General features: G+C 46.8%; 10 protein-coding genes and 1 non-coding gene across 16 annotated transcripts; 3 read left to right on the top strand and 8 right to left on the bottom strand.

Moving 5' to 3' along the window:
- Nucleotides 1-2,430: 2,430 nt before the first annotated feature.
- On the bottom strand, nt 2,431-6,628 carry LOC135387726 (uncharacterized). Its single transcript, XM_064616824.1, has 2 exons — nt 6,560-6,628; nt 2,431-6,126 (listed from the first exon to the last, which is right to left on the bottom strand). Exons 1-2 carry the CDS (start codon nt 6,626-6,628, stop codon nt 2,431-2,433), a joined length of 3,765 nt encoding a protein of 1,254 aa, XP_064472894.1.
- Nucleotides 6,629-33,037: 26,409 nt separating this feature from the next.
- On the bottom strand, nt 33,038-56,191 carry LOC135389879 (zinc finger protein 431-like). Of its 3 annotated transcripts, none has more exons than XM_064619914.1 (10): nt 56,125-56,191; nt 54,170-54,400; nt 51,875-52,030; nt 46,665-47,177; nt 42,959-43,081; nt 41,716-42,231; nt 39,918-40,037; nt 39,235-39,753; nt 35,857-35,976; nt 33,038-34,287 (listed from the first exon to the last, which is right to left on the bottom strand). In XM_064619914.1, the coding sequence occupies exons 2-10, from the start codon at nt 54,194-54,196 to the stop codon at nt 33,973-33,975; spliced, it is 2,409 nt and encodes an 802-aa protein (XP_064475984.1). In that variant the 5' UTR covers nt 54,197-54,400; nt 56,125-56,191; the 3' UTR covers nt 33,038-33,972. The 3 variants fall into 3 exon arrangements, with proteins under 3 accessions (XP_064475984.1, XP_064475985.1, XP_064475983.1); XM_064619915.1 differs by having other exon boundaries at nt 51,875-51,944; XM_064619913.1 differs by lacking the exons at nt 51,875-52,030; nt 54,170-54,400; nt 56,125-56,191 and adding an exon at nt 47,385-47,889.
- Nucleotides 56,192-59,106: 2,915 nt separating this feature from the next.
- On the top strand, nt 59,107-81,963 carry LOC135389878 (zinc finger protein 11-like). Of its 2 annotated transcripts, none has more exons than XM_064619912.1 (10): nt 59,107-59,225; nt 65,926-66,081; nt 68,285-68,794; nt 71,569-71,688; nt 71,825-72,340; nt 76,217-76,336; nt 76,501-77,019; nt 78,169-78,288; nt 79,265-79,783; nt 81,683-81,963. In XM_064619912.1, exons 1-10 carry the CDS (start codon nt 59,199-59,201, stop codon nt 81,692-81,694), a joined length of 2,619 nt encoding a protein of 872 aa, XP_064475982.1. In that variant the 5' UTR covers nt 59,107-59,198; the 3' UTR covers nt 81,695-81,963. The 2 variants fall into 2 exon arrangements, with proteins under 2 accessions (XP_064475982.1, XP_064475981.1); XM_064619911.1 differs by lacking the exon at nt 81,683-81,963 and adding an exon at nt 79,974-80,528.
- A 9,498-nt stretch (nt 81,964-91,461) lies between these two features.
- Nucleotides 91,462-120,419, bottom strand: LOC135388030 (zinc finger protein 14-like). The gene is made up of 11 exons (XM_064617309.1): nt 120,275-120,419; nt 117,939-118,110; nt 112,382-112,534; nt 106,568-107,077; nt 104,271-104,390; nt 103,618-104,133; nt 100,549-100,668; nt 99,879-100,400; nt 97,048-97,167; nt 93,037-93,555; nt 91,462-92,089 (listed from the first exon to the last, which is right to left on the bottom strand). Exons 2-11 carry the CDS (start codon nt 118,089-118,091, stop codon nt 92,078-92,080), a joined length of 2,745 nt encoding a protein of 914 aa, XP_064473379.1. The 5' UTR covers nt 118,092-118,110; nt 120,275-120,419; the 3' UTR covers nt 91,462-92,077.
- A 1,033-nt stretch (nt 120,420-121,452) lies between these two features.
- Trnaa-ggc (transfer RNA alanine (anticodon GGC)) lies at nt 121,453-121,525 on the top strand. Its single transcript has one exon. It is a non-coding gene; the product is annotated as a tRNA-Ala (tRNA).
- Nucleotides 121,526-121,700: 175 nt separating this feature from the next.
- Nucleotides 121,701-131,634, top strand: LOC135388031 (zinc finger protein ZFP2-like). Its single transcript, XM_064617310.1, has 7 exons — nt 121,701-121,751; nt 124,112-124,278; nt 124,343-124,412; nt 124,769-124,921; nt 126,272-126,781; nt 129,164-129,283; nt 129,568-131,634. Exons 2-7 carry the CDS (start codon nt 124,133-124,135, stop codon nt 130,471-130,473), a joined length of 1,905 nt encoding a protein of 634 aa, XP_064473380.1. The 5' UTR covers nt 121,701-121,751; nt 124,112-124,132; the 3' UTR covers nt 130,474-131,634.
- Nucleotides 131,635-134,525: 2,891 nt separating this feature from the next.
- Nucleotides 134,526-162,004, bottom strand: LOC135388029 (zinc finger protein 14-like). 2 transcript variants are annotated; one of them, XM_064617307.1, is made up of 10 exons: nt 161,931-162,004; nt 154,820-154,999; nt 152,279-152,434; nt 147,148-147,657; nt 144,914-145,033; nt 144,261-144,776; nt 143,062-143,181; nt 142,360-142,881; nt 138,208-138,327; nt 134,526-135,674 (listed from the first exon to the last, which is right to left on the bottom strand). In XM_064617307.1, the coding sequence occupies exons 2-10, from the start codon at nt 154,988-154,990 to the stop codon at nt 135,135-135,137; spliced, it is 2,775 nt and encodes a 924-aa protein (XP_064473377.1). In that variant the 5' UTR covers nt 154,991-154,999; nt 161,931-162,004; the 3' UTR covers nt 134,526-135,134. The 2 variants fall into 2 exon arrangements, with proteins under 2 accessions (XP_064473377.1, XP_064473378.1); XM_064617308.1 differs by lacking the exon at nt 143,062-143,181.
- A 2,893-nt stretch (nt 162,005-164,897) lies between these two features.
- LOC135388027 (zinc finger protein 431-like) lies at nt 164,898-183,736 on the bottom strand. Its single transcript, XM_064617304.1, has 8 exons — nt 183,672-183,736; nt 178,970-179,149; nt 176,728-176,883; nt 174,183-174,692; nt 170,898-171,017; nt 170,243-170,758; nt 166,069-166,188; nt 164,898-165,888 (listed from the first exon to the last, which is right to left on the bottom strand). Exons 2-8 carry the CDS (start codon nt 179,138-179,140, stop codon nt 165,382-165,384), a joined length of 2,100 nt encoding a protein of 699 aa, XP_064473374.1. The 5' UTR covers nt 179,141-179,149; nt 183,672-183,736; the 3' UTR covers nt 164,898-165,381.
- Nucleotides 183,737-187,254: 3,518 nt separating this feature from the next.
- LOC135389877 (zinc finger protein 14-like) lies at nt 187,255-203,377 on the bottom strand. 2 transcript variants are annotated; one of them, XM_064619908.1, is made up of 8 exons: nt 203,344-203,377; nt 199,871-200,050; nt 197,573-197,728; nt 194,989-195,498; nt 192,545-192,664; nt 191,893-192,408; nt 187,995-188,114; nt 187,255-187,814 (listed from the first exon to the last, which is right to left on the bottom strand). In XM_064619908.1, the coding sequence occupies exons 2-8, from the start codon at nt 200,039-200,041 to the stop codon at nt 187,308-187,310; spliced, it is 2,100 nt and encodes a 699-aa protein (XP_064475978.1). In that variant the 5' UTR covers nt 200,042-200,050; nt 203,344-203,377; the 3' UTR covers nt 187,255-187,307. The 2 variants fall into 2 exon arrangements, with proteins under 2 accessions (XP_064475978.1, XP_064475980.1); XM_064619910.1 differs by lacking the exon at nt 203,344-203,377 and adding an exon at nt 202,773-202,838.
- Nucleotides 203,378-206,124: 2,747 nt separating this feature from the next.
- On the bottom strand, nt 206,125-217,416 carry LOC135388028 (zinc finger protein 564-like). The gene is made up of 8 exons (XM_064617305.1): nt 217,364-217,416; nt 216,686-216,865; nt 214,520-214,675; nt 212,318-212,827; nt 209,794-209,913; nt 209,142-209,657; nt 207,270-207,389; nt 206,125-207,089 (listed from the first exon to the last, which is right to left on the bottom strand). The coding sequence occupies exons 2-8, from the start codon at nt 216,710-216,712 to the stop codon at nt 206,583-206,585; spliced, it is 1,956 nt and encodes a 651-aa protein (XP_064473375.1). The 5' UTR covers nt 216,713-216,865; nt 217,364-217,416; the 3' UTR covers nt 206,125-206,582.
- Nucleotides 217,417-223,883: 6,467 nt separating this feature from the next.
- Nucleotides 223,884-242,053, bottom strand: LOC135389876 (zinc finger protein 14-like). The gene is made up of 11 exons (XM_064619907.1): nt 241,927-242,053; nt 238,055-238,286; nt 237,509-237,688; nt 237,037-237,192; nt 232,583-233,092; nt 231,806-231,925; nt 231,154-231,669; nt 229,737-229,847; nt 229,035-229,553; nt 226,488-226,595; nt 223,884-225,059 (listed from the first exon to the last, which is right to left on the bottom strand). The coding sequence occupies exons 2-11, from the start codon at nt 238,268-238,270 to the stop codon at nt 224,520-224,522; spliced, it is 2,976 nt and encodes a 991-aa protein (XP_064475977.1). The 5' UTR covers nt 238,271-238,286; nt 241,927-242,053; the 3' UTR covers nt 223,884-224,519.
- Between the last annotated feature and the right edge of the window lie 3,531 nt (nt 242,054-245,584).

Below are 245,584 nucleotides of genomic sequence, written 5' to 3'. Positions count from 1 at the left end.
GCGTGACTATCCAGTCCGGATCAGAACGTTTATTCTATCAATCCTCGCGTAGCATGCGGTGGCGCGTGACCACCTGTCGTTCGTCACATTGTCGTCGTCATGTAATACAACATATAATATGCACACAACACGACTCAGGAGGAATACCTTGTTCCGAGTATGGTACTCAGGTGGCAAGACCGGTTCAGGTTCCACGTCAGCCCGACTGGTGCACCTGCTCTCTTACGGGTTTTGTGCTTGGCATAACTCATGACGTCATAACTTCTGCGCAGTCAGAAGAGGTCGGCGCCTGTCTTCTTCTTTGGGGGTCTGTATGCGTGAGGGCTCTTTTCTTTTGCAGTCTGTAAGCCAGTTCCCTCATGGGGAGATTAGGAATAGATCTCTACACGAGAAACGTCATCATGACGTTGGTAGACAGACTGAAACCGAAACATATAGGAAAAGGAGGACTGGGCCACACGATGTTTCCCAACCAGCTAGGAAACACCTGGGAGGCGGGAGAGGAGGACAAGCGCCCCCGGATACGCTCCGACGAAGGAGAAAAAGGTGGATCGGAAAGTCAATTTGGTTTCATGCACTCCTACTGAGCACTCAATTGGACATTATCGGTCTAATAGACCTCTACCCAAGAAACGTCATCATGACGTTGGTAGAGAGACTGAAACCGAAACAAATCGGAAGGGGAGGGCGGGTTCCACGAATGCGAACTTGTGCGCTGCGTCCCATTGAAATTAAAGCAAGACCGAAGGTCGCGTCCCTTTCAGGGACCATCGTAATCCCCCCAATACCGTGGCTTTCGGGCACGACGTAGTTCAACTTTACCAAATTGGTGGCGCTGTCTAACACTATGACGTCATTTGTTTGCAAACAGGGAGAGATCTATTGGTCGTCCTGATAGGGAACTCCAGTTCCACTTGGTCTTTCGGTCTCCAACTGGTCATCCCAATTCACAAACAATTAGCATCTTTTGGCCACATTGGCGACTGATTCTGATGTAGAGTTGTAAAGTGTGTGACGTGCGGCTCAGTATTTTCAATACAAGTAGTCAGAGCATGTGTACCTATAGCTAGTATGGGGCCAATTAGTAAGCCTGAGAAGAAGAAGCAGTCGAACTAGAAGGACGTATTGTCTCTCTGCTCTCTGATTTTCCTTCGTTTTTCACTGACCGAAGGCAAGCTCCTCTCCCAAACTACAGGAGAGAACCCATGACAGGAGGCGGACGGGGTCGCAGGACCCCAGGGGTCCGCGATGCCGAGGAAGCACCTGACCCTGGGCGATCAGACCAGACTAGCGCTGGCGACAGGAGCCGCTCCCCGGTAGGGAGACGCTCCAATGGGGAACTTACGCCAGCATCAGGGACATCACAAACGGAACTCCTGAACGCCTTCGATGATGAGGAGGTGACGCCCCCACTGGCAGACGGAGACGTGCCCACGTCCATGGATGTTCCGCACGACCCTCCTTCCCCCCCTAGCTCACCATTCCAAATAGTCACATACAAGAAAAGCCGCCCAAGTGGAATCCCAGTTGTCTTCAAATGTGTGGGGGAGTTGGATTCTTTCTGGAATGTCAACCCCAACTCAATAGCCCATGATGTACTCACCACGACGCAAGAGAAGGTTCTCCACCACCGAATCAACAAACATGGCACCCTCATAGTTCACGTCTTGTCGGAGCACTCAGCGCAAGGCCTTCTGAGCCTTAGGTCCGTCGCAGGGATCTCAGTCAAAGCCTCTATCCCACAGTCCTACCTGCGCACTACCGGAAGAATCACTGGCGTCCCTCGACGTTACAGCGAGGAACAGCTACTCGAATACTTCTGTTCCAGCGGTGTCACTGAGGTAAAACGGGAACTTGCCTACTCTCGAGAGAATGACGGGTCCGCACACACCATCGTCAAGAGTAGCGTACTCCTGACCTTCAAACCTGGCCAGGCGCTACCAGCGGAGATTCCCCTCGGCTTCACGTACTTCCCCGTGTCGGAATACGTAGACCCGCCAACGCAGTGTTTCAACTGCCAGAAGTTTGGCCACTGTTCCGAATTAGCGAAACGAAGTAACAGGGACCACGACTGCTCGCCTTCTTGCCCAACGAAAAACAACAAGTGATTTTATTCCCGTGATCACGCGCCCTACTCAGTTCCTCCTCCTCCTTTCGCAACATCCTCCCGCGCCGCCGATGGCTCTATATCCGCTTCCAGGCGATGCAGTAACTGGACGGGGCGCCGAATTTGCGATCCGTTCGCCATTGTCAGCTCGCAGGCACGGACTACTCCGTCGCGACCCAATATCAGCCGATGGACACGCCCGAGCTTCCAGACCATTCGTGGCGCTCCTGTGTCGTGTATAACGACAACGTCTCCAATCTTGAGCCTTGTGTCTGGTTCCCGCTTGCCAAGGTTAGCGGACCGGAGCTGTTACGCCACCTTGATCAGAACTGCATGCGTATCTGTTCTTGAGTCCTGAAATACCGGCGCAGTTCCGCAGCGTTCTGCGGCGTGGTAGCTGCGGTGTAGCTTGGAAGTGCTGTTGATCTTTTCCCAACGAGAAAGTGCGACGGCGTGAGAGGGTCCAGGTCGTATACGTCCGAAGAAATGTACGTCAGTGGTCGACAATTAATGATACTTTCTATGTCACACAGCGCAGTAACCAGACCTTCGAAGTCCAGTCGACGTCTTCCTAGGCATCGCTTAAGAGCTTCTTTGACCGAGCGTATTATCCGCTCCCACCACCCGCCCCACCAGGGTGCCCTTTCGACGATGAACTTCCAACGAATTCGATGATTGGCGGCGAAGTTCTGCACACCAGGTGACGAGAGGACTGCGAGAAGACGGGACAGCTGGTGGAAGGTCCTAGCGTTGTCGGACATGATGACAGAGGGTAGACCACGTCGTGCGATGAATCTGCGGAATGCTGTTAAAAACCGCTCGGTGGACATCTGATGTACAAGTTCAAGGTGAACGGCGCGTGTGACACCACATGTGAAGACAACAATGTAGGCCTTTTGTTCGCGAAGTGCGGCATGCGAGACGTAGAGAGGCCCGGCGAAATCAATTCCCACAACATCAAACGGATGAGTCTGCGTGATTCTTTCTCTAGGCAGCGGGGCCACTGGTGCGGTTTCGGGTGACAGCCGTCTGTACTTGCATGGAAGACAAGTGTGCAGCGTGCGGCGAACTGTTTGACGACCCTTGAGGATCCAGTACCTTTGACGTAATTCACTGAGGGTGTCTTGAACTCCCGCATGATGCAAACGTTCGTGCGTGTCCAGGATTATCAGAGCACTGTATCGGTGCTTCGACGGGAGGAGAATCGGGTGACGAATATCGATGGAGTCGTCCATTTGCTGGAGCCGGCCTCCTACGCGAAGCACGGCAGTCTCATCGAGGAAAGGCTGCAAGGTCAGTAGGGTGGAGGTGCGCGATACTGGCGCGGATCTTTGAAGTGCTGCCACCTCCTCAGGAAACGCTTGTGATTGCGTGTTGCGTATCCAGACGAGTTCGGCTGACGACAATTCATCTGCAGAAAGTGGACCTGTCGTCCTTGACTGCGGGTAGCGCAGATTGTGGATGTACCTGAGCACATGAGCCGTAAGCCTTAGAATATGCTTCAGTGAACTGTAATCGGCCAACCGCAGCGGGAGGTCCAATCTTGTCGAGACTGCCACACAGCAAACTTCTTCCGTCGGAGAGACCTCTGCATCAACCACGGGAGCAGCCGCTGAGTCGAACTCTTGCGATAGCCACCGCGGACCTGACCACCACAGCTGGCTGTCGAGCAGAGCCTTCGCGGATACGCCTCTGGTTAGCAGATCCGCGGGATTGTGTTTGCCTTCGCAATGGAACCATTGTTGCGGGTTTGTCAGCCGTCGTATCTCGGTTGTGCGGGCTGCGACGAACGGCGGCCACTTGTCAGTGTCATTCTTGACCCAGTGCAAAGCTATTGTAGAGTCCGTCCAAAAGGTGGCCTGGAGCGCTGCGATGGGCAGGGAACTGATGATGCGACAGAAAATGCGCGCAGCGAGTAGGCACCCGAGAAGCTCTAGTCGCGGTAATGTTAGAGGCTTTAGTGGAGCAACGCGACCCTTGGCGATGAGCAAGGAAACCATGATGCGGCCGTCGATTGTTCGACTGCGAACATACACTACGACACCGTACGCCCGTGGGCTTGCGTCTGCAAATACTTGAAGATCGAGCAAGCTGTGCTGGGATCCGAGTACCCATCTTGACTGCCGTACCTCCGAGAGAGTTGCCAGATCGTTCACCCATGCGTGCCATGCGTCCAGCAGTGGTGGCTGTAGAGGGGAGTCCCAAGGCCATTTTTCCTTCCATAAAGTCTGGAACAGTAGGCGCGCTGTAATGGCGAATGGAAAGAGGAAACCCCAAGGATCATACAGTCGAGAAAAAACCTGCAGTACTCCCCGTTTCGTGGAAGGGGCGTCTTTAGCGAAGGCCTGGACGGACCGCGTGGGGACCCAGATCTCGTCGAATTGTCTGTCCCACGGCACACCGAGTACACGAAGAACAGAGCCCAGTTCAGAGACGTTGTCGTATGCGATTCCATCATTCAGATATTTCTCTTGAAGGACTGGGGAGTTTGACGCCCATTTCCGAATGTCCATCCCCGCCTCTTGCAAGATGGCTCTGGTCTCCTTGTAGAAAGTCTGGGCTTCTGCGACATCCCTGCACCCGACTACCAAGTCATCCACGTAAAAGCTGGTGGAAAGTCGTGCAGCAGTGGCTGGGTAACGATGGCTGACAGATCTGAAATGGTGCTGCAAGGTGGCCGCGAGGAGGAACGGGCTGGAGGCAGCCCCAAAGGGCACTCGTGTCATTCTCCACTCCTGCAACGGCGGGTACGGGTTGGAGGCAGATGGAAGGTCGGAAACCCAAAGGAAACGAAGGGCGTCGCGATCTTCCGGCCGAATTAATATTTGGAGATATGCCTTCCGGATATCGGCAGTGAGGGCTACCGGGTGGTACCGAAAGGTGAGTAGGAGATGCAAGAGGTCACTGTTCATGTTCGGCCCCTTCGACAACACGTTGTTCAACGACGGTTGGCCAGTGATGTGGGATGACGCATCAAAAACAATTCGGATCTTGGTTGTGGCGGCCTCGCTACGTACTACGGCATGGTGAGGCAGATAGTAGAGATTACGGTCGGGATCAGGGCCGGTAACTTGTTCCGCATGGCCTTCTACGAAATATTCTCTTATTGTTTTGTCGTATTGCCGCAGAACCTCTGATGCGCTGCTAAATCGTCTGAGCTGGGCTCGGAGCCTATGCACTGCCGTGGCTTTGTTGTTGGCATCCGGTGGAAGCCCAGGCTCCTGAATCATCAAGGGAACCTCATACCGCTCTTTCGACCTTGCTATGCCCGCCTCGAAGACCTGGAGGTCCGTGCTGCACACGTGGCTGGCTGCGGGCTCGGTACTTGTGATTCCGAGCGTGTCAAGGTTCCACAAGTCTTCGGCACTACAGTCAGACTCTGGATCTCCGCAAGTGAGAAGTAGGGCACATGTCGATTGGGGGAGCCGGGTATGCACGGTCGTTGAGCCCTGTATAACCCAACCAAACACCGTTTCAACGGCAGTGAGATCCTCCGTCATCCTCAGAATTCGTCCCGTTACAAGACGCCAGTAGTTGTCTGCTTCGACCAGGATGTCAACACTTCGGGAAACGCCTGATGTTGACGCAGGTTGCAAGTCACGCTCAAGTAGCATGCGTGTTAAATGCGGATCCAGCGAAGGGCTCAGGGACTTGCATATCTCGGGAATCGTTAGAGCTTCTAACTCGAAGGTGGCGTCACGGCCTGTAATATTTACAGTGACCTTACTGCATCTGTGGCGGGCAGATTGCGTTGATCCAAACGCGTAGATGGCCAAGTCCTCAACGTCGATTGTCGCACATTGTAGGCTCATAGCGAGGTCCTCTCTGATAAAGGTCCGTTGGCTTCCGTTATGAAGCAGGATCTGGACTCTTGCCTTGCCTCCGGGGCCCGAGGCATCCGCCGCAGCAGTTTGAAGCAGTATGACGGTACTGTCCATAGAAGCTGGTGTTGCTTGCACCGGAGACGGCGCTGCGGCCGTTGCCGGATGGGGTTCGGCGGCTAGAGACGCTGCCACGGGCTGTATATCACAGAGTATTGTGAGATGGTGACCACTGCACTTCCTGCAAACTAAACTGGCTGAGGTTCGACAGTGGCGTGCATGATGGTAGCGTTTTGCACATCGATAACAGCGCCGCGTGGAGCTCAGCAGCCGCTTTTTCTCTTCTGGTGTTGTGACTCTAAAGGTCCCTGGTTCGTTCCCGGGTTTCGGCACCAAATGTTCCGAATTAGCGAAACGAAGTAACAGGGACCACGACTGCTCGCCTTCTTGCCCACCGAAAAACAACAAGTGATTTTATTCCTCCTTCTCCTTTCGCAACAGCCACTATGCTCGTGACTGCCGCAGCTCGAAAAGATGCAAAGTGTGTTCTGGCCCACATGATCATAAGCAATGTACCTCACGATGTGAGCCCACATGCGCAAACTGTGGCGGCCACCACGCTGCAACGTACCGTGCCTGTACGGTTGCAAGGGCAGCAACAGCTGCACACCGACGGCGCATGCTCAGTGGAAAATCGCATGCCCCTCCACCCCGTCGCTCCACTAATCTCCACACTGCTCACTTTCCGCGCCTATCTGGCTGTTCCGCGACACCCGCACACGCTGATCACGGCCCTTCCAAGTCTTTTGCTTCTGCCGTCAAGCAAGTGCCACATATCGCGCGCATCGCGGCCCAGGCCAGTGGACAGCGGACACCAGACCCTAAAATTCCGAAGCCCCGTCTGTTGGAGGGACAAAGCAATACATCTCACACTGTAGTCGCAATGCTCTTCGCCGCCTTACGCGCCATCGTCCAGCAGCTCCCAACGGCGGCAGACTTACCTGCAGTTCAAGCTATACTTGCACTGGAACCTCTCCTCCGTACTGGCTCTTTCCTTACGCCCGATAATGAATAATGGTCGGCCTCGCGCCTCAATGGTTCATTATCAATCAACCACGATCTTCCAGTGGAATTCACGCAGCCTGCAATCGAAGTTGTTTGACTTCCGTCAGTTTGTGTGGCGCCACAAATTCCCTGTGTTATGCATCTCAGAAAGCGGCATTAAGGATGACTTTCGTCTCTCGAATTACGTGACCTTTGTTTCGGAGCCCCGTGGACAGACCAGCCGTGCTGCGCTCCTTGTCCGTGCCGACCTCCCGGCGATCCAGCGCGACCTGCGAACAGTTGGGATCGGCGACTACGTCTGCTGCTCTGTTCGTGTGGGCTCACTTGACGTCACTATAGTCTCACTATATATCCCACCATCGGTCAGATACAACGTGGATGAGCTGGGCTCCATTATAGCTGGCCTCCCCTCGCCTTTCGTGCTCTGCGGGGACTTTAATGCCCACAACGAAGTCTGGGGCAGCATGCGTACTGACACCAGAGGCCAACAACTAGCAGACCTCTTCGCGGACAAGAATCTCTGCGTTTTAAACGATGGCTCTCCAACTTTCGTCTACCCGACTTACCGCTCTTCTTGTCTTGACCTCACCGTCGCGTCAGCGTCCATCGCTCATCGGCTCCTCTGGAGTGTTGATGCGGACACCCTTGGCAGCGACCACCTACCTGTCCTGGTCGGCATCCCGCATGGCCGCCGATCTTCCAGCTCGCACTCCGTCAAGCGGACCGACTGGCCACGATTTGCGCGAGTGCTCGAATCTTCCCTTGCATATGACGGGCTAAGCAATGCGCAAGACCTCTGTCGCGCTGTGGCCACCGCAACCCAGGAAGCAACCACAGTGCACCGCGTCCCGCTTCAGTTTTCCGCTACAGACGCGGAATACGAGCGGCTCCGTGCACTCCGGCGACGCGCAGAACGGCGAGCACGGCGCACCCTCCTACTCCATGACCGGCAGGCTGCGAGACGGATTCAGAAGGCTGTTCAGCGACGCCTCCAGAAACTCACACGGGACCGTTGGCGTAACTTTGCATCGTCCCTATCGCCCCGCACACCTCTGTCTCGTATTTGGGGTGTGCTTAAAGGCCTTTCGACACCTGTAGCGCAACGCCACCCGTTCCGCTCCTTGTCTCTGGCCACATCACGCACCGAAATTGACGTTGCAGAGGACTTTTGTGCCCGCCTCACCGCCCTGCCTGCTTCAACTCAAACTGCTACTACTCCGATGCCATCTACCAGCAACACAGTCCTGGACTTACCTTTTACACTAGAGGAGTTAGACTCTGCCCTATGTGCCTCGCCCCAACATACCTCCCCAGGTGCAGACCAGATCTCATACAAGGCGCTCCAGCACCTTCCGCATATGGGGAAGCAGCACCTCTTACGATTCTTCAATGACAGTTGGCAGCAGGGGCGAATACCCGAGGAATGGAAATGGTTGTCCCCTTGCTCAAACCCGGCCAGTCGCCCCATCACCTCGACTCCTTCCACCCGATAGCCCTTACAAGCTGCGTGGGTAAAACTCTGGAACGAATGATTTTCACCCGTCTCATCTGGCACCTTGAGAGTGCCCGTTTCTTCCCGGAAACAATGATGGGCTTTCGCTCAGGCCGTTCGTCACTCGATAGTGTCATTGCTCTGGTCAGTGAGACGCAGCAGGCTCGCGCAGACGGCTTCCTGACCGCTGCTGTTTTCCTGGATATCAAGAAAGCCTATGACAGTGTCCAACACAATGCAATCCTTACGGCTCTCCAGGACGCTAACGTAGGGGTATGCCCCCTATCATGGATCCGGGACTTCCTCACAGGCCGCTGCCTCTTTGTCCGCACTGCTGACGGAGATACCACCTTGTATCCCGTTCACCGAGGCGTCCCGCAGGGAAGCGTACTCAGCCCCCTCCTGTTCAACATCATTATGGCCTCCCTCCCTGCACAGCTGCCCAGCCACACCCACATCACAATCTATGCAGATGACATTTGTATTTGGACCTCTGCTCTTCGTCGTGATGTGATTCAACGCCGTATACAACGCTCCTTGAACACAATCTCCAACTATCTTGCCGACCGCGGCCTAGCCATCTCACCCGCCAAAACTGTCGCCATGGCCTTTTCGCGGAGATCGTTCCACAAATACCCACTCTTCATCGACGGTTCGCCCTTAACCTTTGTGAAAACCTGCCGTTATCTGGGCTTCACAATCGACCAAGGCCTCACATGGTCATCTCACGTGAAGGCGCTTGCCACGAAAGCCTCCAGCCAGGTCAATGTCCTCAAACGTATCGCATGTGCGTCCTGGGGCCCGTGTTGCCAGGACCTCCACCGAGTTCATACGGCTCTTGTTTTGGGCACACTGCGATACAGCCTCCCGATCCTTCATGACCTCAGCTGCACACGAGAGCAGGAGCTCCTGAACCTCCAAGCCCGCAGTCTCCGTGTTTGCCTTGGTGTCCCTCGAACAACGGAGACATATTCCGTACTCGCCGAAGCTCATGAGCACCCTATACCCATTCTGCGGGACTCAGCCACCCTTCGCGTCTACGCCCGCTGCCTGACGCAACCCTCTCATCCTCTTCGCCGCATTGCTGTGAGCTGCCCTGCATCCGCTTTTGCCAAAGCAGTTGCCCGCTTACGAGACTGTCTCCCGTCCTCGACACCTGCCACTACCTTTGCGCCAGCAATGTGGACCTTAAAACGGCCTCCCATTCACGCCACTATACCAGACTTTCCCCGAAAACAGGCAATCAGCCCTGTGGTAGCCCAACAACTCGCTTTGGCCCATCTCACCTCTACCCATCCCCATTGCCGACAAATCTTCACCGATGCTTCCGTAATGTCTGACGCAGCGGGCGTGGCCTTTTACGTTGCCGATACAGACCATGAACAGGTCTACAAACTGCCCTACCCCATGTTGTCCACCGAGGCTGAACTGTTCGCCATTCTTACTGCCCTAGAATATATAACTGACTTGCCACCTGGGAAATGGGTCGTCCTCACAGACAGCAAGGCGTCTCTCCTCCGCTTGATGTCGGCCCGCTCCAACCTCATACAGGGTATACCCAGCTTGATCATTCAGAGGTATAACGGACTCCGTGCCAATGGTCATGCTTTGTCCCTTCAGTGGGTGCCCGGTCATGTGGGCCTGACCGGTAACACACGCGCAGACGCGGCTGCTAGACGAGCCGCCGCAGCTGTTACCCCTGCCACTGCACGTCCACCACTTACACTTTCGGCTTGCCATTTAGCTATTCGCCGCCGGTGTGCAACCCGTGCCCAAGCATTTAGATCACAAGCCGTCGCCTACAACAGTCACGTGCAGTCCATCGACCCCTCGGTTAGCTTTTTCATTGCGTGTCGCTGCAGTCGTCAGGACGAATCATTGCTGCACCGCCTCCGTCTCAACGTTGCCCGCACCCCATTGCTCCTGTACAAAATGGGCCAATCCAGCTCCCCCTTGTGTTCCAGCTGTGGCGAGGTGGGCGACATTGCTCATTGTCTTCTGCACTGCCAGCAGCACATCCCGCAACGGCAAGCCCTCCATCGCCGTCTAATACAGCTGGGCTACAACACACTGTCCATGGCCACCCTCCTCGGTCCCGTCCCTCGGCCTACTCAGTGGGCCATCACCACAGCCCTGCTCCGCTTCTTAAATGACTCTGGCCTTGCGTCTGCCCTCTGACTGGACGTTCTTCGAACTTTCCTTCGTGCCTGTGCTGCACTGCACTGCGTGCCAGTTTTTCTGTCATCTTTTCCTTTCTTTTATTTCTTTTGTTTCACAGTTCCTTTTTCTTTTCTCTCTCGGAATAGCAAGCTGGCAATAGCCTGGCTGACATTTCCGTTTTCCTTTTCACTATTAAACATATCCCCCCCCCACCCCGAGCTTGCCAGTTATTTGTAATGGAGGACCAAGCAGTTCTAAATGGTTTTATTTCAATGTGTGACAAAACGCAACTGGAATTCCAATTGGTTTGAATGGGAAAATGTCCAATTGGACCAATTCCTTTTTTTCTTTTTTTCCTAGAAGACATCTGCTACGAAGAACGGTGCTGTCGCTCTCCCGTCAGTCACTTCTGGCGGCAACAATTTCTGCAGTTCTGAGACTTCCTAGCATGCCTCTCTGCATAAAGTGGGTGCAAAATCCGTCGTTTTGGTCTGCCACCAGTTATATCCGTTTCAATCCAAATCAATCTGGTTTCTCCAAAACGGTGGCACCAATTAAATAAGGTTGAGGTATAAGTACAGGATGGCCTGCAATAACGGTTAACTGTATTCCGACCTGTGCTTGGCCAGACATCTAAAAAATGTGGGTGGAGCCTCAAGTATACATGCAGGTCCTATTAATGGCCAGTCTTCCTTTTAACACATGGCACTGGGTTTTGTGATAGGAACTGTGCACGTGAGTTTGCTTTGAACAAGAATTCTGTGCCAATGAACTGCAATGCGGCGACATAACAGATGCATTCCAAGGATGACACGCTTCTTGAGCCTATTCAAACTTCCCGGTAGCCTAATCTGCTCGTGGCAAACACGAAGACAAAACTACTTTATGTTGTGATGGTGAATGGAGAGTTTCATCGCCAGGAGCGATACTACGCCCTGTCGGTGGTGATGACGTGAACAGTATAGAATAGGGGCGCCAAAGCAAGACAGTATGAATGAAAACGACAGTTGCTGAAAAGACGAGGGCTGTGGTTGTTGGACCCCGTGATTCCCGGTCATAGATGCCTCCAGTGCACTCTGATAGCAACCTTCTCGGAATTTTACAGATCGAAATAGCAACCGCCTTACCTTGATGACAATAATAGAAGTGTTTCACGCGTGAGGTACTACCCTACTCTACATTATTGATGACAGTAGTTTGGAGGACGTATAATTGATCTGCACAGTGAAGGTAGCTTCTGAAGCTGTTTCGATGTCAACGCATTGAACATCCACCGTAGTCGCGTGATCTTGCTCACTATAGGATCCCGTACTGTTCAGAAGTGTAAATTAGTACTGCATTAAGGGCACAGCGTTGATGGGCTGGCCGATTGATCATGAACCCCGCAATTTATTTGTGGATCATTTGCATATGCATGTGACACAAAAAAGTCCTTGCTTCGTCTGACGTGTAGTAAAAGTACTCAGCGCACTGCACAAAGAAACAGTTACATAGTAATATACACAATACGAAGCATCTTGCCGCTGTGAAGCAGCACATACTCTCCTACCAGGCAAACAAAATTGTAGTGTACCAACACACATAAAGAGGTTGCAATTTTTGTAAATATCACGGGCAGTTGAGTGAGTTTGATTATCTGAGAAAAAAAAACCGGAAGATATTGAATTCGTAACTGACGAATTCTGCTACTTCCACAAAGGAAATGAAATGAATGAAAGGAGAAAGAAAACTGAAAAGATGAAAATGTAAAAATAGAAAGACATCACCCCTCCCAGTCACCGAACTGTACGTGCATATGCGTAGCTACATTCCCTAGAAGTGAGCTGAAGTGCAAGAAACTAACAGCAACGGGGAACTCGACGACACATGCCTAGAATGCGGTCCTAAAATACAGATTCCATCTCACTGCTCACTATGAAGTTGGCAAGCGCTGACAACGCCGCATCTCTCTTCCCGGGTTCCCATACACCCAGCACCTTGACCATATCGAAGGTTCTATTGTCCAAGCGGTCTAGAGCAAACTTCAATGTAGCCCTTTGGGATGCATATCTTGTGCAGTGCATAACGGTGTGTTCCGTGTCTTCCACAGATGCACACACTGGACCGTTTGCCCTGCCGACTTTATCGGGGAACTGTTGACCATACGGAACGTTAAGGCGAAACCGATGCAAAAGTGTTTGTATAAGTCGCGGTATGCTGGACGGAACACGGAATTTCAGCTCCGGGTCAATCTGATGAAGCAAGGATGACCACCTGTCGACTTGTAACTATTGTCTTCTGCAAATGCCTTCTGTCAGCAATTTTAACATGTGCTTCACATCTGACGTGGAGTATGTCACCGTGTGTTCCGTTGACGACATCCACCATCCGCTATATCCGCCATATCCGCTGCAGCTTGATTACCCCGTATGCCATCATGTCCAGGAATCCACTGAAGCAGTATGTCGTGGCCAGTATCTACTGCTTTCTTGTATGCTGTGAGAATGTCCCGTACTAGTGGCCTGGCCCGTGGCTGGCCTAGTCGATAGAGCTCTATTATCACGGGCAGTCTTTGCCTCTCTATAGGTAATTCCTCGGCACCTGCTTCGGAAATACCTCCAGCACAGAACTCAAAAGGTAAATGTTTCTCTCCTTGTGCTCCTCCCGAAATGCCTTCAATTAGTGGAGTCATCGTTTCTTTGACCTACCGTGTACAAGAAGCATTTGTTGGAAAGTCAGGAGAAACCATGGTACGACAGCATAATCCCCTGTTGTGTGGCACAGATCAACAGATCATCACCTCGTGAGGCTACCCTTGCCACCTTTTCAATCACCGTTCGTTCTGTACATATTGGAATGACAGCATCTGTATACTTCTACCATTAACGCTGGCCAGTGGAGGTAACGCCGTTAGAATTGAGTTTCAAATTTGTTTGTCCTGCAGTTGCATGGTCAAGTTTCTAATCAAGCGTTCCTCCACAGAGCTCACACTTAAAGGGTCGTTCCTCGCTGCGAGTCTTCGTGTGGTCCTCAATCTGGTGCTTGTATAACCACAATACGAAGCATCTTGCCCCTGTGAAGCAGCACATACTCTCCTACCTAGCAAACAAAATTGTAGTCTACCAACACACATAAATAGGTTGCAATTTTTGTAAATATCACGGGCAGTCTTTGCCTCTCTATAGGTCATTCCTTGGCACCTGCTTCGGAAATACCACCAGCACAGAACTCAAAAGGTAAATGTTTCTCTCCTTGTGCTCCTCCCGAAACGCCTTCAATTAGTGGAGTCATCGTTTCTTTGAGCTACCGTGTACAAGAAGCATTTGTTGGAAAGTCAGGAGAAATCATGGTACGACAGCATAATCCCCTGTTGTGTGGCACAGATCAACAGATCATCACCTCGTGAGGCTGCCCTTGCCACCTTTTCAGTCCCCGTTCATTCTGTACATATCGGAATGACAGCATCTGTATACTTCTCCCGTTAACGCTAGCCAGTGGAGGTAACGCCGTTAGAATGGAGTTTCACTTTTGTTTGTTTTGCATGGTCAAGTTTCTAATCAAGAGTTCCTCTACAGAGCTGACACTTGAAGGGTCGTTCCTCGCTGCGAGTCTTCGTGTGGTCCTGAATCTGGTGCTTGCATTTGAATGCACTCCCGCACACTGCACACTTGCCAGCTTCCCATGTACGTGTTACCTTCGTGTGCTGGTGAATATCTGAAACAACGCAAGATGCTGTTTGGTACACTCGACGATTCCTGACGCAGAGGTGCATTCTCTCCGTAGAAATATCAAGTTTCTCATCAGCTGTGAATGTATTTCGTGCAGCAGGATATTTGTAGGTTCGTGAATGTGCCGGTGATGTGGTGCCGCAGGTTCTCGGTGCATGTCCCCTTTCCACACACCTGGCAGTTTCTGTGTTTGTAGTCCAACTCCTGCTAAAGGTGACGGACACGATGTGACTTCCTACATAGCATTTGAATGAGGAGAAATAAATCGGGGACTGTATGTCACAAAAAAAAAGAAAGAAAAGAAAAGAAGTACATTAGTTGTGAGGTCGACGTCTCTTGCGCCCAGTATGATCAGGAGCACGTTCCTCACCCTCATGTATGCGTCTGACATGGTCTTTCCGCTGCGCGGCCGTGATGAAGCGACTGTTGCACTGTCGGCACGAGTATGGTTTCTCGCCCGTATGTCGATAATAGTGATCCAACATCGAGTCCTTGAAAAGAACTTTGAAGCAAATTTCGCACCGTTCTCTTGGGGGAATGTCAGCATGTTCTCCAACGTGCTCATGATAAGCTCTGCTGTCGGTAGTCTTGACGTCACACTGACTACATTTATAAGTACGAGCGAGCGAGGTGTGGGCCCTCCTGAAGTGAGTAAGAAAGTCTGTGCTTGTCTTGTAGGTGCCTGGACAGTTTGGACAACTGAAGTTACGAACATTCGTGTGGCCGGCATAATGGCGGCGAAGAACGGCCACGTTTTCTTGGACTTTACCACAGATGAGACACTGGATAGTCCCGTCGACCAATCGTCGAACCATCTCAAATCCTTGGGTACCTGTGGGAATAAAAAGGCCTACTATTAGTTGTGGACGATCTGGCATGTTGACAACAATCAGGCTGCTCCTGCGCAAGACAATACAGAAAGTTTGTTCGCACACTGCGCAGAAACGGCGTAAAATATCGTCAAAACAGAGGTACCTGCGTGTTCTCCTTGCTTTACCCTTGTCAATGACACATTTTGTGGAATTCCAGGACTATCCGCTGATTTGTATTGAGCCCGAATTCTCAAATATTTTAGTGTGCGACACTCTATCGAGATGGCAGCACATGGTCGACACGCACCAAACTTTAATTTATTAAAAATCAACGGCTTAATCTTGTCCTCTAAAAAATACGTCATTGGCTAGAGAAAAGCTAAGAGAACACGCCAGTACGAATCTTAAGATGATAGTTTAAGTGTCTTGTGCGAACGAAAATCGCCCATAGATTTCTGAAGTCATTCCCCCTTAATCATATTTCAAGCACCAATCAAATGTATATGCTATGTCCAAGTCGTCTGCAGTCCAAGACGTCTATAGCCCTCCAACGCCCTGTCATAGAAGCACTCCTAGACGTAGGACTTGGTCTTCACTGCAAGGAGACTCGTTATTTTGTTTAATCACATTTGCATCAGCAATGGGGTAGAGTATATTGCCCCTCGCGATGAAACTCCATCCCCAATCATCATCACTAAGATAAAATGATTGACTTCGTTTAACTGTAAAATGCGCCAAACCCAGTTGTACTCGCTGTAGGGCGCCGCGCGTTATCGGCATTTATTATATATATAATTGGGGGTTTACGTCGCGAGACAACTGAGATCATGAGCGACGCCACAGCGGTCGGCCTGTGGATTGCTTTTGCCCACCTGAGGGTTCTTTAACGTGCGATGAAAGCTCATCACACGGCACCCCGTATTTAACGTCCCTCGCGGAAGACGGCGTGTCTAAGCAACTTGTACCCTGCCACCAAGTTGCTGGCGTCCTCGGCCGGGTTCGAACCCGCGATCTCGGGATCAGAAGGCGAACACGCTACCGACTGAGCCACCGAGGCCGGTATCGGCATTTATTTCTGGGGAGATTCGGCGGGCGTGTTCCGCATTTATATGTTTTGCCGAATTCGGGTAGTCTCGGCATTTTAAAACGTTTGCACCAAAGCACATGTTGAAAAGCGGCAGCCAAATGAATCATGCAAAGTGGGCGGTTCAGTATAAGCACATCGAGAACGGAGTTTCCTTTTAATTTTCCTTTTACCCCGTCGGAAGAGGTGAGCATTGCTTCCAGCACCATGTGTTGGAGATTGCCCCCAGATGGTCCAAATTATCCGCAGTCCTACATTGCGGGCCACGCCATTGTCGGTGGACTCACCTTACTGGAGGAGTAAGTGTACTGGAGTAGCCAGTCCATACTTGCTTGGGATTAACCATCTCCGTTTTTGTTTTCTTTTATCCACCCACTCACCAATTCCTTCTTGTTGTAGAACGTTCCTCATGTACTCAAACCCGCTTGACTCACTCATCAGAGTGTTACAGGCACAGATTTCTTTTTCCTGAACTAAAGGCCTGTAGTCCTCCTAGCCGGTACTCCGCGCATTCCACCCAGGAACGAGGTGAAAGAAAAACAAAACTGCCATTTCACGGACAATCGGTGGGTGCTGACATTTTCGGCACTGCGCTACACGCAAGAATTTAATTTTGAGTTTTTTTTTCTTTTTTTTTTGCAATAGGCCGAAAACGAAGCAGCCCAATGTCATGTTGGTTGGTTGGTTTTAAGGAAAAAATAAAATTAAGTTCTTGGCCTCACTAATGTGAGGCCCGCAACTCCACATCACTTGCACCTTTGTTAGTTGGTTTGGTCTCCAGTTACCTTGAGGACAAACTCCTCAAATGATGATGCCAATGAAGGGAGCAGGAGGATGGCGATGATGATTAGTGGTGGTGGTGGTGATGATTCCAACGGAAAGCAAGTACACACACACTGAGATGTCACAGAACGCGCAAACACACAACAAGCAAACAGTATACGTCGAACAGCAAAACCCCCAAAACCCACATATTGGCTCAAAACTTGTTGTCTGCATCAATGTCGCGGAAAAATTTCACTATGGCGGAGAATAATGTTTTTTGTATGTACGTACAGGATCGTGTATCCTCATGTGCTTTCGCAGTAAATGCCACACGAGGAATGTCTTGCCGCAGACGATACATTGATTATTCGAGCCGGGAAGAACGGTGCTTGGAACAGCATCTCTAGCTACCTGTAAAGTAAGTACGAAATATTTTCAATGTATATCGCCGGCCATGAAATACTGTACGCGATCCATCCGAGAAATCAACTGAAGACCAGCAAACAGGCACTTTATGTTCGCAGCATGGACTAACAGCTTAATAGTTGCTTGTTAACCCAGTAACCGCTGGTGACTGCACTTAGTGTTGTCCGAGTGCAATACAGTTCTCCCGCTCCACTTGACTGAGCAATTGCGCGGTGACCACTCTTCCACAATTACATTCTGTGGAGACTACAGGGGGCGCCAGTAGAAGGCAGCGAGGGCGGGCGGGGAGATGGGAAGGAATTCCCATAATACATAGAGTTAATTAACAGTTAATTAATTTTCGTGCCATAACTGTCTTTTAAGTACGAAAATCAGCATTTCCGAGGGGTCCCGAAAGACGGCTAGGGACGAGAGCATACTGTATACAGCTTCATTCCATCAGGAGGGTGTCTCGAGGAATGCATTGGTTTACGAAATCATGAAACCATGATTCAATTGAACCATGAACCAATTCATGAAACCCGTGAGCTCCACGAGCGGAGGATGAGTGCAATACCTATTGCTCATTGCACTGACAGGGGGAAGAGCAGACTTGTACACGTTACTAAAAAAAAGTAATTGATTACCGTTACCGTTACCTTGTACTAAAAAGTAATTTTTTACCGTTACAAATTACTTGCCGGAAAAAGTAATGAAGTAACGCCTTGAAAAGTAACGCGTTACTTTGCCAATTACTTTCGATATCTGAGAACGTGTCTTCCCATTTCGCCTATTCCCATTTCGCCTAATGCTTTTTAGCGAATTATCTCGCCGTCCCTTAGCAGGTTCACCGACTTTGAACTACAGCTTTGTATTTCACGGTCGTAGCAGTGGCTTGAGCCAAAGTTTATCATTGCTTGTGATTTATATTTAGGAGTCCAAGAACACTACAAGGAATTGGTGTTGATGGACAACGTTAAGTAGTTATAGGTGTAGTTAAACTACATTGGAGTAGTTAAAGAAGTAGTTTTAACTACTCCCCTGAAAAGTAGTTGAACTACTAGTTAAACTACTCCATCACGATGTAGTTAGTAGTTATAGTTAAACTACTGTGGAAGTAGTTAGCGGCAGTGAGGGATCCTAGACGAATCCAGGATGAAGACGGAATTACGATAGATGACGACAGTGGTTCACCCCTCACTGCTATTCCAGTCTTAGAATGTCCTACCAACAAGCCCAAGTCCTTACCCTTCATGTTTGCAATCACGCGCATTGCTTTAGCTCTGTAATAGCAAAGTAATTCATAAATGTGCACAAGCATAGAAGCAATGTAGGACTCACGTGGCGCCTATTTTTCCGTTTTTCTTTTTCTCACACACACTCATTGCGGTGTATGAGTGTTTATCGAGGGGGGGGGGGATATGTTTATTGAAAAGTGAAAGGGAGGGAAGGCTAGTCAAGCGTAGGCCGACTTGCTATGACAAATCGGGAAAAAATCACAAACACAAAAGGGGGCCTTAGAGACTGGTCGAGAGGCTGGAGACATGAAGACAGTGAAAGCGAATAAACATAATGTGTATCAGTGCTGCTTTTACGAAATGCTGTGAGAGTAATATAAGGCTCAGCGCTAAGTAAACTATGGTCCAGTCACAGACTTGAACCGTGACTTCGCGAATGCACGAGGCGCGCGTATAATCCCTGTGGTCGTGTCGTGAAAATTTGGAGCCAAAATTATTGGAGCCTTGAAATGATTTTTTAATACACCTACTACAAGGGATGGAAACTCCCTGGGTAGCTAAACGTTAGAAAGGTCTCTCAGTTTCCTCGTTTCTTGAAAATCAGTACCACACAAATGCCGATTAAAATTTTGTGTTCGTGTTCAGTACCTCCAAACAACAATGAAAAACGTGCTGTGGCCACGGCTACAAAGGGCGAAAATGACTGACAGCATCTAGGATTGTCATAATTTACCTTATCGAAGCCATTGCTTCCACCAACGGAAGACGGAAACTGACTTTTTTTGTATAAATATCAGCTGTCGGACGGTGCTGTCGTTTCTAAAAGGTTCGAAAAATAAAATTGAACCGGAAAATACAACGCTTACTATAATTCACTGTTTTACACAGAGGGAAAAGATGAAGATAAATTACGAAACTGTCAGGGTGGGCTCATGGTAAAATAGAACGGGGTGAGCAAATGTCCGGTCTCAGCTCCGGACTGATGAGCAAACGTCCGGTGAGGAATTGTCCGCTTTCCATCATGCACACCCTCAGTTGCAAATGTAAAGGGTCCTTGTTTCGGGCGACGTAAGGTTGTTGTCAGACGAGCGCATGGATTTCATACAGATGCCACTATCGGGGTGGGACGTGTAAGTAACGCCCACTTACAGACAGTCCCGTTTCGCCTAATGAGATTGCACGGCAGTCCCATTCCGCCTAACGCCTGTCACCCCTCCGACCTTTTTAATCCGATAATCCGGATTAGGCGAAATGGGAATAGGCGAAGTGGGATGTAACCGAGCCGACGAGGGGCGGGGCTCTAATTAACACGTGACACGTTTCACGTGACGCGCTATGTAAAGGCATAACCTCTTGCTCGCGTAACCGACGATGTCTGTCTAACGAACGTGTTCACGTGCTCACAGGCTTCACCGAGTTATACACGGCTCATGATCTAAAGAAGCGCGAGGCACTCGTGAACTCGAGCACGTGGTGTACGGCACGCTCTTTTCGCTAACGTGACAAGGGCGTAATCTCTCGGTCCAGTAACGATCGAAGGAGATGCCATAGCCGACGCGGAAGTGCAGCGAGCTGTTAGACTGTCGGCTCCTGCGGGCCTTCGTGCGACTTTTATACCCGCGCTTTGGAAGTCGATGTCGCCAAACGGGCGTCCAGGGCGTCGTAGGCCACAGCCCGTATAGTGGCATACGATGGTGCAACTGAGAGCGACTCCCCGGGAGGCGTACCTCTGGAATACGACGTGAATACGTTGCGAGCTCTCACATTCTGGAATAGCGGCGGCCGCGGCCTCCTTCGTCACGTGTGCCCGACCCATGAGAGCAGACAGCCTCCCAGACCAGAACTCGTCCAAATCGTAATAGGCGCTGGCAGCGGTCGGGAAACTAGAACTAGCCGGACACAGAGGGCATAGCCCATCTACGAAAATTGTACCAAAAGAGCACTCAACTTCACAATTTTATGTTGATGGGAAAGTCAACGCTTAGCCATGCCAGATGTTAATTGGCACTGGGGTCACAGTGAGTCTCATCAGCTCGTCGTACCTACCCACGTTGCCTAAGAAGAGCCGCGTTTGAAGGCTTCCCTGCGGACAGTGGCGGGAAACACAGTACCTGTTGATGGTGTTGTAAGGCTAACCCTGCCAATTGGAGGTGAATATTTCCGAACATTTTCTCGAGAATATCTCACAACCCGCATGTAACCACTGGTGTAACTACGATGAAAGGGGGAGCATGCCATTTTGTACACAGTCGTGGAGTAATACACGTTCGTTTCTGATGAAATTCCGTTTCTGCAAATCTCCAAATTAAGATGTTTCACATTTTAACGGGTGGGTAGACCCACTTGTTAGGCAAGCGATCTCATTGGATCGTAACTGGACCGAGAGGTTACGCCCCTGTCACTTTAACAAAAAGAGCGCGTCATACACCACGTGCTCGAGCTCCAGAGTGCCTCGCGCTTCGTTAGATCTAGGCCAACATATAATATATTATATTTGTTGGCCTAGGTTAGATCATGACCCATGTATAGGCGATGAAGCCTGTGAGCACGTGAACACATTCGTTACGCGAGCAAGAGATTACGCCTTTGTCCCGTTACCGAAAAAAAGCGAGTCACGCGTCACGTGAAACGTGTCACGTGTTCGTGTCAACGGAAGCTCCGCCCCTCGTTGGCTCGCGAGCGATGGAAGTGATTAAGCCCCCAGGAAGCAGCTACGGTGGCAGAGACCCTCGTTATAGAGAGTTTCGGCAGACCGTTGATAACGTGACTTGCATCGAACCGTATCCACCGGAACCAATCAGTGGATAAGATTCTAAGTCACGCACCATGCGATTGGTTCCGATAGGCACGACAACTTTATCAACGGTATACTAAAACTCACTAATGAGTGGGTTTCGCGCTTTGGGGCGCCGCTGCTTCTGCACTCGTACCAAGGCCACAACTTTGAATCCAACCTCTTCCAGGATATGTGCAGATGCCTCGGCATTTCCAAAACACGGACTACTCCGCTCCACCCTCAGTCTGACGGAATGGTGGAAAGGTTCAACAGCACTATATTGCAGCATGAGAGTCTATCTGTGTCCGAGAATCAGAGGAACTGGGATACTCTGGTTCCCCTCTTCCTTCTGTCGTACAGGACAGCGCTCCACGAGGCTACAGGGGAAACACCAGCAATGATGACGACCGGACGCAACCTCCGCCTTCCAAGCGAGCTGGGTCTTGGTCCAACACCGGATGCTGACCCTGCTGCAGGCAACGTCTCGAGCTACCTACGGACATTGCGCACACGCCTCGAGACTGTGCACACGTTTGCAAGAGACCACCTGCGGAACGCATTCACAAGTACGAAGACTCGCTACGATCGGGCGGCGTCCGGAGGGAGGTTCGAGGAAGGCCAATCGGTGTGGCTCTACAATTCTGTTCGGAAGCGAGACCTGCTACCCAAGTTGCAGTGGACTTGGCAGGGACCGTACGTCGTCGCTGGGCGCCTCAATGACGTGGTCTACCGGATCAGGATGACAGGCCGTGCGCGTCCCCTTGTTCACGTCGACCGTCTGGACCGTACCCTGGATTCTCAACCGGCGACGCAACAGTGCCAGAGGGGAGGAGAGGGTGTACATAAAAGACGGGCGTGAACATTCGCGGGGGCATTCTCCGAACGGACTGGTGGCGAGCAGAACGCATCCTTAAAAGGCTTCGATCTTTTAACAATATGAATCGACCCTACACTGCACAGTGTAGGGTCCATTGCGCGATTCGATGCACGAGCGGGCCCTGTGTTTGGGGGTTCCATACTCGTTTCCCAAGCAGCACAACATCTTGGTCCAATATTAGACCAATATTGGCAATATAGGCCCAAGACTGGACCAGTATTGCTGATATTGGTCCATTATTGGCTCAAGATGTCGTGCTGCTTGGGTTCGCCCTGGGCGCAAGGAACTCAAGTCGCATTGGTCCAATATTGGACTAACACTGGCAATGCCGCCCAATATTGCTTCAAAATGGGTCGAATGTTGGGCCAGTATTGCCAATATTGGTCTAATATTGGGCCAAGATATTGCGCTGCTTGGGAACGCTACGCTACGCCGCTGATTCAGGGATCGATATTTCACGGTCTGCGGTCTTTTATGGATTTTTAAAATGTATCTCTGCTGCTCTCACAGCTTTTAATTATAGGATTATAGGATGAAAAATAAACACACCGTGTGTCTACAACATACTGGCAAGACTCACCTGTACTCGACGTCTCTTGGGTCTGGTATGGTCAGACTGACGTTTTTCGCCCCCATGTACTTTGCGGACATGACGCTTTAGCCCTGAGGCGTTGACAAAGCCGGAGTCGCACTGTCGGCACGGATAAGGCTTCTCGCCTGTATGTTGGTAATAGTGAAGTAAAAGTACATTCTTTGCGAAGAACTTGAAGCACGCTTCACAACGTTCTTTAGGGGGAATCCCGGCATGTTTCAATTTGTGGCTACGTAAAACCCTGTGGTAGGCAGTCCCGAAGTTGCACTGACTGCATTTATATGTCGGAACGTGAGCCCTCTTGAAGTGTTCAACGACCCGTCGGCTTGTCTTGTAGGCACTTGGACACTTTGGACAACTGAAGATCTTAACATTCACGTGGCAGGAGTAGTGGTAGCGAAGACGGAGCATGCTGCTTTGGAGCTTGCCGCAGATACGGCACCGGATATATCCGTTCGCCAAGCGACAGCGGCTGAACCACGTTTTATCATCAGGAACCTGCGGAGGTAAGATATAAAGTCCATTGAGTAAATGCATCACCAGCAATGAGTACATATACCCTGTGCCCATACTGCCAGTATACCCCAGAAGAAGAACAGTCTCTGTTCGAAATATCGGCGGCTTCTGTCCTGAGGCAACTCCCTTCCTACATCTCTACCGGTTCGCTGGATTTCTACCCATCTATGCCAGTATACCCAGTACCCTGTGCACATGTGCCCATGTATACTGCCAGTATAGGTAATAATTTTGCGAGGATCTATTTTTCGCGAAATTCGCGAACGCCCTTCTTTCGCGAAATATTCGAAACATTGACAGAAAAATATGTAAGAAATATATGTAAAAAAAAAAAACGAAATATGTAAGCAATTTGACCCAGCACGCTGAGGCAACTTATGTACACGGGGGTTCCTCACGCTATTACAGTGCATTGCAACTGGAGACAGTATAGCCTGGATTATCCAGCAAGCCTCCCAAGCAGCACAATGTACTGAAAGTCGAGTGCAGTAGGGGTGGACGGTGCGTGTCTTATCAATGTTTTTTTAGTTTCACGGGTCTGTTCAGGGCCTTCTACCTATCCGTCCACTCCTATTGCACTCGGCTTTCAGTACATTGTGCTGCTTGGAGTGTATGAACTCTGCCACGCGGACAGGCCTTTGTAAGAGTTGTCGCATCACTATCGAGTGCCATTTTGGGTGCCATTCAGGCGCCCTCGTCGTAGATGGCAAATCAATCAGAGGCGCGCAACTGTGATTGATCCTCTTTTCGGAGCTCCTTTGCCAGACTCACTTTAAATACACAGCTCTGGCTCCGAGCAGAACCGTGTATTACAGGTTGGCCATTCCAGTCGAAACCAGCCAGAGGTGTAGCTCGGCCCTCTTAGACGTCGCTGAAACAAATTGTATGCATTCCCTTTTGGGTGTGTATGGAGGATATACATTTTTTTCTCAAGATTTTGGTTTCTTGAGCATATGGGAGCGCCTCGAACTTGGCCCAAACGTGAAAAAGTCTTGTCCGTCCTGCGCACCCTTCTGACACATACAGACGTTTTCTTGTACTAGAGTGGACGGGTCCATCTAGCTTCCCAAAGAGCATATGGAACGAGAATAAATTCGGTGATGTCCTAAGAGCTCAAGAACGGAGCGCGTTTTGGGCCAAGTTTACGATGTATACATTTTCTCAGGAGTCCGATATTATTTATGCTCATAAACTACTGTTTGGGGATTCGCTTCACATAAAAAAATTGAAGCTGACCTGTGTTCATTGCTTAACTAAGCAATCGATAATATGGAGCATTTGTAAAAAATGACACTTTTCAGATAATATTTCCACATACCTAAGATCGCCTAGGGATTGAAACAAAATCGCGCCATTTGTAGAACAAGTCGTCTCCTGTATAACATGTTGAAAATCTACCGGGGTATTTTTCCTTAAACGAGAAATAAGACTTTTTTTTTTCTCCCACCATACTCTGCTGCAGTTCATTCGGTACTTGAGGTCTTCTAGGAAGCAAAAAAAGAAAAAGTGTCTTCGTGGAAAACACCCTCTCTCATAACATTTTGAAAGTCTACATGTAGGTTTACAGGTAGGTTATATAAACACACAAAGGTGTGTTTATGAACCTTCTTGGTCGCGAAATTTTCATTTTACCATGTCTGCTTTTGTTTCCATTTTGCGTGGGAATCAGGTGTCATTGTGGCCCCCGTGGTAAAAAGCAAACCAATAAAAGGCGCGCTATACTGTGGTAGGCAGGTCGAGCTCCTTTTCAGGACTCCTTCGTAAGATCAGACTCCCTTATTATAATACACGGTCCTCGCTCTGAGGGACGTCTGAGGGAACGCGGCGCCACAGCGCGGCCGCAATAGATTCGTGGAAGTAGGGCCTTTCGGTTCTTTAAAATAATGAATAAATAGAGATTAAATATACGAACCTTTACAGCGTCCGTGGCAAAGACAAACCCCGGTGCAACTCGCCTGTCGGCAAATACAACTGCATTTCCACTTGGGAAGCTTTCCTGGTCGTGTGATGCCAAGTGCCTCCGGAGTTCAGTCCAGGATTTGACGACAGCACCGCAAACAATGCAACTGTTTCCAAAACCAGAGAGTAATCCACTATCTGACTCGTTATCAGTAGCCATTGCACTGGATTCCACAGGAGGTGTCGCAGATGTCTGCAGGCGATAAACTTTGGTAACTATCGTTGTTATATGGTTTGGTATAGTAGCGTTACGAGGCAACCACGAGTGAGGTATTTAATTATTCAGGGTCACGTTCTGGAATCGCATAAAATGACAAAAAAGTAAAACATACCAGCTTGTCACAAAAGGAAACAAAACGTACTTATAACGTTTAAACTGCTAAACTCGTAAGACAAAAACAGACAACCTGTCTTGTATGCATTCGTTGTGCTTTTGTATCTTGCAGTTGAGGACTCCTGTGGCTGTCGCAGACCACCGCTGCAAACTATAGCTTTCTTTTATCAGCACGAATGTGCCAGGATTCTATAGAAATTTCCCTACTCCCAACTCATGTAAAGCCAATGTTTCTGCATCTTCCAAGTTAAGTGTATGGCCCGTTACGCGTTCAACTAGGGAAGATGCGGAAACTTTGGTACGTAAACATGACGGGGGAAGGGATTCACATTTTTATAATCCTGGCATATTCATGTTTATAACAATGCTAGTTTGATAGTTGCTAGTTATAATAAGTTATGCTAGTTATAACAATGCTAGGGATCCTCTAGAGGGAGTTGTAAAAGCACAAGGAAACGCATCAAAGACGGATTTTTTTCCCCTGATCCAAGCAGAACGCTCGCAGAGGCAAATACTACAACGTTACAACTAAAGCTTTGTTGCCTGTTCTACGAAGCCAGTGTTTCGTCTTTCCCCGTTATGAGACTACCCTCCTAGCTTTTAGTCTAACTTTAACAGCATAACGTATATCGCCTACGACCTATTAGATTATAACGACCATGTTATAATCGGCAACCCCTATGAGTCGAGCCCGTCCGCTAGGGGCGCAACTCATCGCCCCGCGAGATCTACATCGTGATTAGACAATAGAAATTTGAATTTTGAACGCGCAGAAGTGGACGTACGACTATCGTAGCAGACGACAGCAACAGCTCCTATGAAAAAGCGTAGAATGGTGATGATAATCAGCTTTAGAACGAAACATCTTCCGTGGGATATCCATCGCTTGTACAAAACTAGTAAGGTAAGCTGCAATACCAAGTATTGCAGAAGTTGAGCAATCAATAACCGTGCCGATAAGTAGCGTCACCGCTAGCTTTCAAATGCGGCGCTGGGAAGGGGTGCCTATATGACATGGTCGTTATAATCTAGTAGGTCGTGATATCGCCATCCAGCTATATTGGGAAGCAACCTACCTCGTGACAAGCAACGCTGTGCTCCATCAGCTGATCGTTCCTTTCGAAATCCGAATTGCAGCAGGGGCACCTGTGACCGCCTGAAAAGTTCTGCAGCACATCAACTGTCGCGTCCGCAGTTCCACTTTCGACAGCGGAAGTGATAGTCTAGAAGGCCATGGTCTCAGTCATAGCTTCCACCTGATGACAGGAAGTAGAGATGGAAACTCCCACGAACTGGAGTATACAGGGTGCCCCAGAAAACGTGTCATTGAATTATAATAAAAACGCTAACCACCTAGAGTCATGCGGTCAATGGCATTTGTTCTTACTGGATGTGAATGTGGTGTAACGTAAATTTAATTATGTAAATTTTTGGGAACTTAAGTCGGGAATTTGCCAAGTAAAGGTGCTCTGTGTCACCTTATTGGTCGCCAGCTATCGTTCTCGGCAGCTCTCGCCGGCGTCGTGAAAGAAATCGGCATGGCATTTTTTTTTTGGCTCGACGTCTCTCTTCTCCCAACGCCGGAAATGCGCGTCTATTTCCGGCGCCAGCTCGCAACGTCGCGCCGGGCGTCGCCAAGTGAGAACCGACCCTAACATATGAAACGTCATTTTGACGTTAACTGTCACGTGGTCAGTTGTTTTTCGACGAGAAATATGTAAGGCAGCGTTCTACGTTCCCAAACAAGCGATTTTCAGGCGCGAGAGCGTGGAAATGCCACGCTTCTGGCTCACGCTCTTCGCTCGACTGTTCCCAAACCTGCGAGCCACCCAGCGCGCGAGCGTGAAAAATCGGCGAAGCCAGCGAAAATTCACCATCTCGCTGATATCTGCGGCATCCAGATATTTTCGCTCTCGCTTCGAAGATGGCGGACTTTATAAACAAAAGAAGCCGAAAACATACCCGCATTCTGGCACATGGATTGTAATAAAGCTAGTAATTGCGATAATTTTGACCGCGCTATATGAAAATTACAGTTTTGCATGCTTTCGGCTATTTCACGCAAACAATTGTGCGCAAATAAATTCACTCGAGAGTCCGCTAGGGGACCCAATGTCGCAGCAAATAAACTGGCGATAAAAGGCTAGGAAATTAGAATAAACTTATGAAAAACGTAAGCAGTGCCGTTGTGAAGACTCGCGTGGTGTGCCAGAGCCAGTGCAAAAGACGCAAAGGGTATTAAAAACTGTCATTGCAGAACACAAAATCAGTGCACAAATTTGTGCGCTTGGTACATGAACTGAAGAAAGAATGTTTCATAATCACAGTTGTACCTGTCTCTTATTGTGTACGGGGATGCCACGATATTGCACCGTTAAGAATCCACCGTTTAAAATCCCAGATGTTCAAAACCCCAGATTTCTAAATTAAATGTTTAATATGAAGAATGGCGGAATGACAGTGTTGAATAATACATATTACTGACAAGCCTCGCAGTACTGCATGATTTTCACGTCAGTTGAAGTCCGTGTCGTGAATAAAAAACAGGTTTTTGGCGAGACAAGATGGCGACATCGTTCACTGTTACGAAGGTATATAATTTTTTTGTGTTCAGTTTGAGGTTTTGCTGACACGTCTGCATGTTGTAAGCATGAAAACATGGAAACGTGATTGAACAACCCAATTATCAGCTCAATTAACGTTCTTATTCCACAATTCATCTACGTTTGTTTCGCGCCTAAATGTTGATTTATATTCGCTGACAGAAGCCCCATCTAAGCAAACGTCTGCAGTACTGCTACTTGGGTGCTGTTATTTCTATAATTTTGCTCTCCTTGTCCCCAAAGGTTCTACAGTTTTTCTTGTGAGGCCATATAGCTCAGCTACAACAATGCAACCGTTAATCGCTTGAGCATTGGTTGCGTGCGCGTGACGTTTCTTCGCGCCTTCTTCGCTTGGCGACCAATGATAGCTTGCAAACAAAGTAATGCACGCATTACTCCACCGAGAATATCTCGCACTTCTACAGTGCACAGGGCTTCACTGTTTTTGAACGTGATTGCCCAAGGTGCTAAAATTGCAACGCACAACGGCCTTGGTAAATGAAATAAGTGAAACGAAAAGCAAAGCAAATGAGGCACCGTGGAAGGAAAGCAGAAGTTAACAAATGAATAAAAAAAAACAAAAGGTAAGGCATACCAACCGGTGCATACCTGAAAATGGTGTCACTTCCCCGAGGTTGAGGCAACACAAGAAGACAGGAAGACACTACGAAACGGACTGGACGGAACAGGACCAATTAAAAGCGTCAACGTGCAGTCGAGACTTGGAGAACAAGAATGGAGAGATCTCCATCGCGCACGATGTCACGAATGTCATTCCCAGCGAATTCAGTTCGTACTAAATGACATTCATTCAACGTCGCACAGTCAAACGTGAAAGCAAATGGCACGAGTGGCATTCGCAAACTGTTAGCGGAGCCCCACGTGACTCGGCTGCATCACGTGACCGTGAGTGGGCTGTCGCCGGTCGCTGCCACACGCCGGCGGCTGTACCAGCTGTACGGCCGTCTGTGATCACCAGCCAGCATGCGAGCCAGGCTGTAGTAGCAATTAGGAGAAAGTAGCACCAATTGAAGATCTTGAAAAATTCGGCTGAACACTCGAAGAAACAAGGCGACGAGACAGTCAGTTCGAGAGCAAAAATGCCACTAACTTGATTTACAGAGAAAACGGGAAAGTGTGAGAGGAGAAAAGACAGCTCAGCTTGGCGGCAGAGGACGAGTGTCGCCGTAGCTCACAGTGGGATCTCTGGAAAGGGAGCGTCTACTCAACATGCATGGTATTTTGGCCACCTGCAGCTGTTCTCTCAAGAAGGCTAGTTTGAAACGGGGTTTTGCTCCAGCTACTCGCAGGTTTCATTCAATGTAGAGCGACGTCTATGAACGTTGATGTGGAGGTAACCTCACTGTTTCGCCTTGCGCAAAATAATGTTTGCCAACAGATATTCTAACGGGATTGCCACATATGACAACGGGTACACGTAATAATTAAAATGGTCTGACCAAGCAACGAACATGATAGTTCCCAAGACTTCTCAGGCTTCTTTAAAAATTGACGCGAGACCCACGCCACCCAGCTAACGGACGCTTGCATCTTGGTATAGTACCACGGTAACGTTTCGGGGCTCCTTGACACGGGGGGGGGGGGGATATTGCCACGAATCACCTTCGAGAAACTTCCAGGGCAGGCATGAAACAGTACATCTCATCCCAGCGCATGCTGAAGAGGAAGCAAGAAGCTTCCAGACACATCGCATGCTCTTTGCAAACGCACGTGCTGTTTCTAGACTTTTCGCCGTGACGCTTAAATGCTTGTGCGCTCCAAGCTGGAGCATTCATGCTTTGGACCCAGTTGTGTTCAGAGAGCTATCACTCTTGTGTCTTTGCTACCAAGTAGTTTAATGTGGCTAAGACCGTCCGCCACTACGCAAGGACGTGCCAGGAATGCCAACGACGAAAAACGCCGCCGGTACGACCTTCTGGGTACCTTCAGCCGATCGCACCGCCGTCGGCGCCGTTCGAGCGGATTGGGATGGATCTACTCGGGCCCTTCCCACGTTCGTCTTCCGGAAATCGTTGGATAATCGTCGCCACCGACTACCTGACAATCTATGCCGAGACTAAGGCACTTCCACAGGGCACAGCAACAGAAGTGGCGAAGTTCTTCATCGAGAACATCGTACTACGGCACGGAGCTCCGACGACCTTAATCACCGATAGGGGAACGACATTTACAAGCAGGCTAACACAAGAAATCCTTCGACTCAGCCACACCGGAGGACAACGGCGTACCATCCGCAGACGAACGGGCTCACCGAACGCCTAAACAAAACCCTTGCCGACATGATTTCGATGTACGTCGACATCGAGCACAAGACATGGGACGAAATACTGCCTTACGTCATGTTCGCCTATAACACGGCTCTCCAGGAAACAACGGGAATCACACCGTTTCGCCTTGCCCACGGCCATGACGCATCGACTATGCTGGACGCGATGCTGCCCACGAACCCAGTGATGGGGAAAAGACGCTCTGGACTTCACACAGCGAGCAGAAGAAGCCCGCCAGCTGGCCAGACTACACATTGGTCAACATCAACGCGTCGACGAAAGAAGATACAATTTGCGTCGACGAGACGTACGCTTCAGTCCAGGCGACTTGGTATGGGTTTGGACGCCGATTCGACGACGAGGCCTGAGCGAGAAGCTACTGAAGCGGTACTTCGGTCCCTACAAAGTACTTCGACGCATTGGAGACCTGGATTACGAAATGGTACCCGAGGGCAGCGCTCCCTCTCGACGACCCCCGAGGACTGAAATAGTTCACGTCGTTCGACTCAAGCCGTACTACAGCAGGTAGCGCTGAAGACTGGCTGGAAGGAGACAACATGACAAAAAAAGAAAAAGAAGAAGAAGATGAAACGGCATCGAGACGATGTCACGTCTACGGACGGGGCAATGCCACGAATCATCTTCGAAAGTTTCAGGGCAGGCACGAAACGGTACATCTCATCCCGGCGCATGCTGAAGAAGAAGCAAGAAGCTACCAGACACATCGCCTGCTCTCTGCAAACGCACGTGCTGTTTCTACACTTTTCGGCGCGACGCTTAAATGCTTGTGCGCTCCAAGCTGGAGCATCCATACTTTGAACTCAGTTGTGTTCAGAGAGCTATCACTGTTGTGTTTTTGCTACCAAGTCGCTTAATAAACCGTTTGCTGTTTATTCGGCGACTCGCCGGCCCATTTCGCTTCGTGACAATATGTTTAATGCTGACAGAGAGAGAGAGAGAAAAAAAAAGAACGGAAAGGTTAGTTGTGATGTAGACTGGAGGAAGGTGACAAACATGAAATTAGCTTCTAATATTTCTCTGCATCAAAACTGCTTCTGATATTTTAGGTGTTACTAATATGTTGATGCACTTGTTTGCCTGTGTATTGGAGACAAACAAAAATTTACACACATGTTACGTTGGCAATGAACGAGCTTGATGTACGTCGTAATCATAAATGAGGAGGTGTCAACAACATTATAGGTTTACCTGCATGACTATTGGCTGGATGCGGACCGCCTGGAACAACCACAACGTATCTTCCAAATTTTTTCCTGGAAGGAGTCCTTTTCCCAATTTCTTCCTTCATGTGGCGCTGCTGTGGCGCGGTTGTTTTAGAGTTAGAGATAGATAAGTGAACCTTCGATAATATGACCCCCGATAATCTGACATACGCGCTTTATGACCATACTCCTGGGAACCAATGCAGTGAAACCTCTGCAAATCCCCCCCGTTAATATGACAATTCCATATTATGACCAAAATTTTCGGGAACGACCATGGTCATATTAACGAGGGTTCACTGTATATCACACATATGCTTTCTTTTGGGGGTTCAATCTCCCCCAGCCCCCTAGAAATGTATTGCTATGTCTTCGCAGGGGGGGGGTAGTTATTTATTTACATGCGAAAAGTTAAGGGACACGTCGACGTTTCGGAAGACGCTCCGCCTTCGTCAGAACTAAGTGGGGAGTGCTGACGAAGGCGGAGCTTCCGCCGCATGTAAATAAATAACCTTCACCATTTTTCTTACTTCCTATACCTGCGTTGTCTGTCTCTCGTGTTTTTTTTCTAGTACCTATATATATATATATATATATATATATATATAGTATATAATTTTTTTTCTTCGAGGAAATCGGGGATGGGCGAGCACCGCGACTGGGACACTCGGGCTGGAATGACCCAGATTTCTGAATTAGGCTTTGAATGGCGTAATGACAGCGTTGAATGTTAATGACAAAACTTCGCACATGCGTAATTTTGACGTCGGTAGAGGTGGGAGAGCAGGAATAAATACGCGCCTTCATGGCAGCCACATCACGTTAGCAGGAATGGTTGGCATCAGGTCAGCTTAGCTTAGCTTAGCTTAGCATTGTTGTTTTGACAATTCACTGCACGTCTTCTTTCTTTTTCTCGGCGGGGGATAGAATGAAAAAAAAAGAAAGAAATCTCAGTCATGGGCGTGTGGGAATGTGCACATGTGGATTCTTAACTGTGGGATATCCATCGATGACGTGCGTGCGTCATCAGCGTAAAAAGCCCATCCGGACGTGATCAGCCCACCCCCGTCAGGCCATTGTTTTGGTACAGGCGGTACCATTCTGCAATTCGGCTACATACGTAGCCGAATATTTAAAGGTGCAGTAAGCAGAAGACAATTTGGCTTGTTACTACTTGCAAGCCCAGCACAACAAGTCATACATGAGACACGGAAAGCTGTAACATACTTTTAATTTGCTAGTGGATCGAGGTCGACGTCCGGAGCAAAATAATCTCCAGTGTCAAGCAGTCCTATTCCCAACTAGGTATCCACCTATAAACCCCACTGTGTCGCTGCTGATGATACTCTACGTGGCCAACACAATGTTGGCCGCAATGTTAACTTTATAGAGAAAAAACACGAAGAAAAACAACGAGCGAAATTGGGACAAACATTGCGACGCGAGAGCACTGAGTGTTCAAGCAACGGTGTATCGAAATTGAGTTTAGAGCTCTATATTCCATTATAGTAGTTATTTTACAAGTACAGCTAGCATCAGAGTTAACTTGAACGTCGTTCCGGGCTGCGGATCTTGGTTCTGCTTAGAAGAAATAACAGCGGGCGGAGTTTGGGTCACCCCGTTGCAGTTAGAGGGATGATCCTCGTCATGAAGGCGTTGTTTTCAGCTACGAGGCTGCCGGGGTGGCTGCCTTCCCGCTTTCGCAAGCCGTTCAAGTTAACTTTGATGGGAGCTGTGCCAGCTCGGAACTTTCGTCTCGCCCCTAGTTTCCAACGCTACGCAAATACCATAAAGAGCTGTATATGAGAACATTGTGACCGAAATTACACGAACAGGGGGTGAACAGGGGTACGTTTTTTTGTGTGTGCGTGTAACAAAAAATAATGAATAATTCGGGGGAAAAAAAAGGTACATTAGTTGTGATGTCTCACCTGGGCTCGGCACACCTTGCGCCCAGTATGATCAGGAGACCGTTTCTCTCCCTCATGTACACGTTTGACATGGTCCATGAGCCGTGAGGCGTTGATGTAGCGACAGTTACATTCTAGGCATGTATATGGTTTCTCGCCCGTATGTAGATAATAGTGACCCAACACAGAGTCCATGAAAAAAAAAAAAAAAAGAAACTTTGAAGCAAACTTCGCACCGTTATCTTCGGGGAATGCCATCATGTTCTTCCGCGTGCTTATAATACGCTCTGCTATAGATACTCGTGAAGTCGCACCGACTACATTTGTAGATATGGGCGAGCGGGGTGTGGGCCCTCCTGAAGTGCGTAATGAACTCTCTGCTCGTCTTGTAGGCACGTGGACAATTTGGGCAACTGAAGGCGAGAGCATTCGTGTGGCGGGGGTAGTGGAGGCGAAGAGCGGACATGTTTTTTTTTGCTTTACCGCAGATGAGACACTGGATGGTCCCGTCTGGCAAACGGCAATCCTCGAACCATCTCGAATCCTGGGGTACCTGCGGGGGATAAGAAGGCCTACTATTACTAGTTGCGGTCAGTCTGGCATATGTCCAAAACAATCGGGCTATACTTGTGTTCCCATGAAACAATTTTTTGTTTTGTTCGCGTAGCAACTGTGGCTATGAGCAGCGTACAGATGTGAACAGATGGGGAGAGGAGAGCAGGAAGGAGTGGGGAGGACAGGGGGGAGGGTATCTTGGGCCGAATTAAGAGGAACTGTGCCGACATTTGTCTAGAAAGACTTCGGAAAAGCAAGGGAAAACCTCAGACGACACAGCGCCGGTGGTAGGATTCGAACACACCACCTCCCAGTCTTCAGGACGACCTATAGGCTACCACCAAACGAGCGGTACGGCTTAATAAACCTCTGCCCGAGAAACGTCATCATGACGTTGGTAGACAGACTGAAACCGAAACAGATCGGAACGGGAGAGCTGGGCTCCACGAATGGGCATTTGTTCGCTGCCTCCTATTGAAAGAAAACCAGGACCGAATGTCGCGTCCTTTTCAGAGACCATCGTAATCCCCTCATGACCGGGGCTTTCGGGCGCGACCTTGTTCGCCACTAGCTTTGAACGTAGTTCATCTCTACCAAATTGGTGGCGCTGTCGAACAACTATGATCGTCATTTGTTTACAAACAGGTAGAGGTCTATTCCCTCGGCCATGCTGCTGGTGACTGTAAATGCTCTGCCGGTATTCCCTGCAGTCCACTGCCACCATCGAGCCGACGAGAGCCCTGTCCTATATATAGAAGCACTCCTAAACTTTTTGGACGTCCAAGGAGTTGGCCTTCACTGCAAGGACTCTCATTATGTTGTTCACGTCACATTACCACCACAGCAAGCTGCCCCTGAGCTTCATTGCCCCTGGTAATGAAGCTCAATCTCCAATCGCCAACATTTAGATAAAATTGTCTTCGTTTTAACTCTAAAATGCGCCAAACTCAGTTATGATCCCGATATAGGGCTCTGCGTTCGCGGCAGTCATTTCTTCGGAGAATCGGTGACATTTTCTTTTTCCGCATTTATGTGTTTTGAAAAATTCGACATCTTCGCAGCATATTTTAAAATGTTTGCACCAAAATAGATGCGGGTGGAAAATCGGCAGCTACAATGACTCGTGTTCAGGGAGGACACTCAGCACTGAGACACATAGAACCGTGTTTCTTTTTTTTCTTCTTCTTCTTCTTCTTTTCCTTATGCCCTCGACGAGGATGGTAGCCGGACATGGGGGAGGTAACCATGGCTTCCAGCATCGTGTGCCGGAGACTTCCGGCGCACGTTCAAGAGATCTCCAGGTGGTTGAAATCATCCGCAGTCCTACCTTGCGTGTAAATATGATCCCACTCTACTCCCAATACTATTATTACGATTGCTTTTCTTTGTTGGAGCGTCCGACACGCACTCCAACCCGCTTAACCAAACGAACGAAAAAGTGTTACACGCGAGCGTTTTCCCCTAAACTAGAGGTTAGTGGACCGACAGGTCTGAGTTATTCGCAACATGCCAGAAACGCGGAACCGTCTAGTATATAGAGTGAAATATTTGATGTATATGTACGTACCGGGTCGTGTATCATCATGTGTTTCCGCAGTGAATGCCACAGGAGGAACTTCTTACCACAGGCGACACATCGATTATCCAAGCCCGGAAGGCCTGTGCTCGGAATGTCCTCGCTAACTATCTGTAAAGTAAGGACGAACCTTTTTTTAATGTAAATCTCCCGCTATGAAGCGCTCAATGACATTCTTCGTCGTAACTCACATCCCAATTATTATTATTATTATTATTATTTCATTATCACGTCACGATCACCATCCGAGAAGTCGAACGAAAGGCAACAGACAGCCGGTTTGTGTTGCCGCCGCGGCACCCAAACCCAACAACTACTGATGATTATACTCCGCCGACATGTATGGTTAGCTCATTTCGTCTTAGGTCCAGTGTTGTCCGAATGCAATATAGTTTTGCCACCGCACTTGACCGAGCAATTGCGCAACTGGTGAAAACTGTTCGACAGTTATACGTACGTACGTATCTTTCAGCGCTTGGCGTTTTTCAAAAACCGCAAGTGCAATCGTGAGGAAAGAAGACGGAAGACTGAGACTATGGGGTGAAGATTGTGAGACTCTTGATTTGAAAAAGAAAAAAAAAAAGAGAGAGAGAGAAGGGGGAGGTGTGGATGGCTCTTCCAGAACGCTTCTTCGGGACTGGCTAAAGGAGAAGGAGGAAGAGCGTGGGCGGGGGAAAAAGACGAAAGGGAAAAATGCCTAAACTTTGGCAAGGAGCAGCGAGAAACATCACCCCAAAACTGTGCGCCAGAGGCAATAGTGTAGGAGAGTTCACGTGCGAAAATGTCTACAAAAACAACAAAGAGCGTCACGGAATGAGAGAGAGAGAGAGAGAGAGAGAAAGAGATCCGTCGAGACGGGGAATTGCACAGGGGCGCGTATGGCAAGGATGAGTTGATTTCCGGGCCAGCACCCAAGAGCGCTTTCGCTGGAGTAGAACCGATTACCCAGGCGGGCCAGCGATGACACACGGTTACGATGCCGTGCACAGCACCTCGGCCAATATTGGAGTATATGAGCCAAAACTTGAACGACACCTCAGAGATCTCAGTTTGGGGGATGAAAGCTTATAGTGGACGCTGTATGGCACGTTGAGCGGAGCCTGTTGATGAGCGACGTGATGGGTCTAGGAAGCGGTGATGGCATATAAAGACAGAGATCTAATGACGTACAAGGGACCTTTCTTCAGTGTTCACTGCATGTAGTAAATACTGGAGAAGAAGTGTCTGAAAAGAGGGGCAGGGATCCGTAGCAGTCACACTGAAGCTGGTGTGATTACGGAATCACTCCAGATTTATCAGTAAGGTGCCGGGTTCTCAGCGATTTCGCGCCGGAATCCTTCGTTGGAGCGGAATTTCACGGATCCCTTCGTTTTAGGGGTGTGTGGATATTTGAGTTCTCGAATTCGAATTAAGTATCAATCACTTCAAGTATTTCTTTTCGGCAATCGAATACCCAATATCCGAATTTCGGAATATCCGTGTATTCGCCGAATACAAACACCACCCCCCGAAAGTGGCTTCACCTGATGCTTCCCTGCGTGAGGTGAAGCCTGGTTTTCGAAACTGTCCAGTTTGCAGGACCAGCACAGACACTGTAGTATGTTAGCCCAAGTTTATTGTGCATACTTCGCCTGAGGAATGGGCAGCGTCCTTACGGTGTGCAGTTTAGTGGTGGCGGTGGGGGACTTAGATTTGATGTCTGGGAGTTTGCCTTTAAAGACTCTTAAATAATGCCTACAGTCGAGAAACAACAAGTGTGCCCTGTAGCTTCCACAGGGCATCTGCTTAATCTTCTTCTATAATCTCTCTATCAAGTTGCTATAAACTCTGTAGATTCTGAAAGACCTTCCACCTGGTATAAAATGATTGCAGATGACAGACCTTTGCCTTTGTCAGAGGAGAACACGAGATATATCATGAATAATGCTGAGCCACAACAGTGCTTTCAATCTGCCATTTAATAAAATATTTTTGTTTCCACATTATCCAAGAAAATGAAGAGTTTCCCACTTCAAGCATCCGTTAACTGGGTGCCGAAAAAAGTCGCGGCACTTACAGCTCGGTGCTGCAGAATTTTGAATTTGCCGCAGCAGGAGAACCAGCAGGGGCCTTAGGTATCCCATACGAATGCCGCATGTTCCAACTCAGGAAGGCCTAGTGATTTTCTATCGCTGTAGGACCAAACTACGGGCTCACGGTCCATACATGTTTTAAGGGTATTAAGGGCTACTCACAGCCTGTAAAAAAAGAAAAAGAGGAAAGAAAAACAGTTTTTTTAAACAATTTCAACAAACCATTATGTGCAATTTAAATTCGGGGAATCGGATTTTGAAATCGGAAATCAACATATCCGGGGGACCCGAAAGAGAGCTGTGGAGCTTTATTTGAGGACGGTTTCTCAAACAGCGCTTCGGTGGGAGGAATCCTCGAAATGCGTGCATGAAACCCGTGGGCTCCTCAGCGCATGGAGCGTTTTCCCGGCGTTTTCAGGAAGCGCGCGCGCGCTCGGCGTGCGTGTGACATCGGAAAAACCATTTCAACGCGCGCGGAGGGTATACGCCGGAAACTGTCGACTATGGACATTCGCGAACGTCTGGGCGCGTTTTCCGAGGAGTGGACAGAACGGTGACCGCCGTGCGGGTGACAAGATTGCGTCATGAGTAGCTCGCATACATTTTTGGGAAGCAATCCACCGCACTAAATTTACTTATCCGTTTATACGTTTCAATTATATCTGAAATTAATGGACGCAGAAACCGTAGAGAAGAAAAACGTTGGGACATTCTAACAAACATTTATGATCGGCGAATATAGCAAACGACTGGCGCCCGTCACTCGCTCTGTGCGCGTCCCAGGCGTTCCGGGTGGTCACCTACCTCGCTTGCGTTTCTTCGCCGCGTATGCAAGGCAACGGCGTGCGCGCGCGACGTTTAGACGCCGGGAAAACGTCCCATGCGTTTCGGGATTTCGAGTGGAGAAGCGGAGCTTTCCTCCACTTCTTGTTGTCGAGTCGATGGCTTGCTGTTCATGAATGCGGCCGTAACGCTACTTAAGGTCCACAAAAAAAAAAAAAAAAAAGGAAAGGAAAGGAGACGTCTTTCTCCACCCAACAGCATGTTATCTTCTCTAGCGTTGCATCACAAGTCATTGTCACTGTGCTCCTACGTGTTCAGCGCACCATTATGCGCAATCTCAATGACTGATACCTACTGCTCGATGCGATAACAGGGGGAATAGAACATGAGCGGGAGAGAGAAGGCCGTACAAAGAAAGAGAGGAAGGAAGGAAATAATGACCGCGTTCTCAACATGCACATACAAAAGTTCAGAGCCCACAGCTCCTGGCAACAGTATTATCGATAAGCCTCACCTGTGGTGCATGCCTCTTGCGTTTTCCATGGCGAGTAGCAGGTGTCCTTCTCTTATGCACATGTGTGACATGGTTTTTGAGGTGTGAGGCCAAGACGAAGCGGGAACTGCACTGTTGGCATGCGTGCGGTTTTTCGTCCGTATGCTGGTAATAGTGACGTAAAAGTGACAGTTTTGAGAAGAATCTGAAGCATACTTCACACCGTTCTCTTTGGAGGATTCGGGAATGTTTTAACTGGTGCTTACGGATACAGCCGCCGTATATGGTCTGAAAGTCGCACCGATTACATTTATAAACTCGGTCCGGCGTGGTGTGAACGCTCCTGAAGTGGGTGAGGAAAGCGGAGCTTGTCTTCAGGGCACGTGGACACTTTGGACACTTGAAGACGCGAGCATCCGTGTGACTCGCATAGTGCACGCGAAGACCGGCCATGCTTGGTTGGATTTTACCGCAGACGAGGCACTGGATGGTCCCGTCCGGCAAGCGGCAGTCGTTCAACAATCTCGAGTCATGGGGAACCTGCAGATATATGAAAGACCAGTAAGCTGCCGCGTTTAAATCCATCAACAACTAAACCAGTCGATTTATTTATGAGACATTATTAATCATATGTTATCATATTTATTCTAAATGGACCAACTCTATAATATTACTCCTTGGAATGTACTGAGAGTAGCACGTACAGGATTGTGTGTTTTCATGTGCGCCCACAGCAAATTCCACAGCGGAAACTTTTCGTCACAGACGATGCATTGATTATTCAATCCAGGTAGACCGTCGTCTGGAAAAGCCTCTCTATGTACCTGTAAAACAAGGACTTGTCATTTCCAATGTACTCTATGCACTGAAATACTCTACACTGTGAAAACAGAACTTCACCACATAACACGCTCCTAACCAACCATCATGCCGAATGATATCATTCTGTGTCATGATTTGTTCAAAACAGGGGGGAGGCGCCTATCTGGGACAAGATAATCTGTCCCAAATAGGCGCCTCCTCTCATTTTCAACAAATCATTGCACGGAATGATATCATTCGGAATGATGGTTGGCTAGGAGCGTGCTATGTGGTGAAGTTCTGTTTTAACAGTGTATGTGAAAATTTTCCAAGGACAAAGGGGCAATTCTTCAATACCAAAATGAGGAAGGGGCGCGCCCTGTAATGCAGTCAATAATACTCAAATACTCAAACAATAATTGTGGGGTGTAGGAGATCAACGCTGCTAACAAACCAGTGGACAATACACAAAAAGCAGTAAATTCAGATACAGAACATGTAACAATACGGGGGTTTTGTGGAAGGGTAAGCTCCTTTCTGGATACATCGTGGACATTGAATACGTCTTAAGTACACCAGCCGTGAATTCGACATGTTGGAATCATAATGAATACCCCTAAGTTGGCCCTGGGAGGTCATGCTGCTTGCTACAGCCTCACTTGCAACGTGGTGTACTACTCGACGCAAGTTGTTCTGCAATAAAACAGCCTGCTGAACTGTTCTCACCAAGACAAGGAAAAACACGAGCTACAGACACGAATATTTGTTTGAACTCGACATAATCAGCTCGCACAACATCGCGAGCTCAACGCACTTCGCAAAGAGAAGTATCTGTTGCTGTCTCTTCCATGTTGCCCGAACACACTTTCGGAGCTTCAATGTCGGGAGTGTCGAGCACAAATAACTATTGGCACATCGTTTCTGAAGCCTCTTGAAAACGAAACAATAACTTTATTTTATGATTGGTGCGAGTCGGTGGTGACGGTGATGATAGAACCGTATTCCTCCAACCACAAGCCGGGATTGTATTTTGGGAATGTATTTTAACTGGCATTCTTTTCGGTTTATTTATTGTTTGTGTAGTAACTTTTGAAGCAGGTACATGCGAACGCTAACGAGGCCTATGTAATAAGTTCACGCGAATCTTTGCGACAGTGTGATGGTGAAGCGGCGGGACCACGGCCGCACAAGCGGGATTGTCCCATCTACATCGGGACGTCTCATCACGTCGCTCATGCTCAGAGACTCGGGGAGAATAAGAGAACAACCCACCATATAGCAAACATGCAAGCACCCCTCGGTAGCCTTTATTGGGACGCTTCATGTGTCATTGTGACAACCGGGAAGATAGGCGAAGTTACCCCACGTGTGAACACTGAAAGATTACAAGAACCTTCCACCGCAAAGAAACACAGGGAGGTACGGGTCGTATACAAGAGATTGAGAGGGCCCTCCATGCTTCTGTGCTCAGAAATAAAATACGTACCACACAAACATAATATAGTCGTGGATGCGCACGGACAAAATGCAGAATTCATGCAAAAATACTCCAAAAGCCGGGCCGGAGACGACATAACTAGACAAAAAAAAAAGTAGAGAACCTTGTTATTTTGTTATATGTTAAGTCGGAGTTCTCTACTTTTTTTGTCTAGCAGAATTCATAGGACGTGTACAACGTATAGTTACTATGGCAAGTGTCACCTGTGCTCGACGTCTCTTGTGTCCCATATGATGAGAAGCACTTTTCTCGTGCCCATGCACGCGACGGATATGGCGCCTTAGCCCTGCGGTGGTGGCAAAGCCGGAGCTGCATTGTGTGCACGCATACGGTTTCTCACCCGTATGCTGGTAATAATGAACCAAAATTTTTTCCTTCGAGAAGAATTTGAAGCAAGCCTCACATCGTTCTTTGTTTGTACCGCCATGCATTGATTCATGTTTGCGAATAGCTGTCGCGTAGATGGTCTTGAAGTCGCAATGACTACATTTATAAGTCTGGGCGAGCATAGTGTGGGTCATCTTGAAGTGCTCGATGAAACGCTGGCTTGTCTTCTCAGTACGTGGACACTTTGGACAAGTGAAGATGCGAGCATTTGTGTGAGTGGCGTAATGGCCGCGAAGATGGGCCATGTTTGTTTGAAATTTGCCGCAGACAAGGCACTGGATGGTCCCGTCCGCCAAGCGGCAGTCGTCCAGCAACCTCGAATCCAGGGGAGCCTGCAGAGGTAAGATGGTATATTAAGTCCACAGGGGTGACATCCAACGTATTGCTCCGTAGATGAAAGCGTGCTGGGCGAAAGCAATGCATCCTGGACAGGTCCTGGTCGCATTATGGTGAGCTAGTCGCACGTCACGGCGAATGTCAAGGCACACGTGACCTTAAAGATGGCGGCGCACATGATCGGCGGCCAAACCGTTTGTAAACAATGCGGTTGTTGTTTCAGCGCGACGTTTTGGATGTCTTTCGATCACGGTAATTATTTTTATCCGATTATCTTGCAGTTTTACACATGAGGCCTCGTACTGTTGACGACCTACAAAGAGTTGATGACGACTGCGCGTTATGACTCACTGAGCCGATGCGATATACTTCAACTAAGGAGAACTGGTCTATAGCAATATGTTGCGGAAGAAGCAGGGCGTAGTTTACGCTGGCAAAATACGTTTACCTCTTTAAGACGACGAAAATATGTCGCTAAGCGGCAAAACGCCATGTAAACAAAGTCACATGACCCCAAAATGATGTTTTCAATGGCGTGCGACCAGAAGAAGATGACAGTTTTGCCAAAAGCAACCGCTTGACGGTAGATACAACAATGGCGGGTTTTCTGACACCCGTGTGATTAAGTCGCTGTATGGAAGACCAGCGACAATTAGGCCGAACGGAGTCTATTCGGTTTTACGCTCTAGTTATTCTTTGAAATGTATTGACAGCAGCACGTACCGGATCGTGTGTTGCCATGTGTGCCCGCAGTAAATTCCACATGGGGAATGTTTCGCCACAGACGACGCATCGATTATTCAATCCTGGTAGGCCGTCGTCACCAAGGGCCTCTCTGTCGTGTGCCTGTAAAGTAAGGATACAGCATTTCTATTGTAGATAGTCTGAAAGGGGTACCCTTGGAAGCATGACTTGGAAACGCTCAAGTGTGTTCCTGCACTAACTGAGGTAGATATTTGCGGAAATTTTTGTGCACTGTGAGGGGGCGCTCAATAGTTATTGACCCGAAAATGAAGAACGCGGCCTGCGCACGTAAATTATACACCGCTAATTAGACAGATGTATGCGTCGTTCGTAAAGCTTCTCATAGAAAGGTACATGCCCATAGAGGAGTATAGAAAACCCCGGTTCATTACACATGCTTGTAATGGTTCGAGAGCACAATCACTAAAACGATTTGTAGTACATTTGCTCGACTTTGTAAAGTATGCGCCTCTAACGTACCTAAGTTACTGTAATGTAGTTATAATTGCAGTTGTAACTATAGATGCGTTTCAAAAACCAAATTACGATTTTTAATTCCTTGTGAGTGCAAAATGCATTCAGGTGTTTAGTTGTATACTTTACATCATTTTTTATTAAAAGGCTACGAGGGCAGCCCAGGTGTCGTTCCTGTCATTGAGTTATACGGCAAGGTGCTCATCCGCTCGAATAAATTATACAACAACAACAGGCCTAGTTACCTAAACTTCAGTAATAAACTCTTTCGCTAGGGGATTTCGGGAAAAAGCGATATATTGCAAATTTACAAACTATCATCATTGAAAGTAATTCCGCGTCTGACAAATCCTGAAGCATGCACGTGCATTAAAATAACCATCACCAAATTTTGACATGCATATGAACCGAAACCAGAAATGCGGCGATTGGGAACGCAAGCATTGCACGACGGTCATTTCACGTCAGAGGGTCACGTGATTTGGAGCGATGCAGACGACTGGAGTAGGCCGCGATCTCCGCCTGCCGGCCCAGTGTAGATGGTTCGCCGAAGCAAATGAGCCGAAACCGAAAGAGAGCGATCTTGAGGCACGCTCTCTTTCTGTTTCGGCTCATTTGCATATCGGAACTCAGGGATTTATATTTCACGGCACACGATCTTTTCTGGGTTTTAAAAAGAGAGGATGGCTATGAACGAGGATTGTCTTCTGTTCTCCTATATCGCTTTCGCCCAAAGCTCTCAAACGAGTTAAGCTATAGGTTTTAGGTAACTAGTCATCTTGTAGTTACATAACATTCTCCAGAAGATGTCTGTGGTCTGCCTAGCCTTTTTTCAAAATGGCCTATGCGCATGCGTAGGACCTTGAGGCGCAGGAGAGGATTATCTCAGTATTCACTAAATGGCACATTCTATGGGGACGACAGTAGCACGGACCAGTTGTGGTCCTTCGTGCTATCCACGTCGACTTGTTTTGACGCGCACCGAGCATGGTTCGTTGTTAGTGACTCTAGTCAAGGTGAGCTCAAGACCGTCAACTAGTGCTTGCAAACGAAAGAAACATTTCATCCGCGCACGACAGGTGGCATCGTACGCTAAAGTACGCATTGCGCAGGCGCGTGTGTAGCGTGGCGCGGAAACAAGATGGCGCGTGCTCGCTCTTGGAACTCAGTGTCGATACTCTGAAGCGTAGCTTATTTAGTGACTCTAGTTCATCGGAGAGCCGCTAGGATATGACGCGTATATGAAAAAGGTCCATTGTACAAAAGGACATCTGTGCTGCTCTCATAGCTCTTTCTTTTTTTTTTTTAAGAAGCAAAAGTTCTGGAAAGGATAATATAAAGACCTTATATGGCGTGTGTACAGCTTGGGACAAAAGTTTAGGGAACGCCATGATGTCGCATTTCCCCATCAGAGTGACATCTCAGCAGCAAGAGCGGACATTAACGATGAAAGATGAAAGTCACTGAAAAGGTTAGCCAGCTGTAGGAGTCGAACCCACATCTTCTGGATTGTCGGTCCAGGGCTCTACCAATTGAGCTAAGCTAACACGCCTTCTCAGCGACTTCCAGGGTGCGTCATCTGAAGGGACAGCCTCAGAACATCAGTTTCTCACATGTTCAAGAGCGGACACAGAGACTGAAAGATGGATAGAATCATAGATTGAAAAGCTACCCGTCAAAAGAACTCGTTACAAGTTAAGTTACCGTGCGCCAAATGTAACGAACTTAATAACGAAGTTCTTCAGCCTGAAATGTAACTCGCAGTTACTGAGTTACTTAAAAAAAGAACGAGTTACTTCCAAGTTACTTCGGACACAAAATATCATTACGCAGGTGCTGCGCGCGTGAGCAGTTGAGTTACACCTTGATTTGCCTGCGGAGGAGTGCGACACGCTTAGATCGTTTTCGTTTATGTCCAACAATAGACCTCTCCGCGTTTGTAAACAAATGACGTCATAGTATTCGACAGCGCCAAAATTTTGTAGAATTGAACTACGCTCGAAGCTAGAGGTGAATAAGGTCACGCCCGAAAGCCAATGTCTTGAGGGGATTACAATATGGTCCTTTAAAGGGACGCGACCCTCGATGCTACTTTTCTTTCAATGGAAGGCAGCGATCAAGTGTCCCTTCGTGCAACTCAGCCCTCTTCCTCCGATTTGTTTCGGTTTCAGTCTGCCTACCAATGTCATGATGACGTTTCTCTGGTAGAGGTCTATTGAAACGCTTTGCATCTTTACTCCCTGTGGGCGCACAATGATTCAGCTTCCTTTCAATGGCAGCGGTTCTTACTTCCTGAATAAAATACTGTCATTGATTGAATGTCACGTTTTATGGCAAAAAATGCCCTGGAGGAACCGGAGAGAAAGCAAGAAAAAATGTGGACGTGAGTGAAAAGCGAGTTAAAAGTAACTTGGAATTTAACTTATGTTACTTTGGCAAAGTTACCTCAACCAGGAACGAGTTCCTCCGAAAGTTACCACGGCGCAAAAGTACCGAGTTAAATTACAAGTAAAAAAAAAAAAAAAGGAACTTGGTTACAGTAACGAGTTACCTCGAACTCTGGATAGAATAGCGGGTCTACCCTTTCTTATTTCATTTCTTCCTGGTACACTCTGAAAACTAAATGAACTTCACAGCATTGCACGCTCCTAGCCGATCATAATCTCGAATGATATCGTTATCTGCCCTGATTTGTTGAGAACGGGAGGCGCACGCCTTTTTTGTGACACTTTTGTTCATAATTGTCGCAGAAAAGGCGTACGCCTCGCGTTTTCAACAAATCAGGACATATAACGATATCATTCGAGATTACGGAAGGGAGTTGCCTCAGGACAGAAGCCGCCGATATTTCGAACAGAGACTGTTCTTCTTCTGGGAAGAACACTCTTAGAAATGAACTTCACCGCATAGCACGCTCCTAGCCAACCATCATGTCGAATGATATCCTTATGTGCCCTGATTTGCTGAAAACGGGAGGCGTACGCCATTTTTGTGACAATTATGAACCGCATAAGTGTCACAGAAAAGGCGTACGCCTACCGTTTTGAACAAATCAGGGCAGATAACGATATCATTCGAGATTACGGTTGGCTAGGAGCGTGCAATGCGGTGAAGTTCATTTTTAAGAGTGTATGACGAAATGCGCCAGTGCCGCATATTCCGTGTCCTTTCGTCCCAAGCTGTACAACACCATTATACTGGCAAGTCCTACCTGTGCTCGACGTCTCTTGTGTCCCGTATGGTCAGACGCACGTTTTTCGCTCCCGTGTACCTCATGGACATGACGCTTTAGATTTGAGGCTGTCACAAAGCCGGAGTCGCACTGTCGGCACGGATAGGGTTTTTCGCCCGTATGTTGATAATAGTGACGTACAATTGCGTACTTTCTGAAGAGCTTGAAGCAAGCCTCACAGCGTTCTTTAGGGGTAATTCCGGCATGCTTTAATTCGTGGCTACGTAAAACTTTGTAGTAGGCAGTCACGAAGTTGCACTGACTGCATTTATATGTCGGAACGTGAACACTCCTGAAGTGGTTAACGACTTGTCGGCTTGTCTTGTAGGTGCCTGGACACTTTGGACAACTGAAGATCTGACCATTCACGTGGCTGGAGTAGTGGTAGCGAAGACGGAGCATGCTGCTTTGGAGCTTGCCGCAGATACGGCACCGGATAGAGCCGTTCGCCTTGTTGCGACAGCTGCTGAACCACTTCGTATCGTGGGGAGCCTGCGGGTATAAGGCAAGGTCGTTCAGTAAGTGCATGACCCACAATGAGAATTACATACATGTGCTCATGTAACGCTTTTTTTAGTTTAAATTTGGGCAATTCCACGCTAAATGATCTAGAGGGGCCGCACGTACCCACCCCCCTCCCCATCTTTTTGGCGAATAGCCCCCACGTTGTATACTTTAAGCATTAAAAAAATCACTGACGCGAGTTTCTGGGCTGGTGGCGGTAGCGTGGCTGTGCGCGGCATTGTATTTGTAGAGGAGGTGGTGTTCCTCTACATGAGTCCTGACCGGCGATGATGGAATGTCCCAGCGGGCAGATGGTCGTGGCCTCACGCTAGGACGGTGCCGGTAGAACTGCCGTGCCAGAGCCGTAGCGCGTGGCAGCAGAGGCACGTCTTCGTCATCACACACGGGCCGCCACATATTGTTGGCTCTGGATCTAACTGGTATGTAATAAAGTATCTGAATTTCCTATGTCTGTTTGGAGTGTCGTTCCTCGGAGGCAGAACGAGGGGTCTTCCCCTGGGTGGGTTTCGCCTGCCTGGTGATGGCAGTAGGATTCCCACAAATTGGCGCCCAACGTGGGGCTCGACTCCTGATCGCCGGAGAGCACAGTGATTGTGCAGTATTTTCTCCGGAAGGCGAAATAAGGGGAAGCGCCTCGGGTTAGGGGAGCCTCTCGTTCGCTTGAGGAGAGACACCGTTCCCAATTTTGTTTTGGTTTAGCTATTGCATTCTGTGCGTACGTCACTTGGCGGCCTGCCCGCGCTTTTCTTACTTTGTACTTTAGAGCCAGCACTCTACAACCTGCCCGCACTGTGCCACTTTTCCGTTTTGTAGTCGCAGCCCGACCATTGGCCCAGCGGGCCTACGGTTCAGAGAAGCGCATTCCTGTTACGAGGTATCTGCAGTGCCAGACCGGATAGGAATCTTCGTTAGCGGTAGAACCCCTGCCTTGTTAACAGCCCTCCAACCCAGTGCCCTGGGAAGGGTAGGTGAAATTTTTCAGAGTCTCGCGTTACAGCAAGTCTGTTAACACGTGAGTAGCGTGTGCCTTTTTGACGATTCGTCTCTAAGACCACCGCTTTGTGCACGAGCCTCGACGAGGTACGGTAAATATTGGCAGCTTATCAGCCCGCCAAATTCCAATCTGTAATCACCTGATTGAGAAAGGTTTCCCCACCCCTGGAGCGTTTATAATCACGCGCCCGGCGCCAACAGCAAGAAGAAATTACTCTTCCTGACTGTCAGAGTAGTTTCCTATCGGTGCTAAACAAGTTTTGGGACAGACAGCTGCATATCGCAGTCTGAATCTGGTCCCCTTGATTGATATCGGAGTCGTGCACTCTTTTATCAAGCGTACTGTTCAGGGGCCTAGCGGCTTGACCCGCTTTCGCCTAGGTTACGGATTAGGACACACTTCCGAGCCTGTTTCACGTGCGGGCTGCTATTCATGCGCCCTAACGTAATATCCACCATTTCGGTCGCATGCATCCGGCGCTCTCAATTTGGTTAGGTCCATTACTAGCTACCCTTACCTCCTCCGTTTCACGGCGGGACACGGTAGTTGGTTTCTCTTAAAGGGTTGTATGCAGACCCTTTAGGCAGGGAGTCCCCTCCTAACCATATCGCACGACCTCTTCAGTTTTATTTTTCGCAGTACTGACATGGCTCCAGGACGAGGGAGGCCGGTGCCAGCCCGGCGCAGACCAAGAGAGGACCCAGATCCCTGGCGAAATCGACAAAGCAACGCAAGTCCAATCGAGTGGCCCGGGTTCACACGCTGCAGATCAGTAGCAAACTGGACGGTCGTGGCTGATGGTTACCCGGTATCATGGGTTTCCCGCTCCAAATGGTCCTCCCAACAACGTCCACATAGAGGAGATCGAGGACCCCCAGCTCGTCTTGCCCCCTTTCCGTGGTCTTACGATCGAGGAGCGCCACCCAGGTGACCCTCTTCTTCCTCTCAACGAAGACGAGCGTCGCATGTTGTGCCCAAAGTGTTCCGTTCCGGAGATTCATCGACAAACCCACCGTCGCGGGTCCTTGCATCGCTCCAAGGTCGAGGCGGAACGTACATCCAGAAATGCGGCCAACGACGTGGAGGCAGCTGTCGCGGTCATTGCAAGGCACCGACCCGAACTGCTGCGGGGCAGGGATCTGCCCCAACCGGAAGAGGACAACCTTATTGACATCCAAGATATTTGAACAGCGATGCTCCTCATCAAAGACTGTGAGAAGACCAAGAAGACTGTTTCACGGGGTTGAAACGGAAGGTGTGCTTCGCTGAACTGGCCCCTGTTACGATGCGAACTGTAAATTGTTTTTGTTTTCATACAAACTGTGTATGTGGTTGAAGTTTCTTTGGATACCGTGTCCAGTCTTAGCGGGTGGGGAGTGTGGGAGCGGTAGCCAGAAACGTGTCCGCGTTATCTTGGATTCACCTGCTGCTGCTGCTGTCATTGATAATAAGCATTGCTCTCCGGGGTGAGGAGTATCAACTTGGGGCGTTGCTGTCGGGCTTAAAAGAAACAGCAGCGCTCGCAATGGGCAGACACGTCTGTGGGACGGTCGACGGGACTCGGCTGGAAGACGCGGTTGAGAGACACGGCGTTTCTGGGCTGGTGGCGGTAGCGTGGCTGTGCGCGGTATTGTATTGTTGGCTCTGGATCTAACTGGTATGTAATAAAGTATCTGGATTTCCTATGTCTGTTTGGAGTGTCGTTCCTCGGAGGCAGAACGAGGGGTCTTCCCCTGGGTGGGTTTCGCCTGCCTGGTGATGGCAGTAGGATTCCCACAATACTAACTGAACTAAGGAGAAATGAGCTACCTTGTTACGGAAGAAGCACAACATAGTTTACGCTGGCAAGATACGTGTAACGACGCAAAAACGACGTGTAAACAAGATCACATGACCTGAAAATGACGTTTTCTATGACGTGCGACCAGGACAAGGTGGCAGTTTTGCCAAAAGCATCTGCTTGAGGGTATTTACAACAATGGCGGGTTTGTGTCACCCCTGTGCGTCTGAACTTGTCAAGCACCAGAGCTGCACTGACAGTGGCAGCAGCGTCGCGCGTTCTCCACGCGCTTTCTCCTTCCCTACGTCGCACTTCACTCACCGCGCATGCGCGCCGCGGCGTGGCTACAGACAGATGATGCCGCGATTCTTGCGTACTCAGGACTCTAGTGCTCACGCATTAAAAGCAGAGGAGTGTGCAAAGGATGAGATGTAGTGAGTGCTAACGTAAGTCTCCAGATTACCGCACGTGCAATAAGCCGGGCGAGTACCATTACATGGGGCTTGCTCAGCATTGCCTGTAATGGAGCAAATGAGTCCCTCCCCGCTATCAACCTAACAATTATAACAGACCATTAACTCCCCCACGATATCCTGAACAATGTAGCGTAGCGCCATCGTCAAAGCGCTTGTAGCTGCTACGAAGGAATGTGACATACTTCGCAAAATTCACACTGTCGAGCATGCTCCACTCATGCTCAATGTGACGAATGAGCTGAGAATGAGCGAGCAAACGGAGAGCTGAGCAGCGAGTGAGTGAGCATGACTGAGACAACAAAGAGCTGAACTGGAGATGAGTGAGTATCAGTGAGCAAGTCTCACAAGTGCCGGCCTGTGGTTGTAGGAGACGACTGACGAAGATGGAGGACAGACGGGGACATTCTGAAGCGGAATGCTGTCGTCTGTCATCGATATATGCGCCTATGTTTTCTTACTGCGTTGCTCAATTAATGGTTGCCTTCTACCCATACTAACCACCTTATCTTCAAAGCCTCTGAATTGTTATTATATTGTATACAATTTTATCGTGCACTCCCAGCCGACAGCTGTTTCGTCCTACTTGTGACTCGCCAGCCCGGCGCAGGGATGTGACACGATCTTGGGTCGGCGCTAACAGTGCGTCCCGGCGAGACGTCAATGTTCCACTGTGACGGTGCCACCTGTGAAGGCCGCAGTGCAAGCCAGCAAGCACATATACAAAGGAAAAATAGCCGAAGCTCTGAGGCTGCACCTTGAGCATATGTTTAAAATTTGTATCGTGTGATCGTGCTCTCCCAGCCAATGACAGCTGTTTCGCTCTACTTGGAGCTCGTCAGCCCGGCGCAGGGAAGTGACACGATCTTGGGTCGGCGCTAACACTGTGTCTTGAGATGACTGGGATGGGTTGATTGAATACAAAATTGTATAGCACAATGCCGTTTTTCTTATTTCGTTGTGATCACAGCGTTCATTAGGCCTAACACCATCGGCAAAACGTATTAGTTTCGGTTATACATCGGTAGCGGAACACAAGTTGAAACTGATTTTCGAGAAATTTGTACAAGGATGTTTGTGCCCAGCGTAAAATAAAAGTTATTCCGTCTTTCTTTCTTTTTTTAACGAAGAAATGTCATGAAATTTCCGCTTCACCGTGTTTGTTTTCGTCGCCGCTGCGGTGGCAGGGAGACGTCATGGAGGCCTCCACGCTATAAGGCTAACCAATGAGAGGCTCGCAACTGTGACCGACAGGTCGACCCTCTTTTTTAGGCTCCTCCCAATTTGCAGCCTCCCTTATAATACACGACTCTGGCTCGGAGGGAACGAAAGCGCCCCGGCTCGTCAACAATAGATTGAGTGAATTAAAGCGGGTAGTTAAACAAAAAAATAGTGCATTCGCACTTGAGGAGCTTACCGGGTCGTGTGATGTCATGTGCCTCCGGAGTCGAGTCCAGGATTTGAAGACAACACCGCAAACAACGCAACTGTTTCCAAAACAAGATAGTAACCCATTATCTGATTCGTTGTCAGTAGTACTTACACCGGGTACCACAGGAGGTGTCCCAGGTGTCTGCAAGTGATAATTCTTGTTAAGGATACTAACGTCACGAGGCAACCATGATGATAACCAAAGTTATTGAGGGTCATGTTCTACAATTGCATTAAAAAAAAGGAGTAAAATACTTGCTTTTCACAACACGCAACAAAAGCTTAATTTTTAACGCTTCGGCGCCTTGCGGGCGTCCTCATCAGAATCGGAAAAACAAAGACCAGAAGCTAGACTTGTATGCCTTCGCGTTGTACTTCTGCAGCTTCCAGTAGAGGATCACTGTGATTATCGTGTCCGCACTATCGCGTTTCAGTGCGTCCATCAGCGTTGCGTTCATCTGCGAGCGGATGCATAAAGGTGAGTGCGGTGGGGATTTACAAGCGCCAGCTTCTTCGCGGGTACACATTTTTGTGCCATCGCGGGGTGCGGGTAGACCCGCACTGCATCCGCGGATTACGCGGGTATACTCGCAATACCCGCAGGTGCCAAACCAACCCGTCGGATTTTGGTGTATTCCCGTTTCATTGCGAACATTTCACACAAAATACATTCCAAGACGTTCCATAACCAATTCATCATCTGCAAATAAAGTTGTTGTTGTTGTTGTTTGCCACATACGGTTGTCTATCTTTTGACACCGCGGCTGGTACTCTCGCATCAGTAAGCTGGCAACCATGTCGGCAGTCGCCACAGCGTACGCTTGGGAAAGGTGGCTCGCTTACGGACATTGTCCCCCGCATCAATAATGCATTTCGTTCCACACTCTTAAAAATGAACTTCACCGCATAGCACGTTCCTAGCCAACCATCGTCTCGAATGATATCGTTATCTGCCCTGATTTGTTGAAAACGGGGGGCGTACGCCTTTTCTGTGACAATTATGAACAGCATAAGTGTCACAAAAAGGCGTACGCCTCTCGTTTTCAACAAATCAGGGCAGATAACGATATCATTCGAGATGATGGTTGGCTAGGATCGTGCTATGCGGTGAAGTTCATTTTTAAGAGTGCATGACGATCATGTGGCATTTAACTCAAACATGCGTACGCATTGGGCTGCGGGTATATCGGCGGGTATGCGGATACTTGTTGGGATGTGCGGGTGTGGATGCAGGTTGAGCCCATGCCATTGCTGCGGATGCGGGTCGTACACCCGCGGGAGCGGTGCGTTTACGGTTAGGAATTTTCATAGCCGCACTCATCTCTACGGATGCAAGCCTATTTGAAAGCGACGGACGCATTAGTTCGCAGAGCTCTCTCTTTGGATAGAGCGACGCAAGAAATGATGGTCGTTGTCTGGGTAATCGTGCGCTTTTATCCTCCTTTACACTTCATGTAGTCTGCTATATAAGATGGTTCTCGTAAAGCAAAAGTGCGGTCGTGAGTCGGAAACCTATGCGACCGTCACACAGAAACTCTTTCGGACGGACGTACAGCTTGGGACAAAAGTTTAAGGAACACCGGGTTGCCGCATTTCTCCAATGGAGCGACAACATAGCAGCAAAAAGGAGTGGACATACATACTGAGAGGTGGATAGAATAGCCCGCCACCCGTTTCCTATTCGATAGCTTCGTGATAGCTAGCAGGGAAGCGCTCCGATGAAGAAATACGCAGGTGCCGTGTTCCGTAAACTTTTGTCCCAAGCTGTACTGAAACACAATAGTGCGGACCAAGCTTTACGAGCAAGCGTTCTTAGCACCATGAATGTGCCAGGATTCTACAGACCTTTTTCAGAAACTGCTTCGTTAGGCTCTCCCAAGGCGGTGCCGTTAGCGCGCCGCCATATTGAACGCCTTCGACTTGCGCCCCCGCTTTTGCAGGACATTTCTAGAGACATTTTGGGGGACATTTCTAGAATACTTGCATATTAATACTGATAGCAATGTTTGCTGCAACAGTGGCTTGCAACGCTCAATGGGTCCTTTATACCGGAGTTTCAAGAGTACACCGACGGCATCAAAGCCTGATTTTTTCGTTTCTTTTTCCTGGTCTGATGAGGACGCTCGCATATGCATGCCTAAACGTTGCAACTAAATCATTGTTGCCTGTTTTGTGAAGGTTTCGTGTTTCCCCGTTATGACACCCCTTCTGACTGTTAGGTCATCTTCAATCGCATTACTCGTAGTATATGGCAGCTTAGCTATATTGAGAAGCAACCTACCTCGTTACAGGGAACGCTGTGCTCCATAACTTGATCGTCACTTTCGCGATCCAAATCGCAGCAGAGGCATCTGTGACCGCCTGCAAGGTCTTGCAGCACTTCGACTGCTGCGTCTGTAGTTTCTGCTTCGACGTCTGAAGTAGTAGTCGAGACGTGTATGTTTTGAGTCAGTTTATATCATGACAGGATGGACGAAGGATGGAAATGATCGGGCTCTTTACTCTGGGACATCTGGAAGATAAGAAGAGAACACCCACTCGCCTTCGGAAACGGGTTATAACCTTAGCTACGGAACCCAAAGTATACACCTTTAGTATTTTTTACCGTGATTTTCCAAGGTGCAGAATAGAAACACACAACTGTTTTGGTGTAAATGAAGCCAAAGAAAAGCAAATTCCAAACATCTCCATTTTTTTTCTTTTAAAAATCAATCAATCAAAAGCAAATTACGCATGGTGGAGGGAAAGTGGAAGATCAGGAAGAAAGAAAAAAATGTCACTCAAGTTAGCTGGTGCATGCCTGAAAGTGGCTTCATTTACCTGAGGTTGAGGCAACACAAGAACACACGCAGACACTACGAAGTGAACAGTAGAGGATAAATTAAAAATATCGGTATGCAATGCATAGTTTTTATGATGATGATGATGCAATTTTAATGGCGAATAAGCAACTCATGCAACTCATAGTTCTGAGTGGAGAGATCTCCGTTGCATACGATGAATAAATTAAGCTGTATTGCTTGTTTTGAGTTTGTGCTATACACTATTCAATATATTCTGTTCGGAAGAAACATGAATTTGATTCGGAATTCCAACATTGAATTCCATATTTGATTCAGAAATGGAATAGAATATAGGATTATCCGCTTCGGTGTTAAAAAAATACGAATATTCACACTGTCGCAGTAAAAAGTCAACGTCCGAATTCAACCAGTCTACGCGTACCAAAAGTGGACGTTCCTCAGGGGCCATTCTTTTCTAGGGGACATTTCTACCTGGACCCGACATAATAAACAGCCACGTGAGTCCTACAGTGCGTCTATGCTCGTGCACATGTCTAAATGTTTTTACTATTAAGGAGCTTGAACTATGCACGTGGTTGAAAACATGCCGCATAAATTTGATGTTCCCCACCATACATTCCCCCAGCCACAACGAAGAATGTTTTCCTGCGACAAACATTTTTCTATAAACACTGTGCCGCTAAACACGACACAGAATTTGCGAAAACAACGGGCACGTAAAAACTTGACAGTTTGTTCGACCTGAGCTTTCGGACGGTTGGCAAATGCCCTGGGTCCACACCACCCACCTCGGACATACAGGGAAGGTATGCGCGCATTTGCCGCGAGGGGCGCTGGACTACAATATTCAGTGGCGCTCTTAGCGAAGCGCAGCTCGCCAATAGGTGTCTCAAACTCTCTGGTATCTCGTTCGGAGCGCAAATTTATGTGCCACCGCTGGGCACAATTGAATGAGGATCGTGCACATAACGTCACCCACAGCCTTTGAGTGGCTTTGAGCCACGTGACATTAGAAAACATGGGGATGCGTTACAGGCGTCACACTGTTGGCTGATTAAGGTAGCAGCGTGTGTTTTTATAATAGTGCAACAACTTATGTCATGTCTTCCTACTGTTCCCTCTGATAATGCGCCAATGTGCGTTTTCCGTAGCCACGTGACGTCACTGCACAAGCCTCGCCTCACTGAACATCGCAATTCGCCAAACGTTGCCAAGATACGGGGACCCAGTTCTACGTGTACAGCTGCACATTTGTCAACAACAACAACAACAATGAATGAGACTGTCGGGCGAACATGGGAAATAGATGTGTTATCCCGTTAACGAGTCATCGAAACCGATTTGTCTAAGCTAGAGCTTCTACACTTCACAGGCTTTGAACATGTGGTGGATTTGTTAAGAATTAATCAATTAATTAATTAATAGCACTCACCCATCAGATTCCCGCGCACATGGAGCACAGCCCGACGACTGACAGTCCGTGCACCGACACGAGAAACAGATAGCACCGAGATGGGACGCTCTCAAAACCGGTTCCATTACACTTGTTTCGACCCTACTGATTCCCATTCTGCTGGTTCTGTTGCAAGGACGTTCTTCAGCCTTGAAAGCAAGGAACAAGAAAAAAAAAAAGAAAAGAAAAAAGACTGAAGAGGGAACATTGCTGTTTATATCTTAATCACGAAAATGTAGTGGAAGTGGCGAAATACAGTCTACGTCATATAGGTCAGGTGACTGGAGCCGACTAATTTGCAATTCAACAATTCAGGACAAACAATTCAGCTCGGCTGCCAGCGCTGATCGCGTATATAGACCGGGATAGGTACGATATACCAGCGGCGGACGAGTGATGCGGTAAATTTTGTAGCAGTGTGGTTGCACGCTGTGAACTTTTAGGAGAAACAATTGCGGTTCAATTAAGCTGCCGGTTTCACCGATCCGAGATCAACGGTCCTTTCACTTTAACTTAACGCTTGACTCTGCTTCACTACAGGGAATTATTGTCGCTGAGACATACATTACGTCACCACACAACTAACGTCTGTGAAAAAAGAAAAAGAATCGAGTGTTCACCTCAAGTTTTAGCAGCCCTTGATCTCTGCTTCTAATGAAGGGGTGGTCGCTTCTGTATGCTGTTGACCCAACGCTTTCATTTGACATGCCAAGCGGTTTCCCTCGCCTCTTTACGTCTCTAGTGCGTCGTTTACGACTTAGCGTCGCATTCACCCCTGCACTCCGGTATAGGCTGGGCCACAGCACCATGGCGCTGTGTACAACTTGTGGTTTACCGGCAACAATCCGACACATTCTCGAAGACTGCAGCCAGTACGTACGCGAGCGACGGGCCTTTAGATCTCAACTTGAAATGCTGGATCAGAGGCCATTCAACATATGCAAAGTTCTCGGCCCATGGAGTAACCCTGGACACCAGTGCCGTGCACTTCGCGCTCTTCTTTCCTTTCTGAGGGCCACCGGCCTCCTTCACGAACTGTAGGGATTTCCTTCCCTCGTCATCCTTTCATGTGAACCTTTTTGGAATGGGGTAGGGTCCTGCACTCAACGCAGGGAAACATCCAACATCATCATCATCCATTCATCTATGTTGTTGTTGTTGTTGTTGTTCTAATGAGGGGGATGTCGGTATCTATTTTTCCCTGCTTCGTGAAGACCTGTACACGGTTCCTCTTTCTTTACTACGCGGTTCTTCGAATCCCGTCTGCCTCAGCGGCGCTGTAAAACAGCCTGCCGAAAAAGAAAAAAAAAAGAGAAGAAGAAGAAGAACAGCCAAAAACGCCGCTCCGCACTCAAGTACCCCGCCTACACGGGGAGCGTTTCTGGGTCTGAGATGAACGGACCACGACGGGATGCCGGTCTCCCACAGACCGAAGAGAACACACATTTTTATGACAAGAGCTCTGACGTTTGCGCCATCGGCGAACTCATCCGGGACATACACATAAGTACATATAAACGCAGACTGTAGATTGAAGGACCTTCTTCCAGGTTGAATGGCGTCCCTACATGAGAGAGAAGCAGAGAGTTCGGCCTGCTGCTACTCGTCTGGTCTGTAGTGTCCTTAGTAGTATCCAGGTCCTGGTACCCCTGTTGTAAAATATCATAGAGCTGTGTATGTGAAAAGCAATGAGCATCTTCACCAGCTCACTTGCTACTTAGCCATTTTTTCATTGAGCTCTATCTGATGCCATGAGGAGTAATGTAGTGTCATGAGGAGTATGTGAAAGAATGCCTGGGGGTATGTGCATTGTCATGAGCAGTATGAGAAAAAGTATGAAGTACAATGAGCTCTATGATATATTTTATGAGGAGTAGGTGAACGCAAACCTGGAGCTATGTGCATAGTCATGAGCAGTATGAGCACAGCATAAAAGTTTAATTGTAATTCCAAAACAGAAAACACTATACTTATAACACGGCAAGGGGGCTTTCTTATCATAATGTCATAAGTTCAAACTGTAATTTCCACGTACTAAATATACTGGACGATGCAAGTGGCTAATGTCAATACTTAAAGTTGTAATTTCTGGTCCCTAAAATTCTCACGCAGACCACTATTGTAGGGATGACATCTAAAATTTCAACATGAATTCCTAATCACTACATCAGAATACTTCGGACAGGGATTGAAAGTACATTTCTGTTCAGGTACATTTCAGCAACGTGAAAAGTATAGGTTCAACTGGTTCAGAAGAACAATTTAGTGCCGTGTGTTATAAACAGGTACATGCATAGGACTCCCAGATGACATTCTGTATCCCAGCTGTTCTCTTCTGTTTGCTTGAAAGCATTAGGGAATAGCAACCCCACACCGTGGCTAACCTTTCCCTTCCCTTTTTTCTTACTTTGCGTTAAACATATCCCCCCCCCCCCCCCAGATGACATAATTTCGATATTTTACTTGTCACAAAAACTAGCAATTGCGCACAACAATTTGCCTAACTGACATATTTCAGGGTTCGCTTTCCGACGGCAAACTCTTTTATACATCGTAACCTTAGAAAGCGCTGTGGATGGAAAAACGTTGTACTGTGCTCATAGTAAACAGAAAAATGCATGTCATGTTCGTCTAAAAGGCGAGCTGCAATTTTTTTATTCACCCGAAAATCTGTTTTTCTGTCCAATATCGCCTGATTTTACCCTGTTCAGCTCCTAAACTAAATCCCGATTTTTATTCCCGATTTAAAAAAAAAATAAAACTCTAAAACAGAGGAACCTAGCCCTGCTACTTATTCCCTCTCCGAAGACAGTGGCGAGTACGTGTTCTGTTCTTATCTTCCATATAGCTCAGATTACAGTACATGATCTCTTCCATCCCTCGTTCTTCCCATCATCAGATGATAAAAACTGACAGAAAACATACACGTCTCGATTACCACTTCGGACGTCGGAGCTGAAACTACAGACGCGACAGTTGAAGTGCTGCAAGACCTTGTAGGCGGTCGCAGATGCATCTGCTGCAATTCGGATTTCGAAAGTAACGATCAACCGATGGAGCACAGCGTTCCCTGTAAAAAGGTAGGTTGCTTCTCAATATAGCTCAGTAGCTATACAATAGGTAATGCGATTGAAGATGGATTGATAGTCAGAAGGGGGTCTCATAAAGGGAAAAGACGGAACCTCCGTACAACAGGCAACAATGATTTCGTTGTACCGTTCAGGCGCGCCTATGCGAGCGTCCTCATCAGACCAGGAAAACAAACAAAACATCAGCCTTTGATGCCTTCGTTGTGCTGTTGCATTTCCGGTGGAGGTCCCATTGACTGTTGGGTCATTCGAGACGAAACCAGCCAGAGGAGTAGCTCGACCCTCTTAAATATCTCTGAAAAAATTGTGTACATTCCTTTAGGGGTGTGTGTTCGTAGGATATACATTTTTTTGTTTCTCAAGATTTTATTTTCTTGAGCATTGGGGGGCACTCAAACTTGGCCCCAAAATAAGAAAGATTTGTAAGTACTGCGGCGGTCCTTCTCACGGCATATCTGCGCTTTCTTTGTTGTCTGCTGCTAGAGGGTAAGTGTCCATCTAGCTTCCCGAAGGGTATAGGAAATGAGAACAAATCTGGTGACGTCGTAAGAGCTCAAGAACGGGGCTCGTTTTGGGCCTAGTTTGCGATAAAGTTTTGACAAGTTAGCATTCTCTCAGGAGCTCGAGATTTTTATGCTAACAAACTACTGTATGGAGATTCGCTTCACGTAAAAATTGAATGTTGACCTGTGTTCATTGCGTAACTAAACGATCGAGAATATGAACTACGTATTCATAAAAAATGACACTTTTCAGATTGTATTTCCGCATACTTGAGACCGTCTAGGAAGTGAAGGAAGTCGTGCCATCTGTAGGACATATCCTCTCCTGTAACATATTTAAGAACTGCAGGTGTTTTTTTTTTTTTGTTGATGTTGTTTTTTTGTTTTTGCTCTCTCTCTCTTTAAACCAGAAAAAAAAAAATTTGCCTATCCATACTCCGCTGCAGCTCATTCGTTAGTTGAGGTCTTCTAGGAAATAAAATGTGATACATTGGTGACCCTCTCCTTGTGAAAGGGGCCCTCTCCTTTACCATTCTGAAATTCTACAGATGTGTTTGTATCACGCTTTCGACGAACTTCGAACTCGTCGTCATTTATGATTGTGTTCGTATACGTGAAGTCGTGTGGGAAGTGAAAAGATCACACTATATTTCAAGAACAGAACATCTCCTATTACATTAAAAATCTACTGGCGTATCTATTATCAAACGAAAAAAAAAAAAAAAAACTTCGTCAGAGCATTTGCATTCGCTCCGTAACGTTCTCACCATTTTTCTTCACTGTTTGCTGTGGATCTTACTGCGCCCGCTGAACTCAGCCATTGGCTCGTAACAGTATTTGGAAACCATTTGTTATGATCTCGCGCGTACTTCTCCCACAACAGAAAGGAAAAAGAAAAAAAAGGCGAAAAGAACATAGCCATACGCGCACTGTCTTTCTTTCAGTGGAAATAGACGTTTCTGCTGCACCTACCTAAGCAGAAGATATAGGCTCAAAGTAATAGTACCTTCTATAGTGCCCTGGATGGAGCATGCCTCATTGTGCTTCACGTTCAGTAATTTCTTGTCCAACCGTATATGTCATCGGCGGTGAGCCACAACGCATGCTCGCTCTCTTCAAGCTTTCTTTTACCGAGAGGAACAGTTTAGGTGTCAGAATATCTGCACTCAATAGAGGCGCTACAAGCTAGCTCTATAGCCGCCGACCTTTTAGACTGTACTGCCAGAGCCCTCACATTGCACCATATTAATAAGGCATGTGCTGTTTATGGGCAAGTTGATAAAGAAATCAAATGAAATTGCGCTTTACCACGACAACTGCTACCAAAAACTGCTAGGTAGCGTGCCAGAATTAAGGTCATGCTTGTGGAGGCAAAGGTTAGCAAATTGTACTTTCTGTTTTTCTATTTCGACGCAGCGGCATCACAGAAGTATAGTGCGTTTCGCGGATATTGTTCAATACGCTCTGCAAGTAACCGAGTGTTCTGCGCATATCTCCTCTCCCGGTTACTCCACTCGGGAAGCCCCATTGGCTACGGCGGCGCCCTCTCTCTTCCCTCTCACTGCCTCCTCTCATGCGCAGAGACGCACTTCCACAGCGTATAAACAAGTGACGGATGGCGGCGAAAGGGCTCGCCATTGTCGGCCTTACAGAGGTGGGCAACGTCACGACTGACGCCCTGGGGGAAAGTGCGTCCTGGGCCGACTTCTATAAGGGAACTGTGCCGATATGTGGCTGAAAGCGTCTGAGGAAAACCCAGGAAAGATCCCAGACAGCACAGCCGGCACCGGGATCCAAACCCGGGTATCTCCCAGTCTCGACATGACATAGCCAGCACGCTAACCACTGAGTCACGAGAGCTGTTTTTTTTTCTTTTCTTCTTTTACCAAACTTTTATTATGGTTCATGGTGGTGGTGGTACAAGAATGACACGAGGGAATGAATAACAGTGTTTACGTTATGTACAACTCATTGAAGACTGCTGCACATAACATAACACGGCCACAAAATGAGACTGACGCACGATACAAAAGCACACTCCACAACAACCCAAACGCCGCGAAATTTTACAAACACAAAACCCCGCATCAACAACGTAACGTAAGCTTAGAATAATGAACACACGGATATGAAGCAGGAACATGAAGACATCACATGGACAGACGACTAAGACAAAGTTAGCAACAACAACAACAACAACTTTATTTTCGGCCTTGGAGAGTGGGGAGTTTCATCGCAACAGGCGATACTCTACCCCAGTGCTTGGTGGAATGGGGGGAATAAAATAACGAGCCCCTTTACAATAACGATCGAAGTCCGATGGTGTCCAGAAATGTCAGAAGAGCTTTGAGCGCAGAGTTAGCAATCTACGGGCCCGGTGGCGAGCAAGTGGCGAATGGTGTGTATACCGTACCATTGTCATGGCTCATGAGTCATGCAATCACAAAGGACAACAAAGCTGCTACGAAGAGGCGGCTGTGAGTACTCGCAGTAGAACTAACGGTTACTAGAAGGCAAACTTCCTTCAAAGGGTGACTGAATATTAATATGCTGACGATTTGTTAAGCTCAAGAAAAAATACACAAATACACTTGTAGACTTTCAAGATGTTAGGAGAGAGGGTGTCTTCCAAAAAGGCACATTTACTAACGAATGACCCACAGCGAAGTATGGTGAGGAAAAAAAAAACTTTCCACGTTGAAAAAAAAAGAGAATCTGAAAAGAGACCCTGTAGAGATTTTCAATATATTGCTTATAGGAGAATATTTGTCCTACAAATTGCACGACTTCCTCCAACGCCCCCTGGTCTCTGCCTGTGCCACCCACCTTCGCACGTCTTCCTGACCTCCAGGTCCGCAGAGCTCAGGTTCCCCCTCAAGTCCTTCGAGCCCATTTTTATGCTCTCGTCGACGCGAAGTTTTCCACCTCTATACCGCCGCTTACACCGATGGCGCATCTCGAAATGGCAAGTCCGCGTCAGCATTTGTCATCCCCGACGAAGGCGTAGTTGAAGGACGTCGCCTTTGGCATGGTACATCATCTACAGCTGCGGAACTCTACGCCATACTTTTCTTTTTGCAGTACATTGTTCCACCCCCCCCCCCCCCCGGAATTGGGTGGTCTTTACTGACTCAGCATCTGCGCTGCAAGCAATTGAAAATTCTGGCATCCGAGGCTCCTCCGCACCGTTGGTTATGGATGTGTCAACCGCTTACAAACTTGTCTACGAAGCAGGACATAGGCTCGCTCTCCAATGGCTTTCCGCCCATTGCGGTGTCGAAGGCAATGAACTGGCGGACAGCGCCCCCGAAGCAGCTCTCTCGTCTCGGACACGGACGCCTATTGCACTGCTGAGAGGCGATCGGCGGTCCATACTTCGAAGCCTTGTGACTCCTCAGGTTACCCACCAACGGACCGCCGACATACTACACCCCGCCATGCTCAGGAGAGTTGACCCAACGCTCGCTTTCCGCATGCCAGAATATATCTCTCGTCAAGACGCCGCATTAGTTCATCGAATGCGCCTCGACGTGGCCTTCACAGCACAGTGGCGCTACCGCTTGAGACAAGTTAACTCTCCCCACAGCAGTCACTGCGGTGCTGTTGAAGATCTCGAGCACATTCTTCTCCATTGCCCACACTACCACCCATCCCGCTCCGTACTCTCCGCCTGCCTCAACGAGCTAGACTCCCGTCCCCTCTCTCTCACAAAATTGCTTGGCCCCTGGCCGCATCCAGCTCACCAACTCTCTGTCCTCAAGGCTCTCTTCGGCTTTTTGGACGCCACAGGACTTCGATCCCCATTGTAACGGGACTCATACCTTCATTCCCCGCTTCACCTCCAGCAATGGGGTAGAGTATCGCCCCCCGGCGATGAAACTCCTCACCCATCATCCCGAAATAAAGTTGTTGTTGTTGTTGACTTCTTCCACTTTCTAGACGACCTCAGGCATGTGAAAATACTATCTGAAAAGTGTATTTTTTCTATGAATGGTCGATATTTTCGATTGCTTAGTTAAGCAATGAACACATGTCAGCTTCCAATTTTCACGTGAAGCAAATCTCCATACAGTAGTTTATGAGTACAAATAATCTCGAGCTCCTAAGAGAATGCTAACTTGCCAAAAATTTATCAAACTTGACCCAAAACGCACTCCGTTCTAGAGGTCTTACGACATCACCGGATTTGTTCTCGTTCCATACAAATATGCTCTTCGGGGAGTCAGATGGACCTTTCCCCTCTAGCACCAGACAAAGAAAGCGCATAAATGCCGTCTGTATGTGTCAGAAGGACGCGCAGAACGGACAACAATTTCTCATGTTTGGGCCAAGTTCGAGGCCCCGTCGATGCTCAAGAAAATAAAATACTGAGAAAAAACGTTATATCCTGCACACACACACACTCTTAGAGGAGTGCACACAATTTGTTTCGGGGAAATCTAAGTGGGTCGAGCTACACTGCTCGCTGGTTTCGTCTACGCTGTTTTTAATATGAATGTGCAAGGATTCTAGTAATGTCCTTGACTGCCCCCCCCCCCCCTTTACGTACGAAAGTTATTGCATTGACAGAATGGCGTAAATGCAGGCTAGCTGGTGGATAAATTCCATGATAGGCAAGCCTGAGCGATGGGCAAGACACGTTATTGCATCTTCGCTGTGCGAACGCGTACTGAAAACCAGGGATCGGAACCGGTATTTTTTTCGGTTCGGTTCGGGTTCGGGTTCAGGCATATTGGTTCGGTTCGGGTTTAGCTCCGCTGAACCGAAATTATCAGCTTGAACCGGTTCAGGTATATCGGTTCGGTTCGGGTTCGGCTCAGGCAGAACCCCCACCCCCCCACATACACAGACAAAAAAAAAAATCTGTCAGCGGTCGGGGCATTGATAGGGATTGGAACAGTTACTTTTTTCGGCCTCGGTTTAACCGGTCCACGGACAGTAATTTTGCTGCAAGCAAGCTTACGCTCACCGTACACGATTGTAAGAGAAAGGTGTGAGATAACCGTGCAGGTGAGCAAAAAAAAGGTCGATCAGTAGTACAATTAATTCACCTCTGAACCGATTCCCGAACCGGTAACCGTATCAATTTTTTTCGGTTCAGTTCCGGTTCGGCTCAGGACAAGCAAAAAAATCGTTCGGGTTCGGTTCGGTTCGGGTTCGTCAGAAAATAACGGTTTTTTCCGGTTTTCGGTTCGGGTTCAGTTTCGGTTCCGATCCCTGCTGAAAACAGGTCATTCACTTACGCTCAAAGATTCAGAAACTTCGGCACCTTAAGATGAGTTGGGAGTATATGGAAATTTCTATAGGATCCTGGCACATTCATGCTGGTAACCAACGTTTCCTAGTAAAGCCTTGGTCTGCACTATAGCGTTTCAATACGTCCGTCCGTCCGTTATGTGTGACGGACGCATGAGTTTCCAATTCACGTCCGCACTTTTGCTCTAAGACAAACAGCTTATAGCAGACCACATGAAGTGAAGTAAAAGAAGATAAAAGCGCACGATTATCGGGGCAACGACCGTCATTTCTTGCGTCGGCGAACCTATGCGTCCGTCGCTTTCGAAGGGGCTTGCATCCGTTCGCAGACGGACAACACTGACACTGACGGACGCATTGAAACACAATAGTGCGGAACAGGTGTGAGAGTGGGTCGCGACAGTCACAGGAATCCTCTACTGGGAGCCAAGTACAACAAGGGCATACAAGTTTGGCTTCCGGTTTCGTTTTTCCTGGGGTGATGAGGACGCCCGCAAGGTGTCAATACGGTTCAGGTAAGTCTCTGTTGCCTGTTGTAACAAGCCACTATTTCAATTTTTTTTTTCGTTACATGTAATTGCAGAACGTGACCCTCGATAATTAATACTTCGCTCATGATCATGGTTGACTCGTGATGTTAGCAGTGGCGTATCTAGGGTGTGGCAGGTGTGGACAGGTGCCATGGGCGCCAGGTGAACAGGGGCGCCATTATGTGGTCGGGTGTGAATGGGTCAGGTCGGGCACTCAACCTGGCACATTCATAAGTGATCTAAAGCACCCGCCATTAGAGAGGTTGTAGTGTGAAACCTAGTGCGGACCACACGAAAACGCATCCCCAAGGACATCATGTTAACCATGTTGCCATGGGCGCAGGTAGCTCTAGATACGCCACTGGATGTTAGTATATCGTTATCAAGAGTTATCCCTTGCAGACATCTAGGACGCCTCCTGTAGTATCCGGTGCACGTGATACTGATAATGAGTCAGATAGCGGATTACTATCTGGTTTTGGAAAGAGTTGCATTATTTGCGGTGTTGCCTTCAAATCCTGGACTCGACTCCGGAGGCACATGACATCACACGACCCGGTAAGCTGCGTAAGTGTAAATGCAGTTGTATTTGCGGGCATGCGAGTTGCGCCGGAAAGGTGCGTATTTAGTGCGTTTTTTTTTTCTTTTTGGCCCTAATTACACTAATCTACTGCGGCCGCGCCGTGGGGCCTGCGTTCCCTCGGAGTCAGGGCCGTATATTAAAAGGGAGTTTGGCCATTGGAAGGAGTCACAAAAAGAGACTCGATTTGTCAATCACAGTTTCGCTCCTCTGATTGGTTTGCTTTTTACCAAGGAGGTCGCCATGGCACCTTACTGCCACCCAAAATGGCGACGAAAACAAACGCAGTGGAGCGGGGATTTCGTGACAAAAAATTTTCACAGACTACTCTGATTTTACGCTGCAAATGTACATTCTCATATACGTTTCTCGGAAGTCTGTTTCAACTTATGCTCATCTGATGTCTGACTGAAAATAATACGTTTTGTCGCTGGTGTTAGGCCTAGTGAACACGGCGATCACAACGAAATCATAACAAAAACGGCACTGTGCTGTACAATCTTATATTTAATTGCTGGATTTCACGGATATAAACATTCCTGTCTTTTATATTCCAACTATTCATGTGGATTTGTTTAAAAATCATACTGACAACAGAATGTGTCCTAGCAGGTTGTTCTGCCGGCAGTGCTACAACGACGGAAGCAGACGACAATTCCCGACGTGCCTTACGCTCCCTAGGTGTCGTTGCACAAAAAACCCACTAGTTTTGCAGATTGCGAGAGGTATCCATTTCAATCATATCCAATCCACGTGCCACCCAAAATGGCGCCGCCCATGTTGGATACAGGGACAAATAGTGAGGATAGGCGGACTGACAGCGCTCCATATTTCAAGATTTCATTGGTTGGAAAGCTGAAAAAGTAGGTGGAGCTTCAGGTATAGTCATGACCCAATAATGCCCAGACTCCCTTTTAATATACGTCTCTGCTCGGAGTCAGAGCCGTGTATTAACCTCTGCACTGTAAACTTTTTCACACCTTTAAAGGTGTGCGCTATGAACATTCAACCTGGTTGCGTAACATTGCATCTCCAGGATGATATTTTACAAAATTTGGAAAGCATTACTAAAGATCAAGTGTCAGTGCAAATCTTGCTTTCATTATGTCTTGGATATCGTAGGTACGAGCTAATGCATATATGCATCGCTATCGATAATCGAGCAGGCGCAAGTGTCTACAATACTGTTGAACAATGTTGAGATGTTGCAAGACTGAAGTTTTGGAGGACAGACAACACTCGAGTAAAGAAAATTTGTGCGAAGCCGTGCTCCATTATGATGTTACCAAAATTACACCTAAAAAGGCGTGCGCCATGCACGTTGTTACACCTTTAAAGGTGTGAACAGATTTAGAGTGTGGGAGGAGCCTAAGAAAAAGCTCGACCTGTCAATCACAGCTGCGCGTCTCTCGTTTGTCTGCGTTTTAACACTGAGACCGCCATGACACCAGACTGCCACTCAAAATGGAGACGAAAACAAACATGGTGAAGCGGGAATTTTTTGACATTTCTTCTTCTCTTATTTATTATTTTTTTTAAGCTACTTTGATTTTACGTAGCACACTTACATTCTCGTACAAATTTCTCGAAAATCAGTTTAAATTTATGTTCCCCTACCGATATGTAACCGAAAATAATACGTTTTGTCGTTGGTGTTAGGCCTAGTCAACGCTGCGATCACAACAAATAAGAAAAACGGCATTGTGCTACACCATTTTGTATTCAATCATTGAATCTTGTAGATATAAACGTTCTTGCCATTTTTTATTCCAACTAGCCAAGTCGATAAGCTAAAGAATCGTATCGGCGACAGGATGTGTATCAGTACGTGGCTCTCCCTGCAGTGGATGGTAAGGCAGCACAGTAAGGAAGTGCAGCCACACAGCTTCGGTTATGTTTCCTTTGTATATATGTACTGGTTGGCTTGCACTGCTGCCTCCACAGGTGGCAATGTCACCGTGGAACATTGATGTCTCGCCGAGTCACATTGTTAGCGCTGGCCCTAGATCGTGTCACTTCCCTGCACCGGGCTGACGAACTCCAAGTAGAACGAAACAGCTGTCCACGCTTCGCGGCGCTGACACTAAATTATATGAAAACTATATACGCACATGAGCACACATATGTAATCTCATCGTGGGTGAGGCATTTAGTATACGGGCCTTACCTTATCTCTGGCAGGCTCCCCATGATACGAAGTGGTTCAGCCGCTGTCGCTTAGCGAACGGCACCATCCGGTGTCGTATCTGCGGCAAGATCCAAAGAAGCATGCTCCGTCTTCGCTACCACTACTCCAGCCACGTGAATGGTCAGATCTTCAGTTGTCCAAGGTGTCCAAGTGCCTACAAGACAAGCCGAGATGTCGTTAACCACTTCAGGAAAGTCCACGTTCCGACATATAAATGCAGTCAGTGCACCTTCGTGACTGCCTACTACAAAGTTTTACGCAGCCACGAATTAAAGCATGCCGGAATTACCCCTAAAGAACGCTGTGAAGCTTGCTTCAGGGTCTTCGCAAAGTATGCACTTCTACTTCACTATTACCAACATACGGGCGAGAAACCCCATCCGTGCCGGCAGTGCGACTCCGGCTTTGTGACCGTCTCGAGGCTAAAGCGCCATGTCCGAGAAGTACATGGGAGCGAAAAATGTACGTCTGACGATACGGGACCGAAGAGACGTCGAGTGCAGGTGAGACGTGCCAGTAAGGGTTATCCTTTTAACAGCCGCAAATAGAACGCATGGTCAAATAATTTCTTAATGCATTTATGAAGCTTCAACAAGTCATAAAAGTGTAAAAATGCAAGCGCCAGGTCGCTGCAACACTCCGTTTAGTAATTTCCACAAATTTGTGGAAACTGTGAAAATGAGGTGGGAGTGTTGTGGCGGCCCGTGGACGACGACGACGACGGGTCTCTGCTGCCGCGCGCTACTGCGCCTGGCAGCCAGTTCTACCGGTACCGTCCTAGCTTGAGGCCACGTCCATCTGCCCACTGGGACATTCCATCATCGCCGGTCAGGACTCATGTAGGGGAATACCACCTCCTCTACAATCCTTTGCAGAATTTTTACTTAAAAAAAATAGCTACGCGAGTAGCACAGATCTTTGTCTGCAATTGAGTCTTTTTGTGCATTTGAGTTATACGGCCAGACGGGCATCCTCAGGAGGGGAATATATAACTACAAGATGACTAATTACTTGAAATCCATTAATTAACTCTTTCTCGAACTTTGGGCGAAAGCGAGATTTGAGAACAGGAGACAATCGCTGTTGAAAGCCATTCTGTCTTTTAAAAATTCAGAAAAGAGCGCGTACCATGAAATATCAATCCCCGAATTTCGGCATGCAAATGAGCAGAAACCGAAAAAGCGCACGCCTCAAGAGCGCATCATCTGCACCGAAGCAGGCTTATCTGAGCCGGAAAGCGGAGATCGCAACCTACTCCAATCATTTACATCGCTCCAAATCACGTCACCCTCAGACGTGGAATGGCCGTTGTGCTGTTTGCGTTCCCGATCGCCGCAGTTTTGGTTTCTGTGCATTTGTATATCGTCGTTGTCGGTTCTTGTCCCGTGTCCGTCCTGTGTAGTTCCCCCCCCCCCTTCGTTGCTCCTCAGACACAAGGAGATGTTTCCGTTCAATTGTATATCGAAATTTTGTGATAGTTATTTTAACGGAAGTGCATGTTTCAGATTCAGAATTTATTGGACGTGGAATGGCTTTCACTGAGGATAGTCTGTAATGCTGCTATCTCGCTTTTTCGCGAAATCCCCTAACGAGTGAGTTCATTAACGAATTTTAGGTAATCAGTCCTCTTAAAATCGTGTAATTGTCTCGAGCAGATGGCCGTCTGGCCGCATAACGCAACGGCAAAAACGACATCTGTGCAGCTCTCGTAGCTTTTTAGTAAAAATGATATGAATATGCAAATAAACACCCTATATGCATTTTGGTGTCATAAATAAGTACGTCGTAAATTTACACACCGCTAATTAGACAGGTTTATACCTCTGTCACACGGCACTTTCAATGCGGATTGAATCCGATCCGCATCGAGTTTGTGAAGAGCGTTCGGTGCGCGATGCTGCTACACAGTCCAACTCAATGCGCATTGAAAGGTTGGCTTGTCGACAGGCGATGCTAACAGCCCCGAGGCAGTACGCTGGGATTAACAAATATGTTCTTAGGAAGTCTAAAATAATACCCCTGTCACACGGGCAGTCTTCAATGATCATTGAAACCAATGACCATTGAAAATGCGTGTAGTGACACCAAGCGTGTGACGTGTCGACTTCCCAAAGAGTATTGGATTCAATGTTCCCCGACAGGTTGACACGTTACGCGCAAGGTGGCGCCACACGCATTTTCAATGACGATTGGTTTCAATGATCATTGAAGAGTGCCCGTGTGACAGGGGTATAACCCCATCCGCTCCAGCATCGTGCTGTTTACGATACCTTTGCAGGGGACGTGGTGTCGAGAATGATTGAGATTAAACAAACTGGAAAATGCAGTCGCTCGTCATACCTGGACTAAAATCATCGCTATGAAGTTCCATGGTCTTATAGGAACATTTGCAAATTGATGGATGTTTTTGCTTTCTACTACGAACTCGCTGAGTTCTAGGATGCCAGTGACGGTCCTCAAGTCGTCTCTAGAATCACAATCGCGTCTAGGGAACTGGATCGGGTTAAGCAGAATAGGAGTTCTACCCTGATTGAACATATCCGTGTAGCAGCGCCGGATCCGCATTGAGTTCGATGAGTGGCTCAATGCGGGTCGAAAGTGCCCTGTGACAGGGTATTAATACATCGTTCGTAAAGCTCCCCATAGAAAGGTATACATCCCCGTAGAGGCGTATAGAAAACCCCTGTTCATTACACGTGATTTTGATACTTGGAGTGTACAATCGCTAAGACCGTTTACTCAACTTTGTAAACTATGTAGCCATAACGTAACTAAGTTACTGTAATGTACTTACTGTAGTTGTAACTATCGACACATTTCAAAAAGGGAATGTACCATTTGTAATTATAGTTCAAAATAGTAAGTTGTCTTTTTGAAACATATAGATAGTTACAACTACAGTAACTGCATTACAGTAACTTAGTTACGTTATTGGTACATAGTTTACAAAGTTCAGTAAATCGTTTTAGCGATTGTACCCTCCGAGCATTACAAGCATGTGTAATGAAGAGTGGTTTTCGATACGCCTCTACGGGAATGTACCTTTCTATATGGGAAGCTTTACGAATTATGTATAAATATAATTAGCGATGTGTAAACTTATGTGTACAGGCACCGTTCTTCCTTCTCGGGTCAACAACTTTTGAGCACCCCCTCACAGTGCACAAAAACGTGCGTAAATATCTCAGGAGTACAGGAGCACACCTGAGCGTTACAAGTTATAAGAATACTCCTTTCAGACTATCTACAATGTAAATGCTGCATCCTTACTTTATAGGCACATACAGAGGCTGTTGGTGACGACGGTCTACCAGGATTGGATAATCGATGCGTCGTCTGTGGCGAGACATTCGCCCTGTGGAATTTACTGCGGACGCACATGGCAACACACGATCCGGTACGCGCTGCTGTCGATACCTTTCAAGGAATAACTAGGATAACCCCGAATCAACAGTGTCCTAAGAATATAGCGAGCGGCCTAATTGTCGGTGGATTTACAGACAGCGACTTAACGGGTGTCCTCACTTCTGCAGGCTCCACAGGATTCGAGGTTGTTGGATAATTGCCGCTTGGAGGACGGGACCTTCCAGTGCCTTGTCTGCGGCAAATTTCAAGCATCCATGGCTCATCTTCGCAGTCATTACGCGTGTCACACAAACGCTCGCATCTTCACTTGTCCAAAGTGTCCTAGTGCTCAGAAGACAAGCCAGCATTTCATCGAGCACTACAGAAGGGCCCACACTACGTTCGCTCAGACTTATAAATGTAATCAGTGCAAATACACGACTATCTACTTGCAAAATTTACACAAGCATAAATCAAAGCATGCTGGTACAAACAAAGAACGATGTGAAGCTTGCTTCAAATTCATCTCAAAGGATAGGCTTTTAGTCCACTATTACCGCCATACGGGCGAGAAACCACATGCGTGCCCACAGTGCAGCTCTGACTTTGTCACCACCTCAGAGCTAAAGCGCCATATCAGTCGCGCGCATGGGAACGAGAAAAGTGCTTCTCATCATACGGGACTCAAGAGACTACGAGCGCAGGTGAGACTTGTCAGTAATTACGTTGTGCACGTCCTATGAATTCTGTCGTGTTTTGTCCGCGCGGATTCCCAACTACACTACCTCTGTGTAGTATTTTATTTCGGAGTACAAAACATGGCGGGCTCTCTGGACCTCTAGTACGATCCGTACCTCCCGGTGTCACATCCCGATGTAGCCGGGACAATCCCGCTCTTGCGGTCGTGGTCCCGCTGTTCCACTAGCCTACTTGGGGACGGCGTTTTGTCCCTCTTTTGGATGGAACGATCCCCAAACAGGTGGAAGTGGTAAAACCAGTGTTTCCTATTCCCACGGTTGCCCAATGCCGGCTCACGTTTTACCATGATCTAGCCAATGGAATATTATGATGCCTTCGGTAATAAGCCATCCCTGTGACGGTACTTTGTGGGAAAGAAAGATCGCCTGCGCACGTTATGCTCATCAGGCTGCCTCCGCGGTAGGCGAATGATCTTGATGTAGCAGACAGCCGCCGCGAGGCTGCCGATAATGACGAAACGGAACTTGAGTGACTCAGCAAGTTCTGGGCGAAATTTTCCGCCCATATCCGTGCAAGCATGAGGACACATAGAGAATAGATTCTGGTCAAAGTGTTTAAAGGAGCACTGAGGCGACCCCCTCCCCTTTTTCCTTTTTTTCTCGTTTTTCAGTGCAGAGTGTTCTCCAACGAATAAAATAATTTCCTGCGAAAGAACGATGAGTGTAGGTGACCTAAAGAGCGAGCGCGAGTGTTCTGTTCCACACACATTTGAGAAATCATTTTCCTCGTGAAAGGAGCGCATTGCAGAACGCGAGGACGTCGTGACGTGCCCTCACGTGACCAGTCACGTACCGCGGCACAGCTCAAACGTGTACAAGGGCCCACAAATTCTGTGACCCATGTAATCGTTCAAGAATACAAAAGAAAAAAGAATTGACTGGCGATTTAATGCCAGAGAAATACGTTAGCATTAACCGCCTTTTCGGGTCCGTAATTGGCTTCCGGGTATCCACTTCCGGTTTACACGCAACTTGTGGACGTTCACTTCCAGTCTAAACCTGACTTCCGGTTGTCCACATCCTGTCTAAACCTGACTTCCGGTTGTCCACATCCTGTCTAAACCTGACTTCCGGTTGTCCACATCCTGTCTAAACCTGACTTCCGGTTGTCTACATCCTGTCTAAACCTGACTTCCGGTTGTCCACATCCTGTCTAAACCTGACTTCCGGTTGTCCACATCCCGTCTATACTTGACGTCCGGTATGCATTTCCGGTCCAGCTCGTTTTCCAGTTCTCCACTTCCGGTCTAACCTGACCTTCGGTTGTCCACCTCCAGTCAGTTCTTAATTCGGGTTTGATACTATCAATTACCATATGTGAGTCCATTTAATTGACCTTTAATTAGCCTCACTTACTTTCAATTACCCTCTAATTACCATTTAATCACCTTAGGTTTCTTGAATTCCCTGTATTACCTTTAATTTATTTACTCGCCATAATTTCCCTGAATTATATTGACGTTAATTACCTTTAATTAGATTTAATTACCTCCGGTATAAACTGCGGTTACCCGCGGTATTATTCATTTTCATTTAATCTTTCTCTTAACACATATATCTTACATTCATTCCCTTTAAACTCAACTTTCTCGTTTTAATTGCCTTTAATCACCTCTAATTACCATCAATTACTCTCTCCTCTTGCTCTAAATTACCTTCAACTACTTCAATTTCAAATGACTTACCTCCATTTACATTTACCCTCTTATATCCCCTTTGCATGTCCACTTAGACCGCCGTCTCTGTGAGGCTTCACCATCACACCTTCACCGGACACACACACACACATACACGTATATACAGCCATTTACATTTTCACACTCCTAATGCTAACGCATTAAAAGCATATATAAGCAGCACGTGAACTGCGAAGAAAAAAAAACAAAGCAACAACTTGCAGACTTGTACGTATCTTGAGTACGTACTCAAAATACAGTATTTTAAATACTTTTTCGGGTATTTTGGTACTCTACTCAATACTTTTTCCGACAAGTATTTTTAATGTATTTAAAATACTTTTTTCGGTACTTGCTATTCAATACTCAAAATACTTTCCTTCCCCGTCAAGCCATATCCAGCACGCTTCCCGCCGTGCCGAGATTTTCAGCTCACTGGAATTTAACCCCCTTTTTCTTCTTCTTTTTTTTTCGGGAATTCGCGAATCTCTCATTTATCCTCTTGTACAGTAGGCTGGTCCCAAGCCTGGCCTTGCTTGTCAATAACCAACTTCCTCAGAAAACCGTTCCTATTCATATTGCCAGGTGAATCACCAGGGGATTAGGTACAAGATAATCCCGGCATTTATTTCATTGGTCATCAAAGCAACAAACACGTACCAGACGATGAAAGACCCGAACAGACATACAGGAGGGATTACGAAGTTTTGGGTCAGAATATATCAACAAAGTTTACTTGGGTTCACCAAAGTTCACCAAACATTACTTGACACCAAGACGTTGCAAATGAAAGATATGCATGGCTCATGAAGTTTATTCCTTTCATTTGTAAGGCCACGTTCAGAATACGCGTTTCACTTACTGCTAATACTAAAGTACTTTAAAGAGTATCTTAAATACTTCTTAAAGTATTTAGTACTCTACTCAAATTACTTTCAGTTTTGAGTATTTTGTACTCTATTTTAAATACTTTTTCCGTAGAGTATTTAGTATCTTATTTTAAATACTTTTGCGCAGTATTTTGCACAAGTCTGGCAACAAGGCATGGAGCCTTTACTACGTCACGAGCGCGTCGTGTCCGCGACTTCTTTCTCCGACAGTTTCTTTCTTTCTTTCTTTCTTTTTTCTTTTTTTTTTTGTAAATTCGGTTTCATAGCAACCGGAGACAGGATACAATGTGGCTCAAGAATACAGACTCATGCCAGAGATTCGCACGAACTTATTGCATGGGCCTCGTTAGTGTTCAGCTACACAAACATCAAACTTTACTACACACACAATAAATAAACCAAAAGAATGCCAGTTAAAATACAGTCCCAAAATACAGTTCCGCCTCGTGGTTGGAGGAATTCGGTTCTATTATCGCCGCCACCATCACGGGCTCCTACCAATTATAAAATAAGGTTATTATTCCGTTTTCAAGCGTTCAAGAAGCTTCAGAAACGATGTGCCAATAGCAATTTGTGCTCAACACTTCCGACATTGAAGCTACGAAAGTGTGGTCGGGCAACATGCAACAGCAACAGATAGTATATTCGTTGCGAGATCCGCTGAGCTCGTTGATTATGTCGAATTATAACAAATGTTCATGTCTCTCGGTCGCGTTTTTTCTTGACGTGCCGAGAACTATTGAGCAGGCCGTCGTTAGTTCCAAGAACTTGCGTGAACATTTATTGAGTAGTACACGCGTTACAAGTGAGGCTGCAGCTAGCAGCATGAACACCCATGACTAGCTTCGGGACATTCAATATGATTCTGACATCTCGAATTCATTGCTGGTATAACTAAGACGTATTCAATGTCCACGATGTACTCAGAAAGGAGCTTACCCTTCCATATAGCCCTACTCCTAGAACACATGCTCCTTGACCCTGTACTCGATCCCCTGCATTGATACATATTATGCACCTGAATTTACTGCTTTTTCTATATTGTTGGCATTGTCCACTTACCTGTTAGCAGCGTTGACCTCGTACACCTATATTGTTTGAATATTTCTAAGGGAGTGCATTACATACAGTGCTCACTCCTTCATTCTCTTTTTGCGATAAATTATCCTTGGTGTGGTTCTTTCCCCTTGGAAGACTCGCACATTAAGTATTTCAGTGCATAGAGTAAACTGGTAATGTCACATCCTTGTTTACAGGTACGCAAAGAGGCTTTTACAGACGACGGTCTACCTGGATTGAATAATCAATGCATCGTCTGTGACGAAAAGTTTCCCCTGTGGAATTTACTGCGGGTGCACATGAGAACACACAATCCTGTACGTGCTACTGTCACTACCTTCCAAAGAGTAACTATAGATTGGGCACACTTAGAGTTAATGTGATATAATATGATCAACGATGTCTCAAAAATAAATCTAGTGGTGTAATAGTCGGTGGATTTAGACATTGCAACATAATGGGCTTTCGTATCTCTCTATAGGTACCCCATGACACGAGATTGCTGACCGATTGCCGCTTGCCGGACGGGACCATCCAGTGCCTTGTCTGCGGTAAAATTCAAGGAAGCATGGCCGAACTTCGCACCCATTATGCGAATCACACAAATGCTCGCATCTTCAAGTGTCCAAAGTGTCCGCTTGCCCTGAAGACAAGCTTCTGTTTCCTCACGCACTTCAGGGCAGCCCACACCACGCTGTCCCGCGTTTATAAATGTAATCGGTGCGACTTTAAGACTATATACCGCACTTCTATTCGTAGTCATCAGTTAAAGCATTCCCGAATCTTCCAAAGGGAACGGTGTGAAGTATGCTTCGGGTTCTTCACAAAGCTGTCGCTTTTACGTCACTATTACCAGCATACGGACGAAAAACCGCACGCATGCCAGCAGTGCAGTTCCCGCTTCATCGTCGCCTCACAACTAAAAAACCACGTCAAGAATGTACATAAGACTAGGACACTTGCTTCTCACCATGGGAAACCCAAGAGGCGTGCACCGGCGGTGAGTCTTATCGGTAATAGCGTTGCTCAGAGCTCTGATCTCACAATTTTTGTATGTGCATGTTGAGAATGCGATCATTATTTGCTTCGTTCGTGTCTTTCTTTGTACGACCTTGTCTCTCGCTCATGTCCTATTCTCTCTCTTAGTGCAATGAGCAGTAGATGGCAATCGTTGAAGTTATAGAAAATACGGGGATATGCCGATTTCAAATTGCGCATAATGGTTTGTAGAAACTGGTCAAATGCAGAAGCACAACGACAACGACTTGTGATGTAAGGCTAGAGAGGATAACGCGCGTGAAGAACAAACTTCTTCACCTTCTTTGTTACAGACTGTGAATAGCCCTTAATACCCTTAAAAACTGTAGGGACCCTGAGCCCGTGGGTCCTTCAGTGATAGAAAATCATTATGCATTCCCAAGTTGGAACACGCAGCCTTCGTATGGGATACTGATTACACCGCAAGCACTGTGAAACAATATCACAACCCTCAAACCATCTTAAAATCTCAACCTCCCTGTGCCTGTCCGTTCACCCAATCATAACTCGACTCTGTTTGTTTCACATTATTTACTATCTTACTTACTTACATTATTTACTATCTTATTTACCTTGAAGAATTGTTAATTCAAGAGCCTATTTAGGGGTGTTCCACCTACGCGGAAAAAAAGAAAATCATTTCAAAAGCTACTTGTCTGAACAGTAAGTAGTCAACGCTGTTTTTCTCGGAAAGATTTCTCCGTGACTTCTGTCCGCCTTGATAAAATTTAATTCGCGGGAAACTGAATTTCCAGGTCCATTCCTGATGTAGTAGAGAGAGAGAGAGAGAGAGAGAAAGAGAGAGAGTTGAGGCGGCGCAGCGCTCTGAGACCGCGAGGCAGCTCTCTCTGTCTGTCTGTGCGCGCGTGTGTGTGTGTACGCGCGCGCGCGCGTGCGCTCGTGCGTGCGTGTGTGTGTGTGTGTGTGCGTGTGTGTGGCGCTTGACAACACGTCGTGAACAATGGACCGGTAGGGGAGAAATCGGAACAGACTAGACACAGAGTAAACTCCCACACTTCAAAGCGGCGCTAAGCATCATGGGATTTTCTGAACTCGTCTACTTCATTGCTGAGGCGATTTACGTTAAAAATGGTTCAATCTTACTTTACAGGTACGTGGAGAGTTTCTTCCAAGCACCGGTCTTCCGGGCTTGAATAACCGATGTATCGTCTGTGGTAAGAAGTTCCTCCTGTGGCATTTACTGCGGACGCATATGCGGATACACGATCCTGTACGTACATACATTATTTCACATTTCACATACATTTTCAAATTTCATTAATTTACATATATTTTCACATACATTATTTCAACATTATTTCACTCTACAAGACATAGGATTCCGCGTTTTCGGCGTGTGGCGAAAAACTCAGAATTACAGCGCCTGATTGTGTATGTGTTTTGCTTTTTATTTTTTTCTCCTTGCCATCGCATTTTCGTTTTTCCATTCGTTCGGAGCATTTTCGTTACCGGCCTGTGGGTCCACAAACTTCTAGTTCAGGGGAGCACATTATCCCGTAACCCTCTTTCGATCAGGGGTTTAAGCGGGTTCGAGTGCATGTAGAACGCTCCAACAAAGAAAATGAATCGCAATAGATTGGGACTGGGAGCAGATTAGGAGTGTATAGCTACACACAAGGTTGGACTGCGGATAATATCAACCAACTACAGTTCTTTTGAACGTGCGCCGGAAATCTCCGACACACGGGGCTGGAATGCATGTTTACCTACCCCCCCATGCCTATACCATCCTCGGCAAGGCTAAAAGGAAGAGAAAAAGATAAAGAAACTCGGTTCTCGGTGTCTCCGTCTTGAGCGGCCCTCCTTGCACACGAGTCGTTGTATAGCTGCCGATTTAATTTCCAGTAGCTATTTATTTTATTAGTATTACTACCGGCTGTGCTGTCTGAGGTTCTCCTTTCGGCGAAGACTTGCCAGACAAATGTCGGTACAGTTCCCCCTTAAGTCGCCCCAGAGAGCATACGAACCCCCCCCCCCCCATCTTCGTGCTGTCCTCTCTCCACCTGTTCACATCTGTGCGCCTTTCGTATATAGTCGCAGTTGCTTCGCGGCGCTAACGCAGAATCAAAAACAAAAATTAAGGTTGATGCGATAAAATATGATTAAGATAACATCTATACAAGTAGCCTTGATTGTTGTTGATGCTCCAGACCGCAACTAATAGTAGGGCTTCTTATTCCCCGCAGGTACCCCAGGATTTGAGATGGTTCGACGATTGCCGCTTGGCAGACGGGACCATCCAGTGTCTCGTCTGCGGTAAAGCCCAAAAAAACATGGGCGTTCTCCGCCGCCATTACTCCGTCCACACGACTGCTCTCATCTTCAATTGTCCAGACTGTCCACGTGCCTACAAGAATAGCACAGAGTTTCTTACTCACTTCAGGAGAGCCCACACTCCGCTCGCCCGTGTCTATCAATGTGGTCAGTGCGACTTCAAGACCATCTATAGCGGAATATATCATGGGCACGTGGAAGAACATGCTGGCATTCCCCTAAGAGAACGGTGCGAAGTTTGCTTCAGAGTTCTTTTCAAGGACTCGCTTTTAAATCACTATTACCGACATACGGGCGAGAAACCGTATTCGTGCCGAAAGTGCAACGGTCGCTTCATCACGGCCGCACAGCTGAGAGACCATGTCAGACGCATTCATGAGGGAGGAAAACGCTCTTCTGATCATACTGGGCGCAAGAGACGCCGAGCTCAGGTGAGACCCTCCAACAAATGTACCTCTTTGTTTTTTTTACTACTACTATTTTTTTTAGACGTAAAACCCCCGACTTATTGATTATTAATTCTGTGTTACACACACAGACACACAAAAAGCGTTCCCTTGTTCGTGTAATGGATTTAGGTCACAATGATCTCATATACAGCTCTTTATGGTATTTTCGTAGCGTCGCAAGCGAGTTGGCGAACCAGAGTTCCGGTCTGGTACAGCTCGCACCGCCTGAGAAAGCGGGAAGGCAGCCACCCCGGCAGCCCCTAGCAGAAAACAACGCGTTCACGACGATGATCACCCTTCTAACTGGAATGATATGACCCAAACACCGCCCGCTTTTGTTTCTTCTAAGCAGCACCAGGATCCGCAAGCCGGAACGACGTTCAAGTTAACACTGATGCGAGCTGTACGACTGAAATAACGACTGTAATGGGGTGTAGAGCTGTAATCTGAATTTCGATACACGATTGCTTGAACCATCAGTGCTCTCGTGTTGCAATGTTTGTCTCAATTGCGCTCGTAGCTTTTCTTTCTTGTGTTCTTTTTTTCCTTTAGAAAATTAAAATTGCGGGCAACATTGTGTTGGCCACATAGGGTCAGCAGCAGCAGCAAGCCAGTGGGGATCATAGGTGGGGAACTAGTTGGGAACACGATTGCTTCACACTTGGAGTTTATTTTGCACCGGACGTCGGCCTCCATTCATTAGCAAATTAAAAGTATGTTACAGCTTTCTCTGCCTCATGTATGACTTGTTATGCCGGGCTTGCAAGTATAGTAACAAGCCAAGCTGTCTTCTGCTTACGGTACCTTTAAATATTCGTCTACATATGTAGCCGACTTGCGGAATTGTGACGCCTGTACCAAAATAATGCCCTGGCGGGATGGACTGATCACGTCTCGATGAGTTTTATACGTAGATGACGTACGTGCGTACGTCATAAACGGATATCCCACAGTTAAGAATCCACATGTTCAAATTCCCAGACGTTCCCTGGCTGACATTTCCATTTTGTTCTTCTCATTCTAATCCACATCAAAAAAGAAGAGGAAGAAAAAAAATATGTGCAGTGAACTGTCAAAATAACCGGTTCTAACTCGTTTTTGCAATCCTGATGACCGCGCCTCAGTAGTCCTGACGAATCTCACTTGCGGATAAGCACCATCCCGCTCGAGGAACAACAACAACAACAAACCTAAGCTAAGCTAAGCTATCGTAACGTCATGTAAACCATTTCTGCTAACGTGATGTGGCCGACATGAAGGAGCGTATGTATGCCGTTCTCCGGTTTTTGCCTACGTCAAAATCACGCAATATACTGGGAGGTTCTGTCAGTAATATTCAACGCTATCACGCCATTCTTCATAGGAAAGCTTCAGTTCAGAAATCTGGGATTTTGAACATCTGGGGATTGTAATCGATAAATTCTTAACCGTAGGGTACCGCGGCATTCCCCTGTTGGGGTTGTTACGACTCGCCATTTTCGGCCACCTCCCCGTCCATCGGAAACCATCTTGGTCAAGCCAGAGAAGCACCTTCGTCAAAAGGGAACGGAATTCCCCATTCCGAGAACCCACTTCAAGGCTGTGACCTTATTCTCATGGACGTCTCCTATTTAAGCGGCCGCGCTGTCCCGCCAAAGCAGATCCCTTTTGTACATAACCCGAGATACACTTTCTATGTTGTTCCTGTTATCTTGTCGTCTGCCTGTCTGCACTCCGGTCCAGGGTGTTGGGGAATCCGGCCATCGCTACCATACGGCGGTTCGCAACAGGGTGCACAGGAAGCAGGCGATGACTCATTATCGCTGGTGCGTTTGCAGATAGCCAACACACTTGTTCAGCCAGCACAAGGAAACCAACTAACAGATGTTCGTATCTGTGCAGAGTCTCCTCTGATGCAGCAATAATGGACAGCTGCCGTCGTGCATACCAAGACCCGACCAAGCCCGGAAAGTCATGATCCTTCTCTTGCCGTCACCGTGTAGAACAGCGGACGAAAGTGTGCACGTGCATGCACGACGACATCCGGGTTCTTCACGACCCGACTCAGTACGGGTCACGGGTACGGGTGCACGACCAAATGCATTACAACTTATGCTATTTGTAAACATACTCCAACATGTACTGTAATATTTGAAAAAGAAAAAAGAAACAAAAGGAAAGCGTTGCAATGATTGCTTCGAGCAGTTCTTTGAAGGGCGCATCAGCAACCACTGTTTCCTTCGGCGGGGGACCGTATCACTGCACATAATAAATCTTTTTGCACCCCTTAGGGTGTAAAAGGGGTGTAATTTGCGGAAAACACCTTACTTTTTCAGTTACACCCTTCGCGACGCCTTTGTGAAACTTGATCGTAAAATGGGTGTACATTAGTGACACACCCAAATAACACCCTAAAACACCTTATGTGTTACTGTCCGCGGATGTCTGAGGTCCCACGTTTGTTGCAAACAGCATTTGAATACAGGGAATGGGATTGAGGCTCTGGAACGTATTCATGGCTAAGGCTGCTGTCACGGTATATGTGAACTCTGAGGGGTTTAAATTAAAAGTGTACGCTTTAGTAGTGACATGGACGATGGAGAAGTTAGTCAGGCCATACGTCAGACTAGCAGTTCTGCGGCCGTTGCAGATCGAGCAGCAACGGAGTGTCCCACTAAGGGCTGTCCCGTCTTGCAGAGGAGTGTATCGCCACTCTGACAGTTGCATACTGGTTTTAATGTACAGCAGGCTTGCATTCAATACCTTCACCGTTTTCGAGTTGCTGTGTCTGCGGGAAGCAACCTGTGTCCACAATAAAGTTCTTGATTCCTGAAAAGAACAAAATAACGGATCACAGATCTGTTTCCTCACCGATCTGGTGATGAAACGGACGTGAGCGGGTGGAGACAAATATACATAACGGATCCCTGAGATTGAGGGGGCAAATAAGCAACACAGTCGGTGTCGTTATGTGTCAAATATTTATCAGAGTTCCGTTATGGATGCCTGTTCACCTGCGCTGTCATTCCTATATGTTGGTTCCATGCAAATTGTGTACTAATTCGCCTGTAAAATGGGTATCCCATAATCAGGACCATCCGTACGAGCGTCGGCAGCTCGATCGGTAGCGTGTTGGCTTGCTGTGCTCAAGTTTGAAAGTCTGATCCGGGCTCGGCACGGCGTAAAATTTATTCCAGCGTCGGAGATTTGCTACGCACGTCTCAAGAACAACAGTTGGTTGAACTGCAGCATGATGCACTACGCTGGCATCTATTATTAGTAACATCCATATTGGAAGTGTGCTTTTCCGAAATAACACCCCTTTTTTTAAGGGTCTCCACACGAACACCCTTTCCAATGGCGTTCAGGAACACCCTTAAAGGTGTTCGCCATGGGAAAGTTTAAAAACACACTCAGGGCTGTAAAAGGTTTTAGTGAGCGAAGTGTACATTGTCCACAAAGTGATAGCGATTTGAGGAAATCATTAACGGCAGTCCCCAATATCTGCGACGTTCTGCGCTAGAAGGTAGATGGTTTTGTAGTGCTACTACCCTACTAAAAAAATACAATCGAAGAAAAACGTGGATTTGTGGTTGACAACGAGTAAACCAAACGTGTCTGCAACACAGTTGTAGAAGCTTTCATTCTAAGCCTGATTGCGTAGCTTACATTGTCGTCATTGCAGCGTACAACACACACACATACATTGGATGATGATGAGGTGGGCGATTCACCGCCGCTGAGGCGGTACACTACCTTACTGGGCACATTGGGAACGGATGAGGGGATACCCAAGTAGGCCACACTCTGGAGCGCGGGACTTGAGTCTGTAAAGACGACCCAGGACTGAGATGGGCTGACTAATATTTTTTTTGCATATCAAAGAGGATGGCGTAGAGCTCGGCACATGTAGATGATGTTCGTGAGGAAGATGGTGACCTCAGGAGACTGACTGAGTTGGCATGACAAATGCCAAGGACGAGCCATCCCGAGTAGATGAGCCGTCGGCGAAAACCCACGTTGACGCAGTGTACCTGTCATTCATCATGCCCAGGGTGAGCCGATTGGCGACACACGGGGTTGTATCCCTTTTCGTTCCATGCAGGCCAGGAACAGTTAGGCGGGTGACTGGGAGACCACGGAGGGGCACTGGTCTTCACTACGAAACGCGGTACGCTAGGCTTCATATACGCGAGAGACCCTCGAACCAAACTTTTTTTTAATTCCCTGTTAGCGCCGCGAAGCAACTGTGGCTATGAGCGGCGTACAGACGTGGACAGATGGAGAGAGCGCAGCAGGAAGGAGTGGGGGACAGGGGGGGTTAGTATGCGTCCTGGGCCGACTTCAGGGGGAACTGTGCCGACATTCGTCTGGAAAGTCTTCGGAAAACCCAGGGAAAACCTCAGACAGCATAGCCGGTGACAGGATTCGAACCCGTGTCACCTCCCAGTCTCGGCGTGGAAGGCGATCATCCTAACCACTATGCCACGGGAGCTGGTCGAACCAAATCCCTGTGGACGGCTAACAGAGAACTCGTGTCGCTTCCCCATCTCATGCCTGCAAGGGACGGATCACCGCAATCCAACGGATGTTGATCTCCAAGCTTACAATATGCTTCCGCCATGAGAGCCCAGCATCAACAGTAAAACCGAGAAACCTATGGTGAGATACGTGCTTCAATGGTATGCCAGCAAGAGAAAGCTGGAAGGGCCGCATGTTCCGCCTCGTAAAAGGGAGTATTACTGTCTTTTTCCTCGAGTTTTCCAAGTCCGCTAGTGACTGGTACTGCTGGATATCGTCGAGAGCGAGTCTGAGGCGTCGCTGGAGAGCACGACGGGACTTAACGCTGGTTCAGAGACAAATGTCCATCAGCACAGTTGAATATAGCCACCTTCCTACCGACGCATCCTCAGAGACAAGCAATAACAATCTTAACTAACGGCGGATGTGAACGGCGCGCTCTGTCCTGCGTTGTCGCGGTCGAGACGCTCACCCCGGTGAGCTTTTGCGGTGCGCTCGCACATTCTGTGGTGCAATCGTACCGTTCCCTTTCTTTTTTCTTTTCTGCTTTGGGGTGTACCGTCTTTCTTTTTTTGGGGGTAGCAGAATTCGCTTGCGCGAATTCAACCTCCCCTTGTTATTTTACCAACCACCACCACCAATCTTAACTAAGATGGGGCTCAGAACGCTCCCCTGGGGCACCCCATGGGCCAACGTGACAAGGTCTTATCTCCCGAGCTTGCGCTGACAAACAGTTCCCGTCCACGGCGGAAGCCACGAGACTGCTCTGGAAGGTAGGGCGGCTTCAACAAAGCGCCAGCGTACGAAGTAGTAATGCTGTTAATACGATACTGTGCAATTGCGGTTGCTTTACTAGCCGACTAAAATAAAAGTGTTGCAGCTAGTTACTGGCACACGGCACCCGTCGTTGTGCGTAACGTAGAGAAATACATGTCTGGACCTCAAGTAACAAAAACGACGTGTATCACTAACAGGTGAAAAACGGTTAGAACTCCGCGGGGCATAACCGTTATAAAACTTTCGGTTTTAAAGGGACGGCATCGTACAGCCGTGTGTGTGTGGGCGGGGGGGGGGGGGTTCGAAACTTAGCTAGAACTATCTTTACGAGTACTGTACACATATAACTGTCAAAGTTTCATTCAAAATAACGAAGTCATCTTCAAGGAATTTGTCGAAACGTGCCATAATAGCAGACGACGAAGCCTGCACCTCGCTCTCATGCAACGTCACGCATGACATCGGCCTGCGGGTAAGTAATGGGCCACGCTGCCCATTGGCTAAGCGAAGAGTAAAGCAGCAGTTTGCAGTTGTCGCCGTTGCCATTGGAGCTACAACTTGCAGAAGGACCCTGGATTGAGTCATTCCCATGAGCTCCCCTTTGCTCTCGAAATGGGGAGACTCAGACGAATATCTCCGTGAGCGGCGAATGTAGCCCGTGCATTGGCTGTCGGATTTCCGAGACTGTGGCGCATAATGGGATACGTGCAAGCTAAGTCACGCGTTTTCTTTCCGCGAGTATTTAATGCGGTTTTTAAGCAAACAGGCTTTCCTTCTCCATGTACATCGTCAGCGACACTTCATTTCGAAACATGACCAGTGTGCAACGGGGAGTGTAATGAAAGCGCGCGTAGTATAGTTTTGGTCGGAACTGTAATGGGACCGCGTACGCCGATGACGGACGACTTCAGCTTTGTGATTGTGGGTGGTGTTGTCCTGCGACTTTTATCTTGCCTCTGAAGATTGCCATACTTGAAGGGAGAGCCACGGAACTACATACAAGTCTCGAAGGCCGTCGGGACGCGGATCCTTAAACTCTCGGACACATTGTCTTCGCCCTAAATGCGCTGTGAACGACTCGGATTTCGCACTAGACTACACTTTCGGGCGCGGTTTCTGCTTTTTGTATTTATTGTAAGCTTCTTCTTTTTTTTTTTTTTTTCAAGGCACGTTTTCGTATTTAGTCCGCGTATTGTGTTTCATATCCCTGCTTTATGTTTATAGTTTTCGCTTCTTATATTCTTGTATTCGTCTACGGCTGTTTTTGTTTGAACTTTCACCGCCACGGCACGATGAGCGAAATTTCGAAGAAGAAGACGTCGAAGCCCCGTCAGCTCTGGGGAGGAAATGAAACTCACCAGCTGATACATTTATGGGAAGACCGCTTGGCAGACTTGCACCGCCAAAAAAAGAAACGCGACTGTCTATGAAGAAAGAGCTGCAGTGCTCCAGCCGGGTTTGAAAGAACTCGTGCTCAGGTCCACACGAAGATTTAGAATGTTGCGCTAACATACAGGTAAGGTACCTTCTCAATGTAGTCTTCCCAACCTTCAACTTATCGTTGCCCAATAGCGCGCGTGAAACGCATCACTTCGGCCCGTGATTCGCCACGAGCTTTCGCGCGAGCCCATCAAAGCGGCTTTGGTGCGCGCGAACTTTAAATATGACTACAACGATCGCTATGTGAAAGTTGAAGATCGGGGCCCTGGTCTGCAGCTGTGCATGGGGAACTGTATTCCCGTTTCGTGGGGATATATGGCGAATTCCACTGAGAGTACAAATTGGGGTGTGCCTGCAAATAAATCGGTCAAAATTCATGTTGCAGAATAAATTGCAGAAAGTAAACTTTTCGTGATCGCTGCTTCCTCCTCGAAGTACAGACTCGCGTTATTCCCGCGTTCTGGTTGGACGGCTAGCCGGTGTGCCGTCACCGTGGAATTTATCAGTAGAAAACCTGGAGTGTCGGGGCTGGAATGGTTGATATCCGGGTAAATAATAGTTCATGTAGTCGGGAGACGCAGTAATGTCACTCAGTGGTTTCGCTGGAGTAACTAGAGATATCCATATGCGCGGTAAAGTGTGGTACCTCAGGGCCACTCACCCAGTGACGTCGCATGCGGTTTGTCATTTTCAAACCAATGGACGTGCACAGCTATGAGACCTCATAAACGGCATCTAACACGTGATCGTAAGTATAACATTTATTAGCAGCCAGCATTTTATCGAGACGGCATGGCAGGAGAGCGGAAAAATAATGGGGATTTTAGTCGCGACAAAGTCAGACTGGCTACCCCTGACCACTTAGCCGCGTGTTGAAAAAAAAAGAAAGAAAAAGAAAAGGATAAACCCCAGTATTTGGGTGGCGGGAGACAAACATCCCGAACTGATACGAACACTTGTCACGAACGAAGGACCAGATCAAGGAAACGTTGGAGCGCTTTCAGTGCAGCCGCTTGATGTTTGAATGGCCGATGACCAAGGCGCTTTACAAGGTCGAATGACCGGGCGTCCAGGCGACCCAGACTTGCTTCTTGTTCCATAACTTAAAAACAACAAGGTCTCAAATTGAGACCTTGTCTGTGTCTGTCGTTTTTTGTCCCCTAGTCTCCACCAGCTCGCTTGCTACCTCTCTATCCTCTCGTTATTGCTTCTAGTGTCCTGCGACTGTCGGCATACGTGGAGCACCTGAGGAGGACGTGCTCTATGTCGTGTTTCTTGCGAGGCGCGTCAATTCGGCATACCCTCAGAGGCGCTCAAGTTCGCATCACACAAAGAACACTTGAAAATAGAATAGGATAGGATTACTCCTCCGTTGTCGGACTTATATCAACGAGAGGCGTGCACTGCAATCACAGCTTGCCAACTTTGGCAGCCGCCCCTTTGACTTGTCGTGCATCCTGGGCCCTTGGGACACCACAGCTTTAGGTCATGCAGTTGATTTTTTTAGGCGACTGGCCTCAAGGACTCATTGTGACACCGACAGCTCCCTCGGACATTCCCACCATCACGGTCAGGATCGCCATCGTCACTCCGGTCACCATCGTCACCACTCCCATTACACCCCCCTAGCAATGCGGATCGTCCCACTCCTAGAGTGGAAAACCTCCAGACTTCATCGTCACAATATAATTGTTGTTGAAGATAGGATTTTGTCCTTCATTTTCGACGATAGGGATTTTACAAATATTGGCCTTTTTTACTTCTTCTTCAGATTGGTCTCTTTGCGGGAACTGACTGTGCTCGGACCAAGCAGAGACCAAAATACTTTCTGAATGAGACCACGTTCTACTATACTAACGTGTACTATATTATACATTATAGTTGGATAATCGCATAAAGCTAATAATAAAAGTAGTGTAGTGGAATAAAAAAAAGTATACAAAAGAATCGTGCTGGCATTGCTTGTCAAATGACAAAGCAGTACCGAATGTGGAGCTTACCGGCCGCCAGTTGACGAGCACGTATACGATGCCATACGTCAATATAATTAAAAGGAAGAACATGTGTCGTTCGCGCTTCCCCTTGTTCCATCAGGACTTTAGTGCATTTTACGCCAGTACTTACGTGCACTAGTAACTCGATTGCGTATCTTCGCCTAGTCAACCATCATCCATACCCAAGCAGCACAACGTACTGAAAGTCGAGTGCAATAGGGGTGGACAGTATGTGTCTCATCAATTTTCTTTAGTGTCACGATTCTGTTCAAGGCCTTCCACCTGCACGTCCACCCCTATTGCACTCGACATTCAGTACATTGTGTTGCTTGGGGACTTGTTGTAAATGGGAGGCATACGCGTCTTTGTGAACGAAGGACGGAGTGCGGTTACGATTTTCTAAAACTCCCTAGTGTTTGCCAGTCTATGGGTCAGCACCTGCTTCAGAAATGACTCCAGCACAGACGACATAAAAGAAATGTAGCGCTCTTCGTGCCCTTCCTCAAATTGCCTCGGTTAGTGAAGTCATCGTTTCTTTCGGGGATCGAGTGCAAGAAAGATTTGTTGGGAAGTCAGGAGAAACCAGGACACGGAAACAATCCCTGTTGTGCGTCGCAGATCTATCGATCATCATCCCCTGGTGCTACCCTTAGCACCTTGATCTGATATGGTATGTAGATGTACAATGAAACCAGTGAATATCATCATCTGTACTTCCACCATTAGTGCTGGTGCTAACGGAGCAATCCTGTGCGTCTTCGTGAGGTCCTCTGCAGGTGAAGTCATTTAAATGCATTCCGTCACAGTGCACACTTGCCCAGGGCTTAGCGAGAGGTTAGCCGTAAGGGCCATCGCAGGGAGCCTAAGATTTGCTCGGGCGTAAATTATCGGCAGAGAGAGAGGAAGTTCGAAATAAAAAAAAGTGAAACTGATTATCACTGTAAAATATCTACATATTTTAGCATTGGGAACTCTTGGAACGATCTCCTGGGGCGCCTCAACGACGGCGGCGATTGAGGCGAGGTTCGAAATACAACGCTGGTGTAAAATTGCGTCCTGTGTGCTTCTACAGTAGCCTATGTGGGCTGAGACACCAGGGCATATTCTCAAAGTGGGGCAACCGAAGCGCTTTCTACTCGATGGGGGGGGGGGGGAGGATTCTGGTGCATTCTTGTGTGTCTTGCTTGGGGGGCGACATTCAGCTGTAAATGTGTTTCCCGCAGCAGGATATTCGTAGGTTCGTCCATGCGCCGGCGAGGTGACTCTGCAAGTTCTCAGCACGTAAAGCCTATCAGTGCGTGTCTCCTTTCCAGACACCTGGCAGTCTTGACGTTTGTACGTGCATTTCTTGTGGATGAACGCAATGTGATTTCCCTGCAATCAGATGCTGAAATCAGGTCTGAAACCGAGACGAATGCAGGTTCGGTGACGTTTCAGTGTCAGAACTCTGAATAGTGGTTTCGGTTACAGGATTAGCAGTTTTAATATATGCGGTTACCGGTAACCAAACAGTTGAACCGATATATTCTTTTCGGTTTTCTCTAAAATGTATCTGCAGGCGGCATGGATGTTGCGAAATGCGCTGCAAAGTGGAAACGGGTAAAAATGGACATACCTACCAGTTGCAGGAAATTTTAGTCAAAAAGCCTACTAGGACTTCACTACAGGTATATCCTATAGCGAAGACGTCTTTAACGAGCTGGTTCTCCTTTACTTTGAGGAGAAGAGTTGCCATCGAAGAGTACAACGTATATGTATGCGCAAGAAAACGTACTTTTAACACTTTTACTTTTAACGTACACAAATAACATAACAGAGGCCAGAAGAGGCCGCCGAAGGGAAGCTCATAAACCGTTTTTCATATAGAGCAAGTTACGACGGACAGTGCTGGACAAAAGTTTACGGAACACGCTCCGGAGCATTCCTTCCTCGGAGTGACACGGAGTGACACTAACGGCGAATGGGACCGTACGGATGTGCAAACACGTGACTGGGTTACCTAGGCACAAGTCCACTCGCTGCTAGTGTGGAAGCTGCTGAAGAAGGAATTCGCCATAGACTTTTGTTCAGCACTGTGCAGTCATTATTGTCCTCTAGAGCAGTGTTTCCCAAAGTGTGGTCCGCGGACCCCTGGGGGTCCGCGAGAGTGTCCGTGGGGGTCCGCGACCGTCTCTCACATTTCAGTGAGGATTTTCGTCCCCACAAACACGCGCTCGTACATGCTGCCCGATTTCCAAAGACCCATAACTTCCAAAATTGCTACAAGCATGCTTCAATGGCTAGCTTCTAATTTCTCATAGAAAAGTCCTGCAATGCACGTTTGTCCGCGTCATACACATACAAATAAGAAGAAGAAACCAGTCCGAAATCGTTTCTGAAGCTGTATCGAAAGCACGCAGCAGCTGAGGAGGTTGCTGGTTATGCACTGGCTAGCATGGGAAATACAGTGCGTCACAACGTTTTGCTTCAAGTTCGAACTGACTGAGAGTGTTCCTGTGTTTAGCGCATTTTATATTTGGCAGCCTGCGGACCTCTTGGAGCGATGGTGGCACTACAAATGATACCTCTGTTTGGTATTATCAATCTTGAGAGTTCACAAGCGGTACACCATCGAAGAAAAAGTACGGAATGGCGTAGCAGTGGCATCTTGGCTCGAAACGGAGCAGACAAACATGCAATTGCGTACCCTGTATACCCTGTAATATACCCTGTCGCGCATATTAAACGCGGTCTGCAATGCAGTGTACACAGCGCGTATCCCGGTATATTTGTGTGTGTGGGGGGGGGGGGGGGGTCCGTGAATTGGTTCTCATCGCTTCCGGGGGTCCGTCACCGCCAAAAGTTTGGGAAACGCTGCTCTAGAGTGTCCCCAGAGAGGTTTCCTCTTCCTGGAAACAGGCAACGTGTGATTCTTGGTATCTTCGGAACTCGTAAGGAACGTACGCAATAAATATCATAAAATGTCATGTTATGTCATATCATGTCTTCGAGTGTGGGTCCAACCCAAACGCGCAAAATCATATGTTGTCTACGCAACTTCTGAACGAAAAAAAAAAAAGAAACGCATGAGGAAGGGATCTACACCACGAAGCAGAGTTGTTCGCGTACGCTTGAACCGATCCATATGAACCAGTAAGCAAAATCACATTTTGCGGTTCAGGCTACGGTTTCGGTTCATTGCCTGATGGTGACTTACTCCAGTTTCAGTCCCTGACAGAAATAACTTTAGCCACACATATGCTGCAGCTGCAGTGATACTGATCTCTGCCCACGTGAAAGAAACCATTGTCTCTGATGTGCCCTTCAGAAAACTTCTCGAAGCAGACCTTGCAGCCCCATTTCTTCTTCAACTATTTGCGTATGTTTCCAAATAGCACACAGTGTTGTAATGCATTTTGTAGTGCACCCGTACTGATTCTGGTCGTGAATAACCCGGAGGTTGTCGTGCATGCACGTGCACACTTTCGGCCGCTGGCCTCCACGGTGACGGCAAGAGAAGGATTATGGCTTTCCGGGCTTGGTCACGTCTTGGTATGTACGACGGCAGTTGTCCAATAATGCTGCATCAGAGGAGAGTCTGCACAGATACGAACCGTCTGTTAGTTGGTTTCCTTGTATTGCTTGAATGAGTGCTAGTCGTCTGCAAACGCACCAGCGATAATATGCCACCGCCTGCATTCTGTGTACCCCCAAAATATGTTTATGATATAAAAAAAAAGAGGGAAGTTTAGCTACAGTTTAGTAAGTTTTTGTGCAGCCGTCACCGTACCGTAAGTCGGCTATGTATATAGCCGAGTATTTAAAGGTACCGTAAGCAGAAGACAGCTTTGCTTGTTTCTACTTGCAAGCCCAGCATAACAAGTCGTGCGTGTGCCAGAGAACGCTATAACATATTTTTAACTTGCTAGCGAATCGAAGCCGACGTCCGGTGCAAAATAATCTCCAAGTGTCAAGCAGTCGTATTCCCAGCTAGTTTCCCACCTTTGATTCCCAGTGGCTTGTTGCTGATGGCGACTTTTTAAGCGGCTGACACAGTGTTGCCCCTAATTTTAATGTTCTAAAAAATAAATAAAAGACTCGCGGAATTTAAACAAAAATTGCTACGTGAGAGGCACAGAGTGTTCAGGAAACCATGTATAGAAATTGAGATTGCAGCTCTATACACTCCACTCGAGTCGTTACTTTACCTGTACAGCTCGCATCAGAGTCAAGTTGAACGGCATTCCGACCTGTGGACTTTGGTGGTGCTTAGTAGAAATAACGACGAAGGATGTTTGGGTTATCTCTCTCCCCACTTTCGCAGGTTGGTTCGCAGGTGTTCAAGTTAACTTTGACAAGGAGCTGTACCAGCCCGGAACTCTGATTGCGACGCTGTTCAAATACCATTAGCTGTACATGAGAACATTCGAACCGAAATTCAATACACAAAGAAGCGTGCGCTAAAAAGAAACTAATAATAATTAATAACCCGGCGGTTTTACGTCGCAAAAATGGAAAAGAAAAGAAAAAGTTGAAAGGTCTCACCTCGGCTCGACGTACCTTGCGCCCAGTATGATTACGAGCACGTTTCTTTCCCTCATGTACGCGTTGGACGTGATCTTTTAGCTGTGAGGCGCTGATGTAGCGACAGCTGCACTGTAGACACGGATATGGTTTCTCGCCCGTGTGTCGATGATAGTGACCTAAAAGATTGTCCTTGAAAAGAACCCTGAAGCATACTTCGCACCGTTCTCTTAGGGGGATGCCAGCATGTTCTCTCACGTGCCCATGATAAACGCCGCTATAGATAGTCTTGAAGTCGCACTGACTACATTTATAGACACGGGCCAGCGGAGTGTGGGCTCTCCTGAAGTGAGTAAGAAACTCTGTGCTTGTCTTGTAGGCTCGTGGACAGTTTGGACAATTGAAGATGAGAGCAGTCGTGTGGACGGCGTAATGACGGCGGAGGTCGGCCATTTTTCCTTGGACTTTACCACAAACGAGACACTGAATGGTCCCGTCTGGCAAACGGCAATCCTCGAACCATCTCAAATCCTGTGGTACCTGCGTGGGAAAGCCCACTATTAGTTGCGGTCTAGCGTGTCAACAACAATGAGGCTACTTGTGTAGGCGTTCTCTTAATCATATTTTATGACATCGATCGACTGTGAATGATGTGTCGCAATTGCCTGCGGTCCCTGACCAAATTCAGCCCACCAGCGCCCTGACCTAAAAGCACTCCAAACCTTTTTCTAAGTCTTAGGGCTTCGTGCTCACTGCGAGGTGACTCATTACTTTGTTTCATCACATTTCTACCAGCAATGGGGTAAAATATTGCCCCTGGCGATGAAACTCCATCCCGAATCATAAAATAAATAAAAATAACATTTATAAATTAACATAAAATAAGATAATAACATAATTATTATAAAACTGTTTTCTTTTAAGTCTAAAAGGAATCAAACCCAGTTATGTACCCGCCGTACTACTCCGAGTTTACTTCGGCATCTATACTTCTAGAGAGATTCGGTGGGTTTTCGGCATTCATGTGTCTTAAACAGCAAACTGCTGTGTCAAAACAGCAACAAAGCCACGCAATTGTCTGTGGTCTCATCTTACGTGTGTCCAGAGTTGCTTAGGGCTAACATCTACATTTTCTTCTCTTACCAGTCAATCAATCAATCAGTCACCTCAGATGTCACACTACTTCCAATCATTATTACGATTCCTTGTCACTGTTGGAACGTTCTTCCTGTACTAGAACCGACTTGACCCACCGATCAAAGTGTTACGAGGGAAGGTGTATTCCCTGAAGTAGAGGTTTGTGGACTCACACAGGCCGGTACTCCGCGCGCAACGAGGCACAAGAAAAACGAAAATGCGATGCCAGAGAGAGAGAGAGAAAGACAATCGGGTGCTGGCATTTTCGGCATGCTGCACCGGGATCCGGAAAAAAACGGTATCGGGGGGAAAAAGGGGTCCCGGAAAAAATGGTCCCGCAGGCAGGCAATATAGCTTTGCCATCGCTTAAACACACATCTTTGGTGTGACAGTGATATGTATTATATTTTGTGAATACAGTGTTTTATTTTCCTCTTTTTTCTTTGCTTTGAATTGCGTAGTAATAGCACATGACTACCCCGCCTGATTAAAATTGCTACCCCAAAGTTGGCAGTAACTCGATCGGTGCGGGACAGATGACATTGGTGCACAGGTACCTTTGGATTTATTCAAGAACAGAAACAGCGGGCAATTACATGTCGCACTGCTATAGTAAGACAGGAAAAACTGGTACCGGACCCAGCCGTTACTTTGTTTCTCCCGCACATTCTTCTGAGCACTCTCAGCACATTCGTGCATACCGTGCATGAACAGTCTATGAACTAGTGCTGAAACAAGTTTTTTTATTGTCACTCCGGTGTTCTTTTTTGTGTTTAAGGAATACCAAACCGGCTTTGCACCTGGCTGACCATTCCTTGTAGTTATTATTATTTTTTCCAGTAAACATATATACCTTATACAGAACACATATACCAGAAAGCTTTTCACCAGTACCACGCTTATGCACTCTCGGGCCATATGAGATATAACCCTGTGTAACCCACTCTAGCCTAAGCGTGGTACTGGTGAAAAGCTTTCTGGTATATGTGTTCTGTATAAGGTATATATGTTTAGGTTATATCTCATATGGCCCGAGAGTGCATAAGGCCCAAGTGACCAAAACGCCCAAATGTTCATAAGACCCGAAAAAAAATTGGGCCTTTTGCGCATTTGGGTCAAATGAGCAGGACAGGATAAGGTGTCCAGAAGGCCCTAACGCCCAGAAGGCCCAAATGGTCATATGGCCCGGAAACCAGAAAGGAACACTAACAGTGTATTTTTTCAACCGTATTTTTCAGTGTACAAGCGCCGTTATACATTGAAAGAAGTTCTCTGAAGAAGTCCTGCGCGTCATCTAATGTCATCATATACGCGTCATCATCCTGCGCAGGACTTCTTCAGAGAACATTTTTTTATATATAACGGAGCTTGTACACAAAAAAATGCGGTACCATGCGTAGGCGTGGTTTGCGACGTTCAGACCCCTCCCGAAATTGTACCTTTGGTAGCGCATCTGGAAGAGAGAAACGATGAGTAAACCCTTCTCTCCTATGCAAATTTCCTCCTGAACCCCTCCAGAAATATTTTTTTTCTAGCTACGCTACTGCCGTGCCCGGCTTGGATACCTTCGCAGAAAAAGCGCTAGATATTGTGCGTCATAGCAGTATTAAAGCGAAAGTTGAAAAGCTTTTAATGCGGCAAACGGATCAGTTGTTCAATAAATATATTAGGTACAGAGCTTACCAATCTGTACCGAGCGAAATATTGAACGCTGTAAGAATTCATATTTATTTGTATTTTACTTTTTGTCACATTTATATCTTATTTGCTTGAAAATTTGTTTCTTCATTTCAGTATTTTTATTAATATTTTTAGTTCAGTTACCTTTTTCTCCTCTGTCGCATCCAACATTTAATTAATATTGCGCATATGTGCAAAGAAAATACAGTATCTAGGTCACTCCTAGTCTTCCCTCCTGGTTTTCGGGTCATATGACCATTTGGGCCATATGAATATTTTGGCCTTCTGGGCACCTTACCATGCCCTTCTCATTTGACCCAAATGCTCAAAAGGCCCAAAATTTTTTCGGGTCTTATGAACATTTGGGCGTTCGGATCACTTGGGCCTTATGCACACTTGGGCCATATGAGATGATACCGTTACACAGGTCTAAGAACTCCGGCCAAAGCCGGAAAAGAGAATGACGTCAAGTGTAAGCACCAACCGAAGCTACCACCCGAAGCCAGCTACCGATCGAATTATTACCAACTTTTGTTAATTATTACCAATTATTGCCAACTTTGGGGTAGGAATTTTAGTCAAGCGGGGTAGTCAGGTCCTACAACTAGGCAATTCAAAGGAAGAAAAAAAAAAAAAGGAAGAAAAAAAAAGGAAGAAAGAAAAAAAGAGGAAATAAAACACCGTATCCACAAAACATAATAAATATCTCTTCTGAGGATCATCATCTGTCACACCAAATATGTGGGGGGATATGTTTAATCCAAAGTAAAAAAAAAAAAAAAAGGGAAGGGAAAACCAAAGATGTGCTTATGTGCACAAGCGATGGCAAAACCATTCCATGCCTGCGGGACCTTTTTTTCCGCCTTTTGCCAGCCCGACCCTTCTTTCCGGGACCCTTTCTTCCGGGACCGTTTTTTCCTACACCCTGCTGCACCACATGTAAGAGTTTAATTCGGATGTTTTCGCAAAATGCTGAAAACGAGGAACCCGAAGTCTTATACAGGAAGAGAGTTGCCTCAGGACAGAAGCCGCCGATATTTCGAACAGAGACTGTTCTTCTTCTGGGCCCAGAAGAAGAACAGTCCCTGTTCAAAATATCGGCAGCTTCTGTCCTGAGCCAACTCCCTTCCTACATCTCTACCGGTTCGCTGGATTTCTACCCCATCTAAGTCTTATACAGTTCTACAGTGGAAGAATGTTGAGGTATGGACCTACAGGATCGTGCACTGTCATGTGTGTCCGCAGCAAATGCCACAGGAGGAACGTCTTCCCGCAGACGACACATCGATTATCCAGGCTGGGTAGACCGGTTAATGGAAGAGCCTCTTTCTGTACCTGTAAAGCAAGGATTGACCATTTTCAATGTAAATCCCCTGCAATGAAGTACTCTATGCGATTCTTCCGATAAATCAACCGAAAGGCAGTACGTTGACACTGTGGACTAACAGCTTATACCCCTGTAAGACGGACTAATTATTACTACAGTCAGACGGACTAATTTAGTGTCACTTTCAGCGAGTGACACTTGCACTTAGTGTCATTCCTATGCTGTCACACGACATCTTTTAGTGACACTTGGCAGAAAGTGCACTAACGATTTAGTGAGTTCCCCAAACTCATTTCACTTCTCTTCAGCGGACACAGTGTGTAGCCTCGACGGCAGGCTTTGTGGCACAGGCAAAAATGATAAGGTTGAGAAAATGCCAGGGGTCCCGACACCACAATATTTTTAAACAAGTATTTTCAACAGCGTGGTTGTTTTATTTAAGTACAGTGCGAGACGGTGCAAAAAAAACACAACAAAAAAACATGTCATTACTCTCGTTAACAGCCTGTGACAACTCGCTGTCTCAGCAATTCAGCGGCGGCCATTTTTGTTGTGGCACATGTTTGAGGCCAATTTGTTTAATATTGGAAGAAAATTAACAGGAAGTGTTTCTAAATCAAAGAAAACATTCTGATGAAGGTATTGTGGCGCACGCCTGGAAATATTGCCGCCGTTTGTTCTTATCTATCGTAATTGCCATCACCACGTAGTGAAAGTGACATTCGCTGGTTGGAGTGCACTACATGAAAATGACACAATCATCCCGTGTGACAGGAGTATTAGTGTCACTTTCAGCGAATGACACTTGCACTTAGTGTCATTCGTCTGCTGTCACACGACACCTTTTAGTGACACTCGGCAGAAAGTGCACTAAGGATTTAGTGAGTTCCCCAAACTCACTTCACTTCTCTTCGGCTGACGAAGTGTGTAGCGTCGACGGCAGGCTTTGTGGCACAGCGTGTTTATTTTATTTTATTCAACAGCGTGTTTATGTTATTTAAGTACAGCGTGACACAGTGAAAAAAAAGAAAGAAACATGTCATTACTCTCGTTAGCAGCCTGTGACAACTTCGCGGTCTCGGCGATCCGGTGGCGGCCATTTTTGTTGTGGCACATACGTTTGAGGCTAGTTTGTTTAATGTTGGAAGAAGATTAACGGGAAGTGTTTCTAAATCAAAGAAAAACATTCTGAAGAAGGTATTGTGGCGCACGCCTAAAATTTTGCCACCGTTTATTCTTATCTATCGTAATTGTCACCACTACATAAGTGGGGACTACTTAAGAGGGGATACAAGTGAGGCGGCATCTGATTCACGATTTTTTCGCGTGTAGATGGCGCCACGCGAACATACGGGTCTCAGCCTGGAGGAAACTGTAACCATTACCCTTAGTAGAAATAACTCTCCTCCACAGGATTGTGAAGTCCCATAAACACGTAGGACCTCCTTGACTATATAGATGCAGGGATCGCACGTCATGTTTGGGTTGCCAACGTCAACTCAGCTACAGAAAAAGAAGGAAAGAAAGAAGGAGGTTCCGACGAACGCCAATTCTTCCCTTTTGTCCCTTTGTGGACTGCATCTGGTGACTTCTTCATATTATGTTATCTTACCTTATCTGACTTTCTGGACATAGCGCGGAGTCCAAATGTTATATTTCGTTGGCGCTGAGTTCTCACACTAGAACATTTTGCAGACGGAATGTATTTATAATGGAATGTTTGTATTTAACTGACTATTCAGTTTTAGTGTATTTACATTGCATCTTTGTGCAAGTGAACCTAAATTTGTTTGTCGCTACAAATATTAACCGAATAAGTCCTTCGAAGCCTAGACTAGACTCTAGCCTAGACAAGATAAGCCGCGCAGCAGACCTTTGCATTTTGTCTTCTTTCTTTGTTTTTTCTCGGATAGCGTGGATGTGCAGAGATCCAATACTGCAGATGCATACTCTAAATAAGGTGGAACTAATGTTTTGATTGATTGATTTTCTAAAATAAAAAATGGAGATGTTAGTCCCGAGCCACTCGGGGCTAATGCTTTATATGTTGTTAATTTAATGTGTTTTGTTGTAACATGGCGAAATTTCGTTCTTGGTATCCACAGACCTCGAGTGGCTTTCGCACACATATGGATATCCCATTTCAGAACTTTTCCTTTAAATTTGCCGCCAGCAATGAGAAGGGTGCCTAGAAGAAGACAGACTGTCGGCTGCTCCCAACGTGAGGCCACTTTCTTCAATATGTGTAGTTCGTCGGATTGTTCCCACTGTTCTGTTCAGCTGTGTTGTTCGTAAATGACAAAGGTATTAAAATAATGAGTGGCCTCCCCTCTTCGGCTGAACAAAGCAAACAAATAAATAAAAAAAGCAGAGGGCACTGATTGCTTGCACCGTATGCTCGAATAAAAAGTTACTGAAATACAGGGGCGTACGATGCACTCCACGGAGCTTTGAACTCCTTTCCAACAAACGTCTTTCGAACAAATGGTGTCGATCAAACGGAGTTTGATCAAGCGGCATTCGACCAAACGACGTTCGATTAAATGGACGGACACTCAGTTTTAGTTTATTTACTTGGCGCCTAAGTGCAAGTGAATCTAAATTTGGTCCTTGCAACATATACATGTATCCTTCGAAACCTAGACAAGAGAGAGAGAGAGAAATAAACAGAGAGAGAGAGCTCAACGCTCCGAGCAACAGCTTTACAGATGGACCTCACCTGTGGTGCACGCCTTTTGGGTTTCCCATTGTGAGAAGCAAGTGTCCTACTCTCATGCACATGTGTGACATGGTTTTTCAGCTGCGAGGCCAAGACGAAGCGGGAACTGCACTGCTTGCATGCATGCGGTTTTTCGTCCGTATGCTGGTAATAGTGAAGTACAAGTGTGTGCTTTGCGAAGAGCTTGAAGCAGACTTCACACCGCTCTGTTTGGGGAATTCGGGAATGCTTTAACTGATGAATACGTAACTGATGACGGCCGTAGATAGTCTTGAAGTCGCACTGGTTACATTTATAAACCCGGGCCAGCGTAGTGTGTGCTGTCCTGAAGTGCGTGAGAAATCTCCAGCTTGTCTTCAGAGCAAGCGGACACTTTGGACACTTGAAGATGGGATCATTTGTGTGACTCGCATAATGGATACGAAGACTGGCCATGCTCCCTTGGATTTTACCGCAGACGAGGCACTGGATGGTCCCGTCCGGCAAGCGGCAATCGTTCAACAATCTCGAGTCATGGGGAACCTGCAGGGATATGAAAGCCCATTAAGTTGTCGTGTGTCAATCCACCGACAATTACACCACTCGATTTATTTGTGGGGCATTATTAATCAAATTCTAAATGTGCTAACTCTATAGTTGCTCTTTGGAAGGTAGTGACAGTAGCACGTACAGGATTGTGTGTTTTCATGTGCACCCGCAGTAAATTCCACAGGGGAAACTTTTCGTCACAGACTATGCACTGATTATTCAAGCCAGGTAGACCGACGTCTGCAAAGGCATCTCTACGTACCTGTAATACAAAAACGCGCCGATTACAATCCACTCTATGCCTCTATGCAGGGTGTCTTTATTTAGGCAATACAGATTTTTCATAAAAAAGACTATAGACATGCTGTTTTCACTTCTATCATCTCTGGGCCGGCGGACGTTCTTGGCCATATGTTACTCAACCGTCAAATCACTAATTACCTAAAAATCGTAAATTATCTTTTTAATTATAAAAGCTACGAAGTTGTCCCTATAAGGACATCTGTTCCTTTCGGTGACCTGATATCATAGCCGTTTTCAGAACAAAAATCCGTTCGGTAGATCGACCGCAAAAAATTCGTGAAGGAACGCCATTTTTTTCTTTATTTTTCATTGTGCATCTTCCGAGACGCGTCTTTCTTTCACCCCCAGCGTGAGACGGTGAAGGAGCCTCATGCGTCGAAGATGAGCTTTAACTTGCGGAAAGAAAACAAAAACACATGTATCGTGCGATGCTATCGGAACTGCCCTTATCTTGGGCTGCATTTTCTGTTAGTCTTTTTCCAGGATACAAGAGGCGACAGTGTGCTCTTTCCCCCTCTCACATTGGGGGTGAAGGAAAACACGGGTCTCCGAAGATGCGCATTGAACAAAATAAAGAAAAAAATTGTGTTCCTTCACGATTTTTTTGCGGACGATCTACCGAACGGATTTTTGTTCTGAAAACGGCTACGATATCAGGTCACCGAAAGGAACAGATGTTCTTATAGCGACAACTTCGTAGCTTCGTAAGCTATTATTAAAAAGTTAATGATTTTTAGGTAATTAGTCATTTGGCGGTCGAGAAACATTAGGCCAAGAACGCCCTCCGGCCCAGAGATGATAGAAGTGAAAACGGCATGTCTATAGCCCTTATAGTTTTTTAATGAAAAATCTCTATCGCCTAAAACAAGACACCCTGTATATGCGAGTCGTTTGAGCAGAAAGAAGCAATACTTCAATACCAAAGTTAATTTACCGAGACAGAAAAAAGAAGGAAGAAACAAGTTAATTAGGGCAAGTCCTGTAGTACAGTCCCTTGAAGTACCGTGACTGACTAAATCTCGTGTCTTCAGAATCCTACCAAAATTATGTTACTGAAATCTTCTTGTGTCACTGCAAGATATTTTGGATCTACGTGATGAGAAAGCTAAAGAAAATAAAATTTTATTTCTGAGAACTGTGACGTCAGGGTAGGCTCCGACGGGGCTCCCGGCTCTCGTCAGGCAACGTTGTCGCCCTTCGCGTCGTCAGGGGGGGCTCACTGTTTGCACTCCGTTAACGGAGGACCACGTGACATATCATTCGACCGCTTTGACCTTCGAGAAAACACGAAGGAGGGAGAAGACATCTTTCCCATTTTCCCTAGAGTCACTAAATAGGGAGACAGAGTAGCGACACTGAGTCACACCGGCGAGCGAGGTCGCCATCTTGGGTCCGGCGTTGCTGCGTCGCCTAGCAATGGGACGCCAACCACAAGGCGGGATTGTATTTTAACTGGTATACTTTTTTTTGTAGTAAGTAGTTTTAGTGTTTAGTGTTTTAGTAGTACTACTAACTTTTGTAGTATGTCTATAGGTGAACACTAACGAGACGTTCGTGCGAATCTCCTGAAAAAAAAAAAAAAGAAGGAGAAGAGAAAAAGAAACGAAAAAGCAAAAACAAAAGAGTATTACGAGTTGATCTTTACTAGTTTCAACCGCACCGGCTTTCAACGAACATAACAAAATACAGTTAACGTTTCGGGTCCCATTCGGGACCCATCATCAGAATGACGCTGTCCTTGTCGTCACCGGGTATTTACGTAGAAGAGGAGCGTAGCATTCTGGGAGGGGGCCTGGTTGTCAATTGATAGCTTCTTTTGTTTTCTTTATGTGCCATGACTCCAGCTGTCTCCTCACCCCCCATTTGGAGTCATGGCACATAAAGAAAACAAAAGAAGCTATCAATCGACAACCAGGCCCCCTCCCAGAATGCTACGCTCCTCTTCTACGTAAACACCCGGTGACGACCAGGACAGCGTCATTCTGATGATGGGTCCCGAATGGGACCCGAAACGTTAACTGTATTTTGTTATGTTCGTTGAAAGCCGGTGCGGTTGAAACTAGTAAAGATGTCTACTCCCGGCAATTGGACTATATTCAGATACGAGTTGATGACTTGTGAGTTTCATCGCAAGGGGCGATACTCTACACCATTGCTGGTGGTGATGCGGAGATGAAGTAATCGGCTCCTTCACCATATGGACCGGAGTCCTATGGTATCCAGAAAGGTGAAGAGACCTTCTTTGAGGGCAGAACGTTAGTGGGCTGGATGTGGCCAGGGACCAAGCAATTTTGCGTGAGAGAGAGAGGTGCGAGATACTAGCTCGTACAGGGATCCGGAGAAGAAGAAGAACAGTCTCTGTTCGAAATATCGGCGGCTTCTGTCCTGAGGCAACTCCCTTCCTACATCTCTACCGGTTCGCTGGATTTCTACCCATCTACGTTCGCTACTGACGATCCGATGGCCTCAGGAGGTAAGCAACCCGTCCTCTCTTTCTCGGCCCAGAAGAAGAACAGTCTCTGTTCGAAATATCGGCGGCTTCTGTCCTGAGGCAACTCCCTTCCTACATCTCTACCGGTTCGCTGGATTTCTACCCATCTACGTTCGCTACTGACGATCCGATGGCCTCAGGAGGTAAGCAACCCGTCCTCTCTTTCTCGCCCAGAAGAAGAACAGTCTCTGTTCGAAATATCGGCGGCTTCTGTCCTGAGGCAACTCCCTTCCTACATCTCTACCGGTTCGCTGGATTTCTACCCATCTAGGGATCCGGAGAGTACGGTTCGGGAAGGTATTGGTAGTGTGGGCTACCACACACATCTACCACACACTGATAATGTAGTTGTGTGCCCGCACGGACAAAATACAGAATTCATAGCACGTGTACAACGTAATTACTTGCAAGTCTCACCTGTGCTCGACGTATCTTGAGTCCTGTATGACGGGAAGCACTTTTCTCGTTCCCATGCACGCGACGGATATGGCGCCTTAGCCCCGAGGTGGAGGCAAAGCCGGAGCTGCACTGTATGCACGCATACGGTTTCTCACCCGTATGTCGGTAATAGTGAAATATCAGCGTGCTCTTTGAGAGGAATTTGAAGCAAGCTTCACATCGTTCTTTGTTTGTACCGCCATGCATTGATTCATGGTTGCGAAAAGCTGTCCCGTAGATAGTCGTGTATTTGCACTGACTACATTTATAAGTCTGGTTCAATGTAGTATGGGTCCTCCTGTAGTGCGCGATGAAATGGTGGCTTGTCTTCTGAGCACGTGGACACTTTGGACAAGTGAAGATGCGAACATTTGTGTGACAGCTGTAATGGCTGCGAAGATGGGCCCAGTCTGCTTCAAATTTGCCGCAGACAAGGCACTGGAAGGTGCCGTCCGCCAAGCGGCAATTGTTCAACAACCTGGAATCCTCGGGAGCCTGCATAGGTAGGAACGCCCATTAAGTTGTTCTCCAGAAACCCATCGGCAATCAGGCCGCCCGCTATATTCTCAGGACATTTTGATTCGGGGTTATCCTATGGTTATTGTTTGAAAGGTATCGACAGCAGAACGTACCGGATCGTGTGTTGCCATGTGCGCCCGCAGTAAATTCCACAGGGCGAATGTCTCGCCACAGACGACGCATCGATTACCCAATCCTGGTAGACCGTCATCACCAACAGCATCTCTGTGTGCCTGTAAAGTAAGGATGCAGCATTTCCATTGTAGATAGTCTGAAGAGGTCATAACAGTCGGGGAGCAACCCCGATTCACGATTTTCCCGATTCTAGATGGCGCCACGCCCGCCGTCTTTATCACGCCTTTCGCCTCCGACTCCCGAAATAATCCCATTGTGCATAGTTGACCTCGCGAGTTTAAGGCGGCCCGCGCCCTCTGCGCTGTTTGTCGAGAGATGAAGTGTCGGACTTTGCCACGGAAAGTCCGCAGTTCGATTCGAGACATTCACGTCTTTTTGCTTGTCTCCTATTGCTATATGAGTAGGTACTTCATTTTTATTTTGTTGTTCTATATTTATGCTGCAATTATTCTTTTCACAAGTCACTGACCCCTGTACTGATTGATTATGGAATTTTTAGTTGCTCTTCGTATTGTTTTTCTAGTGCATACTTATTGTATGCCGATGTACAAGTGTGATCGGATAGTACGCATGCCGGTATCTCGGAGGCTCTCAACTGGATCTACCAGCGGCTGTAAATTAGGCTATAAACATTGCCCACACACAGCGCTTACAATGCCAGTCTGGTAAATCTAGTGCTCGAAACGGTATTCAGTTTTCTTTTTTCTGCACTTGCTTACATGCAATTTACCTTGATAATAACTATTATTCATGCAAACGCTACAGTAACTTTCTTGTAACGCTCAAGTGTGCTCCTGTACTAATGGTCTAAATATTTACGCAAATTTTGTGCGAGGTGGTGCTGTGAGGGGGCGCTCAATAGTTAGTGGCCCGAGAAGAAAGAACACGGCGTAGACATAATGTTACACATCGTTAATTAGATCGTTCGTAAAGCTTCCTTAAGACAGGTGTATTCCCGTCTAGAGGCTCATATTAAACCCCTGTTCATTACACATGCTTGTAATGCTGGGACACTACAATCGCTAAAACGATTTTTAGTACATTAATTTTTATTCCACATTTTTAGATATGTAGGAAAAGTAACTAAGTTATTGTAGTTGCATTCCAAAATGTCAAGGTACTATTGTTAGGTTACTTAGGTTAGGTTACTTGTGACTGCAAAATACATAGAAGGCGTTTATTTTTATACTTTGAATAATTTTTATTAAAAAGCTACGAGAGCATTGCAGATATCAATCTCGCAATGTCATTTCACTTTCATGGGTGGCGGTGAATCGCCCATCCCATCACCATCCAATGTATGTATATGTGTGTGTGTGTGTGTGTGTGTCACTTCCATGGGATACAGCTACGTATGTGCACATACAGTCCGGAGAGCGGGAGGGGGATGTTTTTGTTATCTTTTCATATTTCTTTTTTGTGGGGTTGATGGGGCTTATTCAAATAGGGGATCTTTATGGGAGTAGCAGAATTCTTCTTGTGACGAATTCAATATCTTCCCTTTTTTATATGTGTATATATATTCAAACACAAACTCAACTCGTTTTTGAAATTTAGTTATACGGCCAGGCGGATATCCTCTCCAATACATTATGCAACCACGAGACGACTAACCACCTAAAATTCATTAATTAATTATAATTAGCTGATTTCGGGGAAAAAGTGAGATCGCGGAATCGTTGGAAGCCATTCCAAAACTAACAATTTCTGTAACACGCACGTGCGTTAAAATATCCGTCCCCAAATTTTGATATGCGTCTCAACCAAAAGAATAGCCGCGGCAGTCGTGGACGCAGGTAGCAGAGCGGTCATTTCACGTCAAAAGGTCACATGACCTGGAGCAATGGAACTGACTGGAGTAGGAACCGACATCCTGGCCAGACAAACCGCTTTCCGGCCCAGATAAGCCCAGTGTAGCAGCAGTGTAGCAGACAGTTCCGGTCCAGTGTAGATCGACAGAGCCAATAGCAACTTTTATTATTGTGAATGGACAGTTTCATCGCCAGAGACGATACTCTACACCATTGCTCGTGGTGATGTGGGGAATGAGATAATGAGCCCCGGGTGGTCCGCTGACGATAGGTGCGCTATATCTGCCGAGATCTTATCTACAGGTTCATTATCCCGCATGCCAATACTGAAGCATTCGTGGCAAGTAACTACCGCAAAAACGACATATGTGTGCTGCTCTCGTAGCTTTTTTTTCTAATCAAAATTTTCTATAGGATAAAAATGAACACCCCGTATAGCACGTGTACCACATCATTATACTGGCCTGTATTCGACGTCTCTTGGGTCCTGTATGGTCAGATGCACGTTTTTCGCTCCCATGTACTTTGAGGACATGGCGCTTTAGCTTCCAGGCAGTCACAAAGCCGGAGTCGCACTGCTGGCACTGATAGGGTTTTTCGCCCGTATGTTGGTAATAGTGACGTAAAAGTACATTCTTTTCGAAGAACTTGAAGCAAGCTTCACAGCGTTCTTTAGGGGTAATTCCGGCATGTTTCAATTCGTGACAACGCAAAACCCTGTAGTAGGCAGTCGCGAAGTTGCACTGACTGCATTTATATGTCGGAACGTGTGCTCTCCTGAAGTGTCCAACGGAATCTCGGCTTGTCTTGTAGGTGCCAGGACACTTTGGACAACTGAAGATCTGAGCATTCACGTGGCTGGAGTAGTGGCGGCGAAGACGGAGCATGCTTCTTTGGATCTTGCCGCAGATACGACACCGAACGGTGCCGTTCGCCAAGCGACAGCGACTGAACCATTTCGTATCGTTGGGGACCTGCGGGGATAAGATGAGGCCCAATCAGCAAATGCATCACCGATAATGGGATTACCCATGTATTCGCTGAGAAATCGACCAATAGGTGGCGAAACTGACACCTTTCTAGTGTGGATAACACGTGCGCCGATGTTCGGAGTTCATGGTTCGTTTACGTAATTCTAGTGTATATTCACCGGAACACCACAATTTTAAACGATCGTACGATACTGCTCGGTTCCCCCATGCTCCACCTACAGCACCAAACGCTGAATAGAAGTGTAAAAGCAGACGACGCGCCCACACCACGGTAGTTCATCGTTTCTCCGCAGGGTGCCGCAACTGTTCGATCTCTGAGCGAATAGTTTATAGTTTTTGCGGCGTTAGCTCTATGGGCCTGTTGCACTAAATTTTCGTCTGGAGACCGCAGCACCAACTGCTTTCCTCTAGTGTAGAGCGCCCTTACTAGGCGGTCGCGTCCGCCGTGTTCCATGCTTCCCGACATCTTCCATGCTTCCCGACCAGAAACGACATCTCTTTTGTGGATATCCTTGCGGCGCGACTTTTTCGAACCGCAGTGTAGGTGATACATGCTTATAAAAACATTCGGCTACACGACCACAAATGGCGCTGCAGAATACGGTTTGGAGTGCCCCTTAACGTCGTGAAACATGTGCCCAAGCAGCACGCCAATATTGGTCCAATATTGGACCCATATGGGCTGCCAAGATTGCCAATATTGGCCCAATATGGGCGGCCAATATTGGACCAATATGGGCGGCCAATATTGGACCAATATGGGGAGTGCAACCAGGCTCCATATTGGACCAATATGGGCTGCCCATATTGGCAAGCCCATTTTGCGCCAATATTGCCAATATTTCTGTGATAACACCTACGAGGAGCCCGTGTAATAATAAAGCATTATGCTGTATAATATTCACTGCTTTTGTATGATTTTTGCTTTTTTATTTCTGCGGATCTAATTGATCCACGTTCACATCACTGCAAAAAAAAAAACGAAAAAAAGGAAAGAAACACGGCATTGCCCAAACACACAAAAAAAACGAAGAACAGGTGCTACGCCCGCGCTGAAGATCACAAGCAGTCCCACAGAACTGCCAATGCCTAAGATCCCTCAGAAGCCTTCATTGGGATCGCAATATTCTGTGGACTAACAGTTTCCACACCCGCTCCGAGAATACAAAGCAGCGAAACACTTTCGTGGCGGTGACGAACACACGCCAGAGCAATTTACACTGCTTGCAGCAACTTGAAATCACCTAACTTTACAGAATAGCCATCCCTTCTTATCAAACATTGTGTTTTTTACTTGACCTGCCGCAATTTCGTTACCATTACATCACCCAGCGACATTTTAGCCCTATGAAACGTCCGTTCGGGCTGTCGCGCATGCGCATTAGTTGTAGGACGCGTGATTACGCTCAAACAACTCGCTTGCTCACAGTCGGCTCGACCGATTGGCATTGACATCGCGAAGGAAGATGGCGGCGACTTTCAAGACGTGGAATGTTGAGGTGTCGAACTCTAGCGAACTTTACGTTGGGAATGCAAAGTACGTTGACTGTTTCGAACAATGTGTATCATCTGCGGGAAGTTGTTGAATGTAACGATGTAGTGAATAGGGTATTTCACACGCTTCAACGTTCAATCTTGCCGTGCTGCTTCGGCATTTGTGCAACACGGCTACGTACCCTGTTCAGCCAATATGGGGTGTACGCGTGCAATATGGGGCCCATATTCCCAAGATTTTCCCAATATTGGCTCAAAGTGGGCAATATGGGGCCCATATTGCCCATTTTCAGCCAATATGGGGAAAATCTTGGCGAAACGGGTCCCATATTGGACCCGTATCACCAATGACCAGCCAATATGGGTCCAATATTTTGTGCTGCTTGGGTGGAGACTTCCCCCGAGATCGCGTCGGCGTCGTCAGCATTCGCGCATGTCCGCAAAAAACATTTATCGCATGTGCGCTCAGCGCCAGGAGTAAGGAGCAAAATGCCGCTAATTTACCACCGCTATCAATGGAAAGTGAGATAGAAACCAAAGCACGCCAGTTTTACAACGTCAGCTGTGCCGTGCAGCTTCCCACAGGGCTCTGGTGGCTCTGTGCTACTTCTCGCTTCGCTTGACGGCGCATCCACGGCTATATCGCGTATGCAGAGCGCATTACCGCACGCGCAAGGTTCTCGTCGTCGTAGACTTCACCACACGCACAGCTGACGCTGAATTTCGTGTTACACAAGTCGTACCCGTAAATACCGTAACTTCACGCGTATTAGCCGCGGCTTATGCGCGATTTTTTTTCTAACGGGCGCTCTTCGGCTTATCCGCCGGTTCGGCTTATCTGATCACTATTTTTCCTTGGTATCTTCCCCATACACCAGTTCTAACAAAAGAACCGACAGTGTCTCTGGGACAGCACCGCCCTGCCGATGCACGAACAGTACCTAGGGCGCGTCCACATTCAAGTAGATTGACCTTCCTGGTGTCTTCTGGAAGACCACTGACCCAGTGATTCATGAAAAACACGCAACAAGGGCACAATCCGATCTGGGTAGAACACTAGAACTGAACTCCTTCTTATACACCGTGCCAACTCCGGAGTATGGACCACAGGGTTTATGGCCTTCTCTATGGTCTCCCTTGTAGCACAAATCAGTCGCGTCGTATTGCCCTTGGCTTATCTGCCAGAAACTTTTCAAAACGTTCCTAAAAACGAGTCCTGCGGCTTATCTGCGGTGCGACTTATACGCGTGAAATTACGGTAATAAGAAAAATGACTACTTAGAATAGAAAAGGCCCGATTGCACGCTTTCGTCATGCTTTCGTGGTACGCTTTCGTGGTAGTCGGGTGTCATGGCGGCCCCCGTGGTAATAAGCTCACCAATGAGGAGTTGCCCAACTGTGATTGACAGGTCGATCCTCTTTTGTACGCTCCTCCCAATACTCCCTTTTAATACACGGCTCTGGCTCCCAGGGAACGCGAGCGCCAGAGCGCAATTGATTTGTGCAATTATAGTGCCGTCGTTTGCGGGCTGAGTTCCCTACTTCTTCTTACTTTTCCTTGGTGGTAAAGGCTTAAAGCCTCACTGGTGCGTTTCGATGCACAGGCATCCGTCAGAGCTCAACGCAGCGCGATGCGTCGACATGTGTTTGCTGCCACGGACTCCGTCGGAGCACGTGTAGTTGACACATGCGGTCGACGAGGCGCACCCACGTCGGTTCAGTGCATGCCCATACAGCACAGACGAAGGCAGAGCGAAGGCACTACGATTGAACATCGTTGTTTCAAAAGCGTTTTGTTAACGTGCTGCGGTGCCTAGATATGGAATATCCGGAAACGGTAACTTTCAGCGATGCTTTCGCTAGATTTCTTGCCGCCTATATGAACACAATCGACTGGCCCCTTGTGGCCCATATTCTTCGGCGGCGCTACTCTTGCAGCATCCACTGCTCCTGAGTTACCACGCAGAGACTGCGCATGCGTTAGGTTCGCCGCTCTGATTGGTCTCCTAGCTGTGTCGAACCAAGGCCACCTAGATAGGCCTAGGCCCCCAGGGCGTCAGTCGTGACGTTGCCCACATACGTGAGGCCGACAACGGCAAGCCCTGTCACCACCACCACCACCACCACCTAGATAGGTGCTCGTCGACGCGACGTAACAACTAATAGGTAGACAACCAGGAACGTGTTTTCAACGGCGGTAGCCAATCACAAACGAGCTTTCAGCGGTCATAAACAAAGAGGATATATGCATACATACTGCTGGAGTGGAAGGGGCGCCCTCTAAGTGAAACCAACACGACGCCATCTTACCAGGGGCAAAATGTAGAGCCGTGCTGCCGGACTGCGTCCATGGTTGGCTCCTGTAATGCCGGTACGGATGCACAAAGCACCCCCAGGAAGCACAAAAAAAGCCACAGCACCGGAATGGTCCGGAACAATGCAGGCTTGCCTCCGCTGTAGAGCCTGAGCTGTTTGGCTAGTTGCCGGCCGCCCGGATACCTTGGGCTCTAAGGGCGGACGGCAAGCCCTGATCTCCACTGACTAATTAACAGGTGAGTGGACGGTGTATAATGCACACACCTTGATAACGCAATCGATCATTCGTCTCGAATTCTAAAGCACAAGAAAGAGAGCTGCCTCTGGCTTCACAGCTGCTTACAAAGGGGCATAGGCTGCCGCCACTTCAGCAACCATATATACAGTGTGTCTTTTTTTTGTGGCGATACAGATTTTTAATTAAAAAACTATAAGGGCTATAGGCATGCTGTTTTCACTTCTATCATCTCTGGGCCGGCGGACGTTCTTGGCCATATGTTGCTCGACGGTCAAATGACTAATTACCTAAAAAATCGTTAACTAACTTTTTCATTATAAAAGCTACGAAGTTGTCCACCTGTTCCTTTCGGTGACTTAATATCGTAGCCTTTTTCAGAACAAAAATCCGTTCGGTAGATCTGCCGCAAAAAAATTCGTGAAGGAACACCTCTTTTTTGTTGTTGTTCATTGTGCATGTTTGGAGATGCGTCTTTCCTTCACTCCCAATGTTAATATCTTTTTTAATTAAAAAGTTAATTACCGATTTTAGGTAATTACTCATTCGGCGGTCTAGCAACATAGGGCCAAGAATGTGCGCCCGCCCAGAGATGATAGAAGTGAAAACAGCATGTCTATAGCCCTTAAAGTTTTTTTTTAATGAAAAATCTGTATCGCCTAAAATAAAGACACCCTGTATATCCTCCTTGATCATAACCATGGATAAGAATCACCACCGTGTGCGAACAGTGATTGAGCGTTCCCCCATACTAAACGGAAAAAGTTCAAAACAATGCACAAAACGGTCCAATTTCCAGAAAAGGGTGTTGCACTTTCTGCCTGCAGACTCAGACAGGTCTACAGATTCCAAGTTAGCTGCAACCTTTTGCGAATTCTTGAATTCGCAGAACGGCTATTCGCAGTAGCAGACGAATTCTGATTATATATGTTCAAATAGCGAAGGTGGGAAGGGAGGCAGTGGCCAGGCCTTCTGTGTCTATAGGAGGTGTTGGTCTAACGCGCTGCTGTCCGGAACAGTTGAGCCGTCGCGAACTCTTGTATACGTCCGTGCGTGGGAGCTCTCCGTTAGCTCGTTGTCATGGTAACTGACGGATACATGCTAACGGAACAGATGCCTGTGCGTCAAAACTCATCAGTGAGGACCAACCTTTGCGGTGAATACGGCGGACCTAATACGAACCTTTCCTGCGCAGCTCACATGTCCCCAAATACAACTGCATTTACACCTGAGAAGCTTACCGGGTCGTGTGATGTCATGTGCCTCCGGAGTTGAGTCCAGGATTTGAAGACAACGCCGCAAACAATGCAATTGTTTCCAAACAACTGTAATGCATCATCTGGCTCGTTATCAGCAGCACTCGCACTGGATACCACAAGAGGTGTCCTAGATGTCTGCAAGGAATAGTTTTTGGTAACGATAACTAACGTTACGAGGCAACCATGATCATGAGCGAAGTTATTGAGGGTCACGTTGTGGAACTGCATAAAACTTAAAAAATAAAAAATAAAAGGCAAGCTTGTCACAACAGGTAACAAAATTTACTTGTAACGTTTCGAGGCCTTGCGGGCATCCTCATCAGGCCAGGACTAACAAAAGTCGGAAACCAGACTTGTATACGCCTTCGTTATACTTTTGCAGCTTCCGGTAATGGCAGATCGCATAACACCCTACAAGCGACACGCGCCAAGCGGCTAATTCGATGGCGGTGCCACGACATGGAAGCTCTGTCGCGGATACAAAATATTGCATCTACTCCCCGTAGATATTTGTCGCTTGTCGCCAGAGACCGTTGCCCGCCGCACGCCCAAATTCGCTAGACATGGGTGCGCCTAAGTGGAACGACTGATAAAGCATAAATATGGGGGGGGGGGGGGCAACGACGTAGCGTGGGTGTCAAGTCAACTTTATTACAATGAAATTTTGAGCTTGAATGTGGAAAGTAGCAGTTTGAATCGATGGTTATGGGGTGTGACCAAAATCTATTGCACATTGTGTGGAAACAGATAAAACTGCAGCGCCAACACACGCACATACAGGGTGTCTTTTTATTTTTTCTAACATTTTTTCATAAAAAAACTATAAGGGCTCTAGACATCCTACTTTCACTTCTATCATTACTGGGCCTGCGGACGTTCTTGGCTATCTGTGGCTAAACGACGAATGACTAATTACCTAAAAATCGTTCACTTTTTAATTATAAAAGCTACCAGGTCGTCCCAATGAGAATATCGGGTCCCTTCGGTCGCATGATACAGTTACCGTTTTCAGAACAAAAATCCGTTGGATACATCGCCCGCAAAAAAATCATGAAGGAACACCAGTTTTGCTTTATTTTGTTCATTGCGCATCTTCGTCTCTCCATCACCCCTAATATGAGAGGGTGTAGGAGCACACTAACGGCTCTTGTGTCCTGGAAAGAGGTTAACAAAAGACAGAAAATGCAACTCAAGGTAAGGGCAGTTCGGATAGCGCAGCCCGACCCGTTTGTTCATATAGCCTCTATATACTCCTATATAGGAGCAGGAGGCTATGGTTTGTTCTCGTTCTGTTTCCGCAAGTTCGAGCTCGTCTTCGATGCATGAGGCGGCAATGTGCTCCTTCACCATGTCATATGGGGGGTCAAGGAAAGACGCGTCTCTGAATATGCGTAATGAACTAAATAATAAAAAAGGTGTTCTTTCACTAATTTTATGCAGGCGATCTATCGAACAGATTTTTGTTCTGAAAACGGTAAGCGGATCAGGTGACCGAAGGGACCAACAACAACAACAACTATAAATGAAGAGGTGATTATGATATGGGATGTTTCCCCGTGGTAGCCGAAGGGACCAGATGCTCTCGTTGGGACGACCTTTTAGCTTTCATAATTAAAAAGGTAACGATTTTTAGGTAATTATTCATTGGACGGTTGAGCAACAGATGACCAATAACGTCCGGCGGCCCAGAGATGAGAGAAATGAAAACAGGATGTCTTTAGCCCTTATAGCTCTTTTCTAATGAAAACTGTGCATCCAAGAAGAAGAAGAAGAAGAAAGAAAAAAAGACACCCTGTATACCATAACAAAGTGACGGTAGTGTAAATTTCTCTCAGTGTTTATTTTCCTGCGGCGTTTCAATCGAAATTTCATGATATTTGAGACAGTTATGCCACATAATCAATTGAAAGCTACGAATTTCTCTCTCGCAAATGCGGTTTTGCCGCAAACTGCTGTCGCCTCTCAAATGGAACGAGTAGCCGCACCCGCGGCAGCGGTGACAGCGACAGAACCTGTTGCGTGTCGCTTTTTGTGTGTTATAAGATCCGCCCTGTAGAGGTCCATGTGTCTGTCGCAAGCCACTGTTACGAGCACGCGTTGTTATCAGCATGAGTAAACACGATTCCGTAGAATTTTCCGCACGCCCAACTCATGTTCACGTGGCAAAGTTAAGTGACCCAAGCAGCACAATGTACTGAAAGTTGAGTGCAATAGGGGTGGACGGTATGTGTCTTATCGATGTTCCTTCGTTTCACGAGTCTGTTCAAGGCCTTCCACCTACCCGTCCACCCCTATTGCACCCGACTTTCAGTACATTTTGCTGCTTGGGGAATGACTTGTTTTGAGCGCGTGTTCAACCAGCGGAGATGCAGAAAACATGAGGGGGGCTATGACGATTTTTAGAATCCTGGCACATTCCTATTGATAACAGCGCTTGCTTGTAACTAGGGGCCCTGCATGCGCGTTCTCCTCCTCCGTCGACGACAGAAGAGGAGGACGAAGCACAACAAAGACATAAGAGGTGTGTGTTTTTTGTTTGCTTGTTTTCCTGGTCTCATGAGGATACCTACACGTTATAACTTGGCTAGGGTAAGGTAGGGCAAGATGGGCGCCGTGCCCTAGAGTTTTCTGTCGACGGCAGCGACCCCTCGAGGGGAAACGGTGCGTAACGCCCTGGTACCAGCCAGTAGAGCCTAGCAGTGCTGTGCTAGTCTCGCCGTTCGAAAAGAGCGATTAATTTGAAGCTGCCTCCATAGAGAGTCAAAGGAGAAGGTATAATGGAAACCAATTCTATGTGGTAATTTGCCACGACAACCAAGTAAGTGTGAATGAGAGACAACTTGCAACTTGGTAAAGTTTTCGTCCTTCTCGCTGTATCGTCCCGCCGGTCACATATTTGAGAGAGCGCTTTCACAGCAATCCATTCAACTTCCTGCTCAATCTGTTGTTTCTAACTTAGAACTCATTCCTTGCATTTAGTATAGTTGTCAGTGATCAGTTGAGCATCACGATGCGGACTTATAGCACAGCAGCTGGCGTGAAAAAGTTGCGAAATGCACAAATGAATGACCAATGAACATGGTGGAGCTTGGCTAAAATTAATGTCTGTTATATGTCGTACAGTATTTATCTCTTTTACTCGGACCCTAATTTTGCGGAGTGTCGGGAAAGACTGACTTTTGGAAGTCTTCCTTCAATATACAGCTTGCATGCGAGCACAGGGAAATATGGGAATTATTTGTCCTCCCTGAGCTGCGTTTCGCAACCCGTCATCATTTTATGTAGGTGCATTCTGTCCCTATGATCTTATTATCATCAAACTCAAACTCAACTCCTTGCCTAATCTTGCGATCTCGGTTTACAAGTGGTTATTCGCTCCTTCCTATTCGTCCACGCACGCACACACACGAAAAAGCAATCACGCGTTTGTCGAACAGCCAATTGTCTGTTTCTTCTTAACACTTGTCGATTTTTTTTCTGTATTCCTTAGCATAATTTATGTCGTGTTTTCCTTTTGCATGATATTGCTGGCTGCTTCTGGGTTGCAATTTGCGACAATGTGTCTGATGTACACCTATACTAAGGCCGCTGTGGTAGCACTAATAAAACGTTATGATTATCATTACATATCCGGTTTCCAACAACAACAACAAAAATCACGCCTTATTTATATCCTGAAACAATCTTGATTGACTGATTGATTTTTATTACTATGACCGTACGTCCAATGCAGGCACAAAGGGCTAAAAAGGCATCCCCTGCATGCCTTGAGCGATGCAAGATTGGGAACAAGTTGACTAAGAAACTTATCCTCACAGTGCATCATCACGTTAACGGAATATGCATAAGAAAGAAACGAAAAAAAATTTTTTTTTTTTTTTTGCTATCTTCATAATGTATATTCCAATTTGTTGTTGACTGTATTATTCATATGAATTCTTCAGCGATTTCCGTACTCATAGCGCAGGTACTGGACGGAGCTAGTCTCCGATGTGGAGTCAATACTGTAGAGGTCATTTTTTCCGCGTGGAAAATATTTTCGCGCTTCCGAACAGAGCTGGTTTGAGGAGTTATTCGCGAGAACTTAAATTCGTGACACAGGTTTCCGGGGGTACTTTGCTCTTGCATATCGTGCCACCGTCAACACTCCGGCATGTTTCGGCAAGTACTAAGACATCCGTTGTTCACGTGGATGGCGGCATTCTTGGTCAGTTCCTTTCTTCTCCTCACAGACATGGGAGGAAATGCCCTGTACAATGGCCTTTACGGACCCTGCACGAGGCCATAGTACTGGCCGTGTGCAGGTCAGCCACTTGATTTTAGCAGTTCTCATTCATTATCACTCAGGGCACTGAACAGTTCGGTTGAGGTGTGGTAGTATCATACAAGCTGGTTTTGAGAATGCGAGAAAAGGCATGTTGTGGCTTCGTGGTATAGTGGTATACTGTATGTACAGTGCAACGGGTTTGTACGAGTAAGGGTTTGTAGGGTGATCGATTTTCATTTCCTTATATCTAGCCTGATGGGATAAAACTATTTTCTGCGGCTTGCTTAAACTGCCTACACTGCATGGAGCAGAAAGGGTCAAGGTAGTCACGGTACAGCGTCGAACGCCGAACGATTTTTGTCCTCATGTGGCCAGAGTTATTCGCGGGAACTTAAATTCGCGATTTTGGAGGAGTGCGCGAAAAATAATTCCAAAAAAACCACTTCTACAGTAATTGGTAGTCCCTTCCGGATAAAAATATGCACTTCACGTAGATACAGGCCACAAATACTACACGCTTGTCTGCGCTACACATTGTGCATAGACACGTAATGTTCCACGTGCAAAAAGCTGCCCCCTCGCATACATTTTACGTGTTTCGTATTGCGGAGTAGATGCCCTTTCTACAAACCGCTTCCACACAAGTAGCCTCACGGGTTAATGAAGCCAAAGTATAGTGAGGCCACTATAGCCAAAGTTCCAAAGCATACATATAAAATTCGGGAAACCACCCGCAAGCACCAAAGCTACATACGCGAAGGCGCCGATGCGGCGTCAGTATCAGACCGATCGCGCGAAATCGCCACGGGTGGCGCTGTCGATCAAGCGACCGCAGCGTCCTCCAGGTCCTCCAGCTAGTGCACGTAGTGCACCATGTAGTGCACGGTGCCCCGAAATGCGGCATTTTTTTCCTAGACCACGCCTGTTCCATGGCCTGTTCCCCTGTCCCAGAGACGTGCTGCTCCATGTGCTTGAAAATGTACTCATAGGTGGCTCTGCATGTCCGCTTTATTGTTCTTGAGAACTGTGTCCGGATTGGTGTATGCGTTGAAGAGCAAAAAAATAGATTACTTTTCCCTGGAATGTAAAGACCAGCCAAAAAAGGCGCGATTTCCAGTAGCCCTTTTTCTTGTCATCTGTGCAGCAGCGTTTCTCAGGGTTATTCTGTAAGTCCACATCCTATTTATTCGTCTTTCCCCTCCTGGCTTTTAGTCTATGTTCAATTGCATTGCGTGTAGTATATCTGTTGTGCTATACTCAGAAACAACCTACCTCGTGAGGGGCAACGCTGTGCTCCATCAGTCGATCGTTACTTTCGAAACATCCGTGACCGCCTGCAGGGTCGTGCAGCACATCAGCTGTCGCTTTCGTAGTTTCACTTGCGACGTCCGTTGTGATAGTCGAGACGCCTATGTCCTCAGTCATGGCTATCACCTGACGACAGCTATAGGAAGAACGAGGGATGGAAATGCTAATTAACTATAATCTGAGATAGTGAAGATAAGAACAGAACACGCACTCGCCACTACCTGCGGAGATGGAATATAAGTACTGGGCTAGGGCCCCGTGTTTTCGGGTTTTATGACTTTTTGTTAAATTGGAGGAATATGGATTTTGTTAAATTGCCAACCGATTATTGGCACAAGTGGGGTATCCATGTACGCGCCAAAAGAAACTTCTAAAAGTGTACTAATCCTTCAAACCAGGTGAATAATCTCTATCCTCTAAGCCAGTGTTTCCCAAAGTGTGGTCCGCGGACCCCTGGGGGTCCGCGAGAGTGTCCGTGGGGGTCCGCGACCGTCTCTCACATTTCAGTGAGGATTTTCGTCCCCACAAACACGCGCTCGTACATGCTGCCCGATTTCCAAACATCCAGAACTTCCAAAATTGCTACAAGCATGCTTCAACGGCTAGCTTCTAATTTCTGATAGAAAAGTCCTGCAATGCACGTTTGTCCGAGTCATACACATACAAACAAGAAGAAGAAACCAGTCCGGAATCGTTTCTGAAGCTGTATTGAAAGCACGCAGCAGCTGACGAGGTTGCTGGTTATGCACTGGCTAGCATGGGAAATACAGTGCGTCATATCGTTTTGCTTCGAGTTCGAACTGACTGAGAGTGTTCCTGTGTTAAGCGCATTTTATATTTGGCAGCCTGCGGACCTCTTGCAGCGATGGTGGCCCTACAGATGATACCTCTGTTTGGTATTATCAATCTTGAGAGATTCCATTTATTTCGTTCCTTGTTATACCCTGTCGCACATATTAAACGCAGTCTGCAATGCAGTGTACACAGCACGTATCCCGGTATATTTGTGTGTGTGTGGGGGGGGGGGAGGGGCGTGAATTGGTTCTCATCGCTTCCGGGGGTCCGTCACCGCCAAAAGTTTGGGAAACGCTGCTCTAAGCGAGGCCTCAGCCCCAACAGTACATGCACTCAGCTGTGAAATGTGGAAACATGCGCATTTGATTTTTTTACTAAGTATTTAAGCAAGTTAACTGCAAACGTGTGTCCTATTTTAGTGTCCTACTTCGTCCTACAGACGTCCTACTTCGTGGTCGTCGCAGCAGGTCGTATTTTGTGTCAAGGCTCCATCGAAGCTAATATAGCCCCTCTTCTATCAACCATTTCATCAATAACCGAAAACGTTTTATCCGCAAATAACATTATTACCTTACTTATCAATATTAGCGATATCGCACGCACCTTGATTTGGAAATGTGAAGGTACTTTGCAATGAAAATATAATTGGAGTAAATTTAGATGTAAAGCATGGGAAAACTGATGTTATGAGGCTGGAACAACATAGAAAGGACAAATGCATATTTATCGTTAGATGTAAAGGGTGGGACACATTGGGACGCCTGCACGACAAAATGCGCTGCTTAGCAACGGCGCCCGGAAAAACTGTTCTCTGAAGAAATTGTACATATACCAGCCTGGCATGTCGACTCGAGAGACATGAAAAAAATAAAAATAAATAAAAGCTGGTAGCCTACGAGGCTCCCAGAATAGTGGCTGAAACTAGAAACTAGAAGCTAGAAACTAATAGAATAGTGGCTGAAACTTTCTGGCATCTCATTGGGGACAAATTCACGTGCCACCGCTGGGCACGTCACCCGCAGCCTTTGAGCCACACGTCACAGACGTCACACTGTGTGCTGAATGATGTAGCATCGTGTGTTTCTACAACTTCCTCTCGTAACCGTATGCATACCGCAACAGTTGGAACCCCGGCGCAGCAATATGTTTCCGAAGTCACCTGGCAAAAACGTCACTGCGCACGCCTAATTGAACACCGGAATTCGGCACATGTTACCGAGATACGGGTGCACACTTTAACAACAACTTTATGGGAGTTTCTTCGCTAGGGGCGCGGCACTCAACCCCCATCGCCGGTGGTGAAGCGGGGGATTAAATAATGAGCCCCTTCACAATTAAAGGTTCAAAGTGCAATCGTGTTCAAAAAGGCTGCACACTTGGGACTGCTGGTGCTATCTGTTTACCGGTGAGTCAACGAAACCGAATTGTCCAAATCAGAACTTCTACACTTCACAGGCATTGAACACGTGGCGAATTTGTTAAGAACTAATTAATATAGCACTCACCCATCAGAGTCCTGCCGTCACACATGGAGCACGGTGCGACAACTGACAGCAGGAACTGCAACTCTCCGGAAACCGGTTCCATCTCACGTGTTTCCTCCCTACTTTTCCACTTTTCCCCATCTTGCTCGTTCTGTCCCGCGGTCATTCTCCGGCCTTGAAAGCATGAGGCGATGAGACGTCGCCACAACTGAAATAGGCATAGATATGAGATACCAACGACGGACAAGTGAGGCGATAAATTTCGTACCAGTGTGGCTGCATGCTGTGAACTTTTAAAAGAAACAATGACGGTTCAATTTAGCTACGATTAAGCTACACGTTGGTCCGGTTTCGCCAAAGCCGATTAACATTTGAACCGAGATCAACGGTCCTTCTACTTGAATTTAGCGCTAAACTCTGCTTCGCTCAGGGGAGGAGTTGTCACTGAAACATTCATCACGTCGCCAACTAACGCCTGTAAAAAAGAATTGAGTGTTCACCTCAAGGTTTAGCAGCCCTTGATCAACGCCAGTTTGGCTTAGCCAAAATTCTCGGGCCTGGTCGGACCCCTCGCATCAAATGCAAGGCATACGAGTTGTTGCTGAGCTCACCAGCACTGGACTAGTGGACGAACTCTAATAGGACACTTTTCCATTATCATCTCTTTCTCATTCCTTCCACAAGAGCTATGGAGCAGTGTACCGCCATAACGACGGTTAATGACTCACCACATTATCATCGCATTTATATGCGTGTGTGTGTTCTAATGCGGAATCTCAATACCTAATTTCCTTGCTTCGTGAAGACCCATACACGATTACTACTTTTTCTTTACTAAGCGGTTCTTCGAATCCCCTTTGCTTCATCGATTAGAGTTACAAAACCAGCCAGTCGAGAAAAAAGAAAAGAAAAGACCAAAAGACGTAACCCGGTGGCACCCGGTGACATGGGGACAGTTTCTACGCCGGAGGCGAATGACCCGCCGTGGGATTCCGGTCACCCAAGAACAGCAGAAACCCACATTTTTTGTGACGTTTACGCCATCGGCGGAAACAACATGGGGGATGCATTGACATAACATGCATACACACATGTGTGTACGAGTGAGCAAAAATGTAAGAGTGAAAGGAGGATGAGTGAGAGAGAGTGACTGGTTTGTCCCTCCAGATGACGCACCCTGGAAGTAGCTGTGAAGGCATGTTAGCTTAGCTCAATTGGTAGAGCCCTGGACCGGCAATCCAGAAGATGTGGGTTCGAGTCCTACAGCTAGCTAACCTTTTCAGTGACTTTCAGCTTTCATCGCCAACTCTGCCTTGAAGGACCTTTTTCAAGGTTGAACGGCGTCCCTACATGGGGGAGAAGATAATGGGGAAGAGTATAGGGATGGAACCGGTTTTCAAAGAATCCGACCTACTGTCACTCGTCTCGTCTGTGGTGTATAGTATCAGTCGTGCTGTGCTCCACGCCTGCTTTATGTGCGCCAACGGAACTTAGACGGGTGAGTGCTATGCTAACATACACAAGCAGCACAATGCAGTAACAGCGTGAGTCCAACAGGGGGTGGCCTGGTAGATGAAGATTTTTGGCATTCATGGGAAGCTCTGCGGAATGAAGCCTAACCCTATGGACTTGAACTTCCAGTACATTGTGCTGCTTGGTTAAATTTTAAGGAATTTCACGTGCTCGGATCCTGCGGTGTCATATGGGTTTGCGTCCGTAATGAAATACCTTCGGCGGGAGCGAAGTGCGTCTAGCCAACACAAGCCCGAGACAAAGGCGGATGGCTTGAGCGACGTGACGTAACAATTAAGTGTCCGCCAATCATAACTTTCCTTTCATCTGCCGTAGCCATGGCGACTAGCCGCCATAAGATGCATGGTCATCCACTGGTGGCCATATACAGTGTTTGTCACGTACGGACCTGACCCGGATTTTGTTAAATTCGCGATTTGCTTTCCCTTCAGAAAAGCCGCTGGATATATCTGTTCCCGGTGAGTCAAAGGTTATGGTGTGTCAGTAATTAGTACAGCCGTTCATTGACCTTTCATAACAATAATCATTGAAATAGTTCATTAAAACATCCCTGTGGGCTTGTTGGTGACAGACTTTCATGAAGTAAAAGCGCTAGTTGCGCATGAAGTTGTGTGTGCCTTGTGTTTGTCTTGTTTTTGGCGCTTTTACGTCATGAAAATCATTGAAATAGATTGATGGCTTAATTGCAGAGGTGAGCACCCGCAAGAATCGAACCCACAGCGCTTTTTTGGGCTCTAGTAACAACAACAAATAAATTAATGATGATGAATGTGGAAATTCGCCACACGAGGTGCGGCCCACTGCTCCAAAGGCACAATGGACAGGATGAGATGTGTCGTGATGTCGACGCTAAATAGGGGTAAAAATGATGCGGGAATGCACTATTTTCGAGCACTTGACTAATTGAAGACTGATACACGGAAGTCTCGTTCAGTTCAAATACATACATATGCCGAGAATATGTTATGTATGTAACATTATATATATATATATATATAATGAGGGAAAAAAGCCATTAAAGAAACAAGTAAATGACACTAGACGTGTTTGAAATTCAAAATTACAGATTAAGATGGCTTCTATGGCTGCACGCCCAAGTCCCCGTTCCGCTTGTTGTGTGCCTTGCCGACTAGCAGGCCGCCATTTTGGCCGGCTTCCCGCAGAGGAACACTCCGCAGTTCACCCAGTCCTCCCAATCGGAAGAAGTTTTACACTTGCCCACACTCTAAGAAAAAAACGAGTAAAATAGGGTCGAGTAATTGCAGCTTCTAGTCCCCTAGATTGCAATTACTCCCCATTTTAGTCCCCTAACCCCTACATTTACTCCCCAGGACTGCAAATTGTCACTGAACTTCGAAAATGGTCTTCGGAATGCAACAGCCTACGTAAATATGGTGCTTTTGGTCAATTTGATGGCATAAGTCTGTATAACTCAGCCACCTTAGCAACTTTCCGCCCACACAGAGTAAGAAATCAGTTGGCGCTTCTTTCTTCCCTATATATGTCGCAAGATTTTATATCACTCGATATATCACGATCGAAGGTTTGATTTAAAGTATTTTCATGCATGCACACGAATTATGTACCTGAGACCCTTAGAACAGAGCGTGAACTGAAGTCTCCACTCTGTGACATTCAATTACTCCCGTGCATTTACTCCGGAAATGGACCATTTTTTGTGGCTATGCATTTAGTCCCGAAAAGGAGTAAAATTACTCCTTTTATTTTTAGCGTGCAGAGCAATGGTGACACGCCTGTTCGCTCCCGTTCAACTCGTTGTGGCCCTTACGGACTATAGCGGGTGAGAGAGGTGATCCCTCTGGGATCCACTTTTTGGATCTCATCTCTCCCAAGGGAACATTCCACGCCTGACCCAGTTCTGTCAAATGGAATAATTTTCCCACTTTCTCAGAGAAAAATATTTACCCCGCTGCGCAAATCAAAATTGTCAAGGTGCTGACACAGGTCGCCGCTGCGCATGATAGAGGAGGATATATCACGTGACGCAGTGTCTGTCCAGTCACTAACACAGCAATTCAGGGAGGATATTCGTAGACCAGCATGGTGTATACTCGCCGTGCGGTCCACGAAACAAGACTCGTGACCCCCAGACTGGCCTGTTATACCCCCTATTCGGGAGAGGGAAATAAGAGGTTCCTCCACGGCCAGTAGGGAGGAGAGGGAAACTGAGGAGCTGCGCAGAATGCTGACCTACTGACTACTTGAAATATAAGTGTGTCTCCTGTTCGTAGAGAATGGCGATATACTGGATAGTTCTGGTTATGCCTAGCGAGCGTTTCAATGGTTTGTTCTTCCCATTGTCAGGTGATTACCACCACTGAGAACATGGACATCTCGACTGATACAGCTTCGGGCGTCGCAAGTGAAGTTACAAACGCGACGCTTCAAGTCTTGCAGGATGTTGGAGACAGTTACAGATGTCCCCCCTGTCCACCATTGCTTCCTCCTGTTCTCTCTCCATCTGTCAACCAGTACGCCGCTCATAGCCATAGTTGTTTCGCGGCGCTAACACGAAATCAAATGCCTCAATTACAGATGCCTCTCCTGCAATTTAGGCTTCGACAGCATCGATCAACTCTTGGTGCACAACGTTGCCTGTCACGAGGTTGGTTGCTTCCCATTATAGAGTTTATTCACTGACGCCATCCCTGCAAGAGGGCACAGACTTCGAAAAAGTGAAATCGGCGCCATGATGAAGGTCCATCGAAGTTTGGTTCCGGTTATCTTCCGCTGCCATACGCTATTTAGAGGTTTCTCAACGTTGAACACAGGGAAATTCCTTGAATTACCAAATGTACGGTGAATGCGATGCGCGTGAAGTCCTGGAGAGTCAAAACCGCAGGGGCCTACATTATGGCGGCAAATCTGCTAACGAAAGTGGCGCTCCCCTGAGGATGACGTCATGTGGATAAACCCTATGTAGCTGTACAACCAACGATTGTGAAAATAATCATTGCACAGACACGCCAGTCACTTCATGCGGTGCCTGTTGCACCTGACACTGATGATGAGGCGGACGGTGGATTGCCTAGTTTGGGACATAAATGCATCGTCTGTGGTGACGTCATCGAACCCTGGGCTGCACTCCGTAGGCACATGACGTCACACGATCCGGTAAGCTTTCTGAAAATGTCGATACAGTTCTAGTTGTTGCATCATGTCGCCAGTAAAATATTAGTGGCATGTGACTTCGCGATGTCTGAAGGTCTCCACCATCGCCACCCAGTGTTGCCACCTTTACTCTGATTTTCGTGGCGAAATTCGTAATGTCGTAAAAGTCTGCAGGGTTGAAGTAGACCCGTAAATACATGGATACCGATATTTACTGTGACTGGTAAACTTAATTAGTTATCTATCTTAGTAACAGTCAAGCTAACGTCTCGGGGACAAAGAGCGCTTTTTGTGCAGCATACAATGTCATACAGAATGGTGCCCCCAGCAGTTAAACAGCTCTGCGTTATTATACTTTTATTGGCGGGCACCAGAAACATGTGGTGAACAACAACCACTACATATTGACGGTAAGATGAGATGTCCCTTACCCTTGTCCCAATTGGCAATGAAAGATGAGGTGTGTCATCGCAACAATTGCGGTAGCACACCTCGGTGCATGTGGGATAATATATGAGGTGAGACATGCACGTGACTGTTGGGGCAAGGCGAAATTCAGAAATATCGTGAGCTATTACGTGCGCACGTGGCTTGGGAGGCAAAGGCTATCGTTGAGGCTCCAACAGTGGCTGTGCAAAGGCCTTAGGGTGGTGGATGGGATCATCAGGTTCCACTTCAGTGAGGAAATTTAAAAAGCGGGCTAAATGGTTAGAGAAATTTCGACAAGGTGAGTACACAATCTTCCGTGGCTCATCTCATAGAGTCAGCGATACAACAAAAAAAGAAAAAAAGATGAGGCCTTCACCCGACACACGCAAATGAGATATCACACACCCGGTTGCCTCGGTAACTGATTGGGATAGTAGTTCATCCAGTCGGCCACAGGAAATGTAGCGCTGTGAAGATTACATCTCCGCATTGCCAAAACCTCTGAGGTCAGATAATGTGGTGAAATCTGTGCACTGCAAGTAAGACTTGCGGAACCTCATAACAAAATTAAGAGAATAAAGTGGAACTATGAAATCTGTGCTTTGATTTCTTGACTACCACAGTGTTGAAAAAAAAATATTTACTTGAGCATTGAGGAGCGATTATTAACTATTCACTGGCAGCTTTGAAACGAAAGAGTAATGGAAAAAACTATAAAACCCCAGTGCTGTGGAAGCACAAATAACAAGACTACACGAGCACTAAGGCAGTAAGGGAGGCACATGCATTCAGTGCCTGTGTTGTCTTGTCTTTTGTAAGTCCCCGGGCACTGGGAGCTTCCATCGTTTTAGAGTGTTACACAAAACAGCTCAGTTTCAGCTCCCTTTTCAAGGTATTCGTCCTTCCACTCTGCTATATTTGCAGACACCACCTGATGCAGCCTTCTTTAACGACTGGCGCATGGCAGACGGAACCTTTAGATGTCCCATTTGTGGTCAAACTGTGAGCAGGCTTCGCCGCCATTACGCCCGCCACACGAATGTTCGCACGTTCTGCTGTCCACAGTGTCCGCGTACCTACAAGACAAGCTTACACTTCCTTGTCCACTTCAGGAGGATTCACACTACGCTAGTTCGCACTTATAAATGTGACCAGTGCGATTTTACGACTACTTATGGCCACATTTTACGTAGTCACACGTTGAGACATGCTGGCATAACTCAGGGAGAACGGTGCGAAGTTTGCTTCAAGCTCATCAAAAAGGGCGGTCTTCTATACCACCTCTACCAGCATACGGGTGAAAGGTCATATAAGTGCCAATACTGTCACTCCGGCTTCATCCTTCCTTCACTCCTAAGACGCCATGTCGGACGCATGCATGGGAGAGTGGAACGCCCTTCTGACCATGAGGGACGCAAGAGACATCCAGCACAGGTGAGACCTGCGATGAACAACAGAAGTTTTAAACCTAATACGAATTCTAAGTTTTGTCCGTATAGGTTTGGAACCTTGGGTAAGATCCAGATTTGCAACGCTTGTGCGCATGCTCTCTGACCCTGACGGCGTGGAGGAGGGTTCCCTACATATTCCATAGATGGCGCCGAGCGTGTTGCGCTGGACTGCTTCTAGGATAGGACGACGCGAGTAAAAGATGCATTACGGCAGAAATCGCTGTTCCGACTGCCATTGAAATGTGATAGAATTTATGAGTTCGCTGTATTTACCGCCGCTGAACAGTAGAGGGCTGTGGAGAGTAGCTGACGCACTTGGCAACCACTGGTTTGCTCGTGCTCGCTGGCTCTTACAAACAGCTGACGAAGACACAATCTATATCGAAGGTGGGCGGGGATCACGTGGTAGATTGCACTCCTCGGAAGCAAACTACTAGCTGTTATATGCGCTCAGAGGCGGATCATGCAGGAGTCTAGGAGAGACTGACTCCTCCTTTGAAGCCATGAAATTCCTAGAAGGAATAGGCGCGTTCAGAAAATCCCAGAGTGCTTAGCGTCGCATTGAACTGTAGGAGTTTACTAATATGAAAGAAACGAACGGCCTCCAAACTATTCAGGTTTCTTCCATGCCGGTCCATTGTCCACTACGATGTGACAGTCAGCGAAAGCGAAATGTGAAGGATTGATCTTCGTTCCCTCGCTCAGTAAGCGCCCAGGATGCAAAGCGTGCCCAAAGAGCACTGGGATTTCCTGAACTCGTCTATTGCTCCCCGGTTGGGAAGCACTGTCTTAGGGAGCAAATGAGGTCAGCCAAATTCGCTGGCTGTTCTGTCTCGGTGCCTCATATAGGCTCATAAGATATGTACGGTGGCGACATATGCGCTAACAAGTACGCAATGACTTGGATGAACATTAGTTGAGTGCCAAACCCGTGACTTGAAATTTGCTCTTTTGCGCAACCCTACATTAACACCCGAAAAACAGCACCGCACGCCGTGAGATGCAACCCGTAAGAGCAAGGCCGGTGTGAACGGCCTTGCGCCATGTAGGTTTCTCAGAGTACTAGTATACATGGTGTTCGGTGAGAAAGTCGTTAAATTTCTAAAAAAAAACAAAAAAAACACGCGTGATAAAAATTTCAGACCTCTTGTATGGCACCCCTGAAGGTTTTTGCCACCGAAACAAGCGTTTTGCATGAGTGTACCCCATTAACTGTCGTCTGCTACGAAGCAGGGCTGTAGCTGCGTAGTTTTGAGTTTTCGTAGAGCGTGGAGTTTTGGTCGTACGCGCAGTCCCACATTCTTCTGGTTCTTGTGACGGTAATGGCGTGTAACGCGAGTCTAGCGGCCTTTATGGAGCTAGTTGACTCGGACTCAGAAGACGATAGTGTTATGAATCGCGCTTGGTTTGTGCTACAATCGAAGTTCTCGAGAGGCATGAACGCTGTCGAATTCCTCTGTATTATGAAACTGTCGTGCCGAGGTACATGGAATTCGAGTACAAACGTTTGTTCCGACTGTCTTCACGCCGTGTCCAGCAACTTGCCGACATGTACGAGGCCTCTGAGTTCTACCCGTCGAGCAGGGGACAGATTTCGAAGACCGAGGTCGCAGCCATTTCACGATGTCGTCTGCTTGCACACTTCTTCACCCACGTACGGGAAGGTGCAGAGATTTTTGAGTTCAACGTGAAGCTGGGGCAGAGGGAACTACGAAAAGAACGCGGGCGGGGCAAGAGTGCGCCGAGGAGGGGACGAAAAGTATGAAAAGGTGCTGCACCCTCCGAACCGGTTTGCTGGGTGCAAGGAGGTGCAAGCGAAAAGAACGCACCTACTGGGCTGCTTGGGCGGATATTCTGTGCTGTTCTGTGTCTGTATTGTCCTTTCCTCCTCCCCATACTTTAGGCGGGGCAACTTGAACGAGCGCGCTTTGATGAGCGACGTTTTTTCTGACGATTATTGCGTGTTTTCGTGTGTTAAACTTTTGTGGAAACATTTTGAAAGATCCTGTGTTTGTGACTGAAATGGTGTGTTGTGAAAACCTCCCCACTTCATCATCAGAATATATATCTTTTGTTGATGTGTTGCGGCCATGGGCTTTCAAATTAACGGGAAAAAAAAGTTGCCATTCGTTGGCAAATTCTTGAGATCAATTAAGCTAATTCAACTAATTAATGAGGCATACTCACAGAAATCACACGTTTGTATGGCAAAAACATTCACAAATGTCTTGCACAATGTTTCCCGTTTTAATCTCACGTAGATTTTTAAATAAAAATTTAATGACACTTTCTCACCCCCGGAGACCCTGTAGAATATTTCGCTGCAGACGATATACAGTGGAAACGGTGCGTCGTTACTTTACAGGCTCCCGTAGAGGCACTCTCAGACGACGGCCTACCGGGCTTGGACAACCAATGTGTCGTCTGTGGCAAGACATTCTCCCTGTGGCATCTACTGCGAACACACATGCAGACGCATGATTCTGTACGTATTATCTCGTGTACATTTTTTATACACTACGAATGTGCAGCATGCCGTGGACGACGATGGCCACGCGCCTAGGAGCGCTGGCTTCAGTTCCACCGGAGCGGCCATGGAGATAGGCCACTGTCATTGGCTCTCCGTGGACCCATGTAGAGGAACTCAATCTCGTCTACAAATGAGATGGACAAAATTCTATCGACAACAATCTCTCAGTGAACCGAATAATTCACTTGTCGTTTACAGGTTGCCATTCTGCCCCTTTATCTGTCCAGTTATCTGTGCAGGCTCCGTCGGATCCAAGATTATTGGACACCTGCCGCTTGGCGGATGGAACTATTCAGTGTCTTATCTGCGGTAAACACCAAGACAACATGAGCAGTCTTCGCTGTCACTACAGGCGTCACACCGACGTTCATCCTTTCAACTGCCCAAGGTGTCCACGTACATACAAGACGGCTTACCGCTTTATCGCCCACTTCAAAAGAGCTCACACATCACTAGCCCGGATTTATCGATGTGATCTGTGCGATTTCACGACCTTCCACTCATACATACTACGCAGACATAATCTGAAACATGATGGTATCGTTGAAAGAGAACGTTGCGAGGTATGCTTCAAGATGATCGGGAAGACGAAATTGCGGTACCATTACCTTATTCACACAGACGAGAAACCGCACGTTTGCAACGTGTGCGGCAAAGGATTTCGTGTTGGAACACTTCTGAGACGACATATTGCTTACGTACACTTGGGCAAGAAACACAAGTACGAACGCAGAGACTGTCATGTGTGTGGTGTGAAGGTACATGCCCAATCTTTAGAGTCACACATGCGGCGTCACACCGACGAACCTACCAACGTCTGCTGCATCTGTGGGAGGCACTTCTACAGCCTCAAGAGATATATCCTTCATATGGAGAGAATGCACGTACGCATCAAAGATCGGAAATGCCCGGTCTGCCAGAAGGCATTCTACGATGCCTGGGAGGTGTCTCAACACATGCCGGTGCACGTGGACGAGAAGCGGTTCAAGTGCGAAGTGTGCGGGAAAGGGTTCAAGTGGAAGCACAAGATCGGGGACCACATGAAGACACACAGTGAGGAGCGCCCCTTTAAATGCGAGCTCTGCGGGGAAGCGTTTAAGTGGAAGCATAATCTGGCCAACCACGTGCGAGCAAAACACAAATGAATCCTATGTTCGATCCTGACCGCGTTCCCTTCACTGGGCAACACTAATATAGTCTGAAGAACGGGTGGGGATTTACGTTATATAGGGGGGCGTGTGCTGGTAATGCATCAACGAAGGGACGGACGGGGACAAGGCCAGACGGTAAGCCACAAGACAAGAAAGAGAAAAGCGCTAAACTTGTAATGACAGAAAGGCCTGGTGGTTCGAGAGAGGTGTCAGTGTTTGTTCCGTTTGTCCCTGTACATAAAACCTGTCCGGAGGTTGTCGGCATTCTCGGTCCTTCTGTCATTAAATGCTCGGCCGAGTTAGAAGACGTGTCATTTTCTTCCTTGTATGTACCAGCCCTCCCATGCCCGTTTACAGACTGACAAGGTGGTGGCGACAGCATCCACGCAGCAGAGAAGCAATGTGGTCAATCTGTAGATTTGCAATGCGTGACGAAAGGTTAGGTTTTAAATCCAATGACATTTCTATGAACCCTATAGAGACTTTAAGTGAGGCGGGGCATGCAACCAGATGATGATAACGTAACCATATAACGCGGTAGTATGCTCCAACACAACGCACTTGATGTCCTCGGTATCTATCTATCGATTGGTTGACTTGATTGGAACGAACTCCCCACAAACCTCGCATTCATTGACGAAATATTGAACCTTCAGCAAGCAAATTCTCCCTCCCATACCATTATCACCGCGCACATCAACGTATGTAATTTTTGGTGTTCGTGTAGTATTGTTTATTGTAACACTGTGTAAGCCGCTCTAACATACTTTAGCATTTTGTAAAACTTCGTTTTATTGTATTCTCACCCCCATGGTAATGTCCATTAGGACCCCTGGGGTACTATGGATTAAATAATAATTAGATAAATACATTACCTAAGTAACAATTATGTAAGTGCACCCTGTTTGGTGATTTTTTAATTGGTTGATTGATGAGTAGAAGGGTGCGGTTTCATGCGGGACCGCGTACGTTACGTTATATGTTGAAAGGCGATAGCATTTATGATTCCATTGCGGAGATGAAAAGAACGAGGTGAGGGTATAGCCCCCTGGATGAGCTCATAAATGCTATGACATTTCCATGACAGATTTCTTCGTTTGCTTGTTTTGGTTCTTCTGCTCTGCATGACCTTTCAATAAACGCTTGTTGTCTGGAGCTACGAAAATTCAGGTAAACATCATCAAAGGAGGGGCCCTCCTGGAGGACACCGAAATTTCCTTTTCGATTGATCTACTGCAGTGATACTTACGTGGCGACCGTATATAGGAAGTGGTGACGTAGAGGGGCCAGTACTGCTCTTAAGGTTTACCTATCTATACGTATGCGTGTTTGCATTAGTACTATACCAGAAAGAAACAAAAGAAAGGAACTAGGATTTTTCAACCTGAGACGGACTTAAATTAGTGTGACCTCTGCGCAATTTGTAAGTTAATTTTGCTGCAGGTCAGATCCATCAAGGACGATTTCTTGTTTTTGCACAGTAGGATGCAGACACCGCGCAGTCGACAGGACACTGGTCAGATTTATCGCTTTCCACGCTGCACTCGAAGAAAAAAGGGCGTCAAAAAAGGTGGTAACTATGGTAACTAGATCAACATAGCGTCTGATAAAGGGTGCAAAAGGGTAGTAAAAAAATTATCATATATCCAAATCAGAAGCTGTAACCTAATAATTCGTACGTAGAAGGTAGAACTTTGCAAGCTTTTAGGCACAACATATGCAACAACTACCTACTAACCTACCTAACCTCCTAAAGGGTGTAACTGTTCCGCCCTTGCTTCTGAGAGTGTGGCACTAGGAGGGGAGTCTGCAGACAGGACGAGATCACGGTGGCTGCATGACATGACACCCTATACTCAATGCTCCACGCAGTGTCTCTCGCAGCGTCTCTCTCACTGTCGCTTCCTCATCGTCATTCGCGACACTGTGCATCTCTTCTTCACCGTATGCGACTGAATGTTGCATTTACCGCAGTTATGAGGCAGAGTCTTGGCCGTGCGCCATCGGACCTTTGTGCATCATGCAATGCGCGCGCTGACCTGCACCACCTACTTATGGACTGCCCTGACTACCCGCGGGAGGTGCGAGATCTTGCAGCACGGACTGCATGCAATCGACAACCGCCCCCTTACCATAGGCAAGGTGCTGGGCCCATCGCCCAGTACCATTCATATGCACCAGGGTCTCTGTCACCATTGGGATCTCCTATCATCAACAGGCCTCTCCACCCTGCTTTGACTACCTGAATCCTCATCTCCATCATCATCTCTCACTACCTACAAATGGCACACTGGGCCAGCGCCGTGCCTGCTGGCCGGCATCAGCCCCATCTCATTATCGAATCTTTATGTGTGTGTGTTAATCGGGGTTGGAGGTAATGGGCCTAAGAGCATCTTTGTTGAATAAACATGGTCAGAATGCAAAAAAAGAGTAATGACGCGGGCACGAACAGCTTTCGACATGCTCGTACCCTGTCCATGTTTGGTGTCTCGTCCATTTTTTTTATTTTTTCACCATGTATTCCACTTTTATCCGTGTTCACCACGCACGGGTCAAAATTCACTATGAATTTTGATCAGTGTTTGAATCCGTCCTCATGACTGGTCTCGCACTGTCCTACTCGAAGGTGTAACTGCTTGAGAGCCCGAAGGCCTTACGGTGCCCCGATAACAGTTCAGCAGGTTGTTGTCACCTGTCAAACTCACACTGTTGGAAATCTTGGCAGCTCTGGGCCTTATGTTTTTTTTCCCTTCTTATTTACAAAGAAAGGTCAATTGAAACGCACTGTAGTTATAAAGGGTGTCCCAGCTAAATGCGAACATATTTTTTTTAAATATATCTATCACTTTTTCCGAGATGAACTCAATTGCATTGTAGCATATGATGAAGGGCAAACCTTAGGAGGGCATTAGCAGACTCCTAACGCAACGTCTTAATTAACTTTCAATAATTAACTTTTTAATTATAAAAACTACGAAGTTGTCCCAATGAGAACATCTGGTCCCTTTGGTCACCTGATGCCGGAGCCGTTTTCAGAACAAAAATTCGTTCGATAGATCATCCGCAAAAAATTCGTGAAAGAACACCTTTTTTTTCTTTATTTTGTTCATTGCGCATCTTCGAAGACGCGCCTTTCCTTCATCCTCAATGTGAGAGGGTGAAAGGGCACAGTGCCGCCTCATGCGTCGAAAATGACCTTTAACTTGCGGAAACAAAACAAGAACAAAAGTATCGGGCGACTCTATCGGAACTGCCCTTATCTGGGGTTGCATATTCTGTTTTCTTTTCATCTTTTTCCAGGACGCAAGAGGCGATAGTGTGCTCTTCCACCCTCTCACATTCGAGGTGAAGGAAATAAGCGTCTCCGAAGATGCGCAATGAACAAAAAAAAAAAAGGTGTTCCTTCACAATTTTTTTGCGGACGATCTATCGAACGGAGTTATGTTCTAAAAACAGCTCCGGTATCAGGTGATTAAAGGGAACAGATGTTCTCCCTGGGACAACTTCGTAGCTTTAATAATGAAAAAGTTATTTATTGAAAGTTTATCAAGACATTGCCTTAGGAGTTTGCTAATGCCCTCCTAAGTAGTGCCCTTCAGCCTATGCTATAATGCAGTTGATTTAATCTCGGAAAAAGTGATATATATATGTATGTATATATATATATATCCCGTCGAAGTCCCGTCGAAGGCAGCGCTGACTGCCGAAACGTTGACCTCTATCCCTGTATGTGTTAATAAACTCCCCTTTGTGTTTTCCTGTAAGCTCTTTGTCGTCTTCTGATTTTTCCTGCTTATATATATAAGCATATATGTTCGCAATTAGCTGGGACACCCTGTATGTGTCCCACAGTCATATTCTGTGACGTTACACCTTAGTTTTTTTTTGGCTACGGATTTGCAGGTTGTTTATAGCAACATCACTTAATTTCATTAAAAGAGAGAGAGAGAGAACAAGAAGAGGAAGCGGCTTCTTTCTTTGTTGAACAGTGTGATTCAAGAAAAATGTAGAGAACATCTGGTGCGCACGACGTGCCTTTCCTTGCTGCTCCTTGACCTTGTGAGACACCGTTCCTTCTGCACATGCCGGAATAACATAATCTGTACTCCTACCATTAGTGATGACCAGTGGAATCAACGCCGTTAAGGTCCAGTTTGACGTATGTTTGTCTGGCACGTGCATTGTCAAGTTAATATCTCTAATCAAGCGTTCCTCCACGGAGCTCACACTCGAAGGGTCGTTCCGCCCTGTGCGTGTTCGTGTGCGGTCCTCTATCTGGTGCTCGCATTTGAACGCGCTCTCGCACACTGCACACTTGCCAGCTTCTCGTCCACGTGTTACCTTCGTGTGTGTGTGTGGTGCATACGGCTGGAACAACGTAAGATGCTCTGTGGTACACTCCACTCCTCACGCGGACGTGCATTCTTTCGGTAGAAATGAAGCTTCATATGCTGTAGATGTGTCCCTCGCAGCCGGTATTCGCGGGTTCGTCCATGTGTCGAGTGTTAGGTGACTCTGCAACTTCTCAGTGCGTGTCCCCTTTCCGCACACCTGGCAGTCTTGGCGTTTCTTCGTTGCGTTTCTTGCTCAAGCGGACGGGCACGACGTGACTTCCTATACACGGCAGTTGGACGCGATGAAATAATGCGGGGGCTTTACTTCGAGTGTCCCACTTGGGTTCGTCGTCCCTTATTGCGCCCAGTGTGATTAACAGCGCGTTTCTTTCCCTCATGCACGCGTTTGACGTGATGTTTTAGCTGTGAGACGCAGATGTAGCGGCAGCTGCACTGTAGGCACGCATACGGTTTCTCGCCCGTATGTCGATGATAGTGATGCAACATCGAGTTCTTGAAAAACACTTTGAAGCAAACTTCGCACCGTTCTCTTAGAGGAATGCCAGCATGTTCTCGCACGTGCCCATGATAAGTACCGCTGTAGATAGTCTTGAAGTCGCACTGGCCACATTTATAGATACGAGCGAGCGTGCTGTGGGCCCTCCTGAAGTGAGTAAGGAACTCTCCGCTTGTCCTGTAGGTGCCTGGACAGTTTGGACAGCTGAAAGTACGAACATTCGTGTGGACATGGTAATGGCGGCGGAGAGCGGCCATTTTTCCTAGGACTTTACCGCAGATGAGACATTGGATGGTACCGTTTGCCGAACGGCAATCGTCGAACCATCTCAAATCCTGGGGTACCTGCGGGGGATAAGAAGGCCTACTATTAGTTGCGGACGGTCTGGCGTGTCAACTACAACCAGGATACATGTACATGTTCTCGTGATCATATTTCGTCACATCAGCTGTAGATGCTGTCAAAATGGCCTGCAGTCCACGACCAAATCCAGCCTACCAACACCCTATCATGCAAGCACTCCTAAACTTTTTGGACGTCCTAGGACTTGGACTCTTCACTTGAGGAGACTCATTATCTTGTTTCATGACATCACCACTAGCAATGTGGTCGCGTATTGCCCCTGGCCACGAAGCTCAATCCCCAGTCATTATCATTAAGATAAAATTGTACTCATTATAACTCTAAAATGCACCAAACTCAGTTATGCTCGCTATATGGGGCTTTTATTCCTGGAGAGCGGCCGGCGTTTTTTCGGCATTGATGTGTCCTGCCAAATTTGAAATTTACAGAGCATTTTAAAACGCTTGCACCAAAAGAGATGCTGGGCAATCTGCAGCTGCGACGGCTCGTATGCAAGGAGGGCCGTTCAGCACTGAAACATCGATAACTGAATTTCCTTTTTATTTCTCCCTCTTTTTTGCCCTTTTTGCCCCGGCCGGTGATGGTAGCGATGTGCGGGAGGGAAACATGGCTTTCAGCACCGTGTCTCAGAGAGTTTCGGTGCGCCCCCCCCCCACCCACCCCCCCAAAAAAAACAAAAAAACTCCTGGTAGTCAAAATTATCCGCAGTCCTACGTTGTGGCATCCGCTTGTGTAGCTTCACAAATGTGGGTGGGCTCGTCTTGGGTGAAAAGCTACTCCCTATTACCTATAATTATTCCTCTGTCCTTGTTCGGAGCGTTCCACATGTACTCGAACTTGCTTGACCCACTGATCAAAGTGCTACAGCGGAAGGTTTTTTTTTCTTTTCTTTCTTTTTTTTTTCCCTGAACTAGAGGGCAGCAGCTCCGCGGGGCAGGGGTCTTAATCTGCATTCCACCTGAGAACGAGGTGAAACAAAAACGAAAACCGCGGTGACTGGGAGGTGACACGGGTTGGAATCCTGTCACCGGCTGTACTGTCTTACGTTTTCCCTGTGTTTTCCGAAGACTTTCCGGACGAATGTCGGCACAGTTCCCCCTGAAGTCGGCCCGGGACGCATACTAACCCCACTGCCCCCCCCTCCTTCCTGCTGTCCTCTCTCCATCTGTCCATGTCCGTACGCCGCTCATAGCCACAGCTGCTTCGCGGTGCTAACAGGAAACTAAAAAAAACGCGATGGCACGGAGAAAAGAAGAAAAAGAAAGAGAGAGAAAAAAAGAATACAATTCCATGTCCTAGCGTTTTTAGCATGCGGCATCATATGCAAGAATTTAATTCGATTTTTTTTTGCAAATTGCGGAAAATGCGGAACCATAGGTTTTGCGCAGTCAAATAATGTTGATGTATACAGGCTGTCTTAGTTAAATCCTCGGCTCAATAATTCGCGAGCGGGTGCACCAATCGAATATTTTTTTTTTTCCTTTTTTCAAGTATCTCTCTGATACCTCCTACAAGCGGCGCACCGTGTGAATGAGTGGGAGGTGCTCATTATTTAAATAAAAATTCAAATGAGTTTCGTGAAAAACATCACTTCTAAAAGAGGGTTCTGTCTGCATTAAAAGGGTACTGCACGCTTTGGGACCTTCGGTGGTTAGCTTTCAAGGAAAGATCTGCCACCGAAGCGGGTCATTTGTTGCAGTAATTAATTGGTTTGGGTTTACATATTTTTGTAGCGGCTGGTGGTGGTGGTGGTGAAGATGAAAACTGCTCGCTGTGGTTGGCCACGCTTGTAGCGGCTGGTCGCGGCGAAGCGCAAAAGGACGCTCTTCCACTTCCCTATCCACCAATAAATTGCTAGTTCTTGAGCTTATTTCGCAATGAGGAGTGCTGAAGAAATAGAAAGCATGTGATATCAAGGCACTATGTGATTAACTGTGTTTCGTCCGCGCGATCATAACAGAGAAAGGGCGCATATTAGTGAGATAAGCCGGGTCAATTCTAGGCATGTGTCGTCGAGTTCCCCGTTCCTGTTAGTTTCTTGCACTTCAGCTCACTTGTAGGGGATGTAGCTACGCATATGCACGTACAGTTCGGTGACTGGGAGGGGTGATGTCTTTCTATTTTGACCTTTTCATCTTTTCAGTTTTCTTTCCCCTTTCATTCATTTCATTTCCTTTGTGGGAGTAGCAGAATTCGTCAGTGGCGAATTCAATATCTTCCGGTTTTTTTTTTTCTATAATCAAACTCAAACTCAAGCCGGGTGGTGACAGGCGTAGCCTGTCCGACGCAGTTACTTTTTCTTCAGCACCCCCCCGTTGCGAATAAACTCCGAATTATATAGCACGGGGGTTTAACTGAGACACCCGGTATACGTAAAGGATCGTGTATCGCCATGTGTGTCCGCAGTGGCGATGAAGCTCCCCATTCATCGTCATTGACATACTGTTGTTTTTGTTTACCTCTAAATGCACCAAACCGAGTTACATAGTGAAATAGATTGATGTCAGTACGTACAGGATCGTGTGTTCTCATGTGTGCCCGCAGTAAATGCCACAGGAGGAATGTCTTGCCGCAGACGATACATCGATTATGTAAGCCTGGAAGGCCGGTGCTTGGAAGAAGCTCGGCACGTACCTGTAAGGTAAGAATGAACCATTTTGAAGGTAAATCGCCTACAGTGAAGTTCTCCATGCGTTTCTTGAGAGAAATCAACCGAAAACAAGCAGACAGGCTGATGATGTTGACGGCGTTGAATAGCAGTTTAATTGTTGCTTGTAAACCCAGCAACTACTGCTGCCTGTACCTGGCCTACACGTAGTTAACTCATTTCGTTTTAGACCCAGTGTTGTCAGGAGTTTTCCCGCTGCGCTTGACTGAGCAACTGCTCAATCGGGGACCACTGTTCGACACTTACGTAGACAACAACAACAACATATATATTGTGATGACGAAGTGGAGAGGTTTTGCACTCTAGGAGTGGAACGCTACCCCATAGCTAGGGGTCTAATATGAGTGGTGACAATGATGAGTGATGACGATGAGAGATGCCGGGAGTGATCGAAGTGGCGATGACTATATGCTGGACGTGACCGCGATGGTGGGAATGTCCGAGGGCGCTGCTGGGGTCATAATGAGTCCTTTAGGCCTGTCGCCTCAAAGAAGTCAACCACGTGACGTAAGGCCACTTACGTAGATGTTTCATTGTATGTTTTCAAAACCCGTAAGCGCGTTGAGTCGTAAACTGTGGCAAAAGGACACGAAAGACTGAGGCTATTGATTGGATGAAGTTTCTCAAATTCTTTCTCTCCTGCTTTTCTTTTAATGTCATACCCTACACTCTAAGAAAAGAAAAGGCGTAATTTTACTCCTTTTGGGGACTAAATGCATTGCCAAAAAAAAAAAAAAGTCCCTTCCGGGAGTGCATGCACGGGAGTAAATGAATGTCACAGAGTGGAGACTGCATTTCACGCTCTCTTCTAACAGTTCCGGGTAAATCATTCGTGTGTATGCATGAAAATACTTCGAATCAAACCGTCAACAGTGATATATCGAGTGATATAAAATCTTGCGACATACGTAGGGCACAATTGCGAAGAAAGAAGCCCTAACTGTTTCTTACTCCGTGCAGGTGGAAAATTTCTAAGTTGACTGAGTTATACAGCGTTATGCCATCAGATTGACCAAGAGCAGATATTTACGTTGTCTGTTGCATTGGGAAGACCATATTTGCGAAGTTCAGTGACAATTTGCAGTCCTGGGGAGTAAATGTAGAGGTTAGGGGACTAATAGGGAGTAATTGCAACTTAGGGGACTAGAAGCTGCAATTACTCCCTATTTTACTCTTTCTTTTTTTTCCCCCCTTAGAGTGTACGGGCGCACATTTAATGCGCAACTTTGGTGCTGAACTGACGTTTGCTCAAGTTCCTTGTGCACGTCAATACAACACGTAACGCATACTATCGAATGACAAGCAGAAAAGTGAAGCCGAAGCAGCCTCACGAGCCCTTCAATTCTGGATTATTGACTGTTGAACAGCATCCAAAGCTTAATTTCTGGACGCATATGCGGCTACCTCGGCATAGACGCTCGATTTCTATGTCCGCTCTTCGTATACTCGTGCTCGCGGACTGCGTCGTGTCTACAGACAACCTTCAGGTCCGCGGCCTCAGAGCTTCTTTGAGATTTCGAAGGCATCATCCGCTATATGATTCTGACGGATGGCTGAAACACTTTCCTACTCTATCCGTTTTTAATGCATCAAGCAGGGCACACCCTGGGAGAGACTAGGGTTTGTACATTACCGACCTGAAAAGGAACTCTGCGGGAAAATATTTACGTGTATAACGCGTACCGTTGGATAACGCGCAGGATATCTTCAGACCTTTTTTTTTTTTCTTTTTTGTTACTGTGCAACGCCTCCGTCATACACCAGTCAATATGGTATAGTGTGAGGAAATCCTATAGGGCTGTCCTGCTGTTCCGGCATGTTTTGAGGGTGATGTGTTGTAGAGAAGGGGAACAGTGCGATTGCGCACCAGCATAAACATAGTAAGCGTCAGCAAACATAGCAACATAGTCCTCGCTGAATACGTAGCCTACAGGATTCCTGCGTAAACTCATAACATTCATCACCATTCACGCCATTTTATCGTCATCATATGTATATCTCTCTCATCATCATTCTCCATCTTCTCCCCTCGAGTAATGGGATCAGGTGCCGACTCTGCGGCGAAACATCCCACTCCATCATCATCACTTATTTGTTGTTGTTGTTGGGTACGTAACAAGCACCAACGACTTATCGCTGTTTTTTTTTTCTTTTGAATATATACTCTTTGTAAAATATATTTGATGTTTAAATTTGTCATTTATGCTTTCCCAAATGTGGCACCAGGAAGATACAGGGTGTCCCAGCTAAACGTGAACATATTTCTTTAAAAATATATCTATCACTTTTCCGAGATAAAAATCAATTGCAATATAGCATATGCTGACGGGCACTCCCTTGGAGAACATTAGCAGACTCCTAAGGCAATTAACTTTCAATTATTAACTTTTTTAATTATAAAAGCTACGAAGTTGCTCCAATGAGAACATCCGATATCTTCGGTCATCAGATATATACCAAAGCCGTATTCAGAATAAAAGTCCCTTCGATAGATCGTCCGCAAAAAAATCGTGAAGGAACACCTTTTTTTTCTTTATTTTGTTCATTGCGCATCTTCGAAGACGCGTCTTTCCTTCCACCCTAGTTTGAGAGAGTGAAAGAGCACAGTGACCGCCTCATGCGTCGTAGATGAGCTTTAACTTGCGGAAACAAAACAAAAATCGTGTGGTTCTATCGCCCCTATCTTGTGTTGCATTTTCTGTTTTCTTTTAATCTGTTTCCAGGACGCAAGAGGCAATAGTGTGCTCTTTCATCGTCTCGTATTGGGTTTGAAGGTAGGAAAGACGCGTCTCTAGAGATGCGCAATGAACAAAATAATGGAAAGAATTGTGTTCCTTCACGATTTGCGAACGATCTATCGAACGGATTTTTGTTCTGAAAATGGCTTCGGTATCAGGTGACGGAAGAGATCAGATGTTGTCATTGGAACAACTTCGTAGCTTTTATAAATTACCGAAACCTGTGCTTGGCGATGTTGTGTGCGTGATTCCGCCTTGGCAATCAAGTGTGCAGTGGTTACCAACCAAAGATGTAGAAGTGGTGACTGTTCTGAAACACATTGGTATTTTTTGTGTTCTGTTTCGTCCGCCATTGGGAGATCGTGACTCTTTTTTATAATATGTAGCAAAATTGCATCAATTTGTTCCTTCCGTAAGTTATTGTTGCGCATTGGAAACGATGTAACCCTAAATGTTATGAATGGAAACACACATTCCAGTGAGCCGGGAACACTATTCTTTTCGTACCGCTTGGAAAGCATTGCGTAAAGTAAAATGTTGGCAGTGGCACAATCACGAGAACTGTTGTGGGCTGCAATGCAGTGAATCGGTATGAAAAATGCAGCACTGCGCATCATGGCGCGCATATACGGAATACAAAGATCGGACCCCGTTCCAAATGCACACACGCACGACAGGTATGAGCGCGCTTCTCCTGCTGTCTCATTAGGTGCCGCCAATCTTTGTCTCCTAGGGACACCATTCGTGTGTGTGTGCGTGTCTGTTTTTGTGATACATTAATGTGTGTGTGTGTTCTTTCTTTCCTTTTTCTCGGAAACGAATTGCACACATCAAAACCGTTCGCGCTCTTCGGTAAAATAACACACACACTTTCATCAGACGTCTTAATCTGAATTTTTTTTGAATGGCCCTCTATACTCCTTTAAGGGGGTAATTACGGTCGGTAAAATATAAGTTTTTCTTCACCCGACAGACCGTTAATTTCTCTATGAGTTATTGTCATTATGCTTCCGCATTACAAACCATTATGCGCACTATGAAATCGGCATCCTCGTATTTTCTTAAGAGTTCAACGATTGCTATCTTCTGTTTATTTTATTAGCAGGTAGAATATAACATGAGAGAGAGAGAGAGAGAAGAGGAAGAGGCAAGAAAGAAAGAAGGAAATAAAGGTCGCTTTATCAACATGCACATACAAAAAAAAGGGAAAAACAGTGAGAGCTCAACGCTTCGAGCAACAGTTTTACAGATGTGCCTCACCTGTGGTGCACGCCTTTTGGGTTTCCCATTGTGAGAAGCAAGTGTCCTACTCTCATGCACATGTGTGACATGGTTTTTCAGCTGTGAGGCCAAGACGAAGCGGGAACTGCACTGCTGGCATGCATGCGGTTTTTCGTCCGTATGCTGGTAATAGTGAAGTACAAGTGTGTGCTTTGCGAAGAGCTTGAAGCAGACCTCACACCGCTCTGTTTGGGGAATTCGGGAATGCTTTAACTGATGAATACGTAACTGACGACGGCCGTAGATAGTCTTGAAGTCGCACTGGTTACATTTATAGACCCGTGCCAGCGTAGTGTGGGCGGTCTTGAAGTGCGTCAGGAAAACGGAGCTTGTCTTCAGGGCAAGCGGACACTTTGGACACTCGAAGATGCGATCATTTGTGTGACTCGCATAATGGATACGAAGATCGGCCATGCTTCCGTTTATTTTACCACAGACAAGGCACTGGATGGTCCCGTCTGGTAAGCGGCAATCGGTCAGCAATCTGGAGTCGTGGGGAACCTGCAGAGATACGAAAACCCATTAAGTTGCTCTGTGTAAATCAACCGACAATTACACCACTCGATTTAGTTGTGGAACACTGTTGATCATGTTTTATGACGTTATTGATATTTTATCATATTCCTCTAAATGTACCAACTCTATAATTACTCCTTAGAAGGTGTTGCAAGTACCGCGTACAGGATCGTGTGTTTTCATGTGCATCCGCAGTAATTTCCATAGGGGGAATTTTTCGCCGCAGACGATGCACTGATTATTCAAGCCAGGTAGACCGTCGACCGTAAGATCCTCGCTGCGTGCCTGCAAAACGAGGACGTGACATTTCCAGTGTACGGTAGTACTCTATGCACTGGTATACTCTATATGCGTGCCCTATAGCTCCGAAGAGAAAGAATGAAGAGAAAGAAGAAGCAGTTGCAATGAACGATAATTTAGGAAGAAGCAAGTTAACCTGGATTGTTACGGCAAGCCCTTTAAGTCCGTTACGAAATATTTAAACAACGATTGTCAGGTGCATCAGTGCCGGGCTCTTCGCTCCGTTTTTGCTTTCGTGCAGGCTGCTGGCCTCATCGAAGAGTCCAGAGAGGGTCACGTGGTGGAGAAGTCATGTGAGGATGGGCGAAAGAGGGAAAATGTGAGAGATGTCTTCTCCCTCCTTCGTGTTTTCTCGAAGGCCGTGGTGTACGGATGGTATGGCACGCTAACGGAGTGCAGGAAGTGAATGCTCCAGGAAGACTCGAAGGACAACAACTTTGCCAGATGAAAACCAGGCGCTCCGTCGGAGCCTAGCATGACGTCACAGTTCTCAAAAATAAAAAATAAATTTGTCTAGCTTGCGCGTCACGTAGAGTTAAAATATTTTACAGGAATGTAAAGTGAGACAAGATGACTTCAGTAATATAATTTTGGTAGGATTCTGAAGACACGAGATTAAGTCCGTAGTGGCACATTAATTCATCCTCTCATATTAACCTCTTTGAAACTTCAAAGAGGTTAATTCACTTCAAAGGGAGTTAACTTCAAAGGGAGGATAAACGAAGTTACCCCACGTGCGAACACTGCAACTTTAAAAGGACTTTCCACCGCCATGTGACACCAGGTGGAACGGGTTGTACTAGAGATGATGTTCATCAAAATGGCAGAATGGGCCTGTTGGTACATGACTGAATTAAAACAGGAGCACGGAACGAGCAAGTGGCGTCTGTGTGTTCTTGTTCGTGTTCCGTGCTCCGGTTTTAATTCAGTCATGTACTAGAGGCCGAGAGAGAGAGCCCTCAATGTTTTGTAATGGGACGTAAAGCACCATGCAAAGATACCGTATAGTTGTGAATACGCACGGTCAAAATACAGGATTGGTAGGACGTGTACAACAGTCTCACCCGTGCTCGTCGTCTCTTGAGTCCCGTATGGCCAGAAGCACTTTTCTCGTTCCCATGCACGCGACGGATATGGCGCGTTAGCTCTGAGGTGGTGGCAAAGCCGGAGGTGCATTGTATGCACGCATGTGGTTTCTCACCCGTATGTCGGTAATAGTGGACTAACAGCTTATCCTTTGAGATGAATTTGAAGCAAGCTTCACACCGTTCTTTGTTTGTACCAGCATGTATTGATTCGTGGTTGCGTAAAGTTCCCACGTAGATGGTCGTGAAGTCGCACTGACTACATTTATAAGTCTGGTTGAACGCAGTGTGGGCCCTCCTGTAGTGCGCTATGAAATGGTTGCTTGTCTTCTGAGCACGTGGACACTTTGGACAAGTGAAGATGCGAGCATCTGTGTGACACGCATAATGGCCGCGGAGGTGGGCCATGTCTGGTTGAAATTTGCCGCAGACAAGGCACTGGATGGTCCCGTCCGCCAAGCGGCACTCGTCCAACAGCCTCGAATCCTGCGGAGCCTGCGGAGACAAGGAGGCCCATTAAGTCGCTGTTGGTATAAATCCATCGATAATTAGGCCGCCGCTATATTCTTAGGACATTGTTAATTCGGGGGTAGCCTTGTCGTTCTTTCAGAGGTACCGACAGCAGAACGTACCGGATCGTGTGTTGCCATGTGCGCCCGCAGTAAATTCCACAGGGCGAATGTCTCGCCACAAACGACGCATCGATTATTCAATCCTGGTAGACCGTCGTCACCAACGGCATCTCTGTGTGCCTGTAAAGTAAGGATGCAACATTTCCATTGTAGATAGTCTCAAAGGAGTATACCCTTGCAAGCATGACTTGGAACGCTCTTAAGTGTACTCTTGTACTACTGAGCTAAACATTGACGCAATTTTTTGTGGCACTGCGAGGGGGCCTGCTCAATAGTTATTGACCTGAGTATATAGAGAACGCGACCTATTGAGATAATTTTACACATCATTAATTAGACAGATTTGTACATCGTTCGTAAAGCTGCCCTTAGAAAGGTGCATTCTCGTAAAGGCTTATAGAAAACCAACACACATATACACATGATTGTAATGCTTACACGGTGCAATCCCGAAAACGATTTTTATTTCGTTTTCCACTCTTTAAAATATGTAACTGTATTGTAACTAAGTTACTGTAATGTATAGTAACTGTAGTTACTATACACTAGTAATTATACTATATACTAGTAACTGTAGTAACTATAGGTACGTTTCAAAAAGGCAAGGTGGTATTTTAAGTTACTTATTTGTAACTGCAAAATACGTACAGGGTACGAAGAAAGGAGCAAGTCACCGAAACGGTTAGCCAGCTGCGGGACTCGAACGCACATGTTCCAGCCTCAGAACATCAATTTCCATCGTATGCATACAGGGTGTTTATTTTTATATACTTTGATATTTTATTTAAAAAGCCACGAGAGCACCATATATGTCGCTTTCAATCGACGGCCAGGCGGATATCGTCTGGAATAAAGTATGGAAGCACGAGATGACTAATTTCCTAAAATTCATGAATTAACTTTTTAATTAGGTAATATCGGTTAAAATAGCAGAATGCAAGACTATGCTGGTAGAAAGAAAGTCTATGGTCTACCGAATCCTGAAACACGTACTTACGATGCAATCCATCACCATATTTTGATATGCAAAGGAAATGAAACCAAAACCGCGGCGATCGGGAACGCAGGCAGCATATTTCACGTCAGAGGGCCACGTGATTTGGAGCGATGGAGATGATTGGAGTAGGCAGCGATCTCCGCTTTCCGGCCCAAATAAGCCCTGCTCACCCTTGTCAGCTACCAGCTCCCGTGGCTCAGCTCCCTACCAGCTCCCGTGGCTCAGTGGTTAGCGTGCTAGCCATGTCACGTCGAGACTGGGAGGTACACGGGTTCGAATCCCGGTGCCGGCTGTGCTGTCTGGGGTTTTTCCTGGGTTTTCCTCAGACGCTTTCAGACATATGTCGGCACAGTTCCCCTTGAAGTCGGCCCAGGACGCACATTTCCCCAGGGCGTCAGTCGTGACGTTGCCCACATACGTGAGGCCGACAACGGCAAGCCCTTTCAACATCACCACCACCATTCTTGTCAACCACCATCGGCCTTGTCAGGCCGATAACGACGAGCTCTTTGACGTGGAGATGATGCGTTCTTGAAATGTGCTTCTCTTCTTCTTTTTTTTTTTTTTTTTTTTTTGTGGTTTCGGCTCATTTGCATACCGAAATTCAGGAATTGATATTTCACCGCACGCGCTCTTTTCTGGGTTTTTAAAAGAGAATGGCTTTGAACGAGGTTTGCCTTTTGTTCTCCAATCTCGCTTTCGCCCACAACTCCCGAAAGAGTTAAGTAATGGATTTCATGTAATTAGTCATCTTGTAGTTTACGTATTCTCCTCCACAGGGTGTCCGCATATAGTAGTACACCTCGACTGCAAACAGGGCATCTGTGCCGCTTTGATAGCTTTTTAGATAAGAGTCTTGCAAATGAGAAAAATAAGTACACTGTATAACGGCGTTATTTTTTTTCTTCTTAGTTACGTGTTAGCGTCGCGAACAAAGCGTGGCTATGAGCGGCGTACAGACGTGGATAGATGGAGAGAGGACAGTAGGGGGAGGAGTGGGGGACGAGGGAGTTAGAATTTGTCCTGGGCCGACTTCAGGGGGAACTGTAGCGACATTCGTGTGGAAAGCCTTCGGAAGGCGCGGGGAAAACCTCAGACAACACGGCCGCGGTGACAGGATTCGAACCCGTGTGACCTCACAGCGTCGTCATGGAAAGCGATCTTCTTAACCACTATGTCACGGGACGGGAGCTGGTATATAGCGCGTGTACAACATCGTTATATTGGCAAGTCTTACCTGTACTCGACGTCTCTTGGATCCCGTATGGTCAGACGTACGTTTTTCGCTCCCATGTACTTCTCGGACATGGCGCTTTAGCCTCGAGGCGATCACAAAGCCGGAGTCGCACTGTTGGCACGGATAGGGTTTTTCGCCCGTATGTTGGTAATAGTGACGTAAAAGTACATTCTTTTCTAAGAACTTGAAGCAAGCTTCACAGCGTTCTTTAGGTGTAATCCCGGAATGTTTTAGTTCGTGGCTACGGAAAACTTTGTAGTAGGCAGTCGCGAAGTTGCACTGACTGCATTTATATGTCGGAACGTGTGCTCTCCTGAAGTGGTTAACGACATCTCGGCTTGTCTTGTAGGTGCCCGGACACTTTGGACAACTGAAGATCTGAGCGTGCACGTGGCTGGAGTAGTGGTAGCGAAGACGGAGCATGCTTCTCTGGAGCTTGCCGCAGATACGACACCGTATGGTGCCGTTCGCCAAGCGACAGCGACTGAACCACTTCATATCATTGGGAACCTGCGGAGATAAGATAAGACACATTCAGTAAATGCATCACCGATAATGAGATTACATATGTGTGCTCATGTATAGTTTTTACAGCGTCAGCTGCATAGTGAAGACTTCACAGAGATCGCGTCGTCGTCTGCATTCGCATGTATGTGCGCTCAGCGCTGGGAGAAAGGAGGAGAATCCCGCCGGTTTACAACCGCTACCGATGGAAAGTGACATAAAAACCGAAGTATGCATCAGTTTTACAGCCTCACCTGTGCCGTGCAGCTTCTCAAAGGGCTCGTGGTGGCTGCGTGCTACTTCTCAGAACGCATCCGTGACTTTATCGTGTATGTAGTCGCGCATTACCGCACGCACAAGGTTCTCGTCATCCAAGACTTCAACGTGGACGTTTCACTGGCTAAGGACACCACCTTCCTAACTGACGTGTCCGAACAACTGGACCCTCCGCTGTGCACCGACATCCGCCAACCCACAACCAGACTTGGGTCATGCATAGATTTGGTGTTCCAGAACAGCCCCCTCGTTCAGGACACCCACTCACCTCCCCAACCATTTCGGCGACCACAATCAGTGCACATCACGCTTCAATACATTCGTTTACACACTTTCATCCAGCCTTATTTCACCACACGCACAGCTGACGCTGAAATTTGGGTTACACGAGTCATAACCGTCCTGTAATGTAACAATATGACTACTCGGAATCGAAAAAGGCACCAACGATCGCGTTCGTCACCATTTTGGGTGATAGTCGGGTGTCACGGTGGCCCCGGTGGTAATAAGCGAACCAACGAGAGATGTTTGACAGGTCGATCCCCTTTTGTAGGTTCCCGCCATTGGCCGGACTCCCTTTTAATACACGGCTCTGGCGCATCGAGAACGCGAGCGCCGCGGTGGACCTTTTTCACAATGGCCTATGCGCATGCGTATGACCTAGGGTACGACACGTACCTGAAAAAGGTCCCTGAATAGGTCCCTGAATAGGGCCCTAATTTGCGATCCGAGTTCGGTCTTCTTACTTCGAAGGCCAGCAGAGGGAGGACAAAGCGCAATTTAAAAAAGAAACTCTGATTAAGATGTCTGCTGAAAGTGTGTGTGTGTGTCGCTTTACAGAATAGCGCGAAATGTTTTGTTGTGTCCAATTTGTTTCGCAGAAAAGAAAGAAAAAGAAAACGAAGAAACTCGCACAAGCATGACCATGAAAGAACTGATGTTCTGAGGCTGGAACAACAGAGTGGCTGGTTTGTCCCTTCAGATGACGCACCCTGGAAGTCGCTGAGAAGGCGTGTTAGCTTAGCTCAATTAGTAGAGCCCTGGACCGGCAATCTAGAAGATGTGGGTTCGAGTCCTACAGCTGGCTGACCTTTTCAGTGACTTTCATCTTTCATCGCACAAGCATGGCTCCGCGCCTTCACCCGTAACTCGCCACTTCTGGTATAATGAGGAGGAGAGGGTATGACGCCTCATCACCGATGACGTTATAGGGGCAACTCGTTTTGGTTCGCTGGTCAGGTGGGGTCAGCGCCCTGTCCTTTTGCCGCCGTAAACCACACACACATACATACATACATACATTGGATGGTGATGGGGTGGGCGATTCACCGCCGCTGAGGCGGTACACTTCCCTATTTCACGTTGGGAGAGGATGAAGGGATGATGATGGGGAGGGGGGGGGGCTTTATAAGAGCCGTCGCCAGACCGGTGGAGCACACGTACTCCGCCAGAAGACGAAGGCCCTGCTTCTGGTGGGCAGCGTTCGACCACGGAACCTAGGATCTTCGCTAGGTTGAACGGCCGCTTGCCAATGCGTTGCATAGAGACTTCCATTAGTGCACGCTCGTGGTGGTATTGCCCACAAGCCAGGATGACGTGCCTGAGGTCGCCGTGTACTCCACAAGTGGGGCAGAGGGAACACGAGGTGGAGCCGAGACGGTGTTGAAAGGCGGGTGTAAAGGCAACGTTGAGCCGCATGCGGTGGAAGAGAGCAGTAAAGAGGCGCGGTAGTCGCGGAGGAAGGACGACAGAAAGCGTGGGGTCTACCGCCGTAAACCAGTTTTGCCAATTCTCCCTGATCATTGGGGATAGAAGGAGCGGCCGAATCATGACTGCGCCACGAGCAGTGTTTTTTCAGTACGCCGAACAGCGAGTAGCAGACGACAGCTGAGTAGTAGACAACATTCCTCTGGGCCAATCAGCGAGGACTTTGAATTGAATTTCTGGGATAATTATAACTCTGTGTTGTGAATTACCTCTTATGGTGCATCTTACCAGATGCACCATACACAAAACCAAGTTACACAAAACCATACAACGCTGCTCCGGTGATCGCCATTGCTGTTTCCCAACTAAGTACAGACTGCGAATGCGTTGGGCTCACCGCTCTGATTGGTCTCTTTGCTGAATAGAATCAACACCACCTAGATAGAGAAAGCCTTCTTGCTCATCAACGTGGCATAACAACTAATAGGCCGCCAATCAGGAAAGTGGTTTAAACGGCAGTAGCCAATCATGTACGAGCTTTCAGTGGTCGTAACCATGGACAAGAACCATGCACCGTTATCTGCGAGCAGTGATTGAACGTCCCCGATTGAACGTAAACGGCAAATGTTCAAAATTATGCATAAAACGGTCCAGTTTTCTGGAGAGGGTGTTGCGCTTTTTGCCTACAGACTCAGGTCTACAGATGCCGCGCTAGCTGCGATCATTTTCGAGTTTTTGAATTCGCAGTAGCAGGCGAATTCTGACTGTACAGTATATGTATCCGGGACAAGCATAATACGTCCAAGAGAGGTGCCTCCTCCCATTTTGACCAAGGACACAGAATGATATCATTCGGAATGACGGTTGGCTCGGAGCGTGCTATGTGGTGAAGTTGTGTTTGAACAGTGTAGGTGGCATTGGTTCGTTTTGGTGACAATAGGTGGCGCCAAGGTGGCGTTGGTCTAACGCTCTGCTGTCCGGAAAAGTTGAGCTCTTGCACGTCCGTGCGTGGGAGCTCCCCCTTGGATCGTTGTCATGGTAACTGACGGATACATGCCAACGGAATGGATGCCTCTGCATCAAAACGCAACAGTGAGGACCAACCTTTACTGTGAATAAGGGACCTAATTAGTAATTTACCCCAGAAATTCACTGCGGGGGGGGGGGGGGGGAGGCGTTATGCTTGGTGAAGGTTTCATGGAATTTTTCTTAGACACGGAAATGATCGTGGCACAATGGTGACATATCTGCGCTGTTTTCCCGTTTTATTTGTACATGTTATTATGTTAGAACACAGTACATTAGAGGATAGATTCATTGTGGCATTTCAACATTAAGATGCATAATCGCATGACCGACAAAGCAACAAGACTAGCATCTTGTCTCACGAAGCTCAATGAATACTTAACACCCAAAGGTGAAAACCCTAGACGAAAAAAGCAGAATACCTTGCTTGATTGAGTTCGGCACAAATGGTTCTTGACGCGCCGCCACATTGAGTTTGCGTGCCCGCACGCATTTTTGCTCGTGTACTGTAGAGGTGTTCTTTTTTTTTTTTTTTTTCGCGCGGAATTATTTTCGCGTTTTTCGCGCATTCCTCCAAAATCGCGAATTTAAGTTTCCGCGAATAACTCTGGCCATATGAGGGCGAAAATCGTGCGGCGTTCGACATTATACCGTCACTACCTTGAACCTCTCTGCTCCATGCAGCGTAGACAGTTTAAGCAAGCAGCACAATATCGTTTTATCCCATCAGGCAAGACGTAAAGAAATGAAAGTTGATCACGCTTTTGTTACTCCTACGACCAGGCACGAAGCAGTAACAGGCCTTTCCTCGCATTCTCAAAACCAGCTTGTATGATAGTACGACATCTCAACCGAACTGTTCAGTGCCCCGAGTGATAATGAACGAGAACTGCTAAAATGAACTGGATGTGACCTGCACACTGTCAGTAAAATGGCCTCCTGCAGGGCCGCTAAAAGCTATTGTACATGTCCTTTCCTCCCATGTTTGTGAGGAGAAGAAAGGGATTGACCTAGAACGCCGCCATCTCCGTGAACAACGGATATCTTAGTACGTGCCGAAATATGCCCGAGTATTAACGGTGGCACGATATGCAATAGCAAAGCACCCCAGCAAACCTGTGTCGCGAATTGAAGGTCTCGCGAATCACTCTGTTCGAAAACGCGAAAAAAACGACTTCTGCAGTATGCGCGCAATATATGCATTCAACAGTCACTTTCAAATGATTTTGGACAAATGCATGGTACGATCATCTGCATGACTATGGTCCTACAGCATAAGTTTGACAGTATAGGACAAGCGCAGAAAGTTGGGCTAGATTGTGGGGTAGCATACTGCAATATTTGTGACGCTTCTGTGTGTGTGTACCTTCAGTCCTTGTCTTTCGCGTCCCAAAATATTGCAGTATGACAGTACAGGATATAATTCGCTGCGCCGCGGATTCACTATAACAGAACGTGTTGATGGCCGTGCTGGGTGGTGTCACGTGAGAAATTTCAGGGGGTGGGGGGTTGCAAAAATACAGCGAGGGTGTACAGAAATCCCTGGACCTAATGGAGACTATTCGTGCGCTGCTCGCCCGCCCGCAAATACAAGTGTTTTCACACTTGAGAAGCTTACCGGGTCGTGTGATGTCATGTGCCTCCGGAGTCGAGTCCAGGATTTGAAGGCAGCACCGCAAACAATGCAACTGTTTCCAAAACCAGATAGTAATTCAACATATGACTCGTTATCAGTAGCAGTTGCACCGGATACCACAGGAGGTGTCTTAGATGTCTGCAAGGGACAACTCTTGGTAACAATACACTAACGTCACCAAGCAGCCATGATCATGAACGAAGTATTTAATTATCGAGGGTCACATTCTGGAATTGCATAAAATGGCAAAAAATAAACTAAAATACCGGCTTGTCACAACAGGCAACAAAAATTTCCCTGCAACGCTTCGACGTCTTGCGAGCATCCTCATCAGGCCAGCAAAAACAAAAACCAGAAACCAGACTTGTATATGCCTTCGTTGTGCTTTTGCACTTCCGGTAGAGGACTCCTGTGACCTGCCGCAAGCCACTGACTACAAGCGCGCGTTACTATCAGCATGAATCAGCACGATTCTATAGAAATTTACGTACTCCCAACTCAGGTTTCTACATCTCAAGTTTCTTCATCTTCAAAGTTAATTACATGTTTTGAGAATGCGTTCAACCAGTAAAGATGCTGTAACTTAATTGGTACGTAAACATAGGGGGGTAATGGCCATTTCCAGAATCCTGGCATATTCGTAGAGATAACAGTGTCTGCTTGCAATAGTCACAGAGCTCCTCTACCGGAAGCTGCATAAGCATAACAAAGACATAAGAGGTTGTTTTCTTGGTTGTTTTTCCTGGTCTGATGACGACGCTCGTGCATAGGCGCGCCTACACGTTATAGCTAGGGTAAGGTGGAATTAGATGAGACACATTTTTTTGCTCGACTCCGCCTGTCTCAGAGACGCGCTGCTCCATGCTCTTGAAACTTCACTCATACGTGGCTCTGCGTGTCCGCTTTATTGCACGCGACAGTTCTCCAGATTCGTGCATGCGTTAAAGAGAAAAAAATCCGTTATTTCTGCCTGGAATGTAAAGACCGGCAAAAACGGCACTATTTGCTGTAGTGCCTTCTTCCGAATGGAATATTTATTTCACTTGTTTACGAAACGTCCTTTATCTTGACATCTGTGCAGCTGCGTTCCGCAGGCTTATTCTGTCACTGTAAGCCCACGATGTATTTCTTTATTCGTTCATCCATATATAGATGCGAAATATGGGCACTCTTGGTTATCCGGTGTTGAACGGAAAAAATAATCCGTCCGATATATGCACCGTGAAGCGACTATTTGATGTAAGTTAAATGTACTGTAATTTGGAAACGGATAAGCAATTATTAAGTGGCTTTATGCTTGTTTCACAGATATTTCTTTCTTTTTACATATTGCCTTGGACTTTCCAGCTATTTTTTCTATAAGATAAGTAAGATAAGATAAGTAAGATATTTCCAGCGAAACAGAAGTGCCCGCAACTGCGAGAGACCAGCGACTCGTGAGTCCGGCGATGCCTTGTTTGCAAAGGACGGCGGAGCAAAATAACACCGACTTCTGTGCGGTTTTATTGCACATCATGTGGGCGGTGTGGGCTCAAGGGAGTTGTGTAGGAGTTCACGGGCTTTACTTTATCTGCTTGGATTGCCGAAACTAATTTGTATAGTTTATTACCACGGCGTGTCTCATCTTGCCCCGCGCGGTATCAAGTGTTGAGTTTTCTTTTTTTGTTTGTTCTTCTTGTTCTGTGTTTATTTTAGACCGGCTACGCCTGTTCTGTGTTTACAGGCCTGCACCTCTGGGAATGTGCCTATGACTAGTGTTTTTTTTAACACAAAAAAAAAAGTAAAATTTCATATTCAGTTGCAAATTCCTGTCTCATCTTGCCCAACCTTACCCAAATCGCTGTTGCCTCTTGTGCGAAGCCTGTCTTTCCCGTTATGAGACCCCCTCCTGACTCTTAGGGTGCGTTTTCTTATTCAACTCTGGCAACTCCGAGTTACTCTCAGCCGGCGAAAAATAGCCAGAGTAGCGGAAATGACGTCATAACTCTGCGGCGAAAATTAGCCAGAGTAGCCAGGGAGTGACAACTCTACTCTACTCTGCTCTGTGTGTATTGTCATCAAGCAGGAGAGCTACCTATGTAGTCCCCTTTGCTCTGAAGAAGGGTAGCCGTCGTTCTGACGTCACACACAAGCTAGCAGACGACGATGCGTCGTCTGCTACCAACCGTCCTGTTGACAGACAATATGGGTGGTGTTCATTTTCGAAATGTAGGACTGGTTAAAAACTGTCGAGCATTTTCAAAATCTGCTGGAGTGCACGCATCTGCGTTAAGTTGTCTGCCAGCACTTCCACATCGTCTCGCCCGTCAGGCCAGTCCGCCATTTTGAGCGCAGAGTAACTCTAGCCGTTCGAAAATTACGGTCAAAGGTGGCTACTGTGGAGTCACGTGATGATAAAGGCTCTGACGTCGTTACCCAACTCCCTGCTACTCGGGTTGAATAAGAAAACGCACCCTTAGTCTACGTTCAGGTGCACTACGTATATAGTGTATAGCCGTTGAGCTATATTGAGAAGGAACCTACCTCCAGACAGGCAACGCTGTGCTCCACCAGTTGATCATTACTCTCGAAATCCGAATTGCAGGAGAGGCATCTGTGACCGCCTGCAAGGTCTTGCAGCACTTCAGCTGCCGCGTCTGTAGTGTCAGCTTCGACTTCTGAAGTAGTAGTCGAGATGTCTATGTTCTTAGTCATGGTTATCACCTGATGACAGGAAGAAGGAGGGATGGAAATGCTCATGAACTGTAATCTGAACCACAGAAGATAGGAACAGAACACGCATGCACCACTATCTACGGAGAAGGAACAAAAGTAGCAGCTAGGGCTAGGGCGCCGTGTTATCGGGTTTTACGATTTTTGAAAATCGGGGAGGGTGTAAAAATCAGGTTTTATTTCAGGAGCTGTAAAACAGGGTAAAATCGGGGCGTATTGGACGGGAAAACAAATTTTCGGGTTAAAAAATCGTTATCGCATTTTAGATGAACATGACATGCGGAACAGCTGTACTGAGTGTCCAAAGCTTTTCATTCTCCAGTGCCTGAATTTGTGACTGCATTGGCACTTTGCAAGTTCATTTTCGGCGTTTTTCGGGAATTACCGGAAGTGACGAAGATGCAGATCAGGGGATAAAAGCGACATGGTGGAAGGTGAGGGGCAGATAAGAAATGAAAAAAGAAAAAAGGGAGTGAGGCAAGCTAGCTGCGCATACCTCAAAATGACGTCATTTCCATGAGGTTGAGGCAACACAAGAAAACAAACAGACAGAAAAGGATAAATTAAGAACGTCAGCGTGCAATGGGCAATTTTTAGTGGAGACATCTCCACTGCATACAATGTATAAATCAAGCTGCGTTGCTTGTTTTGGGGTGCACCTCAAAATAATGTGATCGAAACCTACTGCAAATAGATGTTATCTCACTATCAAATGCAGAGTGACGCTCGGAAATCTGCCGAAGAGCACTTTTAGGCTAACCTCGACCACAAAATACCCACGCCGAACTTGTACTATAACCTAATAATAAACTATCCAACGTGCTATGTGGTCATGACCGACCTGCTAAGCCCACCGGCTGCTAAAAATTAGTATTCCTTCGCTAAAACGACTTCGAATACCCGTGAGTCTTAGTGATCAACGATGAAAGATGAAAGTCACTGAAAAGGTTAGCCAGCTGTAGGGATCGAACCCACATCTTCTGGATTGCCGGTCCAGGGCTCTACCAATTGAGCTAAGCTAACACTTTTTTTTTTCTTTTCCACCTTTTATTAACAATACACACAAGTGCACACAACTACAGGTACGTCACACGGTCGCGACGCCGTGGGCCATTACAAAACGTCTAAAGAGGAAACTGAAGACCTTTTGAATTCGTACATACGATTTTACAAGTACGTAAGGGCATCAGACAATGTTTCTAACCAGTCTGGCAACTCTAAACATCGCATAAGGCACAGCTTAAGTTGAGATATTTCTATCTTAAAGTATTTCATAGGAGGCATTAACGGTTCTTCGTTCCTGTCAGCCATACGAAGTTTCCACAGACAGTACAAGGCTATAAGCATGACAATATCGTACCTGACTGTTTCCCTCGGGTGTAATGGGAGAAACCGTATGGTGTGTGGGTTAAGCCGAAGTCGAGTTTTGAAAACTTTATACTGGAGATCGTCCCAGAAGAACTGGGCTTCTGTGCAGTCTAAGAAAAGGTGATCATGCGTTTCAGGAACTTTGCAGAACCTGCAGTCTGCCGACCAGGGCACGTATATGCCCTTCTGCGCAAGCCATGCCTTGACAGGTAGTGTTGACGTATGAAGTTTGTAAAAGAATGTCTTCATGTTTGGTTTGATTGGCATCCTTTGGACTCGAACCAAAACATCCCTGCCTGGCCAAGTGGGTGGAATATCTCGATAGACAGGCACAGGGAACAATGTATCGATCAAGTGGGCCACCAGCGTTTTCTTGTTGACAGACAAGAGGTATTCAAGGGTAAACCTGGCTTTCAAAAACAGCATGCACTCAACGACCTCCTTGAAAAAGCCTGTTAACCGCATCGTTCCCTCTGTGAACGTGACGTGTAACTCCGGGATGTAATTATATGTAAGGATGCGTTTTACTCCCTCGAGAACTGGATGCAGCTCCTCACGAATGAACCAGAGTCTCATGACCAGTTGTTTGACAAAGAGGTGCTGTAGGCCGAGGCCTCCATCACGAAGTTTTCGAAAAAGATAGTCGCGACGCATCCTCTCAAATGTAGAGCACCAGATTGTGGTGGCAAAAATCCTGTGACAGGCGTGCACTACTTTGCGCGGGCATTGCAAGACTTGCAAAAGGTAAACCAGTTTAGCAGCTAGAAACACGTTGCATACTGTCGCTCGCTGAAAAATTGAAAGGTCTTTCTTCCTCCAGATGAAAGCGTGTTTCCTTATGTTGTCGAGCCTCTGGGACCACATTCTACTCGGGTTCCTGGTTTCTTGCAACGGGACACCAAGATAACGAGGGTTTTGTTCCTGCCACGGAATACCGCAAAAAGCTCCAGGTGTTGTCGCCCAGTGGCCGCACCAAACGCCTAAGGACTTGTCTTTGTTTACACGCGCTCCAGACGCCTGGCCAAACAAATCAACTTGTTCCATGACATTCACTACGCTAGGTTTGTCCTTGACAAGGAATGCAAGATCATCAGCATATGCGGCCACCTTGATCACAGTACCGGCCAGTTCGAACCCGTGGATATTATTCAGGCGGATGACTCGCCGACACAGCGGCTCCAGGTACAAGTCAAAGAGCAGTGGTGACAGGGGACAGCCCTGTCGAACCGAGGATCGCAGCATTATCGGTGCGGCAAGAGTGTTGTTAATGATGAGGCTCGTGGCAACTTGCTCGTAACAAAGCTTGATGCGGCCGACAAAGCGAGCTCCCACGTTGACGTATTCCAGCAACGCAAACAAATATGTGTGACATACGCGGTCAAAAGCCTTAGAAAGGTCCAGCTGCAACATGGCCACATGGTCCCCCTCGTACCGACACCAATCCAGAATGGTACGCACCACATGGATATTCGTCAGTATAGTCCTACCCCTTATTCCGCACGTTTGGTGATCACCTATCAATTGAGGTAACACAAGTTGTAGTCGAGCAGCCATAACTTTGGCGTATATTTTGTAATCGACATTGCATAGGGTAATTGGCCTGTAATCAGTAACCTTTGCCGTCGAACCTTCTGCAACTTTTTTAGGAACCAGCACGGTGTGCGATCGCCGGAAACTGCCGGAAAAAATCCCGTTTTCTTCAGCCTCGGCGTATACATCCAGCAAAATAGGCACGAGATAAGCGGAAAACTTCTTGTAGAACTCGGCACATAGACCGTCCGGTCCAGGGGAACGATTTAAGTTCAGTGATGCAATTGCGTCGCTGATTTCTTGTTCTGTGAGCGGCGACGCTAACAGTTCTTTATCCGGTTCCCCGAGCTTAGGCATTTCAGAGAGGAAAGCCTGGATACAACCCTGATTGGCAGTGATAGCTGCCGTCCCAAACAAACTTGTGTAATATTGCACAAAATGGGTCTTTATGTCCTCGAGGTCAGTCACCACTTTCCCCTCACTTTCCAAGCACGTGATGAGCCGACCACCCGTGTGCTTACGCTCCTCTGCGATGCTGCTTTTCGTGGGAACTTCACCAGCAAGGAATCGTTTGGTTCTGGACCTAACTCTTGCGCCTTCGTACCTGTGATGGTCGAGGAGTTCTAGACGAAGCTTAATGTCGCTTATCTCCTCTAAATACGATCCAGGGTTTCCTGCTTCCAACTGCAGTAGAGCTTGGTACGCCTCTTTCAACTTGTTCTCTTCAGCTCTCAGAGCTAAGCTAACACGCCTCACCAGCGACTTTCGGGGTGCGTCATCTGAAGGGACGACAAACCAGCCACTCACTCTCACTCACCCTCCTCTCACTCTTACATTTTTGCTCACTCATACACACATTCATACGACGGAAATCGACGCAAGCGGCACCTGTTGAACAAGAGATAAACTGATGTTCTGAGGCTGGAACAACATAGAAGGGACAGATACAAACAAAGCCTCAAATTGCCTAAGAAATCAACGATGAAAGATGAAAGTCACTGAAAAGGTTAGCCAGCTGTAGGGATCGAACCCACACCCCGAAAGTCGCTGGTGAGGCGTGTTAGCTTAGCTCAATTGCCCTGGTCGGCAGACTGCAGGTTCTGCAAAGTTCCTGAAACGCATGATCACCTTTTCTTAGACTGCACAGAAGCCCAGTTCTTCTGGGACGATCTCCAGTATAAAGTTTTCAAAACTCGACTTCGGCTTAACCCACACACCACACGGTTTCTCCCATTACACCCGAGGGAAACAGTCAGGTACGATATTGTCATGCTTATAGCCTTGTACTGTCTGTGGAAACTTCGTATGGCTGACAGGAACGAAGAACCGTTAATGCCTCCTATGAAATACTTTAAGATAGAAATATCTCAACTTAAGCTGTGCCTTATGCGATGTTTAGAGCTGCCAGATTGGTTAGAAACATTGTCTGATGCCCTTACGTACTTGTAAAATCGTATGTACAAATTCAAAAGGTCTTCAGTTTCCTCTTTAGACGTTTTGTAATGGCCCACGGCGTTGCGACCGTGTGACGTACCTGTAGTTGTGTGCACTTGTGTGTTTTGTTAATAAAAGGTGGAAAAAAAAATAGCTTAGCTCAATTGGTAGAGCCCTGGACCGGCAATCCAGAAGATGTGGGTTCGATCCCTACAGCTGGCTAACCTTTTCAGTGACTTTCATCTTTCATCGTTGATTTCTTAGGCAATTTGAGGCTTTGTTTGTATCTGTCCCTTCTATGTTGTTCCAGCCTCAGAACATCATTTTATCTCTTAGTGATCAAATTGCGTTTAAACACGACATCTATCATATTACGAAGCAATCGAGCCTTCTCCTTGATTTTCCCGTGAATCTCAAGATGAGAGAGGCGGTACCCGAGGCGGGGAGGAAGAGGGACTCGCTTCTCTCATCATGCACCAGCTTGTCAGCGCCCTGTCACTTCTTTCGAACCTCAAGATGTGTAGAAAGGAACGAGGAAAAGTAGCGGCGACGAACGACAAAAATGAAGACAGCGGCAAGCGACACGCGAGTTATGTCATGATGTTCTGAGGCTGGAACACATACAAAGGGCAAACACATGCAAAGCCTTAAGAGGCTATGAACTTAATGATGAAAGAAGCAAGTCACTGAAAATAGTACACCTGGCTAAACTTTGCAGTGACTTCCTTCTTTCATCGAGTTATGTCATTTGGATAATTTTGGAAGCGCGTCTCGTGGAAGAAGGTATGAAGCAGGTTGATTCATTCATCAACAATCTTTTTTTTTTCTCCGCTATCTTGAAGTCTGCGTGAGCACCTACAGGTACAGGCAGTTGGCGAGGCGATAATCCATGTAGAGTTCAGGAAAGCGTCCCGAGGGCGTCAAGGTGATCTCAAGCGCGTTAACCTTGATGAGCTGTTGCAAGAGGACGGATTCAACGGAACTGTCCACTCGTGTTTAGTGACTCTACGGTAGACGGCATCGTGCGCTCTGAAGTGCTCGTCGCTAACGTGGCCCGGAAGCAAGATGGCGCATGCTCGCTCGTGGAGCTCAGTGATGTCGATACTCTGAAGCGAAGCTTATCTAATGACTCTAGTCGTAGCTATTCTGTGTCTAGACTGCGGAGAAACTACCTACCCCCTCTCTCTTTCTCTCTTTGGATGTAGTTCCGTATCCACTGGCTTTTTTTTAAAAGAAGAACGGAATAAAAACAAAAATCAAACGCTTTTACGTGAAAGAGGAGCTAATTAGTAACGAAATTAAATGACCCTAGTATATTGCGTGAAATGTATAAAAATTAAATTTTATCGCCCGTTTCTTGAAGCCGATCCGCCATCTTTACTGAGGACTTCTGATCTAACCCGAGGCACAGTCTCGACGCCCGCACCGCCTAGTGCGTGCCTTAGGTGATCTACCCCAATTCAACGACGCTACCTTTTGTAAGATGGCAAGTTTCGAGTCCGTTAGGCTTAGCATTCCCGTGTTTCTCCTGCGCTAAAAGTGAATCAGATGGGGTTGTTGAAATGCGTATAAAAAAACAAACTTCTAGTCCACAAAATTTTATAATTCTTACATTTTTATAATCAGTATATGACCTTCTCGACTTCTATGCAATATTTACCTTCCTAACGCTTTCACTAATTTTTAAAAAACGAGTGGTCCCGATACAGAACTACACCCCTCGCTTTTTTCAACTTCGACGCATTAATCAATCACCGAAAACTTTTATTCGCAAATAATAATCAATATTATCTTCTTTATCAATATTAGCGATATCGCACGCCCCTTGATTTGAAAATGTGAACGAATATACTTTGTAATTAAACGTAACTGGAGTAGATTTACATGTCAGTGCACTACACATGCACGACAAAATGCTCTGCTCTTGTAACGGGATCGGAAAAACTGTTCCCGAAAGAATTTGTGTATACCAACCTGGGCACACACACGAAAAAAAAAAAAAAAAGAAACGAACCGGTGGCTTGGGAGGCTCCCAGTAGTTGGTGGCTGAAACTCTCTCCTATTTCATTGAGGACGCAAATTCACGTGCCACAGCGGCGCACCATTGAATGAGGATCGTGCACATGACGTCACGCACAGTCTTTGAATCACGTGACATGGGAAAACGTGGGGATGCGTCACAATACCGTCATAGTGTGGGCTGAATGAAGCATAGCAGCGTGCGTATTTACCATTTACTCTCGTAATTTTATGCGTATACTGCAACAACCCACGGCATGGCGTGCCCTCCTACTGTGACTCTGGTGCGGCAATGTGTTTTCCGAACTCACGTGACCAAACGAGACGTCGCTGCAGAAGCCTCATTGAACCATATGGAATTCGCCACATGTTGCCAAGATACGGAGATTCAGTCCCGTGTGTATAGAGCTGCACGCTTCAGACTGCCGCGTGAATATGGAAAATAGATATGTTATCTGTTTACTGGTGAGTCACGGAAACCGGTTTTTCCAAACCAGAGCTTCTACACTTTACAGGCATTGAACGTGTGATGAATTTGAATTTGTTAAGAATTAATTAATACATCACTCACCCATCAGAGTTCTGCCGTCATACATGGGGCACGGCACGACAACTGACACACTCTGTACGCGACACAAGGGTGGCTGGAGGTGCCACTCTTTGAAAACCGGTTCCATCCCACCTGTTCCCTCCCTACTATTCCCCGTTTTGCTCGTTCTGTCGCAAGGTCATTCCTCAGCGTTGAAAGCAAGGAGAAAGGAAACATACTGAAGAACTTTAGGCCTGAGGGGGGGGGGGGTATATTTATTAGACGAAAAAGGAAAAAAAAACGGGGAAAGGTCAGCCAAACGGGACGTCAGCTTGCTATTGCGGATATAAATAAATAAATAAATTTAGGAAATAAGAAGTAAATAGAAAGAAAAGAAAAGAATTAAAGAAAAAAGAAAGAAAGGAAGGCAATAGGAAGTAAATAAATAAAGAAATTAAGAAAAAAGAAATGAATAAAAAGAAAAGAAAGGAAATTAGGAAATAAAGGATAAACTAACAAAAGATGAAAGATCAGACAAGATTAGACATGTAGATTAAAGAGTAAGATGACAAAAAAATATGACTAACAAACGGTGAAAATATGATGAGATGGATCGCAGAAGATTACTTTAAAAGGAAAGGATGAGGTTATTGCGCTGAGGGTGAGAGCGGGGCACAGAAGAATGAGACTGCACGACTGAGTTCACAGGCTGTTCATAAGACCTGAATCGCTCAAGAAAGTCAGAACTGCTTTGGTCGGGATCCGGACAAAATGTCCCTGGACAAAACGGCCCCAGACGAAAGGTCCCCAGACAAGATGTCCCCGGACGATATGTCCCCGAAAATGTCCCCGGCTGCTGTCCCTCACTGCGAAATTACAGTTCCTGCTACATTGTCGTTTGCACTTCTCCCTTTTTCTACAACAAATAGATAATTCCTATGATGATTTGCGACTTGGTGACGTCAGTTGATTTACCAGGTTGGAGCAGTGACCTGAGGATTAGTAGTGACACGCATGGAAGCTGAAATGCGGGGACTTATTTTCCAGCAGGATCTCCTCATCGCATTCTCCCGGGAGGTATTCTACAGGAGACCTACTTTTCGGTCCCTCAAGGGCACTAATTGCCACCTTGTCCCACGCCATGCTGCCCGTTAGAGATGGTACATGTGCTGACTTCTCTCAATGACATTTAATTGCCTCCCTTACCCTTTCCTTGCTTGATTGCCTCCCAGTTTGGTGGAATGCTGCTCTGTGGCCCGAGAAGCTGGCCTGGGACGAATCATATCCACCGCATAGCATGCTGGCGCGCAAAGACGCAACTGAATCCCTCTGCAAGAAAACGGCCCAGGATGCACTGTCTCCACGGGGTAGCATGCCGCCGAACAAGACGATTAAATTCCCTTGAGAGAGATGTCGGCCCAGGACGCACAATCTTCACGAGGCATCATGCTACCGAACAAGGAGGCAAATAAATCCCTTTGAGAGAAGTCGGTCCAGGACACACACTTCATCCACGGGGGAGCATGAAAACATACATATATCGTCACGCAAGTTAGAAACGGCTATGTAACAAGAACTCAAAGTTTAACTTTCATTTCGCAGTCAGCTGGGGACGTTTTATCTCGGGACATTTTCGTGGACATTTCGTCCGGGGACGTTTCGTCCGGGAACATTTTGTCCTACACCCGACCAACTCACAGACACTCACGGACCGCTGTGTGTGATGTCGTACTGGGCCGAGCAGAGTGGCCGGACGGACAAGTCCGTGCACCGCAGCTCGAGTAGGCGTCCTCTCAGCGTGGTTCCAGGGGTGTCGACTCTCTGACAGTAGAGGAGAAGGTGTGGAATATCAGCTTCAACAGCGCAAGTGGGGCATTTGAGCGACTGGAGAAGACCCCTTTTACAGAGATGTAGACTGTAGAGGTGTCCTAGCGTCATTAAGGCGTAGTTGCTGTAGAATGGACGCTTCCTGACGCGAGCAGTGGTGTGTGGCCTTAGGCTATGTGTGTGTTTGTCCTTTCTATGTGTTCCAGTCTCAGAACATCAATTGTCCCACACTGAAGAAACCACCGAGAGGAGGGATGTTCGTTGTGTTCGTCGCCTGTTTTCGGGAGACCCTTTTCGGTTGCGTTTCGAGTCAAACGGGCACCGCCTCTGGGCGAACCTCATATGCCACGTGTGAAGGTCGCTCTGCCCCATGCTCTGCCCGCACGGCCGTGCTGGCCGCTGGGGATCCTTCTCGCTGCGGGGAGATGTGCAACGTGGACATGTGCACGTAGTTTCATAAGGTAAATGTGCTTTGCACGTAGTACTGCATAGCCTTGTTGGATGGACATGAGATGAGTTTGTGTAAAACCGACAAAGGTTCGCTCCACTGGGTGCACTCAGGTGGTTCTTCCTGTCGAGCGAAACTGGAAAGTGTCTGAAGTTTCACCGCTTCCCCGGGCCAGAGCGAGTAATGCATAGCACTGGCACTGCCCCGGCTAAAATAGGGAAGCCAATCGGCGACAGCGCTGGGTATCTGGCACTCAAAATAATTCACACGGCAGGGAAAGCTTTTGTTCGTTTGTTAAACCAAGCATAGCATTCGAGATTGCAAGAAGCGTCTCGTTCACTGGTACTTTCTTGGCAAGCAAGATGGGGGAGAGGATATATATTTATTAGACAAAAGGAAAAAGAAGGGGAAGGAAATGCTAGATGGGGGTCAGTGTTTGCCGTGCGGCAACACAAGTGTCTGTAGCAAAACTTCGGAAAAATTTGCGATCAACAACTACAAATCGCAAGAGGACTGTTCTGAACTCCCTGAACTTTCGTCTTCTGTCACGTTTCCTTAACACCCGGAAAACTGCGGCCTAATACAATTTAGACTAAGTGCGAACAGCCGTGAGCAAGCAGTTGTGCCTGTGATGTGCGATTCAATTCGATGTGTGAATCAAATGTGTGCCGCTGGAAACAAAATAAAAGAAAATGGCAAAAGAATAGACTGAGAGCAATATACATATGATTAACGTTTTCCATTTAATGAAAGAGTTTCTCTGCATCTCTTCTTGTTAATATCTGTATCTCCAAATTCTGAAGCAAGTACAACAAGAATAAGTGATAGCTTTACACCAGGAGTCATTGTCGTTGTGCGCCTGCATTACAAACCATTATGCGTAATTTGAAATGGGTATTCTCGTATTTTCTGAGTAGTTCAACTATTCCTATCTTCTTCTCGTCTTATTAGCAGGTAGAATGTAACACGAAAGAGAGAGGGAGACAAGAAGGGGAGGCAAGAAAGAAACAAGGAAATAAAGATGCTATTTACTGCTCGTTGTACTAACAGGGAGAATACAAAACGAGAGAGAGAGGAGGAGGTTCAAAGCAGGAGAGAGGGAAATGAAGAAGAAATAATGATCGCGTTCTAAACATGCACATACAAAACAACAACAACAAAAACAGAGCTCCCAGCTCCGAGCAGCAGTGAATTGATAAGCCTAACCTGTGCACGCCTCTAGGGTTTCTCATTGTGAGAAGCAAGTGTCCTACGCTCATGCACATTGGTGATATGGTTTTTCAGGCGTGAGGCCAAGACGAAGCGGGAACTGCACTGGTGGCATGCATGCGCTTTCTCGTCCGTATGCCGATAATAGTGAAGTAAAAGTTGGTCTTGTCTCAGGAGCTTGAAGCAGACTTCACACCGCTCTTTTTGATGAATTAGGGAATGTTTTAACTCATGAATACGTAATTGATGACGGCCGTAGATAGTCTTGAAGTCGCAGTGGTTACATTTATAAACCTGGGCCAGCGTAGTGTGGACTGTCCTGAAGTGCGTGAGGAAACTCAAGCTTGTCTTCAGGGCACGCGGACACTTTGGACACTTGAAGATGCGAGCATTTGCGTGACTCGCATAATGCAAGCGAAGTTCGGCCATGCTTCCTTGGATTTTACCGCAGACGAGGCACTGGATGGTCCCGTCCGGCAAGCGGCAATCGGTCAGCAATCTGGAGTCGTCAGGAACCTGCAGAGATACGAAAGCCCATTAAGTTGCTGTGTGTAAATCCACCTACAATTACACCATTCGATTTAATTGTGGAACATTGTTGATCATATTTTTTCACGTTAATAATATTTTATCATATTACTCTAAATGTTCCAACTCTATAATTACTCCTTGGAAAGTGTCGCCAGTACCACGTACAGGATTGTGTGTTGCCATGTGCACCCGCAGTAATTGCCACAGGGGGAATTTTTCGCCGCAGACGATGCACTGATTATTCAAACCAGGTAAACCGTCGTCCGTAAAATCCTCTCTGCGTATCTGCAAAACGGTGAAGTGACATTTCCAATGTAGTACGCTATGCACTGATATACTCCATATGCGTGCCCTATAGCTCCGAAGAGAAAGAATGAAGAGAAAGAAGCAACAGTTGCAATGAAAAGTAATTTAGATAGTATTTATAGAGGTAAAAACACGGAGGAAGAAGCAAGTTAACCTCGATTGTTAAGGAAAGCCCTCTAAGCCCGTTATGAAATATTTAAACAACGACTGTCAGGTGCATCAGTGCCGAGCTCTTCGCTCCCTTTTTGCTTTCGTGCAAGCCGTTCGCCTCATCGAAGAGCTGGAACAGAACTCCGACCTGTCTTCGCTTCGCGCTCACCATAGAAGTGCCACTCTGGACTCAGAAAACAGCGTTTATTTTATTTTGCCCGTGAAAAGGAAGCGCCTCAAGGATTCTACATGGGAAATTTCAACCATGTTTAGGAACGCTGTGCAGTTCTGACAATTTCTGAAGATCCTCCGATGATGATCCGAGAGATCCGATGACGCAACCAGTGAGTTATGCAATCATAAAGCCCACAAACTGCAATGATGTCACGTTCTGGAGAGGGCACTCGTCTCCTAGCAAAGAACCCGGCGTCCGGTGAGGGTCACGTGGTGGAGAAGTCGTTTGAGGTTGATCAAAAGACGGGAAAATAGGAGAGATGTCTTCTCCCTCCTTTGTGTTTTCTCGAAGGTCGGAGCGGTGAGATGGTATGTCACGTGGGCTAACGGAGTGCAAAAAGTGAGCAAGAAACCTGGAAGCCCCCTGGAAGGCTCGAAGGGCAATAACGTTGCCAGATGAGAGCCGGGCGCTCAGTCGGTGCTCGTCACGGTTCTCAAAAATAAAAGTAAAATTAAATTTTTCTACCTTTCGCGTCAAATAGCGCCAAAATATTTTGCAGGAATATAAAGCGAGACAAGAAGACTTCAGTAATGTAATTTTGGTAGGATTCTGATGATACGAGATTAAGTACGCTGTGGCACTTTAATTCATCCTTAACCTCTTTGAAGTTGAGTTGGGAAACATCCCATGTCATCATCGCTTTGAAATGAGTTACGTTGAAATGAGCTTTAAAATTTGTTTGAATTGACATTGTTGTCGTTGTCAGATGAAGAGACCAACGCTGCTAACAAGCAAGGAGACAATGCAAACAATATACAAAAAGCAATAAAATCAGGTACCGATATGTAACATTGCAGAGGGCGTACATGGTTAAGGAACATGTGTTGTAGGGGTAGGGAGAAGGGTAAGCTCCTTTCTAAATGCATCGTGGGCATTGCATACTCCTTATTTCCAACCGCAATGAATTCGAGCTGTTCGAATCATAATGAACGTCCCGAAGTTATTCCTCCGAGAGTTCATATTGCTAGCTGCAGCCTCACGTAACGCGATATACTACTCAAGAAATGTTGATGCAGGTTTTTGTGCGCTACGACGGACGGTGTTGCATGCAGCTTATATGCAGCTACTAGACATAATCAGTTCAACGCACTTCGGAAAGAGTAGTATCTATTGCTCTCTGTCCAATGTTACCTGACCACACTTTCGTAGCTTCAATATCGGGAGTGTCGAGCACAAATTTCTGCTGCAAATCGTTTCTGAAGCTTTTTGAGTGCTTGAAAACAGAACAACAGACCTATTTTATAATTGGTGGGAGTCGGTGGTGGGTGGTGTTGGCGGTGACAGAACCGCATTCCACCGACCACAAGGCAGAAACTGGAGGTGTGTTTGTGTGTGTGTGTGGGGGGGGGGGGGGGGAGGATCAACAAATAAAATACATTTCATGTTGCCAATTCCCAGTTGTGCAACATGCTTTCCTGTACATTAATAGTTATTTTCTTTGGTTTATTTAACGGTTGCGCATTAACTTTTAAAGCGTGTCTAATTGAAAAACTAATGATGCCGATATAATACACGTGGGCACAAATCTCCGGCATGAGTCTGTATTCTTGAGCCATATCGTAATCCGTCTTTGGCATTTCTCTTGCGTTGTGGACGTTAACAGTCATGAGTTTGGGATTTTGACCAAAATACAGTCTATTTGTTTGTTCTCATACTTGCACGGATACGAACGGAGAATCTCGCCGTGAACTTGCTGACTCGTTGAACTTCCATTTCGTCATTATCGTCAGCGTCGCGTGAACACACCTCATGTGAGCCGGGGATGGGCTTCCATACACTTTTTTCGGTATTTAAATATAAATACAAAATGCTGCGTGTTTTCATGTATTTAAATACTGCCTATAAATACTTTATGATGAAAGTAATTAAATACAAAATATAAATACATTAAGGCAGTATTTAAATACTCTATCTACTTCGGTAAATACTTTGAGCCGTCCAGACACATTATTCTTTTAAATTAGTGTACAAATGAAACCACCTGTGGATGCATGTCTGCCTCACACAATGCCCACATATTTCTTTATTTTTCCGTCATGCAGTGTGATAATTTCAGCATCTTGCGTGGGCCGACTTTCAATTGAATGGGAAATCGTCTCCATGAGTCTCAGGAGCAGCGAGAGGGGTACTAGACAGGATGGGCCCGGGATAAGAACCGACGACGACTCAAAACCAGCTAATGAACTCGTTATCGCTTCTTCCAGTTTTTCTATGTTGAATAAAGTGTTCATTTGTTCATTTGCTGGTTTTGAGTCGTCGTTGTCGGTTCTTGACCCCTGTCTGTCCTGTCAAGTCCTCCCCCCCCCCGCGCCGCTCCTCGTACTCAAGGAGATGTTTTTCCGTTCAATCGTATACACTAGAGTCACTAAATAGGGAGCAGAGTAGTGACACTGAGCAACGCCGGCGAACGAGGCCGCCATCTTGGGTCCGGCGCGGCTGCGTCGCCTAGCAACGGGACGCCAATCTTCCCCCTCTCCGCCGGAGAATAGCGCGCAGTCGTACGTACCAGCTCGCAACCGAGGAAACCGGTTTCGGATGGAGGGGACTCAACATGGACGTTTGGACATTTGCAACGACGCTTGGAAGGAGAATGCACGCAGTGGCGTAGCCAGACCTCCAAGGTAGGGGTGGGGGGTAAGGTGGGGTGGGGTGGGGCTCTATACGTAAACACGCCCACTCGACAGACACACAAAACAGACGAAGCACTGAAATCAGTGCTTCGTCTGTTTCGTCTCTTTGTGTCCCCTGCACCGGGGTTTTATCGCTTTTAGGATGAACCACCAAACAGCCCGGTCTTTATCGCTTTTTAATATACTGTGATGTCCAATGAGGTGGTGTCACGAGATTGGAAGGATTTTGAAAAGCTCATACTTTGGAAACCATTCAAGTGTGCCGCTTAGATAGACGCCACGACCTGTAAGAACTTTCGCGATCGTCGCACTGGTCCCCCCTACCGCCCATATTTATTTTCTCCTCGGATTTGCATAATTTGCCTGGGTCGGTCAGTGGCAGGTATTGGGGGCTCGCCCCCCCCCCAGCCCCCTCGTGGCTACGTCACTGAATGCACGTGACACGATCGGGCAATCGCGAACACCGAACGGCAGCTCCAGCGCGGAAAAGGAATACGATACTCTGTACCCTTATTTAGTGACTCTGGTATACACCAGCTTGCTTGCCTCCTCTACTTATGTTAATCGACTTTCCATCTTCAGCGACGACAATGCAAAAAAAAAAAACACGTGTCAAAAAGTGTCTGGTGCGCTGCAGCCATTGTCATGAGTTCCCAGTGAACTAGAGTCACTAAATAGGGGTACAGAGTATCGCATTCCTTTTCCGCCCCGGAGCCGCCGTTCGGTGTCCGCGATTGGGCCAATCGTGTCACGTGGTTTCTCCTTCCAAGAACTCGTCGTCATATTGAGTACCCTCCATCCAAAACCGGTTTCCTCTTTTGCGAGTTGGCTCCCCCCACACTGTTCTCCGGCGAAGAAGGGGGACGGTGGAACGAGTCGTTCGAGAGGCCGAGAGAGCACTCAGTGTCTTGTACTCGGACATAAAGTACCACACAAAGATAGGGTAGTTGTGAATCCGCAAGGTCAAGATACAGCATGCATTGGACGTGTACAACGTAATTACTATGGCAAGTCTCACCCGTACTCGTCGTCTCTTGAGTCCCGTATGGCTAGAAGCACTTTTCTCGTCCTCATGCACAAGGCGGATATGGCTCTGTAGCTCTGTCGTGGTGACAAAGTCCAAGATGCACTGAGGGCACGCATATCGTTTCTCACCCGTATGTCGGTAATAGTGATCCAATAGCTTGTACTTTGAGATGAATTTGAAACAAGCTTCACATCGTTCTTTGTTTGTACCGGCATGTTTTGATTTATGCCTGCGTAAATTTTGCGCGTGCATAGTCGTGTATTTGCACTGATTACATTTATAAGTCTGCGCGAACGCAGTGTGGGCCCTCCTAAAGTGCTCGATGAAAAGCAGGCTTGTCTTCTGAGCACATGGACACTTTGGACATGCGAAGATGCGATCATTTGTGTGACACGCGTAATGTCTGCGAAGCCGGGCCATGTCTCCTTGAAATTTGCCGCAGACAAGGCACTGGATGGTCCCGTCCTCCAAGCGGCACTTCTTCAACAGCCTCGAATCCTGGGGAGCCTGCAGAGGTAATGAGGCCCATGAAGTTGCTCTCTGTAAACCCCTCGAGAATTAGGCTGCTATATACATCCTTTGGACATTGTTAATTCGGGGTTAACATTGTTATTATTTGAAAGGTACGTATCGACAGAGCGCATACCGGATCGTGTGTTGCCATGTGTATCCGCAGTAAATTCCACATGGGGAATGTTTCGCCACAGACGATGCATCGATTATCCAATCCTGGTAGACCGTCGTCACCAACAGCCTCTGTATATGCCTGTAAAGTAAGGATGCAGCATTTCCATTGTAGATAGTCTGAAAGGAGTACTCTCTGTTCCTGTTCCTTTGCCTCTTTGTTCCAGAGTATAGCCTCTGTCCATCACACATGATTGTAATGCTTGGACAGTGCAATCGCTAAAACGATTTTTACCTCATTTATTCCACTTTTCGAAATATGTAACTCTAAAGTAACCAGGGTGTCGAACCGAAACGTTTTTCGTTCCGGTTTTCGTTCCGGTTACATCATAAACGATCCGGTACCGGTTCTGCTCCGGAGCAAAAAAATAACGGTTCATACCGGTTTTTAACCGGTTCCGCTTCTGCTGGGAATATTTATCCCCACAAAAAAAATCAATGTTACAAAATGTAAACCCGTTTATTCCGCATACATAATATTTAATATTAATAAACAGCTGTGAAATTGGTAGCTCCTGGTTTCTGTTGGTTACTGTCTGTTCAAATAGGCTTTCTCCTTCTTGAAGCACATGCTACACACTGACTTGTTTGTCGTGATGTCATACGTAAAGTACTTTCTTGCTGGGTTGGAGCGATCGCGTCCCATCTGAATGTCTGTTGCTACTGTCTAGCCAGCAAGCACCACCGCACGAGTACAACGCAAATCGAGGAACACCTTCACTCACAAACGCGCTCGACGGCTCCGTTGTATTTTCTTCGTGTCCTGTCCACAAAAGAGTTCCCACTTCGTACGGGCTTGCCCTCGCGTATACGTAAATGTATTCAACTTAGCTGCTCTCAAACAAGAGACGCGTTGCGCGACATTACCGATAAAGAAGCCGTTATGCAGCCCCCTTGGGTCTCTGTTTAGTTGAGGAGAGTTTGCGGGGATCAAATTAGAACGAACAGTACGGCACATTGCTAGAGTGTCACATGTACCTCTAAGCCTGTGTGCGTGCGCGAACGATAAACCATTACAAAGGGAGCCTAAGGGTCATAGTATACCGACATACATTCCACCGTAACCGTAACCCTCGTATGGTACCCATGACATGACTTCAGAGCACACGACGTCTGTTTCATTCGCCTATCCGTAGTACAAACCGGCGAAGTTTTTTTTGGACCGAAAACCGTTAAATATATTTTTCGGTTTCCCTCCTGAGCGAAAAAAAACGTATACGGTTTCGATTCCGTTCCGGTTCGCACCAAAATAGCGGTTTTTTTCGGTTTTCGGTTCCGGTTTTCGGTTCGCTCCGACACCCTGAAAGTAACTAAGTTACTGTAATGTAGTAACTGTAGTTGTAACTACAGATGCGTTTCAAAAAGGCAAGTTGCTATTTTATGTTACTTAATTGTGACGGCAAAATACATATTGGGTGCGAGGAAAGGAGGAAGTCACTGAAACGGTTAGCCAGCTGCAGGACTCGAACCCACATGTTCTCTGTTCCAGCTTCAGAACATCAATTTCCACCCTATACATACAGGGTGTTTAGTTTTATATACTTTTATATTTTATTTAAAAAGCTACGAGAGCAGAAAATATGTCGTTTTTTTCAGGCGGATACCGTCTCGAATTTAGTATGGAAGTAAGAGATGATTAATTTCCTGCAATTCATTAATTAACTTCTTAATTAGGTAGTTTCGGCAAAAGCGAGATAGCAGAATGAGAGACCATCCTGGTAGAAAGAAATTGTATATTTACCGAATCTTGAAACACGTACGTACTTAAAGTAGCACAGAAGTCATTTTTAACACCCAGTTTTCTTCCTATAAAACTGTTAAGTTTGCCAGTAAGATGCACCATGTGAAGTAATTTACACCACAGAGTCATAATTATCGCAGAAATTGAATTTCAAATACGCCGCAAAAAGCGACCGTGCGCAACGGTGGTGAAGAGCAGTACCAGCCTGTGATCTGCCTGGAACCTCGCGCTGACGCTATAAGGAGAACGCTCGCTGATTGGCCTAGAAAAATGTTGTCTGCTACTCCGCTGTCGTCTGCTACTCGGCTGTTCGGGGTTCTGATAAAGCCTTTCTCCTTGCTCGGTAATGCTTCGGCCGCTCCTTCTATCCCCAATTCTCCGGGAAAACTGGCAAAACAGGTTTACGGTGGCAAAGGGACAAGGCGCTGACCCCCACTGATCGGCAAAATAGAAAGAGTCTCCTTATGCCGTCATCGGTGACGTGCCATCATACCTCCTCATCCTCGTTATAGCTGGAGTGGCGAGTTAAGAGTGAAGGCGCGGAGCTATGTTTATGTGAGTTTTTTTCTGGGAAACAAATTGCACATATCAAAACCTTTCGCGCTATTCGGTATAATGACACACACACTTTCATCAGATGTCTTAATCTGAAATTTTTTTGGATGGCCCTCTGTCCTCCTTTAAGTTGAAATATCCATCACCAAATTTTAATATGCAAATGAACCGAAACCAAAACCGCGGCGATCGGAAACGTAGCAGCACACGGGTCATTTTTTATCAGAGGGCCACGTGATTGGGAGCGACAACTACTACTGATTACTGGGCAGTTTCATCGCCGGGAGCGATACTCTACCCCATTGCTGGTGATGATGCGGGGAATGAAATAATGAGCCCCTTCACAATAAGGATCCAAGTCCTGGCTATATGACTGGCTGTGTGGCATGGCGAAGTGATATTTCAATGCACGCGCTGTTTCGTGGGTCTTAAAAAGATAGAATGGCTTTCAACGAGAATTGTCTTCTGTTCTCCTATGTCGCTTTCACCGAGAGTTCTGGAAGGAGCTTATTAAAGAATTTTATGTAATTAGTCATCATGTAGGGGCAGTGTCATATTGTCCTCCAAAGGGTGTCCGCAAAGCCGTACAACTCGACTGCAAACAGGACATCTGTGCTGCTTTGATAGCTTTTTAAATTAACATCCTGTAAAGGTTAGCGCCGCGAAGAAACTGTGGCTACGAGCGGCGTACAGACGAGGACAGATGGAGAGAGGACAGCAGGAAGGGGTTGGGGACGTGGGGTTAGTATGCGTTCTGGGCCGGCTTCAGGGGGAACTGTGGCGACATTTGTGTGGAAAGACGCAGGGAAAACCTTAAACAGTACAGCTCGTGACAGGACTCGAACCCGCATCACCTCGCAGTCTCGGCGTGGAAAGCGATCATCTTAACCACTACGTCACGGAAGATGGTGTATACCACAAGTACGACATCAATATACTGGCAAGTCTTACCTGTGCTCGACGTGTCTTGGGTCCCGTATGGTCAGACATACGTTTTTTGCTCCCATGTACATCTCGAACATGCTGGTTTAGTCTTGAGGCGGTGACAAAGCCGGAGTCGCACTGTTGGCACGGATGGGTTTTCTCTCCCGTATGTTGATAATAGTGAATTACAAGTGCACTCTTTTCGAAGAACTTCAAGCAAGCTTCACAGCGTTCTTTAGAGGTGATCCCGGAATGTTTTAGTTCGTGACTACGAAAAACTTTGTTGTAGCCAGTCACGAAGTTGCACTGACCGCATTTGTATCTTGGAAAGTGGACAGTCCTGAAGTGGTTAACGACAGCTCGGCTTGTCTTGTAGGTGCCTGGACACTTTGGACAACTGAAGATCTGAGCATTCACGTGACTGAAGTAGTGGCGGCGAAGACCGATCATGTTTCTCTGGAGTTTGCCGCAGATACGACACCGTATGGTGCCGTTCGCCAAGCGACAGCGACTGAACCACTTGGTATTATGGGGAACCTGCGGAGATAAGATAAGGCACATTCAGTAAATGCATCACCGATAATGAGATTACATATGTGTGCTCATGTATAGTTTATAGTTTTTACAGCGTCAGCTGCATAGTGAAGACTTCGCCGAGATCGCGTCGTCGTCGTCGTCGGCATTCGCATGTACATATGTGCGCTCAGCGCTGGGAGTAAGGAGGAGAATCCCGCCAGTTTACAACCGCTATCGATGGAAAGTGACATAAAAACAAAGTATACATCAGTTTTACAGCGTCGCCTGTGCCGTGCAGCTTCTCAAAGGGCTCGTGGTGGCTGCGTGCTACTTCTCGCTTCGCGCCGCGTCAGAACGCATCTGTGACTTTATCGTGTATGTAGTCGCGCATTACCGCACGCACAAGCTTCTCGTCGTCCAAGGCTTCAATGCGGACGTATCACTGGCCAAGGACACCACTTTCCTAACTGACGTGTCCGAACAACTGGACCTTCCGCTGTGCACCGACATCTGCCAACCCACAACTAGACATGGGTCATGCATAGATTTGACGTTCCAGAACAGCCCCCTCGTTCAGGACACCCACTCACCTCCCCAACCATTTCAGCGACCACAATCAGTGCACATCACGCTTCAATACATTCGTCTACATACTTTCATCCAGCCTTATTTCACCACAAGCACAGCTGATGCTGAATTTTGGGTTACACGAGTCATAACCGTCCTGTAATGTAACAATATGACTACTTGGTACCGAAAAAGGCACCAACGATCGCTTTCGTCACCATTTTGGGTGGTAGTCGGGTGTTACGGTGGCCCCGGTGGTAATAAGCGAAACAACGAGAGATGAAAGATGAAAGTCATTGAAAAGGTTAGCCAGCTGTAGGGATCGAACCTACATCTTCTGGAGAAGGCGTGTTAGCTTAGCTCAATTGGTAGAGCCCTGGACCGGCAATCCAGAAGATGTAGGTTCGATACCTACAGCTGGCTAACCTTCTCAATGACTTCCATCTTTCATCGTTAATTTCTTAGGCAAATTGAGGCTTTGTATGTATTTGTCCCTTCTATGTTGTTCCAGCCTCAGAACATCAGTTCTCTCATGTTCATCAGTTGCCATCTGCGTCGATCCCGTCGTATGAATGCGTGCATGAGTGAGCAAAAATGTAAGAGTGAAAGGAGGAGTCCTGCAGGGTCGCTAAAGGCCATTGTACAGGTCCTTTCCTCCCATGTTGGTGAGGAGAAGAAAGGGATTGACCTAGAACGCCGCCATCTCCGTGAACAACGGATATCTTAGTACGTGCCGAAATATGCCCGAGTATTGACGGTGGCACGATATGCAATAGCAATTTAGAAGGGTGGGCACGTGATAAAACACGTGCACGGCGCTCTTCGCGCGATACGTGATATTCGCGTAACGTGGATTCGCGCGCGTGGGGTTTTAAATTTCCCGCCACTCGTTAGCCTGTTAACACCGTAACGACGATGAAGCGATTAAGCCCCCAGGAAACCTGTGCCGCGAATTGAAGTTCTCGCGAATCACTTTGTTCGAAAACGCGAAAATATTTCCCACGCGGAAAAAACGACTTCTACAGTATGCGCGCAATATATGCATTGAACAGTCACTTTCAAATGACTTTGACTTTGGACAAATGCATGGTACGATCATCTGCATGACAGTGGTCCTACAGCATAAGTTTGACAATACCGGACAAGCGCAGAAACTTGGGCTGGTTGGTGGAACAGCATGCTGCGATATTTGTGACGCTTATGTGTGTGTACCTTCAGTCCTTGTCTTTCGCATCCCAAAATATTGCAGTATGACAGCACAGGATGTAATTCCCTGCGCCGCGGACTCACTATACCAGAACGTGTTGATGGCCGCGCTGGGTGGGGTCACCTGAGAAATTTCAGGGGGGGGGGGGGGTTCGCAAAAATGTAGGAAGGGTGTACACCCCCCTGGAGGGAGGTGTAGGAAAATCCCTGGACCTAATGGAAACCATTCGTACGCTACTCGCCCGCCCGCAAATACAAGTGTATTCACACTTGAGAAGCTTACCGGGTCGTGCGATGTCATGTGCCTCCGTAGTTGAATCCAAGATTTGAAGGCAGCACCGCAAACAATGCAACTGTTTCCAAAACCAGATAGTAATTCCTCATCTGGCTCGTTATCAGTAGCAGTTGCACCTGATGCCACAGGAAGTGTCCTAGATGTCTGCAAGGGACAATTCTTGGTAACAGTATACTAACGTCACGAAGCAGCCATGATCATGAACGAAGTATTTAATTATCGAGGGTCACGTTCTGGAATTGCATAAAATGGCAAAAAATAAAGCAAAATACCGGCTTGTCACAACAGGGAACAAAAATTTCCCGGTAACGCTTCGACGTCTTGCGAGCATCCTCATCAGGCCAGCAAAAACAAAAACTTGAAACCAGACTTGTATATGCCTTCGTTGTGCTTTTGCACTTCCGGTAGAGGACTCCTGTGACCAGCCGCAAGTCACTGCTACAAGCGCGTGTTACTATCAGCATGATTCTAGAGAAATTTCCGTACTCCCAACTCACGTTAAGGTGCCAACGTTTCTACACCTTCAATGAAAGATGAAAGTCACTGAAAAGGTTAGCCAGCTGTAGGTGTCGAACCCACATCTGCTGGATTGCCGGTCCAGGGCTCTACCAATTGAGCCAAGCTAAGACGCCTTCTCAGTGACTTCCAGGGTGCGTCATCTGAAGGGACAAACCAGCCACTCTCTCACTCATCCTCCTTTCACTCTTACATTTTTCCTCACTCATACACACATTCATACGACAGGGATCGACGCAGGCGGCAACTGTTGAACATGAGAGAACTGATGTTCTGAGCCTCAGAACATCAGTTCTCTCATGTACACCTTCAAAGTTAAGTTTAAGTTAAGTTTTGAGAATGCGTTCAGCCAGTGAAGATGCTGGAACTTAATTGGTACGTAAACATAGGGGGGTATGGCCATTTCCAGAATCCTAGCATATTCGTAGAGATAACAGTGTCTGCTTGCAATAGTCACAGAGTTCCTCTACCGGAAGCTGCATAAGCAACAAAGACATAAGAGGCTGTTTTCTTGTTTGTTTTTCCTGGTCTGATGAGGACGCTCGTGCATAAGCGCGCCTACACATTATAGCTAGGGTAAGGTGGGGCTAGATGAGACACATTTTTTTGCTCGACTCCGCCTGTCTCAGAGACGCGTTGTTCCATGCTCTTGAAACTTCACTCATACGTGGCTCTGCGTGTCCGCTTTATTACACGTGACAATTCTCCAGATTCGTGCATGCGTTAAAGAGAAAACAATTCGTTATTTCTGCCTGGAATGTAAAGACCGGCAAAAACGGCACTATTTTCTGTAGTCCTTTTTCTGAATGGAATATTTATTTCACTTGTTTACGAAATGTCCGTTTTCTTGACATCTGTGCAGCAGCGTTCCGCAGGCTTATTCTGTCAATGTAAGCCCACGATGTATTTCTTTATTCTTTCATCCATATATAGATGCAAAATATGGGCACTCTTGGTTATCCGGTGTTGAACGGAAAAAATAATCCGTCCGACATATGCACCGGGAAGCGACCAAATGTACTGTAATTTGGAAACGGATAAGCAATTATTAGGTGGCTTTATGCTTGTTTCACAGATATTTCTTTTTACATATTGCCTTGGACTTTCCAGCAATTTTTTCTATAAAATAAGTAAGATAAGATAAGTAAGATATTTCCAGCGAAACAGAAGTGCCCGCAACTGCGAGAGACCAGCGAGTCGTGACACCGGCGATGCCTTGATTCCAAAGGACGGCGGAGCAAAATAACACCGAGTTCTGTGCGGTTGTATTGCACATCATGTGGCCGGTGTGGGCTCAAGGGAGTTGTGTTGGAGTTCACGGGCTTTACTTTATCTGCTTGGATTGCCGAAACTAATTTCTATATTATTTTTATTACCACGGCGTGTCTCATCTTGCCCCGCGCGATATCTAGTGTTGAGTTTTTCCTTTTTTTTTTCTTCTTGTTCTGTGTTTATTTTAGACCGGCTACGCCTGTTCTGTGTTTACAGGCCAGCACCTCCGGGAATGTGCTTATGACTAGTGTTTTTTTTTAACACACAAAAACTTCAGTTGCAAATTCCTGTCTCATCTTGCCCAACCTTACCCAAATCGCTGTTGCCTCTTGTGCGAAGCCTGTCTTTCCCGTTATGAGACCCCCTCCTGACTCTTAGTCTACGTTCAGATGCACTACGTATATAGTATATAGCCGTTGAGCTATATTGAGAAGCAACCTACCTCCAGACAGGCAACGCTGTGCTCCACCAGTTGATCATTACTCTCGAAATCCGAATTGCAGGAGAGGCATCTGTGACCGCCTGCAAGGTCTTGCAGCACTTCAGCTGCCGCGTCTGTAGTTTCAGCTTCGACTTCTGAAGTAGTAGTCGAGACGTCTATGTTCTCAGTCATGGTTATCACCTGATGACAGGAAGAAGGAGGGATGGAAATGCTCATGAACTGTAATCTGAGCCACCTAAGATAAGAACAGAACACGCATGCGCCACTATCTACGGAGAAGGAACATAAGTAGCAGCTAGGGCTAGGGCCCCGTGTTATCGGGTTTTACGATTCTTGAAAATCAGGGAGGGTGTAAAAATCAGGTTTTATTTCAGGAGCCGTAAAACCGGGTAAAATCGGGACATATTGGACGGAAAAACAAATTTTCGGGTTAAAAAATCGTTATCGCATTTCAGATGAACATGACATGCGGAACAGCTGTACTGAGTGGCCAAAGCTTTTCATTCCCCAGTGCCTGAATTTGTGACTGCATTGGCACTTTGCAAGTTCATTTTCGGCGTTTTTCGGGAATTAACGGAAGTGACGAAGATGCAGATCAGGGGATAAAAGCGGCATGGTGGAAGGTGTGTTGCAGATAAGAAATGAAAAAAAGAAAAAGAGAGTGAGGCAAGCTAGCTGGCGCATACCTGAAAATGACATCATTTCCATGAGGTAGAGGCAACACAAGAAAACAAGCAGACAGAAAAGGATAAATGAAGAACGTCAGCGTGCAATGGGCAATTTTTAGTGGAGACACTGCATACGATGTATAAATCAAGCTGCGTTGCTTGTTTTGGGGTGCACCTCAAAATAATGTGATCGAAACCTACTGCAAATAGATGTCATCTCACGATCAAATGCAGAGTGACGCTCGGAAATCTGCCGAAGAGCACTTTTAGGCTAACCTCGACCACAAAATACCAACGCCGAACTTGTACTATAACCTAATAATAAACTATCCAACGTGCTATGTGGTCATGATCGAGCTGCTAAGCACACCGACTGCTAAAAATTAGCATTCCTTCGCTAAAACGACTTCGAATACCCGTGAGTTTGAGTGATCAAATTGCTTTTAAACACGACATCTATCATATTACGAAGCAATCGAGCCTTCTCCTCGATTTTCCCGTGAACCTCAAGATGTGTAGAAAGGAACGAGGAAGAGTAGCGGCGACGAACGACAACAACGAAGACAGCGGCAAGCGACGCGCGAGTTATGTCACATGCAAAGCCTTAAGAGCCTATGAACTTAATGATGAAAGAAGCAAGTCACTGAAAACAGAACACCTGGCTAAACTTTGCAGTGACTTCTTCATCGAGTTATGTCATTTGGATAATTTTGGAAGCGCGTCTCGTGGAAGAAGGTATGAAGCAGGTTGATTCATTCATCAACAATCTTTCTTTTTTTCTCCGCCATCTTGAAGTCTACGTGAGCACCTGGTACAGACAGTTGGAGAGGCGATAATCCATGTATAGTTCAGGAAAGCGTCCCGAGGGCGTCAAGGTGATCTCAAGCCCGTTAACCTTGATGAGCTGTTGCAAGAGGACGGATTCAACGGAACAGTCCACTCGTGCACGGTAGACGGCATCGTGCGCTCTGAAGTGCGCGTGGTTAACGTGGCAAGATGGCGCATGCTCGCTCGTGGAGCTCAGTGATGTCGATACTCTGAAGGAAGCTTATCTAATGACTCTAGTCGTAGCTATCTGTGTCTAGACTGCGGAGAAACTACCTTTTCTTGCCTTCTACTGCCCGTTTCTTGAAGCCGATCCGCCATCTTTACTGAGGACCTTCTGATCTAACCCGAGGCACAGTCTCGACGCCCGCACCGCCTAGTGCGTGCCTGAGGTGATTAACCCCAATTCAACGACCCTACCTTTTGTAAGATGGCAAGTTTCGAGTCCGTTAGGCTTCGCATTCCCGTGTTTCTCCTGCGCTAAAAGTGAATCAGATGGGGTTGTTGAAATGCATATATATAAAAAAAAAACTTCTAGTCCACAGAATTTTATAATTCTTACATTTTTATATTCAGTATATGACCTTCTCGACTTCTATGCAATATTTACCTTCCTAACGCTTTCACTAATTTTTAAAAAAACGAGTGGTCCCGATACAGAACTACACCCCTCGCTTTTTTCAACTTCGACGCATTCATCAATCACCGAAAGCTTGTTATTCGCAAATAATAATCAATATTATGTTCTTTATCAATATTAGCGGTATCGCACGCACCTTGATTTGGAAATGTGAACGAATACTTTGTAATTAAACGTAATTGGAGTAGACTTACATGTCAGTGCACTAAAACTGCAGGGTCGGAAAAACTGTTCCCGGAAGAATTTGTGTATACCAACCTGGCACACACATGAAAAAAAGAAACGAGCCGGTGGCTTGGGAGGCTCCCAGTATAGTTGGTGGCTCAAACTCTCTGCTATTCCATTGAGGACGCAAATTCACGTGCCACAGCGGCGCACCATTGAATGAGGATCGTGCACATGACGTCACGCACAGTCTTTTAATCACGTGACATGGGAAAACATGGGGATGCGTCACAATACCGTCATAGTGTGGGCTGAATGAAGCATAGCAGCGTGCGTATTTACAATTTACTCTCGTAATTTTATGCGTATAGGGCTGTTGCGCTAAAGTTTGAGGAGGGCGACTGGAGCGCCACTCTCACCCCTACCGTCGGAATGCTACGACACGCGGCCGCTCTTGCCCCGTATGCATAACTAATAGCAACGGGTAGGACGCGTCAAAGAGTTCGCCGTTTTTTTTTTTTTTTTTTTCGAAATCGAATTTTACTCGAATGGAATCGAACTCTACTAAAAATCGTAAACTGCTGTTGTGTCGTACGCATAGCAGCAAGAAGATGGCTACGGCCAAAAACTTGCCAGCCCAAGAAAAGTCAACGGAAAAGATGTCCCCGAAAGAAATGTCCCCGACTGGCAGCGCTAATCCGGCTGCCGGCGATATGCAGGCGGCTGTGTTGTCTTTTGAACTCCAGAACTAGCTAATTCTTAAAATATGAAGCCCTGAAATAATTATTCCTGACTGCTGCCGCCGTTTACCGTTTTCAGTCATAGACTTACAATGCGGCTATGTCATATCCACGTATAATTATTATTGTGTAACCTGAAGAAGTGCCATCTCGTGCACGAAAGACTTGTTACCATGTGTAGATAAATAAGTTGCTCCTACCGTTTAATATCACTCTTTGATCTACTCATCACCGGCAACATGACATCGCCTATTTTTCTGCCTTCGTATAATTATTGCAGTAGACAAATATCTGCATCCGTTCTCATGAAATAGAACACAAAAACTTGACCAGATATACGTTTCGTTTTCTTGTATTTGCTTTGCAGTTTTCTGCTTTTTATATTAAAAGTCGACTGTGCAACCGATGCTTCGGATAATTGTCGCTGTGTGACAGTAAGATCTCGAGTCTAGGGACGATGAAAACAGACACACACAGACAGAGTTTGGAGGCATCTGTATGTGTCTGTTTTCCTCGTCCCTAGTCTCCGGGTCTTACTGTCATGAATTACACTCACCAGCTCACTTGTTTTTATAAATTCTTTCACTGGGTCGTCGTCACCAGAAACTCCATATATACATATACAAAGAAAAAATATAGACGAAGCTCTTTGGAGCTCTTACAAACATATACATATACAATATATAGCCTCGTGTATATGTGCACAACCTTTGTTTCCGTACGCATTAAGAAAAAGTTAGACGTCTGTTTGAACGAGGCGGACACATGATAGCTGATTCCAAATCTAAATAGTCGAGAAGTTCGCTCAGAGGTCCCAGGAAAGAGCAACTATTTGGGTGTTGAACCACAAAACAGTTTGTGTTTCTTTTAGATGTCCCTTAATATTGTTCAACTATCTTCAATTATAACGACGAGCGTTTTGTTAAGTCCCCATTGAATTCGATGAGCACCCTGCGAATTAATCTTTGCCACGTTCTTGTTAAGCCTGATTTTTCTCAGAATGAAATTTATACTTTGGCACCCCCAGTGCACCAGAGAAGCACACTAAACGCCCTAACAAACAGCATCATTCGGGACATACACGCGTTCTACATATGTGCATCGTGCCGCGCATTGTACAGATGTTTCAGCGACGTTTTTAGAAAGAATTTGTCGATCCTTTTGACTTTCTTGTATACGGAAAACAGATGATAAACGATAACGCCACAGCAAGTTAGCCAGCGTAGACTGAGTGTCGTCTGCTAGGGAGCGGCCGTGTGTTGAAAAGGTCGCCACTAGCGGCGCTGACACGCAAGGTTTGCTGCGCCGCCTGGCCCAGCGCAACAGGCCTATACTGCAACAACCCACGGCATGGCGTGCCCTCCTACTGTAACTCTGGTGCGGCAATGTGTTTTCAGAACTCACGTGACCAAACGAGACGTCACTGCAGAAGCCTCATTGAACCATATGGAATTCGCCACACGTTGCCAAGATACGGGGATTCAGTCCCGCGTGTATAGAGCTGCACGCTTCAGACTGCCGCGTGAACATGGAAAATAGATATGTTATCTGTTTACTGGTGAATCACGGAAACCGGTTTGTCCAAACCAGAGCTTGTACACTTTACAGGCATTGAACGTGTGATGAATTTGAATTTGTTAAGAATTAATTAATATATCACTCACCCATCAGAGTTCTGCCGTCATACATGGGGCACGGCACGACAACTGACACACTCTGTACGCGACACAAGGGTGGCCGGAGGTGCAACTCTTTGAAAACCGGTTCCATCCCACTTGTTCCCTCCCTGTCGTTCCCCGTTTTGCTCGTTCTGTCGCAAGGTCATTCCTCAGCGTTGAAAGCAAGGAGAAAGGAAACATACTGAAAAAGGCCTGAGGGGGGGGTATATTTATTAGACGAAAAGGAAAAAAAAAACGGGGAAAGGTCAGCCAAACGGGACGTCAGCTTTCTATTCCGGATATGAATAAATAAATAAATTTAAGAAATAAGAAGTAAATAGAAAGAAAAGAAAAGAATCAAAGTAAAAAGAAAGAAAGGAAGGAAGGAATAGGAAGTAAATAAATAAAGAAATTAAGAAAGAGGAAATGAATAAAAGGAAAAGAAAGGAAATTAGGAAATAAGGGATAAACTAACAAAGGATGAAAGATTAGACAAGATTAGACATGTAGATTAAGACAAAGATGAAAAAAAAGATGACTAACAAACGGTGAAATATGATGAAATGGATCACAGAAGATTACTTTAAAAGGAAAGGATGAGGTGATTGCGCTGAGGGTGAGAGTGGGGCACAGAAGAATGAGATTGCACGACTGAGTTCACAGGCTGTTCATAAGACCTGAATCGCTCAAGAAAGTCAGAACTGCTTTGGTCGGGATCCGGACAAAATGTCCCTGGAGAAAACGGCCTCGGACGAAAGGTCCCCGGACAAGATGTCCCCGGCTCCCGTCACTCACTGCCAAATTAAAGTTCCTGCTACATAGTCGTTTGCACTTCTCCCTTTTTCTACAACAAATAGACAATTCCTATGATGATTTGTGACTTGGTGACGTCAGTTGATTTACCAGGTTGGAGCAGTGACCTGAGGATTAGTAGTGACACGTATGGAAGCTGAAATGTGGGGACTTATCTTCCAGCAGGATGTCCTCATCGCATTCTCCCGGGAGAGAGAGAGAGAGAGAAATACATGATGACGATGATATGGGGATGTCTCCCGGGAGGTATTCTACAGGAGACCTAGTTTTCGGTCCCTCAAGGGAACTAATTGCCACCTTGTCCCGCGCCATGCTGCCCGTTAGAGATGGTACATTTGCTGACTTCTCTCAATGGCATTTAACTGCCTCCCTCACCCTTTCCTTGCTTGATTGCCTCCCAGTTTGGTGGAATGCTGCTCTGTGGCCCGAGAAGCTGGCCTGGGACGAATCATATCCACCGCATAGCATGCTGGCGCGCAAAGACGCAACTGAATCCCTCTGCAAGAAAACGGCCCAGGATGCACTGTCTCCACGGGGTAGCATGCCGCCGAACAAGACGATTAAATTCCCTTGAGAGAGATGTCGGCCCAGGACGCACAATCTTCACGAGGCATCATGCTACCGAACAAGGAGGCAAATAAATCCCTTTGAGAGAAGTCGGCCCAGGACACACACTATATCCAGGGGGCAGCATGCAGACATATATCGTCACGCAAGTTAGAAACGGCTATGTAACAAGAACTCAAATTTAAACTTTCATTTCGCAGTCAGCTGGGGACATTTGATCTCGGGACATTTTCGGGGACATTTCGTCCGGGGACGTTTTGTCCGGGAACATTTTGTCCTACACCCGACCAACTCACAGACTCTCACGGACCGCTGTGTGTGATGTCGTACTGGGCCGAGCAGAGTGACCAGACGGACAAGTCCGTGCACCGCAGCTCGAGTAGGCGTCGTCTCAGCGTGGTTCTAGGGGTGTCGACTCTGTGACAGTAGAGGAGAAGGTGTGGAATATCAGCTTCAACAGCGCAAGTGGGGCATTTGAGCGACTGGAGAAGACCCCTTTTACAGAGATGTAGAGGTGTCCTAGCGTAGAGGCGTAGCGTAGAGGTGGTGTAGAGGCGTAGTCGCTGTAGAATGGACGTTTCCTGACGCGAGCAGTGGTGTGTGTCCTTAGGCTATGTGTGTGTTTGTCCTTTCTATGTGTTCCAGTCTCAGAACATCAATTGTCCCACACCGAAGAAACCACCGAGAGGAGGGATGTTCGTCGTGTTCGTCGCCTGTTTTCGGGAGACCCTTTTCGGTTGCATTTCGAGTCAATCGGGCTCCGCCTCTGGGCGAACGTCATATGCCACGCGTGAAGGTCGCTCTGCCCGCACGGCCCCGCTGGCCGCTGGGAATCCTTCTCGCTGCGGGGAGATGTGCAACGTGGACATGTGCACGTAGTTTCATAAGGTAAATGTGTTTTGCACGTAGTACTGCATAGCCTTGTTGGATGGACATGAGATGAGTTTGTGTAAAACCGACAAAGGTTCGCTCCACTGGGTGCACTCAGGTGGTTCTTCCTGTCGAGTGAAACTGGAAAGTGTCTGAAGTTTCACCTCTTCCCCGGGCCAGAGCGAGTAATACATAGCACTGGCACTGCCCCGGCTAAAATAGGGAAGCCAATCGGCGACAGCGCTGGGTATCTGGCACTCAAAATAATTCACACGGCAGGGAAAGCTTTTGTTCGTTTGTTAAACCAAGCATAGCATTCGAGATTGCAAGAAGAAGCGTAACTCGTTCACTAGTCCTTTCTTCGCAAGCAATTAAGATGGGCGAGAGGATATATATTTATTAGACAAAAGAAAAAAGAAGGGGAAGGAAATGCTAGATGGGGGTCAGTGTTTGCCGTGCGGCAACACAAGTGTCTGTAGCAAAACTTCGGAAAAATTTGCGATCAACAACTACAAATCGCAAGAGGACTGTTCTGAACTCCCTGAACTTTCGTCTTCTGTCACGTTTCCTTAACACCCGGAAAACTGCGGCATAATACAATAGGCCATTTGAAAAAGTCCCAGGGAGCAGCGCGCGCTCTGGCAGGGCGTGCCGGGAAATGCTGTGCAAAACGACAGCGATTTGCTATCGTCTCCGATCGTCGTCGTACTAGCGCATGCGCCGTCGCTGTCCTTTTGCACAGTATTTCCCGGCATGCGCGCTGCTCCCTGGAACATTTGCAAATGGCCGATTTAGACTAAGTGCGAACAGGCGTGAGCAAGCAGTTGTGCCTGTGATGTGCGATTCAATTCGATGTGTGAATCAATTGTGTGTCGCTGCAAACAAAATAAAAGAAAATGGCAAAAGAATACACTGAGAGCAATATACATTAATGTATTCCATTTAATGAAAGAGTTTCTCTGCATCTCTTCTTGTTAATATCTGTATCTCCAAATTCTGAAGCAAGTACAACAAGAATAAGTGATAGCTTTACATCAGGAGTCATTGTCGTTGTGCGCCTGCATTACAAACCATTATGCGTAATTTGAAATGGGTACTCTCGTATCTTCTGAGGAGTTCAACGATTCCTATCTTCTCGTTTTATTAGCAGGTAGAATATAACACGAGAGAGAGGGGGAGACGAGAGAGAGAGAGGGAGACAAGAGGGGGAGGCAAGAAAGAAGACAAGAGAATACAAAACGAGAGAGAGGAGGAGGTTCAAAGCAGGAAAGAGAGAGATGAAGAAGAAATAATGATCGCGTTCTAAACATGCACATACAAAACAACAACAACAACAACAGAGCTCCCAGCTCCGAGCAGCAGTGTACTGATAAGCCTAACCTGTGCACGCCTCTAGGGTTTCTCATTGTGAGAAGCAAGTGTCCTACGCTCATGCACATTGGTGATATGGTTTTTCAGGTGTGAGGCCAAGACGAAGCGGGAACTGCACTGCTGGCATGCATGCGCTTTCTCGTCCGTATGCTGGTAATAGTGAAGTAAAAGACTGTCTTTTCTCAGCAGCTTGAAGCAGACTTCACACCGCTCTTTTTGATGAATTAGGGAATGTTTTAACTGATGAATACGTATGTGATGACGGCCGTAGATAGTCTTGAAGTCGCAGTGGTTACATTTATAAACCCGGGCCAGCGTAGTGTGGACTGTCCTGAAGTGCGTGAGGAAACTCAAGCTTGTCTTCAGGGCACGCGGACACTTTGGACACTTGAAGATGCGAGCATCTGCGTGACTCGCATAATGCAAGCGAAGTTCGGCCATGCTTCCTTGGAATTTACCACAGACGAGGCACTGGATGGTCCCGTCCGGCAAGCGGCAATCGGTCAGCAATCTGGAGTCGTGAGGAACCTGCAGAGATACGAAAGCCCATTAAGTTGCTGTGTGTAAATCCACCTACAATTACGCCACTCGATTTAATTGTGGAACATTGTTGATCATATTTTTTTACGTTAATAATATTTTATCATATTACTCTAAATGTTCCAACTCTATAATTGCTCCTTGGAAAGTGTCGCCAGTACCACGTACAGGATTGTGTGTTGCCATGTGCACCCGCAGTAATTGCCACAGGGGGAATTTTTCGCCGCAGACGATGCACTGATTATTCAAGCCAGGTAAACCGTCGTCCGTAAAATCCTCTCTGCGTACCTGCAAAACGGGGAAGTGACATTTCCAATGTAGTACTCCATGCACTGATATACTCCATATGCGTGCCCTATAGCTCCCAAGAGAAAGAATGAAGAGAAAGAAGCAGCAGTTGCAATGAAAGATAATTTAGATATTTATAGCCATAAAAACACGGAGGAAGAAGCAAGTTAACCTGGATTGTTAAGAAAAGCCCTTTGAGCCCGTTATGAAATATTTAAACAACGATTGTCAGGTGCATCAGTGCCGAGCTCTTCGCTCCCTTTTTGCTTTCGTGCAAGCTGTTCGCCTCATCGAAGAGCTGGAACAGAACTCCGACCTGTCTTCGCTTCGCGCTCACCATAGAAGTGCCACTCCGGACTTAGAAAACTGCGTTTATATTATTTTGCCCGTGAAAAGGAAGCGTCTCAAGGATTCTATATGCGAAATTTCAACCCTGTTTAGGAACGCTGTGCACTTCTGACAATTTCTGGAGATCTTCTTAACCTCCACAAGTTTCGATGACGCAACCAGTGAGTTATGTAATCATAAAGCCCACAAACTGCAAATGATGTCATGTTCTGGAGAGGGCACTCGTCTCCTAGCAACGATCCCGGCGTCCGGGGAGGGTCACATGGTGGAGAAGTCGTGTGAGGTTGATCAAAAGACGGGAAAATAGGAGAGATGTATTCTCCCTCCTTTGTGTTTTCTCGAAGGTCGGAGCGGTCGGATGGTATGTCACGTGGGCTAACAGAGTGCATAAAGTGAGCCCCCTGGAAGACCCGAAGGGCAACAACGTTGCCAGATGAGAGCCGGGCGCTCCGTCAGTTCCTGTCACAGTTCTCAAAAATAAAAATTAAATTAAATTTCTCTAGCTTTCGCGTCAAATAGTGCCAAAATATTTTGCAGGAATATAAAGTGAGACGAGAAGACTTCAGTAATGTAATTTTGGTAGGATTCTGAAAATACGAGATTAAGTACGCTGTGGCACTTTAATTCATCCTCTCATACTAACCTCTTTGAAGTTGAGTTGGGAAACATCCCATGTCATCATCGCTTTGAAATCAGTTATTATTGATATTGTTGTCGTTGTCAGATGAGGAGACCAACGCTGCTAACAAGCAAGCAGACAATGCAAACAATATACAAAAAGCAGTAAAATCAGGTACTGATATGTAACATTGCAGAGGGTGTACATGGTTAAGGAGCATGTGTTGTAGGGGTAGAGAGAAGGGTGAGCTCCTTTCTAAATGCATCGTGGGCATTGCATACTCCTTATTTCCAACCGCAATGAATTCGAGCTGTTGGAATCATAATGAACGTCCCGAAGGTTATTCCTCCGGGAGTTCATACTGCTAGCTGCAGCCTCACGTAACGCGATATGCTACTCAACAAATGTTGATGCAAGTTTTTGTGCGCTACGACGGACGGTGATGCATGGCTCTCGGCTATGCAGCTTATATGCAGCTACTAGACATAATCAGTTCAACACACTTCGGAAAGAGTAGTATCTGTTGCTCCCTGTCCAATGTTACCTGACCACAGTTTCGTAGCTTCAATAACGGGAATGTGGAGCACAAATACCTGTTGGCAAATCGTTTCTGAAGCTTTTTGAGTGCTTGAAAACAGAACAACAGACCTACTTTATAATTGGTGGCAGTCGGTGGTGGGTGGTGGTGGCGGTGACAGAACCGTATTCCACCAACCACAAGGCAGGAAATGGAGGTGTGTTTGTGTGTGTGTAGGGGGGGGGAGGATCAACAAATAAAATACATTTCATGTTGCCAATTCCCAGTCCTGCTACATGCTTTCCTGTATCTTAATAGTTATTCTCTTTGGTTTATTTAACGCTTGCTATTAACTTTTGAAGCGTGTCTAGGTGAAAAACTAATGATGCCGATATAATACACGTGGGCGCAAATCTCCGGCATGAGTCTGTATTCTTGAGCCATATCGTAATCCGTCTTTGGCATTTCTCTTGCGTTGTGAACGTTAACAGTCATGAGTTTGGGATTTTGACCAAAATACAGTCTATTTGTTTGTTCTCATACTTGCACGGATACGAACGGAGAATCCCGCCGTGAACTTGCTGACTCGTTGAACTTCCATTTCGTCATTATCGTCAGCGTCGAGTGAACGCACCTCATGTGAGCCGGGGATGGGCATAAATACACCTTTTTCGGTATTTAAATATAAATACAAAATACTGCATGTTTTTATGTATTCATACTGCCTATAAATACTTTATGATGAAAGTAATTAAATACAAAATATAAATACATTAAGGCAGTATTTGAATACTGTAACTACGTCGGTAAATACTTTGAGCCGTCCAGACACATTATTCTTTTAAATTAGTGTATAAACCTGTATAAACCACCTGTGGATGCATGTCTGCCTCACACAATGCCCACATATTTCTTTATTTTTCCGTCATGCAGTGTGATAATTTCAGCACCTTGCGTGGACCGACTTCAATTGAATGGAAATCGTCTCCTTGAGTCTCAGGAGCAGCGAGAGGGGTACTAGACAGGATGGACACGGGATAAGAACCGACGACGACTCAAAACCAGCTAATGAACTCGTTATCGCTTCTTCCACTTTTTCTATGTTGAATAAAGTGTTCATTTGTTCATTTGCTGGTTTTGAGTCGTCGTTGTCGGTTCTTGTCCCCTGTCTGCCCTGTCAAGTCCTCCACCGCTGCTCCTCGTACTCAAGGAGATGTTTCCGTTCAATCGTATACACTAGAGTCACTAAATAGGGAGCAGAGTAGTGACACTGAGCCACGCCGGCGAACGAAGCCGCCATCTTGCGTCCGGCGTGGCTGCGTCGCCTAGCAACGGGACGCCAATCTTCCCCCTCTCCGCCGGAGAATAGCGCGCAGTCGTACGTGCCAGCTCGCAACCGAGGAAACCGGTTTCGGATGGAGGGACTCAACATGGACGGCGTGTTCTTGGAAGGAGAATGCACGTGACACGATCGGGCCAATCGCGAACACCGAACGGCGGCTCCAGCGCGGAAAAGGAATGTGATACTCTGTACCCTTATTTAGTGACTCTAGTATACACCAGCTTGCTTGCCTCCTCTACTTATGTTCATCGACTTTCCATCTTCAGCGAGGACAATGAAAAACACCCGCCAAAAAGTGTCTGGTGCGCTGCAGCCATTGTGCTGAGTTCCCAGTGAATGACTGAGTTGAACTGCCACTAACAGTTGGAAGAAGAATTTGAAGGACGGAAATTCCCGAACACACGGGATGAGTGACCAGTAGCCTCTAACCAAGATACCCTTCATGGCTGGAGGCTAACAATGTGGAACTCAAGAGAACCCCACAAATACGGGAGGATGAGATATGTGTATTTAAGTGTATTTTAAATATAAATACGCTTAAAACGGTATTTAAATATAAACATCAATACATTTTTGTTGTCTGTACTTAAATGCGTATTTCAAATACAACATGTATTTATATTTTAAATACTATTTTAAAAACAATGTGTTTAAATACTGCCCATCCCTGATGTGAGCAGACCGCGGTGGCGTTCATTGAGATGCTTCATGTGTCATATGGTGACTACCGGGAGGATAGGCAAAGGTACCCCACGTGTGAACACTGACACATTAAAAGGACTTTCCACAGCCATGCGACGGTGGAACGAGTCGTTCGAGAGGTCGAGAGAGCCCTCAGTGTCTTGTACTCGGACATAAAATACCACACAAAGATAGTGTTGTTGTGAATCCGCACGGTCAAAATACAGCATGCATAGGACGTGTACAACGTAATTACTATGGCAAGTCTCACCTGTACTCGTCGTCTCTTGAGTCCCGTATGGCCAGAATCACTTTTCTCGTCTTCATGCACACGGCGGATATGGCACTGTAGCTCTGAGGTGGTCACAAAGTCAAAGATGCACTGAGGGCACGCATATGGTTTCTCACCCGTATGTCGGTAATAATGATCCAATAGCTTGTACTTTGAGATGAATTTGAAACAAGCTTCACATCGTTCTTTGTTTGTACCGGCATGTTTTGATTTATGCGTGCGTAAATTTTGCGAGTACATAGTAGTGAATTTGCACTGATTACATTTATAAGTCTGCGCGAACGCAGTGTGGGCCCTCCTAAAGTGCTCGATGAAAAGCAGGCTTGTCTTGAGAGCACGTGGACACTTTGGACATGCGAAGATGCGAGCATTTGTGTGACACGCGTAATGTCTGCGAAGACGGGCCATGTCTGCTTGAAATTTGCCGCAGACAAGGCACTGGATGGTCCCGTCCGCCAAGCGGCACTTGTTCAACAGCCTCGGATCTTGGGGAGCCTGCAGAGGTAATCAGGCCCATTAAGTTGCTCTCTGTAAACCCCTCGAGAATTAGGCTGCTGTTTATATCCTTTGGACATTGTTAATTTGGTGTTAACATTGTTATTATTTGAAAGGTATCGACAGCAGCGCATACCGGATTGTGTGTTGCCATGTGCGTCCGCAATAAATTCCACAGCGCGAATGTATCGCCACAGACGACGCATCGATTATTCAATCCTGGTAGACCGTCGTCACCAAGAGCCTCTGTATATGCCTGTAAATTAAGGATGCAACATTTCCATTGTAGATAGTCTGAAAGGAGTACTCTCTGTTCCTGTTCCTTTCCCTCTCTGTTCCTCTGTTCTGAGTAACCTCTGTTCTTTTGTAATGCTTGGACAGTATAATCGCTAAAACGATTTTTAGTTCATTTATTCCATTTTTTTAAATATGTAAGTCTAACGTAACTATTACTGTAATACAGTAACTGTCGTTGTAACTACAGATGCGTTTCAAAAGGCAAATTCCTATTTTAAGTTACTTATTTGTAACTGCAAAATGCATAGAGGGTACGAAGAAAGGAGGAAGTCACTGAAACGGATAGTCAGCTGCAGGACTCGAACCCACATGTTCTGTGTTCCAGCTTCAGAACATCGATTTCCATCGTATACATACAGGGTGTTTATTTTTATATCCTAGTATATTTTATTTAAAAAGCCACGAGAGCAGCACATATGTCGTTTTTCGAGGCGGATATCGTCTCGAATTGAGTATGGAAGTACGCGAGATTACTAATTTCCTAAAATTCATTAATTAACTCTTTAATTAGGTAGTTTCGGGCAAAAGCGAGATAGCAGAATGAAAGACTATCCTGGTAGAAAGAAATTGTATATTTACCGAATCTTGAAACACGTAGTACTTAAGTTGAAATATTCATCACCAAATTTTAATATCCAAATGAACCGAAACCAAACCCGCGGCGATCGGAAACGCAGGGAGCACAGCGGTCATTTTGCATCAGAGGGCCACGTGATTGGGAGCGACGGAAACAACAAGAACCACAACTGATTACTGGGGAGTTTCATCGCCGGAGGCGATACTCTACCCCATTGCTGGTGATGATGCGGGGAATGAAATAATGAGCCCCTTCACAATAAGGAGCCAAGTCCTGGCTATATGACTGGCTATATGACCTGGCGAAGTATGGCTATAGTACAGGGTGTGTGCAGAAAAACATGACCCGCATTTAGGCACATAGCTTGTTGCCTACCTAACTAACGAACTTCCGGTGGCGCACGATGGCGCATTTATGCGTGCGAAATCTGCAGAAAAATTGTGGAAGCAATACCCAGCTTAAAAAATAAACGGAACAACGAAAACGTCGGCTTCCGTGCATCAGAACAGGGCAACATGGTGGACAACAGGGTGTATGTGAAAGGGCAACATGGTGCACGTAGGAGAGTTGTGTTCAAGTACCGCTAGGGGAGCTATCGGTGCATAAATCGAAACGATGTCCCACATGGATGCTCATCGGTAGTACCCCTAGCGGTGCCTGCACATAACTCTCATGAGACGGAAATGCACTACAATGCACTGTCATGACCGCCCTATTCTAATGCATGGAAGCCCATGTTTTCGCGCTCTGTTTATTTTTTTACACTGAGTATGGCTTCCAGGATTTTTTTGTAGCTTTCGGACGCATAAATACGCCGTCATGCGCCACCGGAAGTTCCTCGGCTAAGTAAACAACGAGTTACATGTAAAAATGCGGGTCATGTTTTTCTGCACACACCCTGTAGGTGCAGATCTCCGCTTTCCGGCCCAGATAAGCCTCCGTCCAGGACGCACGTTCCACCCGGATGGTTATAGGTGTGACGTTGCTCACGTCTGCGATGCCAACAACGGCGAGCTCTTTCACAAGCACCACCGCCGCCACGTCGGTGGAGACGATGCGCTCTTGGAGGCACGCTTTTTCGGTTCCGGCTCATTTGCATACCGAAATTCAGGAATTGATATTTCAATGCACGCACTGTTTCCTGGGTCTTAAAAAGATAGAATCGCTTTCAACGAGAATTGTCTTCTGTTCTCCTATCTCGCTTTCACCGAGAGTTCCGGAAAGAGCTAATTAATGAATTTTATGTAATTAGTCATCATGTAGTTCATGTAGTCATCATGTAGGGGCAGTGTCATATTGTCCTCCAGAGGGTGTCCGCAAAGCCGTACAACTCGACTGCAAACAGAACGTCTGTGCCGCTTTGATAGCTTTTTAAATTAACATCCTGTAAAGGTTAGCGCCGCGAAGAAACTGTGGCTACGAACGGCGTACAAACGAGGACAGATGGAGAGAGGACAGATGGAGAGAGGACAGCAGGAAGGTGTGGGGGACGGGGGGTTAGTATGCGTTCTGGGCCGGCTTCAGGGGGAACTGTGGCGACATTTGTGTGGAAAGACGCAGGGAAAACCTTAAACAGTACAGCCGGTGACAGGACTCGAACCCGCATCACCTCCCAGTCTCGGCGTGGAAAGCGATCATCTTAACCACTATGTCACGGGAGCCGGTGTATAGCACATGTACGACATCATTATACTGGCAAGTCTTACCTGTGCTCGACCTCTCTTGGGTCCCGTACTGTCAGACCTACGTTTTTTGTTCCCATGTACTTCTCGAACATGCTGGTTTAGTCTTGAGGCGGTGACAAAGCCGGAGTCGCACTGTTGGCACGGGTGGGTTTTCTCTCCCGTATGTTGGTAATAGTGAAGTACAAGTACGCTCTTTTCGAAGAACTTCAAGCAAGCTTCACAGCGTTCTTTAGAGGTGATCCCGGAATGTTTTAGTTCGTGGCTACGAAAAACTTTGTAGTAGTCAGTCACGAAGTTGCACTGACCGCATTTGTATCTCGGAACGTGGACAGTCCTGAAGTGGTGAACGACAGCTCGGCTTGTCTTGTAGGTGCCTGGACACTTTGGACAACTAAAGATCTGAGCATGCACGTGGCTGGAGTAGTGGTAGCGAAGACGGAGCATGCTTCTCTGGAGCTTGCCGCAGATACGACACCGTATGGTGCCGTTCGCTAAGTGACAGCGACTGAACCACTTGGTATCATGGGGAACCTGCGGAGATAAGATAAGGCACATTCAGTAAATGCATCACCGATAATGAGATTACATATGTGTGCTCATGTATAGTTTATAGTTTTTACAAGCGTCAGCTGTATAGTGAAGACTTCGCCGAGATCGCGTCGTCGTCGTCGACATTCGCATGTATGTATGTGCGCTCAGCGCTGGGAGTAAGGAGGAGAACCCCGCCAGTTTACAACCGCTATCGATGGAAAGTGACATAAAAACCAAAGTATACATCAGTTTTACAGCGTCACCTGTGCCGTGCAGCTTCTCAAAGGGCTCGTGGTGGCTGCGTGCTACTTCCCGCTTCGCGCCGCGTCAGAACGCATCTGTGACTTTATCGTGTATGTAGTCGCGCATTACCGCACGCACAAGCTTCTCGTCGTCCAAGGCTTCAATGTGGACGTATCACTGGCCAAGGACACCACTTTCCTAACTGACGTGTCCGAACAACTGGACCTTCCGCTGTGCCCCGACATCCGCCAACCCACAACTAGACATGGGTCATGCATAGATTTGACGTTCTAGAACAGCCCCCTCGTTCAGGACACCACTCACCTCGCCAACTATTTCAGCGACCACAATCAATACACATCACGCTTCAATACATTTGTCTACATACTTTCATCCAGCCTTATTTCACCACAAGCACAGCTGATGCTGAATTTTGGGTTACACGAGTCATAACCGTCCTGTAATGTAACAATATGACTACTTGGTATCGAAAAAGGCACCAACGATCGCTTTCGTCACCATTTTGGGTGGTAGTCGGGTGTTACGGTGGCCCCGGTGGTAGTAAGCGAACCAACGAGAGATGAAAGATGAAAGTCACTGAAAAGGTTAGCCAGCTGTAGGGATCGAACCTACATCTTCTGGAGAAGGCGTGTTAGCTTAGCTCAATTGATAGAGCCCTAGACCGGCAATCCGGAAGATGTAGGTTCGATCCCTACAGCTGGCTAACCTTCTCAGTGACTTTCATCTTTCATCGTTAATTTCTTAGGCAAATTGAGGCTTTGTATGTATTTGTCCCTTCTATGTTGTTCCAACATCAGTTCTTTCATGTTCAACAGTTGCCGCCTGCGTCGATCCCGTCGTATGAATGCGTGTATGAGTGAGCAAAAATGTAAGAGTGAAAGGAGGAGTCCTGCAGGGTCGCTAAAGGCCATTGTACAGGTCCTTTCCTCCCATGTTGGTGAGGAGAAGAAAGGGATTGACCTAGAACGCCGCCATCTCCGTGAACAACGGATATCTTAGTACGTGCCGAAATATGCCCGAGTATTGACGGTGGCACGATATGCAATAGCAATTTAAAAGGGTGGGCACGTGATAAAACACGTGCACGGCGCTCTTCGCGCGATACGTGATATTGGCGTAACGTGGATTCGCGCGCGTGGGGTTTTAAATTTCCCGCCACTCGTTAGCCTGTTAACACCGTAACGACGATGAAGCGATTAAGCCCCCAGGAAACCTGTGCCGCGAATTGAAGTTCTCGCGAATCACTTTGTTCGAAAACGCGAAAATATTTCCCACGCGGAAAAAACGACTTCTACAGTATGCGCGCAATATATGCATTGAACAGTCACCTTCAAATGACTTTCACTTTGGACAAATGCATGGTACGATTACAGTCACTATATAAGCTTACGCTTATATAGTGACTGTAGGTACGATCATCTGCATGACTGTGGTCCTACAGCATAAGTTTGACAATACCGGACAAGCGCAGAAAGTTGGGCTGGTTGGTGGAACAGCATGCTGCAATATTTGTGACGCTTGTGTGTGTGTACCTTCAGTCCTTGTCTTTCGCGTCCCAAAATATTGCAGTGTGACAGCACAGGATGTAATTCCCTGCGCCGCGGACTCACTATACCAGAACGTGCTGATGGCCGAGCTGGGTGGAGTCACCTGAGAAATTTCAGGGGGGGGGGGGGGGGTCGCAAAAATGCAGGAACGGTGTACACCCCCCTGGAGGGAGGTGTAGGAAAATCCCTGGACCTAATGGAAACCATTCGTACGCTACTCGCCCGCCCGCAAATACAAGTGTATTCACACTTGAGAAGCTTACCGGGTCGTGCGATGTCATGTGCCTCCGGAGTTGAATCCAAGATTTGAAGACGGCACCGCAAACAATGCAACTGTTTCCAAAACCAGATAGTAATTCCTCATCTGGCTCGTTATCAGTAGCAGTTGCACCTGATACCACAGGAGGTGTCCTAGATGTCTGCAAGGGACAATTCTTGGTAACAATACACTAACGTCACGAAGCAGCCATGATCATGAACGAAGTATTTAATTATCGAGGGTCACGTTCTGGAATTGCATAAAATGGCAAAAAATAAAGCAAAATACCGGCTTGTCACAACAGGGAACAAAAATTTCCCGGTAACGCTTCGACGTCTTGCGAGCATCCTCATCAGGCCAGCAAAAACAAAAACTGGAAACCAGACTTGTATATGCCTTCGTTGTGCTTTTGCACTTCCGGTAGAGGACTCCTGTGACCTGCCGCAAGTCACTGCTACAAGCGCGTGTTACTATCAGCATGATTCTAGAGAAATTTCCGTACTCCCAACTCACGTTAAGGTGCCAACGTTTCTACATCTTCAATGAAAGATGAAAGTCACTGAAAAGGTTAGCCAGCTGTAGGTGTCGAACCCACATCTGCTGGATTGCCGGTCCAGGGCTCTACCAATTGAGCCAAGCTAACACGCCTTCTCAGTGACTTCCAGGGTGCGTCATCTGAAGGGACAAACCAGCCACTCTCTCTCACTCATCCTCCTTTCACTCTTACATTTTTCCTCACTCATACACACATTCATACGACAGGGATCGACGCAGGCGGCAACTGTTGAACATGAGAGAACTGATGTTCTGAGCCTCAGAACATCAGTTCTCCCATGTACACCTTCAAAGTTAAGTTTAAGTTAAGTTTTGAGAATGCGTTCAGCCAGTGAAGATGCTGGAACTTAATTGGTACGTAAACATAGGGGGGTATGGCCATTTCCAGAATCCTGGTATATTCGTAGAGATAACAGTGTCTGCTTGCAATAGTCACAGAGCTCCTCTACCGGAAGCTGCATAAGCATAACAAAGACATAAGAGGTTGTTTTCTTGGTTGTTTTTCCTGGTCTGATGACGACGCTCGTGCATAGGCGCGCCTACACGTTATAGCTAGGGTAAGGTGGAATTAGATGAGACACATTTTTTTGCTCGACTCCGCCGGTCTCAGAGACGCGTTGCTTCATGCTGTTGAAACTTTACTCATAGGTGGCTCTGCGTGTCCGCTTTATTGCACGCGACAGTTCTCCAGATTCGTGCATGCGTTAAAGAAAGAGAGAGAGAGAGAGAAAAAAAAACGTTATTTCTGCCTGGAATGTAAAGACCGGCAAAAACGGCACTATTTGCTGTAGTGCCTTCTTCTGAATGGAATATTTATTTCACTTGTTTACGAAACGTCCTTTATCTTGACATCTGTGCAGCTGCGTTCCGCAGGCTTATTCTGTCACTGTAAGCCCACGATGTATTTCTTTATTCGTTCATCCATATATAGATGCAAAATATGGGCACTCTTGGTTATCCGGTGTTGAACGGAAAAAATAATCCGTCCGATATATGCACCGTGAAGCGACTATTTGATGTAAGTTAAATGTACTGTAATTTGGAAACGGATAAGCAATTATTAAGTGGCTTTATGCTTGTTTCACAGATATTTCTTTCTTTTTACATATTGCCTTGGACTTTCCAGCTATTTTTTCTATAAGATAAGTAAGATAAGATAAGTAAGATATTTCCAGCGAAACAGAAGTGCCCGCAACTGCGAGAGACCAGCGACTCGTGAGTCCGGCGATGCCTTGTTTGCAAAGGACGGCGGAGCAAAGTAACACCGAGTTCTGTGCGGTTTTATTGCACATCATGTGGGCGGTGTGGGCTCAAGGGAGTTGTGTAGGAGTTCACGGGCCTTACTTTATCTGCTTGGATTGCCGAAACTAATTTGTATAGTTTATTACCACGGCGTGTCTCATCTTGCCCCGCGCGATATCTAGTGTTGAGTTTTTTTTTTTTTTTTTTTTTTTTGTTCTTCTTGTTCTGTGTTTATTTTAGACCGGCTACGCCTGTTCTGTGTTTACAGGCCTGCACCTCTCGGAATGTGCCTATGACTAGTGTTTTTTGACACAAAAAAAAAAAAAAAATTCATATTCAGTTGCAAAGTCCTGTCTCATCTTGCCCAAGCTTACCCAAATCGCTGTTGCCTCTTGTGCGAAGCCTGTCTTTCCCGTTATGAGACCCCCTCCTGACCCTTAGTCTACGTTCTGATGCACTACGTATATAGTATATAGCCGTTGAGCTATATTGAGAAGGAACCTACCTCCAGACAGGCAACGCTGTGCTCCATCAGTTGATCATTACTCTCGAAATCCGAATTGCAGGAGAGGCATTTGTGACCGCCTGCAAGGTCTTGCAGCACTTCAGCTGCCGCGTCTGTAGTGTCAGCTTCGACTTCTGAAGTAGTAGTCGAGATGTCTATGTTCTCAGTCATGGTTATCACCTGATGACAGGAAGAAGGAGGGATGGAAATGCTCATGAACTGTAATCTGAGCCATCGAAGATAGGAACAGAACACGCATGCGCCACTATCTACGGAGAAGGAACAAAAGTAGCAGCTAGGGCTAGGGCCCCGTGTTATCGAGTTTTACGATTTTTGAAAATCGGGGAGGGTGTAAAAATCAGGTTTTATTTCAGGAGCCGTAAAACAGGGTAAAATCGGGACATATTGGACGGAAAAACAAATTTTCGGGTTAAAAAATCGTTATCGCATTTTAGATGAACACGACATGCGGAACAGCTGTACTGAGTGTCCAAAGCTTTTCATTCTCCAGTGCCTGAATTTGTGACTGCATTGGCACTTTGCAAGTTCATTTTCGGCGTTTTTCGGGAATTACCGGAAGTGACGAAGATGCAGATCAGGGGATAAAAGCGGCATGGTGGAAGATGAGGGGCAGATAAGAAATGAAAAAAGAAAAAAAGAGAGTGAGGCAAGCTAGCTGGCGCATACCTGAAAATGACGTCATTTCCATGAGGTTGAGGCAACACAAGAAAACAAACAGACAGAAAAGGATAAATTAAGAACGTCAGCGTGCAATGGGCAATTTTTAGTGGAGACATCTCCACTGCATACGATGTATAAATTAAGCTGCGTTGCTTGTTTTGGGGTGCACCTCAAAATAATGTGATCGAAACCTACTGCAAATAGATGTCATCTCACTATCAAATGCAGAGTGACGCTCGAAAATCTGCCGAAGAGCACTTTTAGGCTAACCTCGACCACAAAATACCCACGCCGAACTTGTACTATAACCTAATAATAAACTATCCAACGTGCCATGTGGTCATGACCGACATGCTACGCCCACCGGCTGCTAAAAATTAGCATTCCTTCGCTAAAACGACTTCGAATACCCGTGAGTCTTAGTGATCAAATTGCGTTTAAACACGACATCTACCATATTACGAAGCAATCGAGCCTTCTCCTTGATTTTCCCGTGAACCTCAAGATGTGTAGAAAGGAACGAGGAAGAGTAGCGGCGACGAACGACGACAACGAAGACAGCGGCAAGCGACACGCGAGTTATGTCATGATGTTCTGAGGCTGGAACAAAAGGTGGTGGTGGTCGTGGTGATAGGGCTTGCCGTTGTCGGCCTCACGTATGTGGGCAACGTCACGACTCACGCCCTGGGGGAATGTGCGTCCTGGGCCGACTTCTAAGGGAACTGTGCCGACATATGTCTGAAAGCGTCGGAGGAAAACCCAGGAAAAACCTCAGACAGCACAGCCGGCACCGGGATTCGAACCCGGGTACCTCCCAGTCTCGACGTAACACATATAAAGGGCAAACACATGCAAAGCCTTAAAAGCCTATGAACTTAATGATGAAAGAAGCAAGTCACTGAAAACAGAACACCTGGCTAAACTTTGCAGTGACTTCCTTCTTTCATCGAGTTATGTCATTTGGATAATTTTGGAAGCGCGTCTCGTGGAAGAAGGTATGAAGCAGGTTGATTCATTCATCAACAATCTTTCTTTTTTTTCTCCGCCATCTTGAAGTCTACGTGAGCACCTGGTACAGACAGTTGGAGAGGCGATAATCCATGTATAGTTCAGGAAAGCGTCCCAAGGGCGTCAAGGTGATCTCAAGCCCGTTAACCTTGATGAGCTGTTGCAAGAGGACGGATTCAACGGAACAGTCATGTCGTGCACGGTAGACGGCATCGTGCGCTCTGAAGTGCTCGTCGTTAGCGTGGCCCGGAAGCAAGACGGCGCATCCTCGCTCGTGGAGCTCAGTGATGTCGATACTCTGAAGCGAAGCTTATCTAATGACTCTAGTCGTAGTTATTCTGTGTCTAGACTGCGGAGAAACTACACCTACCCCCTGTCTCTTTCTCTCTTTGGACGTAGTCCCGTATCCACTGGCTTTTTTTTAAAGAAGGGAATAAAAACAAAAATCAAACGCTTTTACGTGAAAGAGGAGCTAATTAGTAACGACATTAAATGACCCTGGTATATTGCGTGAAACGTATAAAAATTAAATTTTATCGCCCGTTTCTTGAAGCCGATCCGCCATCTTTGCTGAGGACTTCTGATCTAACCCGAGGCACAGTCTCGACGCCCGCACCTCCTAGTGCGTGTCTGAGGTGATTAACCCCAATTCAACGAACCTACCTCTTGTAAAATGGCAAGTTTCGAGTCCGTTAGGCTTAGCATTCCCGTGTTTCTCCTGCGCTAAAAGTGAATCAAATGGGGTTGTTGAAATGCGTATAAAAAAACAAACTTCTAGTCCACAAAATTTTATAATTCTTACATTTTTAGATTCGGTATATGACCTTCTCGACTTCTATGCAATATTTACCTTCCTAACGCTGTCACTAATTTTTAAAAAACGAGTGGTCCCGATACGGAGCTACACCTCTCGCTTTTTTCAACTTCGACGCATTCATCAATCACCGAAAACTTTTTATTCGCAAATAATAAGCAATATTATCTTCTTTATCAATATTAGCGATATCGCACGCACCTTGATTTGGAAATGTGAACGAATACTTTGTAATTAAACGTAATTGGAGTAGATTTACATGTCAGTGCACTACACATGCACGACAAAATGCTCTGCTCTTGCAACGGGATCGGAAAAACTGTTCCCGAAAGAATTTGTGTATACCAACCTGGGCACACACACGAAAAAAAAAAAAAAGAAGAAGAAGAAGAAACGAACCAGTGGCTTGGGAGGCTCCCAGTAGTTGGTGGCTGAAACTCTCTCCTATTTCATTGAGGACGCAAATTCACGTGCCACAGCGGCGCATCATTGAATGAGGATCGTGCACATGACGTCACGCACAGTCTTTGAATCACGTGACATGGGAAAACGTGGGGATGCGTCACAGTACCGTCATATTGTGGGCTGAATGAAGCATAGCAGCTTGTGTATTTACAATTTACTCTCGTAGTTTTACGCGTATACTGCAACAACCCACGGCATGGCGTGCCCTCCTACTGTGACTCTGGTGCGGCAATGTGTTTTCCGAAGTCACGTGACCAAATGAGACGTCACTGCAGAAGCCTCATTGAACCATATGGAATTCGCCATACGTTGCCAAGATATGGGGATTCAGTCCCGTGTGAGCTTCACGCTTCAGACTGCCGCGTGAATATGGAAAATAGATATGTTATCTGTTTACTGGTGAGTCACGGAAACCGGTTTGTCCAAACCAGAGCTTCTACACTTTACAGGCATTGAACGTGTGATGAATTTGAATTTGTTAAGAATTAATTAATATAGCACTCACCCATCAGAATTCTGCCGTCATACATGGGGCATGGCACGACAACTGACACACTCTGTACGCGACACAAGGGTAGCCGGAGGTGCAACTCTTTGAAAACCGGTTCCATCCCACCTGTTCCCTCCCTATCGTTCCCCGTTTTGCTCGTTCTGTCGCAAGGTCATTCCTCAGCGTTGAAAGCAAGGAGAAAGGAAACATACTGAAGTAGAAGTGAAGAAGATGTGGGTTCGATCCCTACAGCTGGTTAACCTTGGTTAGCTGGGGTAGACGAAAAGGACAAAAAAACGGGGAAAGGTCAGCCAAACGGGACGTCAGCTTGCTATTCCGGATATAAATAAATAAATAAATTTAAGAAAGAAGTAAATAGAAAGAAAAGAAAAATTAAAGAAAAAAAGAAGGAAAGGAAGGAATAAGAAATAAATAAAAAGAAATTAAGAAAGAAGAAATGAATAAAAAGGAAAAGAAAGGGAATTAGGAAATAAAGGATAAACTAACAAAGGATGAAAGATTAGACATGTAGATTAGAGACAAAGATGACAAAAAAAAAGATGACTAACAAACGTGAAAATATGATGGGATGGATTACAGAAGATTACTTTAAAAGGAATGGATGAGGTTATTTTGCTGAGGGTGAGAGTGGGGCACAGAAGAATGAGACTGCACGACTGAGTTCACAGGCTGTTCATAAGACCTGAATCGCTCAAGAAAGTCAGAACTGCCTTGGTCGGGATCCGGACAAAATGTCCCTGGACAAAACGGCCCCAGACGAAAGGTCCCCAGACAAGATGTCCCCGGACGATATGTCTCCGGACAAAATGTCCCCGAAAATGTCCCCGGCTGCAGTCCCTCACTACAATTCCTGCTACATTGTCGTTTGCACTTCTCCCTTTTTCTACAACAAATAGATAATTCCTATGATGATTTGCGACTTGGTGACGTCAGTTGATTTACCAGGTTGGAGCAGTGACCTGAGGATTAGTAGTGACACGCATGGAAGCTGAAATGCGGGGACTTATTTTCCAGCAGGATCTCCTCATCGCATTCTCCCGGGAGGTATTCTACAGGGGACCTACTTTTCGGTCCCTCAAGGGAACTAATTGCCACCTTGTCCCAAGCCATGCTGCCCGTTAGAGATGGTACATGTGCTGACTTCTCTCAATGACATTTAATTGCCTCCCTTACCCTTTCCTTGCTTGATTGCCTCCCAGTTTGGTGGAATGCTGCTCTGTGGCCCGAGAAGCTGGCCTGGGACGAATCATATCCACCGCATAGCATGCTGGCGCGCAAAGACGCAACTGAATCCCTCTGCGAGAAAACGGCCCAGGATGCACTGTCTCCACGGGGTAGCATGCCGCCGAACAAGACGATTAAACTCCCTTGAGAGAGATGTCGGCCCAGGACGCACAATCTTCACGAGGCATCATGCTACCGAACAAGGAGGCAAATAAATCCCTTTGAGTGAAGTCGGTCCAGGACACACACTATATCCACGGGGCAGCATGAAAACAGAGATATATGGTCACGCAAGTTAGAAACGGCTATGTAACAAGAACTCAAATTTTAACTTTCATTTCGCAGTCAGCTGGGGACATTTTATCTTGGGATATTTTCGTGGACATTTCGTCCGGAGACGTTTTGTCCGGGAACATTTTGTCCTGCACCCGACCAACTCACAGACACTCACGGACCGCTGTGTGTGATGTCGTACTGGGCCGAGCAGAGTGGCCAGACGGACAAGTCTGTGCACCGCAGCTCGAGTAGGCGTCGTCTCAGCGTGGTTCTTGAGGTGTCGACTCTAGGGGTGTCTATAGGGGGTTCGACTCGCAAGCAAGATGGGGGAGAGGATATATATTTATTAGACAAAAGGAAAAAGAAGGGGAAGGAAATGCTAGATGGGGGTCACTGTTTACCGTGCGGCAACACAAGTGTCTGTAGCAAAACTTCCGCTTCTGGGCGAACGTCATATGCCACGTGTGAAGGTCGCTCTGCCCCATGCTGTGCCCGCACGGCCGTGCTGGCCGCTGGGGATCCTTCTCGCTGCCGGGAGATATGCAACGTGGACATGTGCACGTAGTTCCATAAGGTAAATGCGTTTTGCACGTAGTACTGCATAGCCTTGTTGGATGGACATGAGATGAGTTTGTGTAAAACCGACAAAGGTTCGCTCCACTGGGTGCACTCAGGTGGTTCTTCCTGTCGAGCGAAACTGGAAAGTGTCTGAAGTTTCACCGCTTCCCCGGGCCAGAGCGAGTAATACATAGCACTGGCACTGCCCCGGCTAAAATAGGGAAGCCAATCGGCGACAGCGCTGGGTATCTGGCACTCAAAATAATTCATACGGCAGGGAAAGCTTTTGTTCGTTTGTTAAACCAAGCATAGCATTCGAGATTGCAAGAAGCGTCTCGTTCACTGGTACTTTCTTGGCAAGCAAGATGGGGGAGAGGATATATATTTATTAGACAAAAGGAAAAAGAAGGGCAAGGAAATGCTAGATGGGGGTCAGTGTTTGCCGTGCGGCAACACAAGTGTCTGTAGCAAAACTTCGGAAAAATTTGCGATCAACAACTACAAATCGCAAGAGGACTGTTCTGAACTCCCTGAACTTTCGTCTTCTGTCACGTTTCCTTAACACCCGGAAAACTGCGGCCTAATACAATTTAGACTAAGTGCGAACAGGCGTGAGCAAGCAGTTGTGCCTGTGGTGTGCGATTCAATTCGATGTGTGAATAAAATGTGTGTCGCTGGAAACAAAATAAAAGAACATGGCAAAAGAATAGACTGAGAGCAATATACATTAATGTATTCCATTTAATGAAAGAGTTTCTCTGCATCTCTTCTTGTTAATATCTGTATCTCCAAATTCCGAAGAAAGTACAACAAGAATAAGTGATAGCCTTACATCAGGAGTCATTGTCGTTGTGCGTCTGCATTGCAAACCATTATGCGTAATTTGAAATGGGTGTTCTCGTATTTTCTGAGGAGTTCAACTATTCCTATCTTCTTCTCGTTTTATTAGCAGGTAGAATGTAACACGAGAGAGAGAGGGAGACAAGAGGGGGAGGCAAGAAAGAAGACAAGAGAATACAAAACGAGAGAGAGGAGGAGGTTCAAAGCAGGAAAGAGAGAAATGGAGAAGAAATAATGATCGCGTTCTAAACATGCACATACAAAACAACAACAACAACAACAGAGCTCCCAGCTCCGAGCAGCAGTGTACTGATAAGCATAACCTGTGCACGCCTCTAGGGTTTCTCATTGTGAGAAGCAAGTGTCCTACGCTCATGCACATTGGTGATATGGTTTTTCAGGCGTGAGGCCAAGACGAAGCGGGAACTGCACTGGTGGCATGCATGCGCTTTCTCGTCCGTATGCCGATAATAGTGAAGTAAGAGTTGGTCCTGTCTCAGGAGCTTGAAGCAGACTTCACACCGCTCTTTTTGATGAATTAGGGAATGTTTTAACTCATGAATACGTATGTCATGACGGCCGTGGGTAGTCTTGAAGTCGCAGTGGTTACATTTATAAACCTGGGCCAGCGTAGTGTGGACTGTCCTAAAGTGCGTGAGGAAACTCAAGCTTGTCTTCAGGGCACGCGGACACTTTGGACACTTGAAGATGCGAGCATCTGCGTGACTCGCATAATGCAAGCGAAGTTCGGCCATGCTTCCTTGGATTTTACCACAGACGAGGCACTGGATGGTCCCGTCCGGCAAGCGGCAATCGGTCAGCAATCTGGAGTCGTGAGGAACCTGCAGAGATACGAAAGCCCATTAAGTTGCTGTCTGTAAATCCACCTACAATTACACCACTCGATTTAATTGTGGAACATTGTTGATCATATTTTTTTACGTTAATAATATTTTATCATATTACTCTAAATGTTCCAACTCTATAACTGCTCCTTGGAAAGTGTCGCCAGTACCACGTACAGGATTGTGTGTTGCCATGTGCACCCGCAGTAATTGCCACAGGGGGAATTTTTCGCCGCAGACGATGCACTGATTATTCAAACCTGGTAAACCGTCGTCCGTAAAATCCTCTCTGCGTATCTGCAAAACGGTGAAGTGACATTTCCAATGTAGTACGCTATGCACTGATATACTCCATATGCGTGCCCTATAGCTCCGAAGAGAAAGAATGAAGAGAAATAAGCAACAGTTGCAATGAAAGATAATTTAGATATTTATAGACGTCAAAACACTTTCGTTAAACTTTCCATTGAATGGGAAATCGTCTACTTGAGTTTCAGGAGCATCGAGAGGGGTAATAGACAGGTTGAACATCGGGACAAGAACCAACGACGACTCAAAACCAGCTAATGAACTCGTTATCGCTTCTTCCACATTTTCTATGTTTAATAAAGTGTTCATTTGTTCATTTGCTGGTTTTGAATCGTCGTTGTCGGTTCTTGGCCCTTGTCTTGCCTTTCAAGTCCTCCCCCCCCCCCCCCCCCCCACGCCGCTCCTCGGACCCAAGGAGATGTTTTTCCGTTCAATCGTATACACTAGAGTCACTAAATAGGGAGCAGAGTAGTGACACTGAGCCACGCCGGCGAACGAGCCCGCCATCTTGGATCCGGCGCGGCTGCGTCGCCTAGCAATGGGACGCCAATCTTCCCCCTCTCCGCCGGAGAATAGCGCGCAGTCGTACGTGCCAGCTCGCAACCGAGGAAACCGGTTTCGGAAGGAGGGGACTCAACATGGGGACGGCGTGTTCTTGGAAGGAGAATGCACGTGACACGATCGGGCCAATCGCGAACACCGAACGGCGGCTCCAGCGCGGAAAAGGAATGCGATACTCTGTACCCTTATTTAGTGACTCTAGTATACACCAGCTTGCTTGCCTCCTCTACTTATGTTCATCGACGTTCCATCTTCAGCGACGACAATAGAAAACACCCGTCAAAAAGTGTCAGGTGCGCTGCAGCCATTGTCCTGAGTTCCCAGTGAACTCTACAGTGAACTACGGAGTTGAATTGCCGCTAACTGTTGCATTTTACGGGTTCCCTTTAGACACCAGGCTTTGTCAAGTGACGCAAGAGGGTCACGAATCACATTTTTCCCAAATCGGTGTTCCGCACCCGTGGATTTTTCGGCAGTCAAATATCCCTTGTAATGTTGAGTTATGAAGCATACTCTTGACTGGAGTAGTGTATTTTAACCCCGTACTTTCGAAATCAGGAAGAAACAAGTGGCATTCCCCTGGCAAATTTTCGAGTTCAATTAACAAAATTAACCTAATTAAGAAGGCACATTAATGAAAACCATTGGAGTAGGTGGCAAAAACGGTTATAAGCTTCTCCCAATTGATTCCAGATTTTTAGGATGCACAGCTATTTTTTAAAAAATCCGTGACACTCTCTCGTGGAACACCCTGTATAAATACGCCTAAAACGGTACTTAAATCTAAATCTAAATACATTCTTGTTGTCTGTATTTATATGCGTACTTTAAATACATGTATTTATATTTTAACTACTTTTTAAAAAACAATGTATTTAAATACTGCCCATCCCTAATGTGAACACACCGCGGTGGCGTTCATTGAGATACTTCTTGTGTCATAATGGTGACCACAGGGAGGATAGGCAAGGTTACCCCACGTGTGAACACTGAAACATTAAAAGGACTTTCCACAGCCATGCGACGGTGGAACGAGTCGTTCGAGAGGTCGAGAGGTCGAGTGTCTTGTACTCGGACATAAAATACCACACAAAGATAGTGTAGGTAGTTGTGAATCCACAGGGTCCAGATACAGCATGCATTGGACGTGTACAACGTAATTACTATGGCAAGTCTCACCCGTACTCGTCGTCTCTTGAGTCCCGTATGGCTAGAAGCACTTTTCTCGTCCTCATGCACAAGGCGGATATGGCGCTGTAGCTCTGTCGTGGTGACAAAGCCAAAGATGCACTGAGGGCACGCATATCGTTTCTCACCCGTATGTCGGTAATAGTGATCCAATAGCTTGTACTTTGAGATGAACTTGAAACAAGCCTCACATCGTTCTTTGTTTGTACCGGCATGTTTTGATTTATGCCTGCGTAAATTTTGCAAGTGCATAGTCATGTATTTGCACTGATTACATTTATAAGTCTGCGCGAACGCAGTGTGGGCCCTCCTAAAGTGCTCGATGAAAAGCAGGCTTGTCTTCTGAGCACATGGACACTTTGGACATGCGAAGATGCGATCATTTGTGTGACACGCGTAATGTCTGCGAAGTCGGGCCATGTCTCCTTGAAATTTGCCGCAGACAAGGCACTGGATGGTCCCGTCCGCCAAGCGGCACTTCTTCAACAGCCTCGAATCCTGGGGAGCCTGCAGAGGTAATGAGGCCCATTAAGTTGCTCTCTGTAAACCCCTCGAGAATTAGGCTGCTATATATATCCTTTGGACAGTGTTAATCCGGGGTTAACGTTGTTATTATTTGAAAGGTATCGACAGTCGTGCATACCGGATCGTGTGTTGCCATGTGTGTCCGCAGTAAATTCCACAAGGCAAATGTCTCGCCACAGACGACGCATCGATTATTCAATCCTGGTAGACCGCAGTCACCAACAGCCTCTGTATATGCCTGTAAAGTAAGGATGCAGCATTTCCATTGTAGATAATGTGAAAGGAGTACTCTCTGTCCCTGTTCCTTTGCCTCTCTGTTCCAGAGTATAGCCTCTGTCCATTACACATGATTGTAATGCTTGGACAGTGCAATCGCTAAAACGATTTTTACTTCATTTATTCTGCACTTTTCGAAATATGTAACTCTAAAGTAACTAGGTTACTGTAATGTAGTAACTGTAGTTGTAACTACAGATGCGTTTCAAAAAGGCAGGTTGCTATTTTATGTTACTTAATTGTGACGGCAAAATACATATTGGGTTCGAGGAAAGGAGGAAGTCACTGAAACGGTTAGCCAGCTGCAGGACTCGAACCCACATGTTCTCTGTTCCAGCTTCAGAACATCAATTTCCACCCTATACATACAGGGTGTTTAGTTTTATATACTTTTATATTTTATTTAAAAAGCCACGAGAGCAGAAAATATGTCGTTTTTTCCAGGCGGATACCGTCTCGAATTTAGTATGGAAGTAAGAGATGATTAATTTCCTGCAATTCATTAATTAACTTCTTAATTAGGTAGTTTCGGCAAAAGCGAGATAGCAGAATGAGAGACTATCCTGGTAGAAGGAAATTGTATATTTACCGAATCTTGAAACACGTACGTACTTAAGTTGAAATATCCATCACCAAATTTTAATATGCAAATGAACCGAAACCAAAACCGCGGCGATCGGAAACGTAGCAGCACACGGGTCATTTTTTATCAGAGGGCCACGTGATTGGGAGCGACAACTACTACTGATTACTGGGCAGTTTCATCGCCGGGAGCGATACTCTACCCCATTGCTGGTGATGATGCGGGGAATGAAATAATGAGCCCCTTCACAATAAGGATCCAAGTCCTGGCTATATGACTGGCTGTGTGACATGGCGAAGTACACTCTTAAAAATGAACTTCACCGCATAGCACGCTCCTAGCCAACCATCATCTCGAATGACATCGTAATCTGCCCTGATTTGTTGAAAACGGGAGGCGTACGCCTTTTTGTGACACTTATGCTGTTCATAATTGTCACAAAAAAGGCGTACGCCTCCCGTTTTCAACAAATCAGGGCAGATAACGATATCATTCGAGATGACGGTTGGCTAGGAACGTGCTATGCGGTGAAGTTCATTTTTAAGAGTGTATGACTGTAGTAGGTGCAGACCTCCGCTTTCAGGCCGAGATAAGCCTTTGTCGATGTTCCCTTAGAAGTCGGCCCAGGACGCACGTTCCAGCTGGATCGTTATGGGCGTGACCAGCTCCGGTGGCGCAGCGGTAACGCGTGCGCTTGGAGACTGGGAGGTCCGCGGTTCGAATCCGCGGGCCGGCTGTGCCGTCTGGGGTTTTTCCTGGGTTTCCCTCAGATGTGTAATAGGCGTATGCCGGCACAGTTCCCCTGAAGTCGGCCCATGGACGCAGCTATCCACTTCACCCTCTCCTCCTCTCCACCACCCTTCCCTTCCCGAGAAACATGCCGCCTAATCAGGCAGGCAGACCTCTCGGTTCCTCCCAACGACACTCCTCCTCCTCCTCCTCCTCGTTATGGGCGTGACGTTGCGCACGTCTGCGATGCCAACAAGGGCGAGCTCTTTCACAAGCACCGCCACCGCCACGTCGGTGGAGACGATGCGCTCTTGGAGACACACTTTTTCGGTGCTCCGACTCATTTGCATACCGAAATTCAGGAATCGATATTTCAATGCACGCGCTGTATCGTGCCTCTCATCTTTCCCCAATAGCAATGGGGTAGCATTCTGCTCAATGAGCGGAAGTCATCCCCATATCATCGTCATCATTTCTCTCTCTCTCTCGCTCTCTGTTTCGTGGGTCTTAAAAGGATTGAATGGCTTTCAATGAGAATTGTCTTCTGTTCTCCTATCTCGCTTTCACCGAGAGTTCCGGAAGGAGCTTATTAATGAATTTTATGCAATTAGTCATCATGTAGTTCGTGTAGTCATCATGTAGGGGCAGTGTCATATTGTCCTCCAGAGGGTGTCCGCATAGCAGTACAACTCGACTGCAAGCAGGACATCTGTGCCGCTTTGATAGCTTTTTAAATTAACATCCTCTAAAGGTTAGCGCCGCGAAGAAACTGTGGCGATGAGCGGCGTACAAACGAGGACAGATGGAGAGAGGACAGCAGGAAGGGGTAGGGGACGGGGGGTTAGTATGCGTTTTGGGCCGGCTTCAGGGGGAACTGTGGCGACATTTGTGTGGAAAGTCTTCGGAAAACGCAGGGAAAAACCTTACAGCCGGTGACAGGATTCGAACCCGGATCACCTCCCAGTCTCGGCGTGGAAAGCGATCATCTTAACCACTATGTCACGGGAGCTGGTGTATAGCACATGTACGACATCATTATACTGGCAAGTCTTACCTGTGCTCGACGTGTCTTGGGTCCCGTACGGTCAGACACGCGTTTTTTGCTCCCATGTACTTCTCGAACATGGTGGTTTAGTCTTGCGGCTGTGACAAAGCCGGAGTCGCACTGTCGGCACGGATGGGGTTTCTCGCCCGTATGTTGGTAATAGTGAAGTACAAGTACACGCTTTTCGAAGAACTTCAAGCAAGCCTCACAGCGTTCTTTAGAGGTGATCCCGGAATGTTTTAGTTCGTGGCTACGAAAAACTTTGTAGCAGTCAGTCACGAAGTTGCACTGACCGCATTTGTATCTCGGAACGTGGACAGTCCTGAAGTGGTGAACGACAGCTCGGCTTGTCTTGTAGGTGCGTGGACACTTTGGACAACCGAAGATCTGAGCATGCACGTGGCTGGAGTAGTGGCGGCGAAGACCGATCATGCTTCTCTGGAGCTTGCTGCAGATACGACACCGTATGGTGCCGTTCGCCAAGCGACAGCGCCGGAACCACTTCGTATCATGGGGAACCTGCGGAGATAAGATAAGGCACATTCAGTAAATGCATCACCGATAATGAGATTACATATGTGTGCTCATGTATAGTTTGTAGTTTTTACAGCGTCAGCTCTCAGCTGCATAGTGAAGACTTCGCCGAGATCGCGTCGTCGCCGTCGTCGGCATTCGCATGCACGCGCGCTTAGCGCTGGGAGAAAGGAGGAGAACTCCGCCAGTTTACAGCCGCTATCGATGGAAAGTGACATAAAAGCAAGAGTATACATCAGTTTTACAGCGCCACCTGTGCCGTGCAGCTCCTCAAAGGGCTCGTGGTGGCTGCGTGCTACTTCTCGCTTCGCGCCGCGTCAGAACGCATCCGTGACTTTATCGTGTCTGTAGTCGCGCATTACTGCACGCACAAGCTTCTCGTCGTCGAAGACTTCAATGTGGACGGCTCTGGCGCCTCGGGAACGCGAGGGCAGCAACGGGCAATTGACCTTTTTTTCTTCTTTTTTTTTTTTTTTACAATGGCCTATGCGCATGCGTATGACCTTGAGGCGCCGGAGACGATTATCTTCGTTTTCACTAGATGGCGCACTAAGGGGCCGACAGAAGCGGGGACCAGTGGGGAGAGTGCACGAATGGCGCGACCTTGTTGGACCCACTCCGGACCGGTTTTGGTCCTTTGTGCTATCCACGTGGATTTGTTTTGACGCGCGTCTAGCATGGTTCGTTGGACAGCCGCTAGGATACGACGCGTATGTGAATGAGGTCCAGCCGAGTTCGGTCTTCTTACTCCAAAGGCCAACAGAGGGAGTAGAGAGGAAAATTAAAAAAAAATCTGATTAAGAAGTCTGATAAGAAGAATAATAGCGCGAAAGGTTTTGTTGTGTGCAATTTCTTTCGCAGAAAAGAAAAAAAGAAGAAACTCGCATAAGCGTGGCTCCGCGCGTTCACCCTTAACTCGCCACTTCTGGTATAACGAGGAGGAGATCGGATGATGCCGCATCACCGGTGACGTTAAAGGGGCAACCCGTTTTGGTTCGCTGGTCAGGTGCGGTCAGCGCCCTGTCCTTTTGCCGCCGTAAACCAGTTTTGCCAGTTTCCCCTGATAAGTGGGGATAGAAGGAGAGGAAGAAGGAAGGAGAAGAAGGGCAGGGAGGCAGTAAGCAGGCCTTCTGAATCTACACGGTTCACGAACTTCACCACATAGCAGGCTGTTAGCCAACCACCATAGCGAATGATATCATTCTGTGTCATGATTTGTTCAAAACAGGGCTGGAACCTATCTGAGACAAGCATAATGCGTCCCAGGTAGGCGCCTCCTCCCATTTTCAGCAAATAAGGACACAGAATGATATCATTCGGAATGACGGTTGGCTAGGAGCGTGCTATGTGGTGAAGTTGTGTTTTAACAGTGTAGGTGGCATTGGTTCGTTTTGGTGGTAACAAGTGGCGCCAAGGTGGCGTTGGTCTCAGTTGGTCTAACGCGCGTTGCGCGCTGCTGTCCGGAAAAGTTGAGCTCTTGCACGTCCGTGCGTGGGAGCTCGCCGTTAGATCGTTGTCATGGTAACTGACGGATACATATGCCAACGGAACGGTTGCCTGTGCGTCAAAACGCATCAGTGAGGGCTAGCCTCTACGTGAATACGGACCTAATACGAACCTTTCCTGCGCAAACCGCATGTCTGCAAATACAAGTGCATTCACACTTGAGAAGCTTACCGGGTCGTGTGATGTCATGTGCTTCCGGAGTTGAGTCCAAGATTTGAAGACAGCACCGCAAACAATGCAACTGTTTCCAAAACCAGATAGTAATGCATTATCTGACTCGTTATCAGTAGCACTTGCTCTGGAGACCACAGCAGGTGTCCTAGATGTCTGTAAGGGACAATTATTGGTAACTTTACACTAACGTCACGAGGAAGCCAATGACAACAATAAACTAAATACCGGCTTGTCACAACAGGCAACAAAAATTTACTTGTAACGCTTCGACGTCTTGCGAGCATCCTCATCGGGCCAGGAAAAACAAAAACCGGAAAACAGACTTGTTGTGCTTTAGCACTTCCGCGGGGACTCCTCTGACTGCCGCAAGCCACTGCTACAAGCGCGCGTCACTATCAGCATGAAAGAGCACGATTCTATATAGAAATTTCCATACTCACAACTCACGTTAGGTGCCAAAGTTTCTACATCCTCAAAGTTAACTTAATGCAGATTGCCTGGTTCCCGGCCACAACCAGCACACCACCACTCTGTCCTCAAGGCTCGCATCACCTTGCAGGACACCACAGGACTTCGATCCTTATTGTGAAGGGGCTCGTTATTTTATGCCCTGTATTACCACCAGCAATGGGGGTAGAGTATTGCCCCCGGCCATCATCCCGTAATAAAGGTGTTGTTTTTAATCGCATGTTTTGAGAATGCGTTCAACCAGTGAAGATGCTGACAATTAATTGGTACGTAAACATAAAGGGGTACGCCATTTCTAGAATCCTGGCACATTCTTAGGGATAATAGTGCTTGCTTGCTTGCAATAGTCAAAGAGGGGGGGGGGATATGTTTATTAAGAAATAAGAAAGGAAAGGTCAGCCAGACGGAGGTCGGCTAGCTTGCTATTAAAAATGAAAAATGGGGGAAGAAAAGGATAAGAAAAAGAAAGGAAAAAATAGTAACAGAGCTCCGGAAGCTGCATAAGCATAACAAAGACATAAGAGGCTGTTTTCTTCTTGTTTGTTTGTTTGTTTATCCTAGTCTGATGAGGATGCACGTGCATAAGGGCGCCTACACGTTATAGCTAGGGTGAAGTGGGGGCAGCCCAGAGACACACTTTTTTGCTCTCAGGGACGCGTCGTCCAGAGACGCGTTGCTCCAAGAGCTTGAAACTTTACTGCCTGGGCCTGGCCTCATCCCGCGCATCGAGGAACCGTTGCTTCATCGGCTGCGGCTGAATGTTGCACGAACACTTCTCCTCCTATATTTAAGATGAATCAGCACCCAGCACCTCTTTGCCCAACGTGCAACGTAGAAGCCGATGTGCCACACATCCTCATTGCCTGCCAGCGGTACGAAGATCACCGATCTAGTCTCCGGCGCCGCCTTGCTCATCTAAAGGCTACCGAGAGCTTTCCCTCGCGGTGCTACTTGGCCCTACCCAGCACGCTGAAGTCACGTTTGCGCTGACACGATTCCTTCGGGAATCTAAACTCCTGGGCATTCTCTGATGCGTCCTATGCGCAACGATTAGTGAAGGAGCTGTTTCTTCGGTATTTTTTTCACAATTTTCTGTATCCCAGCTGTTTGTATCTTCTTTTGTTTGCTTGAAAGCTTTAGGGAATAGCAAGCCCACATCGTGGCTAACCTTTCCCTTCTCTTTTCTTTTACTTTGCATTAAACATATCCCCCCCCCCCCCTAATTTGTGGCTCCGCGTGTCCGCAATATTGCACCTGACAATTCTCGAGATTCGTGCATGCGTTAAAGAGAAAAAAATCCGTTATTTCTGCCTGGAATGTAAAGACCGGCAAAAACGGCACTATTTGTTGAAGTACCTTTTTCTCAATGGAATATTCATTTCACTTGCTTACGAAATGTCCTTTTTCTTAACATCTGTGCAGCAGCGTTCCGCAGGCTTATTCTGTCAATGTAAGCCCACGATGCATTTCTTTATTCGTTCATCTATATAGATGCAAAATATGGGCACTCTTGGTTATCCGGTGTTCAACAGAAAAAATAATCCGCCCGATATATGCACCGTGAAGACGCGACTATTTGATGTAATTTAAATCTGCTGTAATTCTGCTGTAACGATTATTAGGTGGCTCTATGTTTGCCTCACAGAGATTCCTTTTTTGCATATAGCCGTTGAACTATATTGAGAAGCAACCTACCTCCAGACAGGCAACGCTGTGCTCCATCAGTTGATCATTACTTTCGAAATCCGAATTGTAGCAGATGCATCGGTGGACGCCTGCGAGGTCTTGCAGCACTTCAGCTGCCGCGTCTGTAGTTTCAGCTTCGACTTCTGAAGTGGTAGTCGAGGCGTCTATGTTCTCAGTCGTGGTTATCACCTGATGACAGGAAGAACGAGGAATGGAAACGCTCATGAACTGTAATCTGAGCCACCGAAGATAGGAACAGAACACGCATTCGCCACTATCTACGGAGAACGAACAAAAGTAGCAGCTAGGGCTATGGCCTTGTGTTGTCGGGTTTTATGACATTTGAAAATCGGGGAGGAAGTAAAAATCAGGTTTTATTTCAGAAGCCGTAAGACATCAGGGTAAAATCGGGATATATTGGGTGGAAAAACAAATTTTCTGGTAAGAAAATCGTTCTGGCATTTTAGATAACATGAGATGCGGAACAGCTGTGCTGAATGTCCAAAGCTTTTCATTGTCCAGCGGCAGAATCGGTGACTGCACTGGCACTTTGTGATTTTGGGGGGTTTTCGGGATTTACACAAAGTGACGACGATGCAGATAGGGGGTAAAAAGGGCATGGTGGAAGGAAGGTGGAAGATAAGAAAGGATGAAAAAAAAGAGCGAGGCAAGCTAGCTGGTGTATACCTGAAAATGACGTGATTTCCCTGAGGTTGAGGCAACACAAGAAGACAGGCAGACACTATACGATGTGGACAGAGCAGCATCAATTAAAAACATTAGTGAACATTAGCAAATGATACTTTTTAGTGGAGAGATCTCCGTTGGATACGAGGTATAAATTAAGCTGCGTTGCTTGTTTTGGGGTGCACAGTGGCGCGCGGAAATCTGCCGAAGAGCACACTTAGACTAACCTTGACCTCGAAATACCAACTCCGGACTTGTACTAACTTCATACTAAACTAATCAACGTGCTATTTCCTCATGACCGACCTGCTACGCCTACCGGCTGCTAAAACTTAACTTTCGCTCGGTAAAGCGACTTCGGAAACCCCTGAATTTGAGTGACTAGACAGCAGCGTTTCTAAACACGGCATCCATCATATTACGAAGCAATCGAGCCCTCTCCTTGATCTTCCCGTGAATTTCAAGATCGGGGATCTCGCAACCGGGAATACCGAGGTCCTCCTCTGGTTTTGAGTCTGTGCTGTCTACTTAGTAGAGTTTGTCTGTTTTGCTGTGTCGATTGAAACGCGAGGAAACCATGTCTTTACAGTGTATACATTTGATTTGGAAGAGACAGCGCTTCGGGTCGAAATTTGAACGCAGAATTCCGTATTCGATTCGGATATATAGAGTCGCACTTACAACTATATGCTGCGTTGTGCGAAAAAAATCACATGGCCTATGGACATAGGGTGCGCCATTAAAAACTGACCAGAATTTTTTATAAAAAGAAGCTATGAGAGCAGCATAGATGTTGATTTTGCAGTTGAGCTCTACGGCCAGGCGAACATCCTCTGGAAGACAATATGTAACTACCAGATGACTAATTACCTGAAATTCATTAATTAATTTTGTAATTAGAGAATTTCGGGTAAAAACGAGATAGCAGATTGAGAGACTATCCCCGTTGAACACCTATCCACGTTTAAAAAATCCTGAAACACGCACGTGCGCTCCAAATCACGTGGCCCTCTGTGACGTCAGAGGGCCACGTGATTTGGAGCGCTGAACTCTCCGCGTTCCCGGTCGCCGCTGTTTCCTTTTTGGCTCATTTGCATCGTAGCTATTCTGTGTCAAGACCGCGGATAAACTATCTAACCCCCCCCCCTCTTTTTTTTTTTTTTTTCAATGATGACGCATTAATCAATCACCTAAAACGTTTTATTCGCAAATATTAATCAATATTATCATCTTTATCAATATTAGCCGTATCCCACGCACCTTGATTTGGAAATGTGAAGGTATACTTTGTAATTAAAAGTAATTGGAGTAGGTTTACATGTCAGTGCACTACACATGCACTACAAAATGCACTCAGCTCTTCTGCATACCAGCCTGGCACGTCGACACACATGAATGAAAACAAAAGGAAAGAAAAGAAAAGCCGGTAGCTTGGGAGGATCCCAGTAGTTGGTAGCTCAAACTCTCTGCTATTTCATTGGGCACGCAAATCCACGTGCCACCGCGGGGCACCATTGAATGAGGATCGTGCACATAACGTCACGCACGGCCTTTGAGTCACGTGACATGGGAAAACATGGGGATGCGTCACAACCATCATATTGTGGACTGAATGAAGTATAGCACCGTTTGTTTTCACAATTTCCTCTCGTAATTTTATTCATACCGCAACAATTCACGGCATGGCATGCCTTCCTACTATGACTCTGGTGCTGCAATATGTTTTCCAAAGTCACGTGACCAAACGTGACATCTCTACACAAGCCTCATTGAACCGTATGGAATTCGCTATATGTTGCCAAGATACGCTTCAGACGGCCGCGTGAATATGGAAAACAGATATGTTATCTGTTTACTGGTGAGTCACGGAAACAGATTTGTCCAAACCAGAACTTCTGCACTTCGCAGGTATTGAACACGTGATGAATTTGAATTTGTTAAGAACTAATTAATATAGCACTCACCCATCAGAGTCCTGCTGTAATACAAGGGGCACGGCACGACAACTGACACACTCTGTACGCGACACAAGGGTAGCCGGAGGTGCAACTTTTTGAAAACCGGTTCCATCCCACCTGTTCCCTCCCTACTATTCCACGTTTTGCTCGTTCTGTCGCAAGGTCATTCCTCAGCGTTGAAAGCAAGGAGAAAGGAAACATACTGAAGAAGGCCTGAGGGGAGGGGGGGGGGGGGTATATTTATTAGACGAAAAGGAAAAAAAAAAAAAAACGGGGAAAGGTCAGCCAAATGGGACGTCATCTTGCTATTCCGGATATAAATAAATAAATAAATTTAAGAAATAAGAACTAAATAGAAAGAAAAGAAAAGAAGTAAAGAAAAAAAGAAAGGAAGCAAGGAATATGAAGTAAATAAATAAAGAAAAAGTAAAGACACAAGTAAAAGTAAATAAAAGTAAAAAAGTAAATAAATAAAAAATAAAGTTCCCCATTTTGCTTATTTTGTCGCAAGGTCATTCTTCAGCGTTGAAAGCAAGGGGGAAGGAAACATACTGAAGAACAAGAGATAACAGAGATGGTAGATGGTGATAACAAGAGATGGTAGAGCCCTGGACCGGCAATCCAGAAGATGTGGGTTCGATCCCTACAGCTGGCTAACCTTTTCAGTGACTTTCTTCTTTCATACTGAAGAACTTCAGGCCTGAGGCTTCGTATGTGTGTGTCCTTTCTAATGTGTTCCAGTCTCAGAACATCAATTGTCTCATACTGAAGAAACCACCGAGAGGAGGGATGTTCGTTGTGTTTGTCGCCTTTTTTCGGCAGAGCCCTTTCGGCTGCCTGTATTTCGAGTCACACGGGTTCCGCCTCTGGTAGGGTTGCCACCAGGCCGGTATTATACCGGCACGGCCGGTTATTTGCTCCCTCTGCCAGTTGCCGGTAGGAAGGTGATACCAGCAGCCTTTTGCCGGTATTTGTGGCTCAAGACCTTTCATATGGGCTTTTGCGGGGTTTTCCCTTCAACATTCCACTACAGCTTGAATAAATCTGGAGCATAGACCCAACTCCGCAGTCACCAGTTCTTTCCTTAGTTATTCATTATTATTACACACAGGAACATATGTTTCCTCGTATCTCTCTCTCGTTTACTATGTGTGCTCTTCCACCCCTCACCCACTTCCCTTTCCCGCGAGCCATTCCTCCTTTCCCTCTATTCCACCTCCTCTCCCTCAGCCGGTATTTTTTCACTACGAAAGGTGGCAACCCTAGGCCCTCTGGGCGAACGTGTAATCTGTCACGTGTGAAGGTCGCTCTGCCCGCACGGCCGCGCTGGCCGCTGGGGATTCATTCTCGCTGCGTAGAGAGATGTGCAACGTGAACGTGTGCACGTACTTTCATGAGGTAAATGTGTTGCAAATAAGCGTGAGGTGTAAGTACTGAATGGATGTTATAATAGACAACTGTATTTCGACCTCTGATTGGCTAGATACCTCAAAAAGTGGATGGAGCCTCCGGTATAGGGATGTCCCATAAACGACCAGACTCCCTTTCAATACACCAGCCCCGCTGCTGTCTTATTGGATGCCGTCAATCTTTCCCTCCTGGAGATACCATTCGAAAAAAAAGGGGGCCCTGTTCTCATTGCGTTTGTCTTCTAAACGGTAGAGTTGTGTGCACTATTGTTTGAATTGTACTAGTTGAAACACGGACTCCCAAATTGACTCTCATTTTTTATCAAGTTGTTTTTGCATTGTAGTGTCCTTTTAACGAAGTTCGAGAGTCCTTTCTTTGTATCCCTTTTGTAGGACAATGCACCGACCAATAAAGTCGGCAACGTCGGCTCTGGAGAACTTGAATTCATTGAAGGTCCGCCGTGCCCCCAAGGTCTTGTCCCACGGGTGCTCATCTTTGCTTCTACGCCCTGAGAACCGGGATTCCCGAGATCCTGGTCTCGGAGATGACACGTCGGATTTCTCTTTTCGAGCGTTAATTAAATAAACTCAGCCCCCCAATGTCACTTATTTACAGTGGTGTGCTCGTGAGGCACATATAGGCCACATGAAAACGTCATTTAGAATTGCATTTTTTTTTCTTTTCTTATCCCCCCCTTCTTAACGCATATAATGCATGACCAACAAACATCGTCGTTACAGTCGTTACAAGCTAACGAGTGGCGGGAAACTGAAAAAGGCGGGCGGGAAATTTAATAAGGTGGGCACGTGATAAAACAAGTGCACGGCGCTCTTCGCGCGATACGTGAAGGCCGTGGTACACGTCACGCGCCCACCTTTTTGAATTTCCCGCCACTCGTTAGCTTGTAACGACCGTGACGACGATGAAGCGATTAAGCCCCCTGGACTGCTAAGCTTCGCGCCACTTTCATCAACCTGTCACTCGGATGTAGATGTGTAGAAAACCCAGCAGCCAGTTATGAAGTTTGAAAGGAAGTGCGCCAGGACGAGACCCGCAGCTATTTCGAACAGAGACTGTTCTTCTCGTGGTGGTTATTCTAATGATATCCGAGCCTTCATGTTCCTCAGCCAGGTATTGACTTAAATGTTTTTTCGCAAATGTCTATGCGCATGCGCGTGGAGGCACCCTGGAACATTCTCTCTTCTCTCGAAAGATGGAGTTTTACGCATCATATTCTTTAAGAATGCACATGAGTCTGATTTGAACAGCGACCAGAGGTGTTTCCCAATGAGCCGCCAGCCATGCAGCGATATAAGAGTCGCATTCCGAGGACGATGACATTACCTGGATGACGCGCTTCTTGAGCCTGTTCAAACTTCCCAATATCCTGATCTGCTTGGGGCAACCAGGAAGACAAACAACAACTTCATGTTGTGATCCTGAATGGAGAGTTGCATCGCCAGGGTCGGTACTCTACCTCGTTGCTGGTGGTGATGTGAACACTATAGGATGCGGTGAAGGATGGAAACGGCGGTTGCTGAAAAGACAAGGGCTGTGCGTGTTGGACACTTTGATTTCCGGTCGCAGATTCCACCAGCGCACCCTGATAGCCACCTTCTCTGGCATTTGCAGATCGAAACAGAAACCTCTTTATCTTGATGAAGATAATAGGAGTGTTTCACGGCCACTCCGTACCCTATCTTACTCTACTCCACCTTATTGATGGAGGTAATTTGATGGAGAAACTATATTGAACTGCACTTGAAGACAGGAGGAAGGTTCTGAGAGTCTACCAGATGCTATCAGTGCGGTGCTGTAGAAGATCTCGAGCACTTTCTTCTTCGTTGCCCACACTACAACTGTACACTCCGGATCTCTGACTGAGATGGGCCACGCCCACTTGTGCGCGTCGCTTTTCTCCTCTGGCCTACCGCCAGCGCCGAGAACCCTGTGGCCGTGGCTGGGCTCTCGCCCTCTCTCTCACTAAAAATTTCTTGGTCCCAAGCTTGGAGGATGGAAAACTAAGGAGGGAGCACGACCGTTTCTTTCCGAATCACAAAAGTGTAGTGGAAGTGACGACATATAGTACGCATCATGAGGACGTCATATCGATCAGGTGACTGGAGGCAGCCAATCTGCGGTGAGACTTCGCCACAACTGGGACAAACAAACCGGGGCAGTTGCCGGCGTGGATGGCGTTTTGTGGCGCCCGGCGAGATGCTAGAGAGCTGGGAGAGGACAATTGTTTGTCCCAGTTGCTTCTCACTGACCCAAACTTCCGGAATCTTGCAAAATGACGTCACACTCCCTCCTTATTTTCCTTCCTCCATGGTCCCAAGCCACCTTTGTCTTGGTCCCTAGCCACCCTTGCCTTGGTCCCTAGCCCTTGTCTCAGCCCACCAACACTCTTCGCTCAAAGATATCTTGAACATTCTAGCTACCATAGGACTTCGTTCCTTATTGCCAAGGAGCTCATTATTTCATTTCCCACATCACCACCAGCAATGAGGTGGAGTATCGTCCTTGGCGATGAAACTCCCCACCCATCTTCTCTCACAATAAAATTGTTGTTTGAAGGGCTTGCGATATGAATGCTCTGAACACCCGCCGTACCCGCCGGATCTTGCTAACAAAGGTCCCGTATAAACCTCTACCCGGGAAACGTCATCATGACGTCGGTAGACAGACTGAAACCGAAACAGATCGAAAGGGAAGGGTTCCACGAATGTTCGCTGCCTCCTATTGAAAGACAAGTAGAACCGAAGCTCGCGTCCCTTTCAGAGAGCATCGTAATCCCCTCGAAACCGTGGTTTACGAGCGTGACCTTATTCGCAGCTAGCTTCGAGCATAGTTCAAGTCTACCAAACTAGTGGCGCTGTCGAACCCTATGACGTCATTTGTTTACAAACAGGGACAGGTCTACTGTCCAGAAGTGCTGCGCACTGCTTCAAGAGCACGGCGCTGATGGGGTGATGATTTCATGATGGACCGTTTAATTTGTCTGTGAATAATTTGCATATGCATATGGCGCAAAAAGGTCCTTGCTTTGTGGGACCTGTAGTAAAATCAGCCTTCGTAATGTACAAAGCAGCAGATAAAGAGTACTGTACGTACAAACATTTTGCCAGTGTGAAGCAGCAAGTTCCCTCCTTCCCGACAAATAAAATTGCAGTATGCCGGTACATGTATAAGGAAGTTCCAATTTTATAAACGTCATGAACAGTGTTTGCCTTTGTAGGTAGTCGCCTGGCACATGCTTCGCCAGTTATCCGAGCACAAAAATGAAAAAGAAAACGTTGCTGTCTTTGTAGTCTTCCTGAAAGAGATCCAGTTTGACTTGCGTTTGTCTAGCACGTTGTTTGCCCCATAGTTTGTTGCGTATTTTGTCATGCACTGACGCACACTGCACACTTGCCAGCTTCTCGTCCACGTGTTACCTTCGTATGTCTGGTGCATATCTGAAACAACGTAAGATGATCTTTGATACACTGGACCATTCCTGACGCGGACGTGTATTCTCCCCGTAGAAATGAAGCTTCGTGCTGTACATGTGTTCCTCGCAGCAAGTATTCGTAGGTTCCTCGGTATTTCGACGCAAGAGACGCGGCAAGTTCTCAGTGCGTGTCCCTTTGCCACACACACCTGGCAGTCTTGGCATTTGTACTCTCGTTTCTTGCTCAAGCGGACGGACACGACGAGACTTCCTATATATGGCAACTGGACGCGCTGAAATAATGCGGGGGCTTCACGCCACGAGAAAAAAGGGGAAAAAGGGGGAAAAAAGGATATTACTTGGAGTGTCCCACTTGGGTTCGGCGTCTCTTATTGCGCCCAATATGATCAGAGGGACGTTTCTCGCGCTCATGTACGCGTTTAACGTGACCTTGTAGCCGTGAGACGCAGATGTAGCGACAGCTGCACTGTAGGCACGCATACGGTTTCTCGCCAGTATGTTGATGGTAGTGATGTAAAAGCGACTTCTTGAAAAGAACTTTGAAGCAAACTTCGCACCGTTCTCTTAGGGGAATGCCAGCATGTTCCTCCACGTGCTCATTATAAGCTCTGCTGTAGATAGTCTTGAAGTTGCACTGACTACATTTATAGATACGGGCGAACGGGCTGTGGGCCCTCCTGAAGTGAGTAAGGAACTCTGTGCTACTCTTGAAGGTATGTGGACAGTTTGGACAACTGAAGGGATGAGCATCCGTGTGGCAGCCGTAATGGCGGCGAAGGCTGGCCATGTTTCTTTGGGCTTTACCGCAAAGGAGACACTGGATGCTCCCATCTGCCAAGCGGCAATCGTCAAACCATCTCAAATCCTGAGGTACCTGCGTGGGATAAGAAGGCCTACTATTAGTTGCGGACGCTCTGGCGTGTCAACTACAAGCAGGATACATGTGCATGTTCACGTAATCATATTTCGTCACGTCAGTAACTGTAGATGCTGCCAAAACTGCCTGTAGTCCACGACCAAATCCGTCCTATCAACACGACCCTGTCATAGAAGCACTCCTCCACGTTTTGGACGTCCTAGCACTTGGTCTTCACTCAAGAGACTCATTATCTTGTTTCATCTTAAAAGTGAGACAACAGAATCAACTTTTATGCAAATAGGCAACGTCGTGACCACGAGGGCAACGTCACGGCTGAATGCGCGTCCTGGGCCGACGTGTAAGGAAACTGTGCCGATATATATCTGAAAGCGTCTGAGGAAAACGCAGGAAAAACGCCAGACAGCACAGTCACTATGAGGCCGACAACGGCGAGTTCTTTCACCAGCACCACCAATACCACACCAATACCATCGTGACCACGAGAGCACCTGCACTCTAAACACAGAACTTCATGGCATAGCACGCTGACGGCCAACCACTGTACAGAGATCGATGCCTTTGTCACTGTTGATTTGCTGAAAACGGGAGAATGAGCCTTTTCGGGACACTTTATACGTAACTACGTAAGTGTCCTAAAAAGACGTGAGCCTCCCACTTTTAGGGAATCGACAGTGCGTTAAATGCATCATTATGTACCCATGGTGGGCCCTCGGCGTGCTATGCGGTGAAACTGTGTTTCTAGAGTGTGTGACCTTGCTCGTGACACTGTGAGAGCTCTCGTGACACATATGCTTCACAAAGCAAAAAGCAACAAAAAGCGTACGAAAGTGACACTTGAGCAGAACGTCACTTATTAGCAAAAAAAAAAGAAAGAAAGAGAAAAAGAAAATGACGCTTGCAACGCGTCACGAAAGTGTCACCGTTGTTAGAGTGTAGAGGACAGAAGCTCCGCAGGGCAAGGTATTCACTGGGTTCCACGTGGAACCCAGTGAACCCAGTGGAACCCAGAACCCAGAACAAAAACGAAAACGGTATGCCGCGGAGTAAAGAAGAGAAAAATGAAAAGCTAATGAAATGGTACATTCGGGTGCTGGCGTTTTTGGCATGCGGCACCATATGCAAGAGAAGTCATTTTCTGTCAATTTCATGAGGGAATTCATGTTTTTGTTCTTTGTTCTTTTTTTTTGTGTGTTTCTTTTTGCAAAATGTGGAATCCTAAGTCTTGTACAGCGAAATAATGTTGATGTACGCACATTACAGGATCGTGTATGCCCGTGCATCCTGCCCGTGTGTCCTCAGTGGCGATATGAAGCCCCCCCCCCCCCCCCCATTCATCGTCATTAAAATAAGATTGGTTTTGTTTACCCCTAAATGCACCGCAAACCGAGTTGCATAGCGAAATAGATTGATGTCAGTACGTACAGGATCGTGTATTCCCATGTGTATCCGCAGTAAATTCCACAGGAGGAATGTCTTGCCGCAGACGACGCATCGATTATGTAAGCCTGGAAGGCCGGTGCTTGGAAGAGACTGAAAACGTAAAGTAAGAATGAACCATTTTCAAGGTAAATCGCCTGCAATGAAGCACTCTGTATGCGATTCTTCCGGAAAATCAACCGAAAACAAGCAGACAGACAGTTGATGTTGACATCATGCTCTAACAGCTCAATAGTTGCTTGCTAGCCCAGCAACTACTGATGACTATACCTAGCCTACTATAACTATACCTAGCCTACACCTAGTTAACTCATTTCTTTTTAGTCCCTGCAGCGTTGTGAGAATGAATAGTATAGGTTTCCCGCCGCACTTGACTGAGCAACTGCGCAAGCGGGGATCACTGTTCGACAGTTACGTAAATATATAACTTTCTGTGTTTGCAGAAACCGTAAGCGCGCGTTGAGTCGTAAACTGTGACAAAAGAACAGGAAATGAAACCTATCGAACGGATGAAATTTCTGAGATGCTTTATCTACTGCTTTATAGTGCGTTTAATGTCATCACTCATGGCTTCACATATATAACGCGCGCGTTTGCTGCTGAACTGACGTTGGCTCAATCTCCTGTGCACGTCCATAACATACGCAACGCACCTGACGAGCCCTTCACCCTCATATGCCTTCAACTCGCAGCAGGCATCACAGGCCTTTTAGGCCTCGCGAGCCGTTTACTCTCATATGCCTTGCACAAACTCAAACTCAAACACAAACTCAAAGCCTTTCACAAGTTGAAGGGTTGTGAGGACTCCAATGAGTTGAAGACAAATGCGGGTGAAGGACTTGTGAGGCCCGGCGCAGGACAGTAAGGCCTACTACGAGTTGAAGGCATCTGAAGGGAACGTGAGGCCTTGAAGGGTTATGAGGCCAGCTATGAGTTGAAGGATTGTGACGGCAATGCCATAGGGCGGGGTTTTATGTCATGAGTTGCAGGTTTGGGAATGGAGCCCCTTTTTCACCTTGCCATACAGCAAGGTGAAAAGAGGCGCGTACTGCTGATGGAAGCGTGGTAAGGGTGAATGAAGGATCCAGCTAGCCCAGCAGGTTAGCTGAGGTGAGCGAGGTGGCAATGAAATGCCCACCTACAGGGTGTCCCAGAAAACGTGTCATTGAATTATAATAAAAAAACTACACCACGAAGAGTTATGCGGTCAATGGCATTTGTTCTTACTGGGTTTTTGCCACCTTCTCGTGTGAATGTCGTGTAACGTAAGTTTAATTATGTAAATTTTTGCGAGCGTCAGTCGAAAATTTGCCTAGTAAAGGTCACTTTTTTACCCCACCAATGTGAAGAGCGTGTCTAATTTAGTCAAATTAATGACAATTGACAGGGATATTCAGAAGCTATCTCATCGGAAAAAATAGCCGAACATCATGCGTTACGGGGGTCGCACAGAATAGCGCACGATGAATTTTTCAGCGCAATCTTTGTCAGTCCGACGAAAGGAGGTTGGAAACCCAGCCCTCCCCGACGTTGCAGAGGGAGATAAAACAGGCACGGCTTATCACGTCTGACTTTCGCTGGGATAATGCTTTCCCTCTCCCAATTTAGGAACTGTTACTTTTTCTACTATCACTCTGTGGTCTGGCTTCGGAACCTCCTTTCGTCGCACTGAGAGCGATTGAGCTCAAAAAGTCATCGCGCGCTATGGTCCGGTGCTCCGAAAAGCATGATATTCGGCTATTTTTTCCGATGGGATAGCTCGTGAATATCATTGTGAATTGTCATGAATTTGAGTGAATTCGGCACGCTCTTCATATTGGTGGAGTAAAAAAGTGACCTTTACTTGCCAAATTTCCGAGTTCAGTTCGCAAATATTTATGTAATTATACTTGGAGATCATGACATTCCCATGAGGAGGTGGCAAAAACCTAATAAGAACAAATGCTGTTGACCGCATGATTCTAGGTGGCATAGTTTTTTTATTATAATTCAATGACACGTTTTCTGGGACACTCTGTATACACTGCACAGACGTCTCGTAAGAGTACCAACTGCTTGCCTCGCGTCCTCTTGGGTAATACGTCGTGTGCGTCGGTACACACCACGTGCCACATGCATGAGCCTTTCTGTTTTTCCGAGATTCTTTCTGTGCTGCGTTAGAGTGCCTTTAATGTCATCACTCATGGCACTCACGGTCGTAACTAGTCACGGAAAGTTTTTCTTCACCCGACAGAGCGCTATAACCTCCCTAGCTTTACATCGCGAGTTATTGTCGTTATGCTAAACTGCATTACAAACCATTATGCGCAATTCGAAATCTGCATCCTCATATTTCCTTAGGAGTCCAACGGTTTTTATTTTCTGCTCATTTCACTAGCAGGTAGAATAGAACGTGTGAGAGAGAGAGGAGGAGGAGGAGGTACCAAGAAAGAAATGAAGGAAGGAAGGAAATAATGATCGCGTTCTGAACACGCACATACAAATGATTTAGAGCTCAGGGCTCCGGGCGACAGCATTACTGATAAGCCTTACCTGTGCACGCCTCTCGGGTTTCCCATTGTGAGAAGCAAGTGCGCTGCTCTCATGCACTTGTCTGACATGGTGTTTCAGTTTTGAGGGCCAGACGAAGCGGGAGCCGCACTGCTGGCACACATGCGGATTTTCGTCTGTATGCCGGTGATAGTGACGTACAAGCGCGCGCTTTGAGAAGAACTTGAAGCAGACTTCACACCGCTCGCTTTGGGAAATTCGGGAGTGCTTTAACTTATGCATACGTAATTGACGACGGCTGTAGACAGTCTTGAAGTCGCACTGGTTACATTTATAAACCCGGGCCAGCGTAGTGTGCGCAGTCCTGAAGTGCTTGAGGAAATACGAGCTTGTCTTCACGGCAAGCGGACACTTTGGACACTTGAAGATGCGAACATTTGTGTGAACCGCATAATGCATGCGAAGACCTGCCATGTTCGGTTGGATTTTACCACAGACAAGGCACTGGAGGGTCCCATCCGGCAAGCGGCAGTCGTCCAGCAATCTCGGATCATGGGGAACCTGCAGAGATGCCGAAAGCCCATTAAGTTGCTCCGTGTAAATACACCAACAATTACGGCACTCGATTTATTTTGTGGGGCATAGTTGATCATATTTTATCATGTTAATAATATTTTGTCATATTAACTCTAAATGTGCCAACTCTATAATAGCTCCTTGGAAGGTGTTGCCAGTACCACGTACCGGATCGTGTGTTTTCATGTGCTCCCGCAGTAAATGCCATAGGGGGAATTTTTCGCCGCAGACGATGCACTGATTATTCAAGCCAGGTAGACCGACGTCCTCTCTGCGTACCTGCAAAAGGAGCAGAGTTCGAGGTAGCTAGCTACAAGTAACTCGTTACTGTAACTAAGTTCCTTTTTTGGGTAACTTGGAACTTGACTCGGTACTTTTGCGCCGTGGTAACTTTCAGAGGAACTCGTTTCTTTTTCAGGTAACTTTGCCAAAAGTAACTTAAGCTAAGTTCCAAGTTACTTTTAATTCGCTTTTCACTCACGTCCACATATTTTCTTGCTTTCTCTCTGGTTCCTTCACTGCACTTTTTTTTTTGCCATAAAACGTGATATTCAATCAATGGCAACATTCTTTTCAGGAAGTAAGGTCCGCTGCCATTAAAATGGAGCTGAACTATTGTTCGCCCACAGGCAGTAACATGCAAAGCGTTCGAATAGACCTCTACCAGAGAAACGTTATCATGACGCTGGTAGACAAATTGAAACCGAAACAAATTGCTGGGTTCCACGAACGGGTATTTTTTCGCTCCTTCCCACTGAAAGGAAGCAGGACCGAAGGCCGCGTCCGTTTCAGGGGCCATCGTAATCCCCCTCAAGACCGTGGCTTCCAGGTGCGACCTTGTTCACTTTGAGCTTCAAGCCATAGTGCAACTCGACCAAATTTCTGGCGCTATCGAACACTATGACGTCATTTGCTTACAAACGGGGGGAGGTCTATCGTTGGACGCAAACGAAAACGATCTAAGCGTGTAGCGCTCCTCCGCGGGCAACTCAAGGTGTACCGCAACTGCTCACGCGCGCCGCACCTCTGTAGCGCTATTTTGCGTCCGAAGTGACTTCGAAATAACTCGTTCTTTTTCTTAAAGGGACGGTCTCGTACCACTTGCCCCTTTCATAAAGTGTACCATTCGATTGCCCTTTGGTGAAAATGGAATACTGCTAATTTACTGTTACTGTTACTGCTAATTCTAAGTTAATCTCTGCGAGAAAAGTAACCAATTACTGAGTAATCGATTACTCCAAAAATTACTTTGACAGTAAAGTAACTGATTACTCGAAGAATTACTCAAGAAGTAACGCAAATAGTAGTAACGCGTTACGCACAAGTCTGGACTCACATGGTGACTACCGGGAGGATAGGCGGAGTTACCCCACGCGCGAACACTGAAACTTTACAAGACCGACAAACCGACAAGACAAAACCGACAAGAACAAGAAGGACCGTAGTAGAGACCAAGGGGGCTCTGGATGTTTTGTAGGCGGACATAAAATACGACACAAAGGTAGTGTAGTTTGTGAATCCACACGTGGGTACAAAAGAGAATTCATAGGACATGCACAACGCGATTAACTATGGCAAATCTCACCAATGGTCGACGCCTCTTGAGTCCCGTACGGTGAGTAGCTCCTTTCTCGTTCCCGTGCACACGACGGATGTGGCTCTTTAGATCTGAGGTGATGAGGAAGCCAGAGCTGCACTGTGAGCACGCATACCGTTTCTCGCCCGTATGTCGGTAATAGTGACGTAGCAGGCTCTCCTTTGAGAAGAATTTGAAGCAAGCTTCACATCGTTCTTTGTTTGTGCCGGCATGTATCGATTCGTGTCTGTATAAGGTTTCCACGTACATAGTCGTGAAGTCGCACTGACTACATTGATAAGTCTGCGCCAGCGCAGTGTGGGCCCTCCTGAAGTGGTCGATGAAATGCTGGCTTGTCTTCTGAGCGCTAGGACACTTTGGACAAGTGAAGACGCGAGCATTTGTGTGACAGGAGTAATGGCTGCGAAGAAGGGCCATGCATCTTAGAAATTTACCGCAGACAAGGCATTGGATGGTCCCGTCCGCCAAGCGGCAATTGTCCAACAGCCTCGGATCTTGGGGAGCCTGCAGAGGTAAGAACGCCCATTAAGTCGCTGTCTGTATATCAATCGAGAATTAGGCCGCTCGCTATATTCTTAGGACATTGTTGATTCGGGGGTAGCCGTGTTGTTCTTTCAGAGATACCGACAGCACAACATACCGGATCGTGTGTTGCCATGTGCGTCCGCAGTAAATTCCACAGGGCAAATGTCTCACCACAGACGACGCATCGATTATTCAATCCTGGTAGACCGTCGTCACCAACAGCCTCTTTACGTGCCTGTAAAGTAAGGATATAGCATTCTCATTGTAGATAGTCTGAAAGAGTACACTTGTAAGCCAGGGAAGTCACGAGACGTCGAAGTACGGAACGACGATCTCCTCACAGCAGCGCAATAAGTGTCAGTCTCCGAGACGAAAGAGCTGCTTCTGCGGCGCTGTCGGCCTGTTCATTCCCTTCGACACCGCAATGGGTTGGAACCCATTTGAGAACCAGCCTGTGCACCGCTTCGGAGACAATGTTGTAAGCCATTAACACATCCATTATCAACGGTGCGGATGAGCCTCGGATGCCAGATTGATTGATCGATTATTTAAAAGAAAACCAGGGAGAAATTGAACTTGTCTCCTGACTAGTTCTGCTACTCCCAAAACAAAACAACAAACAACCAAAACATTCCAACAAACAAACAACATTCCCCATCCCCAACAATTAGTGTGTTAATACACTAGGTGCAAATGAATAAATATCACTAGAACATGCAGAGAAACAGATACACACTGCACTACTACACTACTATACAAAGATACACACACTACAAATACACACTAATACACACTACAAACGTCACGTACCTCTGCAGTCGCGGCGTGAAAAGCCATGCGAGCTGGTATATAATATAGCACATGACAACATTATTATACCAGGAAGTCTCACCTGCACTAGACGGCTCTGGGGTCCCGTATGATGAGACGCACGTTTTTCGCGCCCGTGTACTTCGCGGACATGATTCTTCAGCCCTGAGGTGGTCACAAAGCCGGAGTCGCACTGTTTGCACGGATAGGGTCTCTCGCCCGTATGTTGGTAATAGTGACGTAAAAGTACATGCTTTGCTAAGAACTTGAAGCACGCTTCACAGCGTTCTTTAGCGGCGATCCCGGCATGTTTTAATTCGTGGTGACGTAAAATATTGTAATAGGCAGTCGCGAAGTTGCACTGACTGCATTTATATCTCGGAACGTGGGCATTCCGGAAGTGCATAACGAGGTTTCGGCTTGTCTTGTAGGTGCCCGGGCACTTTGGGCAACTGAAGATACGGTCCTTCACGTGGGCCGAGTAGTGAAGGCGAAGACGGATCATGCTTCTTTGGACCTTGCCGCAGATACGACACCGGATGGTGCCGTTCGCCGAGCGACAGCGACTGAACCACTTCGTATCGTGAGGAACCTGCGGAGATAAGATAAGGCCCGTTCAGTAAACTGCTTCACTAATAATGAGATCACATATCTGCGCTCACGTACAGTGAACCCTCGTTATTACGACCATGGTCATTCCTGAAAATGTTGGTCATAATGCGGAATTGTCATATTAACGAGGGGATTTGCAGAGGTTTCCTTTCCTTTCTGAGGGCCACCGGCCTCCTTCACGAACTGTAGGGATTTCCTTCCCTCATCATCCTTTCATATGAACCTTTTTGGAATGGGGTAGGGTCCTGCACTCAACGCAGGGAAACATCCCACATCATCATCATCATCATCACCCATTCATCTATGCTGTTGTTGTTGTTGCAGAGGTTTCACTGCATTGTTCCCCAGGAGTATGGTCGTAAAGCGCGTATGTCAGATTATCGGGGGTCATATTAACGAGAGTTCACTGTATATACATATGTACTTTTATATGTATATATAGTTCTGTATCAGCGACACGAAACAGCTGTGGCTATGAGCGGCGTACAGATGTGGACAGATGGAGAGAGGACAGCACATGCTCGGGGTGTCTATTTTTTGCTGCACTAGATTTTTTAAATCCATGAGCACGCAATATTTGCAGTTCACCAATAGCACAAGCCAGGCGGACATACTCTCGAGAAGAGTTCGTAACGGCAAGGCTAATAATACGAGACAATTCATTAATTAACTCTTCTATTGAGGCATTTCATATTCCCGTCCCTATTTAAGGACTTTAGTGCCTAAGTGACAAAGCAAAATATATGGGGGGCAGTCCACCCTGAAAGCTACGCTCTAAAAACAGAACTTCACCGCATAGCACGCTGTGAGCCAACTATTGCCACGAATGATAGTGTTATCACTTTCCGATTCGAAGAGAGAGGTGGGCGTACACCTTTTTTTGTGGCAATTTGGATATATTGCCACAAAAAGGCGTACGCCCCCGTCTCTCTTTGAATCAGAAGCGATAACTCTATCATCCTTGGCAATGGTTGGCGCACAGCGTGCTATGAGGTGAAGTTCTGTTTTTAGAGTGTACACTGTTAAAACAGAACTTCACCACATAGCACGCTCCTGGCCAACCATCATTCCGAATAATATCATTCTGTGTCATGATTTGTTCAAAACAGGGGGGAGGCGCCTATCTGGGACAAGATAATCTGTCCCAGATAGGCGCCTCCTCCCATTTTCAACAAATCAATACACACAATGATATCATTCGGAATGATGGTTGGCTATGAGCGTGCTATGTGGTGAAGTTCTGTTTTAACAGTGTATATTCTACTTCAAAACACCCCGAAAACCACACTCTTAGAAATGAACTTCACCGCATAGCACGCTCCTAGCCAACCATCATCTCGAATGATATCGTTATCTGCCCTGATTTGCTGAAAACGGGGGGCGTACGCCATTTTGTGACAATTATGATCCGCATAAGTGTCACAAAAAGGCGTACGCCTACCGTTTTCAACAAATCAGGGCACATGGCGATATCATTCGAGATAGCGGTTGGCTAGGAGCGTGCTATGCGGTGAAGTTCATTTTTAAGAGTGCAGGAGCGGCCGGTCACGTCCCATTTCGCAAAATGCGGATTTTCAGGTGTAAGAAGGTGAGACCGGTTGCCTGCCATTAGGTGAAATGGGACTGTCGTGACATCTCATTTGGTGAAACTGGACAGCTAACAAGTGGGTGTTCTCATATATTAATACCCCAAGGGCCCCTTACAGACAGTTCTTATCCCTGATTGACGTTAGCAGGGATCGGCTCCGCCCATGTGCGCGACTTATAAAGTTCTAGTCAAGTGTTGCAGAAACAATAAATAAATAAATAAAAAGCAAGGCGTCCAGAAGGACCAAGCGATGCGATTCTGCATCACATCCAGGCCCGTGTGAACGCCCCTCTTGGATCTCGAACATTTGCTCTCTCACCGGTGAGAGAGCACACGGCTACATGCCTAATCTAATGCCTAATGCGTATCTTAATGAGTATCTAGTCACGGGAAGCACTAAAACTGCGTCATGCCTATACCTGAAGCTCCGCCCACCTTTTTAGCTTACTGATCAATGACATCCTGAAATATGGGAAACTATCCATCAACCTGTCCTTGCGATTTGTCCCCCTATCCAACATGGGCAGCGAAATCTCGGGTGGCAAGTGGGTTGGATACCCTTCGCGATATGCGAAACTAGTGGATTTTTGGTGCCAATTTGATAAACACCACCTAGGCTGGGCGAAGCACGACGGGAACTGTCTGCTTCCGTCGTTGTATCGTTGCCGGCAGAACTATACCTGCTTGTACACATTCGCTTGTCGGGACGATTTTCTAACGAGAACGACAGAATTGAAAAGGCGCGAATCATCGCTTTCGTCGCCATTTTTGGGTGGCAGTCGGGTGTCATGGCGGCCCCCGTGGTAATAACTGAACGAATCCGAGGCACGCAGCTCTGACAGGTCCAGCCTCTTTTTTTTACTCTCCTCGCAGTAGTCAGATTCCCTCTTAATACACGGCTCTGTCTCCGAGGCAACGCTTGCGCCATGGCACAATAGATTTGTGCAGTTGTTGGGCCGTCATTTGCGTTTGGTCTCCTTACTTCTCCCTGGTGGTAAAGCGATGGTTGGTCCTCACTGGCGCGTTTTGACGCACACGCATCCGTCATTGCTCAACGCAGCGTAATGCGTTAACATGTTCTCAATTCCACGCGCCTACGTCGACGAAGCGCACCCACGTGGGTCCAGCGCGTGCCCATGCAGCACAGACGAAGGCGATACGGCTGAACATCGTGTTGAAAAACCGTTTTGTTTGTGTGTTGTGGTGCCTCGATATGAAAGATCCGGAAACGGTAACACTCAGCGATGATTTCGCCGCCGTTCTTGCCGCCTATATGAAGACGTCTGACACAATAAACTGGCCCCTTGTGGCCCAGTATTCCTCGGCAGTGCTACTCTTGCAGCAGAAATTGAAGGAGACGAGAGCATGCGTTTTCACGCTACACTGCCTTTTTATAATCTAGCCTGGTCTTGTCGCCTTTCAATTTCTCCGCAAAGCATTTATTGTACTGCAACGCCTGCGGCAACGCCAGACACACAAAACCACATAACACTGCTCCGTTGGCTGCCATTGCTGTTTGCAAACCAAGTACAAACTGCGCATGCGTTGGGTTCGCCGCTCTTTTCTTTCTTTCATGATGGGAAATTTTAGGAGAGGTCAGCTTAGACAAGCTGACCTCTCCTAGATTGGTCTCCTTGCAGGGTCGAACGCACTTGTGCCCGGAAATGTTTAACCGCCGCGAACTATTACACGTCCGTGCGTGGGAGCTCTCAGTCATGGTAACTGACGGATACATGCACATGCCTGTGCGTCGAAACGTATGAGTGAGGATCAACCTTCACTGTGAATAGACGATACTCTGTTTACGAACATGTGACGTCACGAAGAGTCTGGTTCAAGGTTACGTCCTACTGTGGTGGGCAAGAAGCCGGGAAAACGCGTCGGCTAATGTAGATAGGTAGAAATCCAGCGAACCGGTAGAGATGTAGGAAGGGAGTTGCCTCAGGACAGAAGCCGCCGATATTTCGAACAGAGACTGTTCTTCTTCTGGGCACCGTCCTCATCATTGGCATGGTATTTAAAGGGTTAGGTGTTACGTGTTTAAAGGTTCATGCGAATTGTGGGTCAACAGCCCCTAGGGAGGCTGTGGACCCACAATTCGGTGCCCAGAGGAAGAACAGTCTCTGTTCGAAATATCGGTGGCTTCTGTCCTGAGGCAACTCCCTTCCTGCATCGGCTGATAGGTTGATAAACCTAATAGTCCCCACCAGCCTGCTTTGTGCAGTGGCAGTATGTAATCAATGACGAAGGGGTAGCCCACACAGACCTAATACGAACCTTTCCTGCACAACTCGCATGTCCGCAAACACAACAGCATATATATTTGAGAAGCTTACCAGGTCGTGTGATGTCATGTGTCTCCGGAGTCGGGGCCAGGAATTGAAGACAACACCGCAAACAACGCAACTGTTTCCAAAGCTAGATAGTATCCTATTATATGACTTGTTACCGGTAGCTCTTGCACTGGATACCACAGGGGATGTCCTAGATGTCTGCAAGGGATAATTCTTGGTAACGATATACTAACGTCACGAGGCATGATCATGAGTGAGGTATTTAATTCTTGAGGGGTTTCTAGGGGGGAAATGCATAAAATAACAAAAAAGAACAGGAAGATACCGGCTTGTCACAACAGGCAACAAAAATTTACTTGTAATGTTTCGACGCCTTGCGGGCATCCTCATCCGACCAGGGCAAACAACAAACGGGAACCAGACTTGTATACCCCTATACCCCTCCTGACTTTTAGACTGTGCTAATTTTCGTTAGTATAGTATAGCAGTTGAGCTATATTGAGAAGCAACCTACCTCGAGACAGGCAACGCTGTGCTCCATCAGTTGGTCGTTACTTTCGAAATCCGAATTGTAGCAGAGGCATCTGTGGCCGCCTGCAACGTCTTGCGGCACTTCAACTGCCACGTCTGTAGTTTCGGTTGCGACGTCTGAACTGGTAGTCGAGATGTCTACGTTCGCAGTCATGGTTATCTCCTGATGACGGGAAGAACGAGGGATAGAAATGGTAATGAACTCCAACTTGAGCTATACCGAAGATAAGAACACACTCAGTCGCCACACGGAGAGGGAATATTGGTGTAATACTATTGGTGTATGCGTCGAAGAGGAAAAATATAGATTACTTTTCCCCTGGAATGTAAAGACCAGCCAAAAAGGCTCGATTTCCGATGACCCTCTTTCTTGTCATGTGTGCAGCAGCGTTTCTCAGGGTTACCATGTATAAGTCCATATCCCATTTCTTCGTCTTTCCCTGTTATGAGACTCCCTCCTGACTTTTAGACTATGTTCAATTGCATTACGTGTAGTATATCTGTTGTGCTATGCTGAGAAGCAACCTACCTCGTGATGAGCAACGCTGTGCTCCATCAGTTGGTCGTTACTTTCGAAATCCGAATTGCAGGAGAGGCATCTGTGACCGCCTGCAAGGTCTTGCTGCACTTCAGCTGTCGCTATTGTAGTTCCACTTTCGACGTCTGAAGTGGTAGTCGGCACGTCTGTGTTCTCAGTCATGGTTGTCCCCTGATGACAGGAAGAACGAGGCGAGGAAATACTCATGGAACTCCAGTCTGAGCTAGACAGAAGATAAGAACAAAACACTCAGTCGGCACTATCTATGGAGAGGGAATATAAGTAGCAGGGCCAGGACCCTGTGTTTTCGGGTTTTATGATTTTTTTTTTAAATCGGGGAGGGGGTGAAAACCAGGTTTTATTTCAGTAGCCGTAAAACAGGGTAAAATCGAGCGCTATTGGGCGGGAAAATAGATTTTTGGGTAAAAAAAGAAAAAAAAAAGCATGAATAGCAAGATATCGTTCCCCGCATTTTAGATAACATGAGATGCGGAACAGCTGTGCTGCGTGTCCAATGCTTTTTATTGTCCACTGCCCTAATTGGTGACTACATCGGCTCTTTGTAAGTTCATTTTCGTGGTTTTTCGGGATTTGCCCGAAGTGACGACGATGCAGATCGGGGGTAAAAACGGCATGGAGAAAGAAAAGTGAAAAAAAAAGGAAAAAAAGAGTGAGGCAAGATAGCTGGTGCACACCCGAAAATGGTGTCACTTCCCTGAGCTCGAGGCAACACAAGAAGACAGGCAGACACTATACGAAGCGGACAGAAGAGGATCAATTAATAGAAGAGGACAGTGTGTGTGAGTGACTGAGTGTCACTCATTGCTTTTATTGTAGATAGCCATTTGTGTTTCTCTAAGTGATCTGAGTAGACGGCTCTCGAAATGGGTGCCTAATTCTCCATTTTTTTTCTGATCAACTCAACTTAACTTAGGATCAATTAAAAAACTCAGTGTGCGATGGATACTTTTTAGTGGAGAGATCTGCATTGCATACGATCTATAGATTAAGCTGTATGGCTTGTTTTGGGGCGTACTTAAAAAAAAAGTAACCGAAATCCGCGTTGTAAAATAAACTGTTGTAAATAAATGTTATCTGACTATAAAATGCACAGTGGCGGGCGGAAATCTGCCCAACAGCGCACATAGATTAACCTGGACATCAAAATGTCAACGCCGAACTTCTATACTAACCTCATAGTTAACTAACTAACGTGCTATTTTGTCATGTACGCCGTGCAAGGCTATATACCGGCTGCTAAAAGTTAGCTTTTGTTCGCTAAGACGACCTGGACAGATATCGGAAATCCCGGAATTTCAGTGATAAAATTGTAGCGTTTTTAAAGACGGGAGGTGTCATATTACGAAGCAATCGAGCCTTCTCCTTGATTATCCCGTGAATTTCAAGATCAGGGATCTCGCCCCCGGGAATACCGGGGTCCTCCTCTGGTTTTGAGTCTGTGCTGTTCACTTCGTAGAGACCGGCTGTTTTGCCGTGTCGATTCAAACGCGAGGAAACGATGGCTTTATAGTGTTTACATTTGGATTAGACAAAAACAGCGCTTCGGGTCGAAGCAGAATTCCGTATTCGATCGAATCGCACACACAACTATATGCTCCGTTCCGCGAAAAAAATCACATGGCCTATGGGCATATAGTAGAATGCCACCCAACGCTCTGCCCTCAAACTTGTCACACTTGTAGATAGCTTTTAACTGCCATGTTCGCTTGTTATCGTCATCCTACTCGCTCTCTTATCCTGGTCAATCTAATCGCTCATACCTGTAGATAGGTTTTAACTACCACACACTCTCTCTCACATCATCTTTCCCATAATCATCTCCGACACACTCACCATAGTTTTGGCGCTCTATGGCCTTTGTTGCCTTTGTGCCATTAAACACATAATCAATCAATCAATCAAACCTGTTTTGCCCCTTCCGGACATCATATGGGACTTCGATCAATGATTGTGAAGGAGCTCATTATTTCACTCCCCACAGCCAGGTATGGGCATAAATACTTTTCTGTAATATCTAAGTACTTGATATAAATCCTTTCTAAGTGCAGTATTTAAATACAAAAATACAAATTACAGTATTTAACTACCCGAAATACTTTCATAAATACGGACATTGAATAATGAAAGTAATTAAGATAAATATAGACTGCATAATTGTTTATAGAGTATTCAAACAAACTGTTGCTAGGGAAACTAGGGAAGCAAGGGAAGGAGGCTAGCTGGCGTAGATCCACGAGGAATACCGAGAGACAATTCGCGTTGTCCACTGAGAACTAGCGTACGTGTGCCGTCTTCCGTCTCCATGTCGCTCGGCCCTCTTCATGCATGTTGTAAAGTAACAGCATTCCTTCGACGTGGTGATTTTATTTATTAAACGATTAAATTAGATGATTCTATCGCCCACCCAGCTCCAATTTGACCAAATGGTGTCGATTCAAAGATATGAGCTTCACAGGAGCTGAAGGACAAGATCCATCCATCCAGAAAAACCTGTAACGTCTAAACATTTGTCCTGGGACTCTTTGTGAAGGTTCACAGATAATGACTCATAGTTGGTACGTGCCCTATTGGTAGAAAATTGATTTCATTTATTAATGACACAAGGTCAGTATCCATGAACACCCCAAAGGAAACTTCTAATAGTGTACTAATCCTTCAAACTGGGTGAATAACCTTTATCCTCTAAGCAAGACCTCCGTCACGACAGTACACACAGCGGTGAAATGCGGAAACATACGCATTTGATGTATTTGCAAAGCACTCAAGCAAATAAATACGCAGAAACAGTACTTGAATAAAACTATGGGGGTAAATACTGACTGGGGCTGACTGTAGTGACGTCGATACTCTGAAGCGAAGCTTATTGACTCTTGTCGTAACAGGGGGGGGGAGGAATATGTTTAATGCAAAGTAAGAAAAAAGGGAAGGGAAAGGTTAGCCACAGGCTCTATTCTGTGTCTAGGCTGCAGAGAAACTATCTAACCCCACTCTCTCTTTTAACATTTGGCACATTTATCAATGGCCGAAAACGTTTTATTCGTAAATAACAATTAATATTATCTATCTATCTACTATTAGCGATATCGCACGCACCTCGATTTGGAAATGTGAGGGTATAGTTAGTAATTAAAAGTAATTGGAGTAGATTTAAATGGAACGTAGGCTACACGTGAACGACAAAATGCGCTGCTCTGGCAACAGGATCCGGAAAAACTGTTCCCGTAAGAAATTGCACATACCAGCCTGGCATGTCGACAGATATGATAAAGAAAAAGAAGGAAAGAAACAAAGAAAAAAAAAACAACAAGAAAGCTTGTGGCACCATTGACTGAGGATCGTGCACATAACGTCACGCACAGCCTTTGGGCCACGTTACATGGGAAAACGTGGGGATGCGTCACAACCGTCATATTATATAGGCTGAATGAAGTATAGCAGCGTTTGTTTTCACAATTTGCTCTCGTAATTTTATGCATACCGCAACAACTCGCGACATGGCATGCCCTCCTACAGTGACTCTGGTGCTGCAATATGTCTTCCGAAGTCACGTGACCAAACGTGACGTCGCCGCACAAGCTTCATTGAACATCGCAATTCGCCATATATTCTCGAAGATACGGGAGTTCCTGTTCCGCATGTACACAGCTGCACGCTTGACAACAACAACAACAACAACATGAATGATGCACGCTTGAGACTGCCGCGTGAATATGGGAAATAGATATGTTATCTGTGTACTGGTTAGCCGCCGAAACCGATTTGTCCAAACCAGAACTTCTACACCTAGGTATTGGAACGTGATGAATTTGAATTTGTTAAGAATTAATTAATATAGCACTCACCCATCAGAGTCCCGCGGTCATACATGGGGCACGGCACGACAACTGACACTCCGTACCCGACACAAGGGTAGCCGGAGGTGTGACCCTCTGGAAAACCGGTTCCATCCCATCTGTTCTCTCCCTACTGTTCCCCATTGTCCTCGTTCTGTCGCCAGGAAATTCTTCAGCCTTGAAAACAAGTAGGAAGGAAATATACTGAAGAAACCCCGGAGACGAGAGACGTTCAAAACAACGAGATTTGGCCGTTCATTGTGTTCGTCCCTTTTCCTTTTTTATTTTTTATTTTTTTGTGTCCCTCGTCCCGGGGTTTCTTCGGTATGGATCTGTATCATCAGCAGGCTTGCTTTCTAACTATTCTATCAGGGAAATGAAAATTGAGAAGGTGGCGCCGCTGTTGTTTCTGCTGTTATCGGGTAGGGAAGGTTAGCCTTCCTGATGGAGGCTTGCTGTTTGTTTCTTAATCACGAAAGTGTAGTGGAAGTGGCGACATATAGTGCAGGTCATACGGGTCTGGTGACTGAAGCCGACCAATCTGCGATGAGACGTCCATACATATACAATATCGAGCGGAAATGACGTCAGTGTCCTCGCTTCCGTGTCGAACGCCTCACAGATTCCGATAGGCAGGTGCTGGGTTCCGGCAAAACGACCTCAGAGGAAATGGTCCCGAACGGAAAGGGCGGAAAAAATGGTCCCGCGTCTGGAGTTCCTGTTGCTTGCGACATAAGCAGTGGAAAGAGAGCGCAGCATATTGGTTAGTTTATTAGTAGGTTAGATGAGTTGTTGATATGTCGAGGTTAGCCTCAGTTTGCGGTTGGCAGTTTCCCGCGCGCGACTAGGATGTGACCATTTTTTCCGCCTTTCCCGTTGGGGTAATTTTTTTCGGTGCCACTCTTTCCTACACCCGCAGGTGCTCTGTGATCGTTTTGTGTTTAAAATTGATTTCCCAGTCGCTTCTGAAGCAGTATGGGTAACTATGGCGTTGTTGTTGTTGCGTTGTTATGACTACAATGCCGCGTATTGGAACAGCGACAGTAATGTTGGGTACTTCTCCCACATATGCATGTATGGAGCAATATGAAACCGACAACATCAAAAACGTTTTTCTTTTATTTTTATTTTTATTTTAACACTTTTATTTTCAGCTTCAGCTGCAGCTGAAAATCGCTCCTTACACACGTGACGCCCGCTTGAAGTTTGCTCGTTGCAGCCTTTATAGTCAGTGTTACATTACGCGCGTGCTTACCGTCGGTAAATTAGCTTATGTACACACAATGAAAAATGCAGCCTGTTAGTCGGGTTCTGACAGTCGCGCTTTACCGTTTTCTAAAGATGATTCTAGAGCCAGGCACATCCCACCCCCAGCAGCCGTAGCGCGCATCGTATATACTAGCATAGAAACGGAAGTCGACTCTTTTCCCATGATTCTTGGAAAGTACCGGTCACCTACTAACCTAAACACGGCGTAGATCGCGTAGACCAGCATAGCTACGAGTAAAGTCACTATGTAGGGTGATTATATAGTGACTCCACATTCGAGGTACCAGCGACGGACAAGTGAAACGACAAATTTGGTAGCAGTGCGGCTGTACGCCGTGAACTTTTAGGAGAAACTTCGGTCCGATTTTACCAACACCGATTAGCATTTGAACCCACATTAACGGCTAACTACACTGACAGGGGCACTCAGTATCAAACCGATTATATTTTCTTGGATTGGATTAGTTCTAGCGATGCAGTCACTCCAGGATTCCTCAGAATAACTGAGCCGCTGTAAATCCTAGTACATGTTCCTCAATTCAACAATAACTTCGGCGCAATCACCGCTACGCACACGGTAAACCCCCAACACTACTGCCCCCGTGCAGACGGAGTAATCGCTATCCCGACAAGGTCAGAATACCGCAGCGAAGTAGATAAGGGGCAATGACAAAGCACGATGCCTATCACGCACAGTGCTATCGCCAGTCGTCGTGTCGTGGGGTTGACGACTGCTACTCAGTCTCCGCAATATGCCTTCCTCTGTCTCTGTCCCTGGTGTGCTTTACTCCGCTATGCTAACCTTTTTATTACCACACTCAGTTAATGGACTATTTCCAACAACGCGTATGCGCATGCCCAGCCCCTGAGTTCGCCATCTTTGAGTGGAAAACATCGCTATGGACCCACCTGCGGGAGACTGTCATGTGCATTGTGGGGAGATAATCGGTTTCAAGGTTACGCGGACGTTTGAGGTCTGGTTAGGGTTGCCACCTTTCGGAGTAAAAAATACCGGCTGAGGGAGAGGAAAGTGGAATAGAGGGAAAGGAGGAAAGGCTCGTGGGAAAGGGAAAGTGGGTGAGCAACGTTCTAGCTGGCTCGACACAACCACGAACAGCTTTGCACAACCACTGCTCTTGTACCCACCGAACGCAAGACGTAATGAATAATAATAATAATGAATAACTAAGAAAACGACTGGTGACTGCGGAGTTTCGTCCGTGCTCCAGATTTATTCAAGCTGTAGTGGAATGTTGAAGGAAAAACCCCGTAAAATCCCTTATGAAAGGTCTTGTGCCACAAATACCGGCAAAAGGCTTCCGGTAGCATCTTCCTACCGGCAACCGGCAGAGGAAGCAAATAACCGGCCGTGCCGGTATAATACCGGCCTGGTGGCAACCCTAGGTCTGGTAACGAGTACAATGCGCTTTCACTCTTTCCGCATTCGTCTTCCAATCTTCTCTTGCTACTTTCCCACGCAACGTGCCAGTCTGAGAAGAGCGTCACCATTAATGGGGGGAAAGACACGACGTTCGACATTCCGTCGCCAGGGGCGACGCGAATATGGAAATGGTCCATTGTCGCGTCTACGTTCAGCCCTGCCGTTCAGCATATTGTGAACCTTATGGACTATAGCGTGTGAGAAAGTGATGCCTCTTGGATCCACTCTATTGATCCCATCTCTCCCAAGGGAACGTTCCGGGCCTCACCCATTTCTGCCAAATGGAACAACTTTACGCTCCCCCCCCCCAAAAAAAAATACCCCGCTCTGCCAATAAAATTTGTCAATATGCTGAAATAGCTCGCCGTTGCATATGAGAGAGGGGGATATATCACGCGACGAATTGTCTGTCCAGTCAATAAGACAGGGGATGGTATTCATAGACCAGCATAGTGAACTTCACGTGGGGTGCACGACACAGACCTCGTGACCCCCAGACTGACCTGTTGTACCCCTTATTCGGGCGAGGGACATAGGAGCTTCCTCCGCGGGCAGTATTGCGGAGAGGGAAACTGAAGAGCTGCGCAGAATGCTGACGTACTTGCATAGCGTTGTCGCACGTAAAAGCAGCATAGGCTGCTGCAATCATCCGCTGGTGACTTGGCGCGTTTTGTTTCGTTTATTTGTTTCATTCAATTAATGAAACAGACAGTTAATCGATCATCAATAATCAGAAACTCTACGTTTCAATTTTTTTCTTCTTCATTCACCAGGGCCTCGTAGTTGTACGCTGCCATCTTGCATGTCGGAAAATCATGTTATCACTTGAAGCATGTAAGTGGATTACCTGTTCGTAGATAATGGCGCAATAATTCAATAGCTCTGATAAAGTCTAGGGAGCGTTTCAATCGTTTGTTCTTTCTATCGTCAGGTGATAACCATCACTGAGAACGTGGA

This window comes from Ornithodoros turicata, chromosome 3 (genome assembly GCF_037126465.1).
Source record: "Ornithodoros turicata isolate Travis chromosome 3, ASM3712646v1, whole genome shotgun sequence".
NCBI classification, from domain to species: domain Eukaryota; kingdom Metazoa; phylum Arthropoda; class Arachnida; order Ixodida; family Argasidae; genus Ornithodoros; species Ornithodoros turicata.
The sequence above is the reverse complement of the archived record's forward strand: the minus strand, read 5'-3'. Positions and strand labels throughout refer to the sequence as shown.

Bases quoted from the DNA above. Each gene is read 5' to 3' on its own strand.
- LOC135387726 (XM_064616824.1), bottom strand. From the start codon at position 6,628: ATGCGATTTTCCACTGAGCATGCGCCGTCGGTGTGCAGCTGTTGCTGC. The intron at 6,127-6,559 runs GTACGTTGCAGC...TGTGATATACAG, and splicing joins CTTGCAACCGTACAGGCACG to CCCGTGGCAGCGTCTCTAGC.
- LOC135389879 (XM_064619913.1), bottom strand. From the start codon at position 47,606: ATGTGGCGGCCCGTGTGTGATGACGAAGACGTGCCTCTGCTGCCACGC. The intron at 42,232-42,958 runs GTACGTGCTGCT...TTACCTCTGCAG, and splicing joins ACATGGCAACACACGATCCG to GCTCCCCTGGATTCGAGGTT. The intron at 35,977-39,234 runs GTGAGGCTTATC...CTTACTTTACAG, and splicing joins GCAAGAGGCATGCACCACAG to ATAGTTAGCGAGGACATTCC.
- LOC135389878 (XM_064619911.1), top strand. From the start codon at position 59,199: ATGGAGCACAGCGTTCCCTGTAAAAAG. The intron at 68,795-71,568 runs GTGAGACGTGCC...CTTACTTTATAG, and splicing joins CGAAGAGACGTCGAGTGCAG to GCACATACAGAGGCTGTTGG. The intron at 78,289-79,264 runs GTACGTACATAC...TATTCCCCGCAG, and splicing joins ATATGCGGATACACGATCCT to GTACCCCAGGATTTGAGATG.
- LOC135388030 (XM_064617309.1), bottom strand. From the start codon at position 118,091: ATGACTGAGGACATAGGCGTCTCGACTATCACAACGGACGTCGCAAGT. The intron at 112,535-117,938 runs GTAGGTTGTTTC...TATTCCTTGCAG, and splicing joins ACAGCGTTGCCCCTCACGAG to ACATCTAGGACACCTCTTGT. The intron at 100,401-100,548 runs GTACGTGCTACT...ATATCCCTGCAG, and splicing joins ACATGAAAACACACAATCCT to GTTCCCCATGACTCGAGATT.
- LOC135388031 (XM_064617310.1), top strand. From the start codon at position 124,133: ATGGACATCTCGACTGATACAGCTTCGGGCGTCGCAAGTGAAGTTACA. The intron at 124,413-124,768 runs GTTGGTTGCTTC...ATCATTGCACAG, and splicing joins ACAACGTTGCCTGTCACGAG to ACACGCCAGTCACTTCATGC. The intron at 124,922-126,271 runs GTAAGCTTTCTG...CTATATTTGCAG, and splicing joins ACATGACGTCACACGATCCG to ACACCACCTGATGCAGCCTT.
- LOC135388029 (XM_064617307.1), bottom strand. From the start codon at position 154,990: ATGACTAAGAACATAGACATCTCGACTACTACTTCAGAAGTCGAAGCT. The intron at 143,182-144,260 runs GTGAGACTGTTG...CTCGTTTTGCAG, and splicing joins TCAAGAGACGACGAGCACGG to GCACGCAGCGAGGATCTTAC. The intron at 142,882-143,061 runs GTACGCGGTACT...GTATCTCTGCAG, and splicing joins ACATGAAAACACACGATCCT to GTTCCCCACGACTCCAGATT.
- LOC135388027 (XM_064617304.1), bottom strand. From the start codon at position 179,140: ATGACTGAGAACATAGACGTCTCGACTACTACTTCAGAAGTCGAAGCT. The intron at 170,759-170,897 runs GTATGCGCTCTG...TTACCTCTGCAG, and splicing joins ACATGGCAACACACGATCCG to GCTCCCCAGGATTCGAGGCT. The intron at 165,889-166,068 runs GTACGTGGTACT...GTATCTCTGCAG, and splicing joins ACATGGCAACACACAATCCT to GTTCCTGACGACTCCAGATT.
- LOC135389877 (XM_064619908.1), bottom strand. From the start codon at position 200,041: ATGACTGAGAACATAGACATCTCGACTACTACTTCAGAAGTCGAAGCT. The intron at 195,499-197,572 runs GTAAGCTTCTCA...TTATCTCCGCAG, and splicing joins ACATGACATCGCACGACCCG to GTTCCCCATGATACCAAGTG. The intron at 192,665-194,988 runs GTAAGACTTGCC...CTTAATTTACAG, and splicing joins CCAAGAGAGGTCGAGCACAG to GCATATACAGAGGCTCTTGG.
- LOC135388028 (XM_064617305.1), bottom strand. From the start codon at position 216,712: ATGGAGCACAGCGTTGCCTGTCTGGAG. The intron at 209,658-209,793 runs GTATGCACGACT...TTACCTCTGCAG, and splicing joins ACATGGCAACACACGATCCG to GCTCCCCAGGATTCGAGGCT. The intron at 207,090-207,269 runs GTACGTGGTACT...GTATCTCTGCAG, and splicing joins ACATGGCAACACACAATCCT to GTTCCTCACGACTCCAGATT.
- LOC135389876 (XM_064619907.1), bottom strand. From the start codon at position 238,270: ATGAGTATTTCCTCGCCTCGTTCTTCCTGTCATCAGGGGACAACCATG. The intron at 233,093-237,036 runs GTAAGCTTCTCA...TTATCTCCGCAG, and splicing joins ACATGACATCACACGACCTG to GTTCCTCACGATACGAAGTG. The intron at 231,926-232,582 runs GTGAGACTTCCT...CTTACTTTACAG, and splicing joins CCCAGAGCCGTCTAGTGCAG to GCACGTAAAGAGGCTGTTGG.